The 288,358-nt window shown below is 44.6% G+C and overlaps 2 protein-coding genes and 1 long non-coding RNA gene across 3 annotated transcripts; 2 read left to right on the top strand and 1 right to left on the bottom strand.

Moving 5' to 3' along the window:
* The first annotated feature begins 30,605 nt into the window (after nt 1-30,605).
* LOC146191935 (uncharacterized) lies at nt 30,606-32,210 on the top strand. Its single transcript, XM_084600010.1, has 2 exons — nt 30,606-30,923; nt 31,305-32,210. The coding sequence occupies exons 1-2, from the start codon at nt 30,866-30,868 to the stop codon at nt 31,841-31,843; spliced, it is 597 nt and encodes a 198-aa protein (XP_084456136.1). The 5' UTR covers nt 30,606-30,865; the 3' UTR covers nt 31,844-32,210.
* A 62,144-nt stretch (nt 32,211-94,354) lies between these two features.
* Nucleotides 94,355-230,309, bottom strand: LOC146191933 (cell adhesion molecule Dscam1-like). The gene is made up of 27 exons (XM_084600404.1): nt 230,270-230,309; nt 229,434-229,805; nt 217,873-218,034; nt 199,941-200,090; nt 194,469-194,586; nt 193,085-193,263; nt 187,035-187,304; nt 180,308-180,712; nt 157,694-157,855; nt 156,619-156,906; nt 153,897-154,016; nt 150,158-150,331; nt 149,319-149,457; nt 148,342-148,493; nt 122,536-122,667; nt 121,804-121,971; nt 121,250-121,320; nt 119,652-119,967; nt 113,271-113,369; nt 106,741-106,926; nt 104,486-104,782; nt 102,047-102,220; nt 100,511-100,663; nt 99,485-99,568; nt 97,694-97,836; nt 96,364-96,427; nt 94,355-94,512 (listed from the first exon to the last, which is right to left on the bottom strand). Exons 1-27 carry the CDS (start codon nt 230,307-230,309, stop codon nt 94,355-94,357), a joined length of 4,776 nt encoding a protein of 1,591 aa, XP_084456530.1.
* LOC146191934 (uncharacterized) lies at nt 133,338-142,566 on the top strand. The gene is made up of 5 exons (XR_014706717.1): nt 133,338-133,914; nt 135,767-135,903; nt 140,523-140,680; nt 141,596-141,735; nt 142,468-142,566. It is a non-coding gene; the product is annotated as an uncharacterized LOC146191934 (long non-coding RNA).
* Nucleotides 230,310-288,358: the final 58,049 nt, after the last annotated feature.

Here is a 288,358-nt window from a genome sequence, read left to right as displayed (position 1 = left end):
GCTGTCTTTAGGTGCCATTTTGTGTCATTTGCCTTAAGAATTCACGTCGTCATGATAAAGAAATTCGCCGCCAACCGCTCCACAAGATATATATTGTGCCTAAAACTTTCGGATAGATATTTCTGCAGGCGTTCCACGACGAGTCCACAGTATGGCATCCAGAGCTGGCGCGTGCGCTGCACCGGATCTAAGAGAAGTATAAATGACCACAGTTATCCGCTGGCGTTGCTTATTATGTGAAAACGTGTCGTGAATGTCAGCAGAGACACTCCCGCCGATATCTACTGGGCTACTGAACCCTTTACTACAAAATAAGGATAGACATTCTCGGTGCCTTCCCAACTTCAACGGGTAACAGGTGGATCATCGTGGCGATGGATTACATTACCCGTTATGTCGAACCAAAGCCGTTCTCAATGGCACGGTGCCACAAGTCACGAAGTTTTTCGCCGAAAGCATTTTCAAGCCACACGGCGCTCCTCAAGTTGTTACACCTGACAGAGGAACAGCATTTACGGCAGAGCTCATGCAAGCCATTATGGTCTATAGTCAAACGAGCCGTCGGAAGACAACTGCATTACATTCGCAGACAAACGGACTTACACAGCTTCTGAACAAGACTATCGCAAACACGCTTGTGATCTACGTCAAAGCTGAACACACGAAATGGGACATCATACTGCCCTACGTAGTTTTCGCCTATAACATCGCCGTAGAAGAGATGACCAGGTCGACACAGTTCAAATTTGTGTACGGCAGGGAGACCAGGACAACGCTCGGCGCAATGCTGCCGCACGTAGCAGAGGAGGATACTCTTCACGTCCTAGCCTCCCTTCAGCGTGCAGAGGAAGCCCGACTACGTGCCCAGATGCGAATAAATGGTCAGCAACACCGCGACGCCCGACGCTATAATTTACGACGACGTGACGCAGAGTACAAGCCTGGACACCAAATATTGGTTTGTACGTCGATACACCAACGCGGACTGAATGAAAAGTTCTTGCGGTAGTACGTCGTCCCATATGTAGTCCTTCGACGCATCTGACAGCTTGACGATCTATTTTATTGACAAAGTAACCAGAAAGACTGTGAGGAATGTAGCGGTGAATTAGAAGTGTACACTCCTACCGTTAGCAGATGTAGACGTAAGAAAAGCCTTATGAAAAGGCAAAAAAAAATAAAGAAGAAAAGATCTATTATTCAAAGGAATAAGTAAAATGAAATGGAGCAGGAATAAAGATATCCGATAGTCATTAGGAACAAGGGTTGAATATCTTGCGAACCGAATGGAATTCATTAAGAGAGCGGATAACATTTTCGAAGTTCTGACGGGTAAAATAGACAGAGATAGCTCAGGGGAGGAATAATTTGTCAAAGAGTTATTTTCCCAGTAGGGAGGAGACATATATCGCTATTGTTGTTGCTGTTGCGGCTCATAGTGATGATTTATTACAATAGTCACGGTTTTGATATTTTACGCCCTCTCAGCCAATAAATATTTTTGTAGTGTTGTTTCGCAGTTAAAATATGCTGACGTAGGTTGTGCCTAGATATGGCTGGAGGCGAGTATACCCTGTTGTGTGCACCCTTTCTCCTGTCGACATATGTCAGTAGCCAGCGCACGTCTTGAGAATATCAGCTCGAAGTACACGTTGTTTTGCGCACCAGGCTGACATCTGTGAAGCTAAAAAGGGCTCGGTGTTACTGTATACAGCGTGCTCACTCTGCAGTCCGTACATTGCGGGGCTCATTGCGTGGCTCGGGAGAAGCTGACGACGTGCCCCGCATTCAAAATATCTGCTCAGCGCTAGACGCTTTCGATCAGACATCGGCCAAATACAGGTCCTTATTTTTCCTCTAATCGGAGGATCAACGTAGCGTATTTAGCGGCGTCTAGTAGTTTTTCGAATGTGCTCACATTCATTTTGGGCCATGAGTTTGGCCTTTTGTTCTGTGAAATTAACTGTAAGCTCCATTTTGCAATACGACTAATATATTGTGAGCCTTCCACGGATCTTCTTTCATTTGTACATACCATAATCTTCTTCTTTCTTTTGTACACACCATCGTCATCGTCCCGCGGCGCCGGCTCCAGCACGCGCCTGGGTTCTCCATCAGATTAAAACGCTGACACGGCGTACCTTGCCTTGCCGTCACGACTTTGGCGTCTCGACCTGGCCTTCTTTCACACGTGGTGGAGGTGAAATTTGATCCCCTTACTGCCTTGTGCCCTGCTTTTCGCTGGAGCTACGTTCCGGTCGCCGTTTGGCAACAACCACCATCGTTATGTCAACCGAGAGCAGTCCCGACCCGGCCGGACCCTCTACCTCGGCTACACCGCCGCCTCCCACTGTGCCCACTGTGCCCACACGACCACGCGACCCGCCGCTGTTCGCCGGTCGTCGCGACGAGGACGTGGATGACTGGCTTGACACTTATGAACGCTGCAGTGCCTACAACAGGTGGGATGACGCTTTAAAATTCCTCAACGTTTCCTTCTACCTGATTGAGGTCGCCAGGAATTGGTTTATCAACCGCGAGCCCCACACTACTAACTGGCCCACCTTCAAACAGCAGTTCCGCCAATACTTCGCCGACCCCGCAGTTCGGACTGAGATCGCGAGCAACAAGCTCGCTTCCCGTCGTCAAGGTCCAGATGAGTCGTATGCCTCTTACATAGAGGCCATACTTGCACTTTGCCGGCGTATTAGCCCCACCATGCCTGAACCTGAACGCGTGCACCATGTCATGAAAGGAATCAATTCTGTGGCTTATAACACCCTACTTGCCCAGAACAGATCAAGTGTTGATTCCATTATTACGACCTGTCAACGACTCGAACAGCTGCAGTCCTCCCGATTGCAGCCCGACTTCCCTACTGGCCCCCCCTCTACTGACTTCGATCTACGAACCCTAATTCGAGCGATAATCCGCGAAGAGCTCCAAGCCTTGAGCCCTTTCTGCCGGCACGGGTGTGATCACTCTTCTTCTAATGACGCCAGCCTCCGCATCATCATTAAAGAAGAATTGGCAACTATCACCCACCCTGTCGCACCTGACCCTCCTGCACCTCGTACAGCGCCGACTTATGCTCACGTTGCTGCATCCCCTCCTCCTTTTGCTCCCCCCCCCCCCCCACGACAAGCACCGCCCTACAACAACATCAACGCCGTGACGACGGCTCAGCATACGCCGCCCTATTACGCACCTTGGCGCCCCTCTCACCCAGTGTGCTACTACTGTGGAATCAGAGGACATATTTCCCGCTTCTGTCGTCGACGCATTCAGAACGAGCGGCGTGGTTACGACGTCTTCGAAAGTGACGTACCCGCATATTATCAGCGACGATCTACTCACAGTTCACCTCGTCGATCCTCTCCACCACCGGTATCCTCGTCTGAACCAAGTGGCGCCCATGTTTCCCGACGCCGGTCCCTTTCCCCATACCGCCGCTCTGTTTCTCCACTTCGACCAGCAACAACTGTTCCTGTCCGTCATTCGGAAAACTAAGCGATGCAGTTTCCGGAGGTGAAACTGCACTCTGCGAACTTACCAAAAGTCCTCCTCATCTCCCGTACAATATGATTTCCGTTTTAACTGAAGGATTGCCGGTCGAAGCTTTGATTGACACAGGGGGTGCAATTTCTGTTATTCGCGCTGATTTATGCCACCGTTTGCGGAAAGTAACGACACCATATGATGGACTTGAACTTCGTGGAGCAAATGACGTCCCTCTACATCCTTCAGCAAAGTGTACAGTTCGAATTGTTATAGACGGCGTCCGCCACCATGTGCAGTTTGCTGTGCTTTCAATATGTGTAACTGGTATACATGCTCCGTAAGCTCGTCCATGCTCCGTAAAAACTAGGCGGTGATTGCCGTGAATACCCCAAGTCACTCTAGAAGCAGGGATTTATGTGTAACATGTGTGCTAAACCGGGATAGTGTCAACATTCCGTGTCTCCTACAAAACTGATAGCCACTCTAAATGCTCATCGGCTGAATGGGTGATGACGTCGCGTCCCTGAGATGTAGGAAAATTTCATACTGGCGTTACTGGTCGAGTGCTGTTTTGTGGTGAGTCAAGTTATTTCAAACCTTCACAGGATATATTGGAAATATAAATGCATTTTTGTGTGGTAAAAAATACTTAATTTTTAGCTCAAAAGCCTTATGCAACTTCAGTCATATCATTAGAAAACGGAACATGGTACCTGTATAACGCTGAGCTGAGGAGTTACGACATGATAAACCACGCAGCAGAATAGATCACAATACATATGAGATGCACGCAGAGATAAACATACATATAAACAAAGATGATGCTGCCATGACAACTAGTTATTTGTACATTAACACCTCCTTCCTTCTCGACTTCTGAGTACCACCACTTCATCTTTCACTGTCCTCACAGTGATCTAAAACGTCACTACTGGTTCAACTTTCTACTGGATTATACTGATAAGATAAACAGCGAGAAAGAAGACAAAGGGCGGGAAAGGCATAAGATGAAGTCCCAAAGACTTTGATAGGCTCCAGAGGCCCACCATTAAAAGTTTTCTAACAATTTCACATACAAATTCCCGAGTTCACTTCTCGTTGGTGTTTACCATTGCATTTTTGAATATTTTCGTTCACTTAACCAGAGCAGTATCAACAACCAAGCTCGAAAATCGTAGCCTGTGATACGGCCCTTTATAAGAGGCATCAAAAAATCGCTACCTTTCAGGTCTCAACGTGTCCCCGAGCTAAAATGGTTGTTAAATGTATGTGATCTTATGAGAAGCATAAGAGCATCGCAGGATCTAAAACGCACAGACAACCCGCGCTGTCTCACTGCAGCTATGAATTCCATGATGTTGGAGTGCAAAATATATGCTTGAAATGGCAATAAACATTTTTTTTTGTATCCATCATGTTTCCGCGAAATGTAACCTGGCTTCTAAAAAGACTCGCAAACGTTAGTGACCTCGAGGGAAGACTATTGAGAAATGGGTCTCCCAGTGTGGAATACTTTTTGTTCTTCAAAGTAATATATTTCGTAAGAAGTGTCTAAGTTTTATTCAGTTACTTGAGGAACAATGTTTCGACGTTATACTCCCTAGACCGATTTAGTAATAGCACAAAACTGAACCAGAACCGAAGCACCGTTTACTCAGTTCTATTCACCGCGACAAATCCAGGGACTTAATTAATGTAGTGCAGATTTCACATGCGAGCTTTTTATTGTGCATGTTACGTAATAAATAGAAATTGCCTAAAGTTATTTGACGATTGATACAAACTCTTCTTTCTGTAGTTTTAAAGGCAATCTGCAACTTTTGTAATGACGCTCTTTTTCAATCAATAACTAAAAATTGACCCACTAGTGTAGTATGTTTTAGACTCTAGAACCAAGCTTACTGCTAAGTATATCACGCCATTCTCAAGAGCCTTCTGCTAGTTTTACTGAAATGGGACACGCCAGTTTTTCCCGAAACCTTGGTTGCATATACGGTGGACCCAGTTCTATTCACTAAAGACTGGCGCTGTCTAATATTCTGATTTCCCAAACTGTCGCGGTACTACAGACCACTTGTGTTCGAATTGGCATCAGCAATAGTATAAGATACTTAACTAAATAAGTAAAATGAAATGAAATTAGATGTTTTTAACGTAGCGTCAGTCAGCCGTCGAGGTTTAGTGGAGCCATCGCCCAAGCAAAGAATTGGCGCATATGAGAGCTGGTCTGGCCTGCATTGAAAAGTCGTTGGTGGACTCATGGTATGCCGTCAATCCGCTTTTTGCATGGAAAAGACATTACAGTTTGCATTGAAGCTCATAATAAAATTCTTTATTTCATAGCTCGCAATGATGTATTACGTGTCCTCCTCAAAGGTATTTCAGTTCAGTTCAGGCGTTCAGTCGTGTCCGACTCTTCGTGACCCTATGGACCATGTCACGCCACGCTTTCCGGTCTCTCACTATCTTCTTAACATCACATAGCTTCATCTGCAATGCCTCGAGAATGCCATCTAACCATCGCGTTCGCTGCCTACCCTTTCTCCGGCGACCCTCAACCTTTCCCAACATCAAATCTTTCTCCAGCGACTCCTCTCTTCTCATCAGATGACCAAAGTAGCTGAGCTTTAACTTTAGAATTTGACCCTCCAATGAGCAGTCAGGGTTTATGGTCGACAATATCGACTGATTTGATCTTCTGGCAGTCCAAGGAACTCTTAAGAGTCTTCGCCAGCACCACAATTCAAACGCGTCAATTCTTCGGCAGTCAGCCTTTTTCACAGTCCAACTCTCGCATCCATACATCACAACTGGAAAGGGCAACCAATAAAAATCTACGTTCTGACGGCGATCATTATTGCCAGGTCAAGTAAAAGGGATATAAAATGCCAGCCTACACTTTGTCACTCGCTTAATTACGACAGGTGTAACTAGTCGGCAGACCGATCTCTGTGACCAAACCAGACGGCAGGGAAGCGAACCTTACGATATGTTCCGGCAGCAGCGTCGTGCTTTTAATTTATAACTTCTCTATTTGTAGGCAACCTAACTGCAACACTCTCTTAAGATACCAGTCTGCTTGAAAGCCAAAGTATCAAAGTTATAAACCTTCTCGCGTGCTTAAGGAACACAAGAGTGCCATAGTAGCCCCTACAGTAGGGTAAATGCTTGGCGACCCGAATGTGACAAGTTTTAATGCTGGATAGAATTCAGAAAATTCAGTACTTACGTAAATCAATTGCTTTAGAACTTTAACACTTCTGAACCTTGCGCCAACATATAATTTATATTACATTTCCTTATTTTGATTATTTTGATTTCGAACATCAAAGCGTAGCGAGGATATTTTGACACAAATCCGGTGTATTGTGTGTTTTGTACTCAAAGTCGACGCCGTCTTTTCCTCTTAATGTAAGTCTACGTTGTGGCTTCAAAAGGGCAAAGAAAAGTTCTAGCTTTCATTGGGAGTCAACGTCAGAAATATTTGTCATGCGTTAGCGCTAAGCCCCGACCATAAGCGCTGTTTGTTTCTTTGACAGAAGCCTCCAAGCTCGTACAGGATCGACACTTATGTCAGCGTCGGTTGTATATGGGACGGAACGTGACATCATCTCATGGTCCAAATAGCAGGAGCTGCCAACGTGGGATGCCCTTTTCAGACTGCATTCTAACCCAACCGTACACTTTTTACCCTGAATAAAAAATTCCAGTCCTAGGCCACACAGGCACGGTTGTACGCCTTAACGCGGTTTTCTATCTGGGACGCTTTCTCCAACTTGGGTGGTAGACGCCATATGACGATTAGCCGCGGGAACTGTTACAATTTTAGTAAAGTGTGCAGAATCTAGACATTTATTCCAAATCAAGGTCAATAGTGACAGCGTTTTAGAGTTCATTATTATACCAAAGCCTAACCGTCCGGTCATATTTTTCCGCACGGCCTGCTGTGGGTACATGTCCAGCAAAAATGAAACAGTAGTATGAGCAGTTTCGTTCCTCAAAGCGAAATGAAGAAAAGATGGTTTGAAAAGCAAAAAAAATAATGGGAATCCCATCGTGTTATTTGCTTTGTGCGAATGGACCAGCTCTTTCGCTTTGCGAAAAAAAAAAAAGATGCAGCTTTTCTGGCTCCTGCACGTCTCTTCTTCATTCTCAACATTTTATTTCAGGATCTGAAGGAAACTAAAATAGAGTATACTTACACCGCTACACATAGAAATTCACTCCCATTCAACATGGGTTCATACCAACATCCTGAACTTTAACCTCTTACTCGCCTCATTGCGAATGGTAGGCCGCTCTCTGACACAGGTTCATGACCTGTGAGGGTAGCTCGAAGCTATTACGCATTTCTCGCCCTGAACAAGAGCAGCGGTAGAAAAAGAGCTCCGAAACTGAGACCTCGGCTGACGACGCAGAAAGGTCAAAAGGTTGAGCGGGCGGTAACAGCTAAATAGATATTGAACTCCTGAACTCCACGCCATGCGCCTAATTGCAGCATTTTCGTTCAGTCTAAGTTCCGTCCTCCGAAATTACTGAATATATATCCGAACAAAATTCATTCTTGAACGCACCTGCACAATTTTTCTTTCTTTTTTATAAATAATTGATGCCCGTTATGTGGGCCTCATTCAAGAAGCCCATTGATTTTTCCCGCCACTCTCGGATGTTCAACAGCCAAAGCTTGTTCTCTGGCTTCGAACTGAACAGCGCCTCTTTCGAGCCTTCAGCGCCTGGGTAGTTGATTCTCTCAGTATCATTTTATGACCCTGTCATTTCATTTTATATAAGCTAGCCACTTCCACGCAGAAGGGACCATACAAAGTGTTTGGATATTGAAATGATCCATTTCAACTCGTTCATATAATTATCTGATTACAGTTTTCGGAGGTGAATTTATTACATTTTTGAAGTAGACTTTGTTCGGACTCGGTGTATACTCTGCACAGTATTCTCAGATGTTGAAGTTGTTCCCTAGGGCCCGTTATCTGCTTTGAAACATTCTTATGCGAATGGTAGAAATCAAGTATAATAATTCACTGGCAGCTATGTGAGTCCTTTCGTGAACGCGCACGCATACAGTGATCTTGAGCTCATACGCTCGTGGGCACGGACGCGGAGCATGTTGCAGAAAGCGTGCCGAGAATACCTTCCAAAACGTTTGCAATGATTTTCCATTAAGCAACCTCCGTTACGAAGGCAAACCATGAAAAATGAGTTTGGTTTTGGTCGATGGCTCTGTGTAGAAGGCTGATTCCCTCTTGTGCGCTTGCTAAGATAAACTCTCTTTACCGATTGTACGCATTTGCCTCTTTAGCTGACTAAGCTCTCAGTGATAACCCTCATGTGCACTCTCATTTGTCCCTCGAGTAAAAGTTCCTTTATCAAACCGCTTGCGTTTTTGGAGAGCCACTACGACAACAAGCATGTCCCTCGTTTCTTGTAACCGACTACACAATATTCATTGCTTCCGGTAGGGCAGTTTTCTAATCCAGCGAAACCACCACTCATGCTTCCTACTAGCGATGTCGCTCTCCAACATTGCTTGCGCACGTCTGCCGACACTTAATGGAAATGAAATATGGCTCACTTGAGGACTATTATGATAATGCAGTTGCCGTGACTGTACCTTGAACTCGATGTACTAATGATCCTTCAAGACAATAGGCGCTATATTTCCAGCTCATTTATACAATAAAGGGGGTGGTGGTAGAAACTTGACATGAAAAGAGGCATTCGCTTCTCCATGAAACATATTTTTTCCTTTCTGTCCGGTCATAAATGTTGTATAGGGTGGCAGGGGAAGCTAAGTGGTATATTCAGTGAGATAACATATTTCAATACCATTCTTCCTAAAGTGAACAATACATACCTTTCAATCTGATTTACTATTTTTGTAGTTTTTAGGGCGCCATGCTGGTGTGGCTGAGTTTTCGCCATACTGACATATTTCAATATTCTAGATGCAAAACTTGTGCTCGTGACAATATACTGTGTCGTCCAATTATGTACACCCATTAAATTATGCACAGCACAGAATTCTACTGGCACTTTGACTGGACAGCGAACGTTTCGGAAGATCAATATCAGAAAGTCGGCATGGCACACTTAAAGCTGAGCCATTTTTAGGCAAGAGTGTGAGCGGTAGTGAGTGACTTATAAGACGTAAGACACGAGCCTGACACACATCGAAATGTAACGAAAGACGGATCGACGTTTTGCATGATCCACTGCCCGCTTATCATGGAGTCCAAATGATAAAGCTTGAAGTCGTCATCATCATCATCATCATCGCCAGTCGAATTATACCTATTTCAGGGGGAAGGCCTCTCCCATATTCCTCTAACTAACCCGATCCTGTGCTATCTGCATTCACTTTGACCCCTGCGAACTCCTTAACCTCATCCACCCACCTAACTGTCTGCCGCCCCTTCTACGATTGTCTTCCCCCGAAATCCAATTTGTCATTCTAAGCGACCATACATTATTCTTTCTTCGCACTGTATGTCCTGCCCATGCCCATTTTTCAATTTCCACTTGAATAATAAATGCAGTTATTTCTCTTACCCACTCTACCCGCTTCCTATCACTTAATATAACACCTCCCATTTTTCGCTCCATAGCCCTCTGCGTTGTCCTCAGCTTAAGTAGAACCCTTTTCGTTAGCCTCCAAATTTCATCCCCTTAGACGAGTTCAGGTACGATGCAACATTTGTATACTTTCTTCTTGAAGGATACTCATTAGCTGCTCGTCATAATCTTCGAGTACTTGCCTAATGCGCTCTATCCGAATCTTATTCTCCTAGTTGGTTGTAGTTCATGGTCTGTACCTGTGGTTACTACCTGTACTAAGTAGACATATTCGCCTACCACTTCCAGTGCTTCGCCACCTATTTCAAACTGTTGTCGCATAGACAAACTTACTATATGCATACCTTCGCAAATGCTATGTCATTATCGTTGTTTTGCATCTGCCAGAACTATGACGGCTGGAACACATGGCACAATTTCATAGCAAAGCAAAACAAATGCAAATTTTTGTTTCGCATATACAGGCGAGGATTGCATGCGCTACAAGCTACGTTGTCGATTCTGCCAGATGAATGTTTACAACTTCCTTAAGGAAGGATGCGCACTATGAATTCTAAAAGACTGCCTGTGTGCTGCGCTTGCGTGCAGGGAATTAGAAATGACGTATACATATGACCATGTTTTTCTGGCGTTGATTATTCTAGGCCTCGCAGGTAGTAAACGCAGATTGTCTTAGCATCTAACCATCCTTTGAACCATATCCTATCTTCCTTGCTCCCCTTCTACCTGTACTGCTACGGTTAGTCTTTCGTTTTCATCTTAACTCCTCCACCGACTCCAAATAGCTGCTTTGTTCTCCAAGGTATGTTCTTCGCTAAGGACTCGAAACGCTGCTTGCGCACGAAAGTGGAGAAACTTTCTCAACAAAATTAAGGAATAGAAATATTACTGGTGCTGTTTGAAAAAATACATGGAACTATATTTCTTGCTTACCTATGTTGTTCTGACTTTGTACGTATTTGATATGTTGATGCAATAACGCCACAAGGTAGCGGACAACTATGTGTATTTATTTCCTTTACATTTTAGGTTCCGTTTTAGTGTTGCTGTTAAAACTGAATGCTAAAATATTTCATTATGCCTATTTATTAAGTACTCCACCCCTCATAATTTACTTGCGGTGTGAGTACTAATATACGATCGACTTATTCATATAGCACCCAATTCTGTGCTGGAAACTATAGGTATTTATGTGTGTATTCTACTTCAAAACTAGGTATTCATATCTTTGAATATCAACATTAAACTTTATTTCCAAAGCTACCAGCCGCGTAGGCAGATGGAAAGTGAAGACTGAAGTTTCAGCCTCCGCTTTTAAAGCAGAGGAGAGAGGTGAAAATTACGAGAGGGAAGATAGTAACTATGAGAGGTCAGGGGGAGCCAGTGGCTTGGGAGGTTTGGGAAGAGCGATAAGAGAGAGAGAGAGTAATTTTATGTGACGAAAATTGGGAAAGTCGGCCATTGGTAAAGAGACACTGGCCTGCTACTACACACTGGGGAAGGGGGAAAGAGGGTGTAAAAGAGAATTAGGGTGTGATTGAAGGGTTATGATGGTATAGTAAAGTGAGGTTTCACTTCTGGTTCGAGCCATTCAGGAGACCATCCACATACTTAACGACACTCGTGAAATGTAGTGGACACACACCAGTGGTCACTGAACAAACACCGCCACAATTAAAAAGAACTTTGCACTCTCACGTGCCAGCTCAAGAAGAAAGGAAAGAAAGAGAGAGAAAAACAAAGAAAGAAAGAAAGAAAGAAAGAAAGAAAGAAAGAAAGAAAGAAAGAAAGAAAGAAAGAAAGAAAGAAAGAAAGAAAGAAAGAAAGAAAGAAAGAAAGAAAGAAAGAAAGAAAGAAAGAAAGAAAGAAAGAAAGAAAGAAAGAAAGAAAGAAAGAAAGAGCGATGAAATGAGCACGGAGGAAGGCGCCTGCAACGGAATAACTATATCTCGACTTCGGTGGCAGAAGCTGGCTATGAGGAAGTATGTTTGAAGAACGCGCCACTTGAGAGGGTTTCCACAGCTTAATCCCGAGTTTATACAGTCTAAATCCAAATTTATAGCAGAATAATTGATTATTGTGCTACACCAGCCAATTTAGCTGCACTACCTCTTTCAGCTAAGGTGTGCGTGGCCTAAGGGCTGCGCTGAACTCGCTAAAAATAAAGCAGTCTGCGCATTTCAAATTTGAGCGGTTATTGAGTTGAATCCACAATTTTCATTCTCCAATTTTAACAACAATAAATACAGCTTCTTGCGCATTAAAACGTAGTGCTTGTGCCCAAAATCAACGAGATAATTTTTGATATTTAGTGGACAAATATGGTGAAAGTTGAATTCGGCTCAGCCATAGGACGTTGGGAAATGAGAACATAGTCATACCCGAAGCATAGAAGATTTTTGGTATTGGAGATGTCGTTGAAGCGTGGGATAGCTGATATAAGAGAGACAGATTTTGTAGCGGGAATTTCAGGGAGATCGAAGTAGCGCTTGTAGCATTACACCACTCACAAATATATTTGTACGTATAGTTAACTGATGCATGCGCCAAGCGTAAAATTCGGACTGAAAATGATAGAATGCAAAGGTATTCACACTCCCTGCCACCATCTGCATTTTTTACATTTTGTTTTTCTGCTGCAACATCTTTGTTTTCCAAATAGCGGCAGCCATTTTCCACAGTGTAAGAAGTAGCTACTTCTTACACTGTGCTCCATGCTAAAGATGGATGTTGAGATAGCTGCTGACCTTTTATGAGTTTAGAAAAGTATGTTTTCTCTCTGACAATACTGCACAGTGTTATCGCGGTTTACCACCATATTATTCGCACAATAAGCCCGCAGACATCGGAAGATTGCGTCCCCCATGACATAGAGCCAAAACGTTCAAGAAGAACTAAATTTCTTGGCAGCACAGAAACGTCAAGTACTCCTCTTTTTCGGTTCTCGTTCTCACATCGCTCATAATGGTGCACCCATCTAGGCGCCATTCTTCAAGCAGGACTGTTCTAGACAGTCATAGTAGACCTATCCGCCACTTCCATACTCCACTTCGTTCATCACGTCTCCAAAACAGAAGTTTCTAGAAAAGAGGTTCCGAAATGGTAATGCTCTTAAAGAAGTGTCCAGCGTAGATTTGTGTAGCATTTGTCTATAATTGTGAAGTGTCCAGCGTAGATTTCTGTAGCATTTGTCTACGATTGTTCTTGCTGTCCACTTCAGTTACGCAAAGCTGATACGTACGCGAACCGAAGCGTGTTGAGAAGTATAGGAGTATGTATTATTCATTTATCTCAAAAGAAATGCACCTGTGGGGCGTGTGTGAGTGAGAGAATCAGTGCGCAGAGAAACGTACCACGTCTCGCTCAGCATTAGTTGCGGAGCAATGCTTTTGATTTTATTCACAGGAAGTACAGGGCAGAAGCCAGCAGAATGGAATGCGTCGATTGTCGTTGTTTTCCTCTACCACCAGTGCCGGAAGAAGTTTCAACCTTTAATCTTGGACATCTGCCGTGGATGTGCTGTGCATGAGATTGCACCATCTGGATTTTTTACATTTTGTTTTTCTGCTGCAACATCTTTGTTTACCAAATAGCGGCAGCCATTTTCTAAGATTTTTATGTCTTTTCGCGCTTCAACCGACATTGATTTCGTAGGTTTTTAGTTATACCACTGAACAAGCGGTTAAAAGACTTCGGTGTTATTTAAAGTTCTTCGGTTATCTCTATTTTTTCCATGCATTGCTTTGTTATAATTTAAAATCATACAGTTTTAATAATTGCGCAGGTCCAGCACGGTTCAATTCAATGACCCGATTTTGTTTTCTTTTTTATTCTCTTCGATTCTTCTCTTTCTGCAGAACACATTGGTTTATGTGAAATGATACCTAAGCACAATAATGTTTCGAGCCTCTAAAGAATCCTAACACGGCAAACCATAAATCACGTTATATTTCTCTTACAAAGACATTTTAAGCTCAAACGTTCGGTACTTCATAAATTTAACAACGGAAATAGAGTTATCATCATTTCAGATATTTTTGTTCGCGCTCAAAAACACGAATACAAATCACGCTGTAAAATGATCTGTGATTAGGGTAAGAGTGCAGGCTTATCCTCTGCTGCCTTAGAGCTCGGAAATCTTCCTAAACCTGACTGAAAGCTTATAAATACCTGAAAGATCTATAATGGAATCCACGAAACGTTTTCTAAAAGTATGGATGTATGAGGTATCCAGTGGTTTAAGTTTAGGCAGTGTTCAAAACTGTAGGGCGAGATTTGAGCTGTCCCTGATTTTTTTGGCCCACTAATAAGAACCACTTATCCACCTGTCTCCCTGTTCTTTTTACCATGCACTTTTTCCGAAGAAAACCTGGGCGTTTTCCTTGAAGTTCGTATTTTGCGCATTCTACTGCGCCTTAAAGTTTGCAGAGGCCTTAGCACGTATATAGACCTCACCCTCGCCACAAGGAATTCGAAATTGCTTCTGGCATGGACAGATGTCCAACTATTGTTGTTCTTGGTTTTGTCATTCAGTTATCGCAAATTCAGTGCCACCCTTTATTCCTCTAAACAGCTGCTGCTTGCCACTAACAACTCGCCCGTTGCTTTTTAACCCACCAACACCTTTTAAATTTTTTTTTATGCGGGAAAAGAAATATACATATGCGTTAAACATATGATGTTACATTTTCTCCCATGCGGCTTTGCTAACATCTAATCCTAGTCCCTGTATTATTTTATTTCTTCAGCATCACCTCTTTTTGTAGTGATCTGGCGCCTACATTCAAAAATGCCAGCCAGGCAATAACTAACTCCTTTATATGGGCCCTTTCTAATATTACAGGTAAAAGAAATGGAGGCCGGAGAAGGAAAAAGAGATATTGGCCAATATCTGCGGCGCAATAGCGTCGTAAGACTTTCAGTACACCTTAGTTCAACCTCTTTTTACGATGCTGCGTGAATGTCACACATCGTCTGTGCTTCAGCGTTGAAATATGTAAAAACATCAGTGCGCGCTGATCGCCAAGTTCGCACGTTGTTGAGACATTTTCCCGGCTTTAGATGATGCATAAGAAACCTGCGATATTTTGCTGTCGTCAATCTGTACCTCTGCGTATACATTCTCGAATCTGCTTCAAAACATTCGCTAAGTTTAGCCGCGAACAGCGTTTACTAGTTTGCAGAAAACACTGTAATATCAAAATTTAATTAGTTATTACATGCGCCTACCGTAATATGTAATCCTTTGATGATAGAACAAATGACAATTTTGACAAAATATTAGCTCCTAATTACCAAGTTATGAGCTCGCCTTTGAACTGCTAACCAATAATTTGAGACCCTTGGGTCCCACTAAGTGACGGCTGCGTTGGAAAAAACGGACGCGCGTCACTCTCTAATAGGTCGCCGACAAAGCTTCAGTTCAACCAAGAAATGACTTTTAAGCACTGCTGCTCTAAATAAAATTAAAATTAGAAAGTAATCTATATTATACTGTCGTGATATGCGTCCAGCTTCACTACGCATAGTGTCTAGGTGCCCCGGTCACACGAGTAGTAGGGGCATCTTCAATTTTAATGAACGGCAAGAAATACGACGGACCAGTGTCTGTGACGACGTCCGTAAATATGAAATAGACGAAAGAGATGGAACGGCACCTTTTACATTTTTCGTTGCATACACTGTCTATTCCTCTTCATGCACAAGTTCAATATTCTCCAGCATTCCCATCTTCATCTTGGAGCTTGGAGTCATAGCAAGCCATAACGCTCGATTAAAATAAAAATGTCACAGTAAACTATACGCACAAAAACATGGCTGCGTGGCAATTAGACAATCAGCTTCTTGAATATGTTAAAAACGCATTTTTCAAAAAGTTCATCTGAGCGAAGACGCGCAAAACAGTTGCTTTTAAATCAGCGGTAATATTGCCTACTTTCTGCACGCAAAATTTTACAATTGCGTCTTTTATGTAATCGTTACACGATGGCTTAAGATCACTGATGATTATGTGCATAAAGCAAAGCACTTGGTCATTTTTCACGTCCTTGTTTACTTCTTTCTTTATTCTTTGTATCCTTTTTTTTTATCCCCCACCTCATATCCTTGATGACGTAGTAAACGCGCTCTACAAGAAGTAAAACAGTTATCTTTTTTATTTGCATAACAATGAAATTCACATTCTTTTCTAGAGGGCATATAACGCCTCCCTGCCCTCCTCCATTTTTTTTTTGGTGGTGCCTAATGTGCCACCAGACGGGACAAATAAAGATCCCGACATGGTTGTGCAGTAGTAGGGTCGCCCGACTACTGCGTCTAAGGATGCTGGATCGGACCTTGGCTGCAACAGCAGCTTTTCCATGGAGCCGAAACTTAAGTCGCCGTTGTTTCGAAGGAGCCGAAAAGTAATGTATCCTTGTCTTGTGCGATGACTATGCACACAGGAACCTCAGTTGGTCAAAATTTCTGGAGCCCTGCACTATGGCGTCTCCCATAACCTGAGTTGATTTGGGATGTTAGTCCCCGCAAATCAACCTAACCAGCAAAAAATAAAGCGAGCCCACTTCAGGAAAACACGGACTTGTTTTGTTTCTGCATGAGAAGACACGATGGAGCGAGCAAAAGCCGTCCCCGAAAATGCTAAACAACGTTTAGAAAAATATGTAATTTCTGCTTACTCACTAAGGGACTAAGCGTGTATCTGTCATCACTGGCATGATGTAACCACATGCTCAAAATAACAGCTTAACATGCTATTCAATTATATGATCAAAAAATTTTTTTTTTGTCTTATATACAGCTTAATAAAGAAGTGGTGTCCAAATGTTATCTTATTTTTGTTCGGTTTCATGCATTATGAAAATGTTCCGCTCCTCTCCTGTAAAGCGTGCTTTGCCGCTTAAAGACTCTTTATGAGGAGAAGCAACTCAACAGCTTCTTCCATTTACTTGTTTTAGAGCGCTGCTCTTTGGCGCCCGTTCCTAGAATTCGCATCGTCGTCGTCGTCGTCGGCATCGGCCGCGTCTGCCTCGTAACCGGCGGCGCGCCCCTTTCATCCCCCCTGTTCGAGCCGGCGCTTCGGCAACCGGAGCCTCTCAGGAAGAGGGGGTCGGGGGAGGGGGGGGGGCGACGCTCAGCGGCGAACGAGGGGAGCAGGAGTGCGCGCAGCAACCGGAGAACACGAGAAAAAAAAGGGGGGGTTGCAAGAGGCAGCGCTAGCAGTGACTGACTGATGCCGCCGACGCCGCTAGCGAGTCAAGGCAACGTGACTGCGTAGAACACCATCGCCGCCACGCAGAAAGACGAGGAGAGCCCCCCCCCCCCCCTCCCTCTTCCTAAGTAGCGGCGAGGGTGCTGTCCAGTCACTGAAACGCTGGCTCATCACGGTGCGTGCATCCCGTTCTCACTCGCTTCACTCGCAAGCGGCGTCAGCGGCATCAGTCAGTCGCTGCTGCCTGTTCGTCGCGCAACATTCCTATGGGCCCACGCGCTGCCTCCCGCAACCTCCTGATAACCTAATTGCTCTCTTCATTTCTCCGACCACAACGATTCTTTCATGAAAGCCAAGACCTGTTAGTGGAGTGTTTCTTGAAGGAATACCTGTGAAAAATTAAAAAACAAAAGTCTGTAATTGCACATACGTGTCTTGCTCGAAATATTTGCCTCAATCTACCGAAAAATGAAACAGCTGATAAGTTGCGCTCAAATTTCTCTTTAGGAAGTAACGTATTCGTCGGCAATTGTTTTCTTCCTTTTGACGAGCCCACTGGAATTTAGTTTGCATTGTTAGTTTTCGCAAGCTTCCGGGTCTAAAATATATAATTGAGGTTTTGCAAAGAAAGTTAAAAGCACCATAAGTTAGATTTAAAGTCTCTACGTAACTACTGTAGTCGATTTATGTATTTTGCGTTCATTTATATACTGCTGCGTCAGAGGATACTTGCTGAACAGAAATGCTTATTGCAACTGCAGTAAGTGCTGCATTCTGAAGAAACTACCGCGTCGGCGTTGTTGTCATGCGTGTGAGCAAAGGATCTCAAGCATGGCGCTGGCAACTGGTAGGTTAAAACTGACATTTCCGCACGCACTGATTAGTCGCGAGGTTGCCATACGTCACGTTCGGCAGAAGCTGTCCGCTCGGGCCTCTTCTCTCATATGAAAAGGTAATATCTGAACCAGCCTTCCCCAGAGTCATACATGTTCCTACGGCACTAAGGCACGTTCATAAGACTTGTTTAAAGCCGGGCTTTATATTGCCGCCAATCATTCCAATCTTTATTCTTTTTAATAGCCGCCAGCATGCGGCCTTATCACCATAATTGTAGCGCTTGGATGGTTCGTCCATACTTGTTATCGTGAGACGCTGCTTTGTGCCGGGGTAACACTTTCCTGGTAGCGCAAGATGCTTCGAGCATTTTCCCGGGAAATCACAATGAAGTGCAAATGTTTCTCTATTGCTCTAAACGCTTTCAGGTTCCTTTGGCCGGTTATCTGGATGGTTCTACAACAACTTTTAAGTGAGCGCTGACGAATACAATGACCATTCTTAGTCCGAAGACTATCCAGCACGTCTGCTGCTATCGCCGCAGCCAAATTGCTTACTTCCTTTGCGGGCGCAAGAAAGGCAGATAAAGAGTTGATTCCAGTGCTATTACACCTGCCTTCTCTTTTGCACCTACGATGTTGTCATTACCACGTGACAATATTTAGTGTGGTAGTTTACGATTTAGTGTATTGACCTTAAACGCAGAGCTTAAGTGTCGACCATAATTTTGAAGAACAAATATTGCAAATGGAGATTGCTATTACAGGCTTAGTAAAACATAAATCCGCGAATATGATATGTTTTCACAGCCATTTTACATACATCAAACCGGCTATAAAATGTCTTATTTCGAAGCTATGAACAAACGTAATTTGTAAAATCAGAGGATTGAACAAAGAGATGGGCATATATATAACGAATCTGATAGTATCTGTGATAGCGCTCACTATTTCCAAATCGATTGACAGGGATGGCGACTATTTCGAAGCTATCTTTCAGTATCACCTCTCGTCCTCAAAAAATAAAAACGAAAACAAGAACGCCGGCTTTCGCAGATGGAATTTGTTCCGACAGGGCTAGTTATGTTTCCTTCTAAAAGGGTAATTGAGAGAAGTTATTCTTTCTTCGGAAATGCTTAATATATGAGTCTACTGTTTCAATCCCTACCCTGAATTGCGCCTTCATGCTTCTCTTGTGCGGCCAGTGCTCCTCTACAAGACATTTACTGATAACATAGTGTTTCAGGAACGCGATGTAGCTAGCAGCAGTTGAAGTGCTCTTGAAGAATTCTGGCAGGCATCATTTTCCACAAATTTAGTACATGGTGAGTCACATCGTGAGTTCGTGGCTCTATTATCGTCTTCTCAATGTGATCGTTAAAGCCACGAACTCACTTAGGTGGTACCGGGTGTATCCAGCTCACATCCCTTAACTCCATGTATGTTGATTTTCGTAACCGCCCGGCACCCTTCTTTGTCTTTCCTGAGCCCCTCGCCCTCTTAACAAAACCATTTGCTGATGCCCCCAGGAATTAGCTTAGTCCAGGCAAAATTAAGCATTTCTCCAATGAAGAACAAAGGGCATCAGAGTGGGGGGGTCAGACAAACTGGTTCACTATCAGCATACACCGAAAGGAAGCCTTGATAGCATAAATGACGCTCATGTCCCTCGAGCGAATCCTGATTGTCGCATTCTTTGGGTAACAGAGTATTGTCCTGGCAATCAGGAAGGACTATACATGACGCGCCAAAAATAACTGGACTACCAGTACCACTTTTTCTGCTTTGATAGTTCAGCTTTTTGTCCAATTAAATAGCCACTAGGCGAAAAATTTGTATGTTCGGAGGGTAAATGCTGCGCACTTCGGAGATTAAGTAGACGACACCCACTTGTCGCCCTGAAAGTTGTTGCCCTCCGATCGAAGTCTGGGAAACTCATTTCGACACACTAATATAGACATTGATAAATTATTCGACCTAAACATATAAGCTGTGGACGAAAACCGAAGCGGCACATGCTTTGATTCTGTAAACAATAGGTTTAAGTATCGTTTAGGAATCCGCACACATCTTTCATGGCTAAAAACATACCTTCATAATTTAAACAATCTACATATATGCTTGATATATTGGTTATAATTATGTAGCTCGCATACCAAAACCGCGCCGACACAGGGCTCACATTGCCAACTCGGCATTTACAAACTTACTCTCAAATGTGTCTTAAAACAAATAAAATTATTATTAACATTAACATTTTTTGAACTCAGAACTATAAATGTTTTCGTCATACGTGATGTAAATTATGCACCAAATGAGAGCTGCGCTCAGTTAGAGGGGAAGAAAATTGCTCCAGCAGCGGTCTTTATCACTCGAGAATATTTAGTGCCACAGTAATATACCGGGTGTTTTCAGCTAGCATATTCCCACTGCGAAATTTCTTTCTCCGAAGTCAATGCCAACAAAACGTCCCCCTCAAGGTTCTTTTTTGCTTTGTCGTATAACCTAATATTTTATGATTATTGCGAAACATCATGGCGCTAACAAAGAGTTTGGAATGTCTATTTTTTGTGTACCTTCTTAGATAGCCGTATATTTCTTACCTATGTTCGCACAATTATACCTTGTCCCAGACTACATTCTAAATATTGTTCATATCGTTTAGTTGGTTCCTCCTGCATCATTCATTCTTGTTCGTCGCAGCACCCTATCATCACCACCTACGAGCTCTCGACTAAATTATTATGCAGGAGCATACTTACTGTCGTTTTTTCTTTCTTTCATATTTTAATTTGGCATGCTTCGCTTTGCAATCTTCTGTGAACAATGAACTATTCCACATAAGGTTTTCATAAAGAAAAATTGTTTGCTACTCTTATGAAAGATACAACCAAAACAGATTCTTGACGACTACACGAATATCAACTATAACGATGCCTTGACCATCTACAACCTCAATAATGGCGATTTCTTGATCAGTTTAAGCAGACGCCCGCACCACGGAGGAGGGCACGAATTCAGAAATTTTGCCTGGTACGGCTCCGGGGCTATTATGTTTTCGTTAATGGGTTTGACTCATATCCTCACAGAACACAATTGAGTGATTAGGCCATTCTATGTATAAACAGCCAATATTTGTTTCAGGAAGTTTATTGTAAACGATAGTGTATTGACGCCTCAATGAAGGAATTAAAATGTAGAACGTGTTCCATCTTTTGTGTCAAACACTTTATTCTTCTTTGGTTTCAAAAAAGAAAAAAAAAAGATTTTAGAGCTAACTTCACTTGTTTACAGCATTTTTAAGCAAGAGCTGTTTTGAATTACGGGATTTTTTCCTGCTTTTCATTCCCGGAACATTTCTGGAGTTCCTAGAGATTCTCTGTTAGGTCGTCTCTTGTTTCTAATTTTTATAATGATCTTCTTAACGATGTTTCCTCTAACATTAAACATTTTTCAAATGCTTCTGTGCGATATATATGGTATCATTATTAATCCCCGTGGTGAAGCATGTCTCCACTAGGACTTCGGAACGATTTTTCATGTTTTCATGGTGCAGCGAATGGCTCATAAAGTTCAACACTGCCAAATGTAAATGCATGCGTATTTCTAGCCGTACTGTTGATACCACCAGTCGCTATCTTCTTAATAAGACACTAGTATCCCCTGTACCATCATACAAATATATCGAGGTTCACATAACACATACTCTATCTTGGAAAATACACGTGAACTACGTATCTAACCAAGCTAACCACACACTAGGCTTCTTGCTCTGCCATTTCACAGCTGCGGACACGGCGGACAGTTTCGATAAGCTTCATTTGTATAGGACTTTAATGAGACGCAAACTAGAATAATGGTCTATTAGGGATCCTAATGAAGTAACTTTATTAAAAAGTTGAGAGTCCGTTTAGAACCGCGCCGCCTGTTATATTTTTGCTATTTCCTTAAAAACAGCAAGCATATCTAAACCTTTGGTCTTCCAGTTCATTCCTTGTGCATAAAATATTTTCGTTTATGTATTTTCCATCGGATGTATTATACTAATTTTATTCTCAATTTTGTTACTTCTCTTCATCCTATATATCTTCACGCTTTGATCACAGCTTCAAGGTAAAGATTCCACGCTGCCGATACACGCTTTGTTTCAATTAATGTATTCATCGAACTGCAGATCATTGGAACCACCTCCCTGCCTTCCATCACTGCCCTTACCGATGCCTAAAAGTTTAGGAAAACTACTGCTGATTTTTATGACCCCCGTCTCTGTAATGCATCCGGCCCTTGAGAGTACTGAAAAAAGATAAATAAATAAATAAATAAATAAATAAATAAATAAATAAATAAATAAATAAATAAATAACTAAATAAATAAATAAATAAATAAATAAATAAATAAATAAATAAATAAATAAATAAATAAATAAATAAATAAATAAATAAATAAAAAAATAAATAAATAATTCAACTGGTATTAGTGGCCGAGAAGCTGGATCCGAAACCTCGTTTAGGCGTTTTGCAGGTACCACGTGGGGGCTACCTGTCTTAGTGTGCCGAGTCTATCTTGCATGCTCACCTTTCATATGCGGTCTACGGGATTTTTCTCATTATGTTTATCTTCAATCTCATGTAAAATTTTCTAACACTCTATAATGCCCTCGTGTTCTACATCACTGTGATGTATGTATTTATTTCCGCGTCGATCTGCGTCTTCGCGTTTCCTGCCTTTTTCAAAGTAGCAGCTTTTCTTGCTGCGACGATTTACTGATGGAAATAGTGCTGACGCTTGATTTTCTGCTTATCGGCCGAAGCCTTCTGGCCTTGGAAATATCCTGAGGCAATGACATTCAGTACGTCAGAACAAAAGACCAGAGAGGCGAAAAACGATACATATGCGTCTCTGGGTTATTATTTAGATCCGATACAGCCTATATAGGCTAGCTACTTGTTAGAATAAGGCGAGCGATGGCTGCACCTTCTCCGTCACCGCAGTTAAGGACGCCATTCTGCATACCACGCGCAGTGATAATCTTTGGGAATTGTACAAACACCGGCTATTGCTCCCATGCAAATCATCTTCATCGGCTCCTCCTTCATCACAGTTGATGACGCAGTGCTGCCTACCTCACCAATTTAAAGCTTCCTGCAACTCATCATAGCAATTATTGCGAACTGCTGTGCTTCGCTAAACACCCGAGTTATGCCAACCTTTCCCTCTTCTCTAACTATACTATATACTTTGTGACGATGCGACATTCTTCGGTGTGAGTTCTGCATTTGACCAGTGCACAGCCCTTCCGCATTGGTGCAATGGTTAGGACACTGGACTGTTGTATCCAAAAATGCGGATAGACACCAGGCTGAGCCGGCCGCTTTTCTATGGCGATGTGAGTGCAAGTTAAAACAAAACCATATGGTAGAAATTTCCGCGACCCTTCATTACGCCGTCTCCCATTGCCTGATTCGCTTTCGGAAGATAACCCGATAAAACCAAACTCCAAAGATTTCACTAAAATAAAAAGTCAGACCTGCTGACGCATTCCTGGTCAGACACAAAGCACAATTTGTTTCTAATCTTTATGTGGAATGAGCGGAGAGCACTGTAACAACAACGGTAAGCGCTGCAGTCAGAAGCTTCGTGATTCCATTAGCCATGCGCGTTTTTTAGTCCCGCACGTAGACGTCTGAAAGCTATTTATTAGTCTTAACTATTTTCCCTTTATTATGCGAAGGCATTAGGTGCACATTAAAGCTTTATTGTCTGAGTCACATACCTAAAGAGAAGTGAAATGCCTAAAATGTACCCGGGTTGGGAGGGAATCCAATCCCTACCGTCGGGAGCGGATCCTTCGCGTTTTTAGTAAACTAAGCAACTACTGCATTTTCTTTCATCGCCCGTTATTTATTATATCAAAGGATATGTGGAATATGTGTGCCTCTTTTGCTAAATGTAACCTCTCTAGTCAATTCCAAATAACATTTGCCATCTTTGCAAACCAAGCGTCAGTGCCCCGAATATATTGTTCCAAGACAAACTAACTGACTGATTGCTAACCGCTCGCTACAGTCGAAAGTGTTGTCATCTTAGACTAAGACTATTAGCACCTCGCAGTAGGATTCTTATTCCCATCAGTGTAAGGCATTTAAAAGTCGTCTCGTCCGTGCATTAGACAAGCACAACAGTTCTAGAAGGCAGTGAAATCTTTGCTGCTCAGTGTAAGAGGGACTGAGCGTCTTTCGTCTCGATTTACCTATATGTTTGGCGCCCTTTGGTCTGTTCCTACATGACGTCCATTGATCGCTAAGTATTTCTGTTAACTTCTGTTTTGCACTTGAGAGGTCATAGGCCTTCATTCTTGGAGGCCCATTCGTGGTCCACACTTATTTATCCCTCACCTGTTTCTGTCATGAACAATGACGCATCATTATCTGAAAGGAGATCAGCGAACAGACAAAGGAAAAGAAAACTATGGCTTCTTCAGAAAGAGCGAGTTTCAGGTATGCTTTAAAAAATGAATGCTCAATCAGAGGATCCTAAAGTCGGCAACAAGTGTCCGCGGAACAACGGAAGTCAGACCTCGCGACAAGAGCTTGGGTTTGTAGGACCAACGCTCGTCTCCACGCCATAGCTACCAAACCGCATGGGCTTTCTGTCCTGCTGCACTTTTACCTACAGTAACAAAATTTTGCATGTCTTAATTTCTCAGCATTGTGTCGGCGCACGTTCATTCGGGTAAACCATATGCTAATCATCGAGGCTGAAAGTTGTAGACAAACAAAATTGGTGACTGGTCCGGGGAAATTGCAATAACGACTGCTCGGGGGTTTACATTTGGTGGTGAATAGTATTGATGCGTCACTGGAGTTTTCCTGAGACCCGGACAAGGTGGAGAAGAATGTACCTTGCGCCGCAACTGTCGCCGCTGCCGAGGCATTAACGTTTTTGTATGCAAAAGTACGTCCCGCATCACTGATACTAGTTAAAGTAAAGGTGAATATCATTCCAGTCGTCACATCATTTCCCGATTTGCCTCTCTTGTTCGGGACTTCTGTGTAAAGAAGCGGTCGATTATAATTTTCAAGTCGTTCACTGCCGTGCTATCTAGAAGGCTGCCTGCGACTTGGGCGTCGGTATCGCGGCGCACCTTCTTTGCATTGGCGTAGCTGTTCAAATAACCAAGGCGATGAACCGGAGAAAAATATGCTTCTGCCCCACGCGCACAACCCTTGGCACTGCGCCCAGTATAGGCTACCTCAACGCGAAATAAAGTAGGCGTCGTTTCCAAAAATGCAGGTGTGTCGTGTCATCAAACAGGAACGGTGTCTTCATGCATTTTGCGCGACCATGAAATGAATTATTCTTACTTTTTCCGTGCTATGTCGACATTTTCGAGACACCATTCTCCCCCCCCCCCCTTTCTTTCTTTCTTCTTACAGAAAATTTACTTTTTTTTGGCCCCATCGTACAAAAAATTTACTTTTTTTGGCCACCATCGTCCCTGGAACAGATTTGAAGGTTTAGAAAGAGATCTTTACGCATGAGGAAATTTATTTTGTTTATTCATTTATTTTTTTCGCACATCTGCATAGAGTGCCGGTATCACTGTTTCAAAGAGTATCATTTTCATTTGAAATAACTGCCTGAGGCTTGTACCTGAAGTGCGCCTCTCCTAGAGACGGACAGCGAAACCAAAGTGGAGGCGACGACAGCAACTTTGCCGCCGGCGCGTGTAATGTTCTTCTGATTTCTTTTTTAATTATTGCCTGAAACACCCTGTCATGAGGGGCCTCGCTGTAGAGAGACGACCAAGTGACGCCGGCTTGTGTCACTGCAAACAAAGAATATTTATGTGGTTGAGATGATGTAACTTGATCAAGATCGTGTGTGAAAGAAATTTTAAGCCTGGTGGATTGAAGAATTAACACTGCTTCTTGGGCTAGTTGGTGCATACTTCAATTGGTGAAATAATTTGCGCCGAATCATACACACCACACGCGTCTTCTTTCATGTGTGTATGGTTCGGCGCGATTGTTGCACCAATTGAAAAAAAAAATAGATTGAAGAACTAATACTAAAGTAGAGAAACGATCGTGATTTTAAAGTACATTAGATTACATAGATTTTTCACCATCGCATTTATTCGTACTGCCTTTTAACGAAGATTCGAATGCAGACAAAAATTGCCGGTACTTGCACTTAGCAATCGTTGCTTACTTTATAGGGAATCCGAATGAAATACAATGAAATAAGTGGGCTTATACTTTCCCGTTCAATATTCCCTGTCTCTTTGCACCTCTCTAATTACCCTTTTCCAGTGGCAAATAAATGGGGTAGCCTCAACGTTGTGCATTTTCCAGTCTCGAAACTCCTCTTGAGGAATGAAGAGGTTGATCAAGCTGTGCTCTCAAACTGCATGGCGAAAAGGGAATCAGAATAAAAAAACTGTGCTGCCACTAGACAAATAAAACACGTCGGTGCTCCCTTGTCACTATCTCGATCATTTTGTTGGCCTCTGGCAACGAGGACCCTACTTACACGCAGGATAGGCCGATGATGTGGTGGCGTATTCAATGAAAATGCCATCAGCGACTGCGAGAAAATGATGGTCGCAAAGCAGGAACGTAAATTACGGCAATAATACAATGCGAGAAAAGAACATTAGGTGCGATATAAAAAGTGCAACGGTTTTGGAAAAAACAGAAGCATCTCACAATTTTTTAGTAGCTCTAGAACAGTAGTCCAAAAAATTAGAGCGGCTTGTCGACGGCGTTTTCTCTACGCGAGACATTCTGCCAACTGGGCCCTATTTACGACGTTTGTATTCTAGAAGGAGATGGTATAATAACATATAAGCTCGCGCTCTCAGCTATGTTTACTTCTTTCCTTTTTAAGCTAAACTTTTATTTACTCGGTTTAGATTACGCTTTTTTACTTTCTTTTTTATTTCGGTTTCAACACAAAGCAGCTTGTACTCATTTTCTAGGCTACGTCGTTGACCTTCCAGCAAATGTGTAGCGACACACCAAGGGAACATAAAAAAAATGGGAGGATAAAATACCAGCACCCTGTGAGTCTACCACAGGGAAGACTCACAGGACGTGGCAGCCTCTATGTTGGAATTTTCAAAGGTTCTCTTCTAGGCACATTGGAACTTTTTTTCTGCATTCGTCCCAAAATTCAGTTTGGTACACGAACTTGCAGTCTGCTCAGAAAACGGCCACTGTCTGTAACTTTACTCTTGGCATGCTTTAATTTTCCTTTTTTTCTACATAACCTGGCAGTGCGGAAAATCTTTTGAGAGAGTTGCGTGAAAGCGGATATACTCGCTGCTATGGCCGTGCCTAAACCGGAATCTAGCCCTGATTAATAACGAAAACGAACAAGATAAAAAAATACAGAAGATATTGTTGCGGACGAGCAAGGGAGATAAATCGGGCAGTGGCGCGGGCAGGAGCCCTCGCGCTAGGCCCGCCAACAATTCATTAAAATGTCATCTCACAGTCATCGAACATCTTCTCTCTGTTCTCTGTTCGGTTTTCATCGGCTTGCCGCTTCGTAACATTTGGTTGGAGGTGTAGGCTATGTCATTATCCTCCCTTATCCTGGTCCGGAGCTTCGGCGCCCTGCGACTTCTTACGCCATCGGCTGAAGGTTAGGAAGCATCGCATAGCTGGTCCCCAGCCTGACAGACCCAGCAAGACTTTGCCGTTCCTCCGCCTCGTCCCCACACCCCGACCACAAGACACGATGAATGAGAGACTGACCTGAGACGCTACACATGACCACAAGACAGGAGAGAACCGAACGACCATATGTGACCCCACTGATCAGACGTGCCGACCAGACCCCACGACCCAAGATGCGCTATTTTGAAGGCATCCTCCCATACCATGCGGTGCGTGCCTTGACCTCCGCCATCAGGTCGTGGCATGTGCGGCCCGAAAATTTCCTGGAACAAGGTTCATCGCACAGAATCGGCTCAAAAGAAGTGATAGTTGGAACGCCACACTCATTGTCGCGAAGCCAGCGCGACTTTCCTTCCCTCGCGTCATCGAGAGTGAGAGAGACCCAACCCCCTCACCCTATCTACTCTCGCAGCGAGCGTGCTCGAGAAACAGGAGCGCCACTACCCGGCTGCGTAGCCGCTCCGTGTCTCTTCGTAGTGTGCTCTATATTTTTGACAAAGTCTGTACCTGTCGTTCCGGAGTTAGATGCGTTCGAAATAAGTAGTACCATTGCTAGCTTGTTGCCCTTCACCCATGCCGAAATAATATTTCAGGTTTGGTTATTGGCATTATAGCATAGGGTATGTTTTAGGCAATCAATACGAGCAAGGAGTCCGAGTTTTCTAACGCAGGCCTACCACTTGGGCGAAGTTATTTTCTTCGTTACTTTAATACAGCGCATCTGACATGGATTTGGTGTGCCTTTCCTACTCTCTCTTTGGGCGCCTATAAGCCTTTCCTATGAAACAACGCCTGAACACGGGACTATGAAGTTGAAAACGCGACGCACGGCGCTGAATTTGCAACTGCATTTATTGGAAACAATACACTGCTTTATGAAGCCAGGCATCAAGCATTCGCGAATGTGCTTTGTCAGTAACACAATTGTGATGTAGATACAGAAAACAATTTTCATATCCGCACGTGTGATGATCGTTTTTCTTCCCTGTTTAACATGTCTATTTCCATAGAATGTGAAGCTACTGATTGCTGGCTGACAGCTTCCATTCGCAAGATTTGATGTGCCTCGCCTACCTATCTTGTGCTACGATCATTATGAATGAACAAAACGTCGGTGTCGACACGAGGAACGGAATACTGTGACTCTCGAGACATTGATTAGCCAAGTTTATTGAACATTTCTCTAAAGAATTTTGATCCTCCAAACACCGTACATTAAGACACTGGCCTTTCTCTAGCCAATGTACGAAGAGCCACAGGACAGAGGAATCTGGTAGACTACTGGATTCGGTAAAATCGTCCCCGGAATAAACTTTCCCTGAGAAACGTTCCTGGAAAAAAATGTCCCTATTTGCGAAGTAGGAAAAATGCCCCCCCCCCCCCCCCCCCCCTACAGGGACTGAAGCCTTGCGCTATAGGATGTAGGCTGGATTCCCCGTGGTGAGCTCCAATGATTACAGCGGTTTCACCTGTCTGCTTGAAATTGACCGCGAACATTGAACTGATGCGGGAATTTATAAAAATAAAAATATTGGCAGCGGTTATGCAGTGACATCGCCTCATCTTTGCCTTGTTTGCGGGTAAAAGGAGCGCTTACAACTGGCTAATTTACCGGACCAGAATTTCAAAGCGATACTTTAGGGCTTTAGGGTGGCATGGTGCACTACAGGTTCAGCACTGTCTTGCTTACACCACCATCGCCCTTATCACCATTACACCATTATCAGAAGATCGGTTGAAACACGTCATCAGAAGGTCTGGGAGGTAATTCTAGTTAAATCTTCTGCTTTGGACACTTCCCCGAGACTACCACACACCGATCCTCTTGTACCTTTCTCATGTGGCAGTATTACCAAGCTGATCATACCGGTCTTATGATTGCTTAACGAGCTGCAGAGCTTGGAACCACGCGAAGTATAAAAAGTCAGATGGCTTTCTCACTATGTTTTTACGCAGCTCTTGTAAACATCTCGGGCACCCAAAAAACGCATCTTCCACAAGATGATTACTTCTAAGAGCCAAGAAAAAATGGCATAAAATGTGTATATTTTTTTCATGTGAGTTCCGGAATAAATCATTTTAATGGCCAGGTTTTGCCCCAGGAACGTTATTTCGTAGTTGCCGTTGCTTCAGAGGCCGTTGCTTCAGGGGCCGTTGCTTCCAGGTTTTTTTACCCACACCCGGAAGACCACACTAAACTTGCACGGCACGAAATTCTTTTCATAAATAATTTTACAACCTGTTTTCTTGCAAATTCCATCTTTCTTTATTTGTAATATTGCTGCAACCTTGCTACCTTATTAAAAGCTGAGAACGCAACGTTGACACCATACGGCCCCAAGTTTCTTATATCTGTTTAAAAGGGAATGAACGTATGGCATCAAAGCTATAATTTTGCTGTGTCTCTTTCATCTGGACTGGCGCGTATTAGCTGTAAGTTTATGTGCGTTAAAGGTCTGCTAAATGATTATAGCAAAGGAAAATCACATGTGTAGTGTTCATACTGTGCCCATGCATCTATCAACCTTGTCACCCCTTCCCCTCAGTATCTTGCTAGCTTTCAGAATCTAAGAAGCTGGCTAGGACTCGTATCTTATCGCTACACGTGGTAACTTTCATCTAGACTTTCCGGTCGATCTAACCACGCAATTTCACTTATCTCTCAAGCTGGATCTCCCTTCTGTCCATACAAGTAAACAGTTGTCCTTCTAGCTTTCGCATTTCTGTAAATTTTATGCATTCCACGCATTACTGCAGCTATTGTGACAGCATGCCGTTGCCATGCCATTGTCGCATTAGGGCAATGACATCTTCCCAGACTTCTCTGTGCGTTCTAGAATTTTCCGAAATTCACCTACAGGGGAGGGGGGAGAGGCTTCTGGTGAGGTGCTAGACATGTCCTCCTTTCCACAACAACAACCAATCGTATGACAATACCGGTTACTTGTGATACCATATGCATCTTATATAAGAAGCTTAACATCTTTTCGGTTAGCATTTTCAGTTAACACACATCCAGTGCTCTGCCTGGTTTGCTGCGAAAATGCATACACCAATTGTTCTCCTCTCAGTGCTGCTGCTTCGCCTGGCAACCGCCAGTGGTGAGATAATTTTCGTCCTTCTCTTGCTGTTTTTTGCGTAGTTTGTTATTATTATAAGCCTAATTTCTTCACAACAAAATTTCGTCTAGAAAAGAAACGAACGTGCTTTATTTCAAACTTTTCTCGGTCTTTTTCCTAATATGGGCGTACTTTAACGACGAGAGACTTATATCGTACATTGTTCATATCGCCATGTGTGATCTCTTTTGTCTATATTTATTTCACTGGTAATCTGGACACGTTGCTTTTGTTCGAGGTAGTGAATGTTATTTTCAGGATAAACAGTGTCATTATTCTTGCCCTGTTGCCTAATTTTATGTTCTGCAATTCTGAGGAATTTCGCCATCGACCGCATCTTTTTATTCTATCTTGTCTCTCCAGCCTATGACGTGTTCTTTAACCTGAGTTCAGAGCTGCCGCTGGATGTTGCACAAACTGGCCGATCCCTGCCCGTGTCCCTCCTACCTGTGGCGTTAGCCATGGCGGGGCCTGCGCTTGCCTTGGCACTTGGAGCGCTGAAACCCGTCCTTCTGGCTCTAGGACTGCTCTACCTGTCCTTGTTCGTGCTCGCTTTCATCCCCGTTGTCGGCGACCTAATGGAAGCGAGCTTCCGCACCCTTCACTCGTCTTTCACGGATGCCGCAACTACTGGCTTCGTAGACGATATGTTGAGCGCGTCCGGGCTGGATAAGGAAGTGTGCCGTACGCGTGCGGTCTGCGAAATCACGGAAGAAGCCGTGCGCAAGTACCCCACCATGGCCGCCATGCTGCGATCTTTGACCGGGGCCGTCCAGGCTCAAGGCAGCAACGAGAGCGTCCTCAAGGGTCTTCTCGGAGGACTGTCGGGGTTAGGCTGCGAATCACTGTATTCGATGTGCACGCACTCAGTTTTTGAAAAGTTTTTCAAGAGTATTCCATAAATATTGAAATTTATAGATTATTGCTTTTATTAATAAACAACTTATATATTTCTATTTCCTTATATACCGTTTTGCCATGCTTCAGCGGAATAGACTGAGTCCTGCACAACTAATTCTTCTGGGTTTGATCGCTGTTTTTGTGTTTAGATGAAACCAACATCGGAGTTGACGCGTTGTGGAAATTTAAATAAATAGGGTAAACATCATTATTACTACTTATGCAAAAGAAAAAGGTAGAGACGTACTTATCAGAGCGGCTGCCAGTCAAGCTGAAACACTGGCGTGATTTTTTCATGCCAATCAGACCGCAGTGTTTCTTAGGCACCGATCATGACGGGAACGATATCAAGCTCCTTCGAGTACGCGTTTTCACAGGAAGTACTATGGAACGCCAAAGATTGAGGCCGAGCGCAGTGACATGTTTAACCTGGCTCGGGCTAGACTTTCTGCTGCGGCTGACACAGTGTAATCACATCGCAGATCTGTTGTATACCCGAGAGCAATATAAAACTAATTCAGTGACGTGTATTTGAGAAGTGTATTAAGGAATCCGTCAGAGCAGAGAAGTAAACTGTAAGCGGCAACGCTGATGCCGTTTTTACATACGCTGATGTTGCTGTTCGCAAGTAGTTAGTTTTGGCAACGCAGCGCCGCTTTACATATTAAAATAAGAATGTAGGCTACTTGAACCAGTCCATCATGTTTTTGCTCTGAATGCGAGAAAATAGGTCGAAACCCACAGCCCTAAACAGGCTCAGCTCGTGCCACGGCAGACGCCGCAGCAGCACGGCAGAGTGGCTAAACCCTCCAACATGGCGTCACTAGGCGCGATTCGCCGAAGATCCGATAGATGGCAGGATTTTGTATAAGGTGTATAGTCGGCGTCATCAGGAACTGAAAAAAATACTGCAGCTCTTTTGCGAAAAAAAGGGTGGATGAGTCACGTTACTAGGCGTCTATGGAAAGAAAAAAAGCCGCCTTATCAAAGGGGGGCATATTGCGTATCCGCAGATAGTTTTCAGCAAAGACCTTTCAGTTCCGTGCGTGCATTCGATTTTCTAGTTTCGGACTTCTTGCTGACGGGTCTTTGCTTCCGCTCGGGCAGCAGGCATCGTAATGGTCACAATCTTGCAAGCTACGTCCATCGTTTGCTTTTAGCAGGCGATGTCATCCATCAGTCACCACGAAACAGTTCTTTAGGAGTGACGGCGTGCGCATGTTTATCTTTTGGCGTGCTTGTAATATAAGATAGGTAACAGAGGCGGTAATCAATCGATGCTCTTCGCGAACGGAGCACGCCATGCAAGAATACGAAGCATTTTACACACGTTTTGCGGTGTTTGCCTGCCATTGCTGCTCTGGCAGTTCTTTCAATTCGGGGCAAGCTCACTTCGCTAAAAAGCAGACGAAAGCATTTGCAACAGCATTTACAACAAGCGTTAGCTTCTCCAGCATACAGCAGTTCCCCTGGGACGTTTCAGGCCTACGTGCTGAAAATATCGCGAAAAATATAAAATTTGGACAGCACGAACAAACATCTGCGCTCGGGACTCTGGACGCTCCCATTTATAACGAAATTCGAGATACGAAAGAAAATATGTAATATTCAAACGTCTTTCAGCTGCTTAGAGACCAGCTACGGAGTTTGTGTCAATATTTAACGCATGACATCGTCTGCAGGAACATGACAAGTACTCATAATGCGCTCGCAGTCAGACTTAGTATGGGCGCTGGCTCGGACCTATACTAGTGGGCGGAGCTTCGGCGCTACCCGAAAAAATCGAACGCCGGACAACTGTTACAAAATAATAAGGGACTGTCCTAGACTTAACATCGAATGTACCCATTAATGCAGTTACCGTTGATGATCGCCGCATAGGCGATAATCACCACTTAGGCTATTAAACGGCTACCGTCATAGCTGTGGTGATAATGCTGACGACGACAGCGTGGCTGTTGAGACCACGAGAACCATTTGAGCCGCAGAAGCGTGTCATTTGATATCAGCTGATTGCTATGGCAACGACACTTTCCAAGTATGTTTTTTTTTTTACTTCCATGACGTTTATCCGCTACATCAAACCTGACGCTGCAATCAGCGACCCGGTTCAAAGAAATGGGGCTGCCACTTTTTCTGATCAGTTAAGTCCAGTGCATGGCCCGTGTTGTGCCTTACGGGTTAACCTCCCTGCCTCTCCACTTCATCTTCCTCCTCCTCCTCCTCCCTGCCTGATTATATTTAACGTTGCTTAAATAGGGATTTAATTTCTAAGCAGCCATCTCGGCGAGGGGCAGGAGGACATGATATAAGAAGACTGGTGGGTGGTAACAACATCACATCAAAGGGGAGCAGCGACCAGATGAGTTCAGGAGAGGGAAGAGGGGATTAGAGGATTATAGATGTCTGCATGCCCTGAAAATGTCTGTGTTTGGGCGCATGTGCTGTGACAAAATGGCGTGATTAATTTTTGTTGCCTGAATTTGACACATAGTATTACAACAAACGAAATGAACAAAAAGTACACAGAACAATATTTACATGCAACACCATCGTGATCAGCCGGCATGGGTCTTACGTCATCACATATAAATTTCACGCATTCACCACAAAGGCTCTAGTCTTGAGAGCCATTCGAGAGGTTTCGCAGCAGCTTTCTGCATTGCCAAAAGCTTGTCTTTTCCCAAAAATAAATTCGGGCTCGTCCAGCGTCTTCATCACAATGACAACCAGCCATTCTCGAGCGCCGTATACAATGAAGGCCCATGAGCATTATTAAATCAAATGAAACCCCATCCAAACATTCAACACATAAGTACCTTGCATCATATGGGTCTAGCGGAAATTTTTCATTAGCATTTTTTTGTAAAACATCACAAAAATAAACCTCTTTTCGAAAGGGCAAAAAACCAACAACATTTTTTTCTAGCTTCGTGCATATTAAACAGTGCGAATACCATTGTATAAATATTCCGGCAGGGCTCCGGTGTGCAACCTACAAAAAAAAAGGTTTTTGTTCCCGGTGAGACCTGAATTCGTTCTACCCTCTTTAAACCATCCCTGCCGGGGCCTCCACTGTACAAGGCCCTGTACAAGGGCACTGGGAACACAATCTCTCACAACACACAGTGCAATTTCTTTCGTTTTACTGTTGATAGATAATCGCTTGAAAACTGCGCCGAAAGAAACCTCCCACTTGCTACAAATGCATGATAGCTGCAAGCTGAGCTGATCTGGAAAGACTGGGAGAAGGCGAACGGTACGCCAGAACAAAATATTGGAATCTGTATTAGAAACGCTAGTGATAACTGTAGTGAGAGTGACAGCGACATAATAAAAAGAAAGGTGATAGAGCTAAGCTTCAGGGCTTCGCCCATTAGGAAGCCCGAACTGACTGGTATTCTGTGGCGGAAAGGTCTTGATGGTAAGAAGGCTACGAACCGGCCGCCCCATGATTGAACACTTCAATGCAGGCAACAAAGACGGATGGTTTGCAGTCTGTATGCAGCTCTTTCCCACCGGAACGGGTCAACGCCCTCTCGAAAACAGTACACGCTGTTCGGTTGCTAAACACAATGCAAATAAGCGTAAACGCATTGCGATAGCCGTGGTCGCGCAGCCTTCGGGTATCGTTTCTCGATTAGAGAAGGGTTTGATTGAGCCTGTGAAGCTGCGCATGAAAACCAAAGCCCGCCTCCCCTCGCCACCTTCTTGCGACTGCGGTTTAGCATTGCGATCTGAAGATCAGCGAATAGAGGGAGGGCAGGGGGGGGGGGGGGTGCGGAATAAAGGGAAGAGCCCTCGGTGTTGACTCGTGGAAATCCGAAGCGGAAGCAAAAAACTTCTCGCCTGCAATGCTGTTTATGCCAACAAGAGCTTGTGTTTTTTTTTTTTTTTGCTTTTTTGTTGCAATAGCGCCATTACTTGCCTGCCTTCCTGTCCACGGAACCCTACATAAAGCTTCAGAGATGCAACTTCACTATTGTTGCGACTGGAGGAAGAAGAAAAAAAAATGCACGGGCCTGCTACTGGCTCTGTAGCTGAGCCACCATGGCTTCTCATACGGTCAGAATAGAGAAAGTAGAGAAGAAACAAAAAGAAGAGGGGCAGGAAGATGAGCGCCGCAACAGCCGTCTTCCACCACCGAAACGGCAGCGGGTGCAAAGACGGCCTACAACAGATAAAAATGCGGTGGCACGCTAGCGCCCGCCGCAAGCGACAGTGACCTACCAGTCCCAGCCCTGTAGGGCCAGGAGCAGCCACCCCTGAATTTTACTGTGCGAAATTCGAAACGACTGACACCGACCAAAGATATCAGGCAATCTAAACATTAAAGCTGATATTATATAAGCTGATAATTACTATCGGTACCAGAAATGGCTCTCATAAAGGAACCTACCGTTTTAAAATCCTGGGTAGCGAATTCGAGGCACAGGATTTTACCGCCTTGCACTCACTACAGCATCGAGCCAAGATTTTCTCTCACATTGTTCTCTAGAGCCAGCGGTTTCCATTCGACATATTTTGCGACTATGCCTAGGAAGTGAGCGAAGAACACATTCGGTTTGGTTTGATTTGGTTAGTTAGGTTTAAGGCCACAATAAACGCAGTCTATGAAAGTAATCGCAATTTTTTTTTGCCACCTGAGGCTCTTTAACGCGCACTGAGATTGCACAGCAGATGGAAGCCTAGCTTCCCGCTTCCTTCGAAAAATGGCCTGGAGTAGCCGAGATTCGATCCAATATTCATGTTACAATGGCTAGGGCGTCCGACTGCTATGCCCAAGGATGTGGGATTGAATCCCGAACACGACTGTCACTAGCTTTTCGATGGAGGCAATAAGAGGGCGCCCGTGAGCTAAGGAATGCCAGTGAATGTTACAGAAAGATATGTGGTCAAAATTTTCGGAGCCCTCCACTATGGCGTCTCTTATAGCCTGTGTTACTTTAAGATATTAAACCCAATACAACCAAACCAGTTCGTTTCTCTTCTACCTTAAAGACATACACGCCTTTATTTTTGCATGCTCGTTTGTTGTCCGATCTCCATTATTCCTCACATGTTTCTGCAACGACGCATTCTTACCCGACAAGGGAATAATGACTTCAATAAGATGAAAGAAAACCATGCCTTCTTTCCGCCATTCTTTTTCCCTTAATCACCTATGGAGAGAGAAGAGAAAGAACATTCATTTCCGCCGAATATGGTGCAGCAGCCACCTACGAGTCCGCACGCAGGCGTCCGGGGAGGCAGTCTGTCACACCGCGGCCAGAGGACACCCGGCCTCGTCTAGGAGAAGAGGTCTTCAGCCTCGGCCGCCAGGCGGACGGCGAATCGCTGTGTTTTTTCGTCGGAGCTTCTTAGCGTGGTATCCCATTCATCGCTAGTTTTAATCGCGTTGCGCCCTGGGGCACGAACGCATGTCCATATTATATGATCTAATGTTGCCACGTGGCCGCAAAATTTACAAATTTCGGTTTCTGCACCGTCCCTCTTCCGCCCTCTGGCACCCGTCCAACTCCTCCACAGGGGCGAAAAGAAATTTCGAGCTTGGAGTCTTCTCCAGTCGTACGATTCCTTTTTACTCAGGGATCTAACCGGTGGCGGATATATCCTCCGGTCTTTCTTCAAGTTGTCGGTTACATCCCTAAAGGTACCTATACATTCTTTGGTTTTAGATGTTGTGGAGGCGTCCGCAGCACCCCGAGGTAGCGAGGAGCGGGCGAGCATGTGGGCAGCCTCGTTGCCGGCGAGACCGGCGTGTGCTCTTGTGTAAGCAACTATACCTTGCCCACGTTTCAAGAGGTCAACAACCATAGCAACAAGAGCAAGCTTGAGATACAAAAATACAATTTACAAAAATCATGCCCAAGTAGGTGAATATGAAAGGTGGCAACAAGGGTCATAGGAACCAACAAAGTAAAACTCAAGTGAAGAACGCGAGAGGGTCTAGCACGCCAGGGTCTACACGCCAGGGCTACCGATACACATAGGTTTTCTTTCCTGCTTCACTGTAACTTAAATGCCACAATTTTTCCTGACTTAGTTCCCTCATCATTATGTCGTTTCACCAGCAGTGGTGCATCCCACATGCTCATGAGCCAATCAGAGTTGTGCATGTGAGAAAATGAAGATATGCGGAAAAAAAAACCATGGCTCAGCGGTTTTTTGTTTTTATTTTTGAGGGTGAATGAAACTTATGCGTCGCTGGAGTCTTCCTGAGCGCCTGAAAGAGGCGGCAAGGCAAGTAATAGACGCCGGAACTTTCGCTGGCGAGACATTATCGTGTTTTCATGCAGAAGCACGTCCCATATTGTCGATACAAGCAAAAGTAAAAGTGAAGGTCATTTCAATTTGCATGCCATTTCCTCAACTTTCGTCTTTTTTAATCGTTCCAGATCTCTGCATAGTGCAACGGTCGATTTTAATCTGCCAGCCATTCGCAGTCGCGTTGTCTAGATGACTGCTGCCACTGGGGAGCCAGTTTCGCAACACGCTTTTCTGCATAGAGTTATAGTGATGCATATATATATATTGTTCGAAAGTTTACGCGATGATTATATGCAACACTATATGCAAATATACATGTACATCTCTTCATATAGCGTTGCATATAGCCAATGCGTTAACTTTCGAACAATATGCCACTGCGGAACGAGCAGCTCTTGGCACGGCGCCCAACGTGGCCGACTCAACGCGAAAATAAGTATAGTTCGTTTCGATCATCGATAGTGCTTGTGCTGTCTAGGAGGCGTAGTGGCTTCATGCATTATATGCTACTAAGAAATGCGTCCTTCTATGTTCTTATGTTTCTCGGCACCGCGCCGGCATTGTTGACACCGTCCCCCACCCCCCTTTCTTGCCGCACCGCAACGTTACCAGTCTCGGTTTTCTTTTTATGCCCAGAAAATTTTCTTTCCTGCCACCACATTCTCTAGAGCAGGTTGCCTCCATCAGTGTTGTATGTTAAGAAAGAGATCTTTTCCCAATAAAACATTTATTGTCATTCTTTGTTTATAAATTACGAACATTGTTTTTTATTGCGTTTGTCGATATTGTGCGCCGTGTGCCGCTCACGCCGAGGCAAAGAGTATAATGCCTTTTGAAACAACTGCCTGAGGCTTGCGTCTCAAGTGCAATGCTCCTGCAGACGGTCCGCGAAAGCAAGGTTCAGGCTGTAAATTCAGCAAGTTTGCCTCGGGCACGTATAACGCTTTTATTATTTTTCTAATTCTTGCCTAAAGTACCAGTTTTCGTCCCTTACTTCTGCAGCTAAGTTAAAGTAATCTGAACAAGATCGTGACTGAGAGGAGAATTTTGCGCCTAGTGTACTGAAATAATATTGCCAGGAGAACAGCAGCATTCGCGCTTGAGGGCACAGAGTTTTTTTCACCATTGCATTCGTTTCACTACTTGCTTAAAGAAGCAGGGGATTGAGACGAGACTATCGCTAGTTCTAGTTAGCCATATTTCTTTATGGTGAAGGAATTCTCATGCAAAAGAATCGAATGAATCGGCAACTGCTATTACGTTCATGGTATTCATCCTGCTGTGGTGAGTATTTTTCTTAAATTTATTACATATACCGGCCCATCGTACGGTACACGCGAGTAGTACGATTTGTAATAGCGGATATACGGAAGTCTCTTTGTTATCTGTGAGAGGAGCTTGACACGACGCAACAAAAATGTGCTCTAAAGATAAAGCTCGAAAAGATTTAAGAATCGCTTTCTTTGCGCGCTTCAGAAACAATTGTACTGCAGTAAATTAGATTGCAGTGATATACATTTCACTTAGCTAGCACTCAGTCTCCAGATGTACATATGTATCTTCTCTGATAATCATGCGGTAGAATTCAGGTCAGCTTCAGCAGGAAAACTTGCCAGGGTCAATCGCTGATTGGTCGAAAATATGAAAGTGTCACTAGGGTATGCGGCATGACCGAGGGCTCTTTCTTAGGCGGGATGCGTGACGTCACTAGATCACAGGAACAGGCCCACTTCGCAGGAGGCAATAGGCAAATGACAAGGCTTAGAGCTGAGATGAGGCTGTTCGACATCATAAACCTATGTGTCATTGCCCTGTGCTTACGTGCACTGGTCGATGGCAGGTGCACTGGTCACGTCTCTCGATGGTGTCGCGAGCAGCGGCATTTTGAAGCTCTGGTACCTTGTATATGGAGGTGTCCAAACAGCACTACACGTAAGATTTGTATAGAGCGAGAATTACTTGATGTACCTCTGCTGAAGAGCTAAACATTCACAAGTCGTCGGCGATCTGCCGTAACTTCTAATGCATAAATTATACCTGCAAAGCCGCAACCTGTGCCCCACGCTCCAATAACAGCAAAATGCAGCAACCACTCTGTTTCTATTGGCCCCTTCTCTAGGCACTCAGATAACTTATTCTCAATCTTGATGAGCGAAAGCAAATATTAATACTGGCTTTGACGTGCCCCCAAGGATAACAGGTAATATTCTGCATCTCGCCTGTGCCGTCCAAGAGAAAGGACACAAAATGAAATCATAAAAAAAAAAAAACAAGTAGTCCGAGTCACTTAAGGTCCGTTATTGTGCTTGTGACTTGGGAGCTTATTGCCTACCATTGGATACTCTCCTTGCGGATTGACCTTCAAGTACATTCTCTTTGCTACTCGAATAATCAACCATACTTAAATCTGCTCCGTTATTATCTTAGAGATATTCATTAGCATACAGTCGTTAGCTACCCGAGTATGTGAGTGACCAACAGACATTGATATCAAGCATCGCTTTTACTATGTCCTATCAATGCACCTGCGTAGCCTTGAAAAAAAAACGTGTCTGATGAGACTTCTACGGTTCCGGTGGGTTTTATTTCTACCTCAATGGAGCTACCTGAGTTTACAGCTGCTGAAAACTCGACGTTTTCACGTGGTTTCGGAGTGTTGCACAATCCGCCATCCAATCATTGCCAGCCATGTCACTAGCTAGAGCCCTGTATCTTATTTTTCCCCCTTCACACCGACGTCGACAACACCAACGCTGACACCGGATTTCATGTTGAACGGGTCTTCGTGAAAGTACTGAATTACTGATATGAGCAAAACAATTGGTGCAGGCACTCAAGGTTTCTTCTGTGCAATAAAGTGAAACCATGAGCACGACAGGAAAGACACCAGGAGCCTCTTTATATTGCCACCTACAACATCGACACGGCCGCCACTCCCGTGCTCATGCAACCACATATACACCAGAATCCTCAGAAAGCTCTTTCTCCGGCGCGTTCCTCATGAGTCACGTACTGAAATGTTTCTCGTACCGGACTTCACCGTTTATTGTTGCTTAACTAAAAGGAATTACTACAACAATAGGGACGTTTGTTTAGAACATAATACATGTCCACCCATCCAGGATCGCCGCTGTAAGGGACGTGCCGCCACCCGCGGTGAAGCACCACGGCTCGTCGATCAACCTCTCAGCTGCCCGTCGCTCGCTCGTCGTGCACTCCGTGCAACACATGGCTTTCAGCGCACGGTTCGAAAGGCATGTGATCTGATTAGGTTACTTCGCTACTACGCACTTGCTTTCTGTGAACACCTCAACCGCGCCGTAAGGGAAGGGATGAAGGTGGAAGTGAAAATGGAAAGAGAGAAAGAGGAGCCGTAGTGGAGGGCTACGGAGTAATTTCGATCACCTGGGGATCTTAAACGTGCGCTGACATCGCACAGCACACGGACGCCTCTTCATTTCGTCTCCATCGAAACGCAGCCGCCGAGGTCGGGTTCGAACCCGGGTACTTCGGCACAGTAGTCGGGCGTCATACCACTGCACCACCCCGGCGGGGCTCACGCAGACAGAAGAGAAAATAGAGAAGAAAGAAAAGGAAGAGGTTGAGAAAGACGCGCGCTGCAACAATAGCCGTCGACCACCACCGAAGAGGTGGCGGGTGCAATGACGGCGTATAAAAGAACAAGAGAAGGTCAAATTTCATTGGTTGCCTTCCATTACGTAGTCTCATATTATGTCGATTCGGGCCTTTAAACCCAAGAAATCTTGATCATAGATCACACAGGGTGATCGTACAGTTTTATGTATTCTTGGCGGGGAGAGCCCGGAGCCGGAGAATTTTTTCCTTCTCTGCAAATGTGAATTTGGTCCGCTACATATTTTTTGACGTCTATATAGTTGAACACATATGTCTTACATTGTTGTCTGTCTTGCTGCACGCTTCTGGGAGCTGATTAGATCTACCACTAGCGACATAGCCAACGGATCTATATTAATACATATTGAATAAATCGAAGCGTCCCCCTAGCCTTATCATTATCCTTTAAAAACGACGGCAGGTACGAGAGGAGTCGAGATGAAACGAAAAAAAACGTCTTAGAAAGTGTTCACTTAGACGAAAAAATTTCTTGACATAAAATAATAGCAACGACTTGTCCGGTCATTCCACTTGCTACGTTTTCACGAAGCTGCAAAACGCGAAGGCTTTAGCTGGCCCTCGAGGCAAATAGATCGGCATTGACGCCGTCGCTTTACATTCTGACGTTAGGAAAATACGCTTTCTTGTTGCGTTCAAACTATTCTTCTCGTCGGTCAAAACTTGACAGTAGCCGAATAGCAGAGTGGCTGCTTTTCCTTGTCTTCAGCATTGGCCTATTCTGCCTTCTCAGTACAAAATTATGAACAGATTCCCAGTTATAACACAAAAAAAAGTGTCTGGTCGGCGTCCTGTTTGGAATTAGGCAGGTATTTTGACAAGCACAAGTTTATAAATGCAAAAAGAATCCAGCATCTCTTCAATGCTATTATTTCCTTTTTTTTTTCTAGACGTGGCTTCAACGCAAAATTTCTTGAAGCGACGTTTTCTCAGTAGAGCTTTCACTAATAAGGATACTGTTATAGCGTCTCTTCCAATGATCTGCACTCAATTAACTCCCCTGCAGGTAGGTGTAAGACAAAAGCGGGACATCCAGGACTGACTGCTCATCTTCAGATTTGTATGTACATGCTTTATCCAATCTACCAGACTCCAAGACTACCAAAGCTACTATTCATTCATGAACTTGGAGACTTCACCCATCTTGGGGTTCAGTGGTAGGGTGCTCGATAGGTGATTTCAGGAACTTGGGTTCGATCCCCGTGGTGGCCAACATGTTTGAATGGACGCAATGCACATGGTGTCGTATACTGTGCATTGGCAGTGCATGCTAAAAGCACCCAGGTGGTATAAATTGCCCCGAGTCCCATTTCAACGTGCTTTAAGGTCTATATATTATTTTCGGTCATTAGATCCCATAACGGCAACCAAACTAAATCAGTTGCCGATACACTGATTGTCCGGTGACGTTTTGCATTTTTCTTCAAAGCACAGCTCAAGGCACAAAAAAGTAGCCACTCTCACGAAGACTGAGAGTTCGCGTTTCTGTAGAGAATGGAAAGAGCTGTGAAAAATGGACGTGGTAAGTCCCCTGACAACGGGTGAACACAACCACTCGTCACGGAATTAGGCGAATAAATAATGGGTGAACGGTAAAAGATAATAAAAAAAAGAAAGTTTTGTTGTTTATGAAAGCTGCCATTTATTATCACTGCTTCCGCAACAAGCCTAGATGGAGTCATTTTGATGTAAGTGAGAGTATTGAAGCAAAAACCTTCTTAGGCTCAAGGAGCGAAAATCTGTTCGCGGAATCTCTGTGTCGCATCTGTGCGCTGATGTGTCACTCGTAACCAGCGCATGTGTGAGGAGGGAGATTACGAATTAAAACATTGATGGTGATAGGTAATTAATCGGAGGTAAAAAATGAGTTTAATAAGGTTGATGACAAATGCTAATGATGAATAATAATGACTAAAAATAACTTGTAATGATCAATATGTGAAACAATGCCTTCCAATGACCTTAACTGATTACAAATAATTATAAGGTTTGCTATGAGGGATAACTGCTACAATGACTACGCATGACTCATCATGGCTGCCAATGACTACGAAACAACTAGTATGTCAAAATACAACATGTGATGATCGCAACTGATTTCAAATGAGCAAAAATTATTGTTAGCTATGAGTGATAATGACAACAATGTCTAGGCATGATTCATCCTGACGAAGAAATGACCGATATGTATAATGAAGACTTGAATGACCGCAACTGTCTGGAAACGAATAAAAGTGTTTTGTGATAAGTGATAATGATTACAATGGCTACACGTGATTCATCATGACTACGAAACGACCAATATGTCAAATGCCGACATGAAATGACCACAACGGTCTGGAAAGTAGTAAAAATGCTTAGTGATGGGTGATGACCACTACAATAACTAGGCTTGGCTGCTCATGGCTGCTAATGACTACGTAAGAGCAAAAGAGGCAAAGAGAATGAGGCAAACAATAGGAGGCAAATGATGAGATGCAACGAAAAAGACGCAAACGATGAGAGGCAAATGATGTGAGAGGAAGGGTAGGCTTTCGCCGTTCACCTAAGAGACCCTCTAATTTTATTGCTACAGGCATAGCAGGTGCGCTACTTTATTTTGCTAAGAGTGACACAGAGCAGGCGACATTCGCAAGAGTAAGAAAGGGCAGCTTATCTCCTATCGCAATCTATTAAATATCTTTTCGGTGAGGAGTCAAGAAAAAAATGTATAGACTGAAAAGAAGACGCTATAATAGATTTCTGAAATCTAATCATCATTGAGGAGGGTAACGTGAATTGCACTCCATTGGTTAGGAATAAAAAGGGGAATCTCGTTAAGGCTTTCATTGCTGCTAGACTAATCCCTATATTTGGTAGCACTGGTGAATACTACAACTGCGGATATAAGGTGATATGATGCCCTCATTGTACTTTTTTTCTAAAAAATATCACAACTCTTCATTTAAAAAAACATCTACTTGCCCAGTATTCCCAAGTTACTTGGCTGTAAACGGCAATAATTCATAAGCACCTAAAAGAAGTCAAGCAATTTTCAGAACGCAATTAACAGTTTTCAATTTCGTTCAGCAAAATCTCTGTTAAAAAATAAATCTCTGGTTTTGTTAACAAGTGCGTTATTTTATATATATGCATATAAGAGTTGCCTCCCAGTATAGATTTCGTTTAACCTGATGCTATCGAACGCCAAGCATATGCAATTCAACTGAAATGTAAAAAGTTTAGAAGTAATCGCTAAATTATTCATAGGATTGCTGGGTCTCGTCCTTTCAGCAGAGGACATTTACAAGCTTGACCACTTCTACAAAAATAATAAAGAGTGCTCTGTCACTTTCTAAGCATATTATACATTAATAAATTGTTAATAGTAAAGTGTGCTTAAATAAGAAACGACATATTGTTCCCAATGGACACGGTACCGGCAGGCTCCAAATTAATTTGGTCCGCATAATGTATTTTTACGTGCCCTGACAACGTGCCGGTGCTTTTAACGTTTTACCTCAATCAAAACAAGGCTACCATTGCCGGGAGTCAAGTCGCGCCCCCCGGCTAGCTGCCAAATGCCTTAGCCGCACAGTTTCTGTAGGGTTTAATTATTATTTTTAATATTAGCACGACGTCCACATGAGTTTCGTCAGTCTACAATGAATTTATAAAGAAACACGCGTGAGCTGTGGTGGCTATTCTCAAAGTTCAACAGTCACTATAGGAGTATGCTAACTGCATTTGAAACGTATTGCAGACAGTTTGAATGATAACAATAAATCTTCTAAAAGACTTTGGGCTTCAGCGTTGCAGCCAATAACAGCATCCGGCATGCAAATGTTCATCGAGCTTATTTTCGCAAGGATTCGCGCTCGTCACAACACTTAGGGTGTCGAGCATGTAGCCATAAACAGGGATGGAAGAACAAAGACAGAAAGCCATGACACCTAATCATAGCACTGAGTAATCAACTTTTCTTGACTGCACATCAAGCCACAAGGTACCTCACGGGGTGTGGCTGCCCATCAAGAAAACAAAATGTACTTTACAAATTCAGATCAATAGACGTGAGACCTCAGCTGAAGTCAAAAGATCTATCGCCTCCCCTTCCACGTTCCGTCTAATCTTTCTGCTCATCATTTCCTCCAATACCTAAATGAGCCAGGCCCCCTGCACAAACGTTTCTGTGCTTTTAAGAACCGCCCCTGCGTGGGCAAACTTGATGAATCATCTTCGATTACGAAATATATTGCGAAAGTAATCCAGCCTTGCAAGATGTCCTTAGATTTCTCTTACAAAATTGAGTTTGTAAAATATGTGCTCCGATTGTTTACTTACGTAAAGTCAGTCAATAAAGGTATCCCAAAAAAAACAGACAAATTTTGGTGATCCACACCTATGAAATAGTGGCGCTCCGAACTGTTGACTGGGTGTACTGATGTTGTTGACTGACTTCTTTTCAAGTTGCTGACTTAGCACAGATTGTCAACACAGCACTAGTTCTGCGATTACATTCAAGTTGTTGACTCAGTGTGCTGCTGTTCTGGAGTTTACGAGGTCTATCATAATTGTTGACTGCGCACAAATCGCAGTAGTAACCAAGTGAACTCTGCAAATGATTTGAGACAGGTCTGATCAGTTATCTTTGTTTATTTGGAATAAACTTTATTGGAATAAGGAGCCATTATTTGAACATAAACACAGAATTCTCGTTGCGAAGATACAAAACCACACACTGCACTGTCATACCAATATAGAAGCGACAATTTCGTGACACGGTAGACTTCAGGAATCACATATAGGCGTACGCAGTCCGCAAAGTAGAGGGAATTTATTGTCTTCCACACACATAGGTACTTGTATATATGCACACACGCACTGTAGTACATACAAGGGAGGACAAGGAAACGTGCGATACTAGCAACAATCACATATGAATAGCTATTCCGTGTTCATCAATATCAACAGACCAAAAGCTCAAAAGGAATTACAATGAGAAACTTAATGGCAGATGATTAAATCTTATATGGCAATACACTTCCTCATGATTCGAGGTACGTAACAAAGGGGCCGTGCGGAGCTGGTCGTCGCGGTTTAGACGCGAGGAGGCAACCATCTCGCTGACTTGCATTGCGGGCACCTAAAAAAAATTGAGGTCAGGCACGTCGTTGTCGACCGCTGTCTTAAAGCCTGCTACCGTTTGGTAGAACCTGTGAGGCCTTTTGGCCTGTGGGCCCAGTGCCTGTCTGCAGTAAAGGCCTGATGAGCTGTGCTCAGCCAGTACTGTGTTTAGAAAAAGTTTTATTAGACATTAGACGTTCCCATTTGACATTCACATTAGCGGCGACAAATGACCAAAACAGGAAATACACATGATTAACAACAAATGAAAGTACACATAAGATGTATCCTAAGGAACAAATACATCACAAATCAGTATTTATATTCAGAATAAATTTTCCAGTTCGTGATGATGACATATAAAGCAATGAATGACAGTATACATGAAGTATAAACAGTGTAGAATAATTTGCTAGATAAATTGCATATAAACATATACAGCAATCGAATGTAGTACAGTATGTATTGCACATGTGGGTTGTGTTGTGAACATAAATATTTACATTATATTACAGTTACCAAGGTGGCTTAAAAACCACCCGGACACGTCCATCCGACACGGAAACAAAAGGGCATGATCACTGACGAAGGAACTCTCGCTCTCCAAAGTAGAAAGGTTCATCAGCCAGAAAGCTTACGATCTCCTTTCGTTGACGCGCCAGGACCGGGAAAAGCGCACGTCGGCGCCGGCTCGATGCGACAGCCTCACAACGATTACGCCATAACGCGAAAGCGCCAGCTACGAACATAAATCGTGCAAAGCGACCGTGGGGACATCTACCATTTATCTGAAATCGGTTGATACCTAGACTTCTGAAAGCGGCATGAACTGCCCACCAAAAAACACGAGCAACGACGCATTGCTGGGCCATGTGACGATTGGATTCCTGATGTGGGCAGTTGGGGCACTGCGCTGTTCGCACAATGCCCCATCGTTGCAGCCGATCTCGTGTAGGCAACCCCCCCCCCCCCCCCTCCAAAAGCCGCATAAAGTCACGTAAATGCCCTGGCAGAAACGACGCTGTGAGTGATAACCAACAAGTGGAGTCCGCCCTTCGCCTATGTTCCGCAGGCACCAGTGGAAGTAGTAACGTTCCCATTGACTCCACTACTCTGTTCGCAGAGATGTCTAAGTCAGAGCTCACGTGGCGCGCGTGGCGACGAAATGACTACGCGAATAAAAAACAGGCATCCGGAAAGCCTGATGGCCCCTGTTGAGTGGTATGTCAGGGACAACTCCCTGACACTTGTGCCTAAAAAATAGAAAGCAAGTACCCGTGCTGGGCACTCATCACCCTGCAGCAAACGAAGAAGGTAGCGTAGAGCCAGCAGCCGACAGTAGACTGACATAGAAGGAAAGCAAACCCACCCTTCGAACCGGGCTGGCCGAGTGCCGCATGACATACTAGTTCCGTGCGACCTGCCCAAAAAAAATGAATTTACAAGAGACTGAAGGGAACGCAAAATTCTGAGAGGTGGATGCGCGACATGTGCGAGGTACTATATTCGCCCGCAGAAAACAGTGTGGGCAAAGTAGCGTTTCTCCAACATGTGTAGTTCAAAGGCACCGGCTGTAGTCACCTTGCTGCGCACCTCGTTTAAGACGGTAGTCCACACCGAAGCTGCTATCCCACGTGCCTCATAATCAATGCCAAGTATGCGGGTGGTGTCACTGTGCATAATTGGTTGGGCACCATTGAGGCGCGCTTCTGGCCGGCCAATTAAAAGATATTTACTTTTTTCAAAATTGAGAGGAGCCCCAGACACCTTGCCGTATCTGTCAAAAAGATGAAGGCAGCACAGCAGGCTCAATTCACCACGTAGACACAACGTAATATCATCCGCGTAAGCAGTCACACGCAGCGTCTGACAGCCTGGGAGAGGGAGGCCACGGATAATTTGGTCTGTAATTATTGCCCTCAAATAAGGCTTTAAGCTGGGAGCAAATAAAAGAAGCGAGAGGGGACAACCTTGCCTGACATCACGGGTCACAGGGAAAGGGGCACTTTCCCACCTATCCATCACCAGTGTGGTTTGAATGCTATCATACATGCTTTTTATTAAACCTATAAAATTTTGCAGGAACTGAAAAGCATTCAGAACGCCGAATATGTAGCCATGTTCTAGCCGGTCAAAAGCTTTTTCTTGATCTAAAGAAACAAGGCTACCACTAGCTAAGCTTCTTTGTGTGTAATCAATAATGTCTAGAGTGGCATATGACAAACTATGTATTTCCCTGCCAGGAACAGAGCCCACCTGATGACACCCAATAAGGGAGGCCATCACACCCCTCAAGCGCCGATCCACGAAGCCTGCGAGAGCTTTGTAGTCTACATTTAGAAGGCTGATCGGCCTCCACTCTTCCCACCGGGGCGGCCTTGCCTTGTCAGATGGAAGGAAGGATGCACTAGGTGCGATCCTCCTGTGAGGGTACAGACCTCAACCAGCGACCATCATCATCATACGGCTACCCCAGGCAAGGCCTCCTGCAACATAAGGTTGGGGGGGGGGGGGGGGTTTGTTTCGGGGAGCGGGCTTTTCCCAGCCAAAGGGCTAATGCAATCTGGCCTGTTCCCACCGGGCCGGGTCGCAGTGCATATGCACCACGTCCGCACCACCCCGGTGGGTCGAAGCCTGACGCGAGCAAGTCTTCTAATATCTCACTTCTAGTTTTCCGTTTTCTTCTTGGAAGTTCACCATGGGGTGTCCCCATTTCTCAAAAAACTTCTTTCTCCCTAAGTGGCGTCTCTCTCTCTCTAGGTGGAACCATAGTTCTTTTCTGATTTTGGCCTTCACTTCATGGAGGCTCGGAGTCTTGTTCGAGTAGGCCGCTTTGCAGCGTGCCAACCACACCTGATAGTTGACCTCTGCCAGTGTCAAGACAAACTGCTTGCGCCCTTCCTTTGGAAGAGGGTTGAAGTAGCGCACGGTGGGGTATGGGATTCCGGGGAGGCCGAACATATCTCTCAGACGCTCTAGGAGTGCTGCGGGAATTAGGCAGTCAAGAAAGATGTGCTCCGCTGTCTCTGGGGCCAAGCAGAAGGGACACAGGTCAATCATTCCTGATGTCGCAGGGACGAAGGCACGCCTTCTGATTGGTAAGATGCCTCTTGCGAACCTCCACATCAGGGAGGCTCGGCGTGCATCGAGGAAGTGGGCGGTTATGTACTGCCAACTGGGTCTTTCTGCACATAGCATGTAGCTTGATAGGCGGGCAGGGAGCGGAGGGGTGATCATATTGATAATATCTTTCAGGTGCATGGTTCGTGGGTCAACGTCAGACGAGTTTTCTTTCAGGTACTCTAAGTCTGTGGCTGCGGTTCGGTAAAATGATAGGGGTGACCCTGCATGCGGGGTGTTGTGGTGTAGGGCCTTCTCAGTGAATGTTCGCAGCCGTGTCGACAGATTGTACGAAGCCATCGTTTTTGTTAGCGGCATGTCGTATTCGACGGCTCTGAATGTCTATTTGATGTGCAGAGCCCTTGCGTGAATATCCAGATCGGGCAGCCCCAGGCCACCTTTGAATCTGGGCAGGAAGACAATGGCTCGCTTTACCTTATCGGGGGCTCCCTGCCACAAAAAGCGGTATATATGTTTCTGGAGCTGTTTTGTCTTGTCTGGGGGGATGTCAAGAATGATTGCCACAAAGCTGAGAGTAGAAATCAGCATTGTCTTGATGATGGTGGCCTGCGCAGTCAGGGGACATTTTAGAGCACCAAGATTGTGGGTTTTAATGCTTAGTTGCTCTTCAGCTCTATTCCAATTTCTAGGCGCTGGTCCAGCCGAATCGAAGAAATATCTGAGGATTCGTATCTCGCGAGTAACAGAGATCGATTCGATAGTGGTAGGGGAGGGGGTCGTGTTCAAGATCATAACAGTGGACTTCTTGTGATTGAGGTGAGCCTCAGTTGCTTGGCAGTACTTCGTAGTTAATTCAAGTAGTTTCTCCACTGATGCTGTGTCTGGCACCACCACAGAAACGTCATCCGCGTAGGCGAACACTGGAGTGCAGGGAGGGCCCGCTGGCAATGGTGTTTTGCGGATGCCGCCATCTCCAACAATCTTTTGCAGGAGGGGTTCAATCGCTATGACACAGAGCAACGGGGAGAGGGGGCAACCTTGTCGGACATCCTTTTCCACGGATAAGGGCATTGAGATGCCCCCTGTACAATGACTGCTGATTGTGGTGCGGCATAAAGCGCCTTGCACATGTTTATGTATTCTACGGGAATGCGCGCAAGCTCAAGTGTCCTAAACAGGTACTCGTGACTCCGCCGGTCGAATGCCTTCTCTTGGTCCAGGGAGCAAAGAAAGCCATTGAGGCTGCGCGATTCCATCCATGTCAAAAGATCTCTCAGGGCCATGCCGTGGAGTTCTACCGAGCGGCCTGGGACACAGCAAGCCTGGTGCGGGCCTACTACTGACGATAGAGCAGGCATCAGGCGTAAGGAGAGACATTTGGCAATTGCCTTGTGGTTCGTATTTAGAAGGGTTATTGGCCTCGAAGGTTTAAGGTCGCTGCTCCTGGAGGTGTCCTTGCACAGGAGTGTGGTGAGGCCTTCGTTCGTACTTTGAGTTAGTTCCCCTCGCTCTAGGGCGTCGTTTGCTAAGTTGGTGAAAGCGGTCTTTAGCAACGGCCAAAACTTTATATAAAAGGCTGGCGGGAGTCCGTCCATACCCGGGTTTCTGTTTGGCTTCATCTGTTTTAGGGCTGTGTGTAGCTCTTCAGACGACAGCCATGTGTCGTCCAGGTTAGGTGCGTCAGTTACTGTCTCCAGCTGGAACGATGTGGGGGTGCAGGGCTCAGCAGCATAAAGTTCGATGTAGAAATCGCGTGCTAAACTCAATACCTGCTCAGGGTTCGTAACAATATGGCCGATGAGTGGATCTTCGACTGCAGAGAGGGTTTCGTTCTTTCTCGCAAGGCGACGGCGTAGCAGATGACGCGAACACCATGCCTCGGTTTCCCATCGTTCAGCGCGTGCTGTTGCGCGAAGTCTGTCCCAACGCCGATTTAGAAGACGATGGAGCTCCTTACGCAGGGTGGCCAACGCCGCGGGGATGCTTGGTCCCCGAGAAAATGGGGCCGATAGCGCTATGATGGCATCCGAGGCTATTCGGATTTCTTCTCTCTCTTCCCGCGCCATCTTATTCCCCCCATCTTCTTGGAGGCAAATCTTGATGGAGGTTTTCATATTATCCCAGCTTTCTGCATCCATGTTAGAGGAGACGTAACACTTTATAACTTTGACGACTTCCTGCTGGACACGTTCGTCCTTCAGAAGTCGCGTGTTTAATTTCCAGCAACCCTTTTCTCGTGGAGTAATATCAGCCGCACACAAGCGCGTGATAAGCAGCATGTGATCACTTAGGGCAATGATCAGCTACGCTAGCAGAGACATAGACGCGGTCATTACGGCTTTCGAGACCACGGCCAGACCAAGTCATGCCGGCGCAACCAGGTTGGAGTGCCCGCCAAGCATCGGTTAAGTGTAACTCCTCCACCAGATCACGCAAGGCCTGTGCGCCATTGTGGTCTCGTCTAAGCCGCCGCGGTGTACCCCGAAGAGAGTGGCGGTCTTTATTGAAGAGGACACAGTTAAAATCGCCCAATAACACTATTTTGGCTCGGCCAATAAATCTCTCTTCTAGCCCCTCAAAAAATTCTCGCTGTCCAAAACGGCATGAGGCATATATATTAATGATGTGCATGCCATTGTTAAGGTCAATCGAGACATTGCGTCCTGCGTTGTCCCGATCATGGCGTAGGACTGACAGGCCGGCGTCTCTTAGGAAGATGAGCTCAACTCCCTCTGAACCCTTCCTTCCGAAACTCCAATAGGATTTTGTGCGGAAACGGAGGTCAAAATTTTCAATTTGTTCTTGCCGGTGAATATAAGTTTCTTGAAGTGCGAGGATGTCCATCTTTTTGGCGTGGGCTATGTCTATTGTTTCAGCTTGTTTCGCAGCTTTAGTAAAGCCGCGAATGTTTAGCGTTGCGAGAACGAAGGAAAAGGCCAGGATGTAGCTAAAGGAAGGAAGGGGGGGGGGGGAATGCGCGACCACCTCATGAGGAGAGAGCGGTGTCATGAGCAGTGGGAGAAGCGGAATGTGACTCTGCTGTGGAATCGCCGTCGTAGATGTCCGAGATGTCCGAGTAGCAATCACAATTCATTGTGTTGCAAATGTGACAGGGAGGTTGACTCGGCATTTCTGTTTCAGTGTCAGAGCTGTTCTCGCTTATTGGTTAAGGGTTTTTCAGAAACGCACGCTTCGTCAACGGCGCGTCGGCGGAACATTCCCAAGATGTTGATGGCGCTGATTTTTTGGTTTTCTTCTTTCTGGGACTGCGCTTGCGTTTGGGGCGCACTGCGGTCGTATCCATGTCCCTCTCTTCTTCTTCAGTTTCAACCGATTGGTCTTTTGTTGCGGCAGCGCCGCCGGCTGCACACTCTTGTTCCTTTACCGCGGCGGCCACTGAGGGCACCTGATAGTGTCCAGTTAAAGTTTTCTTTTCGGGGTTCTGTTCGGACGCTGTAGAGGGTGCGGCAATGTCCGTAACCGCTTTCCCGGCAGCGGACGTTGGGGGCACCTCGTGGTCTTCATAGACAACTTCTGCTTGTTTTTCCTCAAATTCTTCAGATTGCGCGGCCGCAGCCGTCGCCTCCTTGCTATCTTCCTCGGTGATGGCGTTTGTAGACGCATCACCCTGCGTCTCGGTGTCTTTCGGGTTCTCAGGAGTTGCCAGCACGAGTGCTGGTGCGGGCTGCTTCTAATAATCGGCTGGCTGTTCATTCACGTCTTCATTCCCTAACACAGACGCAAATGTCCTCTTCTTACATGCCTTTACAGCGTTGTCCTCACCACACTTAAGGTCTATTCACACTTGCTACTAGATGAGGACGCGCGACTACCAGTCGCGCGACCAGAGGAGAGGAGCTCGCCACTCCGATGTTCACACTTGCGACAGTCGCCTTCTCGTTCCGAAGGAGTTGGGAGTAGGAGAGCTGCTGGGCGATGACCGCGAACGTCGGTAGCAGCCGCTTGCCAGACGCTTCAGCTTTTTCAGGCGAGCCGGTGCGCATGCCGCACTCTGAATATCTTTCCAATCTCCTCCCAGGCCATATATTCCTTCTCCCTGCCTTTGAATTCCAGGTAGGTACCGTTTGTTGAAAAGGTAGGGGTATTCTTTAATTGCCTTGAGAAGGTGCTCGATCGAGTACTCCGGGACCTCGCTGATTGGTGAAATGGTTTGCGACTAGTAGTCGCGCGACTGGAAATTCGAGCAGTGCCCGATCGGCCCGCGGCAGTCGCTTTTCGACCGATGCGACCATTTGCGACTGTCGTTTTTCGACCAAAACGGTCACGCGACCGCTGCTAGTCGCAAGTGTGAACGGGCCTTTAGGGCACACGGCATCACACACTTCATGCCCATACGCGCCGCAACGCTCGCACTGTGGTGTGTTGCAACTCGCGCCCGGGTGGCCTTCGTATCCGCATTTGGCACATACCCCCTTGACTCCTTCATACTCGCTCTGGATGGTTGTATCAATCACATCCAGGAATAACACGATCTGTCGGGCTAGTTGGTAACGATCCATATGTATCAGCAGCGCAAACACAATCAGAGGAAAAGAAGACTAAGATAGACTTGAAGATCAGCGCTCTGTCCTATCTTAGTCTTCTTTTCCTCTGATTGTGTTTGCGCTGCTGATACATATACATCCAGGAAGTTCGGAATCTCAGACTTCATCTCTATCTTGATCCGTCGGGTCCCCGTGGTGACGATCAGGAAACCGGGGGCGGTCTCGCGAGCAACGCTGAAAATTTTTCCATAGGGCTGCAGTGCACTTGCCAACTCGACGTCATGGTGCTCCGATGAGTAGCCAAAGATGCGCACTAGCTTTGCGCCCTTGCCCCGATACTCAAAAGTCACCGCAGTTCCCTTAGCATCTACGACGGGATCCTTCAGGAATCTCTCAACAGCAGCCCTAGTCTTCAGGAAAATCTCGAACTTCCCGCCTGTGAAATCTTGAACGCCACCAAGTTCCGTTTTCGAAAAACGTTTCACTAGGATCTTCGTCAGTTCTAGCGTTGTGGTGCCTTGCGGCACACGGCCCAGAAACGTAAAAGGCTTCAGCCGCTTGGCTCCTGGCATTGCGAGAACGCGCCGGCGAGCGCCGGACGCACAAGTGTCCTCTCAGCGACGCGAGGCAAGAATGGCGGCGTGGACGCACAATAATCAAATCACAGGGCCAGCTGGCCAACTCACCCCTTTAGGTAACGTATCCGTCCTTGCGTCGCCTTCCTTATCGCTTAACACGGCCGTTGTTGTCCTGGCACATCGGAGTCACAGAACTTCACAAAAGGTCGCGAAGCCAGGGCCCATGCGGCGCACGTCCGCACAGCTCAGCGTTCCTTCTTCGAACACTGACGGGTTTTTGGATTGTAAAACGTTTATTGCCAACCGTCTGAAGGGCATATAGGCCCCTCGCCTAAACGACGGCCAGAAGGTCTTGGCTCCTGGCGGCGTCTTCGGCCAGTTGGACGACTTTTGTTTGAGTCTCCGGATCGGAGCTGAGTAGGAGAGCCTCCCATTGTTCAAGTGACTTTATTTTTTGTCCCTCCAGGGGTGCAAAAGGGCATTTCCAAAGAATGTGGTTGAGATCCGCTTTGGCCTTATATTGCTTACACTCGTTTGAATATTGTCCGGGATAATAACGACTACACATAACCGGGTTCGGAAATGTATAAATTTGGAGACGGCGCCAAGAGGTGGCCTGACTCTTTGTCATTGATTTATCAGCGGCGGGGTACTTCGTTCGATTAAGCCTATAATGTTGTGTCATCTCTCTGTAACACACAAGACGATCCCTGTCTGCGAAGCCCTCGGTATGGCCACTGGCTTGGACAGCAAGACCTCGAGCCAGTTCGTGAGCTGCTTCATTTCCAGCCAGGGATGCGTGTGCAGGTGTCCAGACTATGCGAATTTTGCGGTCGTCCCTTGCAGTCTGCAGGATTTCGTTCGTCAGAGGGGAGACCCTGCCCTTGACAAAGTTCATCACTGCTACCTTTGAGTCACTGACTATCGTTGACGCATCCGTGCCCCCTATTGCAAGTGCGATCTTCTGCAATTTAGGGACTTCCCGTCGTGATCGAGGCGCCGGCTCGGAGATATGTCTCGGCGCTAGCTACCGCTATCACCATTCTCCCCTTCCCGCAATTAGCTGCGTCCACGTAGGCCATGTCTTCTATCGAATAGTTTTTGAAACATTTGCCGAGGGCTTCAGCCCGTTTCTCTCTGTGATTCTTGTGGTGGGCGGGATGCATGTTTTTCGGTAGTGGTGGGATCATCAGCCTATCGCGCACGCTCTTAAGCATGTCCACTTTCGGACCTCGCTGACTCTCGTAATTTATTCCTGGGAAAATCAAAATGCTTTCATGGATCAGGAGCTACGGCTTCTCACTTCTGTTGCAGCCCGACACCCACCACACGAACCACATTTCCCGGAACAGTTGTGGACGAAATTTGATTTTAGAATACAACCCTACGGTTTATGGCATACAAATAAAACTACATTTAAATAAAAGCTACACATTGAATACTTCGAATTACTAGTTAAAACGTAAACATATCGAATTAGCGACCGAATTCTGGATCACCGACTCCCCTCAAACAGACCCGATTTTGATTCGGGACGTTTGCTAAGGGGGCCATACGCACAAATACAAATACACAACTGTAAACAAACTTGAGTTGTATCAAACATTTTTGCATGATGAGACCTATCGGAAATCATGCATCGTATATGTCAATAACGTGATCATAATTTCTCGACTGGGCGGTGCTAGACGGCGTATGCGTGAGTATATAGAGCCGTCTCCTCGGGAGCCGAACGGGAGGTGATGAAGGGTGGCTGTTCCTAGCCCTACGGGGCTGGGACGGTAGGTCAACACCGCTTGCGGCGGGGGCTAGCCAGCCACCGAATTTTTATCTGTTGTAGGCCGTCATTGCACCCGCCACGGCTAGGTGATAGACGACGGCTGTTGCAGCACGCACTTTCTCTCCATCTTCTTTTTCTTTATTCTCTACTTTTTCTCTTTTGTCCACACGAAGCAGCGGATGTGGCTCAGCTACAGAGCCAGTAGCAGGCCCGTGCATTTTTTTATTCTTCTTCCTACAGCCACAACAACAACAGCTCCAATTTTGAAGCGAAAAGCTTGACTAGGAGGGTTGGAGCCGAGCTTCGCGTATGCCCCCGGAGCATACGCGAAACCGAGTGACGTCACGCGCAGCGCAAGAGGCTACCGTCGCCGCTGCCGGCACAGTTACCTGAACTTTGTGCAGCCGCGCGCTACCGCGCATGTGCGCCGCCGCTACTAATGAGCGCTCGCCTCCTCGCAGCCGTTTGATCTTTGATTGGGTCCGCGTCTTACCGCAGGCTCTACATAAATGTGCTTGCCAGAGAACAGGCGTGCGCACTCGCCATGGAAGAAGAGAGTGTGGCTGCTTCTGCTAGACAACGCTTCAAAAATACCGACCCAGAAGCGCTTCCTTGGGAGTTGGCGGCAAAGCAGAGAAGAAATAAGGAAAGGAAAGCTCAGCGAAAGGGCAAAACGCCCGAAGAACAGCAGGAACGCCTCGCTAAGCGACGACGAGAAGCAGCTCAAAAGTGGCTTTTGGCTGTGTCCACGACCAGTGTTAGCAGCCAAACAAGTGAAGACGACGAAAGAAGTGCTCAAGATGAGGAAAAGACTTGCCGTTACACCGACCACATTTTGAAACTTGGTGAAAGGGCAAGTGAGACCAGAGTGTTCACGTCATAGTTTATGAACTCATATCATTCTTTAAACCGTTAGCATGTCCATAGCCTAAATCATAAAGCATAACGATAAGCTAACCCATAAGCATCAGCTTTTCGCTTCGATATATCCAGGCTTAACCTTAGCTAAGCCCCAGCCAATTTTTTTTCTCAGCATAATAAACGATAATTACTCGTTAGAGGCTATCAAATTAAAACTGACCCTATTATTTTTGCGTAAGTAAAATGCGAGAAACTACAAATACCGGTTATTATTTGCAACGCGCTTTTGTTTTTTTTTCTTGTGCCAGAAAGGTAAAATGAAATAAAAATGGAAGCAGGCTTATCAGCAGACAAAAAGCACTAAAGGAAGAAAGAGCGAAATCACTAGCAAAAAAAAAAGAAGCTAACGGGGTCAAGCTGTTAACTGAGGTTTCCCTGATAATTGTTGAAGATCATCCGTTTATGATTCAGCCAGTCAAACCCAGTTAACAAAATTTACACACATGTTAGTCGACAACTATATGTATTTAGTTAGGTCAAACATGGTTAACAAACTTTACACAAATGTTAGTCAACAATTACGCTGTTGACTAAAGGTAAATATCCATTTCGTTTACACTTGTTGACCGCACTCAACAACCTTTGTGGAAGCTGTTGACTCCACAAGTTGTCCACAGTCTGTAAACTCTTTGTCAATGCTCATTTTTGTAAGGATTGTTGGGGTTGGCTTTGAAGAAAGCGTATGATAACGTCTCCCACGAGGCTATACTGTCAAATCTCTCGATCAAATCTGTCAATCTATACTGTCAAACCTACGACTATATAACAGATTTTTTGTCCGACAGGACTGCGGAACTTACCATAGGGGAACTCAAGTCGGAACGCATATCACTGAGAAACAGGGGCATGCCGCAGGGGTCAGGGTTATCCTCTTTTCTATTCACTGCTGCGCTGATCACCTGCCTAAAAAGAAGTCGCCATACACGGTATTCGACACACCCTATACGGTAATGACGTCACGATTTGGAGGAGTCGGGATCAGACGGGCAAATCGAGGAAGCCCTACAAGAGGTGGCGGACGTCGTAGACGCCCACGCCCGTTGGGCAGGACTAGAATGCTCCTCACAGAAGTCGGAACTGTTGGTCACCCGTAATAACTGACGGGCTTGCAAAACAAAGCCGAACATGATACAGCTAGACATCCAGGGAAACAAAATACCGGAGGTAGAAACGGTACGGGTGCTTGAGATGTTTATACAATCCAACCGGTGCAACAGTGTAACGATGGAAAGGTTGTGGACCTCGATCCAACACACCATACGGGTAATTAAGTGCGTGGCGACTAGGCGAGAAGGTATGGGAGAGTGTGATGCATGTCGGCTCGTTCAGGCTTTTGTCCTAAGTCGGTTCGTGTATGTCACCACCTACCTTGGCCTCAAAAAGGCCGATAGTGAAAAATTGAATGGCCTGAAAAGGCAGGCATACAAAGCGGCTCTCGGTCTCCCCAGAAACACGTCCACCGCGAGACTTCTGTCCCTAGGGGTCCACAACACCCTCGAAGAGCTCATTGAGGCGCAATTGACATCGCAAGAGTAGCGGCTCAAGCAAAATGAGGCGGGGCTGTGTATCCTGAGAGGCTTAGGTATAAGGGCGAGGACCCTTCAAGTCAGGTGATCTTGCCGGTAGAGAAGCGTGAACGCATTCGTGTCAAACGACTGCCCAAGAACATGCAAGCGGATCGCCACAAACTTCGGAGGGGGGCCAGGGCAAGGACGTTAGGCAAAAAGTATCAAGAAGATGATAGTGCCGAGTTTGTTGATGCGAAAAAATTACAGGAAAGGAGGCTTTCGCTGTGAGAGCGGTAAGCATCCCCCTCAGGGTAGCAGCTACAGTGGTCACGGGCTGAGCAGAATATGCAGAAGAGGCCGCAATAGCCCTAGGAATTGTTCAAAACGGAACCAGCACCATTTTCAATGATTCCAAAACGGCCTTTCGCCACTTCGGTAGGGTTCGTATCGCTGCCACTGCATTCAAAATTCTTGGCGCGTCGCCAAAAATAGGAACATATAGTAGATCTCGTATGGGTCCCGGCTCACCTGGGCATCCCGAAGAATGAGGCCGCTCACCAATATGCTCGAGGGTTTGTCAGCCGAGCTGGTGAGGGGATCTCGGACGCGGGTGCCCGACGGGGTAAGTCACTGGATACGTACCAGGTCATTACCACTTATTACAAACAGCTCAGGGCGAGCCTGCGTCCTCCGCACGCTTTGCTCAGCCAAGAACGGGCTATCACGTGACGGCGGCTGCGAACGCGATCGCAGCCAAACCCTTAAAGTATGCCAAGTTCTTTCCTGACATAATAAATCTGTACTGCCAGCTGTGCGGCGATCCTGCCACCTTAGACCATATAATCTGGGACTGCGCGGAGGATCCGCCTCCGGAAGATCTAGTACAATCTCCTTCGCTGGAACACTGTGAAGCTGTTCTCGCCAGCTGGAACCCAGACGTCCAGTCACGGGCCTCGGCAAGAGCGCAAGAGGTCGCTGACAGACTTGGACGGACAGCCATCTGGAGCAGCTGAATGCAGCCCAAGGAAAAAACAATCTAAATCGCTGACAAATAAAGTCTCTCTCTCTCTCTCTCTCTCTCTCTCTCTCTCTCTCTCTCTCTCTCTCTCCCACCTCTTTCAAAGCAGTGACTACAGAGCCCAAATACATAAAACCATTATTTCCATAATTTTGTACAAGACAAGTAATAAATAAATCGTACGTGGCGCTTAAACGCGCTGGGAGCGCCCCCACATGTGTCGCTGGAATAGCCCGACGCTATGCCAGTGAAGAGCAGTCCTTGGACTTTTTTTTCTTTTCTTGGAATTCAGAAGAAAACAAAGCGATCTCTCGTCTATAAACTATTTAAAGATGAGCGCCTCCTAGCAGGGCCACCAAGCGTAAGAAAAAGGCGCGAGCCTTGTCGGAGGAAGCGTACGCGCGCACACTCTTACAATGCACCCCTTCAATTGCCTTCATTCTCGCTTGGGCTGTGGCAATCTAGGGTAATGAGTGAAGATCAGAAAATAATATGGCCGTCTGCCGAGTGCACCCTCGCGAGATAGTTTTTCACACTGGTGCTAGCTCGGAGCCTGCCGCGTATCGGAAATCCTTGCAGGGAAAATGTTAACGAGAGATGGAGCGCTTGGGCGGCGAAACTGCTACTAGAATTCTAGAGAGCGCCACTGAAATGGACGCTTAGTGAAACGAAGCGCGCAAGCTCATCCCCCTCTCTAGCTTCGTGCCTTAAAGGTTGTGTACGGGGGTTACATTTTGCGCCGCAAAAATGGTCCACTACAAGAGATAGGGAAGCCACTCATGTGAACCGTCTAATAGTTTTGGAGCAACATATACAAGGAGGGTGGAGCACCTACATTGTTGGCACAGTCGTTCCGCCAAAGCCCATACGCGTCTCCCTACTCCAAGAGGAGTGCACAGGGTAGCATATTCCCGCTCCTGCCAGGTTTATTTACTAGGTCGTAGTCCGCACTGAACTATGAAATAACTTGGCCGACATTTTATTTCTTTGAGCGAAGGGTATAAATCCACACATCATGAATGTAACGAGATATTTTTGTGTAATGCGCGTAGTGAGCCTGTTTAGAGAAATTGGCTAAGGACACTGTCGCCGGTGCAGCGGAAATATATCTTAGAAGAAAGGCAATCCCGCGCTAGTAGAGTAACAGATATAACGCAGGAAAATTGTGAACGCTGAGATTTTCTATTATGGGATTAAGAAGCATAGTCTGCTACAAGAATAACTGGAGTAGCTTAAAAGCCATCTAATAGCAAAGACGTAGGGAGACCTACCTGCCCCGCCGGGGTGGCGCAGTGGTTACGGCGCTCGACTGCTGTGCCTAAGGATGCGAGATTGAATCCCAGCCGCGGCTGTCGCTTTTCTATCGAGGCGCTACGCAAAGTTCCTGTGTGCTGTGCGATGTTAGCGCATGTCAAAGAACCCCAGGAGGTCTAAGTTTCCGTACCCCTCCCCTACGATGTGTTTCATATAGCCTGAGTTGAATTTGGGACGATAAACCCGACAAACCAAACCAGAGCGACCTGCTTAACAACAAAATTCTCAGCCGAGCGTTGAGTATTTCATGATGTGTTGTTTTTTCAGAACTTGCGAAATCATGGCAATCAGTCTACCCAGTAAGGCTTTTATTCAAGTATTTCGTTTATCTTGAAAAATAAATGGAATGCCACTGAAGACGGCTTTGGTTAGTCTGTTGAACGCATAACTGAAATCGAGCCACTTGCACTAACCCTTGACCCTACCCCACCCTTCACCCTTGGACTCCCACACTTTACAGCCCAAATCTTACATTGAAGAAGAGGGCAACACAGCGGTAGTGTTGAAAAGCAAATAAAACAATCGAAATGAATTTATTCTGATATGCTGTTTTCGCATGCGATTATGACGCAACGGCTATCGCGTCATCGTTTCTCGTATTTAAATATGTTGAATAACAAAACAAATTCATTCTCACTTAAAAACATTATTTGTTTATTCGCTCTTTAAATATCGTACAAAACAGTGAAAATAACAATATCATATGCTGAGTGCACTTGCAACGATAAGTAAAGCAACACAACAGCGATGTCATGGACTAGTTGCTATTGCATATATGTAAACGGCAGCGCCGGTAACGGGACACACGAGGAAAGAGGCGCACAAACGGGCGCTGAAAATTGCCTGAAACTTTTATTTCGAAACAGTATGTTTAAATAGGCAATAAGGAAAAGGGAACAAGGAATGCTGCACGAACGCCGGTGATCAGTGTAGTCAAGTCACAAATAAAAGAGTACATGAGAACACAGGACGCGATATATGGATAAAAGGGATAAAATCCACCGGTGTAAAGGGCTGAGGTAACGGAATGACAGGTAAGAACGATACAATAATAAAACCGAGAAAACATGGCGATAAAACACTGGTACAAGTATAATAGCATTAGAGAAAATAAAACCAGATAAAGGAGGTTAAAACCTGATTAAAATACATGGGCAGTGAATAAAAAGCCTTGAAAGGAGACATGGAAGGGACTGTAGAACTGCCGCGCCGTCCAGGAAATCAAGTTCTTTCTTTGACAAGATGATAGGTGTGCTTACACATTGAGCTTTTGCGTGATGAATCAGGAGTGCTTCAGTAAGTTCTCTGGACAGCCCCTTCTTTTTTCTGGTTTTACTTTTTCTTGTTTTATTTTCTCTAACGTTATACCCGTAGAAACCTTTTAGGGCCATATTTTCTCGTTTTTAATGTTTGCTTGAAAACCTAGCTTTGTGGCTCTATTAAACATTAATATTTTGAAGCTTTCGCTACAAAATATTCGTCGTTGTTTTTTATGACCATTTTCCCGCTCATGTTTGCGCAGAAAAAACTTTTAACGGAACAATTTTGTATGCATCAAAAGTTTACAATATTCCATCCTGCGTGTTCGTCACTTTTTCTTACAATATTTCATAGCTGCAAAAGAAATCAACTGGTATCAATTAAAGGCTAAACTGAATATTTAAAACGATACATATTTTTTAAAGCCTTCAACAAAACAGGAAGAGAAGTCGTATTTTCTACGAATTTTACTATGTTGTTACATGCCGGAATTGCAATATTTTTCTTATGCAGATCTCAGTGCGGAATTGTACGGGTCAGAAGCGCCCTAGATTGTTGGACTTTTTCTATTGCTTTTGTAGGATACAAGCGTCATACAAGCATACAAGCTTGTAAGTAGGATACAAGCATCATGATCACAAAAGGTAGCATCAACATGCATAGGAGTGGAGGGCTAACACAGGTGATGCACACATTGCGTCCTCATTTGCCTGTTCTAGAAAACTCTCTTAGATCCAAACCTTGGCGGGGCCCTTGTTTGGAAAAGTTCCATCTGTTATTTTATCAGCAGCCAAACCTCGCATGCTCCGTAGAGAAGCAGTTCGCTTAGAAAATGCTGACTCCAGCAAACATTCAGTCTTTAGAGAGAGGGTTGTGATGAGAGACAGATTGAAAGGAAATATCATGCTTAGGAGAATAAGCACTGCTGTGCGACAGTGTGCTTCTCAGAGCCTGGTTGCCAACACTCGCCTGTGTTCCATGAAATTTTTACCCCGCAAAACATCTGACGAGACTTTCGTTTTTGTATTTTATTTGTGCATGTGTGTGTTTTTGTTTCGTGCGTGCGTACGTTTGCATGTGTAGTGTTGAAAACTTTCTGCAAAGCAAGAATGACCTAGTAGTTTATGTTTTATTTAATTCCTGAACAAGCTCCTGCTGCGAAACTGTAATGTCTGGCTCTAAGCACTGATTTCCATAAACAGTCGAAACGTATGTTCATGTATTCTCTGGACGAATCATTGAAAACAAATCGCAAAACGTGAACAAATAAAATGGGTTTTTCGTGAAATGTCCATCATAGGTTTTTAAGCGAAAGCTTCCCTACGCTTGGTAGAGCCGGTCTTCGCGTGGCACTAAACATTACCTTCAAGTGACCTTGACAGATGCCGCGATCTTGATAGATGCCGATTGACCTTGACAGATAGCAGATTTGTAAGACAAAAATATGAAAACGAACTTGCCTTGGTTAGATGTAGCTGTCCAATTCAAAGATATAAGGCCCTTTACTTTCCTGAAACTTGAAGAAACATTATCAGAAAGCTGCTCATATAAAATGCTGTTTTACAGAGGCTATTACTGCAAATCTCACTACTTTCACTCTAGTACAATATTTTAGCAATGCTAAAACACCCTCGTTCTATATGTTTAGTATAAGCTGCTATAAAACCTGTGCCGTAACGCAAGATCCAATGCTGCCGCCTCAGTTGCAATAAAGCGATTGTATGTGGCACTTGAAAATGTCCCGAAGCAGTTCTTTGCAAGGCCTTGTTTTTCTCAGCTCAAGAATTAGGGGTGCATATATGTTCGCAGCCGCATTGTCTTTCTATCATAAAATGGTGTCAGCCCATGACAAAAAAGCCCTAGCTTGCTAATGGGCCTTCCTTTGGGCTTCCGCTGCTCTGAATGTGTCATCAGTAGCGATGATCCTTTCAAGCAGTATTCTAGTTTTCCAAACATTTCCGTTCAAAATGTTTAGCTAAAGTGACGTTTCAATCTTCCTATGTTCTCAAAAACTTTGATGCGTTTTCGTCGTAGTTCCCCTCGTAGCAATATATACTAAGGGTTTTTTTTTTTTTTTTTTTTTTTTTTTCAGCTGAAAATATATGTGTCACTGCAAAGCGCAAGTCCGACACCAACTCAGAGCACACAGATTTGATAAACACGCGATCTATACCAATGCGTAACTCTTCCTTCATACGGTTGCCTTCAATCGATTGTAAAGTAAGCAAATTGCTGCCAGAACTGCAGCAGAAATCTCTCACGCGTCCTTATTTTGTTTTCAAAAGACCTGGGGAGATATCAGCACATAACCTTGCGTTCATGACTTCCGCCAATGAGAGAAAGAAATAAGAAGCAAGTGTGCTCTTTCCACGTGTCCTAGTAGTATATAGTTATATCGCACTAAAATAGACAGACATCGACATCTGTATTAGATCCGATTGTCAGCACTGCGAACTCAACGAAGTGGTTTCCTTGGGAATACATTTCATGAATTGCAGCAGTCTTCTTCTGGTTTGACTCTTTTGAAATCATACCTATCATATTTATTTTACAGCACTAATTCCAAGTCAGTTCTTAAATATATTTACGATCTGCGTTAGCTTCCGCAAATTTCATGATAAATCTGACACTTTCAATTTGCACACTATATCTATAAAAGATGTCCATTGTTTCGCTCGAAAACCTGTAAAATCGCGTTGACAAGGCCAACAGGTGGACCATACATTAGAGGTCCAAGAGGTTAAGGGAATTAGAACAGCCTGGGTACTGGCAAGGTTTTATTACCCAAAAGCCAATAGAAACCGCTCAATGAGACGAACCATACCACGCAACAAAGGCTGCGATTAATAATGGACATTGCGTGCCAATCCCCTGCCAAGACGGAAAAAACTGCCGTCCTTTTTAGTTGATGTTGAACACTCAGCGGTGTAAAGCTTCCGAGCATTTTTTTTTTTTTTCGCCCTGAATGGCTAGACCAGAAACCATCTCCTTCCCCTTCGTATCGAAAAGGTAAATACAAACCAAGACAATGACATCAATTGTATATGTTTACCTCAACAAAAGCATTCTCATCTACTTTTTTCATCATTATGCTTCTTCCACAGATAGCCTCGCCGATAACTCTACATATCGGGTTTTTAGCAATTACTCTACTACATGTTTTCATAAACATATCTATTTCCCTGTTTATATCGCGCACTCAATTTTTAAATGAGCTAAAATATTAAGCTACACTCGGTCACTGAGAGAGCGGTAACACTTATAAACGAGCATGAGCCAGCCCACTGGTCCCTGCGATGAGCCTATTGTAGTCGACTTCAATCGTAATTGCGATCACACGAACTTTCACCTTTTTTTGCCTTATTCATTTCGTGACACTCATTTTGGCACTGTTTACACAAAGCAGCGTTGTTCGTAATAAAATAACGCTGAAAAACAGTGTGTCGCGCTGCCTGGCTGGACATGCAGACGTGATAAGCAAAGCCCACGCAGGACACTGATGACATAAAGGAACACGGTAGGTTTAATTTCAACAACAAAAAACCTGCTTGGATGTGAAGACAGGATTAACAGAGCATGGAGAACTGCTGATAAGAGACTTTGCTGGGTAGGCATGGCGACAGTTCACTAGATAACGCTGTGTTGTGTGTACAGTGACTGTGGAAAAACGTTATCTCTGTGTGTTATCTCTGGTTATTTTGATGGCTGGAAACTAGGTCGACCGTTCTGTCCGCCAGAGTACCTCGTTGGCTGCAAAGTTCTTTTTTTTTTCTTTTTTCTGCGCCCTATACCAGCTCGAGCTCTTGAAAATACGTGCTCAGGACAATCCACAGTTTCTCGCATTTTGTGTAAAAAAGGAGGCACAACAAAGATTGGAAAATAATGAAATCTGTAGTTAATTGCGAACTTATTCGTCAGTTCTCCAAACTCTTTGTTGCGACCATTGTAACCTATGACGCCGGCACATCTGCCATAGGTGGTAAACTATCACAAGTGTTGGCTCTGGAACACGCATTACATGATGCACAGATTTCCCTTCGCGACATTGCACCCCGTGTAGCATAAATGTAGGGCCCTTTGAATAAACACCGATAATGTATATACATGAGATACAAAAAAGGCTCGTGAGTTATTTTGCCGAAGCACTTCCTGGAGATGTATCATAAACTATTTGTTGTGCATATTCTTCCAGTGGGGAATTATCGCCAGAGTCTTGGGCTCTTTTGAGTGCGCATACGTGAAGCAATTTCTACGAACATTAACACTTTCAGTTGGTCAATATTTAAGCAGTACACTCAGAAGATTCTGCGCAAAAGCCTCCATGGTCATCTGTAGCAATTTTTCCGCGCAATTAAATAACCGGCTGGTACTCTATTAAACATTCTACCTTTTTCTTCTTCAGTATTCATAGCTACAAATATAACTTTACGTTTACGTAACTAGCTGCAGTTAGTGAAAACAACCATGTTAATACTTGACCAGAAAATTATGTTGATGCTTGGCTTCAAGAACAAAGACGTCTCAATGAGTCACATTTTAGCATCACAAGATACGATTCCTCAGCTTTAATCAAGCGTGCATGCTGAAGGTTTCATGCCAAATAGTTTGCAGCTGTTGATGTACGACACCTTTGTCAATGGCTGGGATGCCATATATTTCGCAAGTGGAGCTTTGTAGCAAAACGCATCTTGCTAGTGCTGAAGCGCCTCGCATGATTTGAGAGAAGTGCTGATAACATCATCATCATCATCAGCTTGACTATACCCACTGCAGGGCGAAGGCCTCTCCCATATTTCTCCACTTAACCCGGTTCTGTGCTAGCTGCATCCACTTGACCCCCGCGAACTTCTTAACCTCATCCGCCCACCTAACTTTTTGCCGCCCCCTGCTACGCTTTCCTTCCCTTGGAATAGAGTTTGTTACCCTCAGCGACCATCGGTTATCCTCTCTTCGCACTACCCGCCCATGCCCATTTCTTCTTAATTTCCACTAGAATGTCGGTAACTTGAGTTATTTCTCTGACCCACTCTGCACGCTTCCTATCTCTTAATGTTACCCCTACCATTTTGCGTTCCATAGCCCTCTGGGTTGTCCTCAACTTAAGAAGAACTTTCTTGGTTAGCCTCCACGTTTCAGGCCCATAGGTGAGTACAGGTAAGATCCAACTGTTGTATACTTTCCTCTTGAGGGATACCGGTAAGCTGCTAGTCATAATCTGCGAGTGCTTGCAAAATGCGCTCCATCCTAATCTTATTCTTCTTGTTATTTCCTTTTCATGGTCCGGATCTGCGGTTACCACCTGTCCTAAGTAGACATAATCGCCTACTACTTCCAGTATTTCGCTACCTAATGTAAACTGCTGTTCCTTCCCGAGGCTGTTGAGCATTACCTTAATTTTCTACATATTGATTTTCAAGCGTCCCTTTCTACATTTCCTGTCTAGGTCATCAATCATTATTTACAGTTCATCCCCCGAGTTGCTTAGCAAGGCAATGTCATCAGCAAATCGCAGATTACTGAGGTATTCTGCATCCACCCTTATCCTTAACTGCTCCCATTCCAAGTCTCTTAATACTTCCTCTAAGCAAGCTGTGAATAATACTAGGGAGATTGTGTCTTCTTGCCGAACACCTTTCTTTATGGGAGTTTTGTTACTTTCTTTATCCAGAACTATGGTTGCTGTGCAGCCACTATATATATCTTCCAGCACTTTCACGTACGGCTTGTCTACCCCCTGATTTCGCAATGGCTGCATCACCGCCGATGTTTCAACTGAGTCCAATGCTTTTTCGTAATCAATAAATGCTATGTATAAGGGCTGGTTATATTCCGAGCATTTTTCTATCACCTGATTGATTGTATGGATATGATCGATAGTAGAGTACCGTTTCCGAAAACCTGCTTGATCCTTTGCTTGGTGGCAGTCTAAGGTTGTCCTGATTCTATTAGTGATTACCTTAGTAAATACCTTATACGTAACAGACAGTAAGCTGATTGATTGGTCTGTAATTTGTAAGGTCCTTAGAGTCCCCTTTCTTATGAATGAGGATAATGTTTGCATTCTTCCATGGTTCCGGTACCGTCGATGACACCCGACACTGCGTATACAGGGTGGCCAGTTTTTCTAGCACGATATCCCCCCCGTTCTTTAGCAAATCTGTAGTTATCTGATCCTCTCCAGCTGATTTCCTCTTTTCATAGATTCTAATGCTTTCTTGACCTCGTCCTTCGTCACTGGTGGAACGTCTGACGGTTTTTCCCTGCCGCCAATCTCGTTACGGTCCTGACTATTTTGGCTGCTGTAGAGATCAGCATAGAACTCCTCGGCTACTTTGACTATCTTGTCCATATTGGTGATGACGTTGCCCGCCTTGTCCCTTATCGCATACATCTGGTTTTTGCATATGCTCAATTTCTTCTTTACCGCTTTAAGGCTTCCCCCGATCTTTACAGCATGCTCGATTTTCTCCATGCTATACTTCCTTATATCAGTCACCTTGCGCTTATTGATTAGCTTTGATATCTCGGTCAATTCAGTCTGGTCTGTTGGATTGGAAGCTTTCATATTCTGGCGTTTTTTAATCAAATCTTTCGCCTCCTTCGAACGCTTACCGGTAACTATCCTGCCGCCTACTTCTACCGCACACTCCGTAATGATATCTCTGAAATTATTGTTCATTGCTTCCATTGTAATGCCGCCATCCTCGTTTAAGCCAAATATCTATTCTGTAGCGAGATCCTGAATTCTTCTGCCCTCCCCCTCACCACTAATTCGTTGATGGGTTTCTTTCTTACTAATCTGTTGCGTTCTTTCTTCAGATCTAGGCTTATTCGGGACCTCACCATCCTGTGGTCACTGCATCGCACTTTCCCAATTACCTCTACATCTTGCTCAATGGCGGGGGTTGAACACATTATGAAGTCAGTTTCATTTTTAGTCTTCCCGTTAGGACTTTTCCATGTCAATTCCCGGTTCCTGCATTTGCTGAAGAAGGTACTCATGATTCGTAAGTTATTGCGCTCTGCAAACTCAACTAGTAACTCCCCCCAGCTATTCCTTGAACCAATGCCATAGTCACCTACTGCCTGATCTCCTACCTGCTTTTTCCCTACCTTGGCATTGAAGTCGCCCATTAGTACAGTATACTTCGTCTTTACTTTTCGCATTGCCGATTCTACATCTTGGTAGAAGCTTTCAACTGCCTGGTCATCATAACTACATGTAGGTGCATAGGCCTGTACAACCTTCAGTTTATACTGCTTAATAAGCCTAATTACGATGACTGCCACCCTCTCATTAATACTATAGAATTCATCTATATTACCCGCTCTATACTTATTGACAAGGAAACCTACGCCTAGTTGTCGCCTTTCTGGTACGCCTCGATAACACAGTACATGCCCATCCTTCAGTACAGTATATGCCTCATTCGGCCTCCTAACCTCACTAATCCCTATGATATCCCATTTTATACCTTCTAGTTCCTCTAACAGTACTACTAAGCTAGCTTCACTAGCTAGGGTTCTAACGTTAAACGTTGCCAGGGCCAGATTCCAATGGCGGCCTGTCCAGAGGAGCCAGAAGTTCTTAGCACCCCCTGCTGCGTCACAGGTCTGACCGCCGCCGTGGTCAGTTGTTCCGCAGCTGGTGACTGAGGGCCGGGGTTTTATGGAGCTTACAATGAGAGGTCATGGCCAATTACTGCACCAGGGTGGCCAACTTCTGTTCTGGTGAGGGAGTGTGTTGCCGGAGGTGTTCACCGGCATCAGGTCGCACCCCAAACCTGTTTATGCAATTCCATCGACACGCGGATTTTTTTTTTCTTTTTAAATCCGGTGGAGAATTGCGCGGCACCGGGACTTGAACCCCGGTCCTCTTGCATGCGAGGCGGATGTTCTACCGCTACGCCACCGCTGCCAGTGCTGATAACGCAACCACTCAAAAATGGCAACTGAATGGACAAAGCTCGCCGGAGGGCTTCAAAATATATCAAACGCATAGCAAGAAATAGGTTGGTGAGAAATATCTTTTTAAAAACTTCTCTTTCCCAGAAGTCAGCCTCTTCAAATAAACAGCATTTTTTTCTTTATTCCATAAGATATCAGAGAAATAAACATGCATCAGCTACGAAAACTCAAAAAGCCGTGGTGCAACATCAGTCTCAAAAGATCCCTGTAAATCTTCCCTTCACGTCTTGCCAAGGCTCGGAGAGAACGTGAATTGGATCCTTATATTGGTATTCATTTCAAGTCGGAACTTAAGCTCCTTATCGTAGGAAAAAAAGCATTCGCAGCGTTTCACTAAAACACAATTTGTTGCGGGCTTTAAACTTTTTCTGGTTCAATTTTGGGTGCTGTCGTGACCCAGGTTGCGTGTTGTAGACCCGGCTGGTTGTCGGAGCAGGAACAAGTACGAGGCGGCTGGAAACCGGACTTTGAAGTTAGATGGGAAACTTTATATACAATATTTACATGGTAGCGTTTTTTTTTTTTTTTTGGGGGGGGGGGAGACTGACGAGAGAAGCAGTCTCCGTTTTACGCCCCCTGACACACACTTGTCGTCGTTTTTATAAGGTTGATTCTCTATGTTCCCTAGATGAAAGGCAGGACAATTTATCACAGAATCACTCTGTCACCTTACATTCCCGCACTCTCACACACACGCACCAACACTGCTTGCACTCGTTGACACGCCCATCTGATAAGTTCTGGCTTGAGGGTGAGGTGGTGGCCGTCTAGATGGCATAGATAGCATCATCCGCTTGTCTCCATGCAGGATTGCACCGGAGCTTACGCATCGCTCCCGTCGTCGCCGGGCTGCATGCAGCGAGGCCACTAAGCCGAAAGCTGTCCCCGTGGGATGCACGCCCGCTCTCCGTAGCGAGGCTCGACATTTGAAGGGACCGGAATTTGGTCGTTTCCCCTCCTTTGGTCCAGTCGTCGACGTGTTGGCGGGATCCTTGATAAATGCCGCCGCGTGAGGAACAAGCCTTCGGCCGGCCGGTGCCAGGTGCGGTGGCGTCTTACCGGCGCCGAGGTTGGGAGCTCATAGCCAGACGACCCCCTCCCCCCCCTCCCCTTCTCTGGCTTGGGAGAGGTCAGCGGCAACTGCTTCTAGTCTCGATCTTTGTCGCTGGTCTTAACATTCGACGCGGCGGTCTCCGCCGCTCGTCCCATCGCAATAGCGCTAAACTTGTATTACAGAGCAACTACTCTAGCTCTCGTTTAAGCCTCTTTCAATTCATTTATACAGATTCTCCACAAGTTAAAAACGCTGCCTTTATTCTCGACGCATACGTTTTCGCTATCTAAAATACAGAGTTCAGCCTTCATAGTTTCTTCCTTTACTTAAAATATCGTAAACCATTAACTATATAGCCATTTTTTTTCTTTCTTCTCCTTCCTGTTGCTATAAAACCAGAGTTGAAAGAAGCGCGCAATATTACGGGCTGCAAAAAAGGACTTTATTACAAGAAATAAATTCAATATAACGGGAAGAAGATCAGCTCATCTAATGTTTACTAAAAGAGAGTGGAACAAGCGCCATACTTTTCGCTCCTTGTTGTCATTTTTATTCTTGTGGGATAAAAATAAAACATTGCGTACAGAGTGCTTGGAACACACCATTAGTAGCGATGTAGTTTTTTGCAAGCATCCCTATAGGTTTGAAAAGTAAAGAATTGCGGCACAGTCAAAAAAGGCGCTTTCGGAATATAGCAATATACTAAAGTTGCTCGTAATCCTTTGGAGGCGGAATCGGATTATGCACTCATGGTTGTGACGGCTCCTACGATGCCCTTCCCTTCAGGATGTTTTGGGAGGTAGTCCTTTTATCTAGAAAACAGCACTGACGGAGTGGGAACAGCCAACATAAAGAAAAGATAATATACATGCAACATATATTGGAGATAGAAAAAGATATCCCTGTCGAAACAAATGCAGTGGCATCAAGGTGCCTGCCTAAGTGGATTTATCTGCCCCGATGTATCTAGGAAGAACCGTGTGCTCCCGGAAAGTTTCAAAATGCTATAGACGTACAATTGTCTTCTTTTATTAGCTATACTATCGCCTCCGGTTTCTTTGCAGCGTGGTCTAGGTGCTAGAGTGATTCAGGGAGTTTGCGTTTTATATCAACATGGGTCTCCAAGGGGCCAAGTGCTAATACAAGTGAAACAGCGAACTTCAAAGTGCTCTTGATAAAAGTTGAATTATTTCTAGATTGACGTTAGGAACTACTGTGCAGATGATTTGGTGAAGAAAACATTGTGAAAAACAACCTCCATTTAAAGTTTGTATATCACAGATATACTGCAAGCTCCTGGGCATCTAGTATGTGAAAGCTGGCAGAGTGTAATTTAGTTTTATTTTATGTATTTTTTATCTTGCTGCCGATTTATTTTTTATTTATTTTATGAAGCGGTCAGGAGGGCAACGAATATAGCACCTAATGCTGTAAAGTTTAGCTGAATAAAAAATCTTCAATGAACTTGAACGTACAGTTTCTGGTAGACTCAAATTGTTGGTTTTAGAATGTAGTCTTGACTTGGAAGGTTTTACTTTATTATTTTCAAGGGTGGAAAAAGAGTGCCCAAAACAAATATTTTCGTCTTTGTGTCTGGAAACAAGATCGGTGCCCTGGCAGCTATATTAGAAATAGAAATTAAAACTTAATGTAACAACAAATACACATCGCCCAAAACCAGAAAAATGATCGTGGTTTTGCTTTCCTGTTTGCAATTTGGAAATTCGTCATAATTTTCCAGCGTTGATATAAATACGCAGTAGCTGTTTTTTTTTAGACCTAACTATATTTGGCACTTTTGTTGGCTCAAATACAAGCCTATATTTTCTTGACTTCTTTGTCATAAAGGCATTTTGTATTTTATAAAAATGTCCATGCCAAACGCAGTGGTTTTCGACGTTAATAATTACAGCTGTTTAGAAAAGCCTCATCCTGGAGCTTATATGACCAATTCGCAACACACTAACGTTGACTTCTGAAAGCCTCGCGCAGAATCCACAGGAAATAAAAATTGAAAAAAAGAACCAAGCATGAAACGTTTAACACACAGAAAAATGCGTGCCCACACACACACACACACACACACACACACACACACACACACACACACACACACACACACACACACACACACACACACACACACACACACACACACACACACACACACACACACACACACACACACACACACACACACACACACACACACACACACACACACACACACACACACACACACACACACACACACACACACACGCACGCTCTCTCTCTCTCTTCTTACTTGAACAAGTGAAAAGGCCCTTCTCTAACGTTGCCTTCCAGTCAAGTTAATATGCTTACATAAAAGCTAGAGTGTATTGCTTGCGACCTACTGCACTTCACGGTTGTACCCCGAAAGTAGCGAACACCCTACAAGAAAACATTTTGTGCCGGAAACAAAAAAACAATTAGTGCACCGAACTAAAGCTGGAACAGGTAGCGCAGTCTGCATGATGACCGCACATTTTGAAGTGTAGTTGAGCAGCTACTGAGGTCACAATAAAACTTTTTGTCTGATGCATGGGCTTGTTTACGAGTTGAAGGCTTGTTGTGGGCAGAGAGGTTTTCATTGACATTGTGTGCTAACTTTGAAACGACAGTAATAGGAAACATCCTGCTGGCCTCTTCGGTCTCGTTCTACTTTCAGTCTATTGCACATAGAGGAAAAGCTCTTTCACAAAGTAATCATTCGGTTAATGCGATGACGACAGTGTGTTAGTCGAAGGAGCTGCTTTAGCAGACGAAGCTTTACGAGGCGGCGACGGAGCATATCGGTCTGCGCTCAGTATTTGTCTGAAGATGCGAAGGCGCGCCTAATAACACATATGTTCCCTTCATCTTATGATCTTTGTACCTCAACACCTTCCTACATTCGATTACTTGATGATTACTTCTTGTGGTCGTTGCTTTTTGTATTTAATTTACATGCTTCGGCCTAGACTTGAGCTTTTAGATGTTTCTGTTACTACTGAACTTCCAAAATCAGATTTGGTTGATATATATTTGCACTTTTAAACTTGAAGGTTTGATTTCATTAAATCTGTAAACTTGAAAACATAGCATTGAGCATAGCATTGTGGCAAGGAATTTAGTAATGATTCAGTAGTTCAGTAACGTTTAGAGAAAGAAGCATCCGCAACGCAATGCTCGAAACCAAACCCGTTTTCGTGAGTGAGGCATGCTCCATATCAATATAGCTAGGACTTTACGGAAGATGAAAGCAGTTGTAATATTGCATAAGTAGTTAGAAGCCATAAGAGATAAATAGGGAGCATTAGTTACAGTGCATGTTCTCAAAATGAACTCATTAAAGTTTTCTTTTGAACAGCATGAAAAGTACATACAGTACAATTGTAATATGTCTGTGTTTAGTGAGAACACGCTTTCGGATTCTCGCATGTTTTCATACATTCGTATTATTTTGCGGTACAGTTTAGGTGAAGCACGCAATATGAGATGATAGCAATGTCAGTCGAGAACTTAGACATGGCTCTTGATGATCTGATTGAATTTATATACTTTCGCTAAGTAGGTTCTACATTGTAAATGTATATCAGTAATTCTTGTATATATCAGACAGACTCAGGGAATGCCTTCTGGTGTGTCAGTTCTCTGTATCTATCGGCCTTGGAAGTATTTGAGTGTTTGTAGCACCAATGAACACGAAGCAAAGCCAAATGGAAGAGCCGTGTAACATCGATCGCGTTTCAGTCGCTTTCTAAGCTCGCCTACTTCCTTTATCTAATTTCAAACGAGACCACAAAATCAGTTAAACGAGAGACATGCCATCGCTGGCAGCGAAAATCAGATGGCTGTTGCTTAACTGTGTGGATGGTGTTACTGCTGAAGTTTCTCGCTGCACACTTTTGCCACCTTTGTCAGAAACAATAAATCCTGGCCTGTGTAAGGTACACAAGAGACCACTTTTGGGGCATCCTGGCCTTTTTTGCGAACAAAGGCTTTCCGCCGTTGTCCACCTTTGCATAAGAAAGCGTCTCCAATGCTTTGAATTAAGCTAGCTTCAAAGAATAACATGTTAAGGTTAAGGTCAGGGTGCATTATTGTCACCTTTACTGCAAAAGTTGGGTTAAGTCTTGTCTACACAATTTGTTGCACCCCTGATAGTTCAAGGTATCAGCAGAGTTGAAAAATGGCTCGAATTACACCATTCGATAGAGGCACATAAGTGGTAGACGCATATTTTCTCTTCCTTAATCTCTCCTCCTCGAAAGTTGGAAATAAATTTTCTGTTGCTTGGAAACGCAGCACAGAACTATTGCACCCCGCGTCTGATTCTTCTCCGTGTCAAAAATTCACGAATATGTCTTTAGAAGGTGGCATAGGAGTGTTCACAACTCTGGTATAACAAGCCTAATGTGATCTCATTGAGCTGTGAGCTTTGCGTGCAAAATTGTCGTGACGACTATAGAGCGTACAATGTGTGATCTGTCACTTAAATATAAATCACCAGCACGTAATAAGTGGTTCATAAACACGCTTCGTTATCATGCTGATGAAAAGTAACGCTCTCGCTTAGATACGTCATGACTCTTATTGATCGTATGTGAATTGCTCAACACAAAGCTGTGGAAGCAGTTGGACTACTCTAGCCTTTTCATACGGATATTACGTTGGTTCGCCACAGAAGCTACGGAATCCACTAGACACGAAAAGATAGTTTTACAAAACGTTCAATTGTGTGAAACGCATATATTACACAACTCCTCCTGCAAGGTCTATGGCAACGTCCTTCAATTACTTTTTTTTTTAAATTTCATTGCGCATGCTGTTTAAAAGTGATTGACGGATTCTTCCACAGCTTCAATAAGGGCCAGGATTTCACCATGGCTGAGCAGAATGAAACTGCAAACACTGTAGTGAAGTATATTTTGCATCATGCCGACCATAAACCCAAAGCCTAAAGAGCTTATATTTGAATTCCGTGACATAACTTTCGATGCTTTTTGAAGTTTTTCAAGGACACAGTTCTCAGTTGCTTTGAGGTTTGTAGGTGATTTAGTTTCCTTTTATAATGCGAAAACGTCACATTGCACGCAAATATTTTTAGAATTTATACGTTTAATAAATTCCTAGAGCTTTCAAGTTGAGAATATAATTATCAGTTTAGAATTTTATTAGGTTCTTCGTTACGTCCTGTCTCATATTGTCCATTCTCTGTACAAACTCATTGCTATTTTTACTTTCATTCATTATATTTTTTGGCACAGAAATATTGAAATTTCTATACAATAGCAGAACGTATCCTTTCTTTAACAAATAGGTTGCTTGACGCATTCAGGTCAATCTATATTTCTAGTTTGTTTTGAAAAGCTGAGGAAGGAGTATAAAGAGCGAAAGGATCGTACACAAGAAGAAAACAATGGATGTCATCGTGGCACATGTGCATTTAGGTCTTGCTGCACATATGGATTATTCCAAATTGAAGGAATGTCAGATCTGCTTGCTCAGAGCTAAGTTGGCTATATTGCACCAGCGCGGACAAAAATGCACACTACAAACTACACTTCTACCTGAAAAAGCACATGACTATATTTCGTCTTGTCAGGAAAGTGTCGTGCATTTTTTTCTGCACAACTATGTGGGAAGAAACAGATTGGCTGAATAGATTGTTCCCTCAGTAAGGGATTAAACAAACATGAGTGCAATGCTATACGAGCCTGCATCTGAGGTCGCATGGGAAAACATTGCCGAAACTGCAACGATTGCGCAAGCGCCAACGAAGAATAACCGCCGTTCTACCTACAGGCTTTAAAGTACACATCAGAAGCGACAGCGTCGCAATGGAGTGCTGTCCTCCAGTCTAGTCCAGCCTCTCAATCGAAGGCACCCTTAACTCTGGTTGCATACTCTTATTCTCCCAAATATCGATGCTCTCCCTTGTCCCCAAAATCTTTCGCTGCCGTCAGGAAACTAGATGGTGTGGCCGATGGAGCTGCGCTCGTAGTTTAATCGGTATTCGTAATTCTTGTGCCATCGTTAGCTCAAAGAACCGCCTTGAAATGTCAGTAGATGATATTTGCTTTGTAGCCTTGGCGTGGCGGATACCTCATTACGTGATATTAGTAATGCATTAAGCTTTGAGAATCCTTGGTGTCGTTCAATCCTGGTCGCCTTCTATTGCTCAGTACTAATGCACGGCCAACGACTTTGCTACTCGAAAAATTGTGCATTGCATTACCTGTTCATATCATTTTGTGATGTCTCATTCCGCTTTATATGATATTGCCCCAAGAGTTAAAATTCCTTTCACCCGAGTGAACAGTATCTGTAAATAAATAAATGTCGATAAACTGTGCGCATGCCCAATCCGCTTACTGGAAAACGCAGACGTGAATCTCGGAGTAGGTGGATCTGACAAGCGCGTGCTCTTCCTATAAGCGGCCCAAGCTCTAGCATTACCACGCCGTAGTGGCAAGTCTCGTGACGGTAGTGTACTTACATATGTTAAGTCGTATGAATCTACTTTGCGCATTGTGGGACCTAGGCGCGTACTTTCTTTTCTTCCTAATAAACGTTTGTACTTTTTTATAAATTGAACTTAATTACTGTTTATTCGCTTCGAATAATTCTCGTCAACAGTTTGTCAGCTGCTCGTCTGTAGCCAGCTATCGAGAACCTCTCATATAAAAGCAAAAGAATGGAAAGTAAGCTGCAGTGATTTGGTGGTTAAAGACCAACAGTCCACACTCCGGTCGAAAATATTTTCTTCACCGGTGACTATGAGACTTCGCCCCCAGAACGCAAGGCCGCAAAATGTTCTTCAAAAGAGTAACTAATAACTCAGTTACAGCCACCGCAATCACCCGATTCTATCGTGTTTCTCTCCTCCCGTTCCCTCGCAAAGACTTTTCACTCTTCTGCCCGGTCGTCTAGCCTCCGCAAAACAAATTCCCCTTCCTCCTCCGCGTTTGGCGGGAGGTGGGGCGTGGCACTCCACGTGCGCGAAAAAAACAAATGGGCGAGGTAGCGCGGGCGGCTGGATTGAGTCCGGCCGTGGCGAGGAAAAAGCGCGTAGCGAGCGGTCGACACCCATCCATCACCCTCAGACAGCGAGACGGACCAATGGATGTCGTTTTCGACTACGACGTCATCCTTGCGGCTCATATAGAAAGAAGAAAGGTGGTTTCCCGACGGAGAGGATGAGAGAGCTTTGATTTGTAGTTTTGCTGCTTTGCGGCGCGCGTATCGCTGTAGCATTTTGCACAGACTATCTCCGGTACCTAATCGAAACACTGGGCTGCTTTGCTGAAAAGGTCCTTCCCTGGACAGTGGCCCTTTAACATCCTAGACAGATTTGGGGGTTAACATGCCGCCAGCAGAAGCGGGGAGCATAATGTTCGATTCTACTATTCGTGCTTTTAGACAAAAAAAAAACACTATTCTGGGCTCGTGCGTTCGATGCTGCGAACGAAAGGATTCGTTGCGCAATAAAATAGGTGAATACTCAAGCTCCGCCTTTAAGTGAGGGATGTAACAGCCTTAATGGCTTACTTTTGGTGTTCCCCCAGTGGGTCCTCCGTAGCGTACGTGCACTTTATAGCTCGCTTCAGAGTATAGCATCAGCGGTATTGTAGTGACACAAAAAGTGGCGCATAAATACTTAGGTGTGACACTTACAGCCGACTGTTCATGGAATACACATGTGGATACCGTAGTTGCAAAAGCCGCCAGGACCTTAAACTTTATACAGCAAAATCTGAAACACGTGCCGCCTTGTTTGAAATCAATAGCCTACTTAACGTACGTTCGACCACTGCTCGAATATGCTTGTGCCGTATAGGACCCTTGGCAAATAACACTGAGCAATAAAATTGAAAACATCCAAAATAGAGCAGCAAGGTTTGTCCTGTGTCGGTACTCAAGAACTGATAGCTGCACCGTCATGAAGAATGAATTAGGATGGGAAACCCTCTCCTCTCGAAGAAGGAAACTACGACTTAAACTGTTGTACCAAATATACCACAACAAAACAGGCATTCGAAAGGAAATATACTTACATAGGCCACATTATGTCTCTGCTCGCACAGATCATTGTTTTAAAATTTTGGAATACCGTGCCAGAACTAAAATGTATGCCAGCTCCTTTTTTGTTCGATCCATCAGTGAATTAAATCGGCTTTCAAGTCATCAAGTGTGCTACATAAATGAAGATGTGTTTTTTTCCACTCTGTAACCCCACTGCTGTAGCGCCCTAGGGCTAAGCGGGGTAATCATTGAATAAAGAATAAAATAAAGAATAACATATTTTATTATGCCTGTCTATTGTAACACATAGTTATTTCGTTGAGTTGTAAGTTACCACATTAGCTAAAGCCTACAAGTAATTGATACAAGGCCCCAACCGCTTTAACCAAGCCGCGCGGACATACTAGGAGTAGATGGTCTGAAATAGGATTTAGGGGTCTCGGATCCCAAAATTTATGCTTATGTCAACAAGCCATCTCAATGAAGCTACGCAGTTGGTACCTCCTGCCAACATATAACTGCGTTATGCGGCATTGCGACGCCATGCTTCAACATCCAGTAAGTGTCCGGCTGTGTCACCAACCATTGCCTGCAATACGCATCCTCTTGAATGTTTATTGCAATGCCGAAGATGGATTTTCTGGACAACGAGACGTCTAATGTTGTGATGTTAATACCAGAAACTATGTTATCACTTTGAGTGCGCCGCTAAGTAAGAGGTACGTGCTCTATATGAAAGCAGGTGATTTTAGTGCCTACAATTGGGATTATGTGAAGTCGGTGCCATGGATTTCGGCCACTATAGAGTGACTTATGGGTTATAAATAAGATATGCGAACGCATGACAACACTTCCAAGATAAAAGCCTTTCCAAGATAAAAGCATTTGACTTTCTCTCACTGCATATAGATAGACACGTTGACTTTTGTTTTGGCGTCGAGATTTGACATTAGACTGCCTGCATAACGCCATTGCAAATCATCATTTCAAAGCGATATGCAGTAAGAGTTAATGGCCCCCTGATCGGGGGGCTGTGATGCGTCAACGACAGACAGAAGCAGCTTCAGGAAAGCTGGCTCCAAGGTCAAACCGTGTTTATTGTTGCATTATGGTATCGCAGCCAACGTGTTGGTAATGAGCAAACCGGCATATTTATTAGCGAAAGACTGTCAAAGATATGCGACGATGAACTTATGAACCCAGCACGCTTTACCTAAATTAAGACTTACTCGTCTTCTTTTGTTTGTTGTACAGTTTTCAATATATATATTCCAGGAAAGGCACGTGCTTTGTACTTTAAAGATTGCACCTGTTTTCTCCTTGGCCGGCGCTAGCTTTTGGTGGTGTTATTCAAACAGTAGGCTCCTGCCACATTCCGCTTTCTTTGCCCTAGCCCAATGGACTGCTCGAAATTTTCGTTTGTAATGGACACTTTATAGCAACCGGGGAGTACTTGATCACACTTTTATTTGCTTCTTCGTATGAGAAGGTATATTGAAGGACGCCAGATTTAGGCTGGCACATGCCATGGTTATTTAGAGGTCAGTGAAAGAGAATATTTTTCCGAGAGAGCTTCCTGCAAAGCTGTAAATTAAGAAACGCTGGAAAATTAATAAACTGAACTTTAGACGCTCATTATATGTATTACTCCAGAAGCTGCACATTTCCTCGGATTACCGTTATGGCTTCTATCGAACGAACAAAATTTGATCTGTGAGTTTACAGCCAAATAATAATAATGTGGTAAGTGTGCGCTCACATACAGCAAATAATATGCTCACTAGTTGCAGAGTAATTGTGAATGTCTGTTTCATGATCAGAATAAGAAAGATACTACCATTAAAGAAGGCTGACCGTCATAGATATTAAACAAAACCTTCTTATTTTTGAATGGACAAATTTTTCAAGCTTGTAGTTATTGACTTCAGCCATTCTGCTGCGCAATGACAGTAATGAAGACCTCGAACTTAGGATGTCGGAGCACTGGTCGCCTCTGCAGTTCGAACAATAGCGTTCATTAAAATACTTCGAGCGCTGATAAGGTTCGTTTACATTATATTGGTGATAGCTGGATATCAATAAAAACCGACGGGTCGAAAACTTACCGATAACCGAAGTAGTCCAGCGTGAAAAACGACCGACGACGTTAGGAGCTTTGTACCTTCTGGATACCTGCTTTATTGTTCCAGCCGAGAATTTCTCCTTGCTCCCGAAGGACTGCTGCTGCAGGTGAGTGCTCACTGAGAAGGATTCCGTGGAATAATATAGTAAAAAAAAAAACAAAGAGGACTAAGTGCATATGTCTTACACAAGTGTAGCTCGCACACAGATGGAGCGGTTGCTCTGGACTCACCAAAAAAAGTCAAATTGAAGAAAACACCGATGCTGACGAGAACCTGTGGAAAGTATGTGATAACGAAAAATGGAAACGTAGGTTCCCTAATCATAACAAAAGTGGCGAGAGATGGAACTACAGGGTAGCGGAAAAACGGAGGAAGCACTTCAAGCAGTATGGCGTCTCATTTGATTTATTACCATTGGGTATAAGCGGTTCAGAGAATGAGATAGAGGAAAAAAAAGTGCGGAGGGCTTGTAACAGTAACACTGTAATCTCTAGCCGTATGATATGAGCAGCCGAAACGCGCGCCCAGAATCCCTTGTGTGCCGGGAGTACGGCGTCATTTCAGTGTTGCGCCACATAGCAACACTGATGCTTTCAGCCGAGATTAATACACGATTCAGGTTATTAATACACGATACACGATTCTCCGCAAAACCCATAGGGCAAATTTTAAGCCGACAGTTAAGCATATGCCTAACGATAACGCTTAACATTTAGTTAATGACATAATCTAAGCATGAAATACAAAGGCTTTCATTTCAGCGCTGCCTTTTTGGGAAGCTTACTGCGTCTACAAGGACTTCAACGGCAGGGCTAATAGTTCGCTGTAATTATGCGTTTGGAAATAAGTTGTAATTGAGTTTTACATTGTTGAAATTGTTCAGAGTTGACTGTATGAGAGAGCTTGAGTCGTAAGTGCCTTTTTCTGCGACCATAACGAAGAAGTCCGAGCGGCGACTACGAGTTGAGCAAGTTGCGTCGTCAATATTATCGGAGCTTCCATTGCTCTACTGCAGACATTATCAGCTATAATGATAAACACTACTATCATATCAGAGATCCAACAATTAAGACCTCCAAGGCAAGAAATACAGATCCGGGTTTTTTTTCGACCAGATCACATCACAAGGCCTAACGCGCAATAACTCACCCGTGGCTACTTCCTCTTTGTAGCGTCCCACAGCGGGTGTCGTTTTTAATACTTTGCGTGGGCAAACCGTTACATACTTTAAATGTAGAATGTTCTAGTGTTTTATACAGCACAATGGTACAACACCAGCATTATATGCGATTCGACGATCAAGGCCAACGTTTGCAAACTTGCCGAAAAATTTGAGTGCGAAAAGAGTGCCTTTGCTTAATGGAGGATAATATATGAAGAGTTTCTTTCACTTCCTACGACATGTTATTCATTCCCTGCATGCTCGAAGTTCTGTTGTATGGATTGGTTCCAGGGTCGCACCTACTATGTGATATTTTTCTGAGCCGCATAGACAGACACATAGAAGCAAACCTCAACTAACTTCCTCCTAGTGTATTATAGACGATTTCTAGTGTTCTCAAAAATAGATAACACACATTTTAAACGTGTTTAAGTAAAATAGTTCTAGACGGAGCTTTGTTTTTTACCTTGCAAAACAGCTAAAGCTGTCTTTAGACATCAACCTGAACTTTGTGCCTGATTATGTCTGCCGGTATTCCGCTCGCAGAAGCTGAAAACCGCTAATTACGCGCAATATAAAACTTTGAAACAAAGGGTTGCATTTCCTTGCCTTATGTCGCTCTCGTAGAAGCATGCCTCCATAATACTCAAAGTGTTTTTCATATGCATATTGCTCGGCTGAAAGCGTCGGGGTTCCCCGAAACCGCCTTCTCAACACATTGTGTGAGGCTCGCCGGTTTCATTAGCTTCCACACAGCCTGCAACAAGCACATGCGTAAAAAACGAAAGGTTGTCGTATTTACCTACGTGCATAGAATATCTCGGAGATTCAAAAATCTAGGTAGGTGTTAACGATGTGTGTGTCGTTTTCTACGCCCTCGCCAAGCTCTCCCGTTTGTGTGCTGCCATTAAAAAATGGCTGGTTGCTACATCCTCCGTCAGCAAGCGTGTGGCGTCAGGCATGTAAATAGATATGCTGAATGCTGCAAAAATGTTGTATACAAAATTCCGATGACCTGTAGGCATGCGTACAATGAACAAACTGCGCGGTGACGAAATTTACGCCTCATGGAACATATGAATTCTATTAGTTAAAACCGCCCTGATCTGGCCTACTTCTCCAATAGCAAAAGATTAGGAAAACGTAAGCGAAGTGTGCTGAAATTCGAGAATGTAAGTGTTCTTTTTGCACACTCAAGCCAATTAACGTGCGAAATTGAGGAGGTCTATTGCACTGCAAAATCATGTGACTGCCTTAAAAAGCCCTGAAATTTCATTCCCTGAAGAAAAATGATTTTGTCGTGTGCTTCCCTTAAGCCGAGGTTCTCAGCTTTGCTTACGTTTTATCATGCATGCTTGCATCTCTCGAGTAGTATCGTTGATGCGCCATCTAGCTTTGATTCACTTGTAACCTCCCCGTCTTTCCGGCTTTTAGCGGTAATTTTTTTGCGAACAAGCCATTCATTTGCGAGTGAGCGTTTGGGTCGTGTTACCTTCTCTGCCGTGTCCGTCTTTTTCGCACTCGCTTGCAATAATGTATCGTAATACCCAATTGAAGCACAATAAGAGGCCACAAAATTTTAAGGCGAAAGCTTTGAAGAGCTCATGACTCGCCAGCGTGCCCGTGCGTGTGTCGTCTGCGGGAACTGTCCCACTTATTTGCGAGAATCCGCGAGATAACGCGAGATTGAGACGTCATCACCTAGTGACGTCATCGGCAATGACCGGATGCGCCATGTTGATGACATCACATCTGATCACGTGTAATAAACGTAATGTTCATGACCGATGACATCACAGCTATATTCACAAATGCGAAACGTATCTTGACTGCGTGCTTGAATCGAGGAGGAGACTTATGGCCGCTATGACGTAAATAAGCCGTCGGCGGGGGTGACGCCGGAACCGAGTTGACGGCGCACTTGCCTCTGCTTAGTTACGGGACAACTAAGACGTCCGTCAACCACAGCTTCTGTGGAGCTGTGGGGCTCGATCTGTAGCAGCCTCCGTTGTCCCTTAGGGGTTGTCAACGGATCGCAACAAATCTCCAGAATTTAACGACAGCAGTCGTGACGGATGACCCTGATGAGACGGCTTGCGTAACTGTCTGCGTGTCATACGTTGAGAAGACGACAGGGTGAATCCGAACATTCCCTGCACGTAGCTCGCCGAGAGGCTGCCGCACAGAGATAAAGAGAAGCACGTCGTTGCGAAACGTATCACAACGTTGGCATCGACTAATGACGTTTAGCAGGTTTAAATGTCTGCCTAAGCTTTTAATCTTCCTTTGTTTCCTTCAAAAACAATTGTCATTGTGTCTAGCCAGTAACGCCTACACTTTCACTTCCGATTATTTTACACCTGTTAACGGTTGAAACCCACCGGTCTCCGCGCTACTTACTTCTAAGTGGTGCTGCTGCAGTGGAAGGTGTGGCGAAGAAGACAATATGGTGTGTGCGTGGTGGTGTGCACGAGGTGATGTGCGCGTGATGGCGTTAGAGTACCGTGTGATAGTGTTCTTCTTCGAATGCAGATATTGTTGCCTGAGTGTTGCGTGCAGCGATGTGACGACTTCGGATCGCCAGCGTCTCAAAATCTCCTTCGACTGCCTGACCATCTACCAGTGAGCTTCACTTGTTCTCGGCGCTGACCTCGAACCGTGGTGAGTGTCGCGAGAAGCTTGTGAACGCACATATGCACAGGAACACCCCTCAAAACGCTGTAATTGAGTTGTGCTACACGGACCGCCTCTCGCGTCTTGGTTTTTTACGCGCTTGTGCATCGTCTAGAATAAGGATGCGGCGTCTGAGTTATAAAAGCTTCTGTCTGCGTGTGTGCGTGTGTGTGTGTGTGTGGTCATCTTGGAAGAACGCGGTGGCGAACCACCACATACTGGCGAGTCTGCCAGGATTAATTTCGCTGACGCTTCCGCCATGGAAGAACGCCATGGATCTGAGAAGGTCTTATTAGCAGGGAAAGAATTGGGCATGAGCGGGTCCACTTTAAAGCATTGGGTTGACGAAAAAATTACCGACGATTACGTTACTTCCTAATGCGAAATTTGAGCACAGCAAATAAGCTGTTTCACCTTTTCGATAAATTGCGGCAAAGAAATCGAGCAACACATGTATGCGCTATCACAGAATTCTTTTTTTAATTTTTCACACGTATTCCTTTAACAAAGACTCCCTTCTCGGCGGTGGCGATGAGCTTCTGCTTCAGCCTCGCTTACTGTTCTGGATTCTGGCGGCGACGGCGCTGGGCCTCTGCTCTGGCAGCTCGTTTAGCAGCAGCAGCAGCAGCAGCAGCAGCAGCAGCAGCAGCAGCAGCAGCAGCAGCAGCAGCAGCAGCAGCAGCAGCAGCGGCGGCGGCGGCGGCGGCGGCGGCGGACGGAGGACTTCCACTGGTCGTCTCGCTCATGGCTCAGAAAGAACTGGCAGATAATTTCGCAGTGGCGAACGGCAGCGGCAATTTTGGCTCGGGTGGTGCACATATACAGATCCGCCGCCACCGATCTGGCTCTCTGATTGCCACCGAACAGGGGTTGCATTGGAGGAGGAGCGAAGAAAGGAATTAAGTTCGAGCCGGCGCTTTGACAGCCGGAGACTCGCAGGAAGAGGGGGGAGGGGGGCGGCGTGTACACCCAGCGGCAAACGATGGGGGCAGAAGCGCGCGCAGCAAGCGGACAACGCGATAAAGGGAGGAGGGAAGAGAGCAGCGACTGACTGATGCTGCTGACGCCGATAGTGAGTCAACCCCAGCTGCGGAGTTGGTTTCAGGGACAACGCCGCCGATGACGACGCAAACAATATGATACCCTCGCTTCCGTAGCGCCAAGAACCAGGTCTAGCCATGGGAAGGTGGTCACGTATTCGTCGACGTGCCGGGGCCTACGTGAAATAACCGGCGTGTCGGCAACTGAAGAGCACCCTATCCGCCACACAGGAACAGGGGGGGGGGGGACCCTCCCCTCCTCTTTCTGCATGGCGGCGACGGTGTTCTATGCGGTCACGTTATCTCGACTCTCTAGCGGCGTCAGCGGCATCCAGCGGTATCAGTCGGTCGCTGCTAGCGCTGGGGGGATGAAAGGGGGGCGGAGCTGGTTACGAGGCCGACGCCGACGCGAAACCCAGGAACGGACGCCAAAGAGCTGCGCTCTAAAACGGGTCCGAGAGAGTGATGAAAGCGCTCGTTAGCGTGACGAACGTGCTCCCGAGCGTGAGGCATGTGCTAAAGAACATGAAATGAAGGCTGAAGATCATGACATAGCGCTCAGAAGAATTCAAGCAGATTAGCGCCTGCTAGAATTACGACTGCCGTGGAGAGATCGCGTCCCAGAAGCGCAGTCTTCTTTAGGGCCCGTATTCCGAGTTTGCGTCGTTATCGGAAGTGTCGCAACCTCACTTAACCTCGAGTCATGTGAATGGTAGAAACACCACAACCGGACCCCATTACCACTTCAGTTTCTGGCGTTTTCACCAATCATATGATTCGAAGTAGGGGAGATGGCGACATTTTCAATATTGACGCAAACTCGGAATACGGGCCCTGGTGCGAACTCTGCTGGCAATGAGACGCCTGTTGCATCGGCCAATCCATCCGGCCCGCTATAATTCATTCCACTGTTCAATGGGACACGAAATGATTTAGACGCGTACTTACAGTTGTTCGAGCGTGTCGAGCTGTGTCATGAGTTTCTTCCTGAGAAATCAGCCCTTTCGCTAAGTCCTTGCCTTACGGGATAGGCTCTGAATGTGATCGGTCGGCTTCACCCAGTTTCTGAACTGGACTGTAATCAGCTGAAGGCAGCGCTTTTGCAGTGGGTTTGCTACACCGCAAATGAATATCATAAAATATTTTGCAAAGCTAAGCCAGAATTTAATAAATCAGGCCTTCAGTACATATCATGGCTGACTGGCTATTTCGATCACTGGCAAGAAACGGCCAAAACAGGGAAGAGAGATGTGGTCCACTTCGAGCAGCAATTGATGGGTAGGAAGAGCCCAACCTTACATGTTTTCCTTAAGAAGCGCAACTGTGCAACCCTCAGAGCACTTTAAGCGACAGATCACTTCCTGAAAGCACGAGGGTTGCCCAATTCTGGCAAAGACAAATCTCCTAAGGAGTAAAAAACTGTTTCTGTATCGAAATTACCCTTTCCGAAAAGAGGCTAAGGGGTAAACATTATTGCTTCTCTACGAAAAGCAGGGCACTGTGCGCCCGAGTATTGGTCTCGGACCCCAAACATTTCGGTTGGGACTGGCTGGAAATATCAAAAGCCTGGCCATCACGTGGCAAAAGTTCAAGCTTCCTGCATATTGGATCCCAAGAATAGAAACGATACGTCAGAAGATACAGCTGGATATGTGGTTCTTCAGGTTGGTGATCGCATTCCTGTTGCTAATGGGACTGCAGCCCGCTCTTCAAACGAGCAGACTAGTGAGATGCCAGTCACTAAAGGACTTCTAGAAAACCATAACCCATCCCTTTACTGTGCTTCGTTGCACTGGTTGTTCCTAGAATAGTTGGTGCTGGACGCAAACTTTACTGAATCCAAAATTCTTGTATTTCTGCTGGACAGCACTGTTCGCTACCTGCCAGAAGCTACGGCCTTCCTAAACACATTCTTCTTCACGGGCACAGTACGTGCATATTGCATGGCGGACCCTTTACATAATGTTGTTCTTGGGAACATCGAAGAATTACCGTCTCTCTTCGACCTAAAACAGCCAAAACGTCTGCAGCCTGCAAGAACGTTTCGAAGAGCAGGACTTAACGCCTCTGACTGAAGTGGGAACTTCATCGCCAGGTACGAGGACGGAAATCTCACATCATGTGACTTTCGAGAGAGCCCGACGCAAGCAGAACGTGATGATTAACAGGCAACAAGCCCCACCGAGCGAAAATCCTCCATGTTGGATGCTGAAAGCAAGCATGTGACAAGCCATTTAGGGAATTTGACTTGCGGCTATGAGGCCGAAAGAATAATAGTGGCAGAGGATGCGAAACATCAAGTGTCCCACTTAGCAGTTGTAACGATGTCCGCTACAACCATCAAGCACAGTCTGCTGCAAAAGCTCCAGTACAATGAACAAACGTTACGTCCATGCTTCGCGGCCGTCGGCACCACAGTGGTAATTAGAGTGCATGAAATGCAATATTTCTTGAACTGCGGAACATTGTACCGCAAGCACTAGATGCCGTGCGGGAAAGAACAGGAACAGCTTGTTGTTCCGACACAGCTAAGAGAAACCCTGCTTAAAATTGCACATGAATGCATTTTGGCTGGTCGTCAAGTGGTGATGAAAATGACTGGCCGTATACTGGCTGAGCTTTTTTGGCCCGTAGTACAGTCGGACACGAGACACTTTGTCAAGTCGTATGATGTTTATCAAAGGACAGTGCCCCGGCACCTCATTGGCCGTGCTTCTTTGTGTACCACCCTTATTAAAACCCCATTCACGCGAGCTGCTGGAGACATTATTGCCGCCACTCTAGCCCACATCACAGAAAGGCAATCTGTACATACTGACTATGGTGGACTTCTCTACAAGATAACCGGATGCCATCGCTTCACTTTCCGTTGAAGCGAAACAGGTAGCGGGAGGACTGCTAGAGGTGTTTTCAAGAGTCGATATTCCCTGTAAACTTGTGAACGATCGTGGCTCTAATTTAATTTCTGAAGTAATAAACGAATTCAGCCACCTGTTCTCGGTTAAACAGCTGGTGGTCCCGCCCTATCATCTTATGACGAACGGTATGCTGGAAAGTTTTAACAACACATTGAAATGCATGATAAGACGCATTTCGGGCCAAACGTTCATCTTAATCTCGTCCCTATATGCCACTTGCGCTGCTCCGAGTGGAGGAGGTATTCTCGAGGAGAACTCGTCCGAGGAAACGCCGAGGGGCGTTCATGAATCCGAATCGGCCCTGGAGTCGAGTAGCGGCTGCATTCTCCGCTCCATGGAGTGGAGGTGGAGCGTCGAGTCGAGGCGCGTTTGTGAATATGGACGTGATTGTACTTTACTTAACCTTGGCGTTCTGGCTGCAGTTTTCTTTGATGATGTTTGTAGCGCGAACGCATTTCTGCAACGTTTCTGCATTACGGAAGCCTAACAAAAATAGCAGTGAAAATAACACCCTCAGATCTTTATAGACTTTATCTAGAAAATAACTATTTCACCATGCTAACAATTCCACAGTCAGAAGAACCATCATACAAAGCCGCTGATGAAACATAAGCACTAATTAATATAAATGTTTATGTGAGTCTCAGAGAAGATAGTTCAGACTCCCAAGCTCCCAAGCTTGGCTACTGGCTGATGTGAAATAGATTGAAGAATTGATGTGGTAGAATTGTTTCTTTTGAGAGAGTATATCTGGTTGTCACTAGTTGTATCACATAACGTAACATTTTTTGCAAGGTAATCTGTATGATTTGAAAGAGACATTAAAGGGGAATGCACAGTTTTTTATGCACATAGTTTAGCATGCATATTAGCAAATATGCTCATTTTAATTCAAGACTAGATTTCGAAGCCGGAAAATTTGTAACATATCAGAACATATGGCCCCTTCAAGAGTTGATTTGCACAAGTACAGAATAATGATTTACTGCTCTTTGTTTTAAACGCAATACTATGTAATTGCGCTCTTGCTGTCTTACTGTCTTGGAAGGCAGTACTATAGCATAACAAGGAATGCAAGACGTATCATGGCTAAATAAGAGCAAAACAGATGATCAGCGACAACGAACACTCTGTGTATTTTGTCAGTCTTGTTGCACATGTAACTCTACGTCGCAACATGCTCACAACAGCTGCAGAAAAAAAAACGTTTCTGTTTCATTTAAAATTCCCAAAATTCCACCTTTTTCTTAATGCCTTGTAAAATCTAAAGATGTGATTTTGCTTTTGCTTAGTAATCTTGATGCAGACAACCGAGTGCATGGGCATCATCATCGCTTCATAACCGATGTAACCATTTTGCCTTGTAAACTTCATGAGCAGCAGATAGGCTGATATAGCTTAATATGTGCTCATAAATATACGAATAGCAAGGGAGCCATGGAGCAATAATTTTCATTTCATTCATTAAATAATGAAAAACATATGTGGTCCTGCGAAGGTCATCTTGCATAGAAGACTAGGTGGCTCCTTGCATGGCGCAGTTTCAAGGCGTTTTTATCCGGGTGCTCGTTCCCAACGGCGAATTCGTTATGAAGCATAGAGCGCGATATGCAGATAATTATTCAATACCTGTACGCGTTGCATAAAGAAACACTGAGCGCATTGCGTGTATTTTTAAAGTTTTTTTTTGCATTCTCTCCAGACAGTAGTGGACGATTAGTGCACACTACTGCGGAAGGAAACGTACCCTGACTTTCTCGCTTTGAGCCTAGAAGGCGCCATTTGAGCATGTAATAATCGCATTGACCAGATCGAAGCCAATCACAACGGCTGCATCAGATCATACCCCTCAGTTTGACTACATAGACTCGGGGGTTGATAGCACAATGAGGCTTTCAATGAGCTAAGCCATTGCACTTTTTTAGGCTACATGTAATTTCGAATGAAAAACGATAGAGGGCAACTACTGTACGCAAAGTTTTGCAGATCACTCGAAGCGTACACGTAAGTACACATCACAAAAGCTGACAATGAACGGAAGGCAGTGAGCTGGCGTTGACGTAAACAATGTCTAACTGCGTTAATGCCATCGGCACTGTTCTGAGCTCAAGCCTACCCTACGTACCTTTTTGTAGCATATTCGTCTGTGCAGAGAATATTTCTGCTCTACGTGCGCTTTGCAGCAGGTCGCAGACGCGCGCGATGGAGCGGAGGGCATCTGTCTATCGATAAGGGTTAATGGGCTGAGGGGAGGTGCGCGTGGGCCTTGCCGCCATGATGGCTGACTCGGCCGAAGTGCGGAATGTGGTTATCGGACGCGTTTACGCATTTTAGAGTGGCAGCATGACTGATCGAAGGGATCAATAGCAGATCATTCATAAACAGGACGTACCTGTACATGCTTGTCGCAGCCGCTTTGAGTTCGGAAGAGATCCCAACTATATATTGGCATTTTTCTTAATAATTCATGAACTATCCTTCATCACAAAAAGAAAAAAAAGATACCAGTAATCTTCTCAAGGAATATTCTATACGTCGTATATAATTTTGTAATTTATTTCAACGTCTCATTTACACAACACGACAGAGATTATTGAAGTGATATGTACAACAGATTTTACAATGTACAACTTAAAAGTAACCGAGTAAAAGCTGGAATAAAAATTATAATCCCTTCCCTTTAGCCTAATAGCGTCTAAGAACATCACCCCCTCCTCGCCCACATTTCTGCTTTTCTGCGTCATTATGATATTCTTATCACCAAGCTCTTTGCGCTTGTTGTGATATCTTAATATTCCACGTACTCACTTCAGGTTGCCGTATCGATGTATAAGGCCGCCCACTTAAAGAGTGAACACGCGAGCGCGTGGCCATGCTCTTCAGATCTTTACTGCTTCCGAACCGTCCGCACCTCGAAACAAAGTGGCAGCCCATGTGAAACACCATCTCCAGGTCTGTCTGAACGTGCGCTGATTTGCTGTTATGTACGGGACGTGTAGCAAGGAGCAGCACTTCAAAGAGGATGATTACCTCCTCGCGTGTTGAGCCTCAGAGTGAATGACTTCGTACCATCGATCCAATGCGCACACAAAAAATACACTACATCGTTTATAGCAACATCTTTCAAGAAGGTTCGTTTGATATTCTCCATGTGATGAAAATGGCACGCAGTGTTTGTTCGCTGTCAGGCTTGACGACCTGTGTTTACACGATGCAAGGTAATCTATTATTTCTAAATAGATGCCTCATTTGCACCAACCTTTGTTTACGATCACCGTACAGCCCTTACCTCGCAGCGATAACGCACAGGCTGCTTACAAAAAGGGTAAGTGCCGGAACAGCACTTATGGGCACACTTATTGCTGCTCGATGAAGGTGATTTCCGCTTTTGGTGATTCCACGCAATATTATCACATAAGTAAGGATAAGCAATTCGACAGAAATGAATCCAGTGCATTAAACCCAACATATAAAGGCGCAAATCTGAGTTTAAACAAGGACAGTGTCGATTGCTGCTTCATAAAGACGGGGTTCTTATTAGTGCGCCATATTAAAAACAATGACAGCGCACTTCTCAATTTTGTTCATCATTCAAGAATATGGCTTAATCATAAGCTCAACTGTAAAGCGTGAAAAAAAGTACGTGTTGCCATTAGTTCTACTACTGGCTTCATGGTCGTTTTGCTTGATAGCAAAAATAACTCACCCAAACATTTTTAATTGCTTTATTCACAACAGGCTGAATCACTTTGTTAAAAATGCAACGTTCCTCACTCCGTGTTTCCGGTATTGGCGTGTTTGGCGATGCACACAACTTTGTTGTCCATGTGTCCCACATTGTAGACAAGAAGCACTGCGCAATCCAGGAGAGTTCACAACACCTTGATGGCGAGAGCTTGTGTCTTCCCAGAAAAGAGTTGTTGGTTTTGTTTGGTTTGATTTGTGTGGTTTAACTTCCCAAAACGACGGAGGCTATGAGAGACGCCGTAGTGGAGGACTCCGGACATTTCACCCACCTGGGCAGACACTTCATTATTACTTCTATGAGAATATTTACCACCCGTGACAACTTAACGGTCGTGTTCGATCAGTACTGGGTATATGTTTATGAAATGTCAATATCTAGGAATGCGCGATTAAAAATCAAGCTGTTTTTTTTGTGTAGGGGTACTAAAAAATATCAGTATTTCAATTGATGTTTTTTTAATTTCTTCAAGAACTAGGTTATTGATAGGGGCCTTAATTTCAGTCAGTTGAAAACACTCTCCCTCATGAAAGTACTAAAAGATGGTCACGTATTTTTCTGTCCGACCAACGTCAATCATAGACCTTGACCCTGGAAAGACGGGTGCATCGAGCTAGAAATGTAGATGTTCTGATCGGGCACTTGCTCTAGGCCGGCGATGGTTAGTCTTTGCAGTTCTTTTCGTTCCAGTATCAGCAGACACCTCAAGCTTGTTTTAGCGAGGCGCCAATGGTAACACTCAAGTTTACCGTCTCTTAGTTCGGTGCGATATAAGTAGGCGGCGTTGATGAAGTGTGCTATCCGTTAGCTGGCGAAGTCGAAGCGTCGCATGGGAGGCCTTCTTAAACTGCCCGATGAGATGCATCGGTCACCCGCCAGGCTCTCTCCTGATTGACTCGAGTTGCTGCCATACTGCTCACCATACTTGTCCTGAGGAAGGACTGAGTGGCTGATGCGGCCATCTGTAAACAACAGAACGTTATGAAGTTAGAAATATTAAAAATGAAACTTTTTTTATGTCCCTCAATAAACGCAGCTGCTTATTGTCGGAACAGTGGTTGTTACACCGTAGTTGTAGGTGCACTTTCAGTGTGGTTGTTAATTTTGCAGGCTTTCCTAACATAAACAATCACCAGAAGCGCACTGCCAGCCTAACTATTTGGAGCATTACATCCGGACATGTGGAATAACATTATTTATACACATACGTGTAGCTTATAATATGTGGATAATATTCTCTACGTAGTGTTCGTGTTTAGTGCATTTGGAGAGTTCTACTTTGTAAAAATATCAGTATATAAAGCCGCAGGTCGAGAGTCTCTTAAGCGTGTCAACACCTTTTTCTACATTTGTTTTTTGTTTTTGCGCTGTCTTGTGCCACTGAAATGGCTTTCTCGGATAAAGAAGAAAGCTGCTTTGACAGGCCCTCCTTGCGGAGGATATAAGAACATCAATTCGGCATATCAAAGTCCCTTCTCTGACTTCCATAAGCTGAATGATATGGAGGGGAAGGGTCAGGGCCTGAGAGAGGAAAACTTAACAGCCTACGCTTTCCTGCCTACCCAAACACTATTGATAGGCTTCCATTTCTATGTCCTCTAATGCGTTACTTTACTTTAGTGACATTTTAAAAAGGACTCTTGCTTCGCCTAATTGGTGAAGGCCAAAAGAAAACGTGTGCCACCACGCTCAAATGTGTGCACATATTAGACAGTTTTAGTTTCACGTACGTAAAGTGCCTACGCGTGACCAATGCGCATCCGCAGAAAGTGAAGGGTCTACCTGGGTTTCACGGACGTACGTGAGATTCGAATTTTCACGTCAAGGCCCTCGCGTTGCAGACGTACTCGCAGCGTTGACAACAGGGCGGCGCCTAGAGCGCCCGCTTCACAGTGATAACAGGTTCTTCGCTACTCTCTGGACGCGATATCGTGTTCTAAGCAGTTGCATTCGCCTTCAATGTTCCCGCTCTTACCCTCACATAAAGGTTCAAGCGTAAATCGCTTTTGTTTTCCAAACAGAAGGGCGATTTTGCAGCTGTCAAGCCTGACGGAGTAGCGTTTGCCGTTGCCATAGTAATGGTCTCGCGAGACTGCCTTGGCTTGGACTCATCTTGTATAAGAATGGCTATACTGAGGCTGTCCTACTGAAAAAAATGTATGAGGCAATAACCTCACATTTTCTCACACAGTCTCATTCAATTCACGCAAGAAACCACATACAAAGCGCTTATGATTGCATAAGGTGTCATAATTTCTTGTGCATTATCATAATTTATGAACAATATTTTATGATAATGATGTGCACCGTATGAGCGTCTATGCGATTAGACGAGATTTTATGAGGTTATTGCCCCGTAGAACTTTTCGTTTTTCAGTAGGGTGGAACAATGGCTTCCTTTGGACTCGTCTTGTATTCTAGTGGCTGCAACAGTGTTATTTGCTGATAGAAGGCGTTAGAAACGACGTGCGGCATGCGTCGCGGACGTGTAAATATAAGGGTTTCAAACAACATGCGCGTCGGGTACGTAAACTTCTCACGTTCACGTACCAGAAGCGTTCACGTATGTGAAACTAAAACTGTCTATTCTTCTTCAAAAAGGCGAGTAAGGGAGCACCATTGAAGGCGGTTCCAGTATAGCCACCGTAAGGAGGGTACTCTCCCGAGATAACCTTACAGACGGGATGATCATTCGCTGTTGGCCAAACTGTGAGGGCAAATGCAAATGGAGAAAGAAGTTGCAGAGGAAAAAGAGAGAAGCACGCGAAGACAAATGCGCTGCGTTATAGCGAATAAACAGATGCTGCACTCACCAGCGGCACAGACGGATGCCCTTACGTTAGACAGGGTCGCCCGGGGAGTTATGGGGCAGCTGGTCTGAAATGAGGCGCGACATGCATAGCATTTAGATACCGTGCTCACACCGGCCCCGACGAGGGCTGTCTTACAAAGAGCATTGTCTCGGTATTCTTCTTCTCCCCACCTCCCTCTCCCATGGCATGACATCTTTATACTTCACTCTTTCTGAATACGCTGTGACGCTTTGCCGCTCTGGAACGCGCGAGCTTTGTAGATAAGGGAAGGAAGCCACGATGAGAGGGAAGACGCTGGGCGACAGCAGTGTCATTGCCCTAATTAACCATCGTGCCTGTTCTGCACTGGCGGCTACAGTAATACCAGAAACGTTCTGTCGTCCAACGCGAAACGTTATCCGGTATTTAGGCCTAAGACCCATGTTGGCGTTGTAGCGAATTAGGCTCCACACGACGACATTTTTTTACCCGCTGTCTTCCTCGGAAGCCCAGAGTTCGGAGCTTGCATCCAGTAGGAAGACGTAGAATGTATGCGCACCTTGTTTATTTGTTTTTTACGTAAAGATATGGATGAAGCGAAACCATGCAGAAAACGTTGTGCTTGGCGTGTGCCCAGCGGTTCGTTCAACGCGACGACGAAGGAACCAGAGCAGCGGCAACACTATTTATTGTGGCTTAAGCACTCAAACATGGTGCATAATCGGAGATCACAGTAGCTTTTGTAAAACGGGGTGAAGAAATTTTTTATGTTCTGGCACCATCAGGTAGCAATCTTGATGGATTAAACAAGGTAGTTTTCAAAGAAATTAATATATACCTCGAGCGGCGCCCTATATTTAGACCTCTCCAGAAACGAAAACGGAAGAGTGGTTTTATTTCCCTGTGGAAGTGATCGAAGCTTACTTTGATTTGTCATTTTAAATCGGAAAGAATATCTTTAAACACGACGACGACCTTTTATAGAACGCATTTAGCTTGATGTTGAGGCGAGTATTACAGTATGGAGAAGCTGGACACAAAAGGTCATGTACCAGTCAGTGGTCGTGCTCACTGAAAGAAACGTTAAAGCATGCTTAATGATTTTTTAACGCAGTCACTTGTTTACATCAGCCATATGAAAGACGATTTCCCACTTGTAATTTGCCCAACGTCGGAAACCTTTCATGAATTATTTCATAAGCTTGAATTGAGGTGCTTAGGGAGTGCAACGTTCCAGAAATATATCCAGCGTCTGGAGGTTTTACGCCCTGATTAGCACACCTTAGGTGTAATCTTGAAAAGCAGAGCTCTAAGGTTATCATAAATACACTGAGATCAATGAGCGGCTCACCAGAGTCAAAGAGAGCTGCGTAGACGGCGCCACCGTCGTGAATTGCTCCGAGGTCGATTTCCGTTTCACTGGCTGGGGCTGCTCGCAGTACGTTGTTTCCGCCTCATCGTATGCGCCGCACCTCTGCTGGCCACGTATTTGCTCTGAAATGGTTTAGTCGTCACAGGCCTAAGAAACGTTGAAATAGATATTATGATTGATCGAGTTGGTAAAAATTTAAGAAGAGCGTGATTTTGGCAATGCCGACTCAAATACATACATATCTGTTTGTTTCGTCACTTTGTCCTTGTTGCAGTGTTCTTGAATATTAATGTATCTCTGACAATTCATAAAGCGGTAAAAATGTTTTCAGTATCGAAAAGAAACCTTATCGACAAATGAAAGCGATGTAAATATATTTTCTAGGAAACGTAATACATTTCTTTATCGGTAGTGGTTTTTTTCAGTGAAGTTTGAAACGTTTCTTAAGGTGAAAGCCTTTCTTGTCACAGTAATTGCGCCACCGGAGAATGTGGACAGATCTTTTCACCAACACGCATCAGAAAATCGTGTCCGCACATAATGACAATTAGAAAGACGCACTGCCGGGACAAGATTTCGAAGCCAAGCGAGAACGACCTGATCAGCTACCCTCCCGCACGCACGAGAGCACTACATACTGTTGCAGCCGATCACAATTCGTATTAAACTCGTCCTGTTCAGTAAACATCCTCGTCTTCATCAAGTTTCATATTTATTTATTTTTATTCATTTATTTATTTATATTGCAATCGAGAAAGGATTTTCGAAGGGCGTGCATTAATAGTAAATGAAGACATTCAGAAAGGGAAAAATAAGAGTACCCAGGACCGTAAAAGTATGCGGTGTTGAACGAAAACCAACAATTCGCTACAGCAATAAAAAATTCAGTAAAGCAGTACAGAAATAAAATATTCATCAAATGCACTAAGAGTTGCGGTTAATTAAGATCCACACACCAAACAAGTAAATAAAATAACACTATTCACAAAAACACTAAGGAAATGAGACTTATGCCAGTACAAAGTGAGAAGATGAAGTGTGAAAGAGTGGAAAACATTAATGAAGTAAGGGGTTTACTGAATGGCACAATGTACTTTACGCAAATTTGGTGCCGCCATCTCGGATTGTGAAATCACGTGTTAGATCGCCATCTTGGATTCTGAGCCCAAACTATGACACCATCTTGGATTATGACATTGCAATCTTGTTCTAAAGCAGGCCGCAAACTAAATTATGATATCACGTGGTAGGCCGCCATCCTGTATTGCGAATCCGAAACTATGCCGCCATCTTGAATTATGACCCAAGCGTCAAGTGGTGAATAAAATTCCGATTTTTTGGCGGCCTTTCGTAACCTATGTTGGCCGTCATCTTGGATTGCGGCGTAACGTGGTAGGCCGCCATCTTGGATCCAGAATACAAAACTATGCCGCCATCTTGTTTGATGACATCAGCGTTACGTGGTCGCTAACTGTGCCGCCACCTTCGATAGTGAAGTCACATTGTACGTCGCCATCTCGGATTTCAAATCAGAATCTATGCTGCCCTATGTATTATGATGTAAACGTCACATGATAACTAACCCAGGCAGCATAAACCATTGTACCAGTAGTGCAGTTTGTTGGCAATCTACTGGCCCTACATAAGGCCAGTAGATTGCCAAAGAACTCAAATATTGGGCTATTGATTGTGCTGCTTGAGAACTACGCTACCATCTTGACAACATTAGGTGACCTATTGAGGCTGTTATTTTTGGTGACATCAATTGACCTAGGCTGGGCATAGGGTGGCCACCATCTTTGGTGGCATCAGGTGACCTAGGTTTGGTCTTAGGGAGGCCGCCATCTTTGGTGGCTAGGGTGACAACCCACGATGGTAAACCATAGAGTTTCTTACACTTACCTAGATGGAGAGCTGGGGGCGCTGCAATTCAGCTACCATGGGCGCGCTAAGAATCATGGGCTGGTGAGCTACTCGGTGCGGGACAGTCGCATTTTGTCGGAAACACAGAGTGGCGTTACTAAGATGTCTCATCTTTTTCATCATCCTCATCTCGAGGTACGAACGTGAAGAGTTAAAGCCATAGTTCGAAGTCGCAAAAGCAGACGACACGGTTTTTTTTTTTTCGGAATGGCATTAAAAACTTCCTAAAGTGATTGAGCAAATATATAATTTTCAAAACGTTTTTTTGTCTTTTTAAAGCTTGCCTATAGGGACGAAATATTAGTTTCTGTGCTGCTAAATACTTAGCCAATAGGAAAGAGCGTCATTGCTTATATTGGACAATATTTACACTCGCATGTTCCTGTTTCGCTCGCCGTTTGCAAAATATAGTTAGAATATTGAATTCAGGGACGTTTCTAATTCTGGATTAAAGTTTATTTTTGAATTATTACTGGCCAAAAGTTGTAGTTCTGCACAAAAAAGCTCTCCGCCCCATGGTGCTTTGGGCGCCCATGGTGGCTGAACTGGTCAAGAAGTTGCATGCCAATTCCCATAGGTGGCGCCACAGCTTCCCCTCTAGGTAAGAGTAAGAAACTGTATGTGAGGAACAGTGCTTCCGACTTGGAGAAATTCTAACTCAATCCCTTGGTGGTCACTTGACAGACCCGGCCAATCAGACGCGAAATCGCCAAACATGAGTAGTGAGACCGAATTCTCTTTAAAAATGGTGTGGACGCTTTTTACTTTCGCAATAGCAACCTCAACGCTCAATTTTTCACATATCTCCAGTGCAGGTTCCACAGTACTTCCAGTTTTGATGTTTTCCACATAAAATGTCAGTTTCTGACTAACTGTCATTTTTGGAGGTTACTGGGACAGGCTTCTGGGCTGGTGAGGCATAGTACGATGAACGTGAGAGCGTATCCTTGAGGGTTCCTTGCTTCTGGTTGAACTCCGACAGGATCACCGCGTCGTCCAGGTACATTTTCCCCGTGTGCGGGCCTCCTGACAACAAAGAAACCGAAGAAGATTATTATAGATCAGTACTTTGTATTCAATTAACTGATACCTGGCAGCAAGCGTTCTCTCCTTTAAGCTGAAAGCTCAATGAACGTTTCAGAACATTTGGCAGTCATCCAGATCGCTCACAAAAGGCAACGGGACATCACCACAGGGAATTAAACTAAACACCAAAAGGCAATCAAGGTATATTTTCAGCAGTACGAAATCTTGAGCTAATATTCACTGTTATAAAACATACGTCTAATAACGAATTTATTAAAGAATTTCTGTTTAGGATGAAGCGCAGTGTGTACATAAATAATTTTTCATAGCATCACCATCCGTTTTGATGTAAACAAGGCACGGGATGCAAAAGATCTGTTACATGATTAATAACACCTGAACGGCACCATGGTAAGCTTACACCTTTTATCTGCTGCAGGCAAAGCTTTAGTGTCTAGTGCGCTCGTCGTTATCGGCTTCCAGAAGCGTGTGCGACAAAATTCGAATCGAGAGCAGAGCGAATGCACAATCTAGAGTCAGTCAGCGTTGAATGCATGCGCAGTGAAGATATTAAAGTTACCACTAGAAGAAGGAAAGGGAATGAGCTCAAATTGTGACTGCGGTGTGAGCTCTCAGCTGCTTAAAACAGAAGCGGGCTACGGTGACGTGGGCAGCCAGTCTTGGCGCGGAGCTCGACGAGGTAACTTCGCCTGAGCCGAATGGATTACTAAGGCCGGATGATAGTTCAAGCCATGAAAAATGTACGTAAGGTCGTGAGGAGCTACATAGCTACCATCACATCCAAACATAATCATGCGAACATAGTTTCATTTTGCGGAAGTAGCGTGTTTCTGCGCGCGCGGTCATTGTCAGAGCTCTTTTTGGGCTGATTATTCCGCCTTTAGATTAACGGAACATTAACTTCAAACGTATATGTATTCTCACGCTTTAGAAGTGCGTCTGCATAAATAATTAATACTTCCTCCGTACATCAAGCTGCGCCAATAAGTGGGGCAGTTATACTCACTGCGTTTACTTACAATTGTCTTCCCATTCAGTTGGTATATTTGCCACCCACCCATTTTATCTCAATACTTGCTGCTACAATGCACATAGTTCTGGTTGAACTTTAGAAGGAGAAGTAAAGAATGTCCGGTGCTTCTAAGCTAGTAAACGGGTATACAACTTCACGCAGTATTAAGATACGAATCCAATACTCTCACGTCTCACGGCATGCTTTGCTAGGCTCGCTTAACTCCGAGCGCATGATTATTGCGTCTTGTCGACTTGCAGCCCATCTAATGACGTAAATATACGTAGTAAGGCGAAATAAGGTGTTTGACAAAACCATACGTAAGATATCAGAATGTGATCTTAGCTCACCATTGGCAGTGGGGCTGCTGCAACGTGAAGTATTTCGCCTCAAGCAGATGTACACGCTGAGGATGGCAATGACGACCAATGTAGCAGACACTGCTAAAGGTGCGACAAGCGCGACGTTCTTGTGCAGAGGCAGAGCTGCCTGGTCTTGAATCACCGTCGGAATTAATGTGGCCACTGCGAGAAAAGTTTGCACTTATACCACTAGTTTAATAAAATGCACGGATTCAAACTTCTGCCAATGGCCACGAAGTGGATGCCATCAGAAATATATGAAGACTGCTATAACTACTAGATGCCGAAAATGTAACCTTAAAGGTTTTCAGGAATCCTGAAATATTAGGCTTGTGAAAAAAGTTTAGTACGGCTTTGGCACCTGGTTTGGTATTCACAAATTACACAGAACTGGGATTCTGAATTGTTCGATACTTTCGAACAATGGAAAAAGGTTGTTACCTTCAATTCGCAGACCTAGACAATCACGCACCCTAAAAATATTCCCAATATGTTTTAAAATTTTCGAAACGTTCTTGAATGCTTGAAGGGAGAACTTTTAAACATTAGCGTAGCTTTTTTGTGAAATTTTCAGAAGATTTTGGGGCACTCAAGGTCTGCCTTTAAAGATATGACGCGACACTTTTTCAGAAACACGGACGGTGTTTTTACCTTTATAACTTTTTTTACTTTTTTCTTTTTGACTCTTTCACATCAACACTGAGCATCAGTAAAGACTGTTTTCATTCCCGAGCACTTTGGCAACTTTCAACGCATTGTTTAATTTTTAATAAAAATAATTGTTTGACCGATCACACGCTTTTATGTTCTTAATTAGCATCCTCAAGCACTGGCGTTTCTTTCGGTGTAATTTTATACCTTGTATCGCACCTCCGCATTTTTTTTTATTTCATTGATTATTATATAATAGCAATGAATTGATGCACTTGTCATCACCTATGATAAGCCAATCAATCATCTATCACCAAAAGCACAACTAAGAATAATACGATTTCTTACGCAGCCCTCGATTATTTCTGACACGCGGTGCCGTCTACTACTAATACTGCTATCGCACCGACGACTTTTCTACCGCATAAGCTATATAGATTATCACTTAAAAAACAGCGTACTTCGACGGCATACAGTGCGCTGCCCTAATCGGTCTTGCAGAGAAGAGATGCTTCAAGATTCTGCGCATATTAAGGCATTCAATACGCTTCACATCACCTCCAAGATTGGGAATGTGGCATTCGGGCCGTTTTAACAAAATGGCATTCTGCAGGGCTGGTTCGTATTATTCCTATTGGGGATACCAGCTTGAACTTATGGACAAAGGAGATAAATAACGCATTGCTGGCTAAGACCTTTAATGAAAGCGAAAAGATGTGACAAATATTCGCGTGGACAGAAATAAGGTGGAAGAAGAAGGAGAGCGCAAATAGGGCTGTGTGCATGGCACAAAAGAGAGCAACAAAAGCAAGATACAAAGAATAAGGCCATAAGGAAGCGATGTGTCCTGTGTCTCCCTTGTCCCAAAGTTCAAGCTGGAACTTACAAAGCAAACCTTGTTTTGCTGCCTTATCGCGAAGATTACTGTTTACTGTTAGCTCCTGCCGCTGTCTTGATTAGGGATGAGCTCCTAACTACTTTGCTTTCGTAACCACTACCAGATGCTAATTTCTCTACACTAATGACCGAATATTATAAGAGATGAGTTATGAATATTCCTAGAGAACATAAGCCATGAATATGTACAAATACCCCAAGCACAGAATGAAATTTCCATTCTGTCTCTTGGAATATTTAGCAGCACGGACCTCCGCAAGCATTTTTCTTTGTAGATAAATTTAGGGTAGTTTCGCTTGCATAGCTGTAACTTCACTAGTTACCACCCTATGTCAAAGCCCCTCGCGCTATTAGCTGTTCTCACTTTCATTCTCTCTCCACAAATATACTAAGATGTGGCAAATATGTGTAAATGTTTTCGATATATATTCAGCTCAGTATGATCGCTGTAGATTTTTCTCTAGATTTGATATTCACTTAACATTGCACTTGATTCGGTAGCAAATATATAATGTTTGAGCTGTATTTGGTCTGAAAAACTACTGTCAAAAAGGAACGTCGTGCAGGTCGAGGTCTTCGAGCAAGGCATGACACACGAGAAATAATTTCTGGTATTGCTCATGGAGCCCTTCTTAAAAACAAAAATTTGAAGCAGCACATTGCTTATATTATCTTCGAAGTACCGCACATATCACGGTTAAAAATTGAAAATCAGGGTCTGTGTTTTCTTCCAGCTTTATTCGTTTTTTTTTCGCACAGTACATGCAGCACATAGCCAATGACTAACACACATCGAACTGTAAATTCTGGCTTTGATTCAATTTCATTATTAAGGTAGGATTTTTAAACAACGCGCTACTACATGATCAACTCAACTACCTGCAGCGGAGAGAGCCGGCGTCTGGAACTCGAAGTCGGCCTGAGTGGCACCTGCCTCGCTGTGGGCTACGACCTGCACCTGGTACTGGCGTCCGGGCGCCAGGTCAGCAAGCACGTAGTGCCTTCGGCGTGGGCTCAGGGCGTCGGCCAGTGGCAGCCAGGCCGGGTGGAATTTGAGACGGTACTGGACGGCGAAGCTAGTCACGGGGCAGCCGCCTGTCGACCACGCGCCCATGTGCAGAGTGGCGCTGGTCGCGTTTGACGTGATAAACTTGTCCAGAGGCGGCGAAATCGGTGCTGCGCAATTACAAAAAGGGAGTGAACCCGGATTCGCGCTCTGAACTGAAGCGCACCTGTTAGCGTTTATGAAAAGAAGCGTTATCTCTGAGCTTGTTAGCCCTTCTATCAACCAATTTTGTTGAGGCATAGAAATGGAGCGAATAAACTCTGTTACACATTGTATGTATGAGAAACAATTTCAATGCCGACCGTCAAGTTGGCGTTATTCGAGAAATTCTCTTCTTTGCAAGGCAATAACGCACGTACTAAAAATAGGAAGGTGCCTACAACTATTGCTAGTATCTACTCATGTCTTGAAATTAAATTCGACATACAAAAAAAAATTACCGTGGTTCACCTCTGCTTCAGCATGTTAAATGCGTAAAATTATTGTTTTGCTTGGTGGTCTAATATTGGGAGAGTGGAAAAGAGTTAAAGAAAATGTTAAACGCGTTTAATGCACGGCATAAAATTAGATGAACATATTTCGTTGGTTCGAATTTATAGCAACAAGCTAGCCTCTAAATAGAATATTGGAAATATTTCAAATTGTAAGTAAAATAGTATGGCACCATAATGATCCTCTGAATAAGAATGATAGCGTAACAAACGTGATACAAATGAAGAGAAAAAAGTCGTCACTTGGGAATTCGTTAGTGATTCAGTGGAGAAAATGCAGTGCTAGTGTCGATAGGAAGAGAAGCACTGCTACAACAATATCAGCCGTGCACGTCGTCGTCTTGTTTGCCGCTTCAGTGGCTGGCCGACGCCTGCTGTCGCAATTGCTATAGAAGCTAACGAGGCAGGAAATATTTTTTCTCGCCTGTGACGATTGTGTTATGGTTTTGCACCAAGCTTTATAATTAAAAAAAAATTACATGAGAAAACGTTTTTTTTTTACATATATATGTTAATTCGAAGCGTTATGCGTTCCAGGTAGCGAAATGCGTTGTTTACGCCTTGTCGAGAAAATGCAGAGTGGACAAGAGAAGAATGACGTTCGAGGCAAGCAATAATGTTAAAAAGGAAGCTTGGTTGATCGGGTTTTGCAATCAAGGATCTCGCATTTGACTCGCAAGATGGACATACCACATCTAACAACCAAGGAACGTTTTTGTCAGACGCAATTTATTGCCCGGAATTGCAGGAAACTATACGTAGAAGTAATTTAGGAAGCACCGAGCTAGTGGCTGCATTTCAGTAGGCGGTTTAGTTGCATCGTGTTTGTTTTCTCCTAGGTACCAAGAAATGCGGTAGTGAAACACTGAGAGTGAAACACTGAGACATTTTATCCGTTCTCACGTTTTCGTCTCAGCGTGAAATCTTAGTTTTCTATTCTAATATAAACCAAAATAGAGTTTTTCATTTTATGGTAGCCTAATTTCGTATCTGTTAAATAAGTCCCAAAAGCATAGTGTACATTCTCATATTCATAGAAAGTAACAGAAAGATTCTATATAGAAATGTTTTTGCACTTTTGCCAAATTCTTTGCCCAAGCTGTCATTTTCTACTGGTCACCGAAGCACGTTCTTTGTATGGACACTGCTTAATCAGTGAGCATAAGCGTGCGCAGCCATCGTAGCCATGGTGGCAGATTCGGATGCTTATTTGCCCATCGTGGACTTCCGCTGAAGAGAAGATTTTCAAGATGTACAAAACTAAACTGCTTTTTACATAAGGACGTTAATGAGTTGTAGCAGAGCTGCATGCAAATACTGCACAGGGAGGCAGCGAGCGCATTGTAGAATAAAAAGGCACGAGGTAGAAAACCAAAGTGCCCAATAAGGACAGAGACGAAAGCTTATATCAGAAGAGGCAGCCAACCAATCTCTGTATATAGGGGCACTCTTGTGTAATAAGTTAAATGACAAACCCATACAAAAATAAGAAACAGAAAGAAGCCAGCCTCCTTAGCTGTTTCCGTCTGTAACGCCCGCACTCCACGCGTAACTAGTTAATTCTCATCTATACGAACCTGCGCCTTTGGTGCGTACAACGACCTCCTGTCCCGGTTCCCCGGTGCCCAGGCTGTTGGAGGCGGTCATGTAGAGGTGATACGTTGTTCCACACTTAAGTCCGTCCAGCACAAAGGTCTGCTTAGTGGAATTGATGGGCAGCTTCTTCCACTCACCATGCTCCGTACCGTAGTGCAGTACATACTCTGTCAGAAACACCAAGCACACGGATGAGAGCGCCAAGGAGTGGTGTGGTAACCATCAAGATTCAGCCACAAGAAACACGCAGATGTTTAAAAACTAAGGTGATTTTTGCCAGTCAATGCAACGGTTTGAGCACAGCGCAAAGCACTCCATGATTTTTAAAGTTCTGTCCGATGACTAAATGTACTCACAAAGCGCGAACACTTTCAAAGTTTTACCCAAAATTGCCAGAATAAAACAAAAGTCGGACCAGAAGACTAGTCCTTTTTATAGTCCGAGTATTGTGTGTCTCTCTTAAGTTTTCTTACACTTCAGGCAACCGGTGTGGAAATGGTGGGTTCAATTAGGCACAAAAAAAGGCGCTTCGTCTTTTGCCTGCGCTCCACAAAAACCCATGTTTGTAGGCAAACGAGATGCACTGGGAAGCCTTTATTCATTTACCGTTTTTTTTCTTGGCATGACGGATAAAAGGAAAGCGCTAAATATTTTATTGTAATTGGGCATTTCTCTTTTTATTTTTACAGCAGAAAGCCAGTCCTCAATTTTAAACTTTTTCTGCAGCATTCCACGATGATTTTTTCACACCGGCTGAATTTTTTTTAGCACGAAAGAACCGAGCAAGATTGTCTCGCGTTTGCGAGTATGGGGGTTTTAACAATAAACAAAAAAGATACAACAAAAAACAAGTGATGGCTTCATGAGTAAATCAGGAGACGAGTGTCATATGATGAAGTATGGCTTTCGAAGTGATGCAGTACTCCGTGTCGGTGTTCACCTATTGCGCAGAAATTTGGAGGCTACGGTAACTAAAGTTTCGATTTAAACCGAGGACTAATTAGAGCGCTATATAGAAGAAGAACGGCAGGTGTAACATTAAGAGACACGAAGCGTGCCGACTGGACAAGAGAATAAACTCAAGTTAATGACATTCTGGTCGAATCAAGAAAAGGAAAAGGGCATGAGCAAGTCATGCAATGCTAGGGCAAGATGCCTGATGTTCTTAGAGAACTCCAGATAGGAATGGAAGAGAAAGCAAGCTTAGCAGAGGTCGGCAGAAATGTGGTTGTCGGAGAAGACTAAGAAGTGTGCGGTGATCCAATAAATGCAGCTAGCACAGGACTGGGTTAATTGGGGAGAGGGATATCAGAGAGGACCTTCCTTTGCACTTGGGGTCGTCAGGCTGTTGATGATGAAGATGATGTAGAATGTATAAACTAGAAATAGATAACGGCCCCAAGTCATACGACTAAGTATGACTTACACAAGTGGTAAAGTAGATTGTGACTGACAATTGATGACATCATTAAGTCATACACCCATGACACGCGAATTTGTATATGTTGCAACTAGCAATTTATGATTTCATCAAATACACGCGATCAGGATCCAGGTAGAACGAGAGGAAGAAGATAGTTTAAACGGTATGAAGAAGCACTGAACAAGGGTAAAAGAGGGACGCCTCAGTTAGCAGGTCGAGCCAACGTTTCGACTAGTGGACTTTTTCTGCAAAGCGATCATCTTTGCCCAGACGAATACAAGTCCACTTGTTGAAACGTTGGCTCTACCTGCGAACTGAGGCATCCCCCCTTTACCCTTGTTCAGTGCTCCTTCATACGCGATCAAGCTGACATTCAAAGCTGTACATTAATTCAAAAGGGGTCTGTTATGTCATAAGTAGCAACTGATGAAGTCATTCAGTCATATGAATAACAATGACTTGCAAGGCCAGAAGACTGTGAATGTTGAATAGAAATTGGCAACATCACGAAGGCAATGAGAAAGTAAGTCTATCGGAAATAAATTTTCATGACATCATTAAGTCATATGACTAAGGACGTCTTGAAAAGTAGTGTACTATGGAGCAAACAGATATTGCATCAAGTCACGTGATTGATGTGACGCTAAGTATTTATGTATTATGCGTAGTATGTCATAACTAGGAATTAATGACATCATCAATGTCAAGTTCAAGATGACTAGCAAAAGCGGTTTAGTGTGTCGTGACTAGAAAATGACATCAACAAATACGACTTCAACAGTGTGGAAAAAAAGAAATATGTGATTTCGCAATTCTGTGTTTCGTCAAGTCTTAACGTCTATACCTTATTTACCCAATGATGCTCATGGCTTCCATGGGTTTCCCTTTCGCAGGATAATACGAGTCGCCGCGTAGACTTGGGAAATTGACCTTTTCAAAAGGGTTTTAATAAACGAAGGTAGTCACAGCTCTTTATTTAGAGAAGCAAGTCGTAAAATATATAAACATCTCATGTGACTTTTAAGAACTTGAATTTATTATGCGAAGCTCGCACAGCTGCTTCAGTCGAGAAGCCGTCGTAGCCAGTTTCGGATTGAGTTTTGTAGGGATTTGGCTTATGTGTTCGTAACGTACGTGGCTGGAAAAAAGCAGCCTGTAATCGATCGTTAAAAAATAGGTAGTGGATAGGAAGTGTGATGATGAATATGGTACAATGCTAAAGCCATGAATGAATGATCAATGGTTAGTAAATAAAAATAGGTAAGAAATGATTTCAAAAATAAAGTACAAGATAAGTAGATCAAAATTTATGATATGCTGATTTTTTGGGTGGTAGCTAGTTCGTGGTAGCTAATTATTAAAAGTGGTGAGCCGTCGTGTCCCATTCCGTCGTAGCTAAGATAAAGTGGTTATATTGTGACTTAGTCAGACGTACAAAAAAAGCTTAGTCATTACGCCATAGTCTGTGGATAGCAGATGAAACAAACGAACGCGGAGTACGGAGAACCTTAAGCATCATTGTAATTTTTTTCGGCAAATTGCATGTTGGTGATAGCAATGGTCACAATATCAATGTCTCAACGCCCTATTTATCAGTTTAATGAGACATCTTCAATCATGAAAATTTTCCTTCAGTTTCAATAGAATACCGCCTGGCACACTGTTGTGCCCACAGACTTCAAGCTTAAATTTGCACGGAGAAATGCGACGGCAGAAAGGTCAAAGAAGAAGCCGATTGGTAGCTGACAGCCATCTAGTAAATAACGGACGCATAAGGAGCTCAGAGCAGACGCGAGCCAGCTGCCTGTACAGCGGCACAAGAATCCTGTTTGCACTGGGCGATGTTTGCTCAGCCAGCCGGATTGGAGAGAAGTAAGCACGGCCCTTCGGCTATCAGTATTTGCTCTTCCCTATTCGCGCATTGGACCGAAAAGGTGGAGACACCAAGCTGCAGCTCCACTCTCGCAGTGCGCACGGTGCGTGTTCCTAGGGTGCTGACGGCATAGGCTTTCTGATGTCAAAGAATAGCTCCCAAGTCTAGTAGTTTTCATTAAATTGTTGTATGGGCAATTAGAAACGCATCCGATTGCTCTCCTTTCCTTATTTTATAATAGTTTTGTGCTGATAGGCACAAGAAACCGCTCTGGATAAAATATGAAATTTTTGCAGGAAAAGGTATTCCTGTCTCAAACAGCGTCAAAGAATTTCAATTTATATTCATTATTGTAAAATGGAGGGTCGAAAGAACAAAATAAAGATATCACAAACTTGTGTGAAAGGGTGCCGCAACTTTGGATAAGTTGGACCTAAGGAGCGTGTGCAAAAGACATTAGGTTTGCCTAATTAACAATTTTGTTCTTATTTACAGCTAAGTACTACGCTCGAAACTAATTCACGGAGAAGAAAAAAAGAATAGGGTATAATGCGTTCAGAGAGCCTTTTGTCGGGATCGAACTCGGTATTGGTCATGGTACTGTATGAATAAAAATTCCAGCCGTATCGACCCCAAAAGGCGCCAATATTTAATTAAAAGCCCGTTCACACGCTTCTTCAAAAACGCCAAGTTCATCTTCCAATTTGCCAGTACCATTGAATTAGCTGCGGCGACAAAGCGAGCCATCTTTCATAGGTAAATTCTGGTGATTCAAATAGATGAATTACAAAACAGTATTTAAGTTCCTTCTCTCCTTGTCAATTTGCGTCTCTGCTTAACATGCTGTTACTCGGTCTTTTCATTGTTCGCTTTTTCTTTTTTAATTTATTTCATTCTGTCTCGGCCATCACCTCGCCCTCGATACTGCAAATGTTATTTTGAGGCATGCTTCTAAGCCCTTAGCCGGTTTTTGGAGACAAAGTATCCACACAGACAAGGGTACAAAAGTGTTTCTTTGAATACTACTGGAGGAAAAAAGCAAAAACAAAATTGCACGGCAAGGCGAGGTAATATGGCAGAGAGCACTGAACGAGCTTAGGGCTTAGGCTAAAATGAGAAGGAGAAAAGGGAATTATCTTCTTACGGCTATACACACGCGCGAGCATGGCAGCACGACTCAGAGAAAGCAGGAAAGAGAAGTATATATATGTTATAATAGCTTGATTACTGTGAACTTACGGTAATTAATATTTTCTGAAGTATTGGTGGTCCCGAATTTCAATCGGACGTTCCTTCTCGACACCCAAATGTGTATAGCAGGTTTTGCACCTCAGTGTTATATATTTGAACAGAATTGAAAAAAAGGCACTGAAAACATTCTGCAGCTTTTAGCGTTTTCGGTCATCATTTTTTTTTTTATTGCTTGATGCATTTTTTTTAAATATTTGCACTCTTTAGCCACTGATGAATAATAGTGTTTGCCGAAAGTATGCCATGCTTTATAATTTAGGAAATATATCACAGTTAACTTCTTTGATTGATTGACTGCAAAGTGCTTCCACGTGCGAGTGTAGATGGTCTTTTAAAAATGCAACAATAATTTAGTGCTGCAGTTGACTTTCAAAAAGTATATAAAATAGCATAAAAATGTTTTTCAATTTATAACCGGTTAATTTTTTGTATTTATTGAGCATTCTCTGGAATATAATAGCATTGTGAAAGGGCATATTATGGCGACTTTTATGAAGGCCACAAAAAGGCTAAAATATGTCAGCCGCCATCTTTGAAGATTATAGCAAGCTCAAGCTCGTGAAAATTTGTTGGCCATATATATATTCGCTCAAACCTTTTATTCTCAGACAAATTACCTCGTAGCGATTTCAGTTTCCGCCTCAGGAAAAAGCAGTTGAATATATTTCACTATTGAATATTTGTGGAGTGTCCAGCATGAACTACTGATCTTTTACATCATTCATACAAGAAAAAAAAAGCTATCTACATAAGCGAAAGAATCAGTAATATATAGCTATGCATGATAGCAACTAAAAAGTAAAATACAATATATGACAATACGGAACAAATCAAACAATATGGCAGGAAAGGAGGAAGCAAGGAACTTTGAAGAAATAAATACCGAAAGAAAAAAGGAAAGATTGGAATGGAAACTAAAGAATTCCAGCAAACGATAAGTCAGAAGGAAGTTAAGGAAAGAATAAATAAGCCACAGCAATCATTTAACTAAGCAAGTATTGCTCTGCATTAAGAAAGGGGCGCTTGCGGAGAAGCAGCCACAACAAGTTGACAGTGAATAAAGCCTTTATAGCAACCAAAAGGAGGGCTCTCGGCCGCTTTTTGAAGAATCGAGGAATCAAAAGAGTGATAAAAAAGCAATATCTCGGTTTTTGATACCTTCCAGAGCATTGCTTCGTAGTCTTTTGACATCGTATAGGAAATTTCGGTACATTACCAACATGCCAGAATTGAGACCTTGCTAGGATACCCCACTTACATGGTGCCCACCTGCTACCTTCGTCCGCTCAGAACTATTGTGTTAGTCTGCCACAGTGCCGCACCAGTATACCTATTTTAGTCTCATTGACTGCAGTTGAGTTTTTTTTAAATACTGTTACGATTGCGGGAGCACTACAATGGTATAAAATTCAGATCCTATAAAAATATACGGGAAGAATTGTTTGCGCACTTTCAAGAAAAAAATGAAAACTATCATTTGAATTTACTTTAATCTTGCAATGAATGAATGAATGAATGAATGAATGAATGAATGTAGCAAGAAATGTTTTTCTAAATGCACTGAAGTACCAGCATTTGTATCTCGACTGTGACAGTTTCACGAAATAATGTTATCTTTATTACGAGCGAGTAAAATTTACTGGTATGGAGTCTACAAAAAATGTCAGCAACACCATTGAAATCCGCAACCCAAAAAAGTATATTGGAATATGCATTACTCGACCAAGGCGTGTGTAAAACTGACGAGAATTCATCGCGCAAATATGCAACAATGCCGATTTGTGCCCAGCGACAAATTGTGAAGAGAAAAGTAACAAAGTTTTTTACGTTTATACCACTATTCACCGCGTGTACGATGTCAAAGCTCACTACTTGTACTGCCAAAGCATAAGTGCTTGCTCTTTAGGTGGCCAATACTACAACGAAGTTCTGAAAGTTAAAGAGGCGATGAAAAATTTTCTTACCTGTGACAGATGACTTGTCCTTCTGGTCCCTTTCCCACTGCACCGAGAGGGAGGTTGTTGAGAGCGGGCTCGCCTTGATAGATGGAGATGTAGGAGGCGCTGACCGAGAGGAAATGAATGAGACAGAAAAGTAGATGCTAGGCTAAAATACGTGGCTTGTATTGCTTGTACGCTGTTGTAGTACCCAGACACAAGTGCAGCACGTGACCGGTTATGATGAGATGGATGTTTTTTCGACACATCATCAGTAGAGCTGCGATTTTTGTGACGTTACGACCATCTTCCAGTATCTAATTCTTTGTTTTTTTTCTGCATCGTTATCTTCTGTTTTCCTTTTCACTGTGGTCGTGGCAATAAAGATGTTTGTAAAATTACTGCATCGGCCTTGCACTAGTCCGTCTGTTTTTAGTTTCTTTTTTCTTTTGCTTACAAAAACTTTTTCGCTTGCTAACCATTCATTTTATATGGCACTGCTAAAATATCCTATCAATTTATTAAGTGACTTTTTAATGTGTTTTTGAAGGTTTTGCTTACTACCTAATGGTAAGAGGCAGGCGAGCCGTCAGTACATTCCTTGGGTACACTACCGGGGTTTTGTGGCTAGTCCTGGCTTTTATTTTAATTTTTATGCCGTCGTATGGAGGCATGTTCATTCCCATGGCCTCCATAAGTACAGCCCCCCCCCCCCCCCCCCCCCCCCCCAGCGCGAAACTGACTTTACTTAAATCAAAAACAAACAAAAGGCGAAGGAATAACAAGTAGAAACTGGCAAAAATAAAGACCTTGAACGGAATCGTGGTGTGCTAAATACGTTGGGCGAAGGGTCCACGGCGTATTTCTCCATAGGGAATGAGTCGTGTGGGCATGACAAGTTTGGCGGCTTCTGTTTTGTTTGTTTCTGCTAAGCCTTGAGCCTTGCTGCAAAGCTTAGTTGTCAGAGATAAGGAACACAGAGCTTCCTTTGTAGTATGGCTTCAGTTGCTTCGATATGCGGCGGTAATTCTCGGAACTTGCGGAAGCAGCAAACCCAGCTATTGGTGCCGCTTTTCTTACTACTGATTTGTTCCGATGAGAAGCCGGGCTACCATCGGCTGTGACCACTTCACGGAACCAGCATTGGTACCAACAAGACCTTTGTCTCTTTGTTTGGCTGCAGCTACATACTGCAAAAACGATTATCTTTCATCTGGGGTGTGTAGCTCTTCTTGCATCAATGACTTCTTTTGCCAAGTATATCATTTCAGGTGGACTTTAATAGGTGCCCAACTTAATGCAACTGGTAAACGTTATCCATATTTTGTGTGCAGGCTTTATTGAACTGATGTGTTCAGTTTATTTTGTCTGTGTCTAGTATGACGCTTACGTAGTGCTCAGAATGTTTCCTGAAACATTTCGAACATACTCAGTTTATTTCACTGTAGTTTACAGTCTAACTTGGTCGTCCATTCTTTCGAAAGGTGGTAACGAAAATGAAACAAAAATACACACCACTCTCTAAATTTTATTGGTACGGTATATAAAAGGGCTGTACTTTTTCAGCGAGATTTTTTATTGGTTACGGCGCAGAATGTAGGTCGCATCTTCTGGCTTGTTTTTTTTTTTTTATACTGCAACGAAACGTAAATTATGTTTCCCAGTTTGGGCGAAGACACTTATTTTATGACATACTGTCATGAACCCGAGGGATCGTTTATCGATCTAAGGCCATAAATATATGATTAGGCCAATGTCTCCAAGAGCAACCGGGAAAATAAACAGGCTGACCAAGGAAAATATTCTCAGAGAGAATTAGGACGGCGGCATTTGTGCATTATGAAGCGATTTGACGTACTTCGATTTGCAGAGACGGTTGTGCTGATGGCTGATAACGGCACTTGACACTTGACAGCTGTGTCTATGTTGCCAAAAGTCTCCTATGTTGCCTTCATTCTCCGCTGATATCAATAGGGGAGGTTTCAAAAAATGTATCGTTTATTCATTTGTTGCTGGTCACTTGACCACCGGCAACCAGGAAAAAAAAGCTACTCTTCTTTTTGGAAGTGTCAACGTAATCTGCGACGTATGCTGCCGCTTCGATGCCAAACAAGTGGTGGGGTGAAACCAAGACATCTGCTCTCCACCAATCCTGTACGGAGTTGATGAAGGGTAATCGATTACATTTAAAAATTTTCATTTTGAGTAATTTTGCAATCAATTCATTACTATTTCAAATAGTAACGTTCGGGCTAATTCATATATTTTCGTTAATCGATTACTAGTTATCTATTACTTCTCTGCTGCAAAGGCTTCAGGAGCGAAGTTCTGGGATGATGTGACAGTCTCAGATTTTCGGGCTCCAAGCCGATGCGCATAGCAGCCTGGCACGTTGCGCTCTCCACGTTCCTTGTTCTTGTTGCATCTTCTGCTGGCCTCTTTTGTAAATCCTCTTTTTAAGGAGAAACCGTGCGTTGAAATCACTTGCAGGAGTATAGCATATCTACGACGTTACTAGACGCTGACAAATATCATGGAGCAACGTTTGCTCACAATGTTTGACTATCTTTTTTTTAAATACTGGCTGTTGTCTTCGGTTCGGTTTGGTGTACGGGGCTGAACCATCTAAAGTGACTGAGGCTATGAGAGAAGCTGTAGAGGAGGGCTGCGGAAATTTCGGCCACCTGTGGTTCCTTAACTTGCACTGACATCGCACAGCGCATGGCCGCCTAGCTTGTTGCCTCCATCGAAAGGCGGCCGACGCAGCTGGGATTCGATCCCGCGTCCTTGGGCACAGTAGTCGCGCGCTCTGAACCACAATGCGGGACTGCCGCTATATTGGAGGGGAGAAACTCACAAACAGGCGTTAGCTGAGTGTATGGGGTATTCTGCTTCTCATACAGCGTTGAGAGCTCGATATTTTAATGTATGGTTTTCATGATGCCCCTATATGAACAGTTGCCGTATAATGAACACATTCCGGCTCGCGGGAAATTCATAATGTGTGACATAATTGTCAGTGTCACGTTTTCCTACATAAGAAACAAAAAAACCTTTTCGTGATTTACAGAAAATAAGACTTCTTGCGAAGATTATTGAAGCTGGTTTCCAGTTTAGATTGTGACTGCTTTCAGAGTCGGTGCAGGTGAAATAATTTACGCTGGTTGATGGGAGAGGTGGCAAACTCCTTAATTTAGCCTGGTCGCCTCTGAAACTCCACGCTTGAGGAGAGCAGGGGATGATTGCGCCCATTAAATTTAGGATGGAAAGGTATTGGCAGTGCCAGCGTCCTCGGCTATTTGATTTGCAGTGGGCATGAAATGTGAAGTGGAAACTTTGAAGGGAAGTCTTTTTTTGTGGCCTAATTTGAACATATATCGCGCTTCCACTTTTGCGAAGACGCAAGAACTGAGCAGCGCGTATGAGGAAATCGACTTTAGCTGAGTTTAGTATCTCTCATGCAATGAAGCTGATATGTTCTTTTATTGTCTACGATGTATGCCATAGGACTAAATGTATCACATTTATTAGAACCTGGCATATTATTGCCGCATTTTTGGGGGCTCGAGGAAGACGAAGAAGACACCGAGATATGGTGTATGCCCGTTGGGCCACATGACAATAGGAGGCGTCTCTTTTGCGGCGCGTATGCACTCTTCCGCTAAACATTTCCGACCAGATCTTAATAGGTCCTCTCGAATATGCGCTGGCAGGTTTCCACTTCCTCGTATCAAACACATAGTCAACCGCCTAACAACAGTAATATAAGCCGGTTCATCGAAGGGCTAGCGGCCTTCTAAGGCCAGTCGTCTGAGTATGGATGTACCTTTCATTCCCTCAACTTCAGCTATGCGTACAGGCGGGAGCTAGTTAGTGGAGTTGTATATGAAACCAGTATTCAATCGCAAGCTGTTTAAGGAACTTTGGCTGGAACACCGTATTAACGTGCCGGCATATAAAGTGAAATGAATGAAGACCACAAGCTCCACTATGCCCGTAATGCTCCCGATGACTCGATGTGGCCATAGCGGACGAAAAACAAAGCTAGGCTACCTACTTTGATGTGTTTCTTTACCGCTCGATAGCCACCCAAACACGAACACTCTGGGGCTGCACCGGGGCTGCAGACCTCCCCACCCCGCCCCCACCTCAGAACACACACACACACACGCACGCACTCACGCACACACACACACATCTGTGAACTCCCTTCGCGGGTAAACGTTGCAACCTCGTTGCGAGTCTACACAAGACTATGCACCTGGACTCAATACGTGACGCAACTCTATCCTTTACAGCAGTACGGTCGTTTATCTCTCTCTCTCTCTTTGGCCTAAGCAAACGTACGGGGTCCTCGCTGCAACCAGAAATCAGCGACAGATTGAGAAAGTCACAAAATACGATAAAGATAAGTCCCGCCTTTAAACCGGGCTGAACCGAACATGTTGACCTGATGCTAGATGCCAAGTAGCAACATTCCTCTGGCTTGTAGAAAGCTGTTCTATAATTACGTTGAAGTTCTCTATGTCATGCTGAAAAATCGAAAAAGGGTGTAACACGTAACTCACTTCTACAACCTCTACGTGAATTTGGTGTCCATAGCCCTATGTTTCACAGAGTTCAACCAGTTCGCCGGAAGCCTAAGGAAGATTGATCAATCAGTTTTTTGGTTTGGTGTACGGAATTTTAGGTGCCAAAATTGACAACCACGCTGAATTTTATGTCGATACCAAAACTCTTTAGAGAGAAAGTCAGTAATTGTTATCTAGAGCAGTTCGGCTGTCTTGCTCTCTGCGGCCGCTCAATGCGGGGTAGTTAGCTTCGTTGCTGCAGCGAAGTACAGGACGAAACTCCCTCATGGCTGAATGAGTTGCGTTGCACCCAAGCTAGTGCCATCCCCGACTTTCAGCGAGTGTAAGGTCACTAGTATTGACGCCTGACTCACACCGTGTTAGAATACAGCCTGATATACCACTGCTGAGAGGCAGGGCACATGCTTGTAGCCAGATTTATGGTTTTCAACCCAGCACGCTTCAGTCCGAAACGAAGAACGGTTGCTCTCATTAAGAGAGTACCTTTCGGCAAAACTGCATTTAATTAAGTTTTCACGCCTCAAACCTTGAACGCCTGCAATAGCAGCCATCGCTCTCCGAGAATGTGTTTTTCAATAAGATGTCTTGGCCGCTCAAAGAGCGCCAGCAGGCGAAACCAAAGCAACGCCTCCAAGTGAAATATATATATGCCCTAAACAGACACCTGGCTTCAGAATTATTTAATCATATGGACGTTTTTTCTATTGATCTAAATTTGATACGGGTAAGGGCAATTACATTAGGAGTAGTAGAATGCTAGCCAATCGGAAGGATATTTTATTCGACTTCATTGGCCCTCGACAATGTGCGGTTAGGAAGGAAGCGGGGTCACCTATTGCTCCTGTGGGCAATAATTTCGCGAGGGTTGAAATGCACGAGTTCATTTACACCCGTTACGTTTTGTTCTCTGCAAATATTCTCTAAACGTGCGGCACGCTCGATATCCATTGGCCTTAGTAGACCTGACCTTGTTGAAAGTTAATGTTGCAGTTATAGATATTCAAGAATCCGCTTGACCTTTTCACCGACACAGTGCTATGCGAGAGCTGGCACCGAACAGCCCTCTCTGGATGCTTCTGAAGAAATGACTGGGCCGCCAAGGTACAGCTCGATGGACCACTGAGATGTGACGTACCCGACTACGGCCGGGCAATTGAGGGAGAAAGCGTAAGCCTCACATAAAACATAAGAGACACAAGCATGGCCAGACGGCTATGTCACTAATGAGAAAGCTTTCCCCTTGTCACATACTGACAGACATTTCGCGACCGTCTTCGATCTTAGACGCTAATACAATCATGTGGCCGGTTGACAAGTCACTGTCGTTTCGATCCCACTGTCAGCTGCTTCCATGCACTTCTGAAACAGCAAATGTTTTTCTTTTTCTTGTGCTCTTGGCACATCGACCATGCACATTGCTCGCCTGCCATTAGGAGCCTTTACTCAATTACACGGGACGTTAACCGCAATTTTGCGCGCATCTGTGAGCCGCACTTTTGTCCAATCTTGTCTCCATAAGAAGCGCATTAAGCGCACTTGAAACGGTAAAAGACCTGGCACGCAATACATACAGCACACTCAGGACGATAGCAACAGTTAAACACTTTTGTAATACTAGAAATGTCGTGGTGGGTTTGTTTTCTACACCACCATTTAATTAAAAAAAATAATCACTGTAAGCAAGAATTCGTATTCTGGTAAGCCGATGCACAACCATTTGCCGGCTTGACAGCCGACTTTTACCATTACTAGACGTCATTGCGAATCCGGCCTTTGTGCACCTACAGATCTAATTTCTCAAACTGCCATAACTCACCGGTCTCGAGTGTGGTGGCGATGACCTCATCTGACGCTGGCCCCGTGCCCGCTGCGTTGTATGCCTGCACCACAATGCCGTACTTTGTGAGACGACGCAGGTTGGTTAGGTAAGTTGTCTCTAGGCTGTCCTCTTCTTTCCCTTCCTCTTGCTGTCTTTCAGCTTGCTCTTCTTTGTTGTGAGCATCAGGCCTAGAAGCAGCGACACTGCGACGCACCTCGACCTGTTTGAACTGGAAGCTGTCGTCAGTGTAGGCGACGCGGTACCCAATGCGGTAACCCAGGATGGTTCCATGCTGCTGCTCTTTGTTCGGCGCCTGAGTATAATGAGACAAATTAGAAATGGGTGCCCTGTGAATTCATACCTTAAAAACTTCGTACATTTGGCAGCAGATATAACGACCGAGTTATATCTTATAAGCATAGCACTATTTCAAACACATACTAGTGCAGAACGAAAACAACTGTTTCGTGACAACAGCAAGATCCAATGGGTTTCCTAAGGAGCCTTTTCCCAATAAGCTCAGTACAGAAGAGATTGGTACCAGGCCGAGAGAAGTATTGTACCACTGGAAGAACGGAGGTGAAAGGCGGAAGTGGAGATCGAACACTCCACCTCATAAACTCCAGCCGGATTCTCTAAGAGAAGGGCACTGTTTCGCTGTCGAAGAGTTATAGCGCTAAGCATTCTGTTTTCAACTTTTACGTGCTTTAGATTGAATTCCCGTTAATTCGTAGCTTTACCATTAAAGTGCTTTAATACACTTTGGGATAATATAAACATACTGGCACAAGTCCTCGTGTAGTGTGACCTCAAGAGCGCAGCATGCGTCACAACCAGCAGTCTAGCCCAATATGCCAGCTCTGTAGATTTGGCATTAGGATAATGACGCGCCGGTTCACTGCCATGGGCCATCACTTGCAATCAGAAGCTTGTCACTGGATGTCTCAGTCCCCTTCTGAACGCTTTTCTGCATTCCTTGTAAATTGCTCCTTTCGGAACTTCTGGCGTGACTGATCGTGACACGAGGCTGTTTGATCTTTGTGTTGTGCAGAATTTCTCTTTAAGTACATTTCTTAGTTGGGGAACTTAAAAAGAAAGCTTATCTATGGAGTAAAGTAGAAATTACTAAGGAAGTATGAACATTAAATGAAATTGACGTAAAAAATGAAATCTTGCTCTAAGCATCAATGTTATTGGTCATACAGCAGCGGAATCAAAAACTGTCCCTTTTAAATGCTTCATGAGGAACAAGTGAAGGTAGATTTCTCTGGGAGCACTAAACAGCATTTCTACTGAAGGCAAGTTTATAAAATAATTTGCATGCAACAAAGCATGACTCCAACAAGCAGTATATTTGATACTCTCGTTCCAAAACGTATTGAGGGGATCTCACTAGTGCAAACAATATGCCTCCAACAAATCATTGGGTGAATTCGTGGATTTATAGTATCTTCTGTACCTTTACGACGTTTATTTATTTCCGGTATTAAAATTAGGAATCGCGGAGAAGCATGATCTGAACTTCAGTATTCTTCTCCGTGCAGCTGCACGCGCCTCTAAGCTGCAACAATGTAATCTCGATCAGCGGCACTCACCTTCCAGGAAACCTTCAACGATTGAGAACCAGTTGTGTGGACGCTCAACGATGACGGTGCACCAGTCGGCGCTGTGAACGTAAGGAATAGCAGGAAAAAATCAGCACTAGTATATATTTATTGTTAGAGGATTTTAGAGCACTGTGCAAATAAATATACAATGTAACAAAAGCAAATTGAACCGCTCACTAAATTATGACCAAATGTCGTATTGTTTCGAGACGTTTATAGACTACCATGTTTTCAGTGCCGGAAAACACTTTTCACGTCTATTCAGTAATCGACCTAATGTGCGCAGATATCTTGCGTCTGCATATGGTAGAAAGACCAGTTTCGAGACCTTGCAACTATGCTTCGAACACATGCTATAACGCCATACGTGATCTAAGAAGAAATTATTATCTCGGGGAGGTTCATGCCGCACCAGTCCTCCTCCGCTTTAAAAGACACTGAACAAACACAGCAAGAGTAAAATACGCCCGTACTCAGCATATATATTCTTTTATAATTGCACTTAAAATCCTTTCCCCAACTTCTGGGTAATCGCAGCTCACCTTCCTCTTGGGTTGTGACCAGAGTCTCGTTGCTTGGTGTGCTTGGTCCTAGGACATTCTCGGCTACAATGCGGAGGGCATACTTGGTGACCGGCTGAAGACCGCGAACGGTGGCTTGGGTGTCTGAGCCGGGAACTACAAGCTGGGACACGGGACCACTCCATGACTCTTGGAGAGAAAATATAAATGTAGGAACAGGACATCATTGTCCTGTTCAAAAACAACAAAGCCCAAAATATCATTGCAACGAGCCTGTACGGGTTTGATACTCTACGGGAATGTTTTCCTTTTTATCTTTTAGCAGACGCCATCTAAAACATTTCTACAAGCTTACAGCTACTTACCACCATTGAATTATGGCACAAAGATCCGGACAGGGTCTCCGCTATGGAGTGCTACTCTTAGAAGTGTTGACAGATATAGTCGACCTGACATATGACAGCCCGTCAGTATTTATAAGTTACAATATAAGTGCAAGGAAAGCTATATCAGTTATGTAAAACATAAAACATGACCGACCACGGGAGATAGCTTTGGTCGTTCTGGATTACTCCTGCTACATTTATCTGCAAATTAGATAAACATCAAACAATTACTTGCTTTCAAGTGAGAATACCACTATAAGGAATGGGCCGTTCTTACAGCACACCATGAGGCGTTATGATTTCAACAGTCCGTACTTACTTTCAAGCAGTATGAACCGCGGCACTGTTCAAACTGTAAATATCTCACCCCTTTGGAGCTTGTGCTGCAGAATGTATCGTGTTATAGGGCTGTTGCCGGTGTACGGAGTCTGCCACTGCAGCGTTGCCGAACGACTTGTGTAGTTCGTCACAATGACCCCTGTTGGAGCATCGGGCGGCTCTGCGAGAATAAAAAAATAAATATTTAGACCTTTCTATACAAGTGAATATGCATGAACCGATAAAAAAGGCTATAATGGGTGCGGTACTTAAGATAGCTTACTTTCTGACGACGTTAAGTGAAGGCCGATCTTCGAACATCAAGTATAAATCCAGTTGAATGAAAGCATAGAACCCCTGTCTCTTTACTGCAGACTGCCTCACCAACTTCCGAATAAATGAGTAAAAGTATTGCTGCTGTCTTTTGATGCGTTTATTGCCCTTGAAAAGGAGTTGATTTCGGTTATAATGGTCCACTTGGTCTTGCTACTTCATTAGAGCAAAGGGGCAAGGAAACCGTTGAGACTCCTTGCACCCTCTTTCAACTATTGAACGGGGATAACTTCAAATCACACACCTCTGACTGCACATATCATGTAGCGGAGACAGCGTGACCTTTGCGCGTTAGCGTTTTAGGCTAGGCGCTCCTTTTTTCAAAGTACGGCCGTGCTAATCATTGCAGTCGATATGACAGAAACTATTTCTAGATGTTCGAAAAAAAATGCACACAGAATATATACCTCGCCAACACGAACCACAACGCGGGGCCGCCCACCCCAGTATATTATCAATATTGAGCCACTAGCTCTTCTTCCTTAGTTCGATTGCGCTGAAGACAGAAAGCGACTGGGCATGACTCTGCACGCCGTTAAGCGTTGCTACCAAGTGCAAGGAAGTTGTGTGTTCGCCTTGTTAACACCACCAGTGGTGCTAATATTTCCCTGTCCACCTACGCTAGGGCACAACAGAATAAAAGAAATGACCCAAAATTAGGAAAAGCGGCGGCATTTCTATTAGGACTGTCTTTTAAGCAGTACCGCATTGTTTAAGCACTAAAAGATAACGAGTGCAGCCAATGTGCATACAAAAACAGTGCATTCTTGTTTTGGAATTTTGTGATTAGCCCTAGTCAAAAATTGACCATTCTACGCAGCTATTCTCTAGTCATACTGCTTATCCCACGTTACGTTTCTCGCTCATTTTATTCTCAGAGATCATATTTACAAACACATCAATACAATAAATACCAACGCGGGCTTCTAGTGTGGACTTGAAAATTTCAAAATTAGTACAACAACCAGTAGATCTATTGAGCATTCGAACAACACGCTTTGTTCCGAATTTTTCTCTTTTACTCGATGCGGACTTGCACAGGAGACAAATGAGACGCTTCCAAATATATGTGCAATATTGTGTGATATTTTCCGCCCAAGGCTTTCGTAATATCTTCATAATGCTCTGATAGAGGGCTCTTAACAAGTGTGTGTGTGTGTGCGTGTGCGTGTGCGTGCGTGCGTGTGTGTGCGTGCGTGTGTGTGTGTGTGTGTGTGTGTGTGTGTGCGTGTGCGTGTGCGTGTGCGTGTGCGTGCGTGTGTGTGTGTGTGTGTGTGTGTGTGTGTGTGTGTGTGTGTGTGTGTGTGTGTGTGTGCGTGTGCGTGTGCGTGCGTGTGTGTGTGTGTGTGTGTGCGTGCGTGTGTGTGTGTGTGTGTGTGTGTGTGTGTGTGTGTGTGTGTGTGTGTGTGTGTGTGTGTGTGTGTGTGTGTGTGTGTGTGTGTGTGTGTGTGTGTGTGCGTGTGCGTGCGTGTGTGCGTGTGCGTGTGCGTGTGTGTGTGTGTGTGTGTGTGTGTGTGTGTGTGTGTGTGTGTGTGTGTGTGTGTGTGTGTGTGTGTGTGTGTGTGTGTGTGTGTGTGTGTGTGTGTGTGTGTGTGTGTGTGTGTGTGTGTGTGTGTGTGTGTGTGTGTGTGTGTGTGTGTGTGTGTGTGTGTGTGTGTGCCGACCCGTCGGTTCTTCATCACGACCACCAGTACAAGACGTCTTTTATAAAAAATTTATTTTGTAATAGGTGACTAAAGCCATAACTGTGTCTTTAACCACACAAGTTGTGGCTTCAGTAGGGGGCAGATTGCATAAATGCAGTTTGAAATGCTAGCACACGGCACAGGTGCTTACAATAGTGAAACGTAATGATGCAATAAAAATAGTACCTTTTATTCCTTTCTTATTTGCTCAGAATGATTCGAGACAAATGAATAAACATTAAAGGCCACGTATATTTATCAAAAGCCGTACAGAATCTATAATTTAATTTTTCATTCAGGGATTTTTGAGTTTAGGCTTAAGCAGTCATACGCAGGCCCGGCGAAAAACTACAATCAGAACGAATGAACAAACATTGTACTGCAGTTATATAATTCACGTTTCATCACGTTATATTCAATCGTCTGTTATATTTATACGTGGCAAGGTTAGTTAAGGTTAGTGGCAAGAAAGTAATTCAGATTTTTAAATTTAGGACTTAGTCGCTCAGGAAAATCTTATTGAACACAGACCCTATTGGGATGTCGGCTTCGTGGTTGCAAAACCATAGATTTGTATTAAAAAGTAGTACTCTTTTTGAGAGGAATCGCACGCCGTAAATATTACATTTTGTTGCCTAGCGCACTATTCCAAAGAAAAAAAAAACGTTCATTCAAAACTTTGTCTTTTAGTTATCTCAATTGAGAATATATTTATCCGTGACTCCATAATGCTTGCAACCTTTCTTCGAAGGGATATACATAATCCCCATAACTATCGGTTTGTTGATAACGCTGTATTTCTTAAAAGCCGAGTATATGAACTTTTCACACAAACTGCACTGCTTGGACAAAGGATACATTTTACATGCAGTATATCCAAAAGAATTTAAACATTTTATTGAACAGTCAGCACCTGGTAGATGTTCCCCCTTCACCTTACACAAAAGAGCCACAAGAATTAGGAGAAAACAGGTACTTACGAGAAAGAGAAAGCAAAAATGAAAGCGGTGCACTTTTCATTGTTCTTAGTTACGCAGCTGTCAGAGGAAATATGTTTCGAGGGAGAGATACGTGCTACAGTGTCGAAGAAATAGCGACAAGGAGAAATCAAAGAAGGCTTGAGGGGACTTTCAAGAGAGTGATAGCTTGCTCAGGAGGAATGAATGTGGTACAGACACGCAGGCACGTCGACGCGAACGTCAAGACGCACTGCTTCATTAAGATACGGCATCAGATGAGTTGGCGATTCTCTAGCCGGCTGCACTTAGAGAAAATGAAGGGGGCTCTCCCGCTATACTTGTCTCTTAGAGGGCGCGGCTGCTTTCATGTGCAGACGGCGACCGAATCGCACATATGTGCTCCACCCACGCACTTGTCCCGAGATAACTGGACCAGATTAATTCCGGGTCTTCTCAGCATGCTCCGATGCACGTATGTCTGGCCAGCTTCGGCGGAACAAAAAAGTAAAAAAAAAAAGACTGGCAAGAGAAGGTCCCGACTGGGCCCTGGCCGGCATCAATGAGGGCCTCGCCGGCGGGATTATTCTGAAGACTTCATTCAGGCGTTTGCTGATCGTGCTTTCGGGACGAGTTGAGATATGAGAAGGCCGGACAGGTTTCCTCACTGTCTAGGAACGCCGTAGTGCATTGACGGAGGTTCTGGTTGAGAAGCGCTATTGTGCGCGCCGCACGTCACCAGCAGGCTATCAGAGATCGACGTGCCTTGTTTGTTTGTAGGTCATCACTACATTCTCTTTCCGTCGAGAGTTTCCTCATTGTTATACAAGGCGAAGTCAATATCTCGTGTCATCAGCGTACGTTGGGCTATGGATAACTTATGTCCTAGCTTTATAATCGCGTGTCCTTGTGGACGCCGTCTTTATATTTGGTATCGAAGCACATTCTGGCCCGAAATGAGTTTCATTTACAAATGAGGATTTTATCTTTGGGTAGTAAAACAGTTTGTTGCGCATTCGTCCTTTCCCTGCGCTCATTTTCAGAACATTTCTTTGCGTGTAATGACGGATCGGTAGTTTGGTGTCAGTTTCATGCTTTCATAAAAATGAAGCAGTCACTCCCTTCACTAACTGCAACTGTTTCACTATTTATTCGCTCCCTTTTTACTTAAGCAGTGGCTCGTGTCTAACGAGACAATCAATTTCGCTGGTACACTGTTTATTTCGAGCTATTAGCGCATTTAGTTATCTGATGTTAGAATACGGACGTTTTTCGCCTCACATTGTTTCATTTTGACATTTGCTTATTTTCTGCTGACCCATTTTTCACGTGGCAAATTGCTCTATCTCTCTACTCCATTGCCGTACACCATCATAATTGGGTAACCACATCGTGCTCTGAGTAGTATGTCGATGATGACTCTTATTTTGACAAGCTCACCTACTGCACCCCGCAGAGGCGTTAAGATGCCCGCGTATAGTCGGTGGCTTGGCGAAACTAGAAGGAAAGTAAGATATAGTTTGCTGGCAGATGTTGAGCGCAGAAGGAAGGCACGACTAGTTAAAGTCTCTGGGCCTGCTACGCTAGTTTTTCTTCTGGTAGTCCGCGCTGACTCATCAAAAATGTTTACTAGAACCACTGATTTATTTATAGATTTGTACACATTAAAATATGTCATTTGTATGTGCACTGCTTCGGAAAAAAATATTTTATAAATGAACACGATGCAGTGCTTGCTAAAACTTTCAAGGTACAGACATCTTCTAACCCGATGCACAGGTTAAATGTGAAAGAACCATAGCAAAATATCTTAATTTCATTCCAGATGTGTTGAATTGGAGTTGTGCAAATCATGAGGTGCGCTCCTATTCGCCTTAAGGTCACAAAAAACCTGTCACAATACTTGTTAATAAACAAGACAAAGATAAAACAAATTAAATAACCAGAAATAGTGAACACAAGGCTCACGTACCTGTTTGAACAGCTACTCCCTGTTTAGTAGCCAAGAGTGTGGTAACAAAGTAATATCCAATGATGAATAAACCATCAAACATAAAACAGCAGCAAAATCAAAACTATAATGAAGCTTAACATTACATCACGCAGGTGGTGATGTGGCATAAATCGAGCATTTCCTTGGATAGAAATACGAGATTATATATATGCAGAATAGAATACGAGATGGAATTAGATTATATGCTTGGTAGTAAACTTCTTGAATATATGACTCTACGCCACATTTTTCACTGCGATCAGCACATGGGAGTCACTAAACACGAAATGGTGAGCAAATCTTAATGAATGTACGACTCTCTATCCACTGTCGTCACCACTACATTTGTATTAACCTCTGACGGTGCGTGTTTGCTTTACTCCCTACATCATCCCTGGCATACGGCAACGGTATGTTCTGCACTGCACATGTGGGTCACAAAAAAAAGCGTGGGGCATTTTTTTTCTTATGGCCCTATCTTAATTATTGTGTATAAGGTAGCGCGGGATGAAATGAGACAAATCTCCTGTCATATAGCGCAAGTTTTGATAATGTAATAATCCTGTTTTAACCAGAAGGCACCGATGGATGTCGGCTTTATGGATCTATTTGGGACCAAAACCGCCGGACTCCTTCAAAAGCACAATGCTGTAAAAAATTCGGCTTTGAATCTCGGCGTACCACTGTCAAGCCAAAAGTCTGTGGAATTATGCAGCTCCGTTTTTCTTTTTACGTGTGATGCAGGAAAGCAGCCGTAAGCTATCGTAACCTAGCATGCATGCATTTACTTCTGTATCTCATTAGATAACAGTGCGCGGAATTGTAGCGCTCTAGATGTTTAATATCATTGATGACCAATTTCCTTAAGACACAATGTTTGGGGCAAAAAGTTACAGTCCGTCGCTCAGAAGAATCAACTGCAATTTTCGTTTGTGCATGGCTTGTTCTTGAGTTCGTATCTTTTTAATGCGTTTTACAACGACATACATATACAAACCAGAAACGATGAGTGATGCCTGTGGTGAGGATAATATGAAGAAAGCGCCAGAATTCTTGCGCCCGTGAAATCATTTCATTCATGCTTAGGCAAACTCTTCTTCGACTAGAGGGACGCCCTGCAAAAAGACTAGCGAGGATTTCTGTAGACGCGCTTGAAAAGAAGCTGCTTTGCTCAGTAAGGCGAGTTATTTAGGCAAAACAAGGAGAGCCTCTAAACCATATTGAAATATATAGAGAAACCGTTTTAAACTTGGCCAGGCGAAGATAGTTGCAGTAAAGACTGCCCAAGAGTTACGTTCTGAAGAAAGAACACGAAAAGAGAAATTGTAAAGGTATGCGGCAAACCCTCAATGTGTTCACTCGTAAGATATGTCTATGCAAGGTGAAAATTGCACTTAAATTTTCACCAGCAACTGAGGTTCGGATTGTTACATGTGTAAATCATTAAAGAGTTGCACACCGCCTCTCTTCGGGTGAATCTAACTATGATGTGTCCCGAGTTGAGACACGAAAAGCATACAAGAACTCATACAATGCCCTTCTTTCGGTCGAAGTGGGAACAGTCAACGTTTTAAAAGTGAAGGCTTTATGGGCCCATTTTGCGGTTAAACTGAGCGTCCATTCGTGGCATTGCATCTGTAACGGTTCGCAAGCGATTCACAAGTCACGAGACGGAAAATAGTAACAAGGGGAAGGGAAGTATATTTCAAATCCTTTGCCTTAATCTAGAGCAAAAACCCCTCATTGCAAGTAGTAGCATTCAGATTTCGCGTCAAACAGTATCGCAACTGTCCTTATATTTTGTTGTTTCATCAGGACGACTCGTACTGTGCCGCCTGATGTCTCTTTGTACCCCAGGGTTTGGAGCGAAATGAGCCAAATGCGGCTATTTTAGTATAGAAGTTTTTCAATATCATACTAATCGTGATAGTTCTGCTAACAACTCAGCCATGTTGTTAGGGAAGGCTTTGGGCTACTTGTTCTCGATTTGCTGTAGAAGAGAAGAAAGAAGATCGATTTTTTCTTTTTCGCTAACTTGCCTTAAGATACACCAAATCGTTTTCTGCAAGAAAATGGAGAAGGCTTTTTATTTTAGTGTTCTCCTTTAGCCACTTGGAGAAATCCTCCTGCCTCGTCGACGACACTTTAGAAAGTTTACAAATTTTACAAATTTTTTCTCATTGTCCTGCTCTAAACAAATTCTATGGACGCATCCCAGTCGGAAAAAACTACAGAAAGTTTTCTGATGTTACGACAGAATTTCTGTGCGGTTTTTGACGGGAAACCTGTTATGACAACAGAATACTCTGTAGTAACATCAGAAATATCTGTAGTTACGACAGAAAAGTACTAAAGAACTACAGACAACAGAAATATACTACATAAAAACTACAGAACTACAGAAAAGTACTACAGAACTACAGAAAAGTACTACAGAACTACAGAAAAATCTGACGTTTACGACAGAACTACAGAATATTCTGTCGTATTTTTGACATAGTTCTGTAGTTCTTTTCGACTGGGATAAGTAGCGCTACATGTTTTGGAATTACTGCTAGCGCCGTTTCACTGCTCGGACTAAAAGAAACAAAGGTGAAATAGTTTTAAAGTAGGGTTAGTATTAGTTATGCCCGGAATAAGTACTCGGCTCTATATTTTCAAAGTATTTTGATACTCATCGCAAACAACATGTAGAAGCCCTGTCTCCGTGTGAATAATTTCACGGCATGCATAGAGTTCGGGAGAGCGCGGTACATGTAATAATGAGATTGTGAAAGTAGGTCCCTATGCTACCGCGTCTCAACTGAATTAGGCGAGCGATATCCGCGCTGATATAAAGTTTACGTCGGTAACCTGGACACCGTTTTTACATTCATGCAAATAGAATCAGCGTGATCGGGTTGCAGAGATATAAGCGACTTTTTTTTACAAGGCCGAAGACTTCCAAATATAATTCGTTATTAGTATTAGCTCAACGGCCTATATAGATAGTACTAAGAAAGCTGCGCGGATATCCCATCTAGATTCATATATGTGACGCCTACAGATAAAATGCAGGCAGTTGTAAAAAATAAAAGCAATCCACTGGATTGAAAACAATGTGAAATTCTGCTAAAAATCTCATAAGCACAAAACCGACATTTTTGCGCATATTGTGCATGTTTACAAAGTTCCTTTAATTAGGCAGCGACGTGTATTATTAAGCTCTTATTTTTCTTATGGTTATCACCAATTTTAATATTATTATAAAAAGCAGTTTAGCGCCTATTTTGCACGCACCTTATACACCTCCTCAGAGGGTAACTTATGCCTAGAAATAAAGGACAAAGAGGGGTCCTTTTAATGTCACTAATTAAGCATTGAGTCTAAGGAGCACTGTAATTTCGGCCCACACCCTTACAAAAATGGTCGTGAACAGTCTTTAGAATCTGTATTAACACCTTATTGACTCTATCAATATTGTACGTACTTTTAATCTGTATGAACATGTGTAAATACGAAGTTCATACACTGTTACTTTTGTGTATTTAAATCAGTTCATATAAAGTTTGTACATAGCAAGTTGTTAGGTGAATATACTTCTCTGTATATACTCCTATCAATATACAGCAGGGGCGTAGCCAGGGCTCTGTTTCGATGTCAGAAACCCTTCCGAAAGTTTTTGAACTCCTTCTTTGGGCCTTTTTTGCAATTTTTTTTATCGATGCCGTATAACGCCCTTGAAAATTATTTCTGGTTATACCACTCATACACAGCTATTAAAATATACTGAAGCAATTTAGCATATCAGAAAAAATGTTCAGATCGAAAGTATATAGTATTAACTGACCGAGTGAATGCTATTCATTGCAACTCATATTTGAATTACATTTTTTATTATGAATAGCATCTGTTAAAAAGAAATGGAAAATTGATACGATCAATTTGCATGAATTATAGATAAAACTTATAAGGTATTAATTTGAAAATTTAACTGGTTACAATTTCGCTCTTTCTTCATCGCGCATTTCTTAGTCAAGCGTCCGCTCTTGTTGAGGACGCACTGAGTCCTTTTATCAAGCTCGCTCGCACAATTAAATACAAAAACATCACAAATGGAAGGTAAACGCACCGCGCCGCCGACTTTACAGTGGAGAATGCGCGCTGTTGGTGTTGTCGGGTTATATCACGCGATGCTGAGACGCACGCCCTGGACTCTCGGATCCACGTAGCTCATCCCTCAGAAGCTATATGGGCGAAACTTTAGAATTATATATTGGCATACACACAATGATTGGGTATATGCACATGTACAGTAAGCTACCGAACGAGCCCCCCCCCCTCTTCTCCGCTTTCCTTCTCACGCGCCGAAATTACTGGAAAATGGAGGGTGCATTTCCCTGGCAAGGACCAAATTTTCATCCGAAAAAAAAAATGAATTTGTATTTTTTTTTCTTTATCGACCCGATCGTGTTTAGAAGTGTGCTCCCAGACGCATCCGAGCCACCCCGCTGTGCATAGCATACGCTCCTGTCCACCACTTATGAAAACAAATCGGCGCCCGCCGCCATTTTCTCTCGCCGCGCTCAGTATGTTAGCGATTGTCTTATTCTCTTATTCACTTCTGCGCCGCCGCTCCCGTCAAGGCAGCGGCCATATCTTAGCCCATCTGTTCCTGACCGCGCGCATCGTATGTTTCGCTCGCGGAGGTTATCCGACACCACCCAGCAGCCTTTGGACATGTGCGTCAATCGAGCGAGCGCTCTACAGGTTCTGCTTTTGTTTATGTTTTTGCTGGAGGTGGTGTCTGGGTGAGGTGCGAGCTTAGGGCAAGGGTAGGGTAAGGAAGCGCGCTAATGGTAAGGGAAGAGGGGGGGGGGGGGGGGGGAAGAGAAGGCGCGGCGGCTGGGGAGGGGGGGGGCGGCGAACTAACACACACAACGGCACAGAATGCGCCAGCAGAAACACGCATATTCGCTCGCAGCCTTCGCATAGCGTTCATGCAGCCTCGTGAACTATATCAGCGCGCAACCTGCTGTCCGCGGCACCGACCTCTGTAAATCAATTAAGCGCCCTTACGGCACAATTAACACGCACTTGACCCGAACCACGGAATATCGACCAGCTGTAGCTGAACATATTCATCCTTCCGCTGTGATCCATTGGGAACGTTATGCTAGTTCTAGTTGCAACCACCCTCTCGAGAGGTTGGCTGGAAGCTGTCCTTCAAATCCAATGCGCGGGAAGGATGCAAGGAGGCGCTTGACCATCAGAGCGCGGCTTCGAGCTGGAGGAGGGGGGGCGTCTAGCCGCCCTGCGAGCAAAGCACACAGCAGTGCGCACGCACGCACGCATTCTTTTTTTTTTTCCCTAGAAGTGCGGGAGGTATGAAAGGAGAAGCGGGCAGGCTAGCCAACGTAGACAGCGCGCGGTATCAAACCTGTGACGGCTTCATTTACGCGCCCTTCAATCAATCAATCAATCAATCAATTTTTTGTTTTCAAATCCAGAGGATGGGGGGGGGGGAGGAGGCACCTCAGCGAGAAAGCAGTTGCACACTGCTTAAGAGTGCCGAGGACCCTCGCAAACATCAGTAGGTGACAGCTCAACAGGAAGCTAGTTTACATGGAACACATTACAGGCATAAACACAGGCATAAACATTGCAGACATTACAGAGATGAACAGCAGCAAAAGCAAAAAAAGGAAAGAAAAGGAAAATAGATATGTGTTCACCGAATAACAGCGCAATTTCACGGTATTACCGCAGTGATGTCCTCAATACAGCAAAAAAGATGGGTTTAAAGTTTCACAAAATATTCACAGAGCAAAGTTGTCTCCGAGTAACAGTAACGAAATCAGCAATCAGTTTTTAGTGTTTATTTAGCACAAATGTATGATGCTCTCAGTCTTGAGAGCTATTTCTTTTTCGCCTCTGCAAAGCTGCATGTGTGTGAGCGCGCGTGCGTGCAAATAACTCATGCGCAGGCACTCAATATGTGCGGCTCCGCATACGGTAAGAACTCAAGTTTTCATTACAATGAAGGAAGCAAACACACGATCGCTGAAGTGGGCTCGCCACTCCGAGTCTCTGCGTCGCCTCGAATACCAGCTACCCCACAAAACCACCGGAAGAAAAAGAACGAACGCACAAGATAGCGAACGCACAGAACTGACGCTCGCTCGGCGTTCCACTAATCCCGCCTTTCGTCTGAACAGCGCGGCGCGACAGCGCGACTGGAAAAAAAAAAAAAAAAAAAGCGAACTCCACAAGACACGTGATGGAGCAGCGCGGCGTGGCAGCGCGACTGGAAAAAAAAAAAAAGAAAGAAAGAAAGAAAGAAAGAAAGAAAGAAAGCGAACTCCACAAAACACGTGATGCAGCTTCATGTGTCACGTGATTGCGCACGACTGAGAGGCGGCGTGTGGCTGTGTGGCGACGTCGAGCGTGGAAAATAGTTCTTTCTGCCAGAAATCTTCAATGTAAGTTGACAAACTTTTTCATTCCTTTCTTATAAACGCTTTGCGCATACTCGCTGAAAATTTTGTGTTTCAGAAGTGAGCAGTTTTTACATTACAAGCGTTTACCCATTTTTTACTTTGCTGCATACTGCACGCCCAATGCTCTAAGAATATTTTTCATTGTTTAGCGTTTTTATCACCTAGTTAGGTTTTAAAAAGTGATCCTCGATTGTCCGCGGCCTCTTTCCGATCATTTTGCAACATAGTTCAGATCTTTAAGGCGTTTTTTTGCGGAGTTATTACTAATTCTTCAAAGGTAAACAGCCGCTTGGCCTCGCAGCCATAACCGTCAAATTTCAAATATTGAGAGAGGCCTTGTACTGCGTAAAAGCTATGTAGACGTATAAAACCTGTCATTTTTAAATTCCATCAGATGTGTGCGATCGCTCGCTACCTATCTGTTTTATTTATAGCGTTTCTTCGTTGAGCTATTTGCACATGGAGCCGGTAATTCGAGGTTAAAGCGCTAACCGCATGACGCGGCGACATGCCGCGCGACGCCGTCGCGCGACGGGCTGAGGGCCGCCAAAGCATTGCCGCTCGTCGCCGTCGCTCGGTTTCTGGGTTTTTAGAAAATTTCGCGTGTCGCCCGGAAGCAGCTCGCGAGGCAGCCAATCGCAGAGGGCTTTAGGGTGCTCAATTTCCGTTCTGGCTTTCTTTTTATTGCGTGTAAAGTTAGTTTTCCTAGTCCGGTTTGGGCGAAGAACCTAGTGCCTTCACGCGCTCACTTCGTCTGATCAGTGTATGTATATGAGTGCATCGAGATAATTCAGTAAAAGCTTGGAAGGGTAATAAAAGAAAGAAAAAGGTTAGCGTGGCTTGATATTGTTAATTTCCGAAAGGAGCAGGAGAAAGTCGCTGCTTGCAATGCAAGTCGGCATCGCAGTGTATAGTAACGCACCGCTGCCCTGTGACCCTTTAAAATACGATGCGTTACAAGAAATTTCATCAGTTTTTTATCGTACTTCATGCTGTTTAGTGTTGAAAATGGGATATAGCGTGATTGCATTCCCCTTGACCGAATGACGAGGCGGCGGTAACAGAGCAACGCTGAAAACGCGCTTCTGTCGCTGAGCGCCGTCGCTCCGTGCGGTATGCACCAGCGACAACGACAGGCGTTGCGACAGATCGCTAGGGGTTGTCGCCTCATGCGGTTACCGCTTTATTGGAACAGTCCATAAGCAACGACTTTCCGCGTAAAATTAGGTTTTTAAGCTTTCCTTTAGAGTAAGCACAGATTGAGGGGGGGGGGGGATATATAATTTTATTTATAACAATTCGCAGACTTCAACGCAGTAATAGTTATATTTATATCCTTAGTAGGTCAGTACGTATTATTTTAGTACAGGCCCAGTGTTCTTTTTCTTTTTTTTTAACGGAGGCGGGGCAAGTTATGTGGGCCAAGCTAACAATTGGCTGTGAATTAAGCGATTAGAGCTTTCAAACTTAGTCTTCTGTTTTGTTTAATTTCTAAGAACCTTTAAGCTTCACAGAGAAACAGCATATTTTGAAAAGTGAATTTCAACTATGGAAGTTCTTCGTTTATTAATGTTTGACATTGCTGACAAGGGTCAGAATTGAAACAGATGATAGGATCGAGTTTTTTGGTAACTTATGGCATGTGACCTAGAGCTGCTAGGAATTCATTTTCTGGGACAGCTTTTCTTTAGGAGTGTAGGAAAAGTAATGGTATGTTATGGGTTTTGAGAAGCATGGATTTAATGAAGTCTTTCTTTTACTGCATTTACGGCGTGTTTGGCAATAATGCTTGCAGTCCAGCTGATGCAATTGTATTGTCACACTGCTTTTGCAGCAGATTTCATCTGCCATCGAGGGAGTGCTGCCTGAATATGAAGCAGACAGCGTCATGAATCTGTTGAGGCAGTTTATTCTATCAGCCATGGGTGCCCTGCCCTAAAGCATCCTTCCTGTAAAGGAGACATTGAATTGGTAGGTATCACATGCTCATGTTTTTTGCATTCATGTGTTTGCTTTATAACTGTAATTTTTACTGGTTCATGCTTTGCATTTATTGTTTTCTTTTGAGAGTATAAAGGGCGGATGTGTAACAGGCTTCATTAAAGCAAAGCTTGAAACCAGCTCGGTGTTGTTAAATCATTCTTGCTGTGTTTTTAGCGCGACGGACATGTTGGTGAATCTTGCTCATAGTCTGCACTAAAGAAAAGTTTTCATGGCCTCTTCAGAGCTTTAAAACAGGAGATATACTTAGCTGTTTTATTGAAGTAGTAACTACTATTTCTAGTTGAGGCAAAATTGAGTAAACCTGTGTTTTAATAGCTCAGTGACAAACATGGTGTCATAATATAGCTGACTGCACTGTGCATATGTGTGCATGTTCATGCTGACATTCAGTTACTGTTTATTTAGACTGCCTCAGCATATGTACACATACAGTGATGTTTCACTTGAACAAAGTTCAAGGGACCTTAGGAAAAAGTTTGTTGAAATGAAATTTCATTGGACTGAAATAAATGCGTGGAAGATTGTTTCCATTAGCTTCAAGAAATATTCAGTTCAGTCGTGTCCGACTCTTCGTGACCCTATGGACCATGTCACGCCACGCTTTCCGGTCTCTCACTATCTTCCTAACATCACATAACTTCATCTGCAGTGCCTCGAGGATACCATCTAACCATTGCGTTCGCTGCCTACCCCTTCTCCAGCGACCCTCAACCTTTCCCAACATCAAATCTTTCTCCAGCAACTCCTCTCTTCTCATCAGATGACCAAAGTAGCTGAGCTTTAACTTTAGAATTTGACCCTCCAATGAGCAGTCAGGGTTTATGGTCGACAATATCGACTGATTTGATCTTCTGGCAGTCCAAGGAACTCTCAAGAGTCTTCGCCAGCACCACAATTCAAACGCGTCAATTCTTCTGCGGTCAGCCTTTTTCACAGTCCAACTCTTGCATCCATACATCACAACTGGAAAGACCATAGCACGAGTTATACGGATCTTGGTTGGCAGACTAATGTCTCTGCTCTTTACTAGGCGGTCAAGGCTAACCATTGCTCTCTTGCCCAGAAGCAGGCGTCTCCTAATTTCATGGCTACAGTCTCCTTCCGAGGTAATCTTGGAGCCCAAGAAGAGAAAATCTGTCACAGATTTTTAGGTTGTTCAAATCTTATCTGAGCCCATTTATTTGTCACTGCGCTGATTTGCAAGTGAAGAATGCGTAACCTTTTGCAGCACTTTTGAAAGGACTACAGTGGTTTTGAACTCGATTACTGTGCAAGCTCCTGAGAATCTTGCCTATCACAACGGCCTGCTGAGGAGACAAGGCTTTCATTTTCTCCAAGCAGATCATGGTTAACCAAAATGCCCACATTTGCAATTTTGGAGCTAAAGGGCCTGGTAGGGCTGAAGATCTGGCTTTGACTGGCTATGACTGTACAGCTAATTAAGCGTGCAGACAGCTATGGATTCATCTGGTTACAAGCTAGTTTAGACAGCCAATTCACTTTAAAGCCAAATAACGGCCACTTTTCTTCACACGATAATGACGAGTGGTTCTTAACATAAAATTATGCTACAAAGAGTGCGGACTGTGCTTTTTTAAGCGCTCAGTATGACTTTGAAGACACAGGATAGTACCGCGGAAAATGTTCGTTGAACTGAAATGAGCAATAACTGAAGTTTGTTAAAATGAAGTGCGTTTGCATAGTGTTCAATAGAGCTTCAGTGGGGGGATTTAATAAAGTTCGTACAACTGAATACATTGTCGAAGTGACGTTCGTTCAAGTGGTATGTTTTTCTGTGACTAAATGAGAACATTTACTTTGCTCAAAGCAACATATACACAAATATTTACTTTCTTGCTAGCCACCAAGATTTGCAATTAACTTCCGAACTCATTTTATTCACAACCTAAATAAATGTATCGTTAACCCTAGAGCCAAATAGTTACTAGCAATAACAAAAAATATGTTGATATTTATCTGTTGGAGAACATTTTCTGTTTAATTGTTTTGTGTGTTTTTGAGTTCTGCAAACATGATGGGGCTTGTTACAGAAGGGGTGGGCTGCAAGACAGGAAATATCAGTGTGGCGGCCCTTTTGTGTTTATCAAATAATAATGCATTCTAACATGTAAAACGAATGCCTTTACAACCTGCTAAAAATCTTCTTTTTAAATTGCATGTTTGGGTTCTGCCTGGATAAACATAGATGGCAGAGAGAGATCTTTCTGCCATGGGGTGTGAACTGTATTTTGTGCAGAAAGCCAGAGGCTGTCGAACATGTGTTTATAGATTGTTGTGATTGGGTTTTTTGAGGGCAATATCCTACAGTGAACTTTGCTCAAAGATGTCCCTTTAAGCCCCCATGGAATTTGGTTCTCAGGTGTTGAAAATTACAGCAGTGTTCTGTAAGATATGATGAGGCTATTAAGCTTGCATAGCGCATGGAAGTGCCGAATGGCTGTTCGCCATGCTGATCTTTATTATCAGACCTATCCAAGAGTATAATGAGGGTTTTGTCCAACAGATGATGTTTTGAAAGCTCAGCCATGTGTACCTGTGTTTATCAATGTATTTGAAAAAGTGATCAGTTTGAATGCGATAATTAGAGGTATTGTACCTAAGCTAGCTCTCGGCCAGCCTGTAATGTTTGTGAAAAGGCAAGTGTGACAAGAAGGGTGTTTTGCTAGAGCTTTTAAGGCTCTTAAATCTGTGCAGCTCTGCTTTAGCACATGCATTGTCTCCTGTACATGGCTAGTTAAATGATTTCTGTTCATTTTATTACAAAAAGTCATTCTAAATCTTTAGATAAGCTTGCTCACCTCTATTGTTTGCATTGTGTTCACGCATGCTATAGCTGGAAATGATGCAGTATTAGTTACAAGTAAATAAATAAAAGGAGCAGCAACTACATTTCCTTCGTCCGCACATTTTTAAGAGAAACATACATGGGCTCATCAGATTTTAGTGTTATTTGCAAATGTGTTTGATAGTGAAAGATCTTCCTGTCATTGCATAGAAATCTTTCAGAAACCTCTGAGATAGTTTGATACCTGGTGATGTGGAGGTTGACTTCCCAGACAGTAATGTATTCCTATAGTTCATACTGCACCAGCCAAAAGATGAGACACAGCAAAGAGGAGGACAGGACAAGGCTGGACTATCAACTGAATGTTATTGATAAGAAGAAAACAACGAAGACTCCTTCCGAAAAGCTCGCGCACAACCTAACCGGTGGAATGGCAGGAAATTGGGAAGAAGATGATGAAGAAAATTCAAAGCCAATTCCAAGTCAAGGCCTAACTAATGACTTTTCTAATAGATAAAATTCCTTACAGTGAAGGCTAACCGACGCCTTAGCCACACACTTGTCCTCGGCTTTAGCAATGTAAAATGCTCCAACCAACTCTGCAGAGTTGATTACCATTGCTGTAAACTACACCCGTATTATTGAAGTCAGGTGCACAAAGGGACGGGTCATGCTCCGACTTACACTCTCGGGATTGCACATGTAGCGCAAGATTAGAACTCGCCTTCCCTCCCAGAGAATTGGAGTGCTCCGTCAGGTGCACATTTAGACATCTGCCTGTCTGCCCGTTGTATTGACAGCGAGAAACAAGATAGGAGTCTTGTGCGCTAGAGTTAGAAAGGGGCTCAACAGTGTACCTCGTGATAGTTTTCGTTGTGCAGTGTCACATAAGAAAAAGTTCACCACCTGCAGAAAGAATGTGGTCTACCACGTTCCGCTGAATTGTGGCCGGTGCTACTACGGGCAGACAGGCAGATGTCTAAATGTGCGCCTGACGGAGCACTCCAATTCTCTGGGAGGGAAGGCGAGTTCTAATCTTGCGCTACATGTGCAATCCCGAGAGTGTAAGTCGGAGCATGACCCGTCCCTTTGTGCGCCTGACTTCAATAATACGGATGTAGTTTACAGCAATGGTAATCAACTCTGCAGAGAGTTCGTTGAAGCATTTTACATTGCTAAAGCCGAGGACAAGTGTGTGGCTAAGGCGTCTGTTAGCCTTCATTGTAAGGAACTTCATCTATTAGAAAAGTCGTTAGTTAGGCCTTGACTTGGAATTGGCTTTGAATTTTCTTCTTCATCTTCTTCCCAATTTCCTGCCATTCCACCGGTTGGGTTGTGCGCGAGCTTTTCGGAAGAAGTCTTCGTTGTTTTCTTCTTATCAATAACATTCTGTTGATAGTCCAGCCTTGTCCTGTCCTCCTATTTGCTGTGTCTCGTCTTTTGGCTGGGGCAGTATGAACCCATACCAACGTGCCCAGTCGTCAACCTTGTTGTATTCCTATAGTACCGTATGCATGCACAATAGATAAACGTAACCCCTTGCATATATCACTGAATCTTCCACTCTAGAAGAGAATTTTGTGCACAAGCATTTTACTGTAGTTTGCCTCTGTGGAGCATTGTATTTCTAATTCTGTGCTTCTCTTTTTATGCTGTTACTCAGCAACATATGAAGTATTCCTTGTTTGTTTCTGTTACTTGTGCATTTGACTTTTCCTTTTATTATTCGAAATAACTTTCTTCCTGCTGTTCTGACTAGTGTTTTCGTATGCATATGCAGTCCTCTTGATGCTTCATTGAGCCATATCTGGAGACTCCCTGTTGCCGTGGTCTGTGCCGACAAGTAAAAACTAGGCAACCTGACTTCCGGGACAAGTAGCAGTGGGATGTAGCTGCATGGTTTCTTCAGCATCCATGTGGATTTCTTATAAAAGACAGGTATTTCTCCTATATTTGACTTTCATATGTGATCAAGATTTTACCTTGGTGACAAACTCTTGAAGGAAAGGATGGACATTTATGGCACTTTCTTAATTTCTTACTCTCGGGAATACACTATTACGACTTGTTAACTGCATATGTAGCAAAAATTATGTGTGACTGCATATTCCAGCAGTAAGCTGCATGATTTTTTAAGGATGAAATAATTTTGCTCCTATTGTCGGTAGCCTACTATTGACGAGCCAAAGCAGGCAATATTAGGTACCAAAAAGTGATTATGCGGGGCCGGGTGGGTTTTAATGAGACAAGCTCTCCACGTTTTAAGCCTTTGTACAGGGCCAACGTGTCTCCCTGAATGTGTCTGGGACACATGCAAGTCTTGTATCCTCAAAAGGACCTTGTCTAAATTTAAATAAAAGTAGCGCCAACCCATTTTGAGTACGAAGAGTTCAGCAGTAAGCTCAAAATTGAAGCAAAAAGGCATTCATGTCCTGTGCGATGTCAGTGCACGTTAAAGAGCCCCAGCTCGTCAAACGCTCTGAAGTCCTCCCCTACAGCATCTCACATAGCCTGGGTTGCTTTGGGATGTTAAACCACATAAACCAAACCAGTCATTTTTTACCACCCCATATGACTTGTCTTTCCACGTATCTCTAAAAGATAGTGCCTACATAAGACTTGCCACTATTCCTGAGATTACCTAGATTATTATGTATTTATGTATTTTATGATTATGTAATTTTCCTCAGTGGAGCATTGCGTTTTCAATTCTGGGCTTTTCATGCTGTCACTCAGCAACCATATGAAATACTCCTCCTATGTTTCTTTTACTTGTGCATTTGACTTTTCCTTTATTATTCAAAAAATCTTTCTTCCTGCTGTTCTGACTAGTGTTCTCATATGTACATGCAGTCCTCTTGTTGCTTCATTCGACCATATCTGGAGACACCCTGTTGCCGTGGTCTGTGCCGACAAGTAACAAGGCAATCTGACTTCCTGGACAAGTAGCAGTGGGACTAGCAGCATCCATGTGGACTTCTTATAAAAGAAAGGTATTCTAAATTTTGCTTTCTTATGTGATAAAGATTTTACCTTGGTGACAAGCTCTTGAAAGGAAAAGATGGGCATGAGTGGCACTTTCTTATTTTCTTACTCTCTGGGAATACACTATTGAGACTTGTTACCTGCATATGTAGCAAAAAGTATGTGTGACTGCATATTGTAGGCTAACTATAATATACTTCATCATTCCCTATTATCGCTCTTGTATCCCCTAGGTGCTTGGTGCAGCTGGTCTCCTTCAGTAATTACTTATGTGTGTGTGTCATCTGCTATGGCAAACATAGCCATCACTCAGGAAAAATGGGAGCAAACAGGCATAGTGGCATCACTTGCTGGTAGCATGCACCAAAATGTATGTATACATACTGATACGTTGCCACTCAACATGTGTATTTGCTTGATGCAGCAAATGGCAGAGGAGAGAATATCTGATGACCAAGCATACTGGCGTGTAAATTTCACTCCTTTGTTTCCTGGGCCCCTATTGTGATAAACTAATGTCGAATGATATAGAGGATCAAAAGGAATACAACTAAACACAGCAATAGTCTCTATCTCCTGAGGGTGTTTTGCAGGTACTAGTTTGTACAGAAAGTGGTTGGAAACCAGTTAGCATATTTTGAGGAAAAACAGGCATCTGAGTGAAGAGAGATGTGTGTGATGCTAGCACAAAGCGTGCGAAATTGGCAGAAAAATTTTGAGCATGTATATTTCTTTTCTAGGTGACACCATGATAAATTTTGATATGGCTGGTACATCAAACACACAATGTCGTTGCCGTCGGAAATGAAGTGTTTCTGTGTCAAGGGTTTGTGCATAAAAGAAGGTATGAATTTGCATCTGTTTCTTTCGCCACTCTCACTTTTCACGAAATATTACATGCATGTGAATAGTGAGTAAAATACACGTTATTATTGGACACTTGAAATATAGTTAGCATAACACAAGGTATTAATACTTTGTATGAACACGATTCTTTAAAATAACGGTGGCCAATTATCGGAACACAGTCGTTACAGTGTCCATGTACGCTATCAATAGGCTAATCATAGGAGGTATAAATACGTTCTATGTAAATACATTCTATTCACTCACGGTGGCCAATTGTCGGAAGGGAGATCATACATAGATCATACGTGTTCTAAAGACTTTCTTTTGATGGTCGATAGCTTCTATGATCATATTGTCTAAAGACATTGCATAAAGTGATCATAGACATTTTTGTAAGGGCAATTTTTTCAATTCATGAGTGCCCGCAAGCACTGAGCTAATGCCGAAAAAGCACGACCTTGACCTTTGGGCCCATAAAGTACTCATCGTTGCCGACGAGATACCTTTGCTTCGCCGCGTGAGATATTCTTTATGTTCAGCCCCGCTGCGGTGTCACTATGATTAGGGGGCCGTACTGCTGTACCTAAGGATGCGGGATCAAAACCACGTCGTGGCGGGCGCTTTTTAATAGAGGTGAAAAGCAAGGCCCCCGTGGGCTGTGCGATGTCAATGCACGTTAAACAACTTCAGGCGGTCGAAGTTTACGGAGCCCTCCACTATAGTGTCCCTCGTACCCCGAGTCGGTTTGGACGGCTAAACCGCGTCAAATAAACCAAACATTTGTCCAATGTGTCCTCGCTAGGTACGCCTTCAAAGGCGGAAACATTGTACAAAACCTCGTCAAAACACAACCACGTCTGTCACTGACCACCGACACTGCACAACAGGCGACGTTGCTCATACGTGACGCTCCCGCATTACCAGTACATGAGCCTAGCGGCAGCTAACGCCCACAATACATTGTAGCGGCAATTCTTCCTGCTGCAGCCGACAACGCTCGGCTAACGCATGGAGTGGATTTACTTTGCTGTGACTCCTCATAGGTCGACCGCTCGAGCAAAGGGACAAAGTGCGCTGAGGCTACCTAGCCAAATGCGTTGCGGTAACGCCCATTCCAAGTAACCCAGAACGGAAATAGGGTCATCAACCGCGCTCCGTTCCGATTGTCATTCTATACCTACCCCATGCTACTGGTTATTTCTTTATTCTTTAAGCCGCTTTATTTTAGGTTTTTCTTTTCGAAATTTATACCGTTCTTTCTCCTTCGATCAAGCTTTACCACTGGCTGTTTTTTTTTTTCTTCTGCCGTCAATCTGCTCTCCACACACGTTTTTTTGCTCGTGAATTCGCTTGGGCAGCGACTATCGACTCGATGGGCATTGATTTGAAACCCCTGGCCGTTCACGCCTTGCAGCTTCTGAGCAATGTTTGCAGGGGATGGCCTTCAAGTACCAGAAAACTGAGCAAAAAGAATTTACTGGAAAAGCAAAAAGGAGAAAATAAAATGCTACGAATTAAAATGCGCTTTTTACAGTGACCTTTTTTTTTCATATAAAAATGTCCGTATAAGAAAGGTACACATCAAGGGGAGGATGAATACCGTAGACTACGAGTTTTTTTTTTTTTAGACAGCTCTAAGCACTAAGCTTTTTCGACAGCACTAAGAAAAAGCATTCACTTATGCGTAACCTGGGCTGTGAAATGGGCTTATTACAACCCGTACCAGTGTACACCGTATTTGCAAGCATTACGTGGCTTCGGCTTGAATTATCCCATTTTTTCCTAATATACTGTCCTAGCAACACACGTTTGTGTACAACTATTGCATAACAGCTGCGACGACTTCTTAATTTGAAAACATTGCTGTGAGTATCAATGCTTGCTTCTCTAACCTTAAACCTCATCAGGTAGCTGCGCGTATTGAATATTTTCTCGTTAATTAACCTCATAGTATAGTGCGAAAAGGTATCGGAGGGTTCCCAGAATTCAAATATTTAATGACTTTCTTCGCTTATAGCGTATAGAAGCACTCTACTGAGCTGCCTAAAATGAGGCTAAGCCTGATTGGCCGAACTGCAATAGCAATGCAGCTTCCAGTCCGCCGTATTCCACGAGTGGCAGCTATCGGATCAGTGGACTGACCGTTCACTACAAGGCAAGCTTCTAAATACGTGTATCGCACCCGAAGAAACTCTGTCAGACGCGCCGGAAAACCAAAACATTCAAGAACAGCAAAGCCCTAATTACTGCACCACCCCGGCGGGGAACTAAACGTAAATAAGCGTCCCGTTAAAAACTCTTAGGACAAGTTATTTGGTTGGTTGGTTAATTAGTTAGTTGGTTAGCCAGTCAGTTTGTTAGTTACTTACCCCTGACCTCTACACTTTTGTCAGACTACATTTGCTCACACGCAAGCAAACGACTACAAAAAAAAGTAGACATGGCGAAACGGCTAACTTTTTTTTTTCAACACAAAGATAACTTATAATGAGGCGAAACCACCAGGAGGGGTTTTCGAAAAGTCATTTCCCATTGAAGTACTTAAGGGCTGTGACTAAACTAAGGCTATTTGCGAAATACTGTGCCGTCATCTACAACCCCGTTACTCATCTCGCCGATAGGCAACTGCTGCAAAGGGAGAAAAAACACGATTCTCGATTTCAGATCACTCTTCGCCCTATGCGACTTCCGCGAGAAAACTCCAAAGCTGTACATGACCGGTCTAGATGGGACCATGCGCTATTTCCGATGTACCAGCGGGCGACTCCCTGCGGACAGGTCGTATGCAGGGTAGAGTGCGCCATAGATATCTTTCACTTGTGCTTTCTGGAACGATATCTGTCTTTATTCTCGTTGTTGTAGTAAAGGCAAGGAAGAGGAAAATTGAAGTCGAAAGTTTTACACTGCGTTCCATCTTACGTGCCATTTCGCTATGACGTCAGTAGATAGCATTTTGTTATTTAGTAATTCTCTTCGTTAATAGCCTGATAGAAGCCCTCTACCGGGCTGCGTAAAAGTGAGGCTTAGCCTTACTGGCCGAAGCCCAATAGCACTGCAGCTTCTAGCCCACAAATGTGCCGAGAGCATTCGCTATAGTTGAACCGTGCTCCGCTTGCCTTTATCTACAGATACCTCACAGCAAGGAATAACACGAAGACAGCGGTAGTTACAAACATTATGCATAAAGCGGATGTCATATGGGTGAGCTTTAATGGCCACGCTTCGCTTAGTATAGTATGACTGCTGAAAAAAACTGCGAATTATGTAAAGCATGCGCTGAAGCTGCTGAAAAAAATAAAGTGTGCGTAATATATTAGTTTGGCTTTGGTGAAAAAAAGGTTCCTTGGCGCACTAAAGAGGCGACTGACGCTTATCTCTGCGCCCTGCCTCGGTAGAAGTTTCTGAAACACTGGCATGCCTTCTGGCGGAGAACTGTTTACAGAAAGTTATCTCAGATATGCCGCCTTGACATTCTAATTTTAGCACAAACAACGTGCAAAAGATAGACTAGTAACAGTAAGCTGCCGAATAAAAATCAAGAAATCACAGAGTTTCCTGGCTCACATTTAAGGTGAGGGTAAATGGGGATATAACAAATAGCCTAGCTCCAAGCACCAGGCGATAACAAGAGCTTTATTATTGACATTTATTTATTGTCAATATTAAACAACAAAACAAGTAAACACTGCCTGTTGATGCCTTGCTAACAGTAGCAACAATTTTTGTTTCGATGCTACTTTATTGCAAACAGCAGCTCACCGATAATTCCATTGTCTGGCACAGATTCTGAAATGAGCTAGCTTACGTCCTGCTGTGTGCGAGTACGAAGTATTTACATTGTCTACCCCTTCCAATCTACCCCTACCCAACACTTCCCAGGAGGACTGAGAGGCGGCCCTGCTCGGCTGCACTTACTTGAAGGCGCAACGAGCCTTGGTCGAGTGGGCTCGGGCCGCGGCCGACGCCAAATGGGAGTCCACCTAATAATTGTAAGGGGCGGCCCCTTAAGGACCACTCCAGTACCCTCCCTGTATAAAAACATAAATGTATTTGATCATCATTATCCTTAACATATCCATCATTTTGATTCCCCGTGTACACGTAGTTCACGCTGCTTTATATATGATTACGTTTCAAAATCTTAAAAATTTGGTGGGCATTCCGATATAAATATATATATATACATATACCGGGTGTCCCAGCTAACTTGAACCAAGGGTTACAAAATAATATATTTGAGGTAGGTCAGTGAAATCAGTTGCATACAACTACCAGCCTGCTTGCGCACTACAGGCAATTTTTTGTTTCGCAATTACTTAATTGGCTAATTATGTTAATTTTTCTAATTTAATAAATATCGACTTTAGACCAAACATGTGAATTATGAACTTGTAGAGCACCTTCAGAATCCCCCATTCCATTAATTGCGATAAATAAAGTCTCACGTGTATCTTTTTTTCCGGGCTCAGAAGAAAGCCCGCGAAATACAAATAATACCACGTGACTAGCGCATTTGAGCGCCGCGATTATGGTGCTCTCAGTCGTGGTTTGAGCGAACGAAATCAGTTGCGGCCGTGACCCGATTGTCCCGTTGCAGCGGCAGGCAGAAATGTTGGCGATGGTTGGAGCGAGATCGAGATCGCCCGTCGCCACCGCGATCTTGGCCAGGCCTACGCACCGCAGGAGCCTACATCACGACGAGCGGATGACGATAAAGAACCGGCAAATGAAGATGCACCGCTAATTTTAGTCGAGTCACATGATGTCATCTCACCCCTCTACCCAAGCCTGTATGCGCAGATTCAGTGGCTGATACCTTTATCGCTCCTCCGTTTGTCGTGACGTTCGCTGATGGGAGAGAAGCAGGCCTTGTTAGAATCTCCATGGTGTCGGCTCGCCGCTCTCGCCGCTACTTGCACCGTCACGTGGGCCGGCTGTCTGACGCAGGCGAAGAAGCCATTGCAGGTATATCGGCCTGCCGCTTTAACGGGGCCGAGACACGGCAGCCGCTAATTTCGTTCGCTCAAACCACGACTGAGAGCACCACAATCGCGGCGCACAAATGCGCTAGTCACGTGGTATTATTTGTATTTCGCGGGCTTTCTTTTGAGCCCAGAAAAAAAGATACACGTGATACTTTCTTTATCGCAATTAATCGAATGGGGGTTTCTGAAGGTGCTCTACAAGTTTATAATTCACATGTTTGGTCTAAAGTCGATATTTATTAAATTAGAAAAATTAACATAATTAGCTAATTAAGTCATTGCGAAACAAAAAATTGCCTGTAGTGCGCAAGGACGCTGGCAGTTGAATGCAATTAATTTCACTGGCCTACCTCAAATGTATTATTTTGTATCCCTTGGTTCAAGTTAGCTGGGACACCCGGTATATATATATATGTGTGTGTGTGTGTGTGTGTGTGTGTGTGTGTGTGTGTGTGTGTGTGTGTGTGTGTGTGTGTGTGTGTGTGTGTGTGTGTGTGTGTGTGTGTGTGTGTGTGTGTGTGTGTGCGTGTGTGTGTGTGTGTGCGTGCGTGTGTGTGTGTGTGTGTGTGTGTGTGTGTGTGTGTGTGTGTGTGTGTGTGTGTGTGTGCGTGCGTGTGTGTGTGTGTGTGTGTGCGCGCGCGCGCGCGTGCGTGCGTGTGTGTGTGTGTGTGTGTGTGTGTGTGTGTGTGTGTGTGTGTGTGTGTGTGTGTGTGTGTGTGTGTGTGTGTGTGTGTGTGTGTGCGTGCTATCGCTTTGAACCTTTAGAGGATATCACATTACCTTGGACGATCACCTGGTAGTGGGATGTATCCTCTCCGTAAGTATTCCTCGCCTTGCAAGTGTACACTCCAGAATCTTCACGCGTTGCTTGAGAAATCTTTAGTTCAGACTGAAATTCCTCACCGGATCTTTCTTCCTCTTTCGTTTGATATCTGAAACGAGAGTTGTAGTGTTTTCTGTGAGCACAGTAAGTGGCACAGCCATCCGTAAGCAATTCTAACCAAGAGAAACGTCGCTAGTGAAAATGAAGGAAGCAATATACGCCACTCAAACAGCAGCGAGTACAATAGGTATATGTAGCTCAATTGCGAAATTTTTCCTGTAAAATCTATCCATCAGTAATATATTATAAAATCACGTATCTAAAAGAAGGAAATATACATCGTACAGGGGTAAAATGTAGAGGGAAGAACAATTATACATTTAACAGTATTGCTTCTTTTCAATAGATATACGGGACTGCGGCGCTTTAAACGATGTTTATGCGTACACCACGCTGGCTGAGAGGTTAGTGCACTGTATTATTCAGCCGGAAGACCCGGTTCGATCCCAGACGCAGCGGCTGTGTTTCGATAGGCGCAAAAATCCAGATGCCAGTTTACTGTGCGAAGTCAGAGTAAACTGAAAAACCCCTATGGTCGAAAGTTTCAGAGCATTCTATCACTGCATTCGTAAGTCCTTTTGGGAATTTAAATCGCCAAAATCAAGCCAGATGACCCTGTACAATACCATGTAGTAAGCATTTGACCGTTCTTTTTTATTCGATAGGGCATCTGTGGCCAGAATGGAATCAATGACATCAGTAGTATCGGGTTACCTGTAATAGCATGAGATGTCCAGCGTTTTTGTTTTTTGCACTTTATGAGTCAGGTATGCTTTTAGTTTAAGCAGAAAGTAGGATCCTATATTGAGCTTGATTTCAATATTCTGCGCATTTAGGCTGAGCAAACGCTGTTGTGAACTGATTGGACGTTTACCTTTCACCGTTGAGGGTCTTCTGGTTTTTCTCCCACGAGTAAAACGTCGGTGGGTCGCCGACAGCAAGACACTGAGCACGAAAGTCTTCACCTTTCTTGAGCAGGAAGCTTCGATGCTTGACTTCGAACCGTGGCGGAACTGGACATAAAGAAAGTCGATCAAAGCTTTTAGCCCTACATCATCTTTACTATTTACACTCGATCACATGCTTGCTTCAATAGTAGAAAATTAATACATATATTGTCGGCACAATTATTGTGCCTATAAAACTTCATTTTTTGTCCGTGACCGAAAAGGAAGGCGTGCGATAGTCATTTTCTCGAAAACACGTATTCTTCATGATTAAGTAGGATGTCGTGTTATTCAATACTTGGTATGCTCAATGATGTTACTTGAAGCACAATGAAACCGATCAACATTCTATGGTATAGCGGTCTAACAAATTCTTTCATTTGCCAGTTTTCTTCCCTCTTAACTGTTTTTGTTCTAAAGAGACAAAACACTATTCGAAGACGTGGTCCCGACACACCATATATGCAAATGTGAGGAAGAAGCAGTACCAGAACAACTGTTATCACTGCACCGCATGACAACAAAAACAACTAATAAGAAACAAGCAGTGTTGGTAACGCAGCGTGAAAATGCGAAGAGAGCGAAGAGAGATGTTCGTTTCCTTAAAAATAAATGTGTCCGGCAGATTTGACTTCCAGTAAACTAAAAACGTTACGGCAGCGTGTAGGGTGGAGCTTTTGGCAGAAAAGAACACGAAGGAAGGGTAGCGCTGCAAGGCCCTTCACAATCGTCAGTGGCGGGAACTGAAGCGCGTAGCAATATTTACCCTGCACTTTGAGAAAGACCAGTTTGCTGATACCCGGTCCAATGCCATTGTGTGCCTCGCACAAATAGAAGCCCCGGTCGGATTCTTCTACTTCGCGAATCAGCAGGCTGCCATTGATGAAATGATGGTTACGAAAGTTGTAGTGGATGTAGGAGAAGTTCCGGGGCTGGCTTCCTGGTAAATATCAGACAGAAAAAGAGAAATCGCCAGTCATATCCCGTCACAAATATTATAAAGCTAACATCAATTGAAAGAAAATATAGCCTGTATAAAGATAGCTTACATAAAAATCCTAACTACGCCAGAAACCTGAAAACGATATTGTAAGCTGGACTGGATACGAAAAAGAAGTGAAGCGAAATTGTGAACAGAAATGAAGCTAGCAGTTTTATTGCCAAAATGTCTTTAAAGTAACACACCCCGCAATGCCTCTCACTTATTCACACACACACGCACACACACACGCGCGCACGCACGCATGCACGCACGCACGCACACACACACACACACACACACACACACACACACACACACACACACACACACACACACACACACACACACACACACACACACACACACACACACACACACACACACACACACACACACACACACACACACACACACACACACACACACACACACACACACACACATTGCAAACGCGCGCGCGCGCAGTTTCTCACTTTTTACATACGCACATGCTAACATACTAACACACGCATTCATAGAGTATAACGATTTAAATTTAGACGGATCTTTTTAAACTAGCAGTCTTTATTCGAGCCTAACTGCACAAACCTTTCAGGAAGAAAATTTTAAAAGAGCCAGGAAACAAACTATGAAGAGTGGCAAATGGAGAGGTAATGCTGAAAGCAAGTAAAAAAAATTGTCAAAGCACGAACAGGCAAGAGTATGTACACAACAAGGATGTTTCTCTTGCGCACACTGTTTCGCTAGTTCACCTTCGAGTGCCCCGATGGAATTAAACCTGCGCTAACATTTGCGCACGTCCTGCAATAAAGGTTAGCCGCATGTTATTACTATAGCGGTTTGCTCATCTATAGTTACTTGTATTTCACGCGGCTCTTTGCTGTGTGCCGTAGCAATTCACACAAAAATGTTTATCTAATATTGTTTGCAGTGTTCGATAATCATCGTCGAACGCTACAAAAAAAAAATTGGCCTTATTTTCAATTTATTATTTGCCATTTAAGCGCCCCAAACATGGTTTTCATGTTGCTCACACAAAAGGGGCATTTACGTATGAATGGTTCTTTATTAAGGCGGGAGCGTTATATGACTCACTAGAAGGAAAATCTGAGACCTGAGTTCTGCACAAGATGCTTCCAATAAATGTGGTCCAAAGTCCAGTAATCGCAACATTAAGAGGTTGGTGTCCGTGATAACTGAATATCATTAATAAGGTAATGGGATATGCAGTATGTAATAACTAGTATTTGATGAATTCAGCTCCTTACATGGCATAGTCTAATAGTAAAATTAAAACAAAATCAATAATAAATGCAGAAGAACACAATAAAAATACCAACAGACAAAAAAAAAACACATACATGTAAGTAAATGAACAATGATTCCGCATCTAGAGTCGCAGTAGCGGCAGCAACGCTGTGGCTTTCGCATTTGTCGATTGCAGGCTCTGCAGTGCTCACAAAGGTGGTCTTCAGTTTAGTTGGCACCTTGACAAGCTCTTGAACTGAATAGCATTTCTGGAACGTTTTGACAGCCACAAAAATAAAAAACAGTCTTTCAACTCCAGTTATAAACTTGCTAAAACATTTTCGCGGTTTCCGTTATTCCTCACAACACCCGAAACAGAACTTTGAGAGGGTGTGTAATATCTTCAAGAGGAACGTTCTCATATATGTTAGATTACATCAACAATGATAAGAAAGTAATAGAGTAAGATTTAATAATTTTTACATGCATGAACAAATGTTAACGTGCTTACAAAAATTATCACCAAGATTTATCAGCCGCGTTGTGATTGTTATTTTCTATTATCTTTGGTACTAATTCTGGAAATAGAAACGTCTACTTAACGTACACATCACGTTTATCTTTTTGAAATTTTAATTAGAGGCGTAGGCAAGAGCAAAAGTAAAAGAAAACATTGCTGCGACCTGCTTTTGCACTGAAGGACACAATGGCTCAATTTAAGGAACGATACCAACAAGTGGATAAAGTTAACCAGAAGAATCTGTTTTTGTTTTTTCTTTTAAGTGATCATCAGTGATTTTCAGGGATACAAATTCTGCTCTTACTTTGATGCAAGCTGTGGACCAGTGAACAAAACTTTCTTTTGCCCAGCTTAACCTACCTACAAAATGATCTCGCTTCCAAGGCGCAGTCAAAGAAGGTGTCACAGGGAAATAGTACAAAAAGCAGGTAGAGAATGCAGAAATAGTCAAGACAGAGAGAGACAGAGAGTGTCGGGATAGAATGAGTCCAGTTCTCGGAGGAGCACTGCTGCTTGAGTACATAATGGCTAAGACGTGCCACCCACAAAAGTTCCTCTTGCACCAGTGCACACTCAACGACGTCTCATTCCTTTCCAGTTTCGACAAATGAGCACATGGGGCTGCCTTTTGCGACTTCCGCCGCCTTGAAGGGTTCGCTGAGAATATAAGCACCGCTAAGAACTGCTCTGCGGAGCTCCGAAACAGGAGGCGAAGATGCTTTGCATAGTGGACGGAAAAAGAATTGGAGCGCGGAGTTGGATTGAGCGCTAGTTCATGGCGTCATAGAATTTTGTCTCTAGGTGTGTTTATATTTCGCTGCTTGCACAACAACGATGTGGTTCGCCGCCGGTACAACCGAGAACGAGCAAATTTATAGAGTGTTCAAAATTTTTGATTAATCCCGCTCTTAATATAGGTGGCTAAAGTTTGGAGACCTCCGCTGGCGCTATGTCGGGCACGAAGGAGGCATTGAGAGAGAGAGCGAGATTCGTACATGGTGTCCTGATTCTAGTTCTCTCAAATAACATGAGATATTTGAGAACCTTTAGTGCATCGTCAAGTTAGAAATCAGGGATGCAATCCATTCATGACGCTGTACTTTGGGAGGAGAACACGCACGCATACACGCACGCACGCACGCACGCACGGACGCACGCACACACACACACACACACACACACACACACACACACACACACACACACACACACACACACACACACACACACACACACACACACACACACACACACACACACACACACACACACACACACACACACACACACACACACACACACACACACACACACACACACACACACACACACACACACACACACACACATATGCATACAAGTGACAAAAAGACAACTTTATTTCTTAACAGAACGAACTTTTGGGTAAGCGATTTTTGAAAGAGGTTTGATAACACATGCGAGATACTTATAAAAAGTTATAACACAGGCAAATTGAGATCTGAAAGCATCCTGATTATTATACAGGACAATTCAAATACAAAACTGGTTTGTTGAAGGTTTTTATTTTTGAAGGCGGTAAAGAAGTAAAGCACAAATGAGGAAATACTATTCGAACAAAAAATGCTCAACCCTATAATCGCATATGGGTACACAAACATAAAACTAAAGTATTCATCCGGACAGTCGACTAAAAGCTTTTCTTTGACTGCTTCAGCGCTAAGGGGTCACAAACCAAAGGCGAAGAGGCGGACTAAGGCTAGAAGGGGTACTCACTTTGCCCTTTCTTCCATGTCACAGCAGGGGTAGGATAACCATCCGATGAGCAGTGCAGAAAGACTGATGCTCCTAATACGACTGATGTGTTTTGGGGCTCTGTCTTCCAACGAGGACTCACTACAAAATTCAATATAAAGACAGAAAAACACCATAGCGTGACAGAAACTTTTGAGAGTGATATAGCGGTACAATGAGCAAAAAAACGACCTAAACTAGAAACACGAAAGCGCCGGCACCTAGCTACTTTCTGGTTCCTCTTTGGAATAAAAGAAAACCGCATTTGGGCCCTCAATTTCGTTCAAGCAAAGCGGAATTTATTTGTATATCTTTGGGGCAAAATGTTTCACTACTACATGTCTTCCGAGGCCAAGTTTTGTGAGCGTTTGATCTTGATTGCATCTGCGGAGCGCGGAGCGGCTGGCGCTCTCTTCTTTTTCGCACACCTGATTCTCCTGTTTTGCGCTTCTTCGCACACCTTCCAAACTCACTATAGAGAGAGGAGACGCTGCGCTTGCTTGCCCAACGCGTCACTGTGACAGCACGGGAGTTGGAGAGGATATAAAAATTACTTCGTTCCGCATTCGCCAACTTTTCAAGCGAAAACTTCACTACAGCAGATAGTTTGAGCCGTCAGTGTTACGGAGGATTCCACATTCAAGTGACCATGACGTTGTTGTTGTTGTTGTGGCTGTAGGAAGAAGGAAAAGAAAATACACTGGCCTGCTACTGGCTCTGTAGCTGAGCCACCTCCGCCGCCTTGTGCGGACAGAAGAGAAAATAGAGAAGAAAGGAAGAAAAAAAAAGGAGAGAAAGACGCTAGCCGCCCCAACAGCCGTCGTCCACCACCGAAGCAGTGGCGGTTGCAATGACTGCCTACAACATATAAAAATCTGTGGCTGGCTAGCCCCCGCCGCATGTGGCCTTGGCCTACCGTCCCAGCCCCGTACGGTCAGGAACTGCCACCCTTCATCACCTATATCTTCTGCCTTTCACTTTCTTTGCACCAATTATACGCGCCGTCGGCGTTACGAAGGTTTTCACCTTGAACAATCTTGAAGGTCAAAAACAGATACTGCGCCTTTCCTTCCTTACAAGACAAAAATATGAAAACCGAATCTTGACCTGGTTAGTTGTAGCTCTCAGAATTCCGTGGCGTCTACTCAAAAGTATCAAGCTCCTTTTTCCCCAGAACCCAATTTAATCAGAAATTATGTAAGAACCGCGGATTGAAAAGGGGATGTCAGAGTCTATCGCTGCAACACTCACAGTTTTCGCTCGATCACTAGGTTCAAGCCATGCTTAAACCCCAACAACTGTTTCTGCTTGGATACCACGACACTAGGACAGGGTAGAATAAGAGTTGCTACACCGGCGGTTTCGTCTCTGGTTTCGCCTTTGATGAGGCTCGCGCGCTTCCGGTTGCATCAACTATTTTGCGACATCGTCAGGCCTCGTCCGATCATCTAGCACAGCTTTTTGCTGTGTACAAATCTATGTCTAAAAGAAATAATCGTCAGCAATTTTTATAGATAATTTTTGGCAGTGTAAATCAATCTCCTTTGCATTAATCCCTTTGTATGCGTTGTGGAATCCGGAAATATTAGATTCCTAAAAGTACAGGGTCGTCCGGTTTGTATGAGAACACGCAGGTTAATGGCCGCTTCGTTCTGAGCTCTTTGCGTACAACACGGCCGCATATCGAAGCAACCTGGTGCAGGCATAAACAGACTTGGAGGCGATATTGCTCATGGCTTGCCACTTCGTCCTAGTGCGCGGTCATGGTCGGGTGCAATGGAGCTTTGAAGGAAGAGACCACGTGCTCGCGCTTTGACAACAAAGGCTGGGCGACCCAGCACCTGCATAGGATTAAGCAACATTGGTAGCCTATTCGGCTCCTCACTTCAACATTACATTTCGCATTGTGAAAAACCTCTCCCCATAATCCCCAACCAAGGACAGACAGACTGCATACGAATGCGTAAATAGCAGCATGCCACTAGCCTGTCACGAGAGAACAGCAGACGCGCTAGAGGATAATGTGGATTAACGCTCGCACAAAACATATTTTTCGGTCTACGCCACTGCGCAGAGGGAAATAAAAGCTGCAATTAAAGACAGCTCGTCATTTATGCTATTTGAAGTATCGCAGTTATTCTTATTCAGCATGGCGAGAACATATCAATCAGCTATATGTTGTGAAAGTTCTCTAGATCTAGCTGGATTAATGTACAGTTATAGCAAGCAGAAACGACATAACATCGCTTTACCCATCTGGATACCCGAAATGAAAGTGTTCAAATATCAAACTTAATTGAATCGTATATGGTACTGAATGTTTCCTTCCTGTGCTGTCCGAAAATATGGTGCGCCTAACGGAGGCCTTGGGCATAAGCTATTGAAGGAGATGCCGTCGAACAATAAACCAACACGCACATAAAAGCTTCTGCCCTTTTTGTAAAACATGCATTAGCTTATAAGAAGGAAACAGCGGTACGTCTGAAGGAAGCAGTGATGAGGCAACTAACTACTAAGCGTTGGGGTTCTCGACCACGTTCAGAAAGAAGTAAAAGGTAATTTAGGCATGTGTGTTACAGATTAATGAACTAATTTAAATACTGCTGCTCTACATGCCCTCACAGCCCTTTATACAGACCGCTGATAAGCAGGCTTGGCGGTCTTGCGGTGAACATGCGACCAATTTTGTCGTATGCTTCCTTACCGTGGACGACGAGCTCCACTGTGCGGTTGACGGAAGCGGCATCGTTCGAGACGAAGCACACGTAGCGCCCTCTGTCGACAAAGCGCACGCGACCGAACTTGATGATGGAAGAGTCTTCGGTAGTCTCGATGATGCGTTCGCCGTGAGAGCCAATGCTGAGGCCGTTCTTCAGCCAGCGGAAACGCAGCGGGGGATCGCCCCTGGATACGGAACACATGAGCCGCGACCGGGTTCCTTCTTCCACTTTGATGACGTCTGGGAAGAAGTGGTCGTCGATAACGGGTGCCACTGAGGAAGAGAGTAGAAGTGGACAATAATGTATTATGCGTTGTGTGTTCTGCGCATTATAATATGCTACGCCATCTGAATCAACCTTGCTGCCCGTTGTGCTGAAATGGGCAATAAAAATATTTCAAGGGCTTTCAGTGAGGTGAAAGAATATTTATATGATGGAGTTAAAACGAAATAAGGGCCAGGATGTTGACAGTTCTAGAAAATATATTTGCTTATACTCCACTGCAAAAAATTTAGTACTAACAAGTTCCCATCAAGAATTAAAAATAAGATTGTGAACGTGTGATCAAATGGGGATACCACAAGTAGATTTGTTATGTCCAGGAATAATGTTCTATGATACCGAAGAACTCTAAATGGCTTTTATCTTTTTCACCTCGTAGTTCAAATGGACAAAAATACCGCGTTCTATTATACTGATTCATCAGATATGCAATTGACAGGTGGCGGTTTGTAATAGTATTTTTGCATTTAGGTAACAGCCATTGATTTGCTGAACAAGTGATTACAACACTTTTAGTTTTAGATGCATCCAGTGCGTGTCGGAAAACGTCAACTGTAATTCACTGCCCATCACACGTTAAATGGGTAAGTAGAGTCCCAGAATTAGACTTTCAGTCCATCAGCTATCCGCCTTTATGCGCTCCCCATTAGGTCGAGCAAGTAGAGTATAGTGACGGTGACATTTTTTTTTAGATTTTTTTCCACTCAATACTCAATTCACTGTTCTCATTTCAGTGTTAAGCACACAGGTGAGTGCGGTGCTGTTGGGGATACCCACCGACAACCGAGACGTACGTTGAGCCGCTGGCGGCCAGGCCTGTTGGTCCCGTGACTGCGCACGTGTACTCTCCTTCGTCGGCGGACTTCTGAGCCTGCTGTATGAGGAGGCGACCTCTGGTGTCCACAGACTGGCGGTAGTTAACAGGAAGCACCATCCCGGCTGCAGACAAATAATAATATTAATAATAATTGGTTCACAGGAAGAGAAAGGCGCAGTTTCTGTCACACTTGCTATGTGGACACCTGAACCGCGCCGTAAGGGAAGGGAGGAAGATGGGAGAGAAAGTGGAAAGAAAGAAGAGCCGTAGCGGAGGGCTACGGAGTAATTTCGACCACCTGGGGATCTTTAACGTGCGCTCACATCGCACAGCACACGGACGCCGCTTCGTTTCGCCTCCATCGAAACGCAGCCGCCGATGGAGGGTTTTTAGATTTTATTAAGAAAATGGCGCTTTAAATTTTCTTCCAAGCTCGACCTACTTTGCAGCACTGCTCTTCTTTAGCTACACAACGACCATGGATAATATGCGAATGTAAAGAGCGTCAGTAAAATTATTTTCGAAACGTCACCGGGATTCTGGCCAGGGATTTCATGCTCAGAGCAAGAAGGATGAACGAAAGTTGCATCTTGGCTTCCTAACCGCAAGTCTTGGGATGCACATGTGAATTAGAAATTAGCACCCAACAGCTGCAGCTTTTTATAGCCTCTAATAAAAACAGAAAATGAAGCTGGTTTGAAACAACCACATTAAATACCACAGTACGCGCAAGCTGCTTTGCTAAATTTGAAGCCAAAGAAACGTTAAAATATCAGTTTCATAGACACATCTGTTCTCCCAAAACGTTCCGATCGAGATCACTGCGTATTCCGCAGTGGAGAAATGCGAAAGCCTGAGCGATGTTGCTGCATACGGTACATTGCACGCCCCTTGTCGAACACAACCAGCTTTCCATTGAACACATCCAAGTTCGCCAGCATTCTGTAATCCACAGGCTGTCGTGTAGATGGATAGGTTTACGCCTATCCTGTATCTGTTGGAGATTAAAGTTTTACTACCACCACCTACAGGAAAGGAAAGCGCAGTATCAGTCAGTCGTGCAATCTTGCTGACATATCTCGTGGACAAATTAGATATATAATTAGTTCACAAGAAGGGAAACGAGCAGTATAAGACTTGTTTCTGCAAATACCCGCCGACTCCAAATTTTCATAATGAGCCTAGAAATAAGCCCCGCCGGGGTGGTGCAGTGGTAAGACGCCCGACTACTGTGCCGGAGTTCCCGGGATCGAATCCCGGCCTCGGCGGCTGCGTTTCGATGGAGGCGAAACGAAGTGGCGTCCGTGTGCTGTGCGATGTCAGCGCACGTTAAAGATCCCCAGGTGGTCGAAATTACTCCGGAGCCCTCCACTACGGCCCCCCTTTCTCTCTATCCACTTTCACTCCCACCTTCATCCCTTCCCTTACGGCGCGGTTCAGGTGTCCACAGAGCAAGTGTGACAGATACTGCGCCTTTCCCTTCCTATGAACCAACCAACCAACCAACCTAGAAATAACCGTCTAATAATTGGTTTAGGTGCCCCGACTTCTGTGAAAAAGTACGCGAGTTCGATCCCGGCCACTGGCGGCTGCATTTCGATGGAGGCGAAAGGAAGAGGCGTCCGTGTGCTGTCCGACGGCAATCCGACGGAGTGCTTGCTCTGGCGCGAACATGCACGTCTTTCTAGGAAAAAAACATCGCTGTTCGCTGTTCGGCTAAAACGGCGCTCTGGGCTTCTTGCAGTGATGCCGCTGGGAAGAATCGGAACACCTAGCGACGCATGCGCAGACACCGGACCCGCTCATCGCTTTTGCGTGGAAGACGCCCCCGAATGAAGCTCTCTTCTGGGACCAACCAAACTATTTAAGCAGCTGCAGCGGATTGGCAGGGCGCAGTCTAACGGAGTGACGGAGTGCTTGCTCCGGCGCTAACATGCTACGTCTTTCTTAAGTGGGCATTGTTGCTTTCATTGTGAAAATTCTGTTTCTGCACTTCGTCGGACTGCGATTGTGCTTATTTGGTGTCTATTTATCTTGTTGTTGTTTTTTTGTTTAGCATCATGCCTACTGCAATCAGTGATACAAAGTCTCCTACTTGCTCAAAACCAGTGCAGCGGGGCAAACTGAGCTTACAATGTAGTGAGTGTAAATGTGTTTACCGTACCGGAACGTGCACTGGCGTATCTAAAAAGCATATAAAACAGGACTGGATATGCGACTCGTGCGTAGATAATTCGTCATCTGAGCTTGATGAAGAGGACGATGACTCTCAGCAGCCGACTCTTAAGCAGGTCATGTCCGCAATCCGCGCATTGAGCACAAAGCGTTCAGAAAACTCACGAGTCGACAAGCTTGATAAGACCATACAACAGCAGTCTGCTAAAAATGATACTGTAATTGAACAGATCCAAGCGCAATGTAAAATTATTGAATGAAGTCAACAGTCAATTGATCTGATATCAAATAAATATGATGAGATGAAGACTGCTCTTAGTGCTCACAAACGCGAGGTGGCAGCTCTTGATAAACGTGGAGCAGACCTTGAATCTTCGCGGACTGCAAAAAAACAGGAGTTAGCGGAGCTTCACAAGGCAGTTACGAACCTTGATGCATACTAGGAGGCGCAATGTGGAGATAGATGGGGTTGCTCAGACAGACAAGGAGGAGCTAGCTACCTCTCGTGTTGAAAGATCTAGCGTTGAAGCTTGGCGTCTCTTCGAGCACTCTTGATCAGGCTGATTCAATGCACAGACTGCCTCAACAAAAGGAACAATACCTCCCATAATCGTGAACTTCAACACTAGGGCCCCTCGAGATGAGTGGCTCGGTAAGAGATACACGTTAAGTAAGAAGATAGTTTTGTGAATGAAAATCTACGGCAGTACACGAAACACCTGTTCTGAAAGGCGAAACAGACAGCTTTGACGCTGTCGTTTAAGTTTGTTTGGATCAAAAACGGCAATGTCTACGAGAGGAAGGCGGAAGGTCAGGGAGCTGTTAAGGTCTCAAACGAAGGGACTTGTTGAACCTACACTAAAGATGTTCAATACCTTTGATTCAATCCCTAATTGGACAATGGTGAAAGCTGAATCTAGTCTACATGGAAACCGGTACTGCACCTCATTCACGTGAATGTCAGAAGTATTAAACGTCACTGCAACTTGCTAAACACTCACTTGGCTCAGCCACTTACATACCTGGACATTCTGTTGCTGTCTGAGGTCAATATAAATCAAGCGGAGTCTGATACATTTGGAATTCATGTCTTTAACTTCTTTTTGCGCTGTCGGGAATTTGGTGAAGGTGGAGGTATCATGGTGTATGTTAGAAAGACATGACTTACAGAAATTATTCCATGTGAATTTACCGCAGCCGAAGCCATCGCTTTCTCAGTGAGCAATTCTGAATTGAAATTTTTTGGTCATTGCGATATACAGGTCCAGCTCCGATCTTCACACTTTTTTCGATGAACTGTCACCATTGATTGGTTCTTGCGCTAACAAGAACTTAGTGATAACTGGAGATTTAAATATAGATATCAGCCAAACAGGAAAACGAGCCACTGCCGTTTATTTACATTTACTTGCGAGCTATCGCATTGAAAACAACATTCACGGTTATAATAGGGAGGAAATCATGGGCGATAGGTTGACAAAGGCGTGTATTGACCCCATAGCCTCGCGCTCTACTACCTTAGAAATGTCTGCACGTTTTATACATCAAAAGGTTGCTGATCGCTGTTTTACAGCTTTATTCATTTTTGACAATTCTCATCAGGATAGGAACAAAGTGAATACAATAACTATAATCGATAATGCTATGGTGGATGAATTACTTCAGACTTCGGACTGAGACGGTCATATTATACGAGTCACATAGAAACATACGAGGGCCTTGTACGGAAGTTATATAAAATATGTGCCCTTGCAACACGTCAGGTAAAGATAAGATGCAGGAATTCGGAAAAATAAATGAATAACCAGTGATGTTTTAAAGTTATGATATGAAAACGATAGATTATGGAACTCATGCAAAAAGAACCCAGATGACTCTGCTCTCAAGCAGGAGTACTGTGAAGTTAAAAACATGCTCATTGCTATGTTAAGGCTTAAGAACACACAGTTCTTTACAGCAAAATTATCGCATTGCGGCGAAATGTGCGAAAGACGTGGGACATCTTGAACGACTTGTTGGGCAAGCCCAGTCAACAATCGTTAGACGAAAAACTTATTAGAGCATTTCCACGTTAATCGCCTCAAGATATCGCGATTCATTTAATGTTTCTTTCTCCGCTTCGATAAGTAAGCTGAAACAGAATGCCCCTAACCCCCATCCGAGTTATATCGGCTCGCCATTGCTCAGCTCCACTTTTCTTCTTTCAACGGATACAGATGAACTGCGCACAGTGCTTGCTTCGCTTGCTGCCCACAGACCTCCGGGATATAATTAAATTAGAATACGAGATTTGCAAAAAAACTCCAACAAAATTAAAACGTTACTGCTCTTTATTCTGAATGGCTGCATTGGAACTGGTAAAATACCTGGCAGACTGGAGATCTCATTGGTTAGGCCAGTGCCGAAGAAGAGCTCCAGGAAGGATAAAATAATTACAGACCTATAGCTATGCCTATTTTAGGCATTATTTTAGAGAAGACTGTTTACAATATTATGGAAGCATTTTGTATAAATTATGCAGTTATCCATCCTGCTCAGTAAGGCTTTCAGCGCGGCTATAGTGCTATAGACCGGCTCGAAGACTGTTCGGACAACCTACATAAAACTATAAATCATAATAAAATTTCTCTCAGGCTTTTCTTAGACCTGGCTAGAGATTTTGATAGTGAAGACCACTCTATTCTGATATATAAGTTAGATAAGGCTGGATTCAGAGGACAATACCCAGTTTTCTTTAAGAACTATCTTTTGAATCGCTTTCAAACCATCATGGTAAAAAATCAATACAGTGATTTTGTCCAAGTCCAGTTTAGGCTCCCACAAGAATCCATACTTGGCCCTTTATTATTTAATATTTATATTACTGACTTAAGCAATCTTGCACTAAATACCAAACTTTATCAGTACGCAGACGACACAGCACTACTCATGGTCCGTCGATCCTTTGAACAGTGCTACAAGCCGATGTTTCTAATATAGTAAAGTGGTTTGCTTCGAACCACACATATAAGAATAAAAACAAAAAGTATCCTGTTGGGCTTTATAAACCCAGACAAGAAGGTAACCTTGGGTGAAACGATTGTTGTGCATGAGGCCGGGTACAGTGGATGCCATTGTGAGACTTTGCCATTCTTATCTGCCGTAAAACGCCTTGGCCTTTACTTCGATCAACATTTGTCGTGGGCTACGCATATCCACCAGCATGTTGTCAATCGTCTTAGAACTGTTTCAGCCCAACTGTACAAGCTAACGTTCACCTGCCCATTCAGGCACCGTAAAATGGTTTTTAGAGCTTTGGGTGAATCTGTATTACGGTATGGTTTCATAGTGTATGGCTCTTGTTCGAAGTTCAGAATTTTTCAGGTCAATAAACTGCTGTATCAAATCGCAAATAATATTATGTATGGAGCTGTCCCAGAAAACTTAGATGAGAGTGCTGAACTAATCAATGCAGAAATCTGTCCTCTATCAGATCTTTTTGCTTTAATACTTATCACAACAATTTTTTTGCGATTAAATTCAAACTGCCTCAAAATGGGCCTATAGAGTGTTTCGCAGAAATGATTGTTTTAAACTACCAAAGGTGTACACTAATTACAAAAAAAAGGTGTCGTACCTATTCCGTTCTCTATCACTTTAATAAATTGCCAAATGAAATTGCGCAGCTGACTTCTCTTATTAAAGTTAAGCGAGAAGCATAAAAATGGTTGTTTAGTCATAATACACAGCATGCTACGTGAAAGTGTTTTTGCCATGTACTGTTTTGTATGATGTATTTTTAGTTTATTATTGTTTATTTTGGCGTGGAGCATGCGCCCGTCGATTGCTATGGCCCGCCCTCAAGCGCTTCTGCGGTTCTGCGGGCACGAGAATTAAGCTGTATTGATAAATGGTAACAAAATTATGTATGTATGCATTATGCGATGACAGCGCGCGTTAAATATCCCTAGGTGTTCGCAAATATTCTGTAGCCCTCCACTACGGCTCCCCTGTATCTCTTTCCACTTTCACTCCCGCCTTCTTCCTTTCCCTTAGGCGCGGTACAGATCAACACCACCTAGACGAACGTAAGGCCTCAGTGCTCTTCCAGAGACGTCACAGGGATGGGGCCTCACCGTTTTTCCGAGGAGCATGCATGTTTCTTTTTTACTGCGCGAGGATATGAGGCAGCAGCGCAGTTGGCTGCAAAAGATTGTTTTTACTCAAGTTGAGACATCAGTGGAGAGATTTGCACGTACAAAACATTTATTCACATTTCGATTATTGTAGCACTGTTCTTGATGCAGAATAATATATACATTTAAAAGTCACCAGCAACAAACAAACAACTTTTCACTTCCTTGAAAGCGTTGCAGCTTTTCTTTCCTTAGCCTTCGCATTTGCGTCGGCTACATCATCGTTGAGCTTGCGGCAGAAGTTTTTCAGCAGAATGTTTGTACTGCTCCACAACACATGTTTCAACAGAAGCTCAACTGTGTGCCCATCTTCGCAGGTGTCAAAATCTGATGACTCTTGATCTGCAAGCAGCTGTAATGTGAGTTCGGTGACTAGACTGCGCTGTTCGGGCTCCTCAAGAACTCCGCTTTCTTGGACACTTGTTCAACAACAACATAGTTGTGGGTAACAGCATTTACAGCAAACAACGCTGGGAAAATGAGGCCACCTCGGTCTATATCTTTCACCAATTGATAGTATTTTTGAGCTGCAGAGACAGTGATAGCCTTGTCGACTGTCAATGCTGCCCGACATTTCGTGCAGTTTAATTTCTTGAGAGTCGCGTAGACTGCATATCCTGCCACGTATACTAGGACGGGGATAATGTCTTCTATTTTTGACAAGGCATCTGTCGTAACTATAACGTTGCAGTTAGGATGTGGTATTCCTATCTGCTTTCACAGATCTTCCCATTGCTCATCGAAGGAGCTATTCGTTCCGCAAGCACTTGCGATTGTGGGCAAAGTATTTTGCAGCCGTAATTTAGTTTCGCTCTCGTAAACTTGCCTAATAGAAACATGATATTGGGAGCCAGCAAGTTGCCAGTAACAGCCTGCTACAAATAAGAACACGTGATCAAATATTAAATACACATTTAGAAGGTACCCAAAACGTTTTGAAAGTTTGGTGGTGCTACAATTTCAAGCTACAAAAGGGAACAAATGGAAAAATTTTTCATCTCTTACCCTGGAATGCTCAGAAGGGACGAATTTTTTTCCGTGGAATGGCACGTATCCACGATTGCTGCAGCACTTTGTCTTGCGGGAACTTAAACACATGAACCTTTGGTCCCGTTTTATAGTTGCCTCGGCACTGAGGCACACAACATTTGTTCGGCATTTTTGCGTTATGTCGAAGCGTCATCACAGCACTCGCGCACAGAAAAAATAGACGGCAACCAAATAAGCCGTGAGCACACCATCGGACACGAAAGGCGACTGACCGCTCCTGCCGGAGCCACGTGCAGTAGCTTCCCGGATTCCCCTCTAGGAATTCAAGGAAGGCATGCTTGGAGCAGACGGGTTTCTCGCTCCCCGTCGCGACTTCCACGGCAGAGGAGCAGAGCAACACCTTCTCGACTTTTACAAGGCCTGCTCACATCCTCCTCTCCCAGCCGTCTACGTCACGCTAGTTGTCCTGTTCTCCCAACAGCATTGGCGTTTGGACGCAACATCGCTCCTGTCGCGTGGCGTTCCTTGGCGAGCGTTCTAGTGTGTAATTGCAGATGGCAGGAACGCTCCTGTCGCGTGGCGTTCTTTGGCGCGCGGTGGTGTTGGTTGAGCAGAGCCGCGTCGCGACATCGGCCTCATCCTTGTGACGTTGCTGTGACGTCAGCTCTCAGCGCAGAGGCCTTAAGTTCGTCTAGGTGGTGTTGTACAGATACCCAGGTGGTCGAAATTACTCCGCAGCCCTCCACTATGGCTCCTCTTTATCTCTTTTCACTTTCACGCCTACCTTCCTCCCTTCCCTTAAGGCACAGTTCAGGTGGCCATAGAAACAAGTGTGACAGATATATACAGCGGCTTTCCCTTCCTGTGCACCATTTATTTGAACTAACAGATGTCCTGAGAAATGTGTGTGACGGATACTGCGCCTTTCCTCCCTTCCTGTAAACCAATTATTATTACTAAAAAAATTAACAGCACTGCAGAATCTGCACTGGAGTAATGCGAAGGTACGGACGCTGCTGTTTGTTGCTTCTGGTTAGTTCTAGTTGCTTAATTCACTTCTTGTTTGCCCTTTTTGTCTGGTACTTTCAAATTGCGCACCAATCCCATGCCATTTTTCATCTCTACTTTCGGTTTCGTGACGTCACATCTTCTACATAACATTAATTCACTTCTTGTTTACCCAATTTAGTCTTTGGTACTTTCAAAGTGCGCGTTGTTGTTGTGGCTGTAGGAAGAAGGAAACGAAAATGCACGAGGCAGCGGAGGTGGCTCAGCTATAGAGCCAGTAGCAGGCCCGTGAAACGAAAAAGCACGGGCCAGCTACTGGCTCTGTAGCTGAGCCACCTCCGCTGCCTCGTGCATTTTCGTTTCCTTCTTTGCTTCCTATGCCCTTTTTTTGGCTCTACTTCTGGTTGCATGACGTCACATTATTGACGTCATATTCACTAAGGCACCCCTTTTTCTCTTTCCGCTTTCACGCCCAGCTTCCTCCCTTGGCTTACGGCGTGGTTCAGGTGTCCACAGAAGAAAAGTGGCAGATACTGCGCCTTTCCTTTCCTGCGAACCAGTTATTGTAATATATTTACCTGAGCAACTTATTGACCTAATTATTTTATGGACACATCATTACGTCACCTTCTATTGATCGACACCAGTCATTAACCTCTACCACTTATCAATTACTCACAACTGCTGCGGACACGAATTTACAGACACGTTCTGCGGACACGGTCTGCGGACAGAATTCTGTGAATATTGTTACGGACGACAAGGAAGAAGCGCGCAGTGGCGCGGGCAGGAGCGCTCGCGCTAGGCCCGCGAACATTCATTAAAGGTCATCTACCACCGTCATCGGTCATGTTCTGTCTCCTGTCTTCATCGGCTTGCCGTTTCGTAACATTTGGTTGGAGGTGTGGGGTACTTCATCATCCCCTCATCTTGGCCCGGAGCTTCGGCGCCCTGTGACTTCTTGCGCCGTCGGCGAAAGGTCAGGAGGTATCGCATGGCTGTTCCCCAGCCTGCCGCACCCAGCAAGACCTTGCCGTTCCTACGCCCCGTCCCCCCCTCCCTGCCCCGACCACAAGACACGACGAAGGTGAGGCTGACCCGAAACGCCACACATGACCACAAGACACAAGGCGAGACCCGAACGACCATATGTGACCCAACTGACCCGATGTGCGGACCAACGACCCCACGACCAAAGACACCGCTACACATCTCCCCTGCCTATGCCATGAGGTGCGTGCCTTGGCCTTCGCCATCGAGTCGTGGAAACGTGTGGCCCGAGAGTATCCTGGACCAAGGTTCATCGGGAATCATCGTACCGGCAAGCCGTTCTATTCTTCCTTCTTCCTCTTCTTCTTCAAGCATCCAGACACGCCCATCAACATGCCATCAAGTCATCAACATCGCTAAACTTCCGCGTCCACGATCGGGACGATCGCTCGGTGGCCCCGGGTCATGTTACGGACGACAAGGAAGAAGCGCGCAGTGGCGCGGGCAGGAGCGCTCGCGCTAGGCCCGCGAACATTCATTAAACGTCATCTACCACCGTCATCGGTCATGTTTTGTCTCCTGTCTTCATCGGCTTGCCGTTTCGTAACAATATAGCGAAGTAATGCTTTCGCATTATTAAGGCCAAAGCCTTTTTTTTAAACTGATTTATTTATAGGAAGGGAAAGGCGCGGTAACTGTCTCACTTGTTTTCTGTGGACACTGCAACCGCGCCGTAAGGAAAGGAAGGTGGGAGTGAAAGTGGAAAGAGAGAAAGAGGCGCCGTAGTGGAGGGCTACGGAGTAATTTCGACCGCCTGGGGATCTTTAACGTGCGCAGACATCGCACAGCGCACGGACGCCTCTTCGTTTCTCCTCCATCGAAACGAAGGCGCCGAGGTCGGGTTCGAACCCGGGTGCTCCGGCACAGTAATCGGGCGTCTTACCACTGCACCACCCCGGCGGGCAGGCAAAAGCCTTTAATGGCTCATGCTGTCTTGGACAAAGTCTGTCCCGCTTTTTCGGCGTTCTGATTGGCCGAGGCGGGATGCGTCCCTCCCATCTGCAATGCCACCCTTGAACGCACGCCAAGGAACGCCACTCGACCGGGGCGATGGCGTACCATCCAAACGCACACTTGTCAGAGAAAGTGTGACATATCTGTCACACTTTCCTGACATGTGCGTTGATATGGCACGCCATCGCTCCTGTCGAATGGCGTTCCTTGACGTTCAAGCGTGGGATTGCAGATGGCAGGTACGCTAGACAAGATGAGACTTCTGGAGGAAAGGCGCAGTATCTGTCACACTTTCTTGGACAAGTGTGCGTTTGGATGGTGCGCCATCGCTCCTGTCGCGTGGCATTCTTTGGCGCGCGTTCAAGTGTGGGATTGCAGATGGCAGGAAAGCTAGACAAGATGAGGCTTCTCAGGCTTTCGCCTTTCACTACTTTAGTTGCTAAAGTTCCTCGTAATTTTAATTGCTTCATATGGAGGAGAAAGCGTAGTATCTTTCACCGATTGTCACGAAATCGGCGCACATTTTTATTAAGCCGGCGAGGCGCGAGGCCTGTGCGGCACGGCATTGAAACTTCCTCAAAGTTCGAGAAAAGCTTCCTTTCCCACGCGAGAGAGCGCGTAGCTTTGTACGCGTCGCCGTCAACCTTTTGCTCATCACCCGGCGATGACGGTAATTCATCAGTCCAGAAAATGACAGACAACTCCAGAAAATTCTATGGGACCTAGCCAATGAGGACGCGCGGCTCGACGGGAGGAAAAGGGAGCGCTCCAACCAGCGAAGCTGTGCGTGGGCGCGCTGGCCTTAGCGCACCTTAGCAGACCGACGCGGCGCGCCCTATTTATGGAGGCCGCGCCGCTTGTGTAGTGAGTCAGTCAGTCAGTGGTTGCGGCGTGGTCGCAATTAGTGCTGGGCTCAAGGAGATCACCCGCTGCTGACAAGCCCACGGACCTGCGAGGAAGCGGCTCTCGTCTTGTATGGCGGCCACATCGTGACTCGCGAGGCGTCGGACTGCAACAGTGCCCGGTGAACAATTTGGGATTTGTTTATGTGACTATTTCGTGTTCGATCTGTATTGTAAACCTCTGTGTTATTGAATACCTCTGTAGTTGCATGCTTAGCGTTTGTTTTCTGTGAACCTCTCGTCTGTGAAATTTTAGTTTGTGTGTTCCTCTGTATCGTCTCTTGCTGTGTATAAAGTGTGTTTTGTTTGTTACTTTTAACTACGACCCTTACTCTGGCTAGAACCGGCGACAGCTGGGCGCCAAACGGCCACCCTCTTCTGTCACTACAAGGTAGTCGAATTCCGGCTGAGCTTGCCACGCAAGTCGAGGGCATCTCTTTTGCGATCGGAACAGCTACCCCCACTCACTCTAAGGGTGTCTGGGAGTGTGCGCACCGTTAAGGGCGCATCGTTAATAATCTTGTCATTATTAACGGGTGACACGCATGCTTCTGTGGGCACATGCAGTCTTTTTGGGGTACCGTCGACTCTACACGCCGGCGACCCTGGATTTTCACGTAATGGGGCTATGATTTTCAAAGTAACAAAAGTCCCGAGTTCTGGCTAATGATAAACCTGCGCCTGCTATAGGGCAGTGTATTAAAGCTCTCGCTTCAAAGCTTTCAAACTACGAGAAGAGACCGCGGTACTATAGTGTTCTAGCACACTATAGCGGTACTAACACCCGCAACACAGCATCATGTTTCCTTTTGCAATAGCATGGCAGGAAAACAAAGCGTGCCAGGAATTCCCAGGCCAGACTGGGTCCAAGTGAACTACGCACTTTTCAGTGGCGCTGTTTAGAGAAGCAAGGAGCCCCTCGGCGCTCTTCATCACCGTTTCAGGCGTTGGAGTTCTTTCCTGCGCGGCAACTTCCTTCCGACAGGAGCGTATTTGTTTTCACGAGGCAGTCTTGATCAGCCGGAAATAAAGCGCTGACTCGATGTGCTCAAGCTAACCCGGAAGTGGCAAAACAAGGAAACGAAGGAAAGTGACTGCAGAATAAATAACCTAGTGAGAAAATAACGAAATGCAACGTACGTTTCAGCAGCGAACGTTGCGAAAGGTAATGATGGCGGAGAGGCGACTTTCCCCAGCTGCCGTAAATCGCATTAAGGCTGTCGGAAGTTTATACTTGCGCTCGGCAGCCGAATTTAGCCGGGCAATATCAACGGACGTCATGCGTCCGGATGGTGAGAATAATAATAATTGGTTCATAGGAAGGAAAAGGCGCCGTATCTGTCACACCTGCTCTGTGGACACCTGAACCGCGCCGTAAGGGAAGGGAGGAAGGTGGGAGTGAAAGCGGAAAGAGAGAAAGGGGAGCCATAGTGGAGGGCTACGGAGAAATTTCGATCACCTGAGTATCGTTAACGTGTGGACATCGCACAGCCCAGGGACGCCACTTTGGCCTCCATCGAAACGCAGCCGCCGTGGTCGGAATCGAGCCCGTGAACTTCGGCCCAGTAGTCGGGCATATTACCACTGCACCGTCACGGCGGGGATAAGAATGAATTGGTTTTACTAAAGGATTGTGTGTTGATTTCTACTCGGTAGAGAGGGAAAGGAAAAGAAGGAGAGGTGATGTGTACAGGTCTTTTTAAATGCCACTGTATAGGCCCCGGCGCCGTTAGACACCCACCGCCTGCTGCTCGTGATGCTTTCAATGTTGAACCGCTTCAGAAATAACATAATAATAACAATAATAATAATAATAATAATAATAATAATAATTGCTTTGCAGCAAGGGAAAGGCACTGTACCTGTCACCCTTGCGCTGTGGACATCTGAACCGCGCCGTAAGGGAAGGGTGGAAATTGGGAGTGAAAGTGGAAAAGGAGAAAGGCGAGTCGTAGTGGAGGGCTGCGGAGTGATTTCGACCACCTGGGAATATTTAACGTGCGTTGACGTCTACGGTGCCTCGATGCCTTTCGCCTCCACTTCGCGAAAGGCATCGAGGCACCCTATTGATGATGATCATCATGAACTTGTGGCCATGCTGACATCACACAGCCAGGGCCATCTAGAAAATTCTAGTTGGCGCTGGCACACACACCGACCACTTCGTTTCGCCTCCATCTAAACGCAGCCATCGCGGTCAGGATCGAAAGCGAGAACTCCGGCACAGCAGTCGGGCGTCTTACTACTAGCACCACCGCGGCAGGGCGGAATAATATTATACCCATCAAGAAACCTGAGGCATACGTAGTTACTAGAAGCGAAAAAAAAAACTAGATGTTTAAATTTGGTTAACCGTAAGGCGGAAGCGAAAGCTGTTGGCACTAATCGGTTAGCCGAGACGGTTTTACTACGCCTTCCTTTCTTATAAAGTAATTTACAATTGAAGCTACATGTTCGCTACCTAGGTAAAGCCGGCCAACGCGTGGCACTAGATTTGTTGTTGTTGTAGCGACTGTAGGAAGAATGAAAAGAAAATGCACGAGCCTGCTACTGGCTCTGTAGCTGAGCTACCTCCGCTGCCCCGTGCGGACAGAAGAGTGTTACGACCTTGCATCCGCATTTGCGCGCTCTATTGTTCGCCTGTGGGCATGGATAAGTGCTGTGGATATGTGCTGTTGGTACAAAGGCTCTAAGTGAGCCTGTTTCCATAAATCCTTTGTGTAAGCCTGTTTTGCCTTGTGAAAACCCTGCAAATGCCAAATTGACCCTGTCAAGAGAACCTCTGGAAAAACACAAAGAAACGTCCCCCTGCGGGAAATGCAGGAAGTGCTTTCTTTCTTTTGTTCACTCTTCCAGTCGAGAAGCCCTATCATCCAGTGAGGAATGCCTACTGTACAAAGGAGACGACAGAGTGACACGTCCGCTGACGTGCAGGACAAGAAAGGAGCATGACGCATACGGCCATTAAATGATTTCCCGGGAATGCAGGAAAGATTAGCAATTGTCGAAAACGGACAATGCTGGGAGCGTATGCGGCGCCCACGTGCACTTGGGTTTCTGAGAAGTAAATCCACTTGCCGGAACCAGCTGCCTATCGATTCTTGGCTGAAGAATAGAAATGTACCTCCTCGCCGTTCCCAAGCTTTTCCCGCCAACAAGTGACCAGGCTCAACGAAACAATGCCGGGCCAGTCAGTGCTTCAGACCATCAGTGCAGTGATGTGTTCGATTGGATGCCGATATCTGAGGGGCGTGCCCTGGATTTGGTTGGTCAGCATCTTCAGAGAGGGGCTGGACATAGGGGGTTTTAAGGACGCTGCAGAGCACGAAATGTCGCTCTGAGCCCTGGGTAAACGGCTCATCCAGTCGCTTCTCGCTATGAACTCTTAACGCTTGCCATTTTGCTGATGTACCCTTCTTTTTCGTGTAAATAATCTTGTAAATAAGTTTCTCAAAGTGCCATTAAACCTGCTTGTACATATTTCACCAACTTCGAAGATTCAATCCTACTTCAACCCCGAGTCTCTGCACGCTACCAAGTGAAGGCCGGGTCGACGTAGCCCCAGCGTCACGACAACTGGTGACCAGCGTTGGGATCTGAATCTACAAGCCACAACATCTGATGACTGGAGTTGGGATCTGGATCTACAAGCTACAACATCTGGTGATTAGAGGTGGATCGGAATCTACAAGCCACAACATCTGGTGATCGGAGCTGGCATCTCAAGCAACAAGCAGGAGCAACAATCGGCCAACAAGAGAGCAGCTCGGAACATCGATCGCATGTGTGGGTGAGTGCTTGGCTTTTCTTCTGATGTGGACCAGGTTCTAGAACAGGGTTAGATTTTAGAACTGGTAAAAAGAGTGTGGAAACGCCTTTAGGTTTGGTAGTTTGCACAGTTGTTTTGGAAGTAGCCGACACTCGGAGCGATCATGGACCTACAAAAGCTGCAGAAACCGGAACTGTTGCAATTGTGTGAGGAATTGGGAATTGATACAAGTGGTTTGGCACGAAAACCTTTGATTATAAAGGCAATCACAGATTTGGGAGCCGATGATGAGGAGCTCAGTGAAGCATGGAACTTCATCGGTCAAAAAAAGGAACAGCTCAGACAGCAGAAAGAGCGGGAAAAAGAGGAAAAGGAGCGGGAAAAAGAGGAAAAGAAGCGTGAAATTGAAAGAGAAGCAAAAAAGCTGGACCAAGAAATTGAGCTCCGGAAATTAGACTTAGAGTTGTGCAAGAGGTCGGGCAATTGTCCCCAGCTAGCGGTACCTGTTCTCAACAAGGAGGCAGATTTCAAGATGTCAAAGTACATGCAGCCATATGTGATATCAGGGGATATCGGTCTGTATCTGGCTAACTTTGAGCGAACCTGCGAAAAACTGTCCTTCCAGCGAGACACTTGGTCTCAGAGATTATTGACGGTTCTGCCCTGCGAGGCAGCGGAGGTTGTCGCGCAGCTAAGCAAGGAGGACGCGGACAACTACGAGAAGGTCAAAGCTTGCCTTCTGAGAAAGTATAGGCTTAGCGCCGAGGCGTTCAGACAACGTTTTCGGAACGCTACTAAGTCCAGGGACGAGAGTTACCCTGAATTCCTGTACAATTTAAGAGTAAATTTGGGCGAGTGGCTAAAGAGCACAGATTCCTACAGTGATAGGGACGCTGTAGTCGAGCGAATTCTTTTGGAGCAGTTTTATAACTGCCTCCCAGAAAAAGAAAGAAATTGGTTACAGGACCGAGGCGAAATTAAGTCGGCAACTGAAGCTGCCGAACTTATTGAGGAGTATGCTTCGCGCCGACAATTCAGCAACCCAGCAGTGGATAGGCCCCGCAATCCCAAGTTCAGTGTGAAAAACCGTCAGGAAAGGCACTTTGCTAGAGTTGGAAACGAAGAAATGAAGGTTTCTTCAGGCAAATTCCCTAGAAAGGACGGCAGTGAGAAAAGTGGGGAAGTGACCAACGTGCAGAACACAAAGAATAAGCTTGAGGCTAGGAAGCCGCTCACATGCTTTAGGTGTAATGAGCAGGGTCACATTGCCGTCAACTGCCGGAAAGAAAAGATTGCTTTCTCGTATGTCAGGGACTGCGATGAAAATATGCAGCTTTTAGAACCCTACCTGCATGACCTAGTAGTCAACGGGAAGCCTTGCAAGGTACTGCGCGATTCGGCCGCAACGATGGATGTTGTCCATCCGGCGTATGTATCGCCTTCCGACTATACAGGACAGTGTGCATGGATCCGACAGGTAGTTGAGGAACAGAGTGTGTGCTTGCCGATCGCGAACGTGGTCATCGAGGGCCCTTTCGGCGAATTAACAACCGAGGCTGCCGTTTCAGGAAAGCTTCCTAAGTGCTATCCGTATTTGTTCTCCAACAAATCGGACATGCTGCTGCGAAAGAGGGGCATCCTTTTCGGAGACAGAGTTGTGCAAGCCTTAACACGTTCAAAGGCGCGAGAACTAGCTACACTGCTCATTCCAGAAAAATCCACAGCGGAGGAAACGGCAGTTAAAACAGTGGTAAATGCGGAAGATAGCAGGTCAGAAAACTTTGAGAGCGAGGCATCTCAGATATGTCAACTTGAAAGTGAGCTTGATGAGACGCGGAATGAGGACGTTCTTGAGAGTAACCTCTTGCCGCCAGTGTCTAGTAATCTCACGAGACTTTTAAGTGGAACCCGAGAGGACTTAGCTATAGAGCAAGCCAATGATCCCAAGATACAGGAGATAAGGGAGCGCCACCGCGCCACTAAGACAGCAAACAATATTTCTTTCGAGATGAGAAAGGGAGTGCTGTATCGCTTATTCAAGGATAAGCGCGGAGTAGAGCGGGACCAATTAGTCGTTCCCCAAAAGTACCGCGGAAACTTACTGCGACTTTCCCATGGCAGCTCGTGGTCATGTCACCTTGGAATAAAGAAAACAAAGCAGAGGCTGTTGCAAGAATACTATTGGCCTGGATGTTTTAAGGACACGGAAAATTTTGTACGGTCATGCGACACGTGCCAGCGGGTTGGAAAGGCGCAAGATAAGTGGAAAGCTCCGATGGTGTTAGTACCAATCATTACCGAGCCGTTTCACCGGTTAGTAATAGATGTAGTTGGGCCACTTCCTGTGACAGAGTCAGGGTACCGTTATATCCTCACTATGTTATGCCCAGCCACAAAGTTTCCAGAGGCTGTTCCGCTGCGCGAGGTGACGTCCGAGAGTGTAGTGGATTCGCTGCTGTCAGTGTTTGCACGAGTTGGATTCCCTTCCGAGGTCCAAAGTGATCAGGGTAGCGTTTTCACGAGTGTCCTCACCACCTCATTTCTCGAGCGATGCGGCATTAAGGTAGTGCATAGCTCGATCCATCATCCGCAGAGCAACAGCGTAGAAAGATGGCACTCTGTTCTCAAACGAGTCCTGAGGGGACTGTGCTATGAAAACAAGCGCGAATGGGATACCTGCCTGCCTGCAGCGCTTTTCGCTTTGCGGTCAGTGCCGCACGAATCCACTGGATTTAGCCCAGCCGAGTTGGTGTACGGAAGGTCACTGCGCTCACCTTTGCGAATGGTGCGCGAAGCCTGGGAGGGGCGCGGAGAAGACCCAACAGTAGTAGAATTCATTCTGAACCTCTTGAATCGCTTACATAACACTAAGGAACTTGTTGAGGCCAGCATGAAGTCAGCCCAGGCTCGTTCCAAGGTGTACTATGATAAGACAGCCCGTCAAAGGACGTTTTGTATCGGGGACCAGGTGATGTTGCTGAGAAGTTCAAGGCAGAATAAGCTCGAAGTACAGTGGGAAGGACCGGCTGAAGTCGTTGCAAAGCTTTCTAACACTAACTACGCAGTGAAAATTCCCGGTAGGCGTAAAGAAGTGCGCATTTATCATTGCAATCTTATGAAGCCTTATGTGCAGAGGGAAGCCGTGGTAAATCTAACTTTAAACCTTCCCGAGGAGATGGGGGACAACTTGATTTGCCTCAGCGGAAAAGGAAGCAACGCTCAGGAGCTTCTCAAAAAGACGGAGCAGAGAGGAGAACTAAAGAAATCCCAGCTGTCCGATCTGGGCGAAATAATAACAGAGTTTGAGGCCTGCTTCGTGGACAGGCCAGGCAGGACTGATTTGACTGAACACGATATTGAGCTGACTTCAGACGTGCCAGTGCGATCAAGGTGCTACCGATTCTCTCCAAGACAAAGAGAAATTCTGGATAGGGAAGTAACTCGCATGCTGGAATTGGGAGTAATAAAACCCTCGGAAAGCGATTATGCTTCGCCTATGATCTTAGTAGAAGCTCCAGGTAAAGACCCTAGGCCTGTGGTAGGTATACCGAAATCTAAATTCTCTCACCAGGGATCAAGTGTATCCTATTCCGAATATTGAGGAGAGAGTAGAACAGGTCAGTAGAGCGGCATATGTGACTACGCTGGACCTTACTCGAGGATACTGGCAAGTACCGCTCACTGAACGCGCCAGCAGATACGCGGCTTTCGTCACTCCGACGGGCAGCTACCAGCCAACAATGATGAGTTTCGGGCTCAAAAATGCTCCATTTTGTTTTTCCCGACTCATGGATAGGGTTTTAAAGGGGTGTGAAACATTCGCAGTGCCTTATTTAGATGACATTGCGGTTTTTTCCGACTCATGGGCGGACCATATGGTACATCTAAGAGCTGTACTGAGCCTTTTGCGTCAAGCTGGACTAACTGTAAAGGCCGAGAAATGTTGCCTGGCAAGGGCGACCGTGGACTACTTGGGTCACAATGTAGGTCAAGGTTTCAGGAAACCCAGCGAGATTAAGATTTCTGCGGTAGCAGACTACCCGCGGCCGAGCACGAAGACGGAAATTCGGGCATTCTTGGGTCTGACGGGATACTACAATCACTACATCCCTAACTATTCAGCTTTGGCTAGCCCTCTGACCGACGCTCTCCGCAAGACAGAACCGACAAATGTAGTCTGGGACGAACAAAAGGAAGCCTCCTTCGTAAACCTGAAGGCTGTGCTGATTAGTCCTCCGGTATTGCGAGCTCCAGACTATGCCCGAGAATTCACGGTCCAGTGTGATGCCAGTGATCGAGGGTTAGGTGCTGTTCTCTGCCAGAGAGATGACGATGGTAATGAGCACCCCGTGCTCTACCTGAGCAGAAAACTGAGTTCTAGAGAGAGGGCTTATTGCGCGTCAGAGAAAGAGTGCGCTTGCATTGTATGGGCCATTCAAAAATTGCAGTGCTATCTTGGAGGGGCCAAATTCACCGTAGAGACGGACCAGTCCCCTGGCTTGGCTGCAAACTGCGACATCGAAGAACAGTCGCCTTCTTAGGTGGAGCTTGATTTTACAGCAGTACAATTTTGAAATAAGATACAAAAAGGGGAAGTTAAATGGGAATGCGGACGCGCTTAGCCGCTCTTTCTAAGCGGTCCGAGATGTTCCTCACCATGTATCCAAATTGATAATCAGGTTTTTTTTTTTTTTTTTTCCGTGCGCTTGCATATGTGTGACTATGTAAAGCAGCACGTTTGGTTTTCTAGGAATACGTGGGTCCTGAACGTCTTGAGAGTGGGCTTTTCTCGAACAACAATGGCAGTTTTCTTTTAACCTGGTCTCTTCAGACGGGAGCCGAGTGCTTGCTTCGACATGTGGTTGAGTTTCAGAGACAGCTCAAGCAATTTGGCCTACGACAATCAAGACAACGCGACAAGCAACAGCGAGCTTCAAGCGTTCACGTGCAGGCCATTAAGTCGTCTCTTCATGCAGCAGCTGCGACTGCTGCCCTCCGAGACTCTTCTGGCGGGGGAGGAGGCTGTTACGACCTTGCATCCGCATTTGCGCGCTCTATTGTTCGCCTGTGGGCATGGATAAGTGCTGTGGATATGTGCTGTTGGTACAAAGGCTCTAAGTGAGCCTGTTTCCATAAATCCTTTGTGTAAGCCTGTTTTGCCTTGTGAAAACCCTGCAAATGCCAAATTGACCCTGTCAAGAGAACCTCTGGAAAAACACAAAGAAACGTCCCCCTGCGGGAAATGCAGGAAGTGCTTTCTTTCTTTTGTTCACCCTTCCAGTCGAGAAGCCCTATCATCCAGTGAGGAATGCCTACTGTACAAAGGAGACGACAGAGTGACACGCCCGCTGACGTGCAGGACAAGAAAGGAGCATGACGCATACGGCCATTAAATGATTTCCCGGGAATGCAGGAAAGATTTGCAATTGTCGAAAACGGACAATGCTGGGAGCGTATGCGGCGCCCACGTGCACTTGGGTTTCTGAGAAGTAAATCCACTTGCCGGAACCAGCTGCCTATCGATTCTTGGCTGAAGAATAGAAATGTACCTCCTCGCCGTTCCCAAGCTTTTCCCGCCAACAAGTGACCAGGCTCAACGAAACAATGCCGGGCCAGTCAGTGCTTCAGACCATCAGTGCAGTGATGTGTTCGATTGGATGCCGATATCTGAGGGGCGTGCCCTGGATTTGGTTGGTCAGCATCTTCAGAGAGGGGCTGGACATAGGGGGTTTTAAGGACGCTGCAGAGCACGAAATGTCGCTCTGAGCCCTGGGTAAACGGCTCATCCAGTCGCTTCTCGCTATGAACTCTTAACGCTTGCCATTTTGCTGATGTACCCTTCTTTTTCGTGTAAATAATCTTGTAAATAAGTTTCTCAAAGTGCCATTAAACCTGCTTGTACATATTTCACCAACTTCGAAGATTCAATCCTACTTCAACCCCGAGTCTCTGCACGCTACCAAGTGAAGGCCGGGTCGACGTAGCCCCAGCGTCACGACAAGAGCAAATACAGAAGACAGAAAGAAACAATTGGCTGGGGCTAGCTTTGATTAAGCCTGGTAGGTTGCGAAATCAATACATCTTGGCTACGCCTTAGCACTGCTTGTGGTTCTGATCACTGTTGATTGAATATGTGGATACAGAGTCAGCTTCGCTGTTCACGGCATCCATCGTGCCCCAGTCTCGATTATTGTCAGTTGAGCAGGATTCACGAAAAGATCGACGTGCCCGCCTAGCTGCATCTTGGACACGCCGTCGAGCGAAACGCTCATCAAGCTGTTCATCTGTCTCCGTACTTTGCCGTTGCTTCCCAGCAGCAGCTAGGCTACGCGTCTTCTCTTGCGGTAGCATGGCGACTGTCTTGGCAGACGCGTCACCTACCTCTTTATTGTGACGTCAAAGCGAGCGCAGCGCCTCCAACAGAAGGTACGCAATGCCCCGCATCTTCACGCGTGGCTACCTGCTACCGCTAAGAAGACGACTTGACTTGCTAGCCCGTCTCTCGCTCCTGGTATGTCGTCAGAGGTCTAGCGCGCAGCGCCTCTAGCGGGAGGAGCGCAGCCCGCCGTGGCTACCGGCCGCCGCTACGTGACAGCCCGACTTGGTAGCTCGTCTCTCACTCTGGTATGACGTCAGATGTTATTCTAAGCGTCAAACGTGACTACCGGCTTCCGCTAGGCGAAAGGCCGTTCGTGAGCATAGTATTGCTTTCGCAATAAAAGAAGACGGAGAGTCGTTTACGGGATGCATGCCCCAGTAAACAGCCTGCTGCCAATAGCGGCGCGCCCTAGTGGCCGCCAGCTTTCCATAGAGACAGCGCGCCGACGCAGCACTTTTTCTGCCATGGCCTTGAAAACCGTGGCCTGCATAATTTGATCTCAGTGCTTATGACGAGCCATGGGGAATATTGGACACTAATGATGTACTGGAAGGCGTAATGAAAAAGCACTGTATCCTACAGCGTTCGTTGCGAAGTGGAACTCGCCGAAGTGGGGGTAAGGCTAACATAATATCATCTGTGGGTCTTCCAATGCCGTAAGCGAGACTAGTGCTGCCCTGTAATAAACTCTGGTGGGCTGACTTGCGTCCGCAAAACATTCAAGCAACACAATAACGTTACAAGCAGCAGTCGTGCTGGTGGGCTCTCTAACTATCATTGCCTGATGCGCTCCTCAGCGCTTGACGTAAATCAGAGGAGATACATTAAGATTATTTCTCAAAGATGAGAAGAATGAACTGCAGCATTATGGGAACAGACGAGATTGGCTGGAATCATTAGAGCCACTTTTCAGGGCATCCTGCGCGACCATGAAATGATAGTAGCATCTCTTGATACTGAGCTTTAAACATACAAGGATCATATGATGCCTTCGTGCTCGCTACAGTTACGGTGATAAGGCCGCATGGCGGGGGCTGCTTGTAACGATAACGTAGGAAGTTTTAAATGGTTCGCGGCAATATGAAATAATTTATTGTCCTGCCCCATACTGATCTCCTCTCAGTGTTTGCTCTATGTCTATGTGAACGTAGTTGAAACAAGAATTTCCTTACCTTTTTGCCAGGCGAGAGACTCGATAGGATGTCCACCATATGGGCACCTCAGAGTTATCTCGGTGCTGGATACGACTGTGAGATTGCGCATAGGTCGGACGAAGGGCGGTCCCTGCACGTCTAGCCTCGCTGAGTGCGACTCGGTCGCGATGTCGTTGCGAGCCACACAGCTGTACTCGCCGCTGTCTTCGACGCGGGCTTCAGAGATGTTTAGCACAGACAAGACTTCAGAGGAGCCTCTGTCGGCGCTGATCTTGAGCCGGTGCGAAGGGTAGAGGAAGTCGCCGTCAATAGCCCAGCTCACCTCAGGCGCTGGGCTACCACGCGCTCGGCACAGAAGCGACACCGGCTCTCCCTTCTTTACCGCCTGCGGCTCGAATGTCTCCACCAGCTTCGGAGATATATCTGCGTAACCAACGGAAGAGAAATGTTACTGCATGCAGGTGAAAATAATAATCAAATATAGAAGTCTTCCTAATGGATATATTAGTTCTATTTCAATAGGCCGCTTTTTATTTGCAAATCAGGTAGCAGTGCTCGCTAGGGCGTCTCGGGAGTATTTAATAAGGGCGAGTACAACCGACCGTCGGCCATTTTCTAGCTCCTGGCGCGAAAAGAGCAACGCAACACTGAACCTCGATCGCACTGGTACAAAGAACCATGAAACCTGCTGACTCTCGGAACAAAGACCAGGATTTGAGTTAGTTCAGTAATACAGCCCCTTATGAAACTTCTCCTGGACAGTTGCAGCCGTTTCGAGAAATCGATTGCATGGTGTTCTATCGAATACATTAAATAAATAGACACGTTTAAACAATGCTTTTTTTAGGCGTAATGAAAGTCGTTCGCCACACAAAGCAAGTACTTTTATTTGTAACGTAGGCATTCACCAACGTTTAACTTGACGCAGATTGCACTCTGAAAGCACTTGAGTAGAAGTATTCACACATTTCAGATAACAGCAATGCGATGGCAGAAAGGCTTTACAAAAAGACGTTTGTGCGCCTTTCTCCTCAGACGGAAATATCCGTCTTCTGAACGCGAACCAAACACAATTCCAAAGACATGCAACAAGGTCTGAGCACGTGCGTCGAATGTCGGTCATATACTACTGCATTATAGGCCCGCCTCCAGCACACACCAAAACAAGACAAATTAACTACAAATAAAAGAAGATCAAACTCAACTCAGCTTCCAAAAGTGACTACATGGTGCAGCGTAATAGTAAATATTTTAAGAAGTGTCTGAGCGTACAGTTACAGCACGAACTTGAAAATACGCAGCCATAGGAGAAATTTTAACGGAGCGATCATGTTGCCCTAAAGCAGAAAAAAAGCATGACGTCGTTAATGAGGTCACATGAAAATGCGTGTGCGCGTTTTCAGCGGTATTCCTGCGTAATGTCAGGCAGCAGTGTGAGTGTGGTGCAAAATGGAAAAGTAGAATGAGCGGTAATCACTATTCAATATTTACGCTATACAGTACTATACACAAGAATGCTTTGTGAAGACAGGATGTCTATTCATCACTCCTGTCTCCACTCCCCCCCCCCTCCCCACTTTATTTCGAACTAGGTACAACAGGGAAGTAAGGGAAAATAGGTGCATCTACTTCGTCCGGCAGGTAGCTCTGCCTACCATCTCCCTTTTCGTCTCTGTGGCCCACGTGTACCAGGTCTTAAATACCGCCACATTAGCAACACACAGAGGAGAACACGACAAAGAGGCGACGATGCAAGCATACGGCCGGGATCCTGTTTGGAGGCCTAGCTGTCAAGGGGACGTCATTGCAATTGCGTTGATCGCCTGCTGGTCAGCGACTCTGTCAAAAAAGCCAGTTTTTATTGCCTACAGAATAAAGCATTGACTTGATGGCTTTACCTTGGTTCGTATTTTTCGTCTCGGTCACAGCTATAGTCGAAGCTGCGATTAATAGAGGCTACCTTGACACTGAGAACTTCTAAGTTGTCTTATATGAACATTGTCTATAATACAGTGGTGTTCTAATCAATGGCCGAGGCTCTATTTTTCGGGAGGCAGAATAAGTCAGCAGGATTTTAAATTTTATGTACATTTAATATAGACACAGCGAAACACTGAAATGCCATCATTAGCCTTAAACGCGAGAAGAGGCTGAACGTCGCCTCTGTACTGCTAAACACGACAGTTGGAGGGCTGCAGTTCGCAATTACTGGCTTAAGGTAATTTAATATGAGTGGCAGGAAGCATCGAAAGTCGCCCCATATAATGCGAAAACGCCATCCGAAGATTTTCTCCTCAAAGGAGTCTCATAGCTATCCCTATAGACGATACCCTGTATCACGTAGAGGGCCGTCTGCTTCTTTGCAGGCTTCTACTCATCTGACCTATATAAGATCATTACTGGTAATGTTCTAAAGTGCTTTAACTATAATCAATTAAGCATGGCTTTAAAAAGCACGTTCTGTCGCCCACCAGCCGAGAATGCTGATGGAGATTTTGCAGTATGCTCCCAAATATATCAAACAAAAATAGCACAGGGACAGAAGAGGGAAAACAAGGACACACATGAACGCTTGTGTGTGTCCTTGCTTGTCCTTGTTCTGTCCCTGGTCTACTTTTTTTTTTTTACACGCTTTTGCAAAAATAAAAACTTATACCTAGAGGTAACAGCGGTCTAGGGCTTTCATAATTGATCAAGAGTTGATAAGGCAGTTTGTGGTTTGTAACGGCTAATGCGCGGGAACAGTCGCGTGTGTTTGCTCATAAGGAAAAATTGTACTTCTGGTTGTAGTAAATTAGGGATGCACAGCCCTGAAGACAGCAGCAACGGAGAAAGCCATCATCATGATAGCCGCAGTTGCTTATGCGCCATAAAACTCCATATAACTAACTAACCATCATAACCTCCTTTCTCGACACACATTCCGACACACATTCCTCGCTTTTGCATAGAATTACGATAAATCAGATCTTTGTTTTTTTACACCTCCAATTAGTCGGCGTTTCTCACTCATTGAGGCGAATTCTATTATTTTACGGTCAAACTTCGTCTTTCAAGGCATTGAGTGCGCGATGGCCACAAAATACATTTTGCGATATTATAAAAGAAAAAATGCAACATATTGGCACATATCATTCGGCAACGCCATAAGTAGGCGACACTTGTAGCCATATTGAGCGCATTTGCTCTCAAGCTTGGCCTCGCAGTAACGACAAATGGAGCAGCCAAGATTCATGAAGAGAAAAAGAAAGCAGAAAGAAGCAATTCAGAAATGCGACGGCAGCGAAGCAAGGAAACACGCCGACAAGAGTCGCCTCGCCTGGCTGCCGGGCTCTTCCATGGCATATCGATTACCGGCCGTCGTCATAGTAAGCTGCGGAAGAAAGGACAGCGCTTCGTTTGTGTCTCTACCGCCGCAGCCAGTGGTGCCTTTCTTTTTAACGTTCTCTGAAGAGAGGAGTCCCATCAGCCCGACCTTCTTCTTAAATCCGTGGGCTAATGGTGACGTTCATGGAAATTCAGCAGGCCGTGGCGCCCTCCGTTGTCCGTCAAAGGGAGCGCGCTCTTTCCGTCTTTAGGTCTTGATGGGAGGTTCTTGCGGTTCAGAATAATACAGGCTTCATCATAACATCCTTTTTGTCCATTTTGTTTCAGTCTTCCGCACTAGTAGTTTCTTTTGGTTCAACCGAGCGTGACAGGCTTCTTATGTTACGAGAAAAGGAAGCAGGCGCACATAGAATTATATGGTCTCTGATCTGGGCATCCAGGGTTCCTTTTCATGGGATTGTAAAACTTAACTGCGTGACGGCTCCTTCAACATATTAAGGATGTGTGGCATTCTGTTATGAAGCACAAATTACATTCTAGACGTTGGTAGAATGATGATGCAAATAAATATTGGCCTTATGTTAACGCATGACATGGTAAATACATCTGTGCTGTTCGCTTATGAAATGTCTTTCGAAAAGAAGTCAAAACACAGATATCCCACCACAACGTAAACGGCACAGCAAGAATACAACAAAAGACAGCTTTAAACTTCACTAGGAGTAGTTATTTTGAATCCTAAATTACCAATTTCGTTGTGTTCCCAAATTGTTTCATTAACAAATAATGAATGCTAAGGCCGCTTTTTTGTATATATGACCATACATTAAAGCGTATACTAAAGGGGCAATGTACCACTTAAACTTTTAGCTATTTGATTGCAAGGCCAATCGACTGGCCATGCCACGGTATAGCTGGAATCAATCCAGGAAAGCCCTACATAGAACAATAAAAACACTAGCCCACGAAACATTACCTTTGTGAAATCAACAAATACAGATTTTAGCACTCTTCACCTAATCATGGTTCTCGGGGCTTGCGCAGCTGCTGTTAGCATTACGAAAAAGCGATAGCTACATTAAGTATTAATAAAACAAATGGAGGTCAGATTTTCGTGGTTCTATGATGAGAGATTGAGAACCAGTGCAGAAAAATTCATGCGAGGCAGGTGTCCCGGAGACCGGCTTAGCAGAGGATGGACGGGACATTAATAACGAAGGAACTCACAACGGAGCCCTGAAGGCAAGCCTTCACGAGCCTAGTCCCATTCTTCAGGTTTTGCAAGGCTTATTTTTTTTCTCCTTCTCATAAATATTATTCAGCCTAGGGCTGAATATTTCACGCCTGCTCCGAAAACATGTTTGTCTCTTCTTTCTCACAAATGTGTTGGCTTTCATCTGGGAGCTTGGAAGCAAACGAGAAGACACAAGGGTAGGTGTCCATCTGAGTGGTATGAAAAGCACTTCAAAAATAAAAAGCAATACCAAGTCAACCAGAGGAAGACCGCATCCAACAGTAAGAATTTTGAGCGCTTGTGAAAAGCCTTGAAATCAAATTGTGTTCTTGAGAAAACCGTTCGCGCCTATATTCAGACATCCCGAGTTAACAATGTCACAATATTCTGTAGCAGGGTGCGCACCCAATTGAAAAAATGCAAATGTCTTCAAAATGTACGTATATGCAGTGGAACGTCACTAACATTTCCGCTTGCACTTGTATTGACTCACGCATGACCAGGCATTTTCGGCTGCCCGTACTCTTTTGAGTGACTGATTATATTTCATGAGCTTCTGAAAAAGTTCGCACTTTGAATACTTTCTGCTTCCAGGGTACCATAATTCCACGCATATATATGTATATTTGTGATTTATATCGACGGCTGGCCACTTTATCTGTTTGCGATAAGCATGTTTCACAGGAGCGAAATTTTGGATTATTTTTATAAGTGGAGGATGCACTTTGTCCGTAAAGAAATGTTTTTCTTAGAGTTTGGGATGGCTAAAAACAGTTTCTTTGTAAGTTCGGTATAGGACAATAGGTTTTAGGAAATGTAATTTTAGCAAATGTAAAGAGCTAGAACAGTATGCGCAGCGATGTTGGTTGCGATATAACACTAAATTAAAGCTCCATCCAGGGTGCGGGCTCTCTTACTCAATAACGACTACACTGCAGCGATTATTTGATCTGTGATCCTGGCATTCTGTTTTATGTGGCTCGGTATAATGAAGTCTACTGCGGTGGCTGCATAATTTTCTCCGTGCAAATGTTCCTTTTTAGGTGCCATCACATGGAATCACGTAAATATTAGTTTGTTTCGATTATGATTTGATTTTAGGGGTTAATATCCCAAAGCAACTCAGGCTACGAGGGACGCCGTAATGCAAGGCGCGTGTTATTTAAATTACCTGTGATTCTTTAACGTGCACTAGCTTCCCACAGACACCGGCGCATTCTTTGCCGCCTCCGTCATAAAACTGCTGTAGTCGAGCACTCTATCACTGAGACAGTGCGCCGGGTTTATGAATATTAGCTCCTAGATGTATATCACACCTTAAACTAAAAAATCCGTTCATAAAAGCACTGAAGATTTAAAAGCACCGAAGCTGCCAGGAATTTGTTTGATAAATAAGATGAAATAGTTCGTCCCTTATTTTAAGTGGCGACACTGTGGCGACACTGGCGGCGACACTGTGTGTCTGGTCCCATAAAATGTTGTGTTTTGTGCCCCATACAGCAATAGCCCTCAAAAACTGCTTAAAACAGGGCTTCACGTTTCCCCATGTTCCTATCACTAGGATGAAAGTGCGAAAATAAAACACCTCAGTCTCTGTGGTCCCTTACTGCCCCATTTTTATGTCCTAAAAAAACCTTACTTATTTTGTACAGCGAATAACTATGGGTTCCAAGAACGCCTTCTTTTCAAGTCACGTGACAAATCCTGATAACTAATTACTGGTTTCTATGCAGCCAACGGAGAACCAATGACCAGGGACTAAATCAGTCTTCGTCTACTATGAGATCTTTTCATTACTCACTACGTGTCAATTAGGAGACATGCCGTAAGCGTCATCAAATTGTCAACATTTTGGAATCTAGAAAGGTTATTCGTTTTGCAAAACCTGCGCTAAACGTGAACAGAGCAATATGTATCAGACAGCGCACTTCATTCAATACTGATTTTTTTATACCTACTCACAATCTTATTCCTCCTTTACTGTCCAAGGTACGGTGGAGCTGTTAAAAAACACCACGGGAGGGACATAACACATAAAAAGGTTTTGTGATGGGACACACGGTATTTAACTTCCTTAAGCGACGCCTGAAATGGGTGGGGCCACTTAGGTAAAGATTCAAGATAAGTTTATCAACTGCTACGCCGTGGTTCAGCCGGCCGGAGGCTGGCAGCTCTTGTGCTCACCGTCAAGTCGGAGTCTGGCAGAGGCTTGACACGAGTCACGGTCGTTTGAGGCGAAACACTGGTACATGCCGGCGTCCTCCCGGCGCACGGTCTGAATTCGGAGCCTGTCCTCGGCCACCAACTCTATACGGCCGTCCGGAAGCAGCTGTACTCCGTCCTTGCGCCACGTGATGCGGTGCACGGGCTGCCCATCCACGCTGCAGTTGAACTCGGCCGACATGCCAATGGCCACGGTCTGCAGCTTGGGCTCCAGGTTAGCGCTAAGGGATACTGGGAATAAAAAGGCAACATATACCAATTCGCGAATCATGTCATTCAAATCTTGTGAGAGAGAGCATATAATCGAAACGCTAACGCTGTAAAAGGTTGGCCTGCCTTGTGGGGTTTTACGCGTAAAAGTTACTAAGCATATGAGAGAGGCCGAATGTGGTGGAGGGCTCTGGAAATTTCTTCAACTTTCGGTTCTTTAACGTGCACTGACATCATGCAGCACCCGGCCCCTTTCTTCCCAGCTCCATCGAAAATCTGCCGCCGCCGACAGGATTCGATCCCGCGTCCTTGGGTTAAGCAGTCGAGCGCCCTAGCCAGTAAGTCACCGCGGCGGGCGGCAGTAATTGAATGAACATTATTTGAATTCGAACAGCTCGCAATCACGAATTCCTTGTCGTGTTAAAGTTTCATATTTCAGTACATTTCTATTTCTATAGCCCACAAAGTCCTTTCAGGCGTGCTACATCTTTGAAACTTCTACATTGCGGTCATCTTTAACTGTCCTATGTGTATAGCTTATGGGCGATATCTTTGTCTTTATTTTCTTACAATACTATGGAAGCTACGTGTGCATATTGTTTAAGAGCGTTAGCTCTCACTACTTACGTCTGCTAGTTTCTCGTCAGCTTCTACCTCGCTCTCAGATTCAAGATGGCGGCCAAGTAACGTGATCATAGTCATAGTATCGCAAATAATTTCTTAGCTATCGCGTACAACTCGTGCAGTGGATTCCTACTCCTGGTCCACCATATGTGAAGTCATGAATCCCCAAGGCCACATGACCTAGCCCTCATCCCCCCATCGCCACCGTTGCAGTACCCGCTATAATATCAACCGGGCTTTCACACTCCACCAGGGAATGGGTGTTTGTGTCGCCCTTAAAAATCACCATTTATGTCATAATTCTGGCCCACCCATTTTAACTACGGGGTTTTAAGTAGTGCCAGACGAATAGCCATCATATAGCGCACAAGACTGGTTTTCGAGCTAAATTATAACATTTGAGAAAGATTCGCACAGACGTAGTTTGCTTCTTTCAACTGTGATGGGGTCCGAACGTCGGGGCAGTGGCAAGCTAATTAGTGGTCATTTACAGATGCGAATGGTGCCAAACAAATCGTTTCTTCGTAATATACACGTTGGTACCATAATTGAGGAGCTAGGAATAAAGTCTGTAAACCTAGAGCTAACGCACCTAATCCTACGCCTGCGGCGGTGAAGAGCTTTTTTATTATGAAGTATTACAGTTAAAAAAGACACAGTGACCGCGTGCATTCGGCGCTCTATACAGCCACGACGACGAGATGGTCGCTTAGTAGAGCAAATCATGTTTTGAAACGGAACTGGTGATACCAATAAATAAAGGCGCAGTGATTATGCTCTTAGCCTAGGTTCAAAGAAGAGCACGTTATAAACACATAAAGGGCCGAATGTACGGTTAGCATAGCACATGTGTACACTTGAAGAAAGCGGTATGTCGTGAAGAAAGAGAGAATGCATTTGACATTTCAGCTGCTGGACACTGCTTTGGCGGAGGAAACACTATACCTATATATGTATATCTGTAAAATAACATAATATCAACGGCTGAAATAGAATTAATAAATGTTCTGCACTTCTCACGGTGGCTTGATTTTTATATTTATTATAACTATTCCCGCGTTTTAATTACATTAGTTTGCTTAGTATCTTGCAAGCTTTTCGCTTCTGGCACTCTTGCAGCCACAGAAAGCATAAGGGAGTCTTTGCACAGTTTGCATTCTTCGTGTGCGGACGCATTTCACATGACACAGAAGGAAAAAGGCGCTTTCGACGCCCGCCTTTACCAGTGAGGGAGACGCTGGTGAGGGTTCCTAAGGTTACGTTAAAAACATCATCGCTCCCCAGGAAAGTAATCGATTGAACAGCCATCGCTGGAGCGCTGTTAGTGAGAACACTGGATGCGAATTTGGGAGGTTGTGAAGTCGAATCCAACTAGTAGCATTTGCTTTCTTTCGTCTGCTTTTTTATTTAGTTCGCGTTTTTTTAAACTCGAGAACAGGTCAAGCTCTGTAAGCGGCGGCACCAGTTCAAAGCAGGCGAAAGAAAAAAAAAAGGCGCCCATGTAATGTGTGATGGCAGTGCACTTTTGAACCTGCAAATGGCCTAAAGGCCGACCCACGTGAAGCTATTTTCCCGCGGCAAACGTGGCGGCCGCTCATCGCCGATCAAGCCGGGCCAGATCATTTTCGCCGGTGGCTGGGCTAACGGCCGCTCCTGAGCGCGACAACCGTAAGATGGCAGCACTTGGTGCCGCTCAGCGCCGGCTGCAGCTCCGAGTTGTTTGCGTCGATGATACGAAAAACTTCAGAAAAATGTGCTAAATTTTGTTGTTCCAATACGTAATAAATCGAATATCAAAACTCAATCCTTCTTGAGGATCGCTGAGCCGTGCCGAGTCGCTGGTAAAGAAGCTGCGATGCCAGGAAGTTTCTGCTGACAGCCTGCTGCCGCCATTGCAGTGCGGCTGCTCCGGTCCGCTTGCACGCCACCTCAGCTAAAGAGTGCATTCTAAATGAATCATATTTTGCTTTTATTATTACAGAATGTGATCGAGAGTTGGGAAGTTCTATTTCTATAGCACGAAAGAATTTCATAGCACTATTTCGTGGGCCATCGATGCGAAACAAAAAAGGTCTATCGATGACTAGGGAGCAGCGCATGACTAGAGCACTGTCGTCCCCCGCGCTAGCGGGCGGCATCGCTCTGGTAAGGTTGCGTCATAAGGTGCTCTAAGCGTTGCGATTTTGCCTGTTTTGATAATGCAGCTGTAGCGAGACCTTTCTCGACGTTCTGCTCAACAACACTCGCTCAAACCGCTGCAAAAAGACGCATATGCAGTACGCTGTTGCTGCGGCGTCGGCCGTACTCGAAGGTTGTATACAAGCGCTGTTGGGCTAAATTTTAGACGTTGCTTACTTTATGTGTTGCTCTTTAATTGCCATTTAGTATGAAAAGTCCCTTGTTGAAGCGGACCAGATCGTGCGTTTTCTCACTCGGTCGCCGACACCGCCAGTCACCAGTTTTTCACTGCATGTGGTACGGCATCGTCGGCGTTCCGTTGAGCCGCATGAAGTTCGCAGAGAAAGTTCGCTCCGTGAGCGTAGTCCTTAATTTTCTGACATTGTGGTGTCCCTGATATGTGGAATCATTTTGATATGTTAAATTTAATAAAACAAACGAGCAGCTAATACTTAATACTTCTATAAAGAAATCTCTGACTTGGGTAATTTACAGGATAATACAAAATTAAAGTGCCATAACATGTAAAGTACTCGTATTTTGCAGAGGGACAGTTTAATACCGAGTGAGGCCTAGTAATGCGGGGTGAAAAATGCTGTCGTGTGCATGATTTCGAGCTAATAGAAATGAAGTATGTATAAGGATTGCTACATGTCAGGCAGTAAGCGTGAAATGTGGTCTGCGAATATAATCATGAAGCTGTAAGGCACCTAACATTTAGTACAGCCTGCAACATGCTCGCAGTGATATTGGAACGCAAGTGGCCCAACAGGCGGAACGAAAACTCAAATACATAAAAACTCGTCAGCTATTTGCATACACTGAGTTTTTTTTTGTTTCTTTTCCGTACATTTTTGAGCTTATATTATGCTTCCTTTTCAATTAGGTGTTTTTTTTGTAAGGACGATGCAGGTCAATAAGACCAACATAGCGTTTCTCTTTCAGTAAACGTAATCTAACAGTCTCTTTTATTCTACAAAGTTACATACTAAGCGCTTTGAATCCTGTCTCCGAATTGCATCGTTTACTATCATTGCGTTGTTAAAAATAAATATCAAAAATTGCCCTAGCCGCGAAACCTTTGCGTGCTGAAACTTTCAGTAAAAACGCAAACGAATATTTGGTATACTTCGTGTTAAGAAAAAAGCTGAACGTAATAGTTTTCCCACTTTGAAGGGGTAAGGAATTTGACCTATATATAATAAATTGGCTTCAATACCAACTTTCACAACACTGTCAACATGACCATTGCTTTAAGTCATTTTGGCCTGCCCCTGGAATTGCAGTAATAAAATATAGGCAGAAACAACGATCTATATCACCAAGGACCGCTACCGTGGAACATAGAAAATCCATTAGGCACGTCGTTTAAGAGACTACAATCGCGCTAGCAACAGCCGCGTCGACAGTCTTTCCAGGAGCGCTCGTTCCCAGCAAAAGAGGTAAGACCCTGTGTTTCGTGCTTTAGTCCATTCGTGGGGGCTCACGACAGTGAATTTCTTCGCTTAGAGTTACCGATGGAAGACACGAAAAGGTCGAAGTAAACACGATGTATATAAGTATTTTCACTATTTCGCAATTTGTATTCTTCTAGGTATAAGTGAACGTGAAATAAAATGATGAGCAACAAAATGGAGTTTTATTTTCATGCAAATATATTGAATAAGCCTAGCAGAGGATAGCAAGCAGTTAAGGTGGGCAGGGAGATAAAGGAGTTCAAAGGAATCATGTGTATGCAGCGGTCACAGGACTGGGTTAATAGAAGTGATTTGAGAGGAAGTTGCCCCTCTTTGGGCATAGTTAGGTTGATGATGATGATGATAAATGTATTTATTATGCAAAATAGATTCACAAAAGAAACTACCTGACAAAAAAGCTCCCTCTGTATAAAAAGAGAGACAACAAGCCATATAAAATGAGGGCTTTCTATATAACAAAATTTGTAACGACCCCTTTTCGGTTATGATAAAAGAATAGGTAATATTCTAGCCACCTATAATCCTTTTATTTATTGGAATCATAAAAATACTACGACGCTCAAGTTTCGCTGTAAGGCATTGCCTTATAGAGCTTTTAGCGTCGCCCTTCTTATCTAAGATTTGTTCTCTAATTAGGCTTTTTGGAAAGAGATGCAGTGTATGGTTCACTTCTCACTGCAGACCTACACTTAAATTTAACGTCATACACTTGGGCGTGCATATTAAGTCGGCTTGAATCGCTGTTGCAAAGTAGCCTCTAGCAGTAGGATATGTTACCTCCTTAAACTCTGTGCAAAGAATGGTCGCTTCATAGTTTGATAGAAAATCATGTTCATATTTTTCTTACTTGTCTTTTGCGACACGTTTGTAAGTTTGCCAAGTTCTTTCCAGGTGCAGGTACGGCGATGCCTTTTGAACAAAACGAGCGGTGTACGTTTTCCCGTTACGCATTTATTATGGGTGACCGGTTTTAATGTGTAGAAAGCTTTCCTTCGGAGTTCGACCCCTCTGAGATGAAAGATTAAAAAACACTATTGTTCATACCCATCGCGCACAAATGAAACATCTTGCGCCGCGCCGTCTTTTCGCCGCAGCTTTTCCTTGATACAGTGAAATAAAATATCACATTTTGCTCGCAATCGTATACAGCACTCTCGGAGAAATGCATGCACGTAATGTCGGGAACCATGTATCTGCCAAATTAATCACATTGCCCCGCTTCACTGAATCTTTAATGATAACAGAAAGAGAGAAAGGAATATGCTAGAAAAAAAAAAACTCAAAAAGTTGTGAAAATTTTAATTTTGTTTCACACGTCATTCAGCGACTTATAATAAGCCTGCAACGAAGACTTGTTAGCAACATATCAAAGTGCGTAGGCTGCATGTTTCTTCTTTCCAGAAAAACAAACACAAGGATATAAAACAGGAGAATATACAAACCCATTCGATACTATAGGCTCCCAGAAGGGCGCCGGTTATTGACGCATGCATAGCAGGGATGCCTCAGGCGACGACCCACCTTCGACCGAGAGCAGGGTTTCGATTTTCTGCTCTCCCACGGTGTTCCTGGCGACACACACGTAGCGACCTCCGTCTTGCACATTGACGCCGCGAATGCTGAGCACGCCGTTCGAAGACTGCAGGCGATCCGATTCGGACACCGAGAAGCGCCTGCCTGCGCGGTCCTCCCGGTACCAGCTGCGTGGACAAAGTGGGCAGGCTCCGAATTGGTCTCACGAACATGACAGGCTGCGACATTTTTAGTAGTCAGCCTAAGCTATCCTTAACTGCAGTTATCGTTGAATGTATAATTATGGGGGTCTTTTACGCCTGCTCACTGAGCGCAGCCTCAGAAGATTTTCTTCTGTTCAGGGAGTGTAGGCTTTGATTTGACGACCAGTTACAATTGTCCTTTCTTGCAAGGCACTTTTAGAGGCAAGCTGGCTAGGAGGAACAGTTAGCAAAGTAATGCAGTTGAAAACAAAAAAAACTTTGAAAAAAGATATGCAAAGTCACACTCAAGGCTCTTTATGGTCATATCCGAGCCTTGTGAACTCATGCCTAAATGTTATGTGCTCTTTGAACTCTCATGCACCTACTTATAGTTGGTTGCTCACTTTGCAGTAAATAATAGGCAGCAAACGAACAGGACATCACTACATGCCAAACCTCTGGTAATAATAGCTTGAAAAGGTTGTTTGCTGGGATAGTTGGTATAGCATCATAACTTTTTGAAGCGCTGAGGAAGACGTACTTGAGAGAAGTGGATGGGAGAAACGCTGCTTGCAGCAGTTATATGTAGCGTTTGTCCCGCCCACTTGTCTCGTGTATGTCTGCCTGGACAAACTGGATTCCAAGGGAAGGAGAGCGTAGCAAGGGGCGGCAGAAAGTTAGGTGGGCGGATGAGATTAAGAAGTTCGCAGGGTTCAAGTGGATGCAGCTAGCACAGAACCGGGTTAAGTGGAGAAATATGGGAGAGGCCTTCGCCCTGCAGTGGGTATATTCAGGCTGATGATGATGATGTCTGCCACTGCGCTTTCAAATGTTATGGTATTATTAATGTTTTAGTGGAGTGCACTGCATGTGACAAAGCCTAACCGGCACAGATTTCCGGCGGAATTTGTAATTAGTTCACTGAGAGCCCTGAACACTGGCATGAATGCTTGGTAGGCTCTGAATCTGTGCTCTACGAACTCGAGTGCGTTCAGTGCCAATGCCGATTCCGTCATCTTAACTTTCAGACGTTCACATATATTACAGATTGATCCTAATTTACAGCAACGGCTATTCAGGCGCAGCTTAATTTTCATATGCGCTTCATTATCACATGATACTGTGGGCATATTTTATCACATTAACACTTTCTCACAAAACGTCCACTTGCGCATGCATTTTCTACTCACGTGTAGTGCGGTGGCGGGTATCCTTGCGCCACGCAGGGTAGGTCGACGTGGCTTCCAACAGTTGTCCTAATCTCGGGAAAGTTGAGGGTTACCTTCACTTGTGTCATTGCGTGCGCATCTGCAGAGAAGAAATGAACTGTGATACGCGACAGAAACAGCAGTCTACTGTACCAACCTCCTCAAATGTTCCAAGTTTATATTATCGCATTGCATCCTGTCAAGGAGGAGAGCTCAAACAAAAAACTCAATCGGAATGTCACTCGCGAGAAATATTTATGGAATTTTCACTTTTTGTTGCTATACTGAAAACAAAAAACTAAAACGTTTCATTAATTTGAGGGAAGTGAATATTCGCTAAATGGTAAGGTAACAACGATTCGTTTTATTTAAATCACTAAGGTAAAATTGTGTTATGAAGCCAACAACAAGGCTCGTCCAATAATTTCAGTTCAGTACTTCAAAACTGTTAATTAAAATGAAACTGGTAACCAGCAAATATTCCCTTATATGTAGATTCAGCATTATTATGCACACGGACATGAAAGCTACGCAAGTCGCACGCTTCAAGCGGTCGTTGCAAAAGTTTTGTGTGGAAGGTGGAGCTAGTTAAGAGATTCCAGCAATGGAAGATCGTGCCAAATAATAAGGAATTGTGAGTGCCTTTGCCTAGCATTGAGAATAAAGTGTTTTCCTGAGAAAAAACTCACCGCAATATAAGCACATTAATAGACAGCAACCTTCTGTAACACAATGTGGCCCACGCCTAAAGACGCATACCCGTGCTGCAAGAGATCGCTTCACCTAATACCTTAATTAAACTCATTGACGGGCGTGAGACAGAGGACGTAAAATCTCGCCTTACTTCCATCGTTTACGAACGCTTCCTCCTGGTCGTACTGGAAACTCACACAAAATGGTTCCAGTGCCTTGCCGCGGATATCAACTGCGTAACTACCTCCAGGGTGCATAATATACACCGATACATCACCTACAGCATTGCAGGGAGTTACCACAGTGTACAGTCCCTCCCGTCTTCATCTTAACTCTAGCGCAACATACTAGTATAGCGCGGATACGTGTACCATCAATTGCCTTGGAGCTTCAGGCGATACCCAATACAATTGCTTCCCTTTCAGTCAGACTCAAATCCATTTGGTTCATATTTACAATGACTGCCCAGCCGCCCTCGAGCCGCTTAAGGCTGTTCGGCGCTCATTCCCAATTACACAATCCACTCGGCAGGTCTGCGAAAATACCCCTGTCATGTGCGTAAGCATTGCACTCACGGCCATGCTCACGACCTACATAATATCCACATGACTACAACGACATACGATGACACATCAGACATCAGGCCATCTTTACCTCTTCCCAGAAATACGTTCCCCTCCCATGTTTCCGAGAAAGAAGCTTTGCGCCAGCGAAAACGTGCTCTACCTTGTAATTCATACCCTCTCCCCCGTAATCTCAGACGACAAAAAAAGCTATCTATGCGCCGGATTCGGGCAGGAGTGGCGCTGACCACTTCTGCGCGTCATCGGTAGCGTGAGGAATGGCATCAAGAAGCGGCAAATGCCCGCATTGTGGTGCCTTCCCGGAGCTGTGCGATATGAAACCAGCTGTAAAGCTGCCCAGCTAAGCATCCCTAAAACAGTGTTAACTAATGAAAGCAGGCCTGCGGTATGATCTTGCATGTGAATACCTCAAGTGGACACAAGATAATCAGTTTATCAGAAGCGAAATTTTAAAACGCCAGTTTACAATCCTTCTTTCTTCTGCTTCCCCTTCCCTTTTTAAGCATGCCTGAGGGTACACGTCTCGAATGAAAAAAAAAAGAAAGAAGAAATCGAAGAAACTACAAAGCGACGTCAAAACTACGAGACAATATTCTGTAGTACTGAAATGCCGTCCTACGTTTGCGCTGTTCTGTAGTATTTTTTTCGTAGTTTGTAATTATGCAATACTTTCTGTTGTAAATACAAAAATCCCGATCTTACTTCTGAAACGTCTGTTGTCACAAGAGGTGCGCACTGTCCAAACAGCCGAGAAATTCTTTTAAGACAGAAGAAAATGCTCGTAGGTTTTGTCGGCTGGACGGCTTTCCTCGATTTACGCTGCTTTCACTTATCCTTTTGCCGCATTGAGTGAGTTTCCTTTAATCAGCGGCAGTACAACAGAGAAAGCAGCCCCGTCGCTATCATAAGTACTTCTTTTGTCTTTACTTTCTGCATCCATTCCAAGAAATGATGGCATGTCAGAAGAATGTGCGTACAAAAAGGAGGCAATTTCAGCTCAGTAGTGTGCGTTGCAAGCACACGTGAGGTCGTACACCTTGAAAGGGCGAGAGAACCGACCAAAGGCAACTGTACCCAAAGCACGTCTTCCTAGGCTGCAAATGCATGCGAACAGCGCCCATCAAATCATTGAATTCGCCGGTTCGTTGATCCGCCAGTTCGCCGAAGGCAATGCAGCAATGCCGACTCCAAGACGGGCTCAAAATGAGATTTTTGTCAAGGTTGACGCCCTAGTCTCAGACCAGAGTACAGGCTTTTAGGCGGTGCAACTATGTATTCTCAACTTTATGCCTGCATTCTTTTACAAATATCAAAAATGGTATTATAAATTAGGCTCATTTTCACAACTCTCGCTTTATTTAAGTTGAACGTCATGCTTCTCGCCAAAATATCCTTATTATTTGTTTCCTGCTGCTCCATGTGACCCGTTCTTCATGATACCATAGAATGTTTGAATGTAGAATTTTTGAATGGTTTATTTAAACGCAAGCGAAGATTCATGTGGTGCGGAAAAGAAAAAGAGAAATGATGGTACCCACATTTATTTGGGTGTCCTGTGAGCCTCTTACAATCGACTTGATCCGAAATTGGCAACTAATTTTACTACGGCCATTTTTGTAGTGTCTTCCAAATTACCTAGGCCACGACCTACCCGTTCTCCGCTTACACATTATTTGCGCTCAGTAGGCTAGGGGTGTTAACGTGGCCTTTTTTTCTTGCCCAAACACTAAAAAGATACGTTTCATTTGCCTTCTTGTGCACGCAGATCACATAAATCTTGAGTCGCTCCTGTCTGTCAGCAGCACTTGCATCCCAGTTGGCCCTCCAGCATGCGCTCGATACCTTTACATCTCGTCAATGAGCCTACAATGGGACTAAATCTGTCATGCACTAAATCATGTTTCATTCGAATACTAAAAAAATTTTGTTTCCGGAAAGTGGCAATTTAAATTTAGCAGTTGATAATTCTCTCAATACTCAATAAAAAAGCGTTCATATTGTCCCGTTTTATGCATCTGGAACTGCTACAACGTTGATGAATGCGGCATTTCATCAGCTCAAAATACGGTCGGTCTGATTCGGCGCATAGCAGTGCGCTCTTTCAGCGGTCTTCGTGACACTAACTACTGCTTGTGCGCTCAATCCTTTAGCTGGGGACAGTATACAAGGCCCTATTTCCTTCGCCTCACCAGTCGACAGTGAGACTCCGAAGCAATCAATCGTGATTCTTTACTGACAAATTATTTCTCTAGTCTTCCATCCTTACACGTCCATGAAGAGCGCTCTCAACTTAATGTATTCATTTAACTCTTCAACAAGCATGAGAAATCAGGGCACGAAAGAAATCTCTTCGCCTTCATCGTTTGAAAGCGTTTTCTTTGTAATAATACTGTCGACTCGCAGGCTATCGCTCCGCTGCTTCACCAGAGGTATAGGCCACGCACCAACTTCTCCAATGCACAATATTCACGGAGGCATTCCACGCCGCATAGAATGCAGTTACCGATGTCTACACACCTATCATCGTTACCTTACCTATCGCGTGTAATATCTCTCGTATACATGTTAGCCTCTGACTAGCAAGCTCCAAGTAATCCAGAATACGATTTATGCTCTTCCCATATTCAATATAGTTTTCATCTACGCTGACCTTTTCGCCCCTCTTAAAAATCTGATGCGCAAAAATTAACACACTTTCTGAGAAAGTTTTTATCACAGCATTATCACATAAGAATCCATATATACACAGAACATCCCTCGACAGAGTACTCATTTTTCGTAATTAATTTTTGAGAACACGCACATTGGCTTTCTCTGGCTGTCGGACATATTGTTTGAGCTCAAGAGTAATATCAGGAGCAAGATGGTGACACTCAATCGAAGACTATAGCATTGCAAAAGTAATTTCGCAAAGAAATCTTAATATTTTCAGCAGCTGTGTAACAGTGATCCAAGAACAGACCCCATTGTTTTGATGAAAATTATTAGTTACTCATTCTGAGTGGAATGTGCCACTCATCCGAACCGTAACTATTGCAATGGATATATTCATAAAGAGACCTTACAATATTCGACAGTTGCTACATAATTATTTTAAGAAATGCAGCCTTTTTTGGTGTTTGAGAGAAAGGGTGGAGTTAGGGGATGCATTTAACTACTTGGTGCGAATACAGAAAAATCATTAAAGGGAAGTTTCTGCCACAAATTGCAAGATTAGACCGCTTCCAACAGCATGCCCATGGGAGCGTTTATAATATCTCGCATTTGCCTCATAATTAATGGGTGTTTCAGAATACTGGCTCTGTAAGGTTGTTCGGCACAGATTACAAAGTACATAAACGATCAGCTCTCAACAAATTATACATCTGTTCTTTCCGCCTACACTTGATTTGTGGCCAAGGTCACAATCGGTATTTCTTGTCGTGGAGAGAATGACAATCTGCATAGAACTGAACACACATCACCTTTCACTCCTGCCCGCGATCTGTTAATGTCCTACGTTTCTGAAAGCAATGCACTGCACCAGCGAACACGTGGTATAATTCCTCCTTGCTTGTACCCTCTCCCCCGTAGTCTGACTCGGAACAAGTAGGTATCCCTTTTCGAGTTTAGGCCAGGAGACACTTTGACCCCTTCTGTGCATCATCATTGGCATGACAAACGTTGTCTAGCAAATCGATTGTTTCCTCACTGTGGCGCTTTGCCGAAACTGTTTGATGTGCGACACTTGTCATGGATGTCCCCAGCTACGGCCTCGGCAGCACTAGCCATCGGCCCAATATTGGACTGCTTTGGACGTTCACTGGCCATATTTAGCGCTGTTCATCGCCAACGCAATTCCAGTATAGGCCCGATGGTAAGTGCTCCCTGGGGGCTTTTCTGAAACAACGCTTCCTAATAACGGAGGGGGGGGGGGGGGGGGGGCTCAATGTGGCCCAAAATGTCTGTAGCAAGTGGCCGTGAATAATACTATGTCTACATGACAAGCGATTGCGATTACTAATTAATACCACTATGATATTTCTTTATGAACCTTTGCTCGAACTATGCCTTCTGGAAAACATCTCGAATGCAGAGCATTATTTTGAGCGCACTTTTCGATTGCCTACATCAAGGCATTTTTAGGGACGAGCACTCTTAGCCCTTTAGAGGTCCAAACATCTGAATTGCGCCTTACCCGACACGGTGATCTTCCCGGCCACTGAGCTGGCCATCAGGTGACCCGTGAGGCGATGCCGCGTCCTACACCGATAGCTCCGATCCGCGTCCTCGGGCGTGACCTTGTGAACCAGCAGTTCACCGCTTTCCAGGAGAGAGTAGCGGTCTTCTGCAACGGGAAGAAGAAAATCCGAAGCAATGAATTTTATTCAGTAAACAGCCTGTATAACTTATGAACTAATTTGCAATCTTGTTGCATTTGAACGTGAATGCAACGAGAAAAATTAAACGTAGCCTGGTCGATACTTGTTTTTTTATGTGTGTTCTCCTTCAAATCACCACAAATTTCCGGGTTAAAATTATGAGAATGCTTCTCTGCTGTAGAGATAAGAACGTCAGTTCTAGTTTATAGTCTTTTGATTAGGAATGCCAGAGTGTGATGCGTTGAACGAATCAATGGATTATTGAATGAAGCGTCTTTCCTTCAGAAAAACTCGTCGTCTTAATAAACCTTCTGTCAATGAAAAGCTATTTTATCACTAATTGCTTCTTAGGTTTTCCTCTTGTTAAGCTGGTTTTTCTTTTCTGCTGTGTGTGTTATTCTTTAACAATGGATGTAATCCCACTCCTGCCTAAGTCCTTCTGTGAAGGCTGGCAGTATTTCTGAAATAAATAAATAAATAAATAAATAATTAAATTTCTGATTTCATTGGCCATATGACATGTTCGAGCAATCGCCGTTCAGAAAAAATAGAAGGTCTCTTGGATGTCTCTTAAGAGGATAACGGCGAAAGCCCACCCTTCCGTTTCTATTATTTTCTTCTCATCGTTTGCTCTTATCAGCGTTCGCTTCTGGCTACATATAACTATAATTGGCTTACAGGAAAGGAAAGACGCAGAATCTGTCTTGTATTCCCCGGTAAGTGTGAGTTTGAACTGTTCACCATTGCTCCTTTCACGCGGCATTCCGTAGCGAGCGTTCAAGTGTCCAATTGCAGATGGTAGAAACGCTAGACAGGAACATATCTCACGGAATCTCGGGGAATATGACGGATCTCGCGCATAATCTCCCGCACAGCTTTCAGATGCACTACCACATGTTGTACATACACTGGTACTCTACAAATTTGGTGCTAAAGATTAGGGTTAATTAGTAAACAATTCTTACTAAATTACTAGTGTGAATTAGTCAGTAATCAGTACTACTTATTTAGTGTTAATTAGTATCCAACTAGTGCTACCTAATTAGCGTTATCTAGTACCAATTATTCGTAAGTAGAGTTAGCTAGTACCTATTATTCGTAACTATATAGTGCTAATTAGAACCGAAACAAAGCTAACTGATTAATGTTACCTACATAATGATATTTAGTACCCAATTAGTACTGTCTAATTAGTGTTTATTACTACCCAATTAATACTGACCAATTGTATTATTTTTAAAAAGTGTTGTGGTTAGTCTAGTAAATAGTAACTGATTTATGCTTATGGTCATTTTTTGGGTCGCTGCCAAAGGTGCGACACCATGTGCGAACGGAGGACAGTATCAGCCATTAAAGGCTTTCGCCTTAATACATAAAAAAGTAACCTCACTTGTGTTTTAATTGCGCTCAAGACGCCCGTGTGCTGTACGATGTCAGCGCACGTTAAAGAACCCCAGATGGTCGAAATTTCCGGAGTCTTCCACTACGGCGTCTCTCATAGCCTGAGTCCACGTGAGGGTTGTCTGGCCATCACGAGGTCTGGGTGCCCCTGCCTGGGTCTTTCTCGGCAGCGACCATATATCCTGTCCATCTCTTTCTCTCTTCCTAGCCTATCCTCCCGCCAGCGTCTGAGCCAGGTAGTCGATTGGGATCGGTTCCGCCACTCACGGCAACATGCCCCCACCTCCATCTCAGACCTTTCTCAATGGACTGCCACCTTGCTCAAAGATGTTTCATCCGCCACCTCTACCGTCCCTACCCCTCCTCACTCCTCCACGGCTGACAGCCGCCTCCTTCACCTATGGGAGGCGCATCATTCCCTGCACCGCCGCTGGCTTTCACAAAAACACAATCGCTCACTACGCCTCCGCCTTGCCCGCCTGGGTATGGAAATTGAGGAGCACTGCTCATACCTCACCAGGCAGCAGTGGGGCCAGACATGCGACCGCATGGCCGGTAACCTCGGGCTGAGGGATACGTGGGCGCTCCTACGTGCCCTCCTTACCCGTCGCATGTCAAGGCCACGCAACGCAGGGATGTGACGCGCCTCCTGCAATCCTCACCGCTATCCGATTCCGATTTCCTTCTTGCACTCCGAGATCGCTATCTCTGCACTTCCCCTCCGTCCCCCCTCCCTTCTTACATCGGCACCATTAATTCTGCGCTTGACGCAGATACCACTGTGGGGGAGGTTTGTGCGGCGCTACATAAGCTCCGCACCACTTCCGCACCAGGAGCAGACCAAATTTCTAATAAGGCCCTCCGTAACCTGGACACATCATCCCTAGAGGCCATTACGGACCTCTTTAACAAACATTGGCACGAAGGCACCCTGCCTTCTGAGTGGACCCACGCTAAGGTGACCTTCATCCCCAAGCCCGGCAAACCCATAGACATTCAAAATCTCCGTCCTATTTCCCTCACCTCTTGTCTCGGTAAGCTCTTTGAGCACGTCGTTCTAGACCGCTTACAGAGCTTCCTCGAGGACAACCATCTCTTCCCCGATTCAATGTTCGGCTTTCACCCATCCCTCTCTACACATAATGTCATGCTCCAGCTCTCCGTAGAGGTCCTTCACCCTCTTCACGCCAAGCGCACTCACGCGATCATGGCAATGGACTTGACAAAAGCATTTAATAATGTCTTCCATACCGCCATCCTAGACGCCCTTTCTACCCTTAACGTGGGCTTCCGAATCCATAGTTACATCAAGGCTTTTCTTGCCCATCGCACGGCTGAGATCTCATTCGGCACCCTCTCCTCTCCTGCTTTCCCTCTTGGAAATCGAGGTACCCCCAGGGTTCTGTTCTCTCTCCCCTTCTCTTCAACATCGCCCTTTTTCCTATGGCACGTGCTCTAGCTAGCATTCCTAACCTCTCCCGTGCTTTCTACGCTGATGATATCACCCTCTGAGTGACTACCGGCAATCTTGGTGAGATGGAAGCCGCTCACCAGGCGGGCGCTAAAACGGTCGCCGATTATGCTCGCACGGTCGGGCTAGCTTGTTCCCCGTCCAAGTCGGAGCTCCTGCTCCTCCTGGCTCGAGCCATAGCTCCAACCTCATCTCCTAACCTTAACGTCACTATCGACGGACATCCCATCCCTTCTGTCTCTTGCATCCGTATTCTCGGTCTCTTTCTCCAATCAATGGCAAACACACTACTGTCATTTCCCGCCTTACTACCACCGTCCAGCAGACGGTACGGCTGATCCGACGGGTCGCTAACCGACACTACGGCATGCGCGAGCACGACCTCCGTCGTCTTGTTAAGGCCTTTGTGCTAAGCCGCCTTGTCTACTCCCTCCCCTACCTCTTTCTGTCTCGTACCGAGGAAGACAAGGTCAACTGTCTCATCCGCCAAACCTATAAGTCGGCTCTCGGGCTTCCCACTTCCACCCCCACTTCTCGTCTACTGGCTCAACTTTCCGTATTACTGTTTTAATTAAGCGTTGAAGGCACTTATAAAATCAACTACGCCATGAAATACGTTAATTCACACATGCAGCGAAAACTCACTTAAACACTTTGAAATCGCTGCACAAAACCGCCACATTAGTTAAAAAGCGCTAGAACACGGACAGATAGAAAGAGACAAACACATATTGCGCTGATTTTTGTCTCTTTTAAACTGTTTTTGTCTTGCTCTTTGTCCGAGTTCTTGAGCTGTTTAACATAATTTTCAACCAACTCGTCCAAGAAGCCACTTTGCGCCACATTGTGTTGAATTTTTTTTCTATGGTCAAGCACAGATTTATTGATACATTTATTAGTTTTTGATTTATATGGAATTTAAAAACTGGAAGAAGCTTTGGGCTAAAAGTCTGCCGCTTCTTTTTCTGAATCTTGATGATTGGTATTTCAGTAATACATCTTGGCCAAATACCTTTGCACTTTTCTGCGCATAGGTAGAATATTAACAGTACTCTTATGATTCTTTGCCAACAGCTCAAGTATTGCCCAGAAAACGGTAATGAACGTAAACATGCTCACAATAAATGCATAGAAGATTGTTGAAAAAGCTGTGTCCCTATATAAAAGCCGAGTCACCATGCAGTTTGTAAAGAACATTTATACACACAAGTACCCTTTCCTTGGGTTAACGGAGCTGGTTATAATTCTGCAGTGAGCGCGTTATTTCCGCCAATACTCATTGCCCATATAAACCACGTGTTAAGTGATCTAAGCTCCGACTATTGGGATTAAAATGGGAGGTCAGAATAGTGTTTCGCATCGTCATTGTCGTTGCCACCAGCGTTGGCCCTCGTAACCAGCTACGCAGCCAGGGTAGTGCACGCTCCTGCCGCCACTGTTCGTCGCTGCATGTACCCTCCCCACCCTTCCACCCCTCTTCCTGGGTAACGGCGATGGTCTTCTCCAGTTGCCAGAGCGCCGTCTCGGCATCAGCGGATCGCGCTGCGTGCATCCCAAGCCAAAACGCAGAGCCACGTTGACTTGACTCACTAGCGGCATCACCGGGCGAATGTCAGTCGCTGCTCTCTTCGAAGCGCAACGTTCCTATGGGCCCACGCGCTGCCTCCCGCGACCTCCCGATCCACAAAGCTTCCTTCATGACAATGATGATGACAATCATAAACTGTTTGTGGAATGTTTCTTGAAAAAGTATGCGTGAAAAATAAAAAAGTCTGTAATTGTAGATACATATCTTGCTCGAATTATTTGCCTCAATCTATTGAAAAGCTCGAACAGCTGATGAGCTGCACGCTAATTTCGCAATTGAAATTAACGTAATCGTGGGGCATTTTTTTTTCCTTTTTATTTCAGTAGCGCTGAATGTAAGACCTCCTACTAAGCGAAGGCTCTCAAAGAGCTTCTCTGCCACCTTTGTTCTTCACCAGCTTCCGTTCATACAGTGTGTTGAAACTTCATTCAGTGGTGATCGGGAAATATTTTACTGATTGTATACGTAATGTAGACTTGTGTACGGAAGACAACATCTCACAACTTAAAAATTCATCACAGGCAGATACAGAGCGCATTATCTGCGATTGAATTATGGACCCAAAGTAATTTCTAGTTGACAACGTTTTGAATTTGTAAACGATTCCTGGCTGTGTAATGGCAATATCTTCCAAACAATTTCTTTCACGAGCATAACATTTTATCTGCGCAGATAAAAATCTAAGACATAATCTTGCCACGTTACTACAGTAACGGTCAGTAAAGATAAGCGGAAGAGAAGAGCATGATCATTTAAAATTCGACACCTGTAATAAGTCTTTCGTTCAGAAGCCGGCCTACCAGGGTTCTTAATGCTTGAGTAGTCACTGAAATGGCCGCCGTATGAAATTGATTCTGCAACACACTTTTTGGCCAAATAGTGGAAAGCAACGTCTTTAAAAGCAGCATTATGCACTTCGGATAATTTTCATAGTAACCCAGCCAGTATATGCTCAAATGTTGTCAAAACAGACAACTCTGGCGCGCGTTTTGCTGAGGTGAGACGGAAGCTACCATAATAGCTCTCCTGGGCGCTTGCAACACATTGCCGAGCGATAAAGGGCAGCCCAACGCGACGATCTCAGAAAAACAACCGACACCAGGGTGGAGATAGAAACGCGCCCGGCTACGATGCTAGGAGCGTGCACAGCACGCACGAACGCGTCTGGCTCGCCTGAGGGACGTAATTGAGCGATAGTCGATAACGGCTACACGGGCTGAGCGCGCACCGGCGTGCAACGGCAGAGGCTCGGTTCCACTCCCCCCCCATTGTCTCCCTCCGTAGACCCGTGACCCTGCTTGTCCAGGCGGGTTTTCAGGCAGAACCGCTTGACGATAACTTTGCCCTGGTGCGCAAGGTGTACCAAATAGGTGGCTTTTGCCATTGATGAAGTTGTTTTGTTTAGAAGCGCTATTATAGGTAGAAGTCACGATAAGTGAAATACTTCAAAAAATAATACGATCTGATAAGCGCCGTAAGTGAACACGTAAGTAGACAAAGGAAGACGAGCCTTGACCGTGTGTGCCTTGCTTTTGTATCCAATTCGCACTGTTTCTTCCAAATAATGGCCTATCAACTCGGCTAAGCGTTAGACAATAATGTAGCTTTAATAATTGTGCTCTGTTAAGGCGCGTTATGGTATGCGCTGCGATTTGTTAGGTTTAGTATGGTATGTTAATCACCGTTTGGTATGCCTCTTCATGATATCATATTGTTCGTTACGCTACGACTTGTTTATTGAAATTTTTCTGAGCGGTAATATTGTGTGAGGTTTAAAGCCTGAATGCGAAGGTCTGTGATAGAAGCCGTAGAGAAGAGCATCGGATTTATTTCATCTGCGTGCTGGTTTTTGTTTTGCACTGATACACGCAGCGCAGGAAGATTTTTAGGCTGCCTCCATGGGAAAGATTAGATTCCGAAGCCATTCCACAGCGGCAGATCGTCATAGCCATCGCTTTGAAAGAACAAGCATTAGGGGCGTACGCAAGCTCCACCTTTAAGGCATGAAGTGACCACGATTCTCATTAGCAGACACTACTAGCAAACTACGCTATCCAACTGCCGGTCACAGGCAGCCACGCGATATATAAAGCCCCGAATTAACCAAGCCGCATGGACGAGCCTGCATGGCCTACAGCGTGCCTGACTAGTCATTTAAGAGCGCTGGAAGGTTGAATCTTATTCTATCATCATGCCTCAAATGATCAAACCTGTCGTTGGTCGCTCCTCCCAGCTTCCTAATATTACGGTCTTTTTAAGTCGCAGAAATAGTTGAATAATCAGTGCTCGGCCATATCAGCTACTAAAACGGGCCATCAAGGCACTGCTCGGTATCATCTCGGTGCCCTCGGGTTGAGTAGTCTTCGTGGCGACCACAGCTCCCAAACACTCCCTGGACTTGCAGGGTGGATGAATATGTGTCGTAAACTCCGAGGCAGGCAGGTCTGTTGGTCAGTGATACAGCAATATCTAAGTCAGAACACTTAAAAAAAAAAAAGAAAGACTTTTGTCTGACTGTCTTTTTCAAAAGTTTGATTTATTGTTCAGGATAACATTGAGCAACAGTGTAAATATGTTTGTTGCGACTGTAGGAAGAAGGAAAATAAAATGCATGGGCCTGCTACTGGCTCTGTAGCTGACCCACCTCCGCTGCCTCATGCAGACCGAAGAGAAAATAGAGAAGAAAAGGAAGGGGGAAAGAAAGACACGCGCCGCAAAAAAAGCCGTCGTCCACCACCGAAGCGCTGTTTGGTGCTATGACGGCCTAAAACAGATTGGCAGGCAAGCCTCCGCCGCAACTGGCGGTGACCTACCTGTCCCATGACACATCAGGGAAGTACCAGGACGACAATCTTCCCACTGCCGACTCCCCTGATGAAGCTGGGACAGGTAGGTCACCGCCACTTGCGGCAGGGGCTAGCCTGCTACCGAATTTTTATCTGTTGTAGGCCATCATTGCACCCGCCCCCGCTTCGGTGGTGGACGACGGCTGTTGTTGTGGCGCGCGTCTTTCTCTTCCTCTCCTTTTCTTTTTTCTCTATTTTCTCTTCTGTCTCCCCGCCGGGGTGGTGCAGTGGTAAGGCGCCCGACTACTGTGCCGGAGTACCCGGGTTCGAACCCGACCTCGGCGGCTGCGTTTCGATGGAGGCGAAACGAAGAGGCGTCTGTGTGCTGTGCTATGTCAGCGCACGTTAAATATCCCCAGGTGGTCGAAATTACTCCACAGCCCTCCACTACGGCTCCTCTTTCTTTCCTTCCACTTTCACTCCCACCTTCTACCCATTCCCTTACAACGCGGGTAAGGTGTCTTCTGTCTGCACGAGGCAGCGGAGGTGGCTCAGCTACAGAGCCAGCAGCAGGCCCGTGCATTTTCTTTTCCTTCTTCCTACAGCCACAACAATAACAACTCTCTTCTGTCCGCACGAGGCAATATAGGTGGCTCAGCTACAGAGCCAGTAGCAGACCAGTACATTTTGGTTTTCTTCTTCCTACAGCCACAATCTTGCCTTACGGTGCTGTTCAGTGTCCACAGAACAAGTGTGACAGATGTAGCGCCTTTACTTTCCTGAGAACCAATTATTAGTGGATTACTGTTAAGAGAAAAATGCGAACGCCTACCCTTCCTCTCCTAACACTCCGCTATCATATTTTCCTCCTATCGGCGTTTGTAGCCGTGTCGTATAATTATAATTAGTTTACAGGAAGAGAAAGGCGCGGTATCTGTCACACTTTATCCAGCAAGCGTGTTTGGCTCGTACACCATCGCGCCTGTCACATGGCGTTTCTTGACGCGCGTTCGTCTGAAATTGCAGATGGTAGGAACGCTAGTAAAGAGCATATCTCGCAGAATCTGGCGGAAGATGACAGATCTCGCGCACAACTCTTGCGCACCGGATTTCGTTCCTTGAGCGTAGAAAGGCTTTCGCCCTAAAAATAAAAGAAATTTTATCGCTTTCTTCAAACACCTCCATACCTTTGAAGTACACCCTCCCTTCCCCCAACGTTTCTTCCGTTTTGTTTTCTTGCTTTTTGGCTTTTGTACAGGGCAAAATATTCTTTTTTGAACATATTTTATTTTCTATCTTTAAACGCTTATAGCGCTTCGGTAGGGCGGGCTGGGCATACCGGGCAAAACAATTTTTTCTTTTTCAATTGCATAGAATAATTGCTCTTAGCATCAGCGGGCGTTTTGTGCTCGATTTTTCTATCACAAAGCCGACGCAGGAATTTCTGGGTAACGATGCGCTTACCGTTATCGGGTTTATGGGGACATTTTTAACCTACACCAGGTACACAAGTGTAGCAAGACACCAATGCCTCCAATGGTGTTTCGCTGCAGTAGTGTGGCTTCCGCAAATTAAAAAAGTGTCTTAATAATAAGCCGAGCAAAAGAGGTGTAGGGACTATTAGCAGGCATCCATTGTCTCGTGAGGAACACCTCAAAGAAGTACTGAGAGTCCGGAGCTTCTCCAAATGTTTGTCAGTAGACTGAGAAGCTTCCTCCCCTCCCTCCACCTAACCCTATTAAATGTGTAAATGTCTGCTCCCAGAGTATGCAGATTGTTTTATCGAGGAAAACACAAATTTAGCGTTCAGTTGAAAGCAATTGAAGAAACGTCTTTTAAACACTGCTCTAAGAACTTATTCCAAGAAGAAAGGAAAATACTAGGAATAGTATATTGCGCAGTACACCCCAACAAGCGAGGTGGAAGGATGACATATGCTTTTTCTCTGGTATCGCGGAATGGGCTAAAAGAGGGCAGTGAATAACTTCTCTGGGCTAGCGACCCTTCTAAACAGTTTGAAAGGTGGCGGACTTGCGGCAGGCCTCCTTGGCACACTTGCTTCTGCAACTGCTATATGCTTCACAAACGCTTCATTTTGCTTTTTATTTTGGATAAAACCGCTCGACTTGATGCTCCGTTTGGCCTGAGCAAATGATCTTTGTTTAATACAGGTCAATAAGACCCCCCTTATCTGAAAAAGGGCTCATGTGGCACGGAATCCGAGCGTTTTCGATCAGTGCTGTTTCCTGTTTCTCTCTCAATCTATATCTGATGCGTATTGCATAATTTGTATATATATAAGGGGAATTGAGGGTGCTCGTTATAATACATGAAGGAAAGAAGCCAACAGTCGGCGAGGCCAAGGAGAGCGTTGGGGATGGTACGTTTATGTCTTTTTTTTTTTAATGGTTGCTTAGATAATCACAGAAATTAGTAATGTAATCTGTTTAGGGGAAAGATATTTAAACACAAAGTAGAAGAAAAAACAACGTGCCGATGGTGGGAACCGAACTCACGACCTCCGAATATCGCGTCCGGTGCTCTTCCAACTGAGCTACATCGGCCGCTGTCCCCCCTGCTACTTGCTTGGGTATTTATGTTGTCTGTATATGAACCTTGAGAAGGTTCATTACATTACATTACAGATTACATTACTAATTTCTGTGATAATCTAAGCAAACATTAAAAAAAAAGACATAAACGTACCATCCCCAACGCTTTCCTTGGCCTCGCCGACTGTTGGCTTCTTTCCTTCATATATATATATATATATACATATAGGACTTTGCACAGAACGTTCCAAGTCCACCGCTATGGTTGAAGGTGGCGCTGGTGAACACTCTCAAGGTTAGTATACTCACAACATTAATACCCAAGAAAGTAGCAGGGGGGACAGCGGCCGATGTAGCTCAGTTGGAAGACCACCGGACGCGATATTCGAAGGTCGTGGGTTCGGTTCCCACCATCGGCACGTTGTTTTTTTCTTCTACTTTGTGTTTATCTTTCCCCTAAACGGATTACATTACTAATTTCTGTGATTACCAAGTAAAATAAAAAAGACATAATATATATATATATATATATATATATATATATATATATATATATATATATATATATATATATATATATATATATATGTGAAGGAAAGAAGCCAACAGTCGGCGAGGCCAAGGAAAGCGTTGGGGATGGTATGTTTATGTCATTTTTTTTTAATGTTTACTTCGATAACCACAGAAATTAGTAATGTAATCTGTTTAGGGGAAAGATAATTAGACTCAAAGTAGAAGAAAAAACAACGTGCCGATGGTGGGATCCGAACCCACGACCTCCGAATAACGCGTCCGGTGCTCTACCAACTGAGCTACATCGGCCGCTGTCCCCCCTGCTACTTTCTTGGGTATTTATGTTGTCTGTATACGAACCTTGAATACAGACAACATAAATACCCAAGAAAGTAGCAGGGGGGACAGCGGCCGATGTAGCTCAGTTGGTAGAGCACCGGACGCGTTATTCGGAGGTCGTGGGTTCGGATCCCACCATCGGCACGTTGTTCTTTCTTCTACTTTGTGTCTAATTATCTTTCCCCTAAACAGATTACATTACTAATTTCTGTGGTTATCGAAGTAAACATTAAAAAAAATGACATAAACATACCATCCCCAACGCTTTCCTTGGCCTCGCCGACTGTTGGCTTCTTTCCTTCATGTATTATAACGAGCACCCTCATTTCCCCTTGATTGATCTGCTTATATATATATATATATATATATATATAAAGTATTTGCGTCAAGTATTTTTCCCTGGCCTCCGGTATCGACGGGGACCGACAATGCCCGGCATTCTCTTACAAAGGCACCTATGTGGCCAGGCACGCTGCTTGGCCACTTCAGCTCTGCACGACAAGCCTGTCAAACGCAGAACCTCAGTAACAAGCAACTGTTACTGACTGCTCGGGAGAACAGTCCCATCTAGCGTTAATTACGCAGCACTCTTTGTTAACAGCACGTGTACACACTACTCTCCTCCGCAATAAGATCAGCTGCACGTGTTTTTCCAAGCATGTTTCCGCCTTGGTGGCACTTGTACCCTTTTCTTCGGCGCTTGCCAGATGTGATTCACTTCAACTGTTATTATTATCGTGCTTTGTCGGTCACTCCGTGTGGAAAGCGTCTAGGAATTGTTCCCCTGCGTCTGTATTCTCTATCAGGATGCTTTGGAAGGCCCGCCCCCTTTCAAGAAAGGCGCGTCAGCAGCAAACCTGTATTAGGTGGTTACTCATAACCCACCGTACAATGTAGTTTCTCCTGCTGCGGCCACTTTTAATTTTCTTTTTCAGGCCAGAAGATCGGCTGTTCCAGGCTTAGAAATGCACACTGAAGGAATGTTTTTTCACTCCATGACCTCATTTTTTTTCTCCCCACGCTCCTCCCTCCTACCTCCCTTGCTTTCCTTCTTTGGAAGAAAACGTACATTTAAACCCCCGCCAGTGAAATCGCACTGCGCAGACGAAGACAAGTCCACTTCTCAAAACGTTGGCTCGGCTGATGAACTGAGGCTCCTCCCCCTCTATCCTGGTCAAGTGTTTTTTTATACTTTGTAGCCATCTTCTTTCTCACGTGCTTCCTTGGATGAGCAGGGTATTGTACTTCCCTACGGCGCATGTTCAGCGCAGTCTCTGTATTGGGTGCACTTTCGACTTTTTATTTTCATTGTATTTTTTTCTGTTCTGTAGTTACTTTTTTCATTTTATTTAACTTCTTTTATCGTTTCGCTCGCCGAACCGTTATAAAAGGGAAGCAGCAGCGAAAACAAACCAACTTCAAAATAATCGGTCCTCGGGTTGAAACGTAGAGTCAAATGAAATGTTTCCTTCAATGAAGCGGGCACTTCGCTATATACCAGATGTACCAGCGAACTTGTGCCAATTGTTTAAAATTACAGTATTTGAGATAGGAGACCAAAACGAGTTGCATACAGCTGCCAGCCGTATGCGCGCCAAACGCAGTTTTTTTGTTTTGGAAATAAGTAATTTTAATTAGGCTAATTTGTCTTATTCACCTAATATTGGTGCCAGACAATACATGTTATTTTCAAAATTGGATAGCGCCTTCAGAAACGCATGTTCAGTTTATCTGCAATCAAGAAAGTACGCAGTGTGGATTTATGCATGTCCTGTACGCTGCAGACCGATGACTTTGCGGAAGGGGTATATTCGAAATATTCGTTTCTGCCTCTATTCTCACGTCTCAAAAATCCAAAAGAGCTTTCGTGGCTGTAGGCGGTTGTAGGCAATACCGTCCCCGGAAGTAAGGTGACCGAAAGTTACGGCCGTGGAAGAAACGTCCCCTGAAGAAAAGGCCGATGAAAAAACCGGCTACTAGGAAAACACGTCCCCAAGGCAAAAATGAGATAATTTTTTCTTGGCTTCCAGAAAAGTTTTATTATTGTTTGGGACCTGGATCCTATGTTCACCTGACGAGTTTAAACTCACGGCGAAAAGGCGTGGTTCCGAGTTCTGCAGCTCCACCAGAGATCAATTAAAAGTAGCTGTGGTTTAGCTTGTGGTTTAACCTGGAGTTATATGAAAGCAATCTGCATGGCTAGGCTTAGGTTCGGCTTAAAAGTAAAGACACGGCTTTTGCACATAGTTTACTCTATAGTTTAAGCTTTACTTATGTCATGGGGGAATCACTTCACGTACCCTCGCTTCTTGTCGCTGACCATTTTCATTCGGGTTTAGAAGACTTCTAATGGTAGGACGTCGTCTCTACGTCGAACTCCGGGACACACCGCCGTCACAACGTTCAAATGAACCTTCTGTACTAGCCACTCGCTGTTATCGCTCGCCTCAACCAACTTCCGAGTTATCAGTATTCTTCTTCTTCTTCTTCTTCTTCTTCTTCTTCTTCTTCTTCTTCTTCTTCTTCTTCTTCTTCTTCTTCTTCTTCTTCTTCTTCTTCTTCTTCTCTATATCGGACAGGCACGGCGAAATAGTAATAATGTAGCCAATGTAGCTCTCGCTATAAAACCGGTCTAATCAGCTCCCTAATATTTGCCGCTAAGTACAAGCGACTCGAAACTTAGTAGTCTTTTGGAAACCGCCAAAAACAGACGGCTTCTCTAACCTTACCATGAAGACCTTCCGGTGACGAGGTTCAACCTTTCCTCTGGTGATAGTGCAGAATCCTTGCTGCACTTCTGGTGTTGATGGAGGTGCTGTATTGCGGAAGGCAGGCCGACGCTTAACCGGTCGCTGACCATTACCACCCTAAAGTGTCGCTTCAAGCTTCCGGTCAAATAAAGCCGGGGTCAGCTCGCATTTCCCCCCCAAATAAAGCGAAGACGATGCGCTGTCACATTGTTACCACTGCCATCATTTTTAAGGCGAAATTCTTTAATGGCACATACTGCCTGCGTCCGTCCGCAAAACACCTGAGAACATTGCTAAATCTACACTTCAGAAATTCGAAACAACTGAGCTGAAATTTGGGAGCAGTTTTAGTAATTATTCTGTATGAAAAAACTACTGAGCAGATCAAAAAGTATATAAAGGGACATTGCATAGGAACAAGAAAGAAAATAAAAATCATTCTCCAAAAACACTGCGGTTCGTCTCGCCCATGTGACAGAAGGTGGAGCACTTTCGTCTATGTTTTATTATTTAGTCAGGTCTCGCTTATATAAGAAACACGAAATTTGTGCAAGTGTTTCGAATTGAAGCGAGTAGGAAAAAACCGAAACTGAAACAGTAAGCACCGTGGTACCTTAGTGTCGTTTCTTCCTCTTAACTTGTGTTTTCTTCGCTGCTTTCAAATAACATTGCCGTTGCTTCTACGCAGGCGCATCGTCTAGCTGGTCTCATCAATAGATAAGCTTCAGGTCCCGTGTAGTGCATACACCCTTAAAGACAGTCCTAAGCAAACCAATATAACCTCGTGATATAGGTATAGAGCTCACCTGTAATTTTAATCATGCAGGTTATATGATAGAGAAAAAGTACCCAAGGTGAAGAGCCAGTCGGCGGTTATATTGAATTTGCGAGAGCGCACATCAAAACATTTCGGCGAAGAACAGAGAATAGAGCGAGGACAACTGCATTTGTGCGAGAGATCTGGTCACGTTTTCTATCTTTGTTTTTGGTACGAATTTTTCTTACTTCGGATTCAGCACTTTCTCTGCAGCATTATCTTTCGGTGTCAGATTAGGGTAAGACATCTGCCTGCCGTGCACTAGAAATCGGAAGCCAGCGGCGTCATCGGAGGGAGAAAAATCTTGCCTATGTTGATTATGTTGCATTGTGCAGGGTTTTAACACGCACAAGCAGCAAAGCCTATCATGCGCAAAATATATTGATCAAGGTACCTAACGAATAGTAGTTACAGTACCTCTCTAGCCATGCTCGGCGCCATAAAACATTATGGCGTGAAAGGAGCTTTATTCTGAACTGCTGCCAGCACTTGAACACATCCTGTTGACAAAAATAAATTCCAACACACACCAGTAGACAGCGCAGAGCCGAAGTAGTTAAGCATCGCGTCCCCCTTCCTACCAGCACACTGTTCCTCTCCGCCGTACACGGCCATTTAGTGCGTGGTTGCCGGCGCGAATGGCGCGCCCGTTAACTGCGCCTCTTCGCGTTGAGCCTCTCGCAAAAGCTGACGACCCTAATTGCCTTGCACACACACCAGCGAGACAGGGCACTAGACCTTAGACGCGCTCGTTTAGCGAGCATGTGCACCATGGCGTGCTTGTTGTGGGCACTTTACTCCTTCAGCTGCCATAACGTTCAGGCGCTTCAGAACCTATATTCTGATGTTCGACGTGCGTGGTTAATATGACACAGGTCCAGCCCCGCTCTTAATTTTACGTTAATATATAATCATACTAATTGGTACACAGGAAGAGAAAGGCGCAGCTATATATATATATATATATATATATATATATATATATATATATATATATATATATATATATATATATACATGCCAATTTAGAGGGATTATATATGCACAGACAATAAATATTTAAATGTGCCTACTTAATTATATATGCTGTCTCGTCAAGCAAGCATGCAAAAAAACCACATGTCCATTACTTTCTCCTAACGATTATGTTCACCTAACCGTAACTGGCACAAGTTTAAAGAATTTGTACGAGACTTATGACGATACAAATTGCTTGGCTACTGTCCACAAATACATACAGCCATGCTTGTAGCCCACCTTATGTGCCAGTAAACTGTGATAGTGTTTTCTAGAAAACAGTGAAGATTTCTTTTCGGGCCGTAACTTTGTGTTCAGTGACTGGACGCCGTCGGCAGCTCTGTTAAGACAGACAGGGAAAGTAAGACGAATTTGAGTGAAAAAAAAAGAATAAACTTCAGTAACGGTTCCTCTTCTAAAGCCAGAAAAGGTTAATTTTCTGAGACTAGAAAATTCATCAATTAAAACTGTTTCGAATTTGTTGTTTTAGTGGTTCTTCTAGGTCGGAAATTAAACACCTATATTCTCCATTTTCTCTTACCGCCAAGCAGTTCATCTTTATCAATTCTAAGAACCGAATAACAAAGTGTCAGGATGGGATGCCGAAGGTATTAGGTGAACGGTGTAAGCTTCAAACATGATTGAACGAGTTCCTTCGTGTTGTAGTCTGAGAGATTAAAACTTTTTAATACCTATGACACTCTGTATAGTACCATGCGGCTGCTATTCTCGCAAAAATTCAGTTCATTCGAAGAACAGGGTGCCTAATGAAGATTGAATAGGCAATATCGTGCTTGCTGTCTAGGTACCGAAACGAGAAATGCTGAAATTCCAAAAGAAATACATGTTTCAATTGTCATTTCTATAAAATTGCTGCCGATATAGACTCGCTGTGATCTCACCCTGATTACCATGAGGTTTTTCTGCGTTTTTTTTAATGGTTTAGAATAATATTTTCGATGGTTCACAAAAACAGCTTTGCAACGAGACATCGACTGGCCACCGGGCGGGGCTATTAAGATAGAACTGCTTTTGTTGGAACAGACATTTTATGTATGACAACTTTTATAAAGGGGTAAATATTGCGCACTTAAGCTGACCTTATCTGCAGCCTGTGAGATCGAAACCATTAAAAATTGAAAACCAGTTTCTTAAATTTTTGTTTCCACTCCAGGTCATATCTAACGTCTGCTAGCATCCTTATAGCGTAACGCTAACCTGAAACACTTTACATTGAATGACACATGAGAAGCAGTGCCTCATTTTCATCCTGCAGATAAACATTATTAGATACAATGGAAAGCTGTGCTGTCTGCCTTTGGTTTTCGTCTACTTTAATTACAAAGAAATGTAAAACCCTGCAGCACAAATTCCAAGATGCACCATATGTTTTCTTTCCCTTTGTGTTATGCTAGGGGGTCAAACAACTAAGCCGCATTTTTAAGCTAATGATTATGTTACCTATAGAGGTCACATATCAGTCGTAGAATTTCCCCATATCTAGGGTGAATTCCTAACTGTATACACTAGCCTAATCATAATTTTGAGTTTGTTCTTGCTCCTGAGAGCGCCGAAAGTTCCTATGCAATTCCTAAAAGATACAATTAAAGGCTAAGGAAGAGCAATATGCAGCTTTCGGAGACCTATCCTTCAATCATTATAGACAAATACCTGAGCCATAGAAGGTTCCTAGTTTTCTATGCAATTCCGAAAGCTGAAGGATGTTGTAATTGGCAGTTACGATGCATTGGGAAGAGCAAACAAAATCACTTGCTTGAGGATGCTGGCGAAGTAATATACTGATATGTCATAATGACCATATCATACAAATCTGGATTTTATAAAATGAAGTCATGGTTTTGCAAAAGGGCGGTTAACAGCTCTGGCTAAGAGCTACTGTTCTGATTTTCTAGTGTCTTAGAAGCTGCTGAAGTGCTGAGCAAACATTTATGCTAAATGTTATGTAAAATTATATGCAAAATATTTTGCCGGTTCTGCATTCACGCATAAAAACATCATACATGCGGAAGGAAAAGTGGATTCTTAAAGACGACCCCAGTATCGCGACGTATTCTACCCTTTGTTTCGCTCACCTTAGTAATAAAGGTCTATTAGTATGAAATAGTTTGAATGCTTTATTTAAAGAGAAAAGTGACCCACAGTGAGCACGCATTAAAAGCGTAGGCATTCTCCAGGCTACCATACACAACGAGTTCCACGACCACGCCCACTGCCGACACCTTACAGCCAGTCGGAAAATTGCATCTCACACATACTTCTGTCATCGTTCCATTCACATACAGTGGTTATGGTTCTTTTGCGTTTGATCATTGATATCTTTATTCCATCATAAGGTCATTTTTGTCGTCCGCTGTGGAAATACAGGTGTTGACGGCCGAGGCCTGAGTGAAGGCACCGACAGTGTTCCGGAACGTAACGGAAACCACATTACATGCTGTTTTGAGGCTGTCATGCAATTTCCACATTTACTGGGATCTGTCAGGCGCCACATACCTTTGTTGCCAGACGCATTAATGGTGAAACCATCGTCACGTATCCAGGCATCGACCAAAGTGTACTGGCGGATGTAGGACGGCACGTGGCACTTCAGCACTGCTGTATTGCCCCGTATGACGAATCCGTCGTACACTCGAGGTTCATAATGGTAGTCCACAACTGCAAACAAAACGAAATGAAATAAAAGACGAAGTTTATTATTGTTCAATATTTTTTGAAATGAAAGATATAAAGCTCTATAAATAGATCCGTTGCACAGCTACCTCAGCGTTCTCGTCATGCTCTGCTGCTTTATTCGTGTCCTTGCGGGAATCGCTTTCGTTACATATAAGCTGAACTGTAAGAACTTGCAGGAATCTGATTTAGTTAGGCAGAATAAAGAGCCTCTTGCAACAAGCGTTTCTTTTATTTTGCTGATATAGACATTCTTCATAATAGTCCGCAGTCAACAATCTTGTGTCTGAAATACGAAAAAATTGAATTCTCTCATAAGTAACCAATATTACTTCGTTGCAAGTGGTTCTTGCATTAAATGATTTCATTTTCTCTTTGAGCTCTCCACATCTCTCGCAACACATCATGTGGTTATTGCTTTAAAAATAAATCACCAGCTTTATTATAGAGCTCTCGGTTTTGAGGAGATGTTCAATACGAGGCAGCTAGCCTGTAGTTATGTATTCCTCTAAATATAAATAGTATATTATCATCAGATTGTTGGTATATATGCTTACTGAGAATAATAAAAATAAATGACCCATACGGCCTCTTTTTAGAAATAGCACAATGCGTTTAATATGAGCAGAAACAAATAGTACCCGCTTCACGTTATAAGAGACAAAACTTGGAAACTTGTTTAGGGAGAACACGTGAGTGTGAAATCTGCGATGCTGGTCATGTTGTCACGTCTCGATAGAACGCCAAGGAGGACCCAAAGATAGGACGTGTTTAATAATCAACCTGGACGAGTCTTGCGCTCCAACTTCCTTCTCTTCCAGGCTCGCGCTTGTGGGGCCAGTCATCATCTTTGGCGTCATCTTCTATGCGGTATTTTCCCCCCTCCTCAAGAAGCATCGTCTCGATGAGCATAAAAGGGAGTAGGAGGTCAAGGTCAGTCCGAGTTGTACGGCTTCATGCGTACAACGTGGACGACGTCGGCTTGTTGCTGGCGTCGCTTTGAGGTCGACACCCCGTCTGGCACCACCTCATAAGTGACGTCGGTTAAACGTCGCTTAACGGCCCGAAATATCGCCGCAATAGTTTTTCGGAGAGTCCACGGCGGCGAATAGGCGTCCAGACCCACACTTTGTCGCCAGGTTCGTACATGACATGTCGGCGTCTATGATTGTAGCGTCGTGCATCATGCTCTTGCTGATTCTTGATTCGCACACGCGCTAGTTGGCGGGCTTCCTCTGCACGCTGAGCGATTTCCTCGGCGTCCTGATCGAGATCGTCGGTGTCGGCATTCGGGAGCGACATTGCATCCAGCATAGTTGTTACTGGTCGCCCGTGAAGGAGGCTGAATGGTGTCATGCGAGTGGTGTCTTGGCGTGCCGTATTGTAGGCGAACGTGACGTAGGGAAGAATTTCATCCCAATTCTTGTGGTTCACGTCAACTTACATGCAAAGCATGTCTGCGATGGGTTTATTGAGGCGTTCCGTCAACCCATTGGTTTGGGGGTGATAGGCTGTAGTTTTACGGTGGCTGGTACCACTGAGGCGGAGAACGGTCTCCAAAAGTTCGGCCGTAAATGCAGTTCCTCGGTCAGCTATAATGAGCGCCGGAGCGCCATGCCTCAGGACAATGTTCTCCAAGAAGAACCGAGCTGCTTCGGCGGCGGTACCCCTTGGCAGAGCCTTGGTCTCCGCGTAGCGGGTTAGATAATCGGTGGCGACAATTATCCATTTATTTCCGGCTGTCGACGTCGGAAATGGTCCCAGGAGGTCCATGCCGATTTGCTTAAAAGGTGTTGTTGGCACTTGAAGAGGATGAAGTAGGCCAGCTGGTTTTACAGGGGGTGACTTACGACGCTGGCAGTCTATGCACGTACGTACATAATGTTTCACAGTCGCAGGCAGTTTTGGCCAGTAGTATCCGTGCTGGACTCTAGCCAACGTGCGGGTGTAGCCTAGGTGACCGGCGGTTGGCTCGTCGTGACACGCTTGCAAAACTTCACTGCGGAGAGCAGATGGGACGACGAGTAGATGACTGTTTCCCCCAGGGCGGAAGTTCTTCTTGTAAAGTACGTTGTTGCGAATAAAGAATGAAGAGATTACTCGAGTGAAAATCTTAGGCACAACGGTAGTTCGTTTTTTCCAGGAAATCAATAAGAGGGAGCAATTCCTGGTCTTCTCGCTGCTGTTGGGAAAGCGTTGCGTCATCTAAAAACCTAAATCTAAAAACCTAATCTAAACACCTAAAAACGCAGTGTCTTCATCGGTCATAGTGGAAGGTTCGACCGGCGCTCGCGAAAGGCAGTCAGCATCCGTGTGCTTTTTTCCAGATTTGTAAATAACTGCCATGTCGAATTCTTGTAATCGAAGGCTCCAACGCGCGAGTCTCCCTGAAGGGTCCTTTAAATTCGTCAGCCAACAGAGCGAGTGATGGTCGCTAACGACTTGAAAGGGGCGAGCGTACAAATAAGGGCGGAACTTCATAACCGCCCATACCACTGCAAGGCATTCTTTTTCGGTTGCCGAGTAGTTCGCTTCTGCTTTAGATAGGGTCCTGCTGGCGTAAGCAATTACTTTTTCCACACAATCCTGGCGCTGCACCAGCACAGCACCTAAGCCCACGTTGCTGGCATCCGTATGAAGCAGTGTAGGGGCTTCGTCATCAAAGTGCACCAGGACAGGTGGTGTCTGTAAACGTCTCCGTAGCTCATTAAACGCTTGTTCCTGTTCTTCACCCCAGTGAAAGACAGCGTTGTCACGCGTCAGCGAAGTTAATGGCCAGGCAATTCGTGAGAAACCAGCAATAAACCGGCGGTAATAGGCGCAAAGACCCAGGAAACGCCGCAATGTCTTTTTGTCCGTAGGTGTCGGGAACTTGGCGACTGCGGAGAGCTTTTCAGGATCAAGCCGGACACCTTCTTGGCTAACTACGTGACCTAAGAATTGCAGCCCGAAGTGGCCCTTCTCGGATTTTAGTGTGAGGCCCGCAGATCGTATGGCCTGAAATACAGCTAGCAGACGGCGTAGATGCTCTTCAAATGTGGCCGAAAACACAATCACGTCGTCAAGATACACCAGGCATGTTTGCCACTTAAGTCCCGAGAGCACAGTATCCATCAACCTCTGAAATGTTGCTGGTGCTGAGCATAAACCGAACGGAAGGACCTTAAACTCGTACAATCCGTCGGGAGTGACGAATGCTGTCTTCTCCCGATCACTCTCGTCTACTTCTATCTGCCAATATCCACTGTTCAAGTCCATTGATGAGAAGTAACGTGCGTTTCGTAGGCAATCAAGGGAATCGTCGATGCGAGGAAGAGGGTACACGTCTTTTATAGTTACTTGGTTGAGCTTGCGGTAATCTATGCAAAATCGTAGGCTGCCGTCCTTCTTTTTAACAAGTACCCCGGGGGAAGCCCAGGGGCTCTGCGACGGCTGTATAACGTCGTCTCTAAGCATTTCGGCCACCTGGCGCTGAATGGCTGCACGTTCTTTCGGAGCTACACGGTAAGGATTTTGTCGAATCGGGCGAATCGAGTCATCCGTGATGATTCGATGTTTTGTCAAAGGCGTTTGGCCGATCCGCGATTCGGAAGCAAAGCAGTCTCGAAATTGATCTATGAGATCCAAAAGATGGTCCCGTTCTGAAGAAGACAAATTTGGACTCACATCGATGATGGTTACGGGCGTCTTGCACATTGATCCTTTCTGTTGCAGTGAGAAGCAGTGCTGCGCATTTGGGAGGCTGTCGAAAAAAGCCACAGTTGTGCCTTTCGGAATTTGCTGACGCTCGGCGCTGAAGTTTGTCAGCAGCACTTCGGTCTGTCCATTGGTCAAGTTGACTAGCCCTTGAGCTATAGAAACACCTCGGCTTAGTACCAGGGCGACTGCCCTTTCGGCGATACCATCGCCGGTATGCGCCATGTCGCACTTCACTTCAACAAGAGAGCATGATCGCGGAGGTAATGTCACTGTCTCATTGGCGACGCGTAAGGGCATTAGTGGTACTTCCGCATAACCGAGGTCTTCATGATTGTTGGTGAAGGCAACGACGCTGTCACGAATGCTGATTACAGCCCCATGAAGACGCGGAAAGTCCATGCCCAAGATGAGATCTTTGCAACAGTCAGGGAGAATAACGAAGCTGCCAACAAACACCGCGTTTCCTATTCCTATCCGGGCAGTGCACTTCCCTGTCGGTGCCAGTAGCTGGCCCCCAGCACTTCTTATTACTGGCCCAGTCCATTCGGTTTTTACTTTGCGCAGCGTGTCAGCCAGTTTCTGGCTAATAATTGAAAAATCCGCCCCGGTATCCACCAGAGCATGTACCTCCAGCCCATCAATGAAAACGGCGAGGTCAGCGCTAAAAACGTTATCTGTCTGGCTCGTCTCTTTCGGCATTTTCGGCGGAAGTGCGGCAAAGTCAGCGGTGTCAGCTTCGTCATCGGGGCTGCTCATCTGGTGCGGCATTTTCGGTGGTAATGTAGGCGGCATTTTCGGCGGTAGTGCGGCAATGTCAATACTAACGGCAGCGTGAGAAGCACGGGCTGTCGGCAGTTGCGGCGGTGGTGAGGGTTTTGACACTTTTAGACTGTGTGCAACCTCCCCTCGCGAGGTTGCGGCTGTTAGTTTCCCCGATGAGGGCTAGGGGACCGCCGTCCGCCAACGTCAGCATTGCCACCCCGCCGGGGTGGCGCAGTGGTTACGGCACTCGACTACTGTTCCCAAGGACGCGGGATCGAATCCCGGCCTCGGCGGCAGCTTTTCGATGGAGGCGGAAAGCAAGGCGCCCGTGTGCTGTGCGATGTCAGTGCACGTTAAAGAACCCCAGGTGGTCGAAATTTCCGGAGTCCTCCACTACGGCGTCTCTCATAGCCTGAGTTGCTTTGGGACGTTAAACCCCACAAACCAACCAACCAACCAAGCATCGGCGGAGAATAACGCTGTGGCGATGGAGAGGAGCGGCGGCGGAAGCCCGGGGATTCGGTTTCCCTGCTAACCGGAAGGCCGTCCTCGGTTTGGGCAGTGTCAGCGTCGAAGCGGCGGCGAGCAGAAGCAGACGGAAAGGCCTGCCCCTCTTCGCGGTAGCAGCAGTACCGATATACGTGGCCAGGTTGTCCGCAGTAGAAACAGAGTGGCCGGCTGTCATAACTGCGCCACCTGTCCGTTCGGCGTGGTTGAGAGCGCCTGGAAGGCGCCCACTGAGGCCCCTGGAGGAATTGCGTCTCCTGACGGCTTGGTGAGCTCGGTGAGGCGTGGTCTGGAGGCGGGCGACGTAGGACCGCGGCGTAGCTCTCAGATTGCGGCTCGTGATATGGTGCAGGAATGTTGGCCGTGTAGTTGACCGGTTGTGGAACGCGGTATGGTGGTTCGGAAATGGTTGCCGCGTTGTCGACTGGGTGAAACTCGTTGCACTGGGCAGAAGGTGATAGGGAGCACCAAATTTCATTCTTTACAGCCTGCACGAGGGCCTCTGACGACTGAGATTTCGGAACCGTATTTCGCTGCAACTCCTAAAGAGAATTTCTCTAATCATGTCTCGAAGAGTGGTCTGATCTGTTGAAGTCAGCGCCGCCGCAGTCGTCGGGGCACAGCTGGCAGGTCGGTTGTACTAGCGGCACCGATCTTGGAGGGCTCGCTCTATAGCCGTAGCGTCCTTAATGAACTCACTCACGGTTTTAGGTGGGTTGCGTACTAAGCCGGCAAACACCTGTTCTTTGATACCGTGCATGAGATGCCGTAACTTCTTTGGCTCACTCATATCAGGGTCGGCACGGCGAAAAAGGCGAGCCGTGTCTTCCGCAAACATGGCCACGCTCTCATTCGGCTTCTGGACACGCACTTCAAGCAGGCGCAGCGCATTGTCGCTTCGATCAGTTCTCGCAAAGGTGTCTACGAGCTGGCGGCGGAAGTCATTCCATGTGGATAAGCTGGCCTCGGGGTTTTCAAACCACGTTCTAGCATTATCCTGGAGGGCAAATAATCATTACAAAGTTTGTGATCTGCGCTCCACTGATTAATCTTGGCCACTCGCTCAAACTGGTCAAGCCAGTCCTCGACATCTTCAAATGCTTCCCCGCGAAAGCACTCTGGCACCTTGGTGTTCTGAAGAGTCCCCGGCGTAGGGTTGGGATGTGCCATAGCTTGGGAGACCTGATGGACTTGGCCGTTTGAAGAGTCGCTTGGCAGATAGTTGTACTCCGGGGCTAGGCCTAGAAGGCGGCGGCTAGCGCGATGTACAGGCGTGTCGATGTCTGGGATTCGCTGTGGACTGCCGGAAGGAGTCTTATGCATACCCCAGCGCGCTCCACCAGTGTCACGTCTCGATAGAACGCCAAGGAGGACCCAAAGATAGGACGGGTTTAATAATCAACCTGGACGAGTCTTGCGCTCCAACTTTCTTCTCTTGCAGGCTCGCGCTTGTGGGGCCAGTCATCATCTTTGGCGTCGTCTTCTATGCGGCAATATTGCTTCAAACATTTTATTTAGCAAAGGTTCTCCCCTCCCACATGAGATGAAATGATAGGAGCTTGTCTTTTGTCGGCATCCTATGCTTGAGTTGGAAAGGACGGGGCAGGTTTGAATCGATCTCTTTAACAGGAAGGCGGTAACGAAAAAATAACTAGAGATGACCTGAGTCTCGCAGTTGGTTTTACAGAGGAATGGAGAAGACTTCGTAACCCGAAGGTCTGATTTCTGTGCTGCGATCATATAGGAGACGGCTGAATGCGAGAATCGTCCAATCTTTCAGTATATCTAACTCGTAATATTGGGTTGAAGATTAGCCCCAGGGCACAAGAATATATGTTTTAGAGAAGGGAAACATGCTTTAGAACAAGATTATACAGGGCGTGATGACAAAGTGCTTGACGATATTTACCCTTGTATTTTATGTGCGGATTAAGGCCACGTTCTTTCAGATTACTCGCAATGTGAACTACAAGTTCTTACGAACGTAAACCTGCAATTTTATTAGGCATTGCTTTCATCTTACATCATTTCCTATTAGCAAACAACCGTACGAAAACTAAGGGTCTCTTTATAATATAAATATAATGGCAGGCAGCCGCCACAGACCCGAAAAACATTTTGTGGCGTTTTAAAACGTGATATAATATTATGTCTCAAAGATGATAACGAAAAGAAACCCACAAGCTCTTTTTGTTTCCATGCAGTGGCTGTTGGCTGCCTTTGCATGTACAATAAGGGACACAAATTTGCGAGACGCGAATTGGTGCAAACATTGTTATTTCTTAGCGGTCAGGCAAATATGTATGCGCTGAAGCACGGTAGGACATGCACTACCAACTCAGAGAAAAATATATAAGACAAAATAAGGCAACGAAGAAATAAATGCTTTTCCACAAATCCATATCAAGCAAACTGTCCTTGACTGTGCTACACTGTGAATCCCCCTTACAAAAAAGCTTAATGAGTTTCTGATTAAATGGTAATTACATTTCTCATCATGCACATTAACATTTCTATACATTTTCTTGATGCATTTTTGATGAGTTTCATAAGAAAGTTGGCCACCGTGCTTCTGGTTGGTACCTAACGTGTGCATTTCTTGTGTGTTGTTCATGAGTGTTGGCCAATGAGCGCCTGATGGCTTTCACTTTTGGATAAAAAGTAAAAGCTAAAACGTAGCGAAGCACCTCAACTACATCAAAATGCTAAAAAATAAAAAAAATTAACTAAGCGAAAAAAAAACCGCACTTTTGGCGCGATTCGAACTCGGTACCTCTTACTCCGTAGTTGTCTACGCTAACCACTCGGCCACTCGGGGAGCTGGCAACGTCTGTAACGTATTTGCTTCTTATGTCTGGACTGCATTCATAAGATTGGGACAATGTTTCGAAGCATGTTTCGAATTGTACAGGCCATTGCGGCTGCTCTAACAATTACAACTTCTTGACCATTAGAAATTGCATCTAATGTTCTGGATACCTATGCGCACTATTTTGTCCACTGGAGTCATTTTAACATGTCGAGTTTGGCATCGCTGGCAAATTTATCAGCGCTGGCTCTTCTGTGGTTGCTACCTTGGGCGTAATTTTAGCTGAACACGGAGCTGTAGCACAAACCTTTAAGGAAAAAAAGTGCAACCAAGCTTCAATACCAGCAAGCGCAGCAGCGCCAACACTATTTTACTGGTAACTAAATCTTAGTTGTATCTAAACATTTCGGGAAGCGATGCGATGACTGAGGGCTCGACTAATCTATACGCAGAGCAAGAAGGAGCTCGAAAGCTTAAGAAACACGCAAAATATCATCCATTATAAAGGAGCCATTGCTTCTCGTGTCCTGGTCGCGCACATGCTTCACGGGCGGTCCAGTTCCGAGGCAACGCACGGCTCGGGTTACGTCCGCGGGTCGTCGTCGGCGCAGGCAGGGTACCCCTCCTGGTCTTTCCGAAGCGGCCTGCTCGCAGGTGGAAGGAGGCATTGGAAATGGAGCGGCCGTGCGTCCGTTTGCTTGGAGGCGGTGTGGCAGTGCGTCGGTTCGCGTACACAACAATATCCTTGCCCGTAACACCCTAACGCATATTGTCCAAACATAGCACCCCTTCGCTTCGCAAGAAGTGATTTGCAATGGCACAAACACCCAAGACTCGGGGTGTAAGCGTGTTTTGAATGAAACAAACGTCCAAAAAGTTGTTTTTGTTTTCACAGTGCATGCTAAACATAAATGAAAACATAGTAAAGTATATACATTCGCTTAGTGATGTATATTTTCTCTCATCTGAGAAAGTCAATGTATTTCCACATTAGCTCCTATACAAAACTACTGTGTTTTCCAAGCACAAAACTTCTTGCGTAATCTCAAATGAAAGTCTGTTGCGGATCTCATGTTAAAACACATAAAAGTTGTTTCTTAGGCAACATCCTACATATGCTAAACAGAAATGCAAACATAGGGCTCTGAAAGTGTGCAGTTAACAAGGAAAGAATATATATTCACTTAGTGATGTATACTTTTCTTCATTTGAGAAAGTCAATGTATTTCCACATTAGCTCCTACCCAAAAATACTGTTGCGTTTTCCAAGCACAAAACTTCTTGAAAGGAAAGTCTGTTGCGGATCTGATGTTAAAGCACATCTAATCTTGAATCTCCTTTGAGTGGTTGATGACTCATCAAAAACACATACGTGCGTAGCAGAAATTCAATATCTATTTTTGTAAGGGCCGTAATTTTCTGTGAAGTTGTTTCCTAATTTACCTAAGAAGGATATCGAATGGATGCCTTGTTGCCATACCCGGTAGAATAAGTGTTATCACACAGTTTGCACGCTCCCCATTAGTTCACGTGCTACGTAAATCTCGCGGTATCAGAGAACTTTCCATGCCCGACGCTACGGATGAAGGTGGCGCTGGCGAACACTGTCGCGGACAGTTTGCATAAATACTTAGGAAAACTAAGGTTTAAACAGGCGGAGCCATTATTCAACCCGTACAGCTTCTGACGTGAAATTCAGAGGACCTGATTTCAAATCTAACCGCCGACATACGGCTGCTTTTTCTTCGCTGTCTCATCAATTGTCACCATTATCACAATTTGGCCTCATTTTTTAAAATACTGTTAGTATTATTTTTTTTAAGACCGCAAAAAGTAAGATTCCAAAATTTCGTCTCGTACATTAAATGGCTATTCGTCATATTGTCAATGTTTCACTCCCGCACATTAACATAAATCACCTTGCGGTTTCCGATACCATCAGTGTTGATTACATACAAGATTGCAGTATTTCATGCTCGTTCTTCTTCTGTAGTCCTCAGCACAAAGCTTTTTTTCATGCCGCATGTTACACAGCAAGAACAGCACTTAGACGGACCATTAGCTCGCACGTTGATTGACCTCTATTCTTTGCCTAGACTAAAAATTTGGGTCCCAGACCACAGCAAAACATTTATTAAGCAGTCGATCAAAAAGTATGCCGGCCATTTAAGTAAAAGTAGTCGTAGCATGCATAGCAATCTTGTAAACCATTTTGCTTTGATGTCTTCACTTCCTGGTTTCATTATTTCTCTCAATTTTAAGCCATCTAGCGTTTCTGATTGGCCTTCAGTGCTCTGCAGACTTATTGAAATATCTGTGTTCATTGCACTTATTCAGTATTTCTGCTACTCCTGAAAACTAAAGTTACTTGTTTTAGAGAAAGTGTTCAAAATTTTTAATGTACAGCGTGTGCTACTCTGTTAATTTGTATTGCCACCTGTTATTATAGTTTTACTAATTTATTTTCACACTGCCATGTAATTTTTTTTTGCGCCCGTGGAGAGCTGTGGGCTTCAACATTTAGGCTGAAGCCGTACCATACTGCTAGTATAGCAGCTTCGATGAAATCGAAGGCAGTTGAAAAATCTGGCATGCTTTCAAAAAGAGGCTATAAAAGATGCATTACCTGGGCAGGATTCTCACACGGGGCTACTTCGGCTCAACAAAGCAATCTGTTAAATATAGTGGTGCTTTCAGTGCGCTGTCCTGTCACGAATGGCATAAAATGTGCCTCAAGGATGTTTGATGCGCGGGGGAATGCTTTGTTCGCCACAAATATGCAGCCACGCTTGAATCTTAAATATTACCTGATGTTTTGAGTCACTTTTCATGCCATATTTTGAGTCACCTCGACCTTCTTCTTGTTCAGACGTCAGCTATTCCTAAGAGCCTCAATAAAAAGCTAGCAGTAACAAGCTCGAATCACACTCCCAGGCTTTGCTCTAGGCAAAAATGCAAGCGCGTCGTTTCCCTGAACAGTGCCTTAATTTTTTTCGTCTGATATAACACATATTGCAGTTGTAGCTCTTTGTGGTCTTAAACGGCGTCCTAAAAATTTTGAAAAGTAGCAAAGAGAGTTTTTACAAATCGCCGATATCGTTCCCGGTGGTAAAAGCCAAAAATGGCTTGGAAATAAAATCATCAAAAAAGCCTAAGTATTCAACGTGAAGGTACATAATGTTAACACGCGCCTTTTGTTTCACCGCCAGGAGGTGGTACCTGCCAATAAGCAATTGGGAGAGCATCACTTTTTATAAATTGTGGTTGCAGCTGCACACGCGTTTCCCTTGAAGTAAACGTTGCCCCCGTATTGGGTTAAAAGCCCTACCTAACCCTTATAACCACTCATTCTGTCATTTTACCGCTGTAAACCGAAGCGGGTGCTGTGAAGCACGTGGGTTTCATTTAAAGAATTTTTTTAGCGTGCTTTATTTCTTTCTAAAAGCACGCTGTTCTGCTTGCAGTATCTGAGTCTCCGGCTATTAGCGGTATGGTTGCTGCAAAGATGTTAAAATATTCCGCAGTGGCCATCTACGAGCGCAAATCTGCTGATAGGGCAACAAATGACTTAACTTTACGGAGCTAACAACCAGTGGCTCCACCTTACCTGCACTGACGTGAACATCCCGGCTGGCCACCGTTCCGAGTTCGTTAGAAGCCAGACAGTGGTAAGAGGCCGCGTGCACATCCTGCCTGTAGGCATCGGCAGGAAAAGCGGGAAACACAAGAGCCCCGTCCTCGGCCAGCAGTCTGGCCCCAGGCACCGGAGTGACGGGGCTGCCGTCCGCAGTGGCCCACATCAGCTGCGGAGGTGGTTCCCCTCGGGCCTCGCAGCGCACCTCTCCACCGCTGGCGTTGGAGAACTCGAGCCAGTGCGGTGGCTCCAGAGTGAACGACGGACCATGCATGGACGGCAGGGGAATTTTGACGCCCTTGGACGACTCTGAGGCAGACACACAACTGGAGGCAGGAAGGCAGGCTGGGGAAAAACAAGAAAGAAGACGTTTGCTGCAGTGAATATATGTGGTCCACAGAGCTAAATGTTCACCTAATTGAAATCAACTTTATCGGCACATTTTACTAACAGCCTATAGTGTCATTCCGCATGCATGGCTGGGCACAATTCTTATCTCCCAAGCACAATAAAATTGCCTAGACCCTAAGGAAAAAGCAAACAGAGGTGTTGATAGCTATTTGCCTTTGAATGCAGCGTTGAGTAACTCAGCAACACAGACAAGGTTGTTAGCACCACATGTATACATGGCATGCACCCTTTGGCCTCCACTGTCAGTTCATCTTGTGTTGCTTGGCCTAAAAATGTGACTAAACCAACAAGATTGCCGCATTGTTATTCCTGATGATGTGCTAAGCCGGCAATAATGAAACCCGCGTGTTTTTTTGTGTTTGTAGAAATCCACTTGTGTGTAGTTCTTCTTAACTGACCACTCGCGCCGGCAAAGCAGGGATCAGTGCACTTGGCCATTCTCCTCACTCCCCACACAATTTCGTGACGTCACGGCACCACGCTGACCACTTATAGAAGGGTGAATTCCAATTCCGACGAGCAACTGAATGCTTCGTGTGATGAAATATCGGAAGGAATAAAAGCAGATGCTCGCGGAGGGAGAGAGCATTTTCTCTTCTCTTTCACTATACCCTCGACAGATCATCCTTACCCTGCCCGGCCGACGACAGGAACGACTTGGTGAGCCAATTGAACTCTATTTTATCCAATAGAGCATTCTTTAGCAGAGTGTGCTTGGCCTTGCGTTAGAGTTAATAGACTGTTTAATACCGTGCTCAGGCGTTGCCTATTCTGTGCGAACCTGCGTTGCAGCGACTGCTTAGGGAAATGTTTTGCCTACGGAAACGACTGCGTGGATCTGGCATGGAAGCTTATCTTTAAAGCCGACTACGCGTAGTGTGACCTCATATGTTTAAACTGGTTATTCAGAATTAAGTATCGAATCATCGCATGCACTTTCATATTATCCCTTAAAGATTGTATGCAACGAAATAAAAGGAACAATATCATTATAGCTTGGAGCGAAGCAAGAAGTTAGAGCGCCGCTCCGGCGTTGGGGTTTGTTTCATATTTTATATTTATATATGACTGTCTACAGGTAAAACCGGCTGTCCGACAGAGACCATCGATCCACTCCGCCTACTGCTCCAAAGGAAAGTAACGGATAACAAGGTACAAAGTTTCAGAAAGGCGATCGAAATTTTCACTGACATCTCATCCCTCTCTACTTTCGGAAACTTTCAATAAACCTTATTGATTGTATACGTAACGCTTTGTTGGTTCGGCACTTGACGACTTTTCTTGACGAGAGCAGATCACGTTTTAACACTTTAATCCAAGGTGACAGGAAGCATCTACAAATTGTGTCCTTGCCTTTGGTCATGCTCCGAAGTGCTCTGTACCGGGTTATTCTATTCATTATCCTCCATTAGGTTTATCCCGCTATGTATCCATTTATATCTTAATGGAATCGAAATTGTGTTAGCAGCCTTGATCGTTCAAAATTGCACATTCCTGGGTTTTGGATTTTTATGAAAGATTTCGTGGACGTGTTACATGTTGCGCGTTCCTTTCGCTAGACACTAAGAAGAAAACAAAAACTCCAGCAGTACTTTACCGCCTATCGACAGTTCTGAATATGTCATAGCTCTCTATTAAACATGACGAATAAGATGTGTTCACCTGGCAACTTGTTGCAGCTCAGGACCGCCTGTGGCGCCTTACTACGAAAATTCAATTCCCGCAGCAACATTAGTCAGCTCTTTCATAACAGTCCCTAAAGACGCCACAGTGCGGCCGCTCACAGACCCGCCGTGGTGGTGTAGTGACTAGGGCGCTCGACTCCTGTTCCCAAGGACGCGGGATCGAATTCCGGTCGTGGTGGCCGCTTTTCGATGGAGGCGAAAAGCAAGGCGCCCGTGTGCCGTGCGATGTCAGTGCACGTTAAAGAACCCCAGGTGGTCGAAATTTCCGGAGCCCTCCACTACGGCGTCTTTCATAGCCAGAGCTATGAAAGAAAGGTTTTACGCTTTTAGACGTAAAACCTTTCAAACCAAACCAAACCACAGCAGCCCACATTCTTAACACGATTGATGAAAAGCGTGGCGTGAAGTGCCTCCAGCGTCGAGAAATGATAATAATCAGATGCGAGATAGTGTTCTCCGGAAGGTTTACAGCCGCTCACGATAGTTGGTGTGCAGATGGCTTTGACTGCGTTTTCGACTGTGTCCGACTACCGCGTTGATAGCGCACTAGCTACATAGGCTTTTCTTCGCGTTTTTCGTGCTGATGCCGCATCGCACTCGGGGTCATGGGCTGCAGGTTTTACTGCGGTGACCTTAAAATAGGCGCTAAGCTTCCGCAGTGCATGCACCTCCCGAGTTCTATGCGAATGCTGCTGATCTAACATAGTTGATTTGCCGTAACCAAGGACATAGTGTCCTAATGAAAGAAGGAAAATAAATGCAGCGAGGCAAAAGTGGGGTAGAGTGGCCGGTAAATTTTTCGATAAAAATTAAACTGTCGCATAAAATTACGCCGCGTACTTCTCGCGAGGGGAGCGCTACGGAGGCTTATGGCAGAGTTTCGACTTCCTGGGGTAAAAAAACTGCTACATGTTGCCCGGATGTCCGAGGCTGCAAAGGCGAGCGAGAAGCGATCTTTTTGCGCGGTGATCGTCGCAGTCGAAAATGTGGTCAAAATGAGCTGGGTCGAAAGAATTACCTCGCACACAATGACTATTGCCTCGCTGCGCTGGCGGCAGTCCAAGCCGTCACGTTATACATGTTAAGAATGTTCGGAGGCTGTACGTCACATTAAAGTGGCAGGAGTGTTTATGGGTCATCAGATGGAGCGGTTCTGCCTAGTCTTTCCCGTGTCTACCATGTTGGTTGGTTGGTTGGTTTGTGGGGTTTAACGCCCCAAAGCAACTCAGGCTATGAGAGACGCCGCAGTGGAGGACTCCGGAAATTTCGACCATCTGGGTGTCTTTAACGTGCAATGACACCGCACAGCACACGAGCGCCTTGCTTTTCGCCTCCATCGAAAAGCTGCCGCCGTGGCCGGGATTCAATCCCGCGTCTTTGGAAACGGTATTCGAGCGCCGTAACCACTGCGCCACCCCGGCGGAGGTGTCTACCATGTGTGTAGCACATACGGAGTTTGAGCAAGTTTGAGTTCCCAAGACTTTATGAAGGTTAAAGCAACTAGTCTACTTAAGACGCCAAGGACATCCACGTCAGCTGTTGTAGAGGAGGCAGGCAGAAACGAGATGCCCCACATTTATCTAGATCACGGGCAGTTTGGGCAGGAGCATTCAGAGTGACGACTGTACAGAGTAGGGCCTGGGTGATGAATGTGCTTAAATTTATGGCTCTTGACCTGTGAGTCTGCAAGGTCGTAGGGCGCAGATAGGATAATCACTACAGGGATATCAAAGCACTGTATAGTGTTGAATCATATTTTTCTTGTAAAAATGCGCCAGGCCCAGCTTGAGCGGCAAACAATAAGTAATAATCGGCTCAACGAAAACGGTTTAAAGTACAAGCTGTTGAGTCTTATACAAGCGCTGAGAAGAGTCGGATGACGAGCCCAGACGCAGATGACGTGGCGAGCATCATGACTTCAGTATGTGTGTTTGTATTTCTGCTAGTACTATGCCTGTTAATATCAGAAGGAAGAAGACTGGGCTCACATTCTTAAACATTTAGTTCAGCTCTCTCTGATTAATGCACAAATCATCTCTATAAAATGTTTTGAATTCCCTTCAGTGGCGTTGATATGTCCGAACTTCTCACTGGGGACGTAAACCACTGACACCGTATGAAACAAAGGCGACCCGGATGTGAAGCAGAATGAGAGAGCCGTGTTGAACTGGAGGAAGGATCTAATCATTTATCGAAGGGCCTCATTAACATAGGGGTATCTGTGACTCATCTTTCGTCACACTCGCCGATTCAATAGCCATACGAAGGTTTTTATAACGGCATTCTTAGCGGAATAATAACGATTTTAGTTTTAACCAGTCTGGAGACGAAGATGTGGTCTTTTTATCTATCAGACGTGCTTCTGCATTGACGTTGTTATGGTACACTTGAAGTGTTTGAAATCAACGCTTGGTAAAAAGTGGATCCGCCTTGCATTGCACATACTGAATCAGTATGCCACATTTAAAACAAGGATTCCAGAGATACTAGCGACACATTATGGAATGAAAAAAAGAAACTGGTAAAAGAACGTCCTTAGCATATGTTTCGCCGAATAAAAATGACATGCTAAACCTGCAAAAACAGGGGCTGGGAAAGGGCATCATCAAGACCAAAGCACGCCCTTTTTTTTATTCAGGTTCGACTTCCGATATGTAAGGCTTACTTCCAAAGCTTCAAATCAAGAGTCCTTATTACGCCTACACATCTCCATGTCCGCACAATTTAACGTGTAAAACGTTACTACCGTCAATAAAAGAAAAACTGTTGTATGTGGTGGTGGTGGGCACCGGAGTAGTTAAGGCGCACTTGAGACTTTGTTCTGTTAATGTGAATCATTTGACTGGACTTGGCATAGATTGGTAATTCAGAGTTATTGGGTTTGTGAAGCTTTTCTGAAGTCCCTAAATCTAGACGTGCCCCAATAAACGTAATTCTGCTAAGTATATTGATGTTAAGCATTTATAAGCAATGATGATATGCCTCACTATGCATTCATAGCAGAAAAAGATCAATGATTGTATAATTTGACTCCTAATCTGGCGCAATATTTCTTTCAGTAAGAAATACCAACCGTGATATGGCAACTTCAGTAATGTTTGTGTCAAATGAGAGCCATTTTAGTGCCCACATTTTAAACGCCGAAGTTTTCTTTTATAGAAACAATATTCGCGGCAAAATATGTTACAGCAGATACTTCCTAGCAGAGAAAACCGTAACAATAAACATGTGGTAGAACACATATAACGCAGATAATCCCTAAAATTTCCTCCTCAACGCTGACGGGGTGTCCACGGTAAGGCGAGAGGCCATGGTTGTCCCGAACTCCTTGATTTCTTCGCCCGCAGCGATCTCGGCCCTGATGGGCGATGTCGATAGATCTAGCGGGGTTATTTCTTTTCAAACCGGTGCGGGCCCAAGATAAGAAAGGCCTTCCGTCAGCATCCAATCTAGCCTGAACTCGATAGAAGATGGTTGCCGCTCGGCCCGAGTTTGAGCGCTTTATGTCCTAAAACTCGTCGACGTGACAGACAAAATATGGAAGTATCAGCAGAAAACGGATCGCGTTTTCAGCATCAAACAATTAGGTACTCAAATTTGTTATATTTATGAGCAACGTTTATCTTTGTAGTAATGTCTGCGTGCTCATTTATTGCGGCTCGAAAGAATACCCTGGATATAAACGCTGTTCATTGTTTGCCCATTCACACTAGCCGTCATGGTTACGTCCCTTGTTTTCATAACAGAGCAAGCGCCAATGCAGCACTTTTACTTTAAAAATCAAGAAACCGAGAATCTGGCTTCGTTATCAGATGTATAAAAATCTCACTCATCACAGTCTCTGCTCAGACGAGGCCATAAACAAAAATCGCTAAAAGCATCACCCTGAACTGCTATCTCGCTCTTTAGAGTGATGTAAATTCTCGTTACTAGCAGTAATAAAACGAAATAGGCTGTTCGGATCGTTTAGTATTCAGGTAGGCGCGCTATACCTTGGCACAAGGAATAATTACAAAAAAAAACAGGACAAGACTGGCGCGTACACACTTTAGAAGAAACCGCTTTTTTCGGGCATTTCACAGACCAATGTGAAAGAATAATCTTTGAAGCATACGAAATGGCACGGCCGGTTCCACGGAATGCGTAAGCGATCCGTCGATAGCGCTGACGCGCAAAGAGATTCAGTTGTACACAGGCAGCGCGATGGAAAGCGGTGGTACGCGGATTACGGTTTGATGCATTGGACTTATCAAATTGTATCCTACACATGTTTGTATTTTTCTTAGTATGTAAGTATATAAGGAGAGGAGTACATGCAATAAACACTTGAAAGTTCGCGCACGTACCAGTCTTGTTTTTTTTGTAATTCGTTCTTGTGCCAAAGTATAACGTGCCTACCTGAAGATGGAGGACCAACTAGCCACCATTACAGCATTGCTCGGATTGTTTATCATGGTTGCAGTCACCAGCGGATATTTCTAAGGACGAAATCCCAATTTGTTTTCTTTGGATCTAACAAAACGGTCATAACATCTAGAGCACAGTTCTAAAAGAGCAACTTCGAAGAGTAAAAAACTCTGATATAAATAATCAAATTTCAAAGCCACCAATCATCGATAAAAAACTTGGTGTCTTGAAATTTTCAAACTCCTTATCATGCTGGGAAGTTCAAATGTTTCCTGCAATTATTACTTATATTTTTATTTTCTTCTCTTTCTCTCTTTCTTGATAGCTGCTAAGGAGCTCTCTATAAGTTACCAAGCTGACACTGAACGCTGTAATCCTCTTATGGCAGTGCAGAACGTGATGGCAGGCCAGTAAAGGTTTTACGAATTTTCTTTGCATTATGACCGCCAAAATTTCACTCGCCACATGGATGTCGGCAAAGGCAGCAGGAATGGCGTGAACGATCATCGCTTTGCGCTGACCGGACGGAATGATGGCGCATCGGCGTTCTGTTTGGCCGCTTTCTCTCGGACGACGCATCTGTCTTCAAGGCAGTGCTGCCAGTTAGAAAAAACAAACCGCTAGAAAAGGGCAAGTATGCTTTCACAAAACGGCCATCGTACGTCTTTTAGGTCGTTTTTAGCCTTCAGCTTGTCTCTGTATGTTTTCTGTCCATCCATGCGAGCAAAAAAGTTCAACGGACAAAGTACTATTTTTGTTCGGGCTGCATCAGTTCTGTGCACGCAAAACAGCTGCCTCAAAAAGGCTTCTTTGCTCTTTCGCATGCGTATCTACCCGAATTTTATCATGGATGCGTCAGATACAAACAGCAAAATATATATTGGCAAATATACTTAAATAAGAAACATATATGCAAGGAGGTGTATCAATTGCGATGATAAATTTCAGTTCTCTCAAAAAAGCGAGAAAACTCCGTATCTTTAAAGCGCCAATGTTCAAAATATACACAGATTATGATTACTTAGCACTGCTACTTGGATAACAGTAGCTAAGAAATTTGCCTAGCTAACAATCCCGCTACTAGACTGCTTCTTTTGTAACGTAGAAAAAGCGTAAAGTATAGAACAAAAACTGTAGTTTTTGTCATTTTCGGTCTGGTAGCGGCTTTTCTAGGATTGTTAAATATATATATATAGCTTTGTTTTCTCACAAATTTCAGTCTCAACAAAATCCGAGAATGCAGTGATAATCTACGATTGATTTGAAGGGTGATGAACACTTTCACACACAGAAAGGCCTATGTATCATTATCAATCAATACGTTCCTTTCATGTTAAAGAGTCAATGTAGCTGCTAAAATCAATCTCTTTGATGAAGAAAAGAGACTACTGCCAAATGCTGCAACCTGACAGACGTTTCGGGCTCAAAAGGAAAGAAATAATTTCAAAATTCCTATAATCAAACAGCAAGTTGCTGCAAGCAATCACTCCACTTTATTGTTCTCATTGCTCTAATCTTATCTAATCTCGTTAGTGATTGCACACTTTACCTTGGTTACCCTCACGTACTTTCCTGGAAAGCAACTACAAAAGAGTAGGCATGTGGCGCAATATTCCTCACGGAACGGGCGTGCGAAGTGTGCCGCCATTACCTCCGGTGTTTGAATTGGAAGATACCGTAACCACTAATTATGTCAACTTGTTTCCTTTGCAAGCAAGAATCAACATTTCCTGGCTGAACAAAAGCTAGATTCAGTCGAACTGTCCATAGTATGTGCTTATATATACCTTGGCGTATAGGTTTCCTCCAGGCTTACTGGAAATGAGCATGTCGAGCATGTGGCTTCTAGAACTTCTAGGAAGCTTATTTCGTAATGTGACATATGTTGAATCAGCAAAATTAAAATTTAAACATCCTCAATATTTCGGCTACATTCGGCCCATATTAGTATGCCTGTGCTGTTTGGCATCAGCTCATTATAAATTTGACCGACATACTGGAGGATCATGTACAGAACTGTGATGTTTGAGTTGTTTCCTGGGGTTACAGCTTTAATGGCCGTGTTCCTGACATCGAACTTTTGCTAGGATAGGAGGTTTTATTTAGACGCAAAAGAAACAGATTTGAACAGTTATAAAAAGCTACTATGCAAAAAATGAAGATTTAATTCCTGCCGCGGGATTTCCGCTCAAGTAGACTTGATTGTAGAGGAAAAATTACATAAATATAAATGCAAAATAATGTTTATCAAGATGAACTCTTTCCGCTAACAATTCAAGACTTGAATCGGAAGCCTCAAAAAGCCATCCAATGCCGCTCTATGTACGCCTTCCTTTTGTGCTAGACACGATGTCCGAACTAGTACCAATTAGCCTGATATATGCCTTTGCTAATTCAATGTATTGAGCCCTCTCTTTAGATTTTTAGCTGTGCTTAGAGGGCTCTTCATTTTGTGCTTGCTTGTTATTTCCCGGTAGTCGGTTGTGCTATTTGTTTTACTTGGCTCCTGCTTTATTCATTCTTTGCTTGCTTGTTATTTCGGTAGTTGCTTGCGCTATCCGTTTTTCTTGCCTCCTGCTTTATTTGTCATCTAACTCTCTCCAGTAATGCCTACGGGTGCTACCGGTGTTTCTAAAAAATAAACAAACACTGAATTACGCGCTCTTTTAGAAATGTGTACATCTCAAAGTGGCATCGAACATTTACGTTGTGACGGGGCTCGTACATCGATGTGCCTAAGAGTTGTTGAACCTAAAGGTTCGAGCGCAGCACACGATTGTCAGCTGAAAGGTATATCTATATTCATGCACCTAATGATTTAAGCACTGAGAGATGTTGACAAACAGTTTTTTTTGCATTTCCAGCGAAGAAACATTTGTTTGCTTTGATTTCTTTATAGGATCTTCTCTATCGCTATATTTTCAAACTATTTTCGTTTAGGAAATATGAAGTCCTTAGACAATCAGGTGTAGTTGTTATCATAAAATTGCCCTCAGAACTTGCTAATTATCAAGCAAAGTTAGTTTTATTTATTTCTTTTAGATTGGCAGCAAGAACAAAATACAAACTTCAGTGTTGCCCTTTGTGATGCCAGTAGAAAATAAGACGGAAGAGCAGAAATTAAGCAGTTAATAAAATTGTAATGTTGTTAATGCTGTTTTATGAAAAATCAATACTTAGTAATAAATATACTGAATGAAACATGGCTGTTGTAGTACTTTGAATGCTTGTTGGACGTCGCCTATTGCAGCTCACAAAAAGGATTTATTCGCTGTTACAATAAGTATAAATTTCACGAGAGCAAATGAGAGCAAAGTTCACCTCGTAATCTGTTTTTTTTTATTTCTTTTATTTGTAAATTCATCTCTTACTACGTTTAGGGTCCATATGTAAAGTTATAAAATGTTGATAAAATCTTCAACGTCACCTTTAGCGTTAATTTTGTCACAGATAAATCGAATGTCTGCCTCTGAAATTATTTTTATTATTCCTGCAGCCACAAATTCAGTTATTTCTTACTATAATAGAAAAGCTACAGTAAAGAATGAACGTTCATCGCCGCATTGTCATTTTGTAACAAAAGAATGCCAGAAAGTTTTTGTTAAGTGTGTCAAGGGGGCGAAGCTGATCGAAATCTTGCGAACTATTGAAACACATTTTTAGAGGGTACTGGTGCATACAGTAACAAAGAAAACATAAAAACGCGCAAGTAAAATCCTAAGAGGTCGCAATGCTCTGAAGAAATACGGGAGTTGGTATTGGCGCACAGGCCACGAATGCACTCATCTCCCCTCAAAGCGGTGAATTTGGGAGCAGATCGCAATATTTTCTGCGGATCAAGGCCATGGACTCAATTTTCGTCCTTGAAAAAAAAAAAAGTGGCATTTTCTGAAAACCTCAACACTCGCTGAACTGTTCTGAGCAGACACGTATGCTACGTCATGCCTCCCTACATTCCCATCTCGGTGGGCCATTTGTTTTACTGCGGCACAGCTCGGAATGGTCTGGTCCCACTCCACTGCCCAGTCGCCTATCAACCGGAAACGACAGCGCACAACCTGAAAACACCAACCGCGACCTGGGAGTACGCTACCAAATTACTGTCTTCCGAATACATGCCGGAATCACCAAGCCAAAAAAAAAAAAGGAAGGATGCGTGTTCGAGAAGGCATCATCTATCCTTTTTTTACCTTGCAAGAATGTCCATGTGACGCTTTGGGCAGTACCCTGTTGTTTCTTTGTTTTCGAAATGGTGTCAGTTTTTCTATATCTTCTCAGGTAAATTGTAGAAAGGCTGGGGGAGGACATTGTACCAGTGAAAGAGGCCCAATTTTTTTTCTAGCAAAAAAAAAAAGAAAACGACATTAAGACACAACAAAAAGTTCAAAACTTTCAGTAGTCCTATTGCTTCCCAGCATTTTCAGAGCATTTTACTGGCAACGTGGGTGAACGCCGGCTATATCACTTCGAATGGTTGTTTTTTGCGCAATATTCTATCCCATCCGCTCCGAGCGATCGACCAGCTCAGAATATTTTGTCCTTTCTGCTCAGATCACCGCTCAAGATAATGCATTCTGGGATCACCATCCTGCAGTGTATGTTCGAGACTCTTCCATAAAGACATAGAAAGCCAAGGGAATGACTGTACAGGGAAGCTTCTAGTCTGCCTTCGCATTCCTGGTTTTTCTTGCCTTCACGCATCCCCGTTCGTTTGGCCGCCAGCGTTCTTGATTTCATGGCTTGGCTTCAGTGCCTGATGAACGCGAGGTCATACCTGCACGCACCACACAAGGTAGAAGTCGAACACACTACGACGGAAAGAATCGCTGGCCTTAGGCCTTATCAAGAATTCATTGAACAATTCATAACTGGCAGGTAATCTGGGGATTGTTTTGGAAAGTACATGTCCGGCCGTCTTGGAGTCAGGCACCTGCTGGCATTCTATCCCTAGGTCAGCTATTGAAGTATTGGTCTCCTGCAACGCCACATTTAGCAGACAATTTTCATGACATATCAGCGAAAAAAACGAGATCGCAGTTTGTTTGTTTTTTCAATTTGTGGCGCAAATTGCGACTTTCAACTTGAATCAATAATGGCAAAATCAATGAATGACCCTAAATTTATAACCGAACTGGCTGGGTCATATATGGTAACTCTGTGTCACCGGTACCTTGAACATGAATGGCAAAAGTTTCGGTTACGCCTCTTAAAAAAGTGGACTACTTTATTACTCTAAGCATTATATTTTCATTTTGCAACTTGCTGAAGTTTTCAACTAGTCATGACATAAACTGTCATGCTTTCCATCTTCGTGGGGTGGCCAGCAACGCCTCGACTATTGCATACAAACATCAGGAGAGCCTGCCGCGTTTTATAAAGCTTTCTCCACTCACACTGAATAATAAGCATCTTTCTTAAAGGAATTCACAAATGATCGGCCGATGAACTGCTGTATGAAACGCTGCTATCCAGCTGCCAACGTAATATTGCTTGTATTTTGTGCAACCGCAGCGTCGAGCAACCTGGGCAAGTCTGGTTTCATTTGCTTTGACTTAAGAGGGAAGATTATACTAAAAGTCTAAACGTCGGGACTAAAGGTTTAGTTGTGCTTGAACGAAAAAAATAGCCGCTATAAAACAAAACCAACCGATAAATATGCGGTATTTGCGGCTACTTTCTACCACTGAGGGATGACGTCTTTGCGTTTTGTAGGTGGCTAAGAAGCCTCTTTTGTGTCCAATGTTTGTCAGGAGAGGTTCAAGGACAACAACGTTCAGTTCTTGTTCACAGCATGAAATAGCTACATCCACTGGTTTTTTCTCCCAATTTTAATGCTGAACTCCAAATAACACGGTGACTGCCGTTACAAAGTGAGGGGCTCTGTAGGCAAGACTCTGTAATCCAAGTACAAAAACGCGTTGAGAAGCGCACTTCACTTGAGCAGTCGGTAGGGGGGGGGGGGGGGGGGGTCGCACTACGGTAGTTCGGTCTCTTTCTGTCCTAGTCCAACGAAGAAATGCTTCATTTTCATTTTGAAGGTAGCGCGAAAAACGAGGACCAAGAGTAGGAGGACACAACACGAGCGCTCGTGTTGTGTCCTCCTACTCTTGGTCCTCGTTTTTCGCGCTACCTTCAAAATGAACCAGCTTCAACTCGCCCAACTTTCAACCTTACTACAAGAAATGCTTGTTTCAATTCATGCGGTGTCTCTTTTTTTTTAGAACGGTGCGATAATCTCTCAATAGATACAAACCTTGGGTGTTTTTTAGTATCTGCTTAATATTTAAAGAAGGGCTGCATATGTTAGCATACATCCATCAGCAACCAGCCTCCCCAAAGTGCACTTGTGTCAGTCGTGTCGTGTCGTAGCACAATGTTGCCAAAATGTGCTGCACGTGTGCTCCATGTAATTTTGGAGCATATCGTTTGCGACATTACTGTGACAATATACGGAAGCGTTCGTTTTTCACAAGTGTGCAAATCAGGCAAGTGCCGAAGCACTGCGCTCTGTGGCTGGTTTCATCATAGTGCTTCAGCGGAAACTTTGCGTCTCGTTTTTCATACAACCGCCTTTCTAGCGTACATTTTTGCGGGAGCTCGCTCAGGGTGCGAATTATCTGAAAACTGCAGTTAAAATTATCACTCATCCCAACTGCGCCACAAATGATATACCGCTCTGATAAAGTAGGTGCGTTTGCTAAAATGTTCTTTACGGTTTTTCAGATTGAATGAAAAACGCCACTAATGGACGAAGGACAAAGGAACTGGAAACTCACAGACGAGCGCTGAATCACCACTACATTTTTATTCAAAAAATAAAACATATTTTTATCTACTATCACATGATCCTTCTTCATACAGCGTACATGCCTGGAGCATACCTCAAAATACCACATCATAGGCCAGAGGTTAAAACCTCATAAACCGACATCAGGACAATTGCAAAACACTCACAAAAATGTATAAACCTTGAAAAGAACCAATTTAAAATCATTTGAGAAACCCACAATCTCTTTCTGATGTCGGCTTATTGAGGTTTTGTCCTTTGACCTCTCATGTAGCTTTCTGAGGTATACTCTGGGTATGTGCGCTGGAGAAAGAAGTGTCATGTGATACAAGATAATTATATATGTTTTGCTTTCTGAATAAAGATGGAGTTGCGAGTCAGCGCTCGTCTGTGCACTTCCTGTTCCTTTATCCTTCGTCCCTTTGTGCTGTTTTTCATCCAAAATTAACTACAACCAACCAGACCAGCTCAGCATCCTACAGCAGTATGTTTCTTTACTGTTAGCGACGAGTCTACGATCGTCGGATCAGAAATTGCAAGATTGTATTGTGACTACTTGTGCACGTTTATTGGTGTAAAGGAGAAGCATTGTGAAAATTCAGTTTCGGTCAATCAGCCATATTTGAAGATGAAAGTAAATTCAGAAAGTCTTCACAGATCAGGCACATATGAGACCCCAGGAAACGTACAAACATTATATAAGGTTTTGCTTATACTGCGCTAAAAACCGCAAACACAGTGCACCTGTACCGGATATGTAAATGAAGAGCAAGGATGCCACTGGCTCTAATAATGTATTACCTGGCTGTGCGGTGAAGACAGGATACAACGAAGAAACACATACGACACGTGCAGTGCGCGAGGTATAGCTTACTTAGTTGTGTCGTGTCTTCTCCGGAGGAGTACAGTATTTATCAAAAATATATTGACCACTATCAGGACATGGCGCTCGTGTTTCTTGAGCGCGCTTTCTCCGACAGTAAAGAGGACGAGTGGCCGGGTCTCTCCCACACTCGGAGACGCGAGAGATGGCAATTCGCGCTTGCTCTACGGCAGTGAGCGTAGTGTTCCTGTCATCCATTCCTTGGCGGCTATTCTATGCGAGGGCTTTTCTATATTAACATTACAGCGTCAGTTTGCTGAGGCACAAATCCGGCGAGCGCTGTGCAAAAAAAAAAAAAAAAAAAAAGACGGCGCCTCGAATTTAGGCGTACAATTTTTCCTGTCCCCGCTGCTTTGAGTAACAAAACTACAGAACTGAAGCCGTCTGTGTGATTTTTCGCCAGTTCCAGAAACAAAACAAAAGGCCTTGAGCTAGTTTAACGCTGTAAATGAAACTTGCAGCACCGCTTGCAAGCGATCCCGTTCGCGTTACCTGCATGAGACTTGCGTTTCCTGCCAGTATCATGTTTGGCGAACTTATTTTGCACTTCAAGCTCCAACGCACAGCTCTCTACATTTTGGCGAAGGTGGATTCTCCGCCATAATAGGGATGAGTATATTAAGACATGTCTGAAGACGCAAGGAGCTGTTGCACTCCAGATGACATATCTGAAGCGCCATCTTTGGGCCCCACAGCCGCACCGCGGCGTTTCGGAATGGGTTGTATATTTTGGAAAAAGGCTGTACGTGCGCTATAAATATTGAACCATCTCACCCAGAAGTGTCAGTTCTAGTTTTAGCGACCACTATAACTTTTACTTTAATATAAATTTAGGAACCAGACTGGTGGTGCCATTGAAGACCTAAGGGTTGATGTGAACAAAAATAAAAACGCGGCCATTGCGAAAGGTGATATTATTTGGTATTGAAGCTCCTTCCGACTGTGCCCGCGTAAAGTTAGCATTATGCGTATTTCGTCCAGGCAAATATCAACCGTAATTGGGCAGGGTGCCTCAGTTTGGCAACCTGCGAACGTACCACATGCTGCATATGGTATTGAGGAAGAAACCGCCTTGTGTAAAGCTTCGTAAAAAACACCGCGCTTTCATTTACTGCTGGTACTTCACTACCAGAACAACTGTCAGTAGTTCCTTGTCCTTATGCAGGAAATAAATTTAGCATTTTTGTTTCATTTTTTTTTTGCCATATGCAATTGCTCGAGCAGGAGAATTTTCCTTGCCAATTAAGCGCAGCGACGTACTCATATTAAGCGGCTTTTAACGCGCTATGCGACGTGTAGTTACGGTTCTATTTTTTTTTCTCTATAGCGCAAATGTTCTTTCCGGGAAATTCGTTTCAAAGTTAGAGACTACAGAATTCCATTCCATTAATTACAAAAACACTGGGCCTGTTACTACATTTGCCTCCTACGAAGTGTACCAAGGAAAAGAAAGGTCGTAAATTGTTCAACTCTAAAGCTGCGTTTTCTATGTGCCGTATTTTTCAGGACAGCCAAGCAACTGCGTATAGCCATCGCCGCTTGGGACCGCACAGGTTTTCCAGCGTAAACCTCATGTCATCGCAAAGTATCCTGAGGGTGTTAAGAAAAGCGGCGCAAAAAGAAACTTGGATTTCTTTTAAATATTGTGTTCAGAAAATGGTAAGAACCTTCTAGCTGTAGCAGTCTTCTTCGAACTGGGCGTGACCTGAGCGCTGAATTTCCAGTCAACAGAGTCAAGCCCCCAGCTCGGCGATTTCTAAGAATCCACATGGTTCGTTAGGCGGCCCTTGTATTAGCAGTTTACAAAACAAAACATTTTGACAAAACATTTAACAAGCACCTTGACAATAAATTTTTAAACAGATGAGAACCATTTTCCTTGATTAATTTTTGCGTTAGAGCAGAATGAGAGTACTGCGGAGTGAAATGAATTTTATGTTATAGTTAGCCGCTGGTCCAATTATTACGGTTTGTAGTTTTAGATAAAGTCTTTTATACATAGGTGGATCCTAATGAAGTTAAAAGCATTGATGACGTTTCGCTCCTACCGATGGTGGTTTCAATTATGTTTCGCAAGGCGCACATCACAGTCAACCAGAAATGTTCGCTGACGAGACAATTGGGCGTAGCTGTGAGAGGTGCCTTATTTCCACTGTTACAACATTAACCTAAAATGGTAACTCTGTTTGTGAAATATTAGATTTCTTTTAAACTATCAGAAACCTGTACGGGTGCTTGTGCCCCTTTCTAGCGCTTTTTTTTTTTGCACGACATACCTATAATTCTGTTGGTTTTGAACATATAAATTGCACTGTAAAAGGTTTAAGCATGATTTCTAAAAAGTATAGTAGCAGCAATTTTACACTTGTAAATCAACGCAAAATCTCCAAGGTCAGCGGGAGCTGTCGCATCACAACCATACTGAAAACGAAGGAGAATAGCACCTGGATACACTGAGAAAGAATTACAAATGACCAAGTCGCACTTTTGGAATGCTTTCGGCGCACTCCAGGGCATGTTAACGCGAAAGCCTTTAATGGCTCAGGCTCGCGCCCATGATCGTTTCCGGGCGTCCGTTCGTCCCTAACGCTTTAGATTGATGATGTCCTCAGTGGTATAGTACCTTGAAATAAATGAAGACATCAGCAGTGCTCTAGTATGTCATATCTTGAAATAATGATGACGTCATCAGTGGTGCAGTATGCCGTGACTTGAAATTGATGATGACGTCATCAGTAGTGTACCATATTGTAATTTGAAATAAATGATGACGTCATCAGTGGTGTAGTATATCGTGCCTTTAAGGCGACTATGACGTTACCAAATGGTGACGTCCTTGACCGTCAAGTCATGGCCGGAAGTGGCGTCATAATGCTGTCACATCCTGTCATGAGGACACGCCTAGTGATGACGACCCCACTGGGCGTTCAATCCAGGTATCCTTGCGGCTCCTTTCATTCGATGCTTCCTCGAACGCCGCACCACACACCATATAAAAGCAGAGGCACTGCAGTAGGCATCAGCGATGTTTCCAATTGGTTTACAGGAAAGGTGCAGTATCTGTCACAATTCTTCGCGGACGCCTTACCGAGGCGTAAGGAAAAGGAGGAAAGTAGGAGTGAAAAAAGAGAGTGGAGGACTTCGGACCACCACACAACAGATGTTTTCGCCTCATAGCACGAACCCATTTATTTACTTGTAAATTTGTAATTACTGAAGAGTGTTCTAATTCATAATGAGCGCCTTCAAAGGTAACACTCTGTGAATATCCTTGTTAGACGTCCGTAAAAAATATTTGTTATCAAAAACCAAATGCCATGGCACTCTAATAAGAGGAAAGAAACGTTTTATTCTATTTTCTCTTCAGAAATTATGTAGCACTTTCCCCTGAACTAAAAACAAAATTGAAATTTTCTGTTATTAGGAAACGCAAAGTAAAAATAGAAAATATGCACGGCTAAGAAAAAGAAACAAAAGAGAAGAAAAGTATTTTGCGTACGCAGTCGTGAAAGGCGCCTCATTCAGACTACTGTGAGTTCAGACATGCCACCGAAAATATTAGCCACCACGAGCCGCCTTCTGTTTCCTATGCTCAAACACTGGAAAACATTAACAGCAACGTCAACAGCATTTCAGTGCACGTTTGTGTTCGGCGGCGCAAACTCTCTTTGCTGAAGGTAATCTTCGAAAACGAGCAGTTGTAGATTGCATTTCGTTTCTGCTGCGCTTGCACAAGCGAAGCGAGGCGGCGCTGTTGCTGACGGAGAAGCGAAAGCACCTGCGAACAGGTAATTTACTCTCCTGAGCTGAGCGCGATCGAAGGAATGGCTTCCGAGCCCAAGAGGTTCACTGAAACGGGGTAGCATCCAAGCGAAAGCTAAAATTATGCTTCAAAGTGAGGGGCTTTCGGCGGCGAAACCCTTCGGCAAGATATATGCCTCAATATCTATATTATTAATATAATCCATATAGGAATTTTTACGATCAAATTCTCGGCTCGTTCTGGGTTTCTAACAAAAGCTGCGAAAAGGGCCCTGTATACTACAAAAAAATATAGCCATCTGGAAAAACAACTTCTTTTATTATTTTCACCTTTATAAATATTTTTTGCGTCTTGATGTAACTTTAAGTTGTGTATTTATTTGTCTTTCTGTGATTTATAACAGAATATGGAGTGTAACCTCCCAAATCAGCATCACTGATGATGACAGGACGCCGTAGTGTATAGCGTTGGTTGATATGAGCCCGCTTGTTGCGTTGTCAGGGCAGGTTACCTCCGATATTTTATTCCGTGTGCGTACGAAAGCCCTAGCGCAGCTGAAGCTCGCAGCGCTTCATTTGTGGTGCGACTAAAACACATTTAGAACAATTCAGCGCCCTTATACTTGCTGCAAAGTACCAACAAGCTCTCTAGAAGATCTCACTTTGCTTCTGATTACTATTAGCGCAAGTAGGCACTGCCAGAAAAAAAAATAGAATACATAAAAAAAAATGCGTACTGGCACGGCCATCCAATCGCACTCGTCTGCGGGGCGTATTCATTATCAATGGGCCGGAACGGAAAGCAGCAGCGAATTCACTAACGGGATCAGCGCGCCAAAACAAAAAAAAAACTAATACCCGCAAAGAGAAGAAGCTCAAGTTTTATTTTTTGTTTACTGCTTGCACATTCGTCAGTGCTTTTCCTGATTTCTCTCGCAGCGAAGAGATCAGGTAGGTGCTTTTCTTGCTGCCCTAAACCTGTCTGGCATGACGGCGATCGTTGACAGGCTGCCCACGGATCCATCCTTGTAGTCAGTTGCGATATGGTCAGCCTGTGTCAGTTGCATCTTCTCGATGAGGTAGTCCAAATGACAAAGCATTGGCTTCTATACTGCACCACGGTGAAATAGAATATAAACCCGCGATTAGCGTTACATTCGACTACTGGCAGAACATGCAACCGCGATGATTTTATCTGGTAAAGCAGCGGTAAGAATGGCTTAATGTTACGGTAACATTTAAAATAATTGACCATGATATCAGAAAATTGACCGTTCTCCTGCTTATTCATTACGGAGACTTGCGCAGAATAGTTCAAGCTTTATTGATTTGTCTAGCGAATGAGGCAATGATGATATATTAAAGAGTGATATGAGCGGCACAATAATTTTTCACACCGGACTACCGGCACATATATTTATGAAATACCATCGAGGGATAAATACACACTAGAAGAACACCACAAATGCACCCCCTTAAGGTATATATGCCAACGTCATTAAGGTCCAAGGTTGGTCGAGTGATAAGTAAAACTGGTCTGTTGAAAGGTAGCCTGTTCTTACTTTGCGCCCTTCTCGGAGAAATCGTGTGCCAGTCGCTTATTTGACGAGTCTAAAGAAAATACTACCTAAACATTGTGATCTGATACCTTGGTCATCACGGTCAAGTTTGATTCTCTTTTTTAAAAAGCAGGAATGGGGACTAAAGGTTGTGGTGACAACTTGACTGGAGGCCCCGATTCCTTGAGGTTGTGGCGGTAGAAAAGGAAGGCGAGAATTTCACATCATTTGACATCATTAAGGTGCAATGAAACAGGCACGCATTGAAACACACACACACACACACACACACACACACACACACACACACACACACACACACACACACACACACACACACACACACACACACACACACACACACACACACACACACACACACACACACACACACACACACACACACACACACACACACACACACACACACACACACACACACACACACACACACACACACACACACACACACACACACACACACACACACACACACACACACACACACACACACACACAATCCCGATGTACCATTATCTCCTAAGATATCTCCTTAGGAACATATCTCCTTAAGATATCTCCTTCTGTACCGTCTGTGTCCTTGCTGCCCAGGTGTATTCGGTTGACCTTTTGTGTATTTGTGTGCCAGGCGGAGATGCGCCGCGTCTTCTTGAAATTCACGCTGTGCTCGCGAGGAAACAACCTCGTGGGCACCGGCGTCCTATTGGTTCCTCAATTTTAAAGAAAGTCTTCTCATTGGTTCCGATAAGCGCATTTCCGCCTGGTAACAAACATTGCCTCGAGAATCCTGAAAAACGTTGGGCAGAGGGGTTTTGGCGGCAAGTGAAGGAGGACGGCGACCATCAAAGCTGCTGCTGGGGACCCCTTCTCAGAAGATTCCGCGTATGCCTGACTGACGTGTTGTTAATCGGAGTTTGTTGCTAATTGGTACCACTTGATTCGCTTTAATTATTGTTTCTGCTCATCTTTATTAATTTAAGTTAGCCATCCATCGGAATCGCCTGGTACTTTTCTTCAATGCGACGGAGCCTTCGCGCCGTCACGGAAGTCCAACTTGCGAACACTACGTTACACGGTGATGAGCGCCTCTCAACAATCATTCTTTGGGCTCACTTTGTTAAGGCACCCAGTCTTTTCAAAAGCTTGTTTACATTTATCGCCAACATCCTGATATACTTAAGCCCCCTCTTTCCGGTTAACAGGTCCGCGAGCCGTGCTCAAACCCCTCAAGTGCACTGCGCAGTCTTATAACGACACGGCTTATAAGGATGTACAAAAACTATTTAGGAGAGACAACTTCCGACGCAGTGGTGGGACTAAACGTGTTGTAAAGGCAGGCGACACCAGAATGCTAAAATCACAGCAGAAGAAAAGTCAGGTCGATAACGCACAAAAAAAAGAAAAAGGCCAGAGACCCGAATAGGGTGATACGGCAGGGCAAAACAGTTCCGAGCGGTACAAGTAAAAAGGCTTTCCACGAGGCCACAGCTCGCGCAAAACACCTAATGATCTTGGGAGATACCGTGTTCATAATCTGCCTTCATGTTCATAAAGTGTCTTCAACCGTTTTATGTATTTACGTCAATATAGCTCATGCTTCTCGCCGACATCGAATTCGCGGTCCACCAGAACAATCGCCGGAATCAGCCGCCCTTGGCTTTGTCACTGCCCTTACGAAGTGTTACTGCTGCTTCTACAAATTTCAAAAATCCCCAAAAACAGCTCGCATATACGCTGTTATAGTGTGTGTGTGTGTGTGTGTGTGTGTGTGTGTGTGTGTGTGTGTGTGTGTGTGTGTGTGTGTGTGTGTGTGTGTGTGTGTGTGTGTGTGTGTGTGTGTGTGTGTGTGTGTGTGTGTGTGTGTGTGTGTGTGTGTGTGTGTGTGTGTGTGTGTGTGTGTGTGTGTGTGTGTGTGTGTGTGTGTGTGTGTGTGTGTGTGTGTGTGTGTGTGTGTGTGTGTGTGTGTGTGTGTGTGTGTGTGTGTGTGTGTGTGTGTGTGTGTGTGTGTGTGTGTGTGCGTGCGTGTGTGTGTGTGTGTGTGTGTGTGCGCGAGTGCGAGTGCGAGTGCGAGTGCGAGTGTGAGTGTAAGTGTGAGTGCGTGTGCGTGTGCGCGTGTGTGTGTGTGTGTGTGTGTGTGTGTGTGTGTGTGTGTGTGTGTGTGTGTGTGTGTGTGTGTGTGTGTGTGTGTGTGTGTGTGTGTGTGTGTGTGTGTGTGTGTGTGTGTGTGTGTGTGTGTGTGTGTGTGTGTGTGTGTGTGTGTGTGTGTACAGCCCTTCAAAAATCGCAAAACAATATTTATGTACAGGCTGGGCCACAGAGATGAAGTAATTACGCGGATCTGCGGCAGTTATAATCAAACAAGCAGAGCTGACTCTGAGAGAACTGAACGAAACAAGAAAAAAGAAAGTAGGAGACCCAAAGCTTAGCTTTGATAGGTTTTGCATGTATGTGCCATAGGGCTGTTCCACATTCACATAAGACAAGCTCGATCAGCAGCCATCTGCTAAACGTGAAGTTTGTTCTGCGCATTTAGAAAGTGCGAGCACCGTTTAGGCCAGGCTTGTACAAGTTGCGAAGGAAGTAATGAAATCAATTGAGAAAGCTGGTAAAGAAGTACTGCTTGAATTAGGTCAGTCAACGATCGCTGTCGCGGACGCTGAGGGAGACTGGGTGACCCCTACGAAAAGTGGCAAATAGTTCCCAGCTCTTCCCAGCCTTGCCTAGTGCAAAGAACTCGTCAAACTTCGAGGAGCAAAGCCCTGCGTGTAACATGCAGAGCGCGCACAGAATAGAGAAGGACTTCTTTTATTACTTTGCCCATTGTAAGTATTCCTTTCAATGCTCCAATCTCGCAGCGAGCACGGTGAAAGCAGGTAGTCACAGCCACTTGTTTCCCAACTGCCACGCAACCAGAGCACCGAATCACCATTATTTTGTTGAGTAGTCACACTACTAAACTTTCTGTCCACACCAACTTCAACGATGCGACGCGATGAAGATGTGCAGAACGAAAAGTTGGAGTTCTCAGGTGAATAGTCATTTTCTTTCCTTTTTATAGTACAACGCCTTCGATCGCTTTTTCGCAACGCTTATCGAGCATGAGGCCGTCAGTGCGTTCCCAGGAGAACTCATTTGGGTAGAGCCTCCTGCTTAGGCCTTTCGCTTTTTTCATAATTTAACCCAAACACTGTTCTTTTGTGATATCACATTCTCTTTCCGAGCAGTCCGTCTTCTCCTTCGCCGAGACGCAGCCGGCGAGGATGAAGAGGCTTTTTGTTCGCCAAGTTTTAATAGAAAAAAGCTCTTATGCTTGAATAATTGACTGCTTCAATATTCGGTCTGGCTATAACTGTAATAACCCCGCCTCTGCTAAATTAAATTGCAAATGAAATATTAAAAGGGGATATTGGTATCTGGTTTCAGATATATTTATGATTTCAGAACGTCAAAAACTTTATAGCAAATGTGCTAACCGTTCTCGCTGAAAATATTTCTATAGAAATACCAAATCTGGTTATTACTTCTCAACATGTATTCACTGGTTTCTTAAAAAAAAACGACATCAACGAATGCAGTATTGGAACGTACGTTTCTCGCGTAGTGGAAATTGGAATGGTAGATACCATTTAAAGCAGCAGAAAAATATACTAACGTATTGGACGGAAGATGCCGGGAATAATGAAAACTAATATTATCGGCGAATGAGCAATTATTCAAGAATCTATTTACGGCGCCTTTGGAACAAACTGGTTTAAGTTGAAATCTACTGGCTAGTGGTCGAAATTTTCGGAGCCTTCCGCTACGGCGTCTCACGTAGCGTCAGTTGCGTTGGGATGGTCAACCCCCCAGACCAAGCCAAACCAAACTATCCTCTAATGCTGCTTCGAGATGATCAATAGGTGCTTCTGCGCGCAGGATACTTCATGGCGGAGAGATTCTAAAGTGCACGGTGTTTTTATGAAGAGACTAACAAAGAAAACACTGTTTGGCCTTCGTATTCACCATTTTCTGTCTCCCGCAGAAAAGAAAGTGGTGGGGGGGAGGAGAAGTTTTTTGCTTTCTTTCAGAATTGAAAGTGAAGTAAGTCAGGCCCTTCTTTGTGCGTGCATACGATATATTGCCACGCCTCTGACGACGAGGAAGGATTGTGCTGGTCTGGGAGAAGAAGAGGAGAAAGCGTTGGTGCCTGGGGGCTAGTAGGCTTCACCTTGTGCCACTGCCATATCACTGTAAATAAACACCCCTTTGCTATTTCACCGTAACAACTTGGTGGAGGTGCGGAGTGTAGAGCTGGAGGGGGCAGGCCTGTCACCAGCCTGACTTGCAGCGTCGCGGCTGGCACGGTTAGATTCTGTGTGGTCCATGATGGTTGGAAGCGGTGGCAGTTCAGCAAGGCGGCGACTACGTCGAAACTCCAGTTGGTCTTGCTGCGCCGTAATTAGGGATCGAACGGAGCACCTTCCACCAAGTTGTTACGGTGAAATAGCAAAGAGGTGCGACGCGTCATTTTGTCAACTGAAGTTTCTTTCAATATCGAAACCCATCCTACGCCACTTCGATCCTGCTGCAGTGACAGAAGTTCACACGGACGCTAGTGGAATCGGTCTCGGGGCAGTCCTTGTCCAACGGCCCGATGAACGAGAGCATGTTATCGCGTACGCAAGTCGCACCCTGAGCAAGCCGGAGCGAAACTACACAGTCACCGAACAGGAATGCCTGGCTGTAGTTTTCGCTGTGCAGCGTTTCCGTTCATATCTGTACGGATGGTCGTTTACTATCGTAACTGACCATCATTCACTCTGTTGGCTGCAGAACCTTCGAGACCCATGTGGTCGCCTCGCACGCTGGGCCCTCCGGTTACAGGAATATGGCTTTGCCGTGGTGTACAAAAGGTTATGCAGACGCAGATTGTCTTTCTAGGATGCCAATGGCCACGACTGGACCTGACAGCGACGATTTCGACAATTGTATATCGACCCTCGAGCCAGCGTTCCCCGACACGAATGTTTTCAAAACGGAACAGCAAAATGATAGCAGTCTGCAGCCTCTCTTTGCCGCCGCCCAAGCCAGCGTACCTACGAGCCGTTTTTGTGTGCGTGATGGCCTCCTTTGGAAAAAGAATTATTCGCCTGTCGGCCAGCGATACCTACTCGTAGTTCCCAAGACGCTGTGCGCGGACGTATTGCGTGTTTTGCATGATGATCCAACTTCTGGGCATTTGGGATCGGTTCGAACACTCCACCATGCTCAAGAATAGTTTTACTGGCTCAGAATGCGCTCGACGATTGAACAATACGTTGCCAGTTGCGAGCAATGTCAACGCCACAAACGTCCAACTGCAACTCCATCTGGCTTGCTGCACCCTGTGAAGACCCCGACAGCTCCGTTTGATCAAGTCAGCATTGACCTTGTAGGCCCGTTTCCGAAGTCCGTGGATGGAAATCGCTGGTTTCTTATCTGAGTGGACTATCTCACACGTTACTGTGAAACCGCCGCTCTTACATCTGCTACGGCGCATCAGGTGTCGCTTGTCTTGCTGCACTCACTCATCTTACGAAATGGGCCACCACGAATGTCATCACTGATCGGGGCCGACAATTCTCTGCTGATGTTGTTGAAGAGCTCATGCGTTTATGCGCCGTAACTTTCCGACACTCGACGCCATACCATCCCCAGACAAATGGCTTGACTGAGCGCGTCAACAGAACGCTTATCAACATGCTAGCCATGTATGTGGACGCAGGGCATAAGAACTGGGACACCATACTACCCTTCATCAGGTATGCGTTTAATACCTCTACGCATGAGACGACTGGGTACAGCCCATTTTTCCTGCTCTATGCCGGACTGTCACGCTACTCTCTGGATACTATCCTGCCCTTCACAAGCCGTGAAGACCCCTGCCTGACTGAGACCCTCTGTGTCGCCGAAGAAGCTCCGAAAATCGCCCGATTATGATCTGGTGCTTCACAAGAACGTTCTAAAGTGCGATAAGATGCCAATCACCGGCGGGTCACGTACTCTGTAGGTGATTTAGTCTGGCGGTGGCGTCCATTTCGGTGCCATTGCCTACATCAAAAACTCTTGGCCCACTATGTCGGCCCATATGTGGTTGTCAAACGCATCAGTGATTTAACTTATGCAATAGCCCGCCTGACAGCATCGGTTCGTCGGTCTGCCAAAACCGAACTATATCATGTTGCCCGCTCGAAGCCGTGTCAGCCTCGCACGACTCACGACACGCCCAGAGGGCTTAGGCTGAGTAGGGGGGAAATGTCACGCTAATGACAACGAAGAAGGATTGTGCTGACCTGGGAGAAAAAGAGGAGAAAGCGTTGGGGTCTGGGGGCTAGTAGGCTTCACCTTGTCCCACTGCCGTATCACTGTAATTAAACACCCCTTTGCTATTTCACCGCAACAATATAAAATACCTATGTTGTGTTTGTCATAGAATTTTGCGCTAATTACCGACTACGTTCCTACTGTCTGTGTGTGTTCCGTTCATTTAATCAATTAACGCTGAACGAATCCTTTCGGAAAGATCATTGTAGAAAGGTACGTGGCGGAACTAAATTCTCAAGTCAGCTTTTATTACGGCATATTTGTGTCAGCTGCCATTACAGGTCTTTTCCATTCCTAATTGAGCATTTCTTCGTTGTTAGAACGAAAAGTTAATATAAGCTTTTTTTTAATAAACACAATAAATTCCATTCAGAATAGATGATTCTGTCTATACTAAAGTAATTTGTTTCATACAATTCGCCATAACCCAAATGCGGCTTGTTTTTTCTCGATTTCAAGCAAAAAAGTCATAACGTTACGCAATCAAAAATAATTGTTTGTTTGCACGTCTGCCAGTTATTGCATGTTGCACGTATTTCAACTTCTAGAATTTATTTGGCGCGAAACCGTCCTGATGGGTGGAAATACATATAGCACCAGTTCCTTTCGCTCTGGTGCTCTTTGATTTTGTGGCTTACATAGGAAGTGCATAAAACATGGGTAGCCTCATGGCCGTTTCTGGCGATATGATCTCTAGTTTCTAGCGTTTTGTCTTTATTTCTTTCATGCTGGCACATAACGTAGGAAAGGAGGAGAAAAAAAGCCGCGCGCTCTCCTTTTGATGGTGCTCCATTTGTAAACGTCGGTGGCAGACAAAAGAAACATCTACTTAGGCCGCAAAGGAGACATTTCGACAGTACACAGTTAGCAAAAAAAATAATAAAGAGATTAGAAAGTAGGAACAATGTGAATATACACCCTAATGCAACGGTAAGAAAACCTTATAGAACGTTTGCGTATCGTAAAATCTCAAACGACGCTGTCCCCAAGAAACACAATCCAACGCAAACGTGAATGAAATACGATTCCAAAAAAACATAACATGTCTATACAATCAACTGAAAAGAAAGTATTGAAAACGTCCATAAAAAAAAACAAAAACTTCAATTGCAGAAAAAAAAAAAAACATTTTTCAGCTGTTGGTAAGAAGGGAAACAGCCAGAAGAATCCGGAAGTCTGGATCAGTTAAGCAGCGTACGGAAATCGATATTAAGTGTTTTAAATCCGTAAGTTTTGTGAGGACGCTGTGCATAGCACAGTTCGTGATGACGGATTAGGTGGCAGTGTGTAATTGTACTGAAGTCAAAGCTTCCATCTAGGACTAAAGCTCGATGTTCGGCACTCGAGTTTTATAGTTGAAGGAGGAGTAAATCGTAAAATGAGGTCATACAAATGACTAGATGGCGAGAATGTAGTTAGTTGCTATCTATTTCTATTCCATCGGATTTGTCTGTAATGCTATATAGGCGTTTCTTCCAGTAGTACCTGTGGTGTTGCACCTGCGTAAACTAGAGTATCTTATGTTGGACTCAAATAATAAAAAACAAAACAAAAGAAGCTTGGCTCTCACGGGTAAAGTGTGTTGGAAGTTTCTAGGAATTCTGTCTTTACGAGAAAATTTAGTTCGTAACAGTCAGCCTTAGCGCCCAAAGCATGAAATCATTAGTGCGAACCCCCAGGGAATCTTCTGTACATTTTCTATTTCTATTTCTAAAAAGAAGCACTCTTCTCCACATTACTATCGTGTGGACACATCAAACTTCCCGCAGGGGAAGCAGCGCCCTCCAAAACGGCACAGCATTGGTCGTTCGCGTTACACGTTTTCCAGCCACATGTGGCAGAATTAACTTCAGGATAGATTGAGTGGAATGAAAAAAGCAAAATGGATTTGAGAAAGATATTTGTCATAGTTTTCTCCCGTGACAAATGTCTTTAATCAGACGGCAGACCCTTCCACCATCTTATTTCTTGAAAGGCGGGTCCAGTGGACGGTGATCTGCTGTTCACTGGACCAAAAGGGCAGCTTCTGTAAGAGGGAGCTGGTAGTTAATCTTCTGCCTCCATGAAGTATTATGTCAGTTGTCGAGAAATGAATGGGTGCTCCTGCAATGTACAGGAAAAAAAAGTTATACTGAGAAACGTTTGGCAGTTCCCACGACCGCCCTTTTGCTTCACACAACACCGCTGCGCACGTTCTTATCCCATTTTATTGTGTGAATGCTGTGGACGTTTATGCCGTAAACTTCCAAAATGAAGTATTGTATTGACATGCTGTAGAAAAGTAAAGGGATAATTCATATATTGAAACGCGTGGTACCGCAATGGATGCTGGTTACGTTCTTAGCATTCATTTCTGCGGTAGAAAACAGAAAGCGAAAAGGCCCGGCATAGGAGAATATATGTCACCACGCATCAGATAGACAGCTATGCTCTGTCGGTTTACTAAAGCGCACTACACCCTTTAAACATTCACTATTTAGCTGCCTTTAAAACCGGACAGGCACGTGAATTGGTTACAATGCGTTGCCCCCCCCCCCCCTCCCCCCCCCCCCATAAATATTAACCTAGCACGCTACTCCTCATGTCGCCCCTCCCCACTCCAGCGCACGTGTCTTGCACGAGGCACACGCGAGCAGCAAAAGAGGCCGCCACGAACCGCTATTAAGCGGCAGCTCATGAAAGAAGCCCTCTGAAAATTACGAGTCGCTGTGCGGCCCTGCCCTAGAGCGCCACGCATGCCCCGGCCGCGCAAGCAAGTAAGCAAGCAAGTGATCTCAATGCTCGCGTTCTTCAAGACGGCCCTGAAGAAGAAGAGAGAGTCGAATATTTGAGGGGCTTTCGGGCGAAAATTATGTTTCACGCATGAGTCCTCAGTCGAGGCTTTTCTTTGCGCTTTACTTCGCCCCCCTTGTCCTCACTGTCGCTCTTATAGCACTGCTCGCTTTATACAACCTGCTATTACAATTTATTGATCTTGCCTTTCATTATTTTCTATGCCATCAACGCGGCATTTCTTCCGGGCTGGCAAGGCCGCCGAGCTATTATTTATGGCTTTATACACATGAAGAGATTGCTAATTAGCAAGTTGTAAGAAACGGCAAGGTTTGCAATTTACTTTTTTTTTCGTTAGTGAATGTCCTTTGCTCAGGCGGATGCTATGTGATGAATAATAACCATCAAGAACTTGGCAGCTTGCCAGCTCTGCTCGTGCAGCTCTGCTGTTGGATCTTGCGAGCGTTGACTCAACGCGTCACGTAGTACGTAATTAGAACAGGCGGTTTCGTTTGATGCTTCACGGTTCGCTTAGGCGCACTCATTCGGCACATCGTCGCATTTCACAAAAACGAAATTTCTTGAAAGCACGAATTAGGTCAGTTATTGTCTTGCTGAAATGAAGTTTTAAAATGCGTGCGACACCTGGTACTATGTTTTATTGGTTAGCAACAGTATATAAGAAGTTATATTGGCTGCCTGTCTCTCTCAGATAAACTCCAAATTTCACATAGTTATGTCTCTAACTCTTTCTTTTAATCTCTTTCGCTGCGTTCTGATAGGGCAGAATAAAACCAATGATGCACACTATATACAATACTTTACAACAGTCCACTAATTAGATTCACCATACACCAGAATGACAAAAAGATACAAACCTAATTTTTATTACGTATGCAATTGTTGTTTTTGTAATTTAAGCACTCTGACCTATACTCTTTCTATTTTGGCGATTGGATCGTGTTCTCTTCCACGGAGTTGAAGAAGTGCAACCTCTCAATCGGAAAAATCGAGGAAGTTAATACCGATTAAAAACTTATTCGAATGGCTACACATCAGTCTGAGCAGAACTGGCGCGCTCGAACCGCCAAGCACTTCATTTATGGCTGAGTTTGCGCAACTGAGCATCAGTGAAGCATTGGTAAACGCCCGCCTAGTCACCTGGTCATTACACGTTAAAGAATCCCATCCAGATTGTCAAAATTTCCGGACCTGTCCTTTACGGTGATTTCGGCTTAAGGTGGAACGTGCTCGTGAAAGAAGACAGAGATTGCAGTGCGAAGAGTAAATCTCACGCCTTAATACTGCCAGAGGACCTGCCTTTGCGACGGGGCAAACTTTAATCCAATTTTCTACTGCTCAATGTTTTTGGCTGATTGGAAAAGTAATGTTTTGTACTACACTTTATGTTTACGTGATGTTTGGTCGCTTTCGAAGAAGGTTTCAAAGCGACCAAGGTTTCAAAGAGTTATGCGCATTCAAAATATTCCCTTAGTATTCCACCTCAGCCCCCAATTTCAAGTATATCTAAATTTTTTGTGGGCTTTATGAAATCATGTAATACTGATCGCATCCTCGATTACGCAAGGTGATTGTAGGGTCTTGATATTTGCTATCTAGAATCCCATGATTAGTACAATGTTTACTTAACCTAAATGAGATCACATATACTGCTAGAGCAGTTGTTAATCTAAATATTATTATTGATAATTTAAACAAGAATTACTTCGTTGTGTACTGTGTTACGTTCTATTCTAAGCCCATCGAAAAGAAAGACCGTCGTGCCTCAAGCGCACGGTTGAAAATATCTCCTTCGTAAAGTGTTCTCTAAAATGGCAGCACCATTCAACAGTAGCACAAGAAATATAACATACTCAAAGCCATTTCCCTCATCGGAGAGTCAGTTTCTTGGAAGCTCGATCAAGTAACTGTAGAACCACAGGAGAGTCACTGTTCCGTGTCTGCGCATGTTCTACGTGCGCCTCTCCGCTTGCGCCGCCCTTGCAGTGAGTATTTCGCCTTATGCATGGAACGCAGGGGGCAGCACTTTTGTTCAAATCCAGCACTGCGCGCATCTTTCAGCGCCCCGCCGGGGTGGTGCAGTGGTAAGACGCCCGACTACTGTGCCGGAGTTCCCGGGTTCGAACCCGACCGCGGCGGCTGCGTTTCGATGGAGGCGAAACGAAGTGGCGTCCGTGTGCTGTGCGATGTCAGCGCACGTTAAAGATCCCCAGGTGGTCGAAATTACTCCGTAGCCCTCCACTACGGCTCCTCTTTCTCTCTTTCCACTTTCATTCCCACCTTCCTCTCTTCCCTTACGGCGCGGTTCGGGTGTCCACAGAGCAAGTGTGACAGTTACTGCGCCTTTCCCTTCCTGTGAACCAATTTAACTTAACTTTTATCTTTCAGCCTCGGCGTTTCGTGCCCCCTACCGGGAGTTTTCCTTCTTGTGCTGTTGCAAAGTTGGCATTGCGCCAGAATAAAGCGCAGTCCGCTTATTGTGGTACACTCGGTTACCGGCATTAGAGTTTGTCACCGAGAGTTGTCGCGATTAAAACGTCGTAAACGCACTCAACACCTCTTCCCCCCCCCCCCTCCGCCCCCTCTTTTCGTCCGGACTTGGGCTTTAGTGACCGCGACTCCTGCCGTGTATAAATTGAAGAACAAAAATGAGTCCTTGTTATCGCTGGGACGCTCATTTGTAAGCCTCGTTTTAGGCAGCAGCCGCAAAAGCTACAATGGTCGCACAAAATACACCCACAAGCTGCAATTCGATCCGGGATGGTAATACGAACAATAACAAACAAAGAAAAAAGTCCGCAGATGCTAGCAGTTGCACCTCTTCCTATCCCTTCTCCTTCGCTTTACAACAGGTAGCTTTCAGTTTTTTTATTTATGTGAGCTATGGACGATAGTTGGGAGAATAAAGAAAAGTGCGCATTCTTGCATGCGCTCTGTAGGGTGTGTCTATTCCTATTTTTCTCTCATCTGGTCTTAACAGTGCAGTATAATCACGAAGAACATAAAACTACGAGCAATTTCACTTCTGACAAAGTGCTATTTGTCCCGTTATGTTTTCTCGTTGTGCTTAGAAATAAACACCTGAAGATTTGGCATTTAATAAGTAATCCTACTAGCAGAAAGTTCTGTTTTACGCACTGAACGGCTTTTATGAAAAGTGGATTGTTGGGCGAGTTGGTTGGACATTATGTTAAAACTGCGCTAGAAGCAAGTACAGATAGGAAGAAAAACACACACATTGGCTTTTATGAATTCCGTCCACCTATATACACATTTCTATATATAGTGAGAGGGAGAGAGAATTTTTTTATTTGCAGCGTCTAAGCCACGTATAGCCATGACCTCTACTCCAGTCACTATTTGTAGCCTGCAGGCCATCATTTTGTTGGCATCAATTTCTGGATTCAGCTGATTTTTGGGGAATAATTGAAGCCGTAGTTAAGAAAATCACTTCCTGCGGGTAAAACTCACATTTCCAGAAACACTCCAATATAAACTTACTGAAATGCAGTGCAGCACTTTTTTTGCACCAATGATGAGGGTGGGTTCAAGCGGCCGCTAATATCTGGGTGAATCCAGGACAAGCGAAAAGCGTTTACAAGCAGTAGACGGTTTAATTCGGGCAGTCGATCGTGCTGAGAATTTGCGATGCTGAACGGCTGATGTGAGCTGAGGCCAAGGTATTGACTAAGCGGATATGAAGAAGACCAGTGTTCGATACCTTGTTTCGTTTAGCAGAACGAGTATGGTGTTTCTTTGCTGCTGCAATAGAGAAGTTTTTGCCTCACCTCCTTAAAAAGAAGAAGAAGACTTCGATTATTACAGTAATTTTCCTCCAGTTTCATGCTCTTCGCAGTCCTGTAATGTTATCCTGCCATAGCAGATCGTCCCTTTTTGCTGTTTTATCTGACAGCAAATATTTTTACCCACATTGGTAATCTCGTGTCAGTAGCCCCATCCCTCATAGGTCTAAAAAAAGCTAATACAGTAGTATGTGGATTGCGGAAATACTGAAAAAGCGAGGGTACCCCTACCATAGAGACACAATGTAGCACAGGGCAGACGGCACCACGATACGCTGTTCAGAAACGCGAGCGCCCGGGCGGACACAGTCCTCAGGGAGCCGAGTTATTTTTCGGGTTAGTGCTAGTCTTGTCTGTGCAGTGCGCGGTCTAACGGAAGCTGGAAGTTGTCCATGAGATCAGCTGTTCAGGGGTTAGGCACCGAGAGCAGAGAACGCGGTGAAGGAAGCGGTAGAGAGGCTCAGGAAATCATGGCCGGTGGAAGTCAATGATTCCGTGATAAGAGCTGCGTTCTCTTTCCCATAGGAGCTTTCTCTTTTCTTCTCTCCTTCGAAGAGCGAAGTAAATTATCGCCCCTGGCTGTCAACTTCGCCCGCCCAGAAAGACGCTGTGCGAAGAAAGACGGAAAGGCTGAAGCGTTCTCTGGGCCAATTCATTGCCGCTAAGTGTTGCCTCCGTCGCTACACGATGTATGATGGCCTGACAAAATAAACGCTGTGGTGATAAACGGCATGCTAATTTAGAGAAGAAAGACCGAATAGCGGTGCCCTTCTTTTTGGAGATTCATGAGGAAGTAAGGCTGTAGCTGCGATGCAGCCGAAGGACAGAAAACTTTATTTTGATGAAATAACTGTTCGTTAAAGATCGCTTGAATTTGGAGCCGACTACAGAGTTCTGGCTTTTCTTGTCTCCACTCGTTCGTTCTACCCAACTATATTCGCGAACAAAGCAGAGCGGTAAAGCAGGCTGCTAGCTTTGAGGGAGATGAAACTCTGGCGAGTATTAACTTGATAGCTTTAAGGGCCCCGTGTCTCAGTTAAGCCTGTGTCGGCATCGTGGTTGCAACACGAAATTCAGAAGAAAGTAAAGAAACACTGAACTTTTCGCAGAAACTCGCGTAGTCGAACATGGTCTCCTCTCGGTGCGAGGCGAGGACGCAACCACCCTGCCACTTTTTTTTTCTTTATTGCCAGCTGACGATATAGTTCATAAAGCATGCTGGCCGCACTTAGGCTAGCATAATGTTAAAAAGTTTTTCAGGGACGCCAAATCACCAAGTACAGTCGTCCATTGAGGCAGATACGGCAACGCTCGATACGCCTCTCGAAGAGAGACAACACTTAGAACCGCTTTGCTTCTCTCCGAATAAAGCAGACATAATATCGTCATTGCCTTATGACAGCCAGCTAATGTTTAGGTGCGCTATTAAAAACTAATTATAGAAGTATTAGTTAAGAAAGTAGTAGAAAACATTTAAGTTTTGATAACCTGCGATGCAGGGATCACTGGAAAATTCCTTCGTTCGTACGGCACTGACGCAAAAGAAGGCGCGAGCAGTCACCCAATTCAAACCCTTTTACATTTGTCCATCGCCTTCAATGCATTCAGGTTTAAGGACAGTGGACAAACATAAACTACAGATTTTAAGCGGGAAAAAATAACCGAACGAAGGTTATCTTATTGGTAGTTAAATTCAAGGCAGGAGTGAAATTTTACCCTGCACTAAATAAAAAACAATGAGTGGTGCGTCATAAGAAGTATGTCATTCATGATGTAAAAAATAGCGCGAAGAACACAAGGATAGAAAGGGCGACGCAGACAACCGAATTAGCGCTTGTCTGCGTCGCCCTTTCTGTCCTTATGTTCTTCGCGCTATTTTTTACATCATGAACGTTCGCCAACTCGCTCAGATTTCTGCGTTACTTGAAGTATGTCGTTGTCAGGCTGAAGAACTTGAGATGATGCGAACGGAGGCCGATAACGCTATTGGGTTGAACTCTTGAAGGTGAATCTTAAGCGTCCTGGAAATTTTCTACACGCTGTTGGGCATTCCTGCTACTTGTTCCCACCGCGCGTTCATGCCTTGCTTAGCGATATGAAGTCAGCTTTAGCGTCTCTGTTCTGCTGCTTTACGGAACTATGCGCGCTGACGATGGCGGCAGTACGATAGTGTGGGGAACACATTGTTTTCTGCGGGGCAATCAGGTAGGCCCACGCCAGTGTTTGCGGATGAGCTTTATTTCGCATTCGAGGCCAAATTCACGCAGATCGGGTGCGCTCGCGTTCTAGTTCACTAGGCAAATAATTTCGAAATAGACTAACCTTGCCTTTCGCTGTTCTTAAAATGCAACAAAAGAAATTAATAAGGAATCAATACCACAACTTTTTTCATGTGAAGGTAATCCGAACCCCTTCAACGTTTTCGAATATAAAGTGTTGAGAGAATCAGTATTTAAGATATTTTTTGCATGTGCAGCGTCAACACTGCGAAGTTTGTAGCTCGTAACGTCATTACAACATGTCGCACCTATTGGTCTTAATGGCGTGACACCGCTCATTAGTCTAACATAAATTTTTTATGATAATTATAGCTTTCAGATTATTGGTCGGGTCTGAAAGCGAATTTCACTGACTATCTGTGAGACTCAGGTGGCACATAAGAGAAACTATTATCTTCCTACAGCACACTGCATGATTACGTTGTTATCGTTTATATAAAAAAGTAGAGAAAACAATACTAGTTTACGAATGGTGTATTATGCATTAGCCAATCCGTTTTAGGTGACTTAAGACCATATGGGTTGCCAGTAACCATTCTCATTTCTTTTACTTGAGAGTTTCAATCTTAATCAGAATATAAATATTTTGTGGCCAATTAAGTGCACTCCTTCATTGCACCTCATGAAAGCATGGTCCAGATACCTCGAGGCGCCGAAGTTTCATACGAGGGGTGTGTGTGATTCCCATCTTATCCTTTCATATGAAAGTAATTGCCCGGGTTCGCACCTCCGTCCGACTGGACCGTACCATCCATTCTCGTGACGTCACACGACCACCCGACTACTAATATGACGTCACGTACCAACAAGAATCTGGCAGGCATTCTCACACTTTTTGGGGCCGTGAGGCTTTAAACGGGGCGTTTGAGGTTGCGGGTGGCCGTCTCATCCCAATTAACTGCAACTTGCGAGAGGCATGTCGAGGTTTGTCAAGGCTTCGAGGCTTCCTTCAAATTGTTGATGCCGCCACCGCTTACAGACAATTTTTTATTCGACATACGGTTTGAAAAATGACGGTACACTTGAAGACGCTGACCTTCGCTCTCTTTGTACTCGTCATTTCTTTATGTCACTCCGATTTTAACATTTACTACAAACTCATGAGAAGTTAACTTACTCCATTTTGTAGCGAGAGCTACATTGGCCACAGTTTTGCCGTTTCGTCGTGCCTGTCCGAAGACCGAAGAAAGAATAAGTCGTGGGATGCGGTACCTGGCAGCTGACATGGCCGAGCATTAACTGAACATGTGGCTTCCTGACATTACGTTTGGTAGGAGCTGCAAACTCGGCCTCTCCTTTCATATGGGAGGGTGCACTATCACAATCAGCCAGCCAAAACCCTTCCATTCACGCTATCACTAGGCCAGGCAGGGACGCTCATACGGCTCGGTTAAAGCGGGCTTTATATGTTCGCTGGTAGCTTACGTTATCGCGTCATCGCGAAGGTGGGAGTAAAAACAGAGAGAGAGCGGTACCGTAGTGGAAGGCTTCGGACCACCACACGATAGAGACTTTCGCCTCACTGTACGTTAGGGGTAAAACATGCACCCTATGGTATTAATAAAGCTGGAACCATAGAGTAAACTAGTATGTGCAAAAGCAATGTTTTTACTTTTAAATCGAACCTAAGCGCAGCCATGAAGGTAGCTCTCGCTGAACTCCAGGTTTAACCGCAAGCTAAACCATAACTAATTTTTTGTTAGGTGCGGTACCAAACGAAAGTGGCAGCCGTACCTTTCCTCCTGTAAACCAAATATACCGCTGCAACAAAAGTACTCAGGCATAAATATACTGGTCGTTTCGTTGCTTTTATTTAACGATTTGTTTTAAAGAGAGATCCCTGTTCATAGATTTCTTTCTTTCTCGCAGAGTTGGCTACGGAAGACCCCAGATAAGAAGCAGGACGCTTCGGTTAGTTGAATAACTAATATAAATACTCGCATACGATGCCAACAGATGTCAACCTGATAAGCGTATTCACATCGTAGCAGAGTACTGTTTGGCGCTTCGGGCATGGATTGCTCCATATCGTAGCTTTGGGGCCGGACCGCAAGCAAAATGACAGAGGATTTGGCATCGGCGCCACAGGTATTCCCGAAGCCGCAGCCGAAGCAAAATTGACACAGAACCGCGGCGCTCCTGTCTGGCTCTGAGATACTGCCAGCACAGTCATTAAATCTCTACGTGGAGCGATCACATCAAGCAGTGGGCCTCGCGCTGTGTTAGGGTGTGATTCCGATTCCGCCTATAAAGGTGACATTTGTGAACATTGTAACGCGCGCTGCATTTTGTTCTTCAATATTTTATTTCTTTAGCATTAACTGTATGAATGATCAGGTCCAATTTTACATTTACAGCACACCACCTAATGTGAACGTAAAAGTGAATAGCGCATTTAAATGAGTACCGAAAGCAGTGTGCCTGTTTAATAATGTCAGTCGTAGTTGCTAATATATATATATATATATATATATATATATATATATATATATATATATATATATATATATATATATATATATATATATATATATATATATATATATATATATATATATATATTGCCGCATAGAAGACGACGCAAAAGATGACGACAAGCGCGAGCCTGGAAGTGAAAGAAGCTTGAACACAAGACTTGTTCTGGTCGACCATTCAAACCATCTATCGCTAGGTTCTCCTTGGTCTTCTACCGAGACGTGACACTGGTGGAGCGCGCTGGGGTATGCATAGGACTCCTTCCGGCAGTCCACAGCGGATCCCAAACATCGACACGCCTGTCCATCGTGCTAGCCGCCGCCTTCTAGGCCTAGCGCCGGAGTACAGTCATCTGCCGAACGACTCCTCAAACGCCCAAGTTCCTAAGACCTCTCAAGCCATGGCACATACCAATCCTACACCGGTGACTCTACAGAACACCAAGGTGCCAGAGTGCTTTCGCGGGGAAGCGTTTGAAGATGTGGAAGACTGGCTCGACCAGTTTGAGCGAGTGTCAAAGATCAACCAGTGGAGCGCGGACCAGAAGCTTTGTAATGTTTATTTTGCCCTTCAGGATAATGCTAGAACGTGGTTTGAAAACCATGAGGCCAGCTTATCCACATGGGATGACTTCCGCTGCCAGCTGGTCGACACTTTCGCGAGAACTGACCGACGGGACAATGCGCTGCGCCTGCTTGAAGTGCGCATCCAGAAGCCAAGTGAGAGCGTGGCTATGTTTGCGGAAGACATGGCTCGCCTTTTTCGCCGTGCCGACCCTGATATGAGTGAACCAAAGAAGCTACGGCATCTCATGCATGGCGTCAAAGAACAGGTGTTTGCCGGCTTGGTCCGCAACCCCCCTAAAACCGTGAGTGAGTTCGTTAAGGACGCTACGGCTATCGAACGAGCCCTCCAAGACCGGTGCCGCCAGTACAACCGACCGGTCAACTGTGCCCCGACGACTGCGGCGGCGCTGACTGCAACAGATACGACCACTCTTCGAGACATCATTAGAGGCATTGTCCTTGAGGAGCTGCAGCGAATTACGACTACGAAGGCTCAGTCGTCAGGGGCCCTCATGGAAACAGTGAGGAATGAAATTCGATACGCCCTATCACCGTCTACACCATGCAACGAGTCTCATCCAGTCTACAACGCGGCACCCCTTTCCGAACCATACCACGCTCCAAAACCGATCAGCTGCACCGCCAGCATTCCTGCAGCTTACCTCGAGCCGCAGCCCGAGAGCTATGCTGCGGTCCTTCGTCGCCCACCTCCAGACCACGCCCCACCGAGCTCACCGAACCGTCAGGAGATTCGGTTCCTCCAGGGGCCTCAGTGGGCGCCTCCCAGGCGCTCTCAACTGCGCCGAACTGACAGGTGGCGCAGTTATGACAGCCGACCACTTTGTTTCTACTGCGGACAACCTGGCCATGTGTATCGGTACTGCCGCCACCGTGAAGAGGGGCAGTCCTTTCCGCTTGCTTCTGCTTGCCGCCGCTTCGACACTAATTCTGCCCAAATCGACGACGACCCTCCGGTCAGCAGGGAAACCGAAACCCCGGGTTTCCGCCGCCGCTCCTCCCCATCGCCACAGCGTTATTCGCCGACACGTCGCAACACTACTGGCGTTAGCGGACGGCGGTCTCCTAGCCCTCACCGGGGAAACTAAGAGCTGCAACCTCGCGAGGGGAGGTTGCAACCAGTCTAAAAGTGTCGAAACCCTCACCACCGCCGCAATTGCCGACAACCCGGGCTTCTGACGCCGCCGCTAACATTGACATTTCCGCACTACCGCCGAAAATGCCGTACCAGATGATCAGCCATGACGACGAAGCTGACAGCGCCGACCTTGCCGCGCTTCCGCCGCAAATGCCGAAAGGGACGATCAACCCAGATAATTTTGTTAGCGCTGACCTCGCCGTTTCCATTGATGGGCTGGCGGTACATGCTCTGGTGGATACCGGGGCAGATTTTTCAATTATTAGCCAGAAACTGGCCGACACCCTGCGCAAAGTAAAAACTGAATGGACTGGGCCAGTAATAAAAAGTGCTGGGGGTCAGCTACTGGCACCGACAGGGAAATGCACTGCCCGGATAGGAATAGGAAACGCGGTGTTTGTTGGCAGCTTCGTTATTCTCCCTGACTGCTGCAAAGACCTCATCTTGGGCATGGACTTTCTGCGTCTTCATGGGGCTGTAATCAGCATCCGTGACAGCATCGTTGCCTTCACCAATAACCATGAAGACCTTGGTTATGCGCAAGTACCACTATTGCCCTTACGCGTCGCCAATGAGACGGTGACATTACCTCCGAGATCATGTTCTCTTGTTGAAGTGAAATGCGACGTGGCGCATACAGGCGATGGCGTCGCCGAACGGGCAGTTACCCTGGTACTCAGCCGAGGTGTTTCTATAGCTCGAGGGCTGGTCAACTTGACCAATGGGCATACCGAACTGCTGCTGACAAACTTCAGCGACGAGCGTCAGCAAATTCCGAAAGGCACAACTGTGGCCTTTTTCGACAGCCTCCCAAATGCGCAGCACTGTTGCGTACTGCAACAGAGAGGATCAGTGTGCAAGACACCCGTAACCATCGTTGATGTGAGCCCAAATCTGTCTTCTTCAGAGCGGGACCGCCTTTTGGATCTCATAGATCAATTTCGAGACTGTTTTGCTTCAGAATCGCGGATCGGCCAAACGCCTTTGACAAAACATCGAATTATCACGGATGACTCGATTCGCCCGATTCGACAAAATCCTTACCGTGTGGCTCCGAAAGAACGTGAAGCCATTCAGCGCCAGGTGGCCGAAATGCTTAGAGACGACGTTATCCAGCCGTCACAGAGTCCCTGGGCTTCCCCCGTGGTACTTGTTAAAAAGAAAGACGGCAGCTTACGATTTTGCATAGACTATCGCAAGCTCAACCAAGTGACCAAAAAAGACGTGTACCCTCTCCCTCGCATCGACGACTCCTTAGATCGCCTACGAAATGCACGTTACTTCTCGTCGATGGACTTGAAAAGTGGATATTGGCAAATCGAAGTGGATGAGAGGGATCGGGAGAAGACAGCATTCATCACTCCCGACGGATTGTATGAGTTTAAAGTCCTTCCGTTCGGTTTATGCTCGGCGCCAGCAACATTTCAGAGACTGATGGACACTGTGCTTTCGGGACTTAAGTGGCAAACATGCTTGGTGTATCTTGACGACGTGATAGTGTTTTCGGCTACATTTGAAGAGCATCTACTCCGTTTGCTAGCTGTGTTTCAGGCCATACAATCTGCGGGCCTCACATTAAAACCCGAGAAGTGCCACTTCGGTTACGAGGAGCTGCAGTTCTTAGGCCACGTCGTCAGCCAAGAAGGTGTTCGGCCGGATCCTGAAAAGCTCTCCGCAGTCGCCAAGTTCCCAACACCTACGGACAAAAAGACATTGCGGCGCTTCTTGGGTCTTTGCGCCTATTACCGTCGGTTTATTGCTGGCTTTTCACGAATAGCCTGGCCATTAACTTCACTGACTCGTGACAACGCAGTCTTTCGCTGGGGTGAAGAACAGCAACAAGCTTTCAATGAGCTGAGGAGGCGTCTACAGACACCACCTGTCCTGGCGCACTTTGATGACGACGCCCCTACACTGCTTCATACGGATGCCAGCAACGTGGGCTTAGGTGCTGTGTTAGTACAGCGCCAGGATGGTGTGGAAAAGGTAATTGCTTACGCCAGCAGGACCCTATCTAAAGCAGAAGCGAACTACTCGGCAACCGAAAAAGAATGTCTTGCAGTGGTATGGGCGGTTATGAAATTCCGCTCTTATTTGTACGCTCGCCCCTTTCAAGTCGTCAGCGACCATCACTCTCTCTGTTGGCTGACGAACTTAAAGGACCCTTCAGGGAGACTCGCGCGTTGGAGCCTTCGATTGCAAGAATTTGACATGGCAGTTATTTACAAATCTGGAAAGAAGCACACAGATGCAGATTGCCTTTCGCGAGCGCCGGTCGAACCTTCCACTATGACCGATGAAGACACTGCGTTTTTAGGTGTCATAGATGACGCAACGCTTTCCAAACAGCAGCGAGAGGATCAGGAATTGCTCCCTCTTATTGATTTCTTGGAGAAGCGAACTACGGTTGTGCCGAAGATTTTCGCCCGAGTAATCTCTTCATTTTTTATTCGCAACAACGTCCTTTACAAGAAGAACTTCCGTCCTGGGGGAAACAGTTTTCTGCTCGTCGTCCCATCGGTTCTCCGCACTGAAGTTTTGCAAGCGTGCCACGACGAGCCAACCGCCGGTCACCTAGGCTACACCCGCACGTTGGCTAGAGTACAGCACGGATACTACTGGCCAAAACTGCCGGCGACAGTGAAACGCTATGTACGTACGTGCATTGACTGCCAGCGCCGTAAATCACCCCCTGTAAAACCAGCTGGCCTACTCCACCCTCTTCAAGTGCCAGCGACACCTTTTAAGCAAATTGGCATGGACCTCCTGGGACCATTTCCGACGTCTACAGCCGGGAATAAATCGATAATTGTCGCCACTGATTATCTGACCCGCTACGCGGAGACCAAGGCTCTGCCAAGGGGTACCGCCGCCGAAGCAGCTAGGTTCTTCGTTGAGAACATTGTCCTGAGGCATGGCGCTCCGGCACTTATTATAACTGACCGAGGAACTACATTTACGGCAGAACTTTTGGAAATCGTTCTTCGCCTCAGTGGTACCAGTCACCGTAAAACTACTGCCTATCACCCTCAAACCAATGGGTTGACGGAACGCCTCAATAAGACCCTCGCAGACATGCTTTGCATGTACGTCGACGTAAACCACAAGAATTGGGACGAAATACTTCCCTACGTTACGTTCGCCTACAATACGGCCCGCCAAGACACCACTCGCATGACACCATTCAGCCTCCTTCACGGGCGACCAGTAACAACTATGCTGGATGCAATGTTGCTCCCGAATGCCGACACCGATGATCTCGACCAGGACGCCGAGGAATTCGCTCAGCGTGCAGAGGAAGCTCGCCAACTAGCTCGTGTGCGGATTCAAAATCAGCAGGAGCACGATGCACAACGCTACAATCAGAGACACCGGCATGTAATGTACGAACCTGGCGACAAAGTGTGGGTCTGGACACCTATTCGCCGCCGTGGACTCTCCGAAAAACTATTGCGACGATACTTTGGACCCTATGTTGTTCAGCGACGTTTAACCGACGTCACTTATGAGGTGATGCCAGACGGGGTGTCGACATCAAAGCGAGGCCAGCACCAAGCTGACGTCGTCCACGTCGTGCGTATGAAGCCATACCACTCAGTCTGACCTTAACCTCCTACTTCCTTTTGTTCTCATCGGGACGATGCTTCCTAAGGAGGGGGGCAAATGCCGCATAGAAGACGACGCAAAAGATGACGACAAGCGCGAGCCTGGAAGTGAAAGAAGCTTGAACACAAGACTTGTTCTGGTCGACCATTCAAACCATCTATCGCTAGGTTCTCCTTGGTCTTCTACCGAGACGTGACAATATATATATATATATATATATATATATATATATATATATATATATATATATATATATATATATATATATATATATATATATATATACATATATATGTGTATATATAGCTCCAGGGCTGTGTTAAAGATTTTGAACCTTCTAAAGAAAGCACCGGTATATTATTCCTTCATTATGGCTTATAACGAGACTGAGAGTTTTTGTATTGTATGACTTCGATGTTTGTGTAATAAAAGCACCGTCAATAATAGGAAGCCTCTATTTAGTTCCACTTGAGTCTGTTGCCAAACGGCTATTAAAACTTTAGATACCTCAATAGTTTTGCTTTGAACATTAAGAAAGGCCATTCGGAAAATAACTACAGAAAAGAATCTGTTGTTAGGACAGATTTTATTGCGTGTTGTTAACAAAAAAATCTGTTGTGACAGCACACTTTTTTGTAGTATCATCAGAATTTTCTGTAGTTACAACAAAAAGTAGAACAGAACTAAAGACAAATAAATGTCTACTGTTTTAAAAGACGCTGCCTGTTTTTAATACGAAGCGGTTTTGAAGCAAGCGTGATTTGATGGACTGAAAGGCCTCTGCCTTGAAGGCCTGTGTTTAATTGCACAGAACAAAAATTTAAAAGCTGAAGACTGCCGTAGTTGTGCCAAATATCCCCATGACATTTAATGCATATAGGAAGCCTACACTACAAAACCACTGATAATATTGAGTTGCTGCGGCACGGCACGCTGAACCTCTTATTTTATTTAATTAATTATAAGAATAAATTCAATACTTAATTCTAACACTTAAGAATTCGAAAAAAAGTCAGCTTCTCCAAATGCAGTCGCTTTTGGCCGCAAGGCTTAGCGGCACTATAGCTTGGATTTGTCCAAACTTCTTGACTGGCGGGAAGCCTGCCCTGAACGCATATATGTGAGTATATTGATAATCGACTGCTTGCAACCGCACATGACTCACACTCATTTGCTTCAGCCATGGTAGAACACGATTTACTCTCTATAAATGCTTATCCAGTCCTGAAGCCTCAGCACTTTCAGCAACTACCACAGAACCTGACAGTCCATTAATGCTCCCGGTGGAATTAGCGTTTTGCATCATCCCGTCCATAGCTTCACGCTGCAATACCACTAGGATATCTAGTGGTTAGAATGAAGTATTAAATTTATTCTTATAATTAATTAAATAAAATAAGAGGTTCAGCGTGCCGTGCCGCAGCAACTCAATATTATCAGTGGTTTTGTAGTGTAGACTTCCGAAATGCATTAAATGACATGGGGATATTTGGCACACTAGGGTTTCAGAACCGGTGCGCCAACTGCCTGCAATCAGGTTAACAAATAATTTTCCTTGCTGAAATGAGAGGTAGAGGTGGTCGCTCGCGATTGCTGGAGTTAACCTTGCGGGTTCTGCCGAAGTTTCCTCCACCATAGCGCCACCTAAATCTTATTGTCCACAACAATGGCAGATAAACGCCATCACACTTGGTAGTCACTTTTGCCGTCACCATCTGGAGTCGGGAATCCATGATCTGAATGAAAATTAAAATAAGGTGTAAAACCGCCTTATTACAAGATTATTACAAGACCGGTTTTGACACAGGTAGACAATGTCCTCAGGTAACCTGTGGGAAACTCCTGTTTTCTTGAGGTAAGCGAATATAACACTCCCTTCCGCGGTGTATCATGGGCCGCACATAATGTAATATTCTATATTCCCCACAAAGTACGTGCGGAATCAAGCGGAGATGATGCCAGGCTCGTTTTAAAAATTCTCTCAGGGGTACGAGCAAAGCCCTTGCGAATGTGTTATCGTAATGGGGCCGGATATCTCTTTAGTGTTTTGGTCACGCACAGCTTGTAGGGCGAAAACCAAAGGGAATTTAAATGCCTGTGGACTGCTTCTCTGAAAAGCATTGCTTCGCTTCAAAGTCACCGTGAACTCTGTGCAGTTCGCTAAGTAAGGCTTCTCCTCCTTGCATGTGTTATCTCCGGCACTGCTTGTTACCTGTAATGAGAGTGCGTAATAGTTTACATGCTTTTTCGCAAATTCTAAACCTTTTATTACGTACCCGTTTGGGTATTCTATCAGAAGAGGTGCTATGTGTGCTTATTGCACCTCTAACGCACATTTCGCTACCATGCGGCATATGTGATAAAAAGTTAGAAAATAACAAAAAAAATGATAAATCGATAAAAAAGTTGGAACATAGAAGCGAAAAATTTAGCAGTTCTGGCAAGAAGAGTAACAAATGGCGGAAGGTTTCATTTAGTTCGTTTCACTCGAGATTACATGACTGAGTGACGCAGGCGATCCGCGATGTTGTAATGAGGGATCCGGAAATTTCGACTGCCTGAAATACTTTAATTAGCATTGAAGCGCTGAAATTACACAGTACTACACAGTCCTGATTATCACCTCCGTCAAGAAGCGGCCGCCGCCTTAGAGGTTGAAACAATGCCTTCGGGATCAACACTAAAACTTCGTAACCACAGAGCCATCGCTACCGGGGAAGGAAGGAATGAAGGTATGCTCATCAAGCATATACGTGAAATACAGGCATCGCATTTTCATCATGATTAGGAAGCGTTATAAAAGTAGAGACTACAAAACGGTTTCGCATGATTCGTGAGGCCAGAAGCCATCGTTAGAGTAGGACAAACAAACACTATATACAAGGATTCTGCTACCAGATCGAAGCAGTAGCGTGGCTTACAGTACAAAACGAGGATCATCAGAGGAAAGCACGAAAAAGACAACAACGAAGAAGCAATTACGGGTGATCGGGTGCCTACTAGGCCCCTACGCGGTCGCGCAGCGTCTGAACATTCCTCCCCGCACATAGCCGACAGGGGCAACTATACGGGAGGATGGGAGCGATGGAGGGGCGGTGCAGGAGAAACCCGAAATTACTGATTAAAAGAGCTGCATGACCTTTTCCGCCGGGAATTCTTCTATCTAGCAAACTAGACGGTTCGGCATCGCTAACGAATGGCATAGCCACCGTGAACTGTTCCGCTTAAGTTGCCTCGCGCGGCGTCTGCTCTTCCGCATTTCGCCTAATCCCTTCCGCTTTACTCTCTATCTACCTTCATTTGGTGCAGGACTCAGCGCATTTATATTCTCTTTGTTTTTTATCTCCATTGTTAAGGCAATCAGACTTTTCGGCCTTTCGTTTCTCTGAGTTCATTTGTTAGAGCCATCTCAGTGGAAAGCGTTTAAATGCACGGCTTGTTTAGTCCCTGGTCTCGCATGAATTAGGCTTCTGGTTTGCGCAGTGGTTCAGTTGTTAGCTTCAGACTGAAAAAAAATGGCAAAGTACTTCTTCGAACTCTGTGCTGATAGGTGAAAAAGAAGCGAGCGTATTTTATTATAGGTTAAATGGGCCTTCGCTTTGGGTTCTAGTGGGGAGACAATTATCCAAGGAATCGAGATCGGAGTTGATGAAATGAGGCGAGATAAATCGACTTCGCTCGCGAGGACAGCGTTATTCCTATTAGCAGCGCTTCCACGTGGCTTTGTTTTTAATAAATCTTTTATTTTGCACGTTTAGATGGTGAGACTAGCAGACAATAATTTTTATTTTATGTTTCTCGGGACTTTAGAAGTACGCTGGCACCAGGCAATTCCATGCCGATGAAGCAAATTACATTTATCTAGAAAGGTTTTTACCCTTTAAAACAAAAAGACACGGAATAAAAAGAAAAGAATACTAAGTCGGATCTCGTCAAAAGTACGCAAGCATTCTGCATTTGTTTAGAAAGGTGTTATCAATCAATTTTTTTTTTTCCTCAAAGTAAGGCATGTCCGAGAACAGCGAAAGTCGGAGTACAGTAAGATATTCTTTAAGGTATAACAGCTGCCAAAAAATATCCACAAAACATTTGAACAAGTCTACTGGACCATTTCAGCCGTTTTATTGCGCTAAAGCGGATAGTTTCCTGACCAAAGTACATCTTCCGTATAAACTCCGCCACAGTCTACAAACATGAAACAGAGTGCATTGTATCCTTAGTAATGTTTACCTCCTTGCTGCCAGTGAAACCACTGAGTGGGACATAACACATTGTTGACGGCTAAAGAATTGAGGAGGCCAGTGAGTAAACCTCAGTGATTAATGTTCGACAACGCTAGTTGCTTTCCTCATTTAAGCGAGCAAGCCTGTAATCTTGAGGCAAATAGCAGCATTTTTATCGCACAGATTTTTTGAGCATATTATAGACCTCAACGCAAACATTGCACTTTATATTGACTTTTACATATTACGCCAAGTGTCACTGACCAGCTGCTACTTTTTCAGTACGCCAAGTGTTACCGGTCGGCTGCTACTTTTTCAGTATATCTACCAGAGTAATTGGTTCCATCTTGTGCAACTTCTTATAGACATGTAAATTGTAACATTCACATGATGTTTAATTCTCTAATTTTTTCTAGCATTCGACCTTTTCGTGTTCCACTGTATATTTCATTGCTACGTTACTTTAGAATGTGCACAATGCCTTCTGTGCATTAGCCAGTAAGAGCACAGGCATTTCGTGCATTGAAATGTTCTTAGTCCGAGCAATACACTTCTTGTTTATACACTTGTGGGTTAAAATCCCTTATTGCCTCTCCCCTTAAGGACAAAAAGACTGCTTTCAAAGCACTCAGGGAGGCTGCTTCGATCTAGAGCGTTCAAGCCTGACCATCGCTAATCCGATTATGCGTCGAAGGGATTAAGAACACCCCTAAAGGCTTGTTCCCTTGTGTTTCCTTTCCGAGGTCCTATTCTTGCTACCTTTTGTTTCGCTGTGAGAAAATTACTGCTCTGATATACGAAGAGGCGTTGAAAAGCAGGAAGAAGCGAAACGAGAATAACACGGGGAAAGCTTAATCTACTATATACGCGTGGGTGCCGGATTAGGTACAGCGCACTTTGTTTGCTTCAGTGCTTAACATGCACGCTGTCCAGCGTTATGCCTTTTGTTTTTAGGGTCCCAAAACGTACTTCATACTATGACGCTACGAGAAGTATAGAAAGCTTAAGCCGCAGCTATTTCAGAGTTTTTGCCTTATTTTCAGACATGCAACGCTCCTCTGTTCTGGCGGAAAACTGAAAATGCTGATGTACACAAGAGGGAATCAATTCTGCAGGACGCTCGGTGAGCGTGAGAGATTCAAATAGATAAAAATGTTCGGAGGTTGCTTGTTTAAGACAAAGTATTACGTTTCGGAAGTGAAGAGGAGCAACTGGGTAAATAAAAAAACATTATTTGAGATTACTGCCGCCACCGCATTGCAGAAATGCGTTGCTAGGCTGCGCCATGACGCCACGGCGGCAGCTACTATAGCACCGCATCTTTTGTACATCCTATACTTATTACGTATTTCGAACGCCTTCTCACCTTTTGTATGCTATACTCCCTGTGAATTAATTAAACCCTGTACAGAAGTTCTGATCCCATTCACTGGTTTATTCGGCTCTTTCATTTCCTAACACCTCCATTACAGGTTTTATGAGTTCAGAAAATGACGTCACAACCGACGTCGACAAAACTGTCACTATACCTACGTCCACATAGATCGCGTGACCGGAGGTGAAGTACCAAGTGACCAGAAGTGAGGTACTGCGTGATCACATTGGAGGTCAACATTACCCTATTTGGCTATTTCGCTGACTAATTGACTTATTGGCTCTAATTATTTAACTAATGAGGCCAGAAGCGACAAAGATTTTCCCTGGAGAAATTCTCTTGATTTTCTATAGAATACAATTATTCGATTTTTCCTATCTGTCCTCACTTCGACGCAATCCTGCCGACAATCTTTGGAGACAAACTCCTCAACCATAGTCACTTATTTCTTACGCATTAAAACTCTTGCTGCCAGCATACGAGAGTTGTTTATTTTGCATACTCACTGTCTGCGTTCTTAAAGCCTAGAAATTCTTAGTCGCCAGTGCTGCTCGCGGAAAGCAAAATACAGATAGTTGGTGTAACTTATATGATTTAAAGCGACATCGGCTATAAGGGAGTGAAGAATGTGGAGAATTTTGTCCCTCAGACTTGATTGCTTCCCTTCGGAGGAGAGAAGCACATGTAGACTACTTAAGTGAATATGTTGTCAGAATTTACTGCCCACATTTTTTTTTTTGCACAAACAAATAATTTTTTCTAACATTACTCTACTTGAAAACCCTGACTTGTTTTGCGCCAACTTTAGAGCTTTCCATCATGCTGACGCCACGTTTGGATGGAGCTTCCGTGCAGAATGCGCTTGTAACGCACTTTGAAAGCGCCACGCTGCCGAAAATACCGCCCCGATACAGGAGTGTTTTCTAACTGTCTATGTGATTCTGAAATAGGCACCTTCCATCTGTGCTTCTTTATATGCGCGATTGTGCACGTTATCGCGTAAGCCTGGTTATGAAGAGATACCGATTTAAAACAGCAGTATAGGTTTGAGTACCGCTTACACCGGTTACCGTTGTACAGAACACTACTCCGCTCTTTGCGTCTCGTTCCCTTTATTATCCCCTACCCGGCCCTAGAAAGAAGGAGACCGAGTGTCCTATTTTGAGGCAGCTGTCTAGAAGCTCACTGTTTTTTTCGCGTAAAGATCACTGCATTTGGTATTCACCATCAGAATCCTTCAATTAGGCGACGCATCTCATATGACGAGAAAATAAAAAATCGAGAAAAAATAAAAGAGGGATCAGAAACGGAAGTCGTTGCTCTAAGATGCCTCGAGCGACAGAAGCGACTTACACGCTCTCTTGATGGTGTTGCTGTCTCGCCTATATTGAGGCCGCCAGGCCTGATGGATTGGCGGAGTCCCCAGTGGAGGCACTATGGCCTAATAGCGAGCAAGCTTCCCCGATCATGGAGTTGCTCCAAACGACGGATGAAAGCACTCTGGGAGGTATGACTTGTCGTTAGTTTCGCTTCCCGGTCTCTCATTTTAGTTCTCAATGATGCTGCCTTGACTACTGGGTTTACAGAGCATTTCTTCTGGTTCGGGATGGAAACATCCTGATGCGACGCCTGTTGTGACTTCTATTTAACTTTTCTAAGCTGAGGACGTATGTGATATAGGATGAAATACAAACAAATGATAACCGTTGGTGTTTAACGCCCGGTACCGGCCCCTATATTCATGAATGACGTTGTAGTGAGGGCACCGAATTTAAGACACTCAGGTTGTTTAACCTACCATGACATCACGCGCAGCACACAGTGATGTTCAGATTTCGCATCCGTCGAATTGCGGCTGCTGCAACCAGGATCAAACCAACGTTCGTGTGATCAGAAGGCAAATCCCAGAACTATTTAATCATCTGGGCATGCCCTTAAACTAAGCAATGTGAACTGAATGACTGTCATGGCGTTTATGTATGCATGCAGGGCATGCGCGTGGCCGCCGAAGTAATCCGGTGAATAGTACTTGTTCTTCAGACAACCAGTTAAGGTGCCATGCATAAATGTTTATTTATCTGTTTATGCGTTGATATATTAATTTACTCCGTACTCAGATAAATACTACTAGGCAAGCGGTGTTACACACAGATCCGGTATTGAATATGGAGATTTATCCATGACTGGAAAAAAGACTTGGAGTGGAGCAAAGAATTAATGGTAGATTTATTCAATTTTTTCCTCTTCGAAGGAAGAATGACGACCTACTTGAGTGGGCGCATATTAAGCAGAAAAAGACTGAGAATATTCGCGAATACTTCTCCGACATGAAAATAAAACAAATAACCATGATACTGCTGTAGAGTGCGAGTAACATCTATATAATGCCTTTACTCTCAAAGCACATGCCCTGTAGTCAAAACCGTGAAAGGCCACGCTGTAAAAACTGCCTTGATATATGGTTCCTACCACTATTGTACCCAGTCATATTTAAATAGGTCAGTTGTGTCTCTTGCTTGATTGTGGGGAGAAAGAAAAGAGATAATTTCCGTGTTAAAAACGAGTTGCTAAAGTGACAGTTTTTTTCCCAGTGCCGCATAAAAAGTACCGAAAACTTTTGCTCTAATTGACATCGATAGCCCAGATATTGGTCCACCATTTAACCGCGGGGTCCGAACTGTTCATCAGAGCCTTCCAGTCAGAAATTTTGTTTAGGTATAGCTGCAGCCTATTTTTAACATCCTGGTGTCTCTCAGTCTGTGCGTAAATGTGCTTTTAAATCGCATAAAAAGTGCCAGGATGTCTTGGTTACCATTTATAGAGATTAGCGAACGGCCCAGTACAGTCTTACCTCAAAGGTACCTGCTGCAGTTATATTGAGTTACTTTTAGATGTAAATTCGTAAAAAAAAAAAAAAAAGCATTCTAGAGGTGCACTATGGACCACTAAAGTACGAAGCGAAAGCCATCATAGCGCGTTTTATCGTAGCCCTTCAATACGGCACCTCTATTTCCCTCCCTTCTTTCACTCCCACCGCTCCCACCTTCCTTTCTTCCGTTACAGCGTGGTACATGTGTCTGCTGAGTATTGTGACAGGTACTGCGCCTGCGCCTTTTCTATCCTGTAAATCAATTTGAAATGCCGCTGGTGCCGGCTGTACTGACGCCTCCTTCACATCTGAAGGGCCATTTGTTTAAAGCTACACCAATGCAGCAAATCTCCTGTACCTACAATGGATTTCTGCTGCACTGGTGTAGCTGGTGTAGAATAAAAAAAATGGCCCTTGAGTCTGCTTCTGTTTGCTCAGTAGTGCGGTGTTCGAGGAAGCAGCTGGTGACGCCATGACCTGTCGTGACGGTACATCACGTGCCCTTTGTCGAGCACAACCATCATTTCATTGCACACATCCAAGTTCACCGGCGTACATAACCACGTGTAATAAAAACCATGTCAGAAGAAAAAAAAGCGATCCGACCTGTGGCGCAAATGGCAAAGCGCTGAGCTGGGGATCCAAAGGATAGAGGCTCGATTCCATGTGTAGTTTACTAATTTATTCTTAACTCTCGCTCTCGAAAGCGTGACGTCCTCTGCCGATAGCTCCTGCTGACAGCGCTGAGAACTTAAAGGCTTTCGTCTAATACGACCATCACTATCTTCCTTGGAGCCAGGTCACGCTCACATAACATCCGGCTGATGAAACCTAGAGCACAGCTGTGCACAACCTCGTTCCTTTAGTGCGAAGACAAGACTGGGATAAGTAATTATTTAATGGGGAACGTTCTTTAGTATTGAAGTACATTTTTTCCATTCGTCGTTTAATGAGAACGCACAGCAATTGCTAAAATGAGCTGCACCTTTATTCCATTTGTCGTTTAACGAGAACGCACAGCAATTGCTGAAATGAGCTACCTTTATTCTGTGCAGCCAATGGAGGTGAAACGAAGAGGCGTCCGTGTGCTGTACGATGTCAGCGCACGTTAATGATCCCCAGGTGGTCGAAATTACTCCGTAGCCCTCCACTACGCCTCCTCTTTCTGTCTTTCCACTTTCAGTCAAACCTTCCTCCCTTCCCTAACGGTGCGGTTGAGGTGTCCACTTACAGACAAGCAACGCCGAGCACCCGACCCACAGGTAAGGGAGCTGGCAGAGTTAGTCCGACAACTGCAACAACAGTTAGCTCAGTCTAACGCAAAAATCAAACAGCTAGAAACTGCAAATGCGCAATCAAAAAATGAACAGTCGTCTGTGGCTTGCGCTCGCCTTGAAGTCAGCCGCAATGAGGACATGGAAGTAGATCAAAACCGCCGTAACAAACGAAAGGCACCTTCGGTACCTCGGCCAGATACAGATGACTTAGAGAGTAATTATGAAGAGAGATTTGCAAAAATAGACCAAAGACTAGCCAAGGTGGAGGAAACTATCCAGAAATTAATACCACAGCTTAACAAAGTAACTGACACAATGGAAAAGTTTCCGACTACTTTCGAAACTGTCCTAGCTAAACTCGACACGCTTACAACCAGGGTTAACGCACTAGCATCCCCTAGCAATCTGATATCTCCAACGCCAAATGCAGGCTCTTTGCCTCCCGCCAACACAGCATTCTCACGCCCAGCTGACGGTGCTTCGGCGCGTCCGTCCCCCAGCAGCATTCTCCGACCCAGCGTATTGCAACCCGCGCGAGCGGAACCTTACCCGATACGCGATGGCTAGTACACCTGTTATAGTGTGGCAATGGAACTGCAGGGGATTCCGAGCCAAGCGCAAGGCTCTGGAATATGCAGTTTTGGCCCAAACAAACAGGCCGGTAGTCATAGCACTTCAAGAGACGAATACAGAAGTAAAGCTTGCAGGGTATACAGCATACAATGAGAAAGTGTCGGCTGAGTGCCGGCCGATCACAGCTACACTTGTACACCGTAATCTAACTGCAAACCAATTAGATTTGGAAATACCGGAGGTCTCTCATACATTTATACAAATCCTGCCGAACAAACGAACAGAATCTCCCCTTTACATTCTAAACGTATATAGTCCACCTAAAGACAACAGCACGAAAATAGCCACACTCTTCCGTAAGGCGCATGTAGCCGCTCATAATGGAATGTTGCTGACTGTTGGAGACTTTAACGCACCCCATGCAGAATGGGGCTACTCAGTTAACAGTAGAAAGGGAACTAAATTATGGGAGACAGCCCAGGCGCTAGGGCATACCTTACTCGTCGACCCTGATAAACCTACGCGCATTGGTAACAGTGTAACCAGGGATACGTGCCCTGACCTTACCTTTGCCAGAAATATCCCCGATGCGAGATGGGAAAACCTAAATACAAACATAGGAAGCGACCACTATGTACTATGTACCACTTTCCGAGCTACGCATTGCAAAATGCGTCGCCAGGAAGTGAAGCACACGAACTGGGACGCCTTTAGATATGTCCGCTCGCAAAGGCCAGCGGAAAGTATAGTAGATTTAAGACAATGGACGGAGCGTCTGTTGCAAGACGCCGCAAACACTTCAAACACTGTTGCCCTTGAGGACAGCAGCCCCAGTCCGGACGCTAAGCTAGTGCACATGATTGAAGCACAAGGAAGTATCCATGCTCGATGGCGTAAAAATAAGCATAACCGACGTTTAAAAATTCGGCTAACCCGGCTTGAAAAGGAAATCGAGGCTTACTCGTGGGAACTTAGCCGAGAACAGTGGCATCAGACTTGCGACCGCCTTAATGGGCAACTGGGCAACAAGAACACGTGGTTTTTACTTAGACATTTACTGGACCCTACGAGAACTAAGGCAGATTCCCACAAGAACCTACATAGGATCTCGCAATCTTTCCAAGGCACCGACGAAGAGCTCATGACCACTTTAAAAGATAAATACATTAACACCTCCCAGGATATACCCACGCCAGATGGGTACTCAGGATTGGATAATCCTCGCATGGATAGCGTCTTTACCGTAGCAGAGATTAGGGCTGCTCTTAACAAAATTAACACCACCTCGGCACCGGGGGAAGATTGCATCACCAATAAGATGTTGCGCAATTTAGAAGACCAGTCAGTAGAGGCTCTTACGGACCTCTTCAACAGGTACTGGACAGAGGGCAGCGTCCCTGAGGAATGGAAGCACGCTAAAATTATTTTCATACCTAAACCGGGCAAAAGACTCGAGATGGGGAACCTCCGCCCAATCTCGCTAACGTCATGTCTCGGGAAAGTAATAGAACACGTTGTCTTAAACAGGCTCCTTATGCACACCGATGCGGAAGGCACGTTTCCCCCGTCCATGATTGGGTTTCGAGCAGGTCTTTCGACTCAGGACATTATGCGGCAAATTCAACAAGACATTCTAGATACAAATCGCATAAGAGCCACGCGAACCATCCTGGGACTCGATGTGAGTAAGGCCTTCGACAATGTGTCACACGCTTCCATCCTCAATCACCTCTCACAGTTACACGTAGGCAAACGGACATACGACTACATCGCTGCCTTTCTGAATGCGCGTACGGCTACGCTCCATTTCGTTGACAAAGTTAGCGACAAAATTACACTAGGGACGAGAGGAACACCGCAAGGCGCCGTACTTTCACCTTTTCTCTTCAACATCGTTATGAGCGGCCTCCCGCGTCTGTTAGATGATATCCCACACATACATCATTCCATATACGCCGACGACATCACCATATGGACCAATTCTGGCTCCGATGGAGATATTACAGATTCATTACAACGAGCTATCGACACGGTACAGTCTTATGTGCAGGAAAACGGCCTTACCTGTTCACCGGCTAAATCAGAACTATTAGTTATAAGGAACAAACAAGCTTCACAGGTAAAGCCAGATTCTCGAGAACCTATCCAGTTACACATTGACAACCATCCGATACCCCCGGTAGCCACGATCAGAGTTCTCGGAATGTTGATTCAGAATAATACGCAGAACACAGAAGCTATACGCCGGCTACGCGTCACGGCGCACCAGATAGGTGGGCTGGTGAGACGCATTGCCACACGTCGCAGGGGTATGAGAGAAGCCGACCTGTGCAGGATTATCCAAGCCTTTATGATAAGCAGAATCATGTACGCTTGCCCGTACTATCATCTGCGTCGTAGGGACGAACATGCACTTAATAGCATAATTAGAACAGCATACAAAGCGGCCCTTAGCTTACCAGTATACGCTAACTCAGATCGACTACTGCAGTTAGGAATTTTTAACACACTATCTGAACTAATTGAAGCCCATAAGACAGCACAAGTGACCCGCCTGTCACGCAGCCTTGCGGGACGCGTAATTCTCGACAAGCTCCACATCCACCCCACTGAGGAGGTGTGCGCAACATCCCATTTATCGGCTGACATAACTAGTAGACTAGTTGTTAAACCAATAGCCAAAAACATGCTACCAGGTAGACATGATGCCCGCAGGAAGACAAGGGCACAGACCCTTGAGAAACAGTACGAGGACGATCCACAAGCAGTGTACGTGGATGCAGCTCAGCACATCAAAAACGGAGCATACGTGGCATGTATGGCCACTCCAAAGTCAACCTTCATTAACGCTATAACATTTCATGCTAGCTCCATATGCGAGGCAGAGGAAGTAGCTATCGCACTGGCCATCGCGGATCCCCACACCAAAACTATTCTAAGCGACTCAAAAAGCGCCGTTCAAAATTTCGCCAAAAATTCTGTAAGCGCACTCGCGACGCGAATTCTGCGCAACCGATCTCTCAATCACAACATCAATCTCGTATGGGTTCCGGCTCACGCGGGTAACTCCGGAAACGAAGGGGTCGACCGTCTAGCCCGAGGCTTAACCAACCGGGAGACGGGAGATCTATCGGGAACGGACGCGCCTGTGGAGGCACCGCGCACATACGCGGAGGTAACAAACTTTTATCGCGAGCTAAGATGCACGTACCCCGCCCCTCACCCCGACCTCGACCGGGCGCAAGCCACGACACTCAGACGCCTACAAACAAAGGCCATTCTTAGCCCCTACCGACTATCGTTAATTACAAACGGAGAATTCAACCCTGCATGCCGGCACTGCGGTGACGGGACGCAGGCCACTCAAGGCCATATACTGTGGGAATGCGCCAGCAATCCCCCTCCAAAGACACTCTTGCCAGCTCCCTCAGCGGAGGAATGGGACAAGCTGTTGGCCAGCCCAAGGAAAACTACGCAACTGGCCCTCGTCACGCGAGCTCAAGAGGTCGCTCCCGACTGGAGGCCACCCTAGACTCGCCCCAGCCCGAAATAATTCCTTTCATTTCGTGGCAATAAAAGTTGTTACCACCACCAACAGAAAACAAGTGAGACAGTTACCGCGCCTTTCCCTTCCTATATATCAATCAATATGTGCAGCCAAAGATGGATGGTCTGTCATAGAACAGTAGTTACTGTCAGTTCTTTTTTCCTGCTCCAGCTCTTCCCACTTTCGTTTTATTTGAAGGAATACTGTCTGATGCAGAACGTTCAGGCGCACCGGAGGGAATGTTCAGTTTAAAGTTTCGTGCATTGGTTGCATCTAGGCCGTGAAAACGTGATACTGGTATTGCGCACTGATGTTTTCTTTACGAATAAAAGCATCTTGGAAGAGACATATCTGAAAATTTATTTTGTCTTTATAGAAAAGCTTTATTAAGAGCACGTTGAGAGCAAACAAAAACAGCTTAATACGTTCATTATAATCAAATCAAGATTATCATGTTTAGGGCAGTGCTGATGTTCCCAGAAAAAAAAATTGCGAAAACAGCTTAACTAAGTCAAGGAGCTAATTATGAGGCACTTGAAACCTCAGGCGTCCGTGTGCTGTGCGATGTCAGCGCACGTTAAAGATTCCCAGTAGGACGAAACTGCCCCGTAGCCCTGCACTAAGGCTCCTCTTTCTCTCTTTCCACTTTCACTACCACCTTCCTCCCTTCCCTTACGGCGCGGTCCAGTTGTCGACAGAAACAAGTGTGACAGATACTGCTCCTTTCCTTTCCTGAGAACCAATGAATAATAATAATAATAATAATAATAATAATAATAATAATAATAATAATAATAATAATAATAATAATAATAATAATAATAATAATAATAATAATAATGACAATAATAATAATAATAATAATAATAATAATAATAATGATAATAATAATAATAATAATTACCATTATTATTATTATTATTATTATTATTATTATTATTATTATTATTATTATTATTATTATTATTATTATTATTATTATTATTATTATTATTATTATGGAAATATTGAACGCGCAGACGAGGACAAAGACGAGTGGACACACTAGCGTTGTTCTGCAAAAGTTATCATGAGAGGTAAGCGAGAACTTTCTTCCTCCCTGAAGAAAATAAAGATGAGAATTTATTATCGAAGCTCCACCGCTGGTTTGAGCAGAACCTCTTCTAATATAATTTTATTCAAAAGATATTTCAGTATATTCCTGAAGCCTTAACAAAACGATAACGCTTTCATTCAGTATATTAGAACAGAAATACCTCGCGCGCCTATGCTTTGGTACAAGTCTAATGTTTCCTATTTTATCGTTTTCGTACTTAAACCTTTTCTATCATCGACAAGGATTTCAAGGTAGGTATCGTAAGTATGCGTGCAAAGCGTAGGTTTGCAAGCTGCACACAGGAGATTTTACTTCAACGCCATCAGTCACGACTTTGTGTATATATTTATATCTTTCGCAAAACGCAGGCCCAAATATTCAGTTTCAAGATAGCAGCAATTACTATATTAGCGCAAAAATTAAAAGCAAGTAAAGCTATCCGATGAAATGACGTGTCCGTTAAAGAAGTGAAAACTCGATAAGCGGCCAGAAGCGCCGATAAAACCGAGCCGTAGCAGACACGAGTCGGATCTCGGGAACCTAGGCTATTACCACCGCTAGCAGCCATCGAGGGGGGCGTCAAGTTGACGAAGTGCTGTCATCTTCTATATTTTACGGTATTTTTCTTATCTGTCTTGGCAGCGGTGGCTGTGAAATTGATGGCATCGGAGGAACTACTTTCGCTAGGCTCTGTATAGAACGATCGGCCGTAAAATGGGGACGTTACGCCGCGCGGCGGTGGCGATGTCGACTGGCGAGCACCGACCGAGTCCCAGCCGCACGGGACAAGTAAAATGGGAGTCTTTTCCGCAACACAAGTTCGTCGCGAAGAGAAGAAATCTTTACGAGTGCCTTGCACGCCTGTGGGTTGGCGGGAGTTTGCGCGACTCTGTCTGCCGAGGTCGTTAATCATGTGTGTTTCCTTCGGCACCATTTTAATCATATTTTCTTTTTTCACTGGGAATACATGGAAAGAAAAAGTTTCTTTGCGACAGAAATCGTTCGCAAGAACCTGTCCTTACAATGAATGTCGATGTGGTTATATTGATTTTCAATTGCAATTTTATTGACCGCGCTTGACGGGCAGAAGAAGCGCCAAGTGGATGTCGGGGCCGTTTCGCTTAGCTGAGAACTTTTGTCCAGTCGAAGGAAGGGTTTCGAAGTCTAGCGTTAAATTCCCAGGATTGAGTTGTGAGCTGTTATTTGCTGTCTCACTTCTTCCCTGTATACCTCTCCTTCTGCCTGTGAGGTCATACTACTCTCTACACCCACGCTTGCAAGGCAACGACTAGGAGCTGTGAACCTGAAAGCTAATTAAAGTGTTACAGTGAAGAACGATGATCAATTAATTTCTTGAAAGCAACAACTACAAGACTAACCATTACTCAATCCTGTGGGTACAA

The sequence above is a fragment of the Amblyomma maculatum genome, chromosome 4 (assembly GCF_055883805.1).
Source record: "Amblyomma maculatum isolate TAMU_Amacu chromosome 4, ASM5588380v1, whole genome shotgun sequence".
NCBI classification, from domain to species: domain Eukaryota; kingdom Metazoa; phylum Arthropoda; class Arachnida; order Ixodida; family Ixodidae; genus Amblyomma; species Amblyomma maculatum.
The sequence above is the reverse complement of the archived record's forward strand: the minus strand, read 5'-3'. Positions and strand labels throughout refer to the sequence as shown.

Coding starts and splice junctions, on each gene's coding strand:
- LOC146191935 (XM_084600010.1), top strand. CDS start 30,866: ATGCATACACCAATTGTTCTCCTCTCAGTGCTGCTGCTTCGCCTGGCA. Junction 30,924..31,304: donor TCGCCTGGCAACCGCCAGTG/GTGAGATAATTT, acceptor TTGTCTCTCCAG/CCTATGACGTGTTCTTTAAC.
- LOC146191933 (XM_084600404.1), bottom strand. CDS start 230,309: ATGGCCAAGTGCACTGATCCCTGCTTTGCCGGCGCGAGTG. Junction 106,927..113,270: donor GGACAAGTCATCTGTCACAG/GTAAGAAAATTT, acceptor TGTTTCTGACAG/AGTATGTACTGCACTACGGT. Junction 94,513..96,363: donor GGCATCCGTCTGTGCCGCTG/GTGAGTGCAGCA, acceptor TGTTGTTTACAG/ATGGCCGCATCAGCCACTCA.